Source organism: Lemur catta, chromosome X, assembly GCF_020740605.2.
Source record: "Lemur catta isolate mLemCat1 chromosome X, mLemCat1.pri, whole genome shotgun sequence".
In the NCBI taxonomy this organism is placed as follows: Eukaryota; Metazoa; Chordata; class Mammalia; order Primates; family Lemuridae; genus Lemur; species Lemur catta.
Window position 1 is genome coordinate 36,155,785 of NC_059155.1, and position 288,358 is coordinate 36,444,142.

The window sequence follows — 288,358 nt, forward strand, 5'->3', positions numbered from 1 at the left end:
AGTTCATTACTTCTTTGCCAAACTTCAAATCACAGGCATTGCAAGCACCATTTTGTACTTTGAGTACACAATGATCATGGTGTTGATTTTCTTTCTTTTCACAGGTAACTGCGGAGTTGTTTAGTATATTTCAGACTCTCTAAAGAGTCTTGGAGATAGCCATAATGTAAAAAGCATCAATTAATAATTAGTGGAAGGAATAGGGAACAAAGTCTTCATGTTCACTTTTATGCTTTGGGGATAAAAGATTGCAAAGCCTGGAGAACTGGAGGGACCATATGTACTTAGCTGCAATACTGTCCCTTGTGAATGTTTTTTTAGACAGGGATGTGTTCCAAAGCACAGAAAGGGTTATGTGTAATCACCTTTGAACAGCCTCCAAGCATAAAAATTAACTGAATTGAATAAGTTTTAAATTTGTCAAATTAGATTAATTAAATGTGTGTTCATATAAGCAATTATATGCAAAGGATAAGATGTATACTTGTCAGAATTACTCATTTGGGGCTGTTATTTGGATTCAGACATTATGGGAACTTTTGTCTAGATTAATGCCTGAAACAGGTGAAAAAAAATGGAATATTTTATAAAATGCTCCAGTTAGAGAAATAATGAAGGAGGGGAGTTTTGAGACCTTCTGAATACAAGAGAAGCAGCATTTCTGCCTGCCTCACGTTAAGTTCTGGTTTTAACTCAACTTATACTACTTGGATAGGTCAGATTGGAAAGCTTCCAGTATTTTCTCAGATTTTAACTCTCACATTCAATAAATATATAAAAATTAGCAGTGGAAATTTGTCAGAAATCAAGGCTTTCAGACAAATGTAAACAGTATCAGAGAAACCGGGCATCTTGGCAGTGGCTCCTTTTATATACATAAAATATAAAACATGTATTACTTCTTATGTACTGCTGGTCTCAACTCCTCAGTAAAGAAGAGACCAGGCAGGCCTCCTCTCATCTTTCAGCCACCAGAAGTTCTATTTACAACTGGAGACCCAAGAGTTCTCACCATTCTAGCCTACGCAGCCTCCTCATGTTTGGTTTCTTTTTTTAACTTTTTATTGAAACATGCATACAGAAAGGCACATGCCTTGTAGGTGTACACCTTAATGAGTTATTACAAAGTGAACACATCTTTGTAACTAGCACTCGCATCAATAAACAGTACACGATCAGCAGCCCTAAAGCAACTGTTGGGCCTCTTTCCTTCACCTGCCACAAGGGCAACCACTATCCTGACTTTTAACAGTGTAGATTAATAATTTGGCCTTTTTTTTTTTTGAGACAAAGTCTCACCCTGTTGCCTGGGCTAGAGAGCAGTGGCATCATCATAGCTCACTGCAACCTCAAACTCCTGGGCTTAAGCAGTCCTCCTGCTTCAGCCTCCCAAGTAGCTGGGAGTATAGGCGAGTGCCACCATGCCTAGATAAGTTTTCTATTTTTTTTTTTTTTTTGAGACAGTCTCACTCTGTCGCCCCGGCTAGAGTGCTGTGGCGTCAGCCTAGCTCACAGCAACCTCCAACTCCTGGGCTCAAGTGATTCTCCTACCTCAGCCTCCCGAGTAGCTGGGACTACAGGCATGTGCCACCATGCCCAGCTAATTTTTTCTATATATATTTTTAGCTGTCCATATAATTTCTTTCTATTTTTAGTAGAGATGGGGTCTCACTCTTGCTCAGGCTGGTCTCAAACTTCTGAGCTCAAACAATCCGCCCGCCTCGGCCTCCCAGAGTGCTAGAATTACAGGCGTGAGCCACCGCGCCCGGCCCAAGTTTTCTATTTTTTGTAGAGACAAGGTCTCACTCTTGCTCAGGCTGGTCTTGAACTCCTGGGCTCAAGCGATCCTCCCGCCTCGGCCTCCCAGAGTGCTAAGATTACAGGCATGAGCCACCACACCTGGCCAGCCTGTTTTTGAATTGTATGTAAATTTACATACATACATACAGGATGTACTTTTTTTGGTCTGGTTTCTTTAGTGACTGATTTCTTTCCCTTAATATTGCTTGTGGGCCCACTCTTACTGCATTCTGAATTAAGCGTTAAAAAAAAAAAAAAACATTGCTTGTGGGAACCATCCTTATTACTGTATGTTGATGTAGTCTGTGTCCCTCATGTTTTTTGTTTTGGGTCCCCCTCCCACCCTGCCCAGTGAGTTACTGACTTTTATATTTGTGTAAAGTGCATTGGATATATGGAGCACAATGATTTCAGGCTTCTGTTTTTTTCATTACCTAGCACTTTGACTCAGGTTGCCTTTTTCTGGGAGTCTTATATTACAACAGCTTCTTTTGAAACAGATGTAATCCTGAGTGGTCACATTGCCCACAAAAATCTTTTCCTATTGGTTGGCTCCACCACCTGCATTCTAGATTCTGTCACCACATCACATTGAATACTGCCTCTCAAAGGTTGATAGTGATCTCTTGCCAAATCTAATGGCCTTCTCCTAGTCTTCACCCTCCTTGCCTTCTTTATTTAATATTACTCAACATCTGTTTTGTGAAATTCTCTCAATATCATTTGCATTATTTTCCTTGTACCACTCTGTGCCTTCTCTTGTTTTCCTTCCTCTTCCTGTCACATTATGCTAGTTTCTATTAGCATTTCAGTTCTTCCTTTCTACACTCTCCCTTTTAGAGCTCATTCAGTCCCATGGCTTCACTTATCTCCTCAGTGCTGACTGCTCCCCAAGCTGTATCTCTACCCATAACCTCTGTCTGGCTGTATTCTGAACATCTGCATGTCCCACTGGGACTGCAAACTCACCATGCCCCCCAAATGAAGTTAGTACTTCCTTTTCTCCAAACTCACTTATCTTAATTTCTTTCTCTCTTTGACCATCATCACTAAGCTCTGATCTTCTTGGCCTATTTTGAAGAAACTCTTAACATAGCCCTTCTATGATTTATAAATTCAGCACAACCTCCTTATTATTCTTCATAAGAAGTTTCTTATTGCTGTCTATTCCTTTATTTTTCTACTCCTATAGTCTTAGTCTAGGCCTTTATTCCCTTTTGCCTTCAATACCTTCCTATTTGGTTTGCCAGACTCTAGTCTATCTTTTTCTTTTCTTTTCTTTTCTTTTTTTTTTTTGAGACAGAGTCTTGCTCTGTTGCCCGGGCTAGAGTGAGTGCCATGGCATCAGCCTAGCTCACAGCAACCTCAAACTCCTGGGCTTAAGTGATCCTACTGCCTCAGCCTCCCGAGTAGCTGGGACTACAGGCATGTGCCACCATGCCCGGCTAATTTTTTTTTCTATATATATATATTTTTAGTTGGCCAGATAATTTCTTTCTATTTTTGGTAGAGATGGGGTCTCGCTCTTGCTCAGGCTGGTCTCGAACTCCTGACCTCCAGCGATCCACCCGCCTCGGCCTCCCAGAGTGCTAGGATTACAGGCGTGAACCACCGCGCCCGGCCTCTTTTTTCTTTTTTTTTTCCAGACAGGTCTCACTCTGTTGGCCTGGCTAGAGTGAAATGGCATCATCAGAGCTCACTGCATTTTCAAACTCCCAGGCTTAAGCGATCCTCCTGCCTCAGCCTCCTGAGTATCTGGGACTACAGGCATGCGCCACCATGCCCGGCTAATTTTTCTATTTTTGATAGAGAGGGGGGTCTCGCTCTTCTTGCTCAGGCTGGTCTAGAACTCCTGACCTCAAGCAATCGTTCCGCCTTGGCCTCCCAGAGTGCTAGGATTACAGGCATGAGCCACCGTGCCTGGCCAACATTTTGGATTTCCCTAATTACCCTGATCTGATCACTACACATTATATGCATTGAAACATCACGATGTACACCATAAACATGTACAATTATTATGTGTCAATTAAAAGCATTAAAAATCAATAAAATAAAAAATAAAACTGTACTTAGGAAAATGTACAAAGTTAAAACATTTTATTATTAAAAATAAAAAATACTGAATGCAAAAAATAGGGTAGTATATGATAGGGGAGTAATAAATAAATAATTGTTCATTAATTACTGCCTAGTAACCATAACTAAAGATTTAGCATTAGCGAAAGTGAAATAGAGTTGAGTAAATAAATCACTGTCCAGCCACTTACCCTAAAAAATTTGTTTTTAATAGCATCATACTTCCTTCTCTGCCAAAGGCTAAACTCACCTTAGTGTTCTCTCTCTCTCTTTTTGGCAGAACATTTCTCACTGAAAAACTTGTCTTAGTGTTTGGGGTCCTCCACAGTGTGGTCTTGCTCTGCTACTCAATGTATTTTCTAAGCCTCTCAAAGCTGAACCACTGACTAAGTTCAGGCTTGTCTCCTCTTGACTTTTTAAGCATGTCTTCACAACTGGATTGGAATCTCCTTGAGAACAGGGACTATGTCTTACACCTATTTCGTGTCTCTCAGAGTACTGAGCATCATGGTATCATGTTTCCATAGCTATTTTAAGATTAAATCATGAGTATGAGAAAATTCCAAAGTACATTCTGGTTACCATTCATATCATGAAAAAATTAGTAAAATCATGAAGTATGTTTTTGACATCTGTTTTCCAAAGCTGTTAGTTAAGAAGCCCTGTCTTCTTACAGACTCTTAGATGGCATCTCTTTACATTTTATTATTATATTTTGAGGTTCACAGCAGGAATCAAAGCTTATAACCTATTTTCATGTGGTTTCACTTGGGAGGAAGTAGTCCTTAATTAAATAATTATCCTTGAGAATACAGTTGTACAGAAAAGTAGTTATTAATTGCTGATTACTCTTTCTTGCTGTAGACAAATATTTCTAAGAATAATGTTTTTAAATGACAATTTTAAAATTAGCAATATCCACTCATAAAAAATGCTAAGGAGTTTCACACTTATTCACACTTTAGAATGATTATGCATTTGTCTTCAAACTCTTCCTTGTGGTTGGTTGCCACATTCCCCTTTGGTGCTTGAATTCATCCATGGCATCACAGCAGAAGTACAGGACTTTACAACTGTCACTTTTCTTTTTTTTTTTTTTTTTTTTTGAGACAGAGTATCTCTCTTTTTGCCCTGGCTAGAGTGCAGTGGCGTCAGCCTAGCTCACAGCAACCTCAAACTCCTGGGCTCAAGTGATCCTCCTGCCTCATCCTTCCAAGTAGCTGGGACTATAGGCATGCACCACCATGCCCAGCTAATTTTTTCTATATATTTTGAGTTGTCTAGATAATTTTTTTCTATTTTTTTAGTAGAGACAGGGGTCTCACTCTTGCTCAGGCTGGTCTCGAACTCCTGACCTCGAGCAATCCTCCCGCCTCGGCCTCCCAGAGGGCTAGGATTACAGGCATGAGCCACCGCGCCCGGCCTGTAACTTTTCAATATTGAATATTGTGACGCTAGGAAGACACTATTTATACACCCAGTATTTTTTCCATGTTGCTGCATTTCCTTCATATCATTTTTATGGCTGTTTAATCCATCAAGCAGATTAGTTTTCTGAACTGTTTCTTCACTATTGAATTTGTTTTTGCCCCATTTTGGATTATTTCCTTAAGATAGTCTGTGAAGTGGGATGACAGGGTCAAAAATCATGAATTTTTATGGCTCTTGTGCATTTCTGCCATCAGCAGAGTGTACTGGTTTTACTACAGTTTTGGCTGACATCGACTATTGTTTTTAAAGATAAACAAAAAAGCAGTTTTTTTGTTCATTCAGTATGTCTAAAATGACACCCCCTTGTTTTCTACCTTTCATTTTTGGAGCCAAGGGAAGTGATTTGCATTGCAGCTGGTTTCCTCTACCCAATTTTCGTTTGGTAGCACACTTATTGTGTAATGACTTGTTGAAATAGGACTCAATAGACAAGGAAAGGGAGGATAAACCACAACAGACCGAGAAAGGGTACCAGGAGTGAAATCTTGTATTTTTATAGATAAAGGTAAATGAATTTCAGTTAAGGTTGGATGACTTGCCCAAAATCCTAGCTAGTTTTATGGCTGGTTAAACTAGCTTTTTAAAAAAAGCAAGTGTGCATGACCAAGTATTATGCTATGATCCCTTCTGACTTGATTGTTTTATTAAGATCTCTAATGGATGATCATGGTTGGCACACTTATAGATACTTGATCTTGATTGGAGGATAATTAGTGAATTTTTATTTGCATCAAGTTTTACTTTAGATATCAACAAATGAGTTAAATTCTTAAGAAAATTAATTGAAATAATGCATTTCTATATTGATATAATGGATGGAAGATCACATAACCAATTAAGATCTAACATTTGAGTTTCCTTGTCTTAAAGTCTAAAATGCTGTCTTGTATTATAATAATAGAGTTTATAGCTTAATATAAACTTTGGCTGCCATTGCCTTTGGGTGGTAAATTAAATATTTTATATGATGACATATATTTTAGGCAAGTAGTTAAAAATGTTTGCATTTAGTTACCATCTATTATTCTAGAGCAGTGGTTCTCCACCAGGGGTGATTTTGCCCCCTCCCCCTGGGAATATGTAGCGTATCTAGAGACATTTTTGATTGTCATGACTGGGAGGATACTAATGACTTCTAGTGGGTATAGGTCAGGGATACTGCTGAACATCCTGCAGTGTATTGGACAGCTCCCACAACAAACAATTACCTGGTCCAAAATGTCAATAGTGCTGCCGCTGTCAAGAAACCCTGGTCTAGAGTGAACTATTAAGGTTATTAAGTATGAAAAATCCGATTTCCTTAAATACTAAGTTTGACAGTTGACAATCTCTGACATTTCACTTTGACACTTCTTTTTTATTGTGAAGGTACATCCTCAGTCTTTCAAACACACGTTTTGGCTTCCCATTATCTTTCAAAAATTATTTTAGAGCAATTTTTGTGAAACCATGGATAAGTCAAACATTCATATTATTTTTTAATATGAGTTCCATCGTGGAACCAATGCAGCACAGACAGCTTGAAATATCAACAAAGTGTTTGGGAAGGATGTGGCTAAGGAACACACAGTATGTTGGTGTTTTGAGAAGTTCCGTTCTGGTGATTGTAATCTTGAAAATGATCCAGGTGAGTGACCTGATACCAAGGTAGATAATGATGAGCTGAAAGCTGTAGTGGAAGCGAATCCATCTCAACCTACGTGTGAATTAGCAGCAAGGTTTGACGTTAGTATTCCAATAATATTGGACCACTTGAAACAAATCAGCAAGGTACAGAAGCTGAATAGATGGGTACTGCGTGCACTAAATGAGCATCAGAAGAGAAATAATCTTGAAGCTTGCCTTTCTTTGCTGTCATGGACATAAAGGAGAACCATTTCTACACCGTATTGTTACGTGATGAAGAATAGATTCTTTTTGACAATCACAAGCGTTCAGCACAATGGTTGTATAATGAAGTGCGGAAACACAGTCCAAAACCGAATATTCATCAAAAAAAGCTAATGGTGTCTGATTGGTGGTCCAGCACTGGTATTATCTATCTACTACAGCTTCGTGAAACCTGGTCAGTCGAGTACAGTGGATGTCTACTGCAACCAATTGAATGAAATGATGAGGATGCTTGCAATTAAGCAGCCAAGATTGGTCAATAGAGACAGGCCAATCCTCTTGCAAGACCATATGTTGCAAAAAACAATGCTGCTCAAACTACTGAAGCTGGACTTGGAAACTGTCTGTCATCCACCATATTCACCAGACCTTGCACCAACTGACTACCACTTCTTCCAGGCTTTGAACCACTTCTTCCAAGGAAAAATATTCAATTCTCAACAAGCTGTGGAAAACGCCTTTCACGATTTCGTCACCACTCACTCTCCAGGCTTCTTCGCTGCTGGCATAAACAAGCTACCGTTAAGATGGCAAAACTGTGTCGATAGTTTAGGCACATACTTTGATTAATTGTACTGCTTCTTGTTTGAAATATAATGAACTAAACTTTTGATTTGAAATCAGACATTTCATATTTAATGATATAAATATTTTTGAACCTCACATTTACTTGGGAGTTAATGCTATTTTCAAAATACAGTTTTGACCATTTTGAGAGATTGTGTTTAGAATCTGAGACTCTGAACCACCAATCACTGGGCAGTGGTTGAAGCCAGCTCTTACAAAGAGCTTTTAAGAGGAAAAGAACTATGAGCCAAATGCGGAGCACTTTTTTGTTGTCTTTCTCACTAAATGTCTGTGCTTTGAATATATTTTTATTCATTAAAAGAAGCTAATGAAGTTCAATATATTTTGAGAGAGTCTACTCTGCAATATTTTATCACTAAATTAAAGTGAAGAATCCATGTTCTCACACAGAACAAGATGAAATATAGTATACTGAAGGAAATGTCCAATTATATTAATGCACAAATGTTAGGGATAATGGGCCTTTTGTGTTTTATTATACCAAGTTGTTGCTGGCTCTACCTTAGTAAAATATTCAATTCTAATGATTGAAAGATTAAAAAGAGACAAATGTATTACTGCTTATCGTTAACTAATCAATAAGTATTTATTAAGCTTCTTCTATGGGCTTGGCAATGTGCTAATTGGGAATATGGAAACATTAAGATATATTAAATAATACTATTTGTTTTTTATTGAGTTGATGATGTGCCAGATATTTTCATACATTTATCTCACTTAATTTTCATAATTGCCTTGAGACGTAGGTCACAATGGGATTACTCCCATTGCATGGATGAGGAAACCAAGGCCCAGAGAGATTCATTGACTTGTTCAAGGTCACTCAGCTAGTAAGGGGTAGAGCCATGATTCCTTCAAACTCAGGTTGGTTTGACTCCAAAACTCATTTTCTTAAATACAACTCTCTATGTCCTCCTCAAGAAAGAGGCACATTCTTTGAGCTGGAGCCAAACCAACAACCAAAGGATGTCCATGGAATCTGCTCTGTGGTCCTCTGTTTGACCAAGTGGACTGTTCTTAATTGGGGGAACTAAGACTAGTGCATGTAAAGCAATACAATGTCACTCTTAGGAATATATGATGACAATACAATATCTCTAGTCTTTCTCATGCCCCTTCAACCCATCTTTAAAAGAAATAGAGGCCTGTCCTTTCTGTTTTTCTACATTATTCTAGGGTAGAGGGGGTCAACGCTAGTGTGACCTCTAGAATAATTCCATTAACTCTTTAATTCTAGCTTATTTTGATTTCTGCTTACATTTATTTTTTTTTTTTTTTTTTTTTTTTTTTTTTTTTTTTTTTTTTTTTTTTTTTGAGACAGAGTCTCACTTTGTTGCCCGGGCTAGAGTGAGTGCCGTGGCATCAGCCTAGCTCACAGCAACCTCAGACTCCTGGGCTTAAGTGATCCTACTGCCTCAGCCTCCCGAGTAGCTGGGACTACAGGCATGAGCCACCATGCCCGGCTAATTTTTTTGTATATATATTTTTAGTTGGCCAGATAATTTCTTTCTATTTTTAGTAGAGACGGGGTCTCACTCTTGCTCAGGCTGGTCTCGAACTCCTGACCTCGAGCGATCCACCCGCCTCGGCCTCCCAGAGCTAGGATTACAGGCGTGAGCCACCGCGCCCGGCCTTGCTTACATTTATGAACCAAAGAAAGTGCTAGGTTCTGTAGGGGACAGACCTAGTCATCTCTTTTCTCAACGGTATAGGAAAGGAAGTGTTCCAGAAGCTGCATTTTTTTGGCATTCTTCTTTTAAGAGACAAGGTGTCGGCCGGGCATGGTGGCTCACGCCTGTAATCCTAGCAATCTGGGAGGCTGAGGCGGGTGGATCGTTTGAGCTCAGGAGTTCAAGACCATCCTGAGCAAGAGTGAGACCCCATCTCTACTAAAAAAAAATAGAAAGAAATTAGCTGGACAACTAAAAATATATATAGGAAAAAATTAGCCGGGCATGGTGGCACATGCCTGTAGTCCCAGCTATTCGGTAGGCTGAGGCAGAAGGATTGCTTGAGCCCAGGAGTTTGAGGTTGCTGTGAGCTAGGCTGATGCCATGGCAGTCTAGCCCAGACCACAGAGTGAGACTCTGTCTCAAAATAAATAAATAAATAAAGAGACAGGGTGTCTCTCTGCTGCCCGGGCTGGAGAGTAGTGGTGCAATCATAACATTACAACCTGCAACCTCAAAATCCTGGGTTTAAGTGATCCTCCCACCTGAGCCTCCCAAGTAGTTGGGAGTACAAGCATGCACCAACATGCCTAGGTAATTTTTTTTTCATTTTATCAGAGACAGAGTCTCGCTATGTTGCCCAGGCTGGTCTCAAACTCCTGGGCTCAAGAGATCTTCCCGCTTCAACCTCCCAAGTCGCTGAGACCACAGGAGTGAGCCACCATGCCTGGCTGGCATTCTTGTATTGTGCAGTTTAGATTCTCTGGTATCTCATTCCTGGGTTGGTTCGCCGCCCCCCCCCCCCCCGCCCCCAAGTTTTCCTGTCCAATTGCTGTTTGTTCTTTGAAGTCTTTCTGTACAAAGCTGTTCCTGGTCACCTCAGCCCATATTGATATCTCCACCTTGAACAATCAAGGGCAGGATTGGCTTTGAGTCCCAGCTTATTGTGCTGCTTATTGGCTTTGTGTTGTAAGGCAAGTCACTTCACCTCTCTGAGCCTCCGTTTCCTTATAGAAATGGGAACATGATAGTACCTGCCTCAGAAAATTCAACTCAGTGTCATGGCACATGTGAAGCCTGTAATCCGGAGGCAGGTGTATAGTAAGTATTTAGTGACTAACAGCTGTCATCATCATCTTCTTCTTCATGAAATGCAAATTTGGTCATCTCATTCTCTGGCTTATGTGTTTTTGCTGGCTCCCAGTTTCTTCCATCATCAAATCTAAACTCCTTAACTTGGCATGCATTTTCTGGCCCTCATCTACTCTTGCTGTCTTTTTTCCTATATGCTCTCTGTAATGCTCTCTCTCTCTCTTTTTTTTTTTTTTTGAGACAGAGTTTTGCTCTATTGTGTGGGCTAGAGTGCAGTGGCATCAGCCTAGCTCACAGCAACCTCAAACACCTGTGATCAAGCAATCCTCTTGTCTTAGCCTCCCAAGTAGCTAGGACTACAGGCATGCGCCACCATGCCCGGCTAATATTTTCTATATCTTTTTAGTTGTCCAGCTAATTTCTTTCTATTTTTAGTAGAGATTGGAGTCTCATTCTTGCTCAGGCTGGTCTCGAACTCCAGACCTCCAGGCATCCTCCTGCCTTGGCCTCCTAAAATGCTAGGACTACAGGTGTGAGCCACCACGTCCGGCCTGATGCTCTCTTAATTCTCCATCTCACACCCTTAATGTTCCAATCCCTTTGCCATAGTTCTCACTAGTTCTGAAAACTGCCAGGGTTTTGGTTGGTTTAGGCCTTTATGGGAACTTTTTCCTCTGTTTGGAATAGCTGTCTCCCATCCTCAAATGCTTCTGAACCCAGCTTTATGGCACCTTCCTCTATGATGCCTTCTCCAAATTCCTGCCATTCATTCCTTCAGTAAGTATATATTAAACATCTCCTGTGTGCTAGGCACTGCCATAGGGGCTGGGGCATTAGTGGTGAGCAAAACTATAAAGGGATAAAAATCCCAATCCTCACGGAACTTAGGTTGCTAAACAGTTAATTTAAACAGTTCAATTTAACAAATATGTGTTGTCCACCTACAATGTGCCTAACAGTATGCTAAGCACTGCGAGTACAAAATTGAGTTATGACTTACTCCCTAGCCTCAAGGTTATAGTCTGGAGAGAAGAGATCCTGAAACTGATCATTTCCATGCATGTGGTAAGGAGTCTGATAAAGTTAAGCCCAGAGTTTTGTGAAAGCACAGAGAAGGGGCACCTAGCCCAGTCATAGGGAAAGGGAGAAGGGGGAAGGCTTTTCCGGAGAAAGTGATAGAGCTGAGTCTTGAGGGAAGGTGAGTCTTCAAGGTAGAAGACACAGTTGACAACTGAGCAAGACATGGTGTAGGGGCCGGGTGTGGTGGCTCACGCCTGTAATCCTAGCACTGGGAGGCCGAGGCAGGTGGATTGTTTGAGCTCGGGAGTTTGAGACCAGCCTGAGCAAGAGTGAGACCCCATCTCTACTAAAAAAAAAAAAACAGAAAGAAATTATCTGGACAACTAAAAATATATAGAAAAAATTAGCCGGGCATGGTGGCGCATGCCTGTAGTCCCAGCTACTCGGGAGGCTGAGGCAGGAGGATCACTTAAGCCCAGGAGTTTGAGGTTGCTGTGAGCTAGGCTGACGCCACGGCACTCACTCTAGCCTGGGCAACAAAGTGAGACTCTGTCTCAAAAAAAAAAAAAAAAAAGACATGATGTTTGGACAACTGTGGGCAATTTGGGGTTGCTGGAGTTTAATGCTTAAGGTGTAGAGTGGCAGGAACAAGGCCTAAAGAAATAGACCATGGCCAGATTTAGAGCACCTTATGTGCCAACCCTAAGGAGTTGAAATTTTTATCATATATAGTCATTTTCAAACTTGGGTGTGCATCAAATTCACTTGTGGAAATTATTTAAAACCAACTGAAACCAATAAATCTGATGCCCAGAGCCCCTGTGTCATAATCCTTGCTGATCTGTATTTTTAACAGCTTACTAGGTTTCTAATACACTACAGAGCTTGAGTACTTTTGCTATGGGGAGCTATTAAAGGTTTTAAAGTAGGGGCATGACAATCAAATTTTGTATTTTGGAAATATCACAATCATGCTGACAGAGTGGAGAATGAATTTGAAAGGAAGATTGGAAGTAGGGAGATGAGCCAGGAGACAGGTTTTTAGATGAGAGATGATGACGGAGTGGCTTAAGATCCAGTGGCTGTGGAGATGGACAGAGGGATGGAGGAGATGTATACAAAAGCTATGAAGGATTTGGAATTTGCAGGACTTGGTGACTGACAAGATGTGGGTTGCAAAAGAGGGAGGAGCTAAGGGTGACTTCCAGGTCTCTGATTGTGACCTCTATACTACTAGTGATATGTATAATAGTATAGCCACCAACTGAAATTATTCCCTACAAAATCCCCTTTTTCTTTTTCTTCTTATTTATTTTTATTTTTATTTTTTTGGAGACAGAGTCTCGCTCTGTTGCCCGGGCTAGAGTGCTGTGGCATCAGCCTAGCTCACAGCAACCTCAAACTCCTGAGCTCAAGCAATACTTCTGCCTCAGCCTCCCGAGTAGCTGGGACTACAGGCATGGGCCACCATGCCCGGCTAAATTTTCTATATATTTTTAGTTGTCCATATAATTTCTTTCTATTTTTTAGTAGAGACAGGGTCTCACTCTTGCTCAGGCTGGTCTCGAACTCATGACCTGGAGCGATCCTCCTGCCTCGGCCTCCCAGAGTGCTAGGATTATAGGCGTGAGCCACCGCGCCCAGCCAAAAACCCCTTTTCTATCCCTCACGCTATGGAGAGAAACTGCTTAATGATTGCTGAATCAAATGTGGTTGAAGGGAGTCAAGGCCCCCAAGACCCTTTTCTCCAAACAAGCTTTCCCTTTACTCCTTTGTGCGATGGCTGAAATTCCAACTTTAGTAAAATCTTCTTTTGTGTGTTTTATTTACTGCTATAAGTTCTTGGAATTTAACCTCCACAGAGGCTGTGGAAAGACTCTTGGAAACAGTTGTCTTTTTTTTTTTTTGAGATGAGGTCTTGCTATTTTCTTGAGACTGGCCTTGAACTCCTGGGCCCAAGAGATTCTTCCACCTCAGCCTCCTGAGTAGCTGGGACTACAGGGGCTCACCATCACACTCATCCAAAAGACTTGTTCATATTGAATAGAAAGTGGTAGACTTTCAAAATGTTTTATTTAGCTAGTGTCTTCTTTTTTAAGTGTACACATATGACCATGGGAAACCCTTAGCAGAAACATGCATTGGATGCCTTTCCTAGGATCAGACTGTAAATTCTTTTCATTATAGAATTGCAATTAGGGAAAGGAAAAGAGGAAAATGGGCTTCTCTGGTTGTCTTGGGCTGCCTCATGCAAGATCCTGTGGTTGGACTGTCTTTTGGTTATGTATCACCTGACCTAATGATAAAAGGTCACAAAGCTTACAAAGAAACTAAGGCATTTCTAACATTGGTTTAGTGCTTTCCCTGACCTGAGGCAAAAGTAAACAAAGACACCATGGGGATAATTCTCCCCCTTTTCATCCCATCTCCTGTTTTCTTCCCTCTAGTTGTGGCATGAGAAATTGAGCTATAGAAAAAAAATTAATTTCTCCAGATTCTTTAAGTTGCTTTTAACTTGTGTGGTTCAATGGCCCTTAGAAGAGAAATTTCTCAGGAAGACAGGGAAGCAGATTAGTTGAGAGGTTCTGAACCCTGGCTGCATGTTACAATCAGACTGCATCCTAGATCAATTATTAATAAATCAGAATCTCTGGGGCTGTGACCCAGGCAATAGTAGCGGTTAAATCTCCCCCAGGCAATTCCAGTGTGCAGCCAATTTTGAGGATGACTACGCTAGTCAGCTAAACCCCATGTGACCATATATTTCAAGGCCCAAATCAAAACATCAATGATAGCTATCATTTCTTAAGTGCCTACTCTGACAGGCATTCTAATATATCTCATCCTTTTTCTCTCAGGAAAAGCCTTAGTTGGTTTAGGGTATAGTTCTTTTTCACATATTAGGAACAGAGGAGGAAGGTAGCTTGTTCTACATCATTATAGCTAAGTGTCTGCTTAACTCCAGTCAATAACGTAGAACAAGAGTCTTTAGCTCAGCTGACTATTGAACAATGTGAGGGTTGATGGATTTTTGTGTTTTAGGTAGGAGAAAACTGTGTATTGTAGGTAGAGCATCAAAAAATTGAGAATTTATAAACATTTCAATGATCTATGGGGGGAAATAGGCAGCAGATGGAAATCAGGGATGATTTAAATTCAGGGACGTGTATTAGTTATACATCTGTCATCTCCTGAACCTTTGAAGTCGTTGGATTCAGGAAAGGAAGTCTAGAGTAGGAATAGGTATTATCATCACCACTTTTCAGCTGAGAAAACAGGCTTGGCAAGATTGTCACTTGCCAAAGGTCAGACATCTAGTAAACTAATGGAGTAGATCTATGTCACTCTGTGGTTTTAATCCACTATACCATACTGGCTCCTGACCAGGAGCTTTGGTTTTTTTTTTTTTTGAGACAGAGTCTCACTCTGTTGCCCGGGCTAGAGTGCTATGGCGACAGCCTAGCTCACAGCAACCTCAAACTCCTGGGCTCAAGCGATCCTCCTGCCTCAGCCTCCCAAGTAGCTGGAACTACAGGCATGTGCCACCATGCCCGGCTAACTTTATATATATGTATATATATATTTTTTTTTTAGTTGTCCATATAATTTCTTTCTATTTTTAGTAGAGACGAGGTCTCGCTCTTGCTCAGACTGGTCTTGAACTCCTGAGCACAAATGATCCACCCGCCTCGGCCTCCCAGAGTGCTAGGATTACAGGTGTGAGTCACCGCACCAGGCCAGACGAGGAGCTTTGGAGGATAGAAGGAAGTGATATGATGATATGTTGGATGGAAAGTTATTCTAAGTTTGGAAACCAACAAAGAAAAAAGTACCAAACCCTGCCTAAAACTTTCTGGAATCTTCTTATTGAATAAGATGTTTGCCTTGGGGTGCACCATTAGACTCTGCACCATTAGAATCTGCAAATCCTTTTAGAGTTTTCTTCGATTAAGTCATTGAACCTTAATATCATCTGAAAATTGTTTTTATAATATGAACATCATTGAAAACATATATTAAAGAAAAATTTGCTTATAATTATATTATCCTAAAACATAAAGGTATTTTCTTATGTCCATGTTCTGCTGTCTTTAGTCCACCTGTTTATGCTTATATAGTGTTTACCCCTATATAGTGTTCACACTGGTGTGATGCCTGCGAATCGTTTAAGGTCTGGCTGTTTTCACCTAACACCATATTATAAAGATTGCCCCATGCTACTATATAGTTTTTATATTCATCATTTTCTTTTGAGGCAGTCTCACTCTTTTGACTGGGCTAGAGTGCTGTGGCGTCAGCCTAGCTCACAACAACCTCAAACTTCTGGGCTCAAGGGATCCTACTGCCTCAGCCTCCCAAGTAGCTGGGACTACAGGCATGTGCCACCATGCCCGGCTAATTTTTTCTATATATTTTTAGTTGTCCATATAATTTATTTCTATTTTTAGTAGAGACAGCGTCTCACTCTTGCTCAGGCTGGTCTCGAACTCCTGAGCTCAAACGATCTGCCCGCCTGGGCCTCCCAGAGTGCTAGGATTACAGGCGTGAGCCACTACGCCCGGCCTATATTTATCATTTTTGGTGGCTGTATTTTTTAATTAAGCACTTAGGCCATAATTTAGCTAGTCACCTATTTTGGGGGTACTTGGTTCACTTGTAATTTTTCTATATTATAAATCATAGTATTATGATCAACTTTTTGTATATAATTTTTTTCTTCTATGAGGTCATTTCTTTAGGATAAATCCCAAATGTAGGATGTTTTTCAGGTTTAAGAATACAAAACTTTTATTTAGAAAACTAACATATGCTCTGGGTATGCAAATAAACAGATTATTCCCCTTTTGCTATGTATAATAATAATGGTTATTTACATTTTCTCAATTGAAGCAAGTTATAAGAAGTTTTCTTGTATCAGAAGCTAGCCTTTGGCCAGGCATGGTGGCTCACGCCTGTAATCCTATCTCTCTGGGAGGCTGAGGCAGGCGGATCGTTTGAGCTCAGGAGTTCGAGACCAGCCTGAGAAAGAGTGAGACCCCGTGTCTACTTAAAAAAATAGAAAGAAATTAGTTGGACAACTAAAAATATATAGAAAGAATTAGCCGGGCATGGTGGCACATGCCTGTAGTCCCAGTTACTCGGGAGGCTGAGGCAGGAGGATTGCTTGAGCCCAGGAGTTTGAGGTTGCTGTGAGCTAGGCTGACGCCAGGGCACTGTAGCCCAGGCAACAGAGTGAGATTCTGTTTTTTGTTGTTTTTTTTTTTTTAAAAAAAGCTAGCCTTAGACCTCTTTGTATTCTTTTTGAAATGGAGAACTTAAGCTTCTCATTTTTATTTTTTAATTTTTTTTTGACTTTGGTTACAGACCAGAATTCAATCAGATGGATTCTCATACCCATTTGCAGGTGACTGCCTCTGGCCCTGTTGCTCATCCTGTTTGCTCAGCAAGAGAGCCTGGTGATTTTTATTTGATATTGTGCAAGTCTTGAGATTTGGAGAATCAGTAGCCCACCTCAAAACTGACATTCTTTGTGTTTTTGAGAAAGCTACTTTCATTTGCTATGATGTGTGGTTAACAAAGATCTTTTTCATTTTGTTTCAGGAACAGCTGGATTTTTCTCCTGCTTCTGGTTTATTACTAAAATCTACAATGTGGTGAAAGTGGAGTGAAGAATTTTCCCAAAGGCATCCAGACACATCATCCTTGCTTTTGAATATCTATATATCTATATATCTATATGAACATCTATATATATATATATATATATACACATGTATATGTATGCTCCAAATTACATAAATTTTAAGTATATATAAATATAAAATCTCACTGTCTGGTCTCAGTTTGTATGACACAAAATACTGATTGTATGGAAAAAAACAGGTTGGGAAAATACTCTAATTCATATTTTCCTGAGAAGATACCATGAAACGATTTAATTTAAAGCAATTAGAGCAAGGGAGGCACGTTTATTCTAAAAATTTAAGTTGAGTACACTGTTCTTTCATATGAAAAAGTTTTTTCTTTTCCTTTTTTCCCCTCAGATTATTCAGAGCATCTAACTAGTCTATCGGAATTATTGTCAAATAAATCTTATGTAAAATCTCCATTTTTCTAACTGAAGTTGATTATATAAACTATATTACATCTTTGTATCTGGATGATCATTTAAAAATGTACACTGGTTTAGCACATAGAGTTAGTGAAATACCAGATACTGCTGTCTTATTACTCAATTGAGTGTGTACATTTCTGGTTTTTAGTTGTCTATTTCTGTTTGCTGTCCTTTGGAGGTTGAGAATGTTCAAGTTTGACTTAGTTGTGTGTAGATAATACATCTTTGGAGTCAATTTTATTGGGTTTATTTGCTTTGACTAAACAATAGTCAGGTGTCACAACTCCCAAAATGTTGGGAATTTATATTGCAAATATTTTTCAAGCTTGCAGTTTTGGGGGAGTAGTCATGAAAACCATATATTTTCTGTAATAAATTTTTTTATTTGAGACAGAGTCTCACTCCGTTGCCTAGGCTAGAGTGCTGTGGGGTCAGCCTAGCTCACAGCAACCTCAAACTCCTGGGCTCAAGCGATCCTTCTGCCTCAGCCTGCTGAGTCGCTGGGACTACAGGCATGCGACACCATGCCCGGCTAATTTACATATATATATATATATATATTTTTTTTTAGTTGTCTGCTTAATTTTTCTATTTTTTAGTAGAGACAGGGTCTCGCTCTTGCTCAGAGCTGGTCTCGAACTCCTGACCTCGAGCGATCCTCCCACCTTGGCCTCCCAGAGTGCTAGGATTACAGGCATGAGCCACCATGCCCGGCCTCTATGATAAATTTTATTGATAAAGAGAGGTCTCAGTTAGGAAAACATATGAAAAATGTCTACACGTACCCTTCAATGCATGAACATTCTCAAGCCATCCTTAAGCTGAGGAGTACTTGTTTGTGTGTACAGGGATCAAAGAGGTTGTGTTGCCCTTGGAGGGGAGATTGGAATGAGGAAGGACAGGGTCAGAGAGCTGCATTCTGAAAGAGACTGTGGGAGTGGGAGTAGGAGTTGACTCGTTCCCTCATGGAGGAAGAAAATAATTCACTAGCCGGTAGTGTGCCTTTGTCTATATCAGAGGGTCAGGGCTATGACTGGTGGCAAATGGGTCTGGGGCCTAGAGCAGCATGGTGGGGGACGGAGTGGCTGTGGAAGGCTACAGAAAGTCTCTTGACAGTGGAATGAATTTTCAGATCCCCTCAACCCTCTCCCGTTCAGTCTCATAATCTAGGGCTGGGCCCTTAGCCCTGCCTGAGAGGAGAGCCTGCTATTATGAGGCCCATTGGAACCATTTCAATTTTTATCTAAATACTCTGAAGTGGTATATTGAGCTTTAGGGAACTCTTCCCACCGGGTTGACTGCCTGATAGTTTTATCTGAGCCCCCAAGCCCACTTATTTGCATTGATAGTAGTAGTTTGCTAGAAAGGCACATTTATTCCTGCAGCAGAAAAAAGTCATCGCCTGGATGGGGATCATAGATGAAGGTGAAGGCAGCCACTTGCAGGTCTCATGGCAGCCATCTTTGAACATCTTGAAATAGTGTGTAAGTTAGGATTTAGTTTGATTTTGGAGTGAGAAATGGAGAAGAGCACTTTATTTTGATTGAAATGGGGCTAAATAGCTCTCTGAGCCTCCCAGTGTGGGCCATGAATACCACGTTGGAAGCAGGGGGCATGCAGTTCCTTGCACCACTACTGATGAGAGTATCAGAAGAGGAGCTACTAGTAGGTCAAGTACTTCGCCTCAAGAGGAACTAGGGACTCTTAAGTTTTAGATGTATTTGCCTATCTCATCTGTGTACTGTGTTTTCACATGCCATGGTTGCTTTAGAGATATAATCATTTTCTGAAACTGGGGCTTGGAACATGCTCCTGCCCTCCTGTTCTATAAACCTTGGCAAGTTGGGGCTGAACTGAGGTGAGTGTGAGTCCTAGGCCAGATTGGGCTGAATCGTGCAGAGGGAAGTGGTCTGGGCCAGACTAGTAGGGCAGCAGAGGCTGGAGCCCAGTGGCGGTGACCCGGGTGCTGGGCAGTACCGTTTGCTAAAAACAAAAAGGCCATTCACTCCCCTTCCTCCTGCTCAAACCTCATTGCCTTTGGGGTATAGTTTGGCATTGGAGAGCCCCACAGACCATCTGGCCCCAGGTTTCCTCTCTGCCCTCCCACCTCCCTTTGAAATCATTTTCATTCATAGAGGAACAGGCTAATGTACCTCTTCCAGCAAGCCCTTCCTGATGACCATTCCCTCCTTCTCACTGCGTAGTCCTTATATTAGAATACTGGAATGTGAAATATGGGAGCCTGTATGTTTCATTCTACTTTGTAATGCAGTTAGTTGTGTATCCCCTGCCTCCCTTCAAGCAGGAGAAGGGATGGAGGTCTAGTTATGTGTCTCCCTTGCTGTTTTCTCAAGGAGCTCAGCATAATAGCCAGGTACACACATAAATTTCACTTTATTTAGCATATTTAAGAAGAATATAACAATGACAGATTAACAGCACCTATTTAAGAAACACAAACATTACTTAATAATACTTAGTTAAATTACAAACATCTCTGCATTCCCCAAGCAGGAGTCCGTTATTCCTGTACAGCAAAAAAATGCATTGTAACCATTTTAGAAAGGATCCAATTAAAGCCAACCCATATATGAAATCTTGGCCTTGGGCAGAGTCTCTGGGACTACTGGCCCATGTAACAGTATTGATTTATGAATTTGATTGGGGTGTGAGGGGGTTTCTCTTCTTGCTGAGGGGAGGAGGATAAAGCCCCCCCTTTCTGTGCACCTGAAGCTATGTTGTGCCAATGGAAACTGGGCCCCAGGATTGTAATTTGACAATCCTTTGAAAAGGCACTTTTAAATTACAAATCCTTTTTTAAAAGGAAAAGGAAACTTAAATTGAAATTTTAAAATATTAACGAGAACTGTTTATTGACTGAATACAATTTTCTATTGTTTTCAATCTCAAAGCAGCACATAAAATTTGGTACTAAAGGCAGTTTTAGAAATGATTTAATGAGGGTGTGTGTGTATATATATATGTATATATATATATATACACATTATCTAGTTTTCTAATTATAATATTTTGTTCTTAGGATTTAATAAAATCATCTCATGGTTCTCTTTTCTTGTCTGATGTAAATACCATTGAGATGTAATTCTCAAACTCCTTAGCTGTGACCCCCAGAGGAGTCCCACTACCTCTCTATCTAGTTACCCATCCCTGTTCCATCTTATCTCTCAGACAGTCAACCAAAGAAAAATCAGAGCAGCCTTTTTCTGGTTTTTGGTACTGCTCCAGGAGGGCAGGGATGGTTACATTGTGGATCTGCTAAATGCAAATCCTGTCAAGTTCACGGTCAGGGACTGGTTGGGTCTTGAGTGCAGTATGCTTTTCATCCTACTAACTGGACTCCAATAGCCTATCCTGGGGTCCTTGTTTTTTAATGGGGAAAGGATTGTCTTCTTTGATTTTGCATTCTATCCATTGAGTGAATGGAAAACAGGCATACCAGTGCCAAGTTTGTTGTGGAAAACTGCCAGCGAGGACTTCAGCCAAGATGATTAGTTCACATGAATGACCAACTGTACCAGAATAAGTTCTCACCTGTCATACATTGTACCATGGATTTAAGGAATGAAAGGCACCATTTCCCACCATCTCACCTTGGAACCATCTTACATATCTTGTAGTATACACTTTAAAATGGAATTTAAAAAACAAATGTACTATGTTCTACTTCAGAAACTGACCAAGGTGTGGGTCACATATAGAATTCTGCATGCATTTTATTAACTAACTTTACATATACATACTACCCATTTTTTGAGGGTGACACTATTTACAAACACATACAATCTAATATCTAGCACCTTATCTCCAAGAACACTTACATTTTATATACAGTTACATTTAGGAGAACTACTACAAAAGGAAACACACCACTAAAACAAGACAAAAATACCAAACTTGTAACATTAAAGTTGTAACACAGATGAAAAGGGGAGAAAATCCACTCAAATTTGAAGCACTAAACTAAAACCCATCTTGTTTTTGTCTATATTTTAGAACAAGAGACATTCAGTAATTAATCCTCAGACACAGCAAACCTCTTGCAGAGTGTACACCTTACTGTGGTTTCCCCTTGGTGTGTGTACGAGAGATATGGAGGCTTTGGGGGGCAATGATGGAAATGCCTGACGCCAATTGGCAACCTTCATTTATCTTGAGGATTCTTTACTTACCAAAGAGCAGTGAACTTGCCAGTGACCTGGCAGTCAGTGGCCAAGTTCAGTGGATTTTAGCTTTCCTCTTTCTTCCTCCAGCCAGTTTAGTTGCTTGTAGCAGAAGACTGCTGTAAGCAAGCTGGGCATTTGCCACAGAGGAAGAGATCGTTCCTAAGTAATTGGAAAGAATTTATGACAAGGGTTTCTCTTCTTTTTGGATTTTAGGCTACAGTCTGCTGTTTCCAGCTTGTTGCTTCTGTCTCCTCATGCCTAAGCTTAGAAGGGCTTTGAGGGGCCGAGAGTACCAGTCCAGCCCATAGGAAATAAGAGAGAGACAGAGATAAGGAGGGAGAGGGTTAAAAGCCATGACTGACCAGATTTTCTCTCCTTATCTTGGCAACTGGCTAGCAGCCAACTGTTCCTGTAATCTTTTGTCTGCTCTAGAAGGAAAGGACATGTTGCTTAGAGAAACCTGTCCTGACAGCTTGGGGTTTGTCTTAAAGAGGAATACAACAGAAAAGACATTGAGAAAGGTAAACGCTTTTGATTTTTTTTTCCTCAAAATATGGGGGAGGGTGGTTACCAGAGAAAATACAGTCCAGTCATTTAAATTGTTACTTTTTATTTCATCCCAACAACCCCTGAGGGTTTTATTTTAGAGAGTTCAAATTGCCAGATGAGGCATAATTTTTTTCTCTTCTAAATGATGTGTTTCAGACACTTTTAAGAGCTTTTTGGCAAAGTCTAAGAAAGAAAACCTAGTTTAATCATATAAATTCTTTAGGTAGTATGAAAAAAATCTTTTGAAGTAACTTTACCTAGCTTAATTGGCTAATTATGTATAAAATAAGGCAATGCTAGGCACCTTATAATTTTATAGGTAAAATATTTTTTAGTGTTTTTTTTTCTGAAATAATTGGGTAGTATCTATAGGATTGAATGTGCCCCCCCCAAAGATATGTTATATCAGGTGCTATTTTGATAAGAAATGAGGCGCCTACCTCCTCCTAAATCGTAAAATGGCACTTTTCCTTACCTTTTAAACTTGAAGTAGGTATACTGTCATCTCTAAATTGGATGGGAGTTGAGGAGGAGACAGAAAAATACCTTTAATTGCTGGTCACTCCTATGGATCTCTCCTTCCCTGCTTCCATGGACCCCAGGTCCCTGTGAATCTGTCAGCTCTGGGTTGGGAAAGGATGGATGAGGAGTTGGGGAGCACATAGAGCTTCAAGCATGGACTATTCCTGAAGGGCCAGCACAGCAGGGGAAGAGGGAGTGAGGCATGTGAAGGCAGTGGGTATGATGGCAAGAGGTAGGCAGGGAGCTTGGAAGCACAGAGTACTTCCTAGCAGCTGGTATTTGTGGCGTCTTAGAGATGGACCCTCGAATCCTAGAAGTCACGGAAGCCCAGGGCTTGCTCCTTATTACTGCCTTCCCAAGCTTGTTGAAATTAGTGTGTTAGTCAAAGCACCTGCGACTCCTTGGCAAGCTAGATGGTCTATTATTCTTAAATAAGGAAATCATTAAATTTAAAACTACATCATTTCAAAATCTGGTTTGTCTGGTCCCCATACTTTAATGGGATTTTTTACTGCACATATGAAGTGGCCTTGGCAAAAGAATACATCCTTTAAAAACATTTAGGGAAAGCTCTTGCACATGAGGATCTGTGAGGCTAATGATGACTTTTTTGTGTGCTTTCAGATTTTTCAAATGACAAAACAGTATGTGCAGTAAAACCTCATTAAGTTGATAGTGCTTTATTCAAAATAGCACACAATTTGAAGCAGTTGCTATCTCCAAGCTAACCAGAGGCTGTATTGTTCATTAAGAAGAAAATGTCATCAAAGCAGAATGCTTTTAATTCAAAGGTCCTCTTTTCCACTCTTCTATTTTCAAAAGGTCTTCACCTTTGAAGAACCCAATTTACCAAAAGAATGGACAATGACTAAAATAGGGAAAAGAGGAACTTAAAAAAGGAAAGCAGTGAGTCTCAGTGCCCTGGAGAATGTTGTGTGTGCAGTTAAATGGACTTACCATACTCGTACAGGTTTCTGGTTCCATTTTGATTTGGGATTTTGGCAAACAATTTTCTCTGATACACTTTGAAGGGGTTGAGCTTTAAAAATAAAACAAGAAGTTCAGTTTAAACAAAATGTTTGGAAATACTTAGGTTTGAAATCCTGTTTCCTCCCCATGTAAGCATTTCTACTCAAAAGACAGGCTATAGCTACCTTGAACTTCTTCAACCGTGACAGACTTGCAAGGCAATACCCCTCCCGCCACAGGAGGATTGATCCCATAGGCCATCTGTGCACCCAATTATCCTTTAAGGACAGGTCAATTCAAGAATTTGGCAATAAATTGGTATAACAAATTTATGACTATTAATTCACTTTAAACATTTTGGTAGAAAATTAAATGATAGTGCAAGGGTAAACTTCAGCCCCCATGCATTGTCTGAATTACTGTAAGTTCCAAATTAATGGAGTTGGAATTAATAAAGTTTTTGTGGACATATTGATTTGACCAATCAGCTCGATATTATTTGGTTCTATCCCCTTTCCTTTCCTGAGTTCTGAGCATGGCAACCCCAAATTCCCACGCAGAATTATTCACAGCCCAAATACATTGCTGTTTACCTCTCCCCCTTGAGAAGTTCATGTTGGAATCTGCGAGGAGGAAGAGATAAAAGAAAATATAAATGAGCTGGGCATTTATATAAATAAAATTTGAGTTCTAATAAAGACATGGTAATACACAAAAATGAGGCTAAACTCTGAATATGGCCATCTTTACACACAACCACCTGATTGACCATTTTCAACCAAATACTGCTTCCTCTCCCTCCACCCTTATTAACAGTGGATTTCTGCACCAACAGTTGGTTGGCTGTACAGTTGCTTTAATTTGGTCTTCAGGAGGATCAAAAACACTGGCTTGACTACTTTTTGGTTCCATGTTATTTGATCATGTAGATATGGCCTGTGCCCTCAGAAATAAACAGGTATGTCCCTGCCCAAAGTAATTTCAGGGTTTGGAACTTGAAAAATCTTCCTCTCTACTGACCCTAGGGATAATTTAGATATTGTAAAGGTCTTCCCAAAGTGATATATTTCAATAGTATTTTCCATTTGCAGTCCCAGCCCACACGTAAACCCAGGATTTTAGAGAAAAAAAAGTCAACTGTTTAGCCCCATAGATGTGTGTTGTTTATCTATCTTCTCCCTTAGACTAGCTTCCCATTTCATACATGCCCTTCCACTTTTCTGGATCCCTTTAGGGGATCTAGAAACCTTCTTGGTATACTGCACAATGGCCTTTGTCTTAGTTTGCATGATAGTCTTTGCACCAGACCGTGGGGCTCTCCAGTTCAGAATTTGGCTCATATGTTGATCAGTCCATTAGGTTCTGCTTCTTGTGCTCCATGAATGATTTCGTACATTCCTTTTCTTTCAGTTGAGCATAAAAGCTGTAGCCCTGGCCCATAGCTTCTGACTCGAGGGCTGAAAAGTCCTTAAGTTCACAGGCATCATCTTTTTTTTCCCTCAGAGCTAAAGCTGGCATGTTGCAGCTCTGGGGAAACAGACAGAATACCAAGTACAGATCCCAAATGGATAGCCATTTTGTTGCCTTAAGAAATTTCGAGCCTAATAATCTTTGAGGGGAAATTTTCAGTCAGAATCCTCAAGTCCGTGCTTTGAAGGGCACAGCTTTAAGGGAAGACCCCAGTTCCTACCTCTTCCATATATTTATTTACCTTGTGGTGAAAAGGATGTGTGTGCAATACCTTTGCCTGAAATGGTATGGGTTGGCATTAATGGGATTGTGGGTGGTCCATTGAAAAGAATGCTGCTCTTGTTTTCATGTTGTGGACAGTTCAAGATTTGCCTTAGAACTAACTTTAAGGGAAAGTAGCAGAATCGTGGGAAGGGACAATCTTGCCTTCAGTTCCACCCTCTGTGCCGGCTTCGGTTGCAGGCAGGTCTGGGTGGCTGCCTTCTTTTGGGGGCTTTTCCTTGCAGAAGAACTTCTTCAGCATATCCTGGATTTCCTTCTTGATGGTCTTGTGCATGTAGCCATAGATGTAGGGGTGGATGCAGCACTGCAGGAAGAAAAGCCAGATTATTATGGTGATCACCCACTGGGGTACCTTGGTTTCGACATCCACCCACACGGCCAGGACTGCTAGCAAGCAGTAGGGCCCCAGGGATAGCACGTAGGAGAAAATGATGAGGAAGATCACTTTAGCAGCTTTGCACTCGTAGCACCTGGGCAGAGGAGGGTCGCTGTTGCTGTTACGACGACTGGGTGGGAGGCTCTCTGGGATGTTCATTGCCTCAACATCATCCTCACTGAAATTGATGTCATCCTCACCAAACTCTATGTCATCTTCACCCAAGTCAATGTTGCACTGGTTGACCTCTACGCTGCCCTTGATTGCCTTCATGCCGTTCTCAACTTCAATACCACCTTCCTTACCCTCCATGCTGCCTTCACTGGCCACCATGCTGCTCGCTCTAACCTCCTCGATGCCCCTGGCCTCCACGCTACCCTCATTGGTCTCCATGCTTCCTTCCTTGGCCTTCATGCTGCCCTCTTCCACCTCCATGCTGCCCTCCTTGGCCTTGACCTGACCTTCATCCTGGTAGTGGCACGCACTCTCACCCTGGAACTCATCCTTCTTCTCTGCTCCCTCTTCATTCTCATTCTCCACACGGTCCTTGACCCGCACCTCCAAGCTGTGGCTCTTGACCTTGTACAGTAGAGCATGCTGCCGCCGGGCTGCACCAAACACCACGGAGTAGCAGGCAATCATGACAATCAGTGGAATGATGATGAAGGACACCACGCTCAGAATAGTATAGCTGGGGCTGGACCCCCAGATCATGGAGCAGAGGGCATTGCGCTCGTCAAAGGCAGCCTGGCCCCAGCCGTAGAGTGGGGGTGTGCTCTGCAGGATGGCTACGATCCAGGTGCCATAGAGGAGCATGTAACCACGGCGGTGGGTCATCTTGGACGGGTAGGAGAGAGGGTGGATGATGGACAGGTAGCGATCGACGGACACCACGACAATGGTGTTGACGCTGGCAAAGGCGAACAGGTGGGTGAGGCTAACCAGGGCGGTGCAGAAGTGGTTGTTGAGGGGCCAGAAGAGAGGCACAGAAGTAGCCACCACCCAGGGGGCCACGAGCGAGATCTGCAGCAGGTCAGTGACGAGGAGGTTAAAGATGAAGCGGTTGGTCACCTGCAGCAGCTGCGGCTTGCGCTGCAACACGAGCGCCAGCACTATGTTGCCGACGAACGAGACGGTGAGGAAGATGAGCAGCACGACCGCACGGATGATGCCGTGAGCCAGGCTGATGGGCATTTTGGAGAGGGGCATGCACGCGTGGCTGATGTTGCTCTCGCGCGTGCTGTTGGGGCAGGCGGACGTCATGGCGACAGCTGGAGGGCTTGAAACAGGGTCAGCCAGGGCTCCGGCCGGCGGCGGCAAAGGGGTGCACGGACCACACTCAGTGCCTATGTTGGGGACAAAAGAAACAGGCGGGCAGTATTAGTCTCCCGCCCGGGGGGTCTGGCATTGGGTGGATGGGAGAGGGGGAAGACTCCGCGCCCAGCAGGGGCGCTGCAGGACCCCTCCCCCGGGCCCCCGCGCGGCCCCAGCCCGGGTCCGGGCAGCTTTTATAGCTCCTTCTCTGGCTCTCCGGATCTCTCCGCCGTCTGTCTCTCTCCCAGTCTCTGATTTCCTCTCGTCTGTTTCTCCTGCCCGCGCGTGTGCGCACTTCCTCTGCTTGTCTCGCACACTGTCTCTGGGTCTCGGAGTTTTGGTCTCTCCAGCTAGCTCTCCTGCTAGCGCATGCGCGTGCGCTCTCTGTCCCCGCTTGTTTACGATCACCAATTTCTGTCTCTCTCCAGAGTCTCTCGCTAGCACACTTTTTCTGTATCTCTCAGGGTGTGTGTATGTATGTGTCTCACCATTTCCTCTGATTCTTTCTCACTCGTCTCTCACTCTGTCATATATCTCTGTTTCTCAGTCTCTCGATAGCATGTGCACACTGTCTGTGGGTCTCTGTCACTCTCTTCCGTTTCTCTTTGTTGCTCCCATTTCTCTCTCTCACTCAGTTTCTCTCTCAGTCGCTGCGTGCACTAACGCACTTTCTCTGCAGCGCGTGCTCTCCTCCGTGTTTCTCGCTCTCAGTCTTGTCTCTGGCTTTCCCTCTGTCTCTTTCTGATCCCTCTGTCTCTGCCTGTCACTGTCTGTGTGTCGCTCACTAGCGCGTGTGCTTCTCCGTCTTTTCCTAATACTGCCTCGTCTCTCCGTTTCTTTCTCAGTCGACTTCCCTGACACTCCACCTCTGCGGGTCCCTAGCGCACCTGTTCAGCGTCGCTCGCTGTCCGTCTCTGTCAGCCTCCGTGTCTCTCCAACTCTCGTTTCCGCGTCTTCCTCGGGTTCTCTGTGTCACCTGTCTCTCACTGGCATGTGCGCTCTTGCTCTGTCTCCCTCAGATCCTTTCGTCTCTGTATCTCTCCCTGTCTCTCCCTGCAGTTTCTGTCTCTCCATGCGCAAGTTCTCTATGTATCGCTCTGTCTACGCATCTCTCTCCGTTGGTCTCTAACACTCTACTGCTTGCCTCACCTGACTGTCTCTCCGTTTCTCAAGCTATCTCTCTAGCGTGTGTACTCTCTAGTTGGTTTCTGTCTCTCGCTCTCCTGTCACCCTGGGACTCTGGCTAAACACTTTCTCTGTATATTTGAGTGTGTGCATTTCTGTCTCTCTCCATCTTTCTCCGATGGCTCCTCACCTTGGTTTTCCTCTGCCTGGACCCATGTCTCTTTGGATCTCTGTCTCTCTGTCGACTTTATTTTGCCACGGAAACCAACTGCCGCCTTGGCCACCATGGGCTTTGGGGGCCAAAACATCTAGTTTCTCAGCAGCACAGCAGCGACTGGAAAATGCAAGGAGGATGCCTATTGCGCTCCCCTACCCTTCCCCCAAGGAGGCATCTTCCCTGCATTCTACAGTCCTCTTGGTGGTGGCAGCGGTGGCAGCGGGGTTCGGGCAGCTCAGGGAGAATGAGCAAGAAGGCAGGGGTACCGGACCGGCGGGGAGAGTCTGAGAGAGACAGAGCGAGAGAGATTGAGAGGCAGAGAGAGACAGAAAGAGAATTAGAAATAGAGGAAGAATGCGAGACATACAAAGAGACATAGAGAAAATGAGCGACAGAGAGGGAGAGAGAAACAAGAAAGACCAAATGAGAGAGTGAAAGAGAATGAGAGACAGAAAACGAGACTGAGAGACAGAGAGAGATAGAGATAGAAAGACTGAAAAAGAGAGAATAAGAAAAGAAGATGAGAATCAGAAAAAGAGAGAAAGGAGGAGGGGGAAAAACCCGAGAGAACTGAGAGAGGGGAAAGAACGCACGAGAGAAAGTGCGAAGGAAAAGGCGAGGGCGAGAGGATGGTCAAGGAAAGGCGAGAAAGGGCAGCACCGCAGGCCAGTGCGTGGGGCAGCTCTGCAGCCGTCGGGCCGCTGCAGATGGGACGTCCCGGGCTCCCAAGCTCTGGGGCCAGCTGGGTGGGGGACCCTGGCATCCGAGGCAGAGCTGGGCCACTTACCTGTTGCTGCTGGAGGCGTCGCGCCGCGGGCGCTGCGTGCGGGTCCCTGGAGACTCGCTGCGCTTGTCCCGGCCGACTCTGGGGGCTCCGGGGGCCAGGAGCTCGCTTTGGGCAGCGGGTGCGGCGGGAGCGGGGCACAGCAGCGGTGCCCGCACGTCCGGCTGGCGCGCCGCGCTGCGAGCTCTGAGCGGCAGCGGGGGCGCGCGGCGTCTTAAGGCTGCGCGGTGCCCTCACCTTGCGGCGCCCCCCTCCTCTCGGCCCCCGCCCGCGCCGGTGACGCACGAGGCCGCGGGCGCCCGAGGAGCTGGGCCTGCGGGTTTGTGTGGGGGGGCACCACAGACCCCACGCAGATTTTCTCACCCCCGCGTTCCCACCCCAGGCGCCCGGAGCTCACCAAGACCTAACGGACTGGGGGTAGTCACCAGGGCTGATTTTCGTGCAAACCCCATGCCCTCCTAGCCCCCGGATATCGGGTCTGGTCCCGGCCACAAACCTGCACAGTCCTTCCAAAGAGGAGGGCCCGGAGTCCGGCCTCGGCCTCAACCTCTGGAGACCCTCCAAAGTATGAATGGCCCCTGGGCCCAAGAGAGGAACTAGGACTTCGATGTCAATGATTTTCCGCGAATTTTCCTAGGTCCCAGGAAGGGCTAAACAGCAATGCCTTTCCTGTAGGTTTTGGGAGTATTTCATCTAAGACAAGCTACATTATTGTCTACTGTATTCTTTGATTGAAGTCTGTATGTCTGTAAGTCAGTCTCTCTCTCTCTCTCTCCCCCCCTTTCTCTCTCTCTCTGCCAGGTACTGTGTTAAGCTGTTTATACAGAGAATGCTGAATCGTTACCCTAGCCTTGTAAGATAAGTACTGCTATTATCTTCATTTTATAGAGACAGAAGCAGAAGCCAAGAGAGACTACCCTACTTGCCCAAGTTCAAGTAAATATTGCATCTGTTCTATTAACCAAGACGTTCTGGTCTCTCCCAAACACATATTGGGTGTTTGCTGTATATCACCACGGAATAAGCCCCCCGCCCCCTGGGTAGGAGGCGATCTGAGAAAGTGTCCCAGACCAGGGGTCGTTTGCATTGGGTCTCCAAGGGGTGAGGAAGTGTTTTCTTCCAGGCAGGACAAAAGGGGAGGGTGTTCTGTAAGAAGGAGATGCAAGGGCAGAGATAGGGCTGCAGGAGAGAGCTGGGTGCCAAGACTGAGAAAACAGAGAGGCTGCAGCATGGTGAGGGCCAGGAGGTGAGCTGGTCACATTGGGTAGGGGCAGATACTGAGGGACTTTGAATGCCAGTCTGGGGACTTTGGACTTCATCCTAGGATCCCTGGAGGGCCATTGGAGACTTGTTTTATTATGAACAATTTCAAACATACACAAACGTAATGAGAATAATAAAATAGACCTCCATGTTCCCATCACCCAACCGTGACAAGGATAAAGAGTTTGCCATTCTTATTCTCTGATGGTTTTTAGGTAGGGCAATGTGATGGGGTTTCTGTTTCACTAGGGTCTCTTAGAAGCAGGGCTGGGGGAGGGGTGGGTGGGGTGGAGAGCGGAGAAAGCAGAAAGGAGGCTAAGGCAGGAGACACAAGGAGGGTCTTGACAAGTCACAGAGGGAGAGCTGAGCAGAGACCCACAGAGAGGCAAAATTGACAGTAGAGAAGAATAAGGGTGAGAAAGTGTTGGATAGGGTCTAGCATGAGCACAGGATTCAGAGTTGTTTGATGGGCTGGATGGAGATGCCCCCCTTCCCATCACCGACCTCTGGGACAGGGAGATGAGGCAGGTATATGATCAGGCCCCAGGATGCTCTGTGGATTCGGAGTCCTGCATTTGCTCTTAGATCATTTGTCTTTCTTCTGCTAGGCCTGATTTTATCTTCCCAAGGTTGAATGGTAAAAACCTGGCCATTTTTCCTGGAGACAGTTCCTGTGATAATCACTCACAGTTATTAATTCCCAGCTGCATGCTAGCCATGGTGCAGAATCCTGGGTGGCACTGCACTGTCAAACGGTGGTTCTTTCATACTTGATTATTTTACAATCTCTTGTGAGGCAGTAGAGCTGCTAGAAGTGGCCAGAGATGAAGGCCGGTCCTTCTTGATCTTTCCTTTGTTTCACTGCAGTTTAGACAGTGCCCTGTACTGCTGGGATCCAGCAGGGGACAAGGAGAAAACCTCTACACACATGTTAAATGTCAGTGCCTCAGAGAGACAGGCTCGTGGAGTCTGTAGCTATGATTTTGGGCATGAGGGGGGAGGACAGGGGATGAAAGAGTCTAGGTGGGATGAGGCCTCTGCAACAGAGGCTAGCCCACCTGCCCAAGATAGTAAGAAAGCCAGGGGAATGCTGGGGAATAAATGCCAGCTACTTTTCTGTACAGGAACATGTTTGAGGGTGGTTAATCCTCAGGTGTCTGTTTCCTCTCAGACGTGAACAGAGTTGGTATCCTTGGATTTGAAAGACATCCAAGTATCAGCTCCCCAACTGGAGGTATGTGGGGGGCCCTGCAGAATGTAGATTTGGCTTCCAGCCCTGTAGTCTCTGATTCTGGTGGCCTTGAACAAGCCCTTCCACTGACAAGCCTTGTTAGATTCTGGGAAGGATCTTTGAGATGAGACAGGGAGAGTTTGGGATGATGGCTCAAGAAGTCACGTAGTCCATTTCCCTACATGTACTCAGTAGCAGCAGAAGTGCAGTCAAGCTAATGGTATTAATGGGCCAGGCTGAAGGGCAGGAAGTTACCAACAAGAAAGGGCTCTAGGGCCTGATGACAATCACAAGTTGCAACACCAGTCAGCAGCATGCCAGCCTCAGACTTGTTCACCTTGTCAGGCCAAGTGCCCCGACTGACGCACTGATGGCCAGATGAGAGAAATCAGAAAGCCTAAGACCCAGTCAGGTATTGGTTCTGGGCACTGGTTCTAATAATAATGTGTACAAGAGTCCTTGAGTGTCTATCATGTGCCAAGCACTATGCTTACTTTATTATATTTAATCCTTGAGGAAACTCTGCAAGTTAGGAATTAATACTGTGTTGTTTGAAAGCAAGACACCATATGTACTATTAAGGGAAAAAAAGCTGCAAATTTAACCATCATGCCATCGCTAGCAAGATACATCTTGATTTCAAAGATGCTAAAATGTGAAAAAAACAAAACCAAAACACCCAAAAAACAACCAAAAAGCATTTTAGAATCAACATGAGACAGTACCATCCCTGCCCTTATATAGAGGTCAAGTAACTTACACAAGGTCACAAAGCAAGTAAATGTTGGAGCTGAGAGTTAAAACCTGTGTTGACTCCAAGGCAAAGGCATTTCCTAGTTGACTCGAGAAAGGGTCCAGAGGCAAGACAGAAGGCCTCCAAGATCCAGCCTAGACAGAATATTTGAATCTAGGTGAAGGGGAGCTGAGAATTGCTAGATTTGTGGGAAGAGAAATGCTGCAATGGTAATAGCTTCTTTTTGTAGAACACATGGTTCCCATAGGTGGTGAAATGACTAAATCAGTCAATCTAAATTCTAAGTCACACTCCTTCCTGCTTAGCAGGTTCATAATAAGTCAATGGGGAAGAATATACGGTTTTGTTCTGGAGTGCCTACCCATGGGGGTGTTTTAAATTTTTCAGTGTTGTGCATTACTCTGATATTCACTTTAGGCAAACTCCTAGGAGTTATGTTTTCAAAACTCAAACAAAATCAAGTACCATCTGGGTATGAGCTAATATTTCACGTAATGTGGGCTTGGGCAGTACAGAAGGTCTGGATTTCAAAGCTATGTCTACCTAAATAAACTGGTTTGGAAGAGAAAATCAGTCGAAAATAACTGGATAGATTAAAACTGGAGAGCAGAAGACTTGGTTTCTAGTCCTAATTCTGTGGCTAACTTGCTATGTAACTTTGGGAAGATCCCCTCTGATCTCAGTTCTGTAATGCACCAAATGAGTGTGTGTGTGTGTGTGTGTGTGTGTATGTGTGTGTATACGAGGATGGATGTTAGGTAATCTTTAAGGATCCTGTCAGTTTATGACCTTTGATTCTGTCTGTTTTCTATCTGGGTGTTATTAAAGAATCCAAAACTAATCCTACCCAAATATTAAGAAAAAACTGACAGCTGGACTCTGCTTCTGGCTATGAAGGAGTAACAGGGACTAGATTTACCTTCTACCTTAAAGAACTAAAAAAAAGTAGGCAAAACATATGAAATAATGGTTGTCAGACATTGGAAAATGTCAGGCAGTACAGCCCAGTGGTCCCCAAGAAAAGGGAAAAAAATGAGGTGAGCCCTACAATTGCCTCAGTTTACTACCTAGGGAGAGTTTCCAGGCCTCTTTGCAGGAAGAAAGCTGAGCCTGGATGTCTGCCTAAATTGAGGAGACAGAGTTCAGAATTCAAAAAAGGTGAGGGTGGCCAGAATTTGCAGGGCAAAGTCTTGGAGAGGAGCTGCCCAGAAAGAGAATTCCAGAGATCTATAAATGGTTCCCCTCAAGTCTTTGGGTGAATACTGATCAGCATATGCATGTGAGGAAACTACACAAATGTGAGGAAAGATCCACTCAAAAGGGGTAGGTGGAGTGATTTCTAGAGCTCACATGAGGCTGGAAATAGCTCAGTTTCCCTATATAGAGAAAAAACTTCATAATATACAGAGCATCAGACTGAGTGCTCAGAAGGTTGCCTCAATAGTGGAGCCAAATTAGCCTTTGTGTAAAGTTTGCTCTGGTACCACATACCAAACCTTAAAGGCAAGTTTTGAAAGGATTAAACTGTTTCCAAGTGACTTTATGGAAACACAGAGCAAGGCTCAACAATATTTATAGGAGTACAAAAATATCTGGCACTCAATAAGGTAAAACTTGCAAATCCAATAAAATGTTACAAGGCATGCAAAGTAGGAATATGACCCATAATGAGAAGAAAAATCCTTACATAGAGGCAGACATGGATGATAGAATTGGTAGACAAGGACATTAAAATGATTTTTTTAAAAGTATACTTTATGTGTTCAAGGGGGTAGAGGAAAGTATGGGCATGTTAAGTAGAAACATGGAAGATATAAAGCAGACTCAAATCTTACTTGTACAGATCAAAAATATAATGTCTGATATAAAAATACATTGTATGACACTAGCAGCATGTTAGATGCTGTAAAAGAAAAGATTAATGAACTTGAAGACATAGCAATAGAAACTGTGTAAAATGAAAGAGAGATAAAAGAGAAATAAATGTGTAGAGCAACAGTGAGCTGTGGGACAGCTTCAGGAAGCATCATATATGTGGAATTGAAGTCCCAGAAGGAGGTAGGGAGACGGAAACATTGCTTGAAGATATAATGGCTGAAACTTTTCTAAATATAATAAAAATATAAAATTGCAGTTCCAAGAACCTTACCAAAACTCAAGCACGAGAAATATGGAGAAAACCATACCAGGGCACCATACATTTGGTGAGGATTTGAAGTTCTGACTGGGGGGGATGAGGGTGGGGGGAGGGGATGGGTGCATACCTACGTGATGAGTGTGATGTGCACTGTCTAGGGAATGGACATGCTTGAAGCTCTGACTCGGGGGGATGGGGGGCATGGGCAATATATATAACCTGAACTTTTGTACCCCCATAATAAGCTGAAATAAAAAAATAAAAAGAAACTAACTCTCATGCACTGCTTTTGGAATGGAAAATAGTACAACCACACTTGAAAACAGTTTGGCCAGTTATAAAAAATGGTAAACATCCATCTACCATATGACCCAGCCTTTTTACTCCTAAGAGAACTGAAAGCATTTTTCCATGCAAAGATGTGCTTGAATGTTTATAACACTTTTATTTATAATAGAAAAAAACTAGGCCGGGCGCGGTGGCTCACGCCTGTAATCCTAGCCCTCTGGGAGGCCGAGGCGGGTGGATCGCTCGAGGTCAGGAGTTCGAGACCAGCCTGAGCGAGACCCCGTCTCTACTAAAAAAATAGAAATAAAAACTATCTGGACAACTAAAAATATATATAGAAAAAATTAGCCGGGCATGGTGGCGCATGCCTGTAGTCCCAGCTACTCGGGAGGCTGAGGCAGTAGGATCGCTTAAGCCCAGGAGTTTGAGGTTGCTGTGAGCGAGGCTGATGCCACGGCACTCACTCTGGCCCGGGCAACAAAGTGACACTCTGTCTCAAAAAAAAAAAAAAAAAAAAAAAAAAAAGAAAAAAACTAGAAATAACCCTAAGACCCATCAACAGGTGAATGGTATATCTACACATTGGAGTACTATTCAGCCAAAGAGAGAACAAATTATTAATGTACACAATATGGATAAATCTCAAAATAATTATGCTGAGTGAAAGAAACCAGACAAAAAAGAGTACATGCCATGTGATTAGTTTACATAAAATTCCAGAAATTCAATCTAATCTAAAGTGACATAAAGCAGATCAGTGGTTGCCTTGAGATGAGGGAAGAGGGAAAGGGAGTGGGGGATGAATTACAAAAGGTCACGGAGAGTCTTTTGGAGGTGATACTAGCGTTCATTATCTTGATTGTGATGATTGTTTCATGAGTGTATACCTACGTCAAATTCATCAAATTGTACTCTTAAGATATGTACTGTTTAATCTTCTTGAATTATACCTAAATAAAACTATTAAAAAAATAAGCACCTCAAAAAAAAAAAAAAAAAAAAAACCAAGCCAGTAATCTGCTTGTCCAGGATGCCAGCCCCAGTATTAGAACACTGGTTTTTCCCTGAGAGGGCCATAGGCCTCCCAGCACCTTTGTCTTGGCTCTCATCAGTGTAACCTTGTGTTCTAGCAATTAGCATCCTTCCTTCATTTTCCCTCTGTGATGGGAACATGATGTGAGCTCTCCCCAAATGCTTGCAATTGTGGCCACCCCCTTCTGGCAGGCTAATAGCTCCTAGTTATTGAGAATTTATACTTAACCTAACACCTGACTTCCCCCAGCTCATTTGATGACCACTGTGAGTTACATGGTGTCATTAGCCTCATTTTATAGATGGGGAACCAAAGGATCAGAAAGGAGCAGTGACTTACTTAGAGCCACTCAGGAACAGGCAGGGGTAGAATTTGAATTTAGGACTGTCTCTGACTTTAAAGTCTGAATGCTTAGCTGGTACACTATTTTGCTTCCCTATCCTAAGGGTTTTATGTTATTTTTTTAATGTATCATTGCTGTTCTATGAACTTCATATACCCTGTCTATTATAATTCTCCAACAATTTTGTGAAGTTGTTATTGTTAATATTCCTTATTTTATAGATGAGCAAATTGATCACAGAGAAGCTAAATCGTTCTTTCAAAGCCACTCCAATAGCATGTAGGTAACTTTGGAGCCCACTCTCTGGAGCTGCTTCCCTTACTGTCACCCCCAGGGCAGGAAAGCCTAAGCCCTCTCATCTTGCAACTATGCATAATCTTCTTGAGTGGACTTTCCCAGAGGCTCAAGATTTTCACAACGTGTCTTTGGTGCAGTATCAGATTCCAGGAGCATTGGAACAGCTTACCTTATTCTACAACATGTATTCCTTGAGTTGAGGGCCTGTGTGGTTAGAACTGACATATCCCTAATTATAATAGTATTGAATATTCAAAGTATCAAACACTGTAAACCTCCCGTAGCTCTGTGTTAAACATCAGGGCCTGCAGAGTTTTAGAAGGCTAATTTTTATTTTGTTTGTCATTAGATGTTTGGAACTTTGACTTCATAAAACAGTACCAAAACTGAGATTGATGGCAGTTAAGAATCAGAATAGAGCCCTGGAGCCCGTGGGTTAACCAGAGAAAGGTGATTCATCAAGTGTGCACAGGTGTTTTGCTTGATCTATTGGTGTCGCTTGTTGGCTGTAGAGATGTTGTCAAAATGCCTCAAAATGGAGTCTAAAGAGAATAGGATAATGTTTCCACATTTAAGAAAAATATTTTTGCCATGTTCAGATATCAGCATTAGAGGGGGAAATTTGGCCTCTTTAGGCCAAACTGTAATGGCCATATACCTTTTTGTGTTTTTGCTAAGAGGAATGCGAAGGGTGGCAATTTTCTAGAAGATGCTTATGTGAAATTCTTCAAAAAGACTATTCTGTGGTCACAGTGTAGTGCCTAGAGATGGTCTGTACCGGTTTGTGAGAGCAGACTGTTCAATTTTTCAGGAATTTTCCAAGAAATTGTTAAAATATTCTGAAATTAAAAAAAGAAATAAATTGAAAAAATTAAATTATATAAAATTATAGTTAAATGAATTACATTCAAAACAAAGGTAATAAATCTCAAAACACATGAATTCCCAATTCTTTTATCAACTTTTATTACTATCTATGGTCTTATGGTGTAATGCTTTACAACACATCTCTTCCTATTCACTGACAGCACGTTGGTTGCTCGAAATTGGCCACGGGAATATTTTCACCATGGAAAGCATCAAACACTACAAATCAGGACTTTTTTCCTCTGAGAGTCAGATGTTGTCCATTTACCAACACATCACTCTCTCTGGAGTACTTTGTTTTTATTTGTATACAGTTTTATTGAGATATAATCCACATGCCATACAATTCATCCATTTAAAGTATGAAATTTAACTGACTTTATTTAGTATATTCACAGATATGTGCAATCATCCCCATAGTAAATTTTAGAACATTTTCATGACCTCAAAAAGAAGCCCTATACCCTTTAGCTAACAGCTCCCTATCTCACCATACCCCACAGGCCCTGGCAACCGCTAATCTCCATTCTGTCCCTATGGATTTGCTTATTCTGGCCATTTCATATAAATGGAATCATATGATATGTGGTCCTTTGTGTCTGGCTTCTTTCACTTAATGTAGTGTTTTCAAGGTTCATCTATGTTGTGACATGTAGCAGTCTTTCCTTCCTTTTTATTCCTTTTGATGACTGAATAATATTTCATTGTATGGATATACCTCTTTTTGCTTATTCATTCATCATTTGATGGGCATTTGGGCTATTTCTACCTTTTGGCTACTGTGAACAATGCTGCTATGAATATACACATACAAAATTTTGTGTGACCACCTGCTTCCAATTCTTTTGGGTATATGCCTAAGAGTGGAGTTCGTTGGTCATATGGTGATTCTGTTTAACTTATCGAGGATCTGCCAAATTATTTTCCACGGCAACTGTACCATTTTATATGCCCACCTGCAATGTATGAGGGTTCTTATTTCTCCATATCCTCACCAACACTTGTTAGTTTCCATTTTTTTTTTCATTGTAGCTATCCTAGTGGGCGTGTATTTGTATCTCATTGTGGTTTTGATTTGCATTTCACTACTGACTAATGATGTTGAGCATCTTTTCATGGCTTATTGCCATTTGTATCTCTTCTTCGGTGAAATGTCTATTGAGATCCTTTTGTAGAGCACTTTTTAAATATCTCTCATCCTCACAACAACCTTGCAAAGTGTGTGTTATGATTCCCATCTTACAGTTGAGGCAACTGAGACTGAAAGAGATGAAGATACTCGCTGAAGTTGTACACAGCTAGGAATGGAGCTGGAGTTTGAATGCATGTGGCATGGCAACCCCTGCCCCTCAATCACACCACATGGTTTCCAAGACCCTTGATCTGTTAGCTGATGCTTACAAGCTAATGCTCTTGTCCAGTGGCTGTGGTACTGAATAAAGTGCTGTGGCTGGGGTTCTAGTCCTGGCTCTGTTCCTGGGCCTCCATATCCTTATCTCTCAAAGGAAGAGTGTCAGGTAGGTGGATGACCCTCCATGTTACGCAGTTGGTCTAACAGCAAAATTGGCCCTTTCATTTTGGATGCAGATGTCCCAAAGATTTGTACAAAGGAGGCTTGATTGCTCGGTGTGTTATTTTGAGTGGTTAATGGGATTCTTTTTCTTGGTGCATTATGTTACACTTGCCTACACTGATGCTCACCTGCTACTTTCCAGCCCACTCACACAGCCTCTCAGCATCTTCCTGCAGTTTAATCTAAAGAGCTTAACATGTTACTATCCAGAAAGGTTGGGCGTTGCCTGGAAACCTGAAGTTTTTACTAGGCTGACTCTCTTCCACATAATTTTTGAGTAAATGAAATAAGACAGATCCCTCCAGGAGTCTTTGCAGGGAGACTATAGGTATCGACACAGCTCTCCCCAGAGAAGGTCAGGCATATCTCTCTGTTCCCTGTCCCTGTTGCTTATCCATGATGCAATCATACCCCTAACCCCATAGTGATTTGGCACTAAATTGAAAGCTTCTGTTCTCATGTTCCTTTTATTCATGTGTATTTTTACTGCTTAAAGCTTTCTAATAGATTGGTCAGTCATGACTTCCTGTTATGTAAACTGTTGTCCAAGTGGTCATTGAGCCCATCCGTTGCTGTAAAAATCATGTGTTTCCCAGCCTGTGCCTCGGGTCTCTTTAGGACCCTGTCTCATGAATGGAACTCATGTTGACAATGTTCCAGTCTTTGTCATGGGGGCTGTTGGTAAGGACAAGCTGTATCTTATGGACTCGTTTCATGGGGACATTTTGACCCTGAATCCTAGTGAGAGGTGCATATTTAGGCTATTCTTTAGGCCTTGGCTGTCCACAGCATTTGCCACTATCTGGTCTAGTGACTTGGGCACTTCCAATGAAGGCTGGAGAATAGATATCCCAGTGATATCCACTTTGGTATCTGTTCACTTCCCGGCCTCCCATGCATGGCCATTATTCCAACTGTCAATTGTTCCCACTGACTGTCTTGCTGCCATTCTCCCTACACTACATCTCAAGGGGCTCTGGGCTTTGGCTCTCAGGTACCTTTCCTGGTTCTTCTCCAGTTCCCTTGTTCTCTCCTGATCTTTAGTTTGCCTCTGACCTTCCACTTGTGGGGAGTGTCTTTTTTCCCTTTCCCTTTGCTGGAGCCATCTTTTTTTTTTTTTTCCACACTGCTCATCTTTCTCACTTGGCTACTTAGTTGCTCAAAGATGGTTCTTTCCAGGTTTCTGGTATTTTGGATTCTTGGCACACCCTGGATTTTCAATAAGGTGTTTTTAAAACTGCTTACAGGCCTCTTATGGTTATTGACTTATTTAACTCTTTCTTTCATATTCTTTCCTAATTTCACATTCGGTCAGGGGTTCCTTCGCTAGAATGAAGTAATTAAGCACGTGGTGGATTTCTTTGACTTTCCTTCTCCCACTGGGTTGCTGGCCCTGGTTATGCAGGGATCAGCATTTTTGAGGGTTTCACTCACAATTACCTGATGGGCATCTGTTACTGATGATAGGCCTATATCTTTTGCAGGAGCCCAGGAAAAGGATGGATAAAGCCGATGGGTGCTATGTGGTTGTCTATGGTGTCAGAGAGTCTGTCTGGCTTCTAGCCTATATCAGTCACTGTTCAGTCAGCTCTGGTTGCTATAAGAAAGTACCATAGACTGGGTGACTTATAAACAGCAGAAATTTATTTCTCATGGTTCTGGAGGCTGAAAGTCTGAGATCAAGGTGCCAGCATGGCCAGGCTCTGGTGAGGATCCTCTTCTGGGTTGCAGACTGCTGTCTTCTCATTGTATCCTTACACGGTAGAAAGAGAGCTAGAGAGCCCTCTGGGGGCCCTTTTATAGGGGCACTAATCCCATTCATGAGGGCTCTACCCTCATGACCTAATCACCTCCCAAAGGCCCCACCTCCTAATACCATCACATTGGGGGTTAGGATTTCAAAACACATGAATTTTGGGGAGACACAAACATTCTGTCCGCATGATAGGAGGTAGGCCATTTCCCTTCTCTGGACTCAGTTTCCTCATTTTAATTAGGGATCTGGCCCACAGGAAGGACAGGGATGTATAAATGTGGTCCCAGTGGTTCAGTTTGCATCACTACCTTTCCAATGTACGTTATTGCCCATAAGTAAGGGGTTCAATTCAGGTTGACTCAGCCCTGGGCAAGATTTTTGGACCCCTTCAGTATCTGAACCCTGAGCTCTGGATTTAGATCTGGGTTGGTAGCTGGGCGTAGGCTCTCTGGCTCTGGAGAAAGGGGTCCTAAAATTCTCAGTCCCACTGGGCCATCCCTGTACTTTGACTCTCTAACTTTTTCCACAATGGGCTGGGGGGGGCATTGCTGACCAAGTTTAGTTTTTTTTTGAGAACAGGGATTTTTACCTTTTTAGTTTCTTTTTGGATCAGGGACTCCTGTAAGAAGATGATACAAGCTAGGAATTCTGTCTGTGGAAAAGTGCGCATGTATAAGCACACATGTGTACACAACACATATGCAAATAGGGACTCAATTGCAGGGGGTTCATAGACCTATAAAGGCAACCCATAGAGTCTAAAGTCTAGGGACCTCTGGTAAGAAACCCTTGCTCTAGAAGATAGCTCCTGGCCTGCACAGAGCTTGGTGCCCTCCCTTGAAGTTTGGTTATGCCCTGACTTCATGGACTAGAACTAATGTGGGTGATCAACAAACCACCAGAACTGATCCAGAGCCTTGATTATTTCTGGAAGGAGCCATTGCCTCTTGGACAGTAACTCTATAGCTGAGAAGCTGTGCTAAGCCCTGCCAACAATAAAAAGAGAAGGAATGAGAACCGAGTGGGCAGATTCTCCCAGCATCTCAGGTCAAGGAACTTTCTCTGGTGGAAGGGTTGCTGGTAGATGTGGAATGACTGGGAAGTGCTTCTGTGGTTGGCAGATGGGAAGGAGACTTCATTGCTTCCTATTATACCACCCCAAATCTATGAAAAAACAGCCAAGTAAAGAGTAAGGTAAATGCTCATTTGAGGGGTAAGTATGTTCAGATGCAAAGTGGCAGTTTGAATGAGGGTGAAGGACTAGTGGGTGAAATGAATAGACTTAGAAGGCCAGTGGCCTACAAAAGAAGTGTGCCTAAGAAAAAATAATGGTAGAGGAGAGGGAATGTTCTCAGGGAGAACCTCTCTCACCCTGGTATCTTATTTCTTGTTGGAGATGTCATGATCTCCTGTGGGAGAGCTTGCTCATCCATGCCATGGATTTGTGGGGAAATGTGAGAGGGATGTTGAGATCCAGAGAATGGAGATTCCAAGGAGTTGGGCAGAGGGCACTGAAGTGTTGTGTGGTGTAAGCACATCCATCCTTAATATAACTGGGCTTAGTCCATTTTGAAGCAAAATGTCCTTTCTGAAGGCTGAGCTGAGTTGACTGGTGTATACGCTACTGTGGATTAGCAGTTATGGAGAGTAACTATCTAAGATACGGAGCTTGTGAAAGAGCTTTGGCTAGTCTGGTGTCCTTAGGGAAAAGCGCCTTTGGAGCCAATAGGCAGAGGAAAAAAGAGGTCAGCTAATTGGAGTGAATTGTGTCAGCCTTGGATCTGCTTGGCATCATGAATTTACTTTTGGTATTGGACCATCCAAAGAGCAGGAGTGGCAGCTATAGTGTAACTGTGACGAGAGTAGTCCTACTTGTCCTGTGGTGTATTCAACTGGGACAAGCCAATGGGGCTTGGAGGCTGAATAGCTTTCTTTGCTCAAATATAGCTCTTCCCCTGCCTCAGGCAACATGCCACTTCTGTGGGTGGTTGTGGATGTGCTCATGGCGTAATAACCCGGGAACTGTTCAAAATCAACCACTTCAGAGGCAGAGATGGTGAATTGCTGCTAATGAACCACTCACCGTCACTTACTCACCCTGTCACAATTAGGCAGAGGCAGTCCTGGTCCCCCAGAAAAATTTTTTACCCTTTTCTTTCTTCTTGGTGTGTTTTTGGCCAAGGACTTTCCGGAGAGAAAATTGAGATTTTGGTCACCAGGGTGAAGAGGGCTTCCAGGCCTGCTGAGTTAGTGAACTCTCTAGGTCGCTGGTAGCTCCTTGAGTTCCTTTAGGCCATGCTTAGGTCCAAGGGCCCTTCAGAAGAGTTGGACTTGCTCTTTAACCTTCGTTATGCAATGCTAAATGGGGGCACTTAACACCACTTTTGCTCTTTCCTATTTGGTGGGTGATGCTCTGAGTCTCAGACTCAACTGTTGGAGCCATGTCCAGCAGAGGCAATTCCAGAAATGAAAAGGCTCATTTTATGTTCTATGGATGGTAGGAATGGGGGCTCTGTGGGACATATGATATGCTATGTTCAACTTTCATTTCTAGCTCAAAGAGCCTATTCCTTAACCCTTTAGCTGGGAAACTAGGGTCATATCATTGTGTGTGAGCTGTGTTTTTTATTTTGATGTGGGCTGTTTGGACCAGAAATGGACATCTGACCCAAAAGTAGTCTCTACCTAGGCTGGCACCAAGGGCTTTGCCTAGGAGTGGCCTTGGCTGGGCCATCCATCCAAGCTATTGTCTCTGGGATTTGGACTAGAAACTATCAAGAGGATTGGTCAGTTGGTCAGGAGAGGGGAATGGGCAGGAAATGCAGAGACGCCATGAGAGACTGTGACACATGAAAGAGAGAAACAGTGAGAGGAGCAGCTCCCTAGAGAAGGCTTAGCTTCCTGATGACTTTCAACTTCCAAGGCCCTCCGGTCACATTTTTAATTTTTATTTTTTATTGTGGAAATTTCAAACATATGCAAAATTAAAGATGGTAGCTTAATAAACCCCACCTACCCATCACCCAGCTTAAGCGGTTACTGACTCATGGCCAATCTTGTTTCATTTAATTCCCACCCACTCTTCCTATCCCCTGGAGCACTAAAGGCAAAACAGCTTTATTGAGGCATAATTTACATACTATAAAATTCATGCGTTCTAAGTGTAAAATTCAATGGCTTTTAGTAAATTTACAGAGTTGTACAAATATCACCACAATCCAGTTTTAGAACATTTTTATCAGCCTGAAAAAATTCCTTGTGCCCATTTTCCTTCACTTCCCTTCCCATTCTGAGCCCCCCATAACCAGTGATCTGCTCTTTGTCTCTGTAGATTTGCTTTTCCTAGACATTTTCTATAAAGTAGAATAATATAATATGCAATATAATATGCAATCTTTTGCATCTAGCTTCTTACACTTGGCATAATGTTTTTGAGGCTCATCCATGCTATTATAGCAAGGATCAATAGTTCATATCTTTTTGTGGCTGAATAATATTCCCTTGTATGGATATACCACATTTTATTTATCCATTCACCAGGTGATGGACATTTAGGTTGTTTTCACTGTTTGGCTATTATGAATAATGTTGTTACAAATATTCACTCCTAGAACATTTTGAAACAAACTCCTGAAGTCATTTCATCTGCAAATACTTCAGTATATATCTCTAAATTAAACAGAGGAGTCTTTTAAAAGGATAAATACATCATTTTCACATATAAAATAATTAAAAAATAAATCTTTACCATCATAACTTATCCAATGAATGTTAAAATTTCCAATTATCTCTTAAATGGTGTAGGATTGTTTTAGTTTTACAGTTTGTCATAATCAGGATCTAAGTAAGCTCTTTTAAGCTTTTTTTTTTTTTTTTTTGAGACAGAGTCTCACTTTGTTGCCCGGGCTAGAGTGAGTGCCATGGCATCAGCCTAGCTCACAGCAACCTCAGACTCCTGGGCTCAAGCGATCCTACTGCCTCAGCCTCCCGAGTAGCTGGGACTACAGGCATGAGCCACCATGCCCGGCTAATTTTTTTGTATATATATTTTTAGTTGGCCAGATAATTTCTTTCTATTTTTGGTAGAGACGGGGGTCTCACTCTTGCTCAGGTTGGTCTCGAACTCCTGACCTCGAGCGATCCACCCGCCTCGGCCTCCCAGAGCTAGGATTACAGGCGTGAGCCACCGCGCCCGGCCTTAAGCTTTTTTAATATACAGGTTCCCCTTCCCCCATCTCTGTCTCTCTCTGTCATCTCTCTCTCTATCTCTTTTATTCTCTCTCTCTTTTTCTCCAATGTATTTGTTGAAGAATTGAGATCATTTGTTCTGTAGTTTCCCACAGTCTGGATCTTGCCAATTGCATTCCTGTGATGTCTTTTCACATGTTCTTCTTTGCTTTGTATTTCCTTTAAATTGGTAGTTGGAGTGAGACTTGATCAGATTCACGTTTGCCTTCTGGCAAGACTCCTTCATCGTTGGTGCTATGCGCTTCCATCAGGAGGCGCATGATGTCTGGTTGTCTCTCTTTTTGTGATGTTAGCAGCCACTAGGTATCATTCACTAGATTCATTCATGAGACTCTCTCTGTCCTTTTCACCCCAAAGCACCTAACTAGCCTGAGGAACTCATGTTTAATCCAAGGTAGCAGCTCAGCATGAGGAGAATCTGGAAACTCTGGGACCTCTGCAAATGTGTGTGTTTGGATGGAGCCACTTAGATGGTACAAATGGTCTAGCAAGAAGTCCCACCCCTCCAGGCCTTACTGGAGGCCCAGTTATTGGGTTTTGTAATATCCATTCTGAACGTCTAATATCCATACTGTAACTTCCCTCAGTCTCCCCAGTTATTGGGTTCTGTGATATCCATACTGCTTTGTTCCTTTCTCAGTTTCCAATGTCTCCTCTTACCCCAACCCCTCCACGCTCTGCCTATTTTCTTCATGTTTCCTGTCAATCCTCATTTACCTGCCCTCACTGCCCATCTTTCCATTTCTTACCAGTAACAGCCAGTTTGGGTATTGCATTATGGGGGAGTGGGGAGGTATCCAGCCCAGTGGGTCTGATTGCTACAGAACACTCTAAGCACATTCTCGCATTCTCTGGTGGAGAAGACAGGGATATGCTGGATGGCAGTGTTTTCTTTTAATATTACTCCAAATTTGGCTTTCTATAGCATAGATGAGTACTTGTTATCAAAATACAGGTGCAAAAGAGATGAAACAGGCATGCAAATGAGAAGAGAAGACGCAGTGAATATTGCATGCACTATGCAAATGAAATGATTCACATTTTCACAATTTCTGTGGTCTTTTAATAAACTATCCCTGCTAGCAGGCCTCACTATTTGAAATAAACAAACCCCCCCAAAACAGAAGAAAAAGCAAACAAGTCCATCTTGTTTAATTGGCGGAAAGTGGTAGATGTACGAAGAGATGCAGGCATAATTTAATTTCACAGCTCTCTGAGAGGTGCTAGATGCCCAGTACTGGCATGGCCTCTGCTCCTGTGGCTTTCATCAGCTCACTGGGGAGCCAGACACACATGAGAGAATCAGAGAACAGGGGATGGAAACAAGCAAGTTGCTGCACGGTGGCTTATGCATCATCAAGTGCTGGGGGGAAGTCAGAGGCAGGAGAGGCTGATGTGGGCTGAAGGCTTCTAGGAGGAGGTAAGCCAGTTCATAACAGTGTGCTTGGTGCCACCTGTGGGCCAACTGGACACGTTTCCATTCCTCTGTACACAGAAAGCAGATCTTGCAAATGCTGGCAAGAGCCCATGCCCAAGAGTCCAAAAAGAAGAGGTTTTGGGTATCTGGGGCCACTGCGACTCCTGGTGTGTGCAACTACTTCCTAACTCGAGTGGGGAAGGCTTTCTTCAACCAGCCTGAGATACAGCATTCAGAGGGCACCAGAGAAAGGTTTGGGGGCATCTCCAAAGTGAAAATGGATTAGAGTCAGAGTTATTTTTATGGACTCATATGCATAATTTTAGCTCCAATATTGCCTGCTGGCTTGAAGAAGTATGTAAGCAGCCATGTGGACAGCTGTGTTTTCCATCAGGGGGGCAGTGCCAGGAAGTGAAAAAACATGAGGTCTGTGTGAACTTGGGCAGGTTCTAGAACTCCTCTGAGCCTTAGTTTCCCTGTCTGTAAAGTGGGGCTAAGAATTCCTCGTGGGATTGTTTTGAGGATTAAATCAGATGATTGTTGTGAAAATGCTCAGAGCAGCAGATGGGAAGTAGTAGGTGCTGTTGTGATGATTATGCAGTTCCGTGGTGTCCCATACAGGAAGCCCCCCACGGCGTGCGGGACCTCCGCGTCTCCGAGGTGGAGCACACCTCAGGACATAGGCAGCTCTGGGTGATTGTGAGGTGCGGCAGGATAGGGTCTGATGGCAATTGCTCATCCTCAGCAGTTTAAAAATGACATTTGGTTGAGCTGCCGTAGGTGTTACGGATGCTTCCCCCTCCTTCATTTGCGTTTTGCTGGGTTGTCATCAGATATTATCTGATCGGATGTTCCTGAGAAGTGCAAACCCCTCCCTGTCGGCCGCCCAGGGAGGCCCGGGGGCGGTGCGGGCGAGTAGCGGCGCTTCGGATGGGCTTGTGGAGACTCGCTCCTGCCACCACCCTCCCGGAGGCCCCTAACTCCCGCCCTCGCCCGGCTCGTGGAGAAAGCAAACTGTGCGCACGGCGCCCTCTGGTGCCCCGGCGCTGTCACTGCGCCGGCGCCCGCGGCCCCTCGCCTCGCCCCATCGCGGGCGATTGCGGAGCCCCCCGGGACAGCCGCGTCCCCCCGCCTCCACTCCTGCGTATCTTAACCACCCTCCCCGGACCCACAGGACACAAATCAGGGACCACTTCATGTTTTTTTTATTTCTTTAGCAAACCTGAGCGCGAAACGGGGCGCTCTGTAGGCGCTTGACTTTGTCACGCTTGTTCCGGAGGGCGCCGTCTCCTTCAGTGAGTGGCGCCTGCGATCGAATTCAGCCGAGTTTACCACTGCACCCTAACTCAATTCAGGGTGCCAGGCTCCTTTCCACAGTGCCACCGCCAGCCCCCATCTCGCAGCGCCCTCGCGGCTGTCACCTGTTACTCTCGCCACCATTTTGGTTTGGGGAAGCACTCAGAGGAGTAAGGGGCAGCCCGCCGGTGACTAAACGTAACCCAGTGGCCCCAGGCACAGCCCCATATCTTCGGAAGCCAGGAAGTGGCCCGGATGCGGGTCCAGCGCGGGCGCTGCCGTTTTAGAAAACCCAGTATTTGATCAGACGTAGAAATCGATTTCTACCGCCCTCGCAGCTTCTGTCTATTGCTCTGCAAACTATTAAAGCAAACTGGATTTAACAAAGGGAAAATAAATTTGCCAGGGCCTGCTGTGCTGAAATGTGGGTTGCTATCAGCACGGGCGCTTAATGAGGATTGAATTATCATTAATACGTGGACGAAATTTATAGTGCATCATTAATACTTCTGAAAGACAACATTCCAGGGGTTGTCTACCTCTTCCTTTTGCAAATGTGGATGGGATTCAAAATGTGTGTCTGGATCGCCCTCGCACTTTGAACGGCAATCTAATTACCATTCATTTCTGAATTTGGCCATTGGGCTTGTAACACCGGCCTTCATTTTCCCCCTTCTCTGTGTTCTTAATGACACTGAGATTTCTCTCTGCTTCCTCCTAATGAGTTGTATTATCGAATAGCAGAGGCTGCGAGGACATGTATTCATCTCTTCAAATGCTAAATGTTTTTTAACTGCAAAAGTAAGAAGAAGAATTATTACTGTCTCAATTATGGCATTATCTTCTCTTATTTGAGATTTGTTCCCCCTGTCCTCTCTCCTTTTATATAAACTGGGCAGGACAGGTTTATCACAAGTAGAACATTCCAATTTAGTATCCATCACCAAATGTGTTTTCTGTGAAAGACAGATCTGTAAGAGGTTGGAGAGAGAAGACGATAAGAGGAACACAATTGCAAGAAACAATTACATGTCACCTTCAAACAAGCCAAAGCTTACTGGAGCACTCATATTGTGTGGGTCTTCTTAAATGAGTGTTTTTCTTCTCTTTTTTCCCTTTTACATAGTTTCTATGTTTAAATTTTATTGTCCCATATGTGCAAAATCCAAAGTTCAAACTTGATTTCTTTTGCCAGTGTTCAAATGTTTGTCTCTTTTTGCAACTGTGCAACCTCCTTGCAAAAGAAAAAAACTGGGAGGAAATACTAGGCCAGATATCAAAGAAGCTTCCCACTGCCCAGGACTTAGCTGAAACCCATATACCTTTGGCTTAGAGGGAAGTAGGCAGGACTCCTGAGAGAAGTAGGCAGAGGGCCCAAGGGGCATAACTCTACTTTGTTAGTTTGTTTCGTGTATTTGGCCTTCCTGGATTGAGTAGGTAGGTGGACCTCAGGCTGGGCTCTCAGAAGGGGTCACTGGGTATTTTCATGGTGTTGCTGGCACTATTCAAGATGAAATGGGGGAGAGGCCTGACTCCTCTGTGTCCAGGGCCCTGGATCTCCAGGCCCAGCAATGTGGAGTTGGTCCAAGCCGAGATCACTGGGGCACGATTGCATCTAGGAGTTAAAACTTTTAAAACTTGGATCTTAGTTCCCTCAAATACTAGTTCTCTGAGTGCTTCTCTGCTGACTGTGATCTTCAGTTTTCTCACATGGAGATGGACAATGATAACCTGTAGAAATGAATGAGGATCAGACAGTTTATCAAGTGGGAAGCCGGTAGGAAGAGTTTGAGTTATTGTTATTCTTTCTGTTTTGTTGAGACTGTGGGTCCTGAGAACTTGTGGTGGGGTGGGGGGAGGGGAAAAAGCCTGTCCACTAGAATTCCGTTCCCATAGGGACAGTGAAGTGTGGTGACACCTAGGAAAGAGAGAGAGAGAGCAGCATTCATGTTCCAGTCACTAATGCTAGGGTGAGCAGCATGACTGAATGGGAGTATTTCTGAGTTTATAAACTATGGACAAGGTTGGATTAAAGAGCTGAGAACTTGTTCTGAAGCTGACAGGATGCTCAGCCGCCATCACATCTACCTGTATGGTATAAGGAAAACAATCTCCAAAAGAATGAGTAGCACTGAAACAAGAAGCAGAGAGAATGGAAGTTAGACTCAGAAAGAACTCTGTGAGCACGGGCTGTGATCGGTGTTTGGCAAAGGGAGAAAATGAAATCCCACTCCGTGGAAACGCAGTATTCTGAAGAGCCCTGGCTGGGAGCACAACCCTGCTGATGGGCCGGCGGTGGAGCAGATGCCTCTGGAGGCGCCTTTCCGCTTCGCATTCTCGCATAAACACAGATTTCTTCCTTTCTGCTGTCAGTGAAAGCAGAAATTGATATCTTCTGTGCAGGATTAGACTGAGAAAAAGAGATTTCCAGAATCAAAGATCCCCCTTCCCTGAACAGTATTAGCAACCCTGGAATGGATTTTTATTCCAAAGGAAGCTTTTTATTCATACACTCATTTACAGACACAATACCAAATGCCTGACCACCAGGGAGATTTTAATTTTCACAAGGCGACAAGCAGTTTCGGTTGCTATGGCATTTGTCAATATCATCTCCACTATACAACCTCTTACAGAGCCTTCTTTTCTATAAAACCTACTCAGAACTTCAATCCTACTGCTGCTACTTTTTTTGTTGCTGGTCAAATGTATGGCGGTTATAGTATTAACAAAGCTTTCTTGGGCAACGCTGACTTTCCTTTTCAAGGATTAACAATACGAGGGTAGCTGTGACATTGCAGTTCTTTAAAACTCTTTATCAGGATTTCTGTACAGATGACAACTTTGAACGTTGCTTTCTTTTCTGCCTGGCTGAAAAAGTCAGCTTTTGCAAATACATTTAAGGGGAAATTAATCTGTAGCTAAATGGGAGTGGGGGAGGTATGTGACATGTTATATAAGCTTCTAAAATGTCTTCTTTCCTGGATACAATTAGAAAATCCCCTTTGTGACTAAAAGTCAATTTCTTATGAAGGTGGGGCTATTTTTCATCAGAAATGTGATAGTACGTTTTATATTAGTTATTAATTGATAGAATCTCTGTCTTGTGGTTGCCTTGAGAAGACTGGAATCAACCTTTCACCCCAAATTAGTTTGGAAGCTGAGACTGGTGATGTCACTCATGTACCAAGATAGTGTGAAAAGCACACTTGCATCATGAGGCTTTCTGGGGAGAGCAGGGCAGGAACCCAAACAGGTCCATTTAGCAAGAGTGAAGAAGGGGCTAGTGGCTTTGGTTTTATTGTGGTTGGGGCTTGGGGTTGGGGTGAGGGTTCCCATGCATGGGCTGGGTTTTGCATGATTTGAATTTCCCCATCAACAGTAAGGGGAGTATTGTGCAGACTTTCTTATGGACTTGCTCAAACGTGGGGAAAAAGGGAAAGGCAGAGAGAGGATTGAAAGCTGTCAGTAGTCAAACATCAAAAGTGGTCAGACTATTATGATTCACCTTTGATGTTTCACTGATGGATGAATTGAGCCATGTTTCATTTAATTGAATTTGAACTTGTTTAAGTAAGCCATTATGATGCTCTGTGACAGCAGTCCCCAACCTTTTTGGCACCAGGGACCAGTTTCATGAAAGACAATTTTTCCACGGATGTGGGTGAGGGGGGAGGCGGAGCTCAGGTGGTGATGTCAATGATGGGGAGCAACTGTAAATACAGACGAAGCTTCGCTAGCTGTGCAGCCCCACAGGATGAGGCGGTAATTCCCAGTCAGGTTCCTAATGGGCCACAGACCTGTATGGGCTGCAGCCCAGGGGCGTGGAGACTGCAGCTCTATGCGGCCTGCAGCTTGAAACCAATAAGAGAGGTGAAGGTTTTGTTTAATATCTTGTTTAAGAGCCCAGCATTGCATATTCTGAGAAGTGAAATGAGTGCTTTGGTCACTATCAATGATCTCTGGAATCCCAAAGAGGATAAGGATTGCCTTGTTGAGACCTTGTACTGTGTTAAATATGTGCAGAAACTTGTGTAACCTTGATTTGTATTTTGGGCATTTGTGAGGGAATAAATTCTCAGAGTTCTTTATCCCAAAAGGGGCAACCTTAGATGAGGAATTGTTGTTGCCATTGGTTGGACTACATGACCAGATTGTTGGTAATGGACTTGATCAGGGCTACTAGGTTAGGGGATGGACAGTAGCAGCTCTATCAAGGGACTGAGGACAGAGGAAGCCACTCCTTCCTATAAGTGGGATATTCCAGAGGGCCCAGGTTTGGTTCCATCATGTAAGTATCATTTTTATTTCAATAAGGAGGGATGCTGCCTTCATGATCAAAAGCATGATGGGTGCCGAGTCCCCTGTGAGAGCCTCAGTCTCCAGAAGGACCCAATATGCAGTCAGAAGTTGTTGCTCAACAATGTGTAGTGTGGGACCCAGGAGAGTAGTTCTTTTTTGCTCCAGAAGCCCATAGACAACTTTTGGTCATCATAGGTGGTCCAGAGACTCCAGGAGACATCCTGGGAGGTTGCTAAAACCTCTACAGTGAAGAAATCTCTGGAGGGCACTAATGAGATTACCTGTCATATTGCAATTTAGACAAATTCTAGAGCCTTTTGTTGGAGGAGGCCCCATTCAAGATGGGCTGATTTGCAAGCAACAGTATAAGTAGGCTTAAGTGAAATTTGTAAACAAGGAATATGCTGCCTCCAGAATCCAAAAAGGTCTGAAAGATGTTGGGCTTGGTTTAAAGATTTGTGTGCTGAGATTGTCAGGAGCTGTTTCTTGATAGTAGAACGGATAGAGTGGCCCTTGGCTGACCAAATGATTCCCAGGAATTTAATCGATGGGTGGGGCCTTGCACTCTGTGTGGGGCAGTGGTTCATTCCCTTTTGCAAGCTTCTTTGTGAATGTTTGTATGATCTGAATAAGTGTATCAGATGAATCCCCTTGGAGGAAGATGTCACCAGTGTGATGTGATATCTGTGCTTTAGGGAAAGTTGCATGCAGTTAAGATCTTACCTGCAAAGATTGTGTGGCAGGGCTGTTGAGATACTCCATGTGTACCTGGGTAAAGGTGTATTGTGTTTCATTGAAGATGAAGGCAAACTGCAGCTGAGAGGCTGTTGATACAGGCACTGAGTAGAACATATTAGCCAAATCTATAATAGCAAAACATTTTCCAGCTGCTGATTGGATGGAGTCAGCAATTTCAATAATATTGAGTATGGGAGTTGTGTAGTGAAGAATTTACCTTTCCCAAAGAAAGGTCTGGCTTTTGCCTTTGATTTTTTTGCAAGGACTTGAAACCCTGGGAATGCCATGGTCAAAAGAAATGTCCTTCTTTTCCTGGGAGTCTTGGGACACACTGACAATGTGATTTAGGGTAGGCACTTTGGGTCATAGAGACTGAGGTCAGCTACATGACTAACCAGGTTTATGTGATTGAGCCCCAGTAAAGACTCTGGACACTAAGGCTTGGGTGAGTTTCCCTGGTGTGCAATACTCTGTGCATATAGTCGTGTATTGATGCCAGGAAAGTAAATGCCATCCATGACTCCATGAAGAGAGGACAGCTGGAAGCTCCACTTTAGGAATTTTCCTGAACTCTGCCCCATGCATTTCTTTCTTTGCTGCTTTTAATCTGAATACTTTCACTGTAATATTAATAGACTGTAACCATAAGTGTAACATCTTTCAGTGAGCTTCGTGAGTCCTCCTAATTAATAATTAAATCTGGTGGGGTCTTGAGAACCCTCGAGTTTGCAGTTGGTGTCAGAAGTGAGGGTGATCTTGTGGACTATGTTCCCTCTAACTTTGGAGGGAGTACCTCCAAATTAGGGATACCAGGGAGTTAAGGTAGTTGTAATCCACTGTCAGGCACTATTCATTTTTATCAAGTTTGAGCATTAGTCAAATTGGGCTATTCAAAAGAGACACAGTAGGAACAATGATCTTTTCCTTGTACAGTCTCATTTCCTGTAGACCTTGTTATAATCTATATTGGGCCATGTTAATGATTTTTAAAAAGCAGAGATTCATGCAGTTCCATTTTTGTCAGACCAACTTTAAATACAAAATATTTAATTTTATTTCAGTTTATTACTCTTTGGGTCAGAGCATCCATGTCCACTATGGGATATGTTAGGGCACTGGGCACTATGACCATAGGGAATTTAGCCAAGGCAGTAGTTTTGATGGTTAAGGTGAGACATACTTATCTGTTCTCTATTTTATGTTTGGTAACTCCCCTAAGAACACAGAAGATCCCTTATTTAAATTTAGTAGGACCCCTAGGTATAACTGTAATTTGAGCCTCAGTATCAATTAAGGCCATGAAAGTTTGCCAATTGGTGCATTTCAGCAGATGTTTAAGTTAATTTAGAACCTATGTTTTAGAAGTGCCTAAACCATTTGGCACCTTTTCATCTATCTGTTGCATAAACTATTTCAGTAAATTTTGAATATACAGTTGGTCAAATTGTAGGCCTCTGTTTCAGCTTCTCTTTCTCTGTATCAAGTTTTTTGTTTGTTTGTTTTTTTTATTTGTTTTGGTGGTTACTGGATATACCTTGTGGGGGCAGGGAGATGTCTCTGGTCATATTTATAAGTTTCTTCCTCCAGAGAGTGTCAAATCAGTATGATCAGGGTTTGGAGCCTCTCTTATGGCAATTATTTTATTGTCTAGGGACTCTAGACATAAATTTGAAATAACCTCCTGGCAGGTTGATCAGCTGTGGCACTCAATAGAACCTAGAGTCTTCATTGGTCCATTTTATAATCGTCTAATAGTGTCATGTTGTCCTCTGGCTCTGTAAGAAGGGTGGGGAAAAAGCATTCAGGGTGCTTTTCAAAAAGGTCTGTGCCTCAGGGGTGCCATGGGTGTTTCCCCTTACAGTCCTGAAGGTCAGGATCTTTGTTGCACCAGAGGCATTTAGGGTCCTGAGGAGCCATCTGCTTTTAGGAGTATGACCTCAGCACTTCACATAGAGACTATTCTTTCTCATAACGGCAATCACCCATGACCACCCGATGGGCCGGTATATTACACATCTTATCAGTCTTTTCCCCGAACACTCTATAGAACAGCATCAATGCCTGGATGAAACACAACCAATGGACACAACCAATGGACACAGAGTTGTTCCCTTGAGTCTAGTGTCAGTCACAGTTTGTGCTGGAATTAAGACACATGATTCAGTCCGAGACAGAGATAGCCAAACTGGGGCCACTTTAAGGAGGGCTCTGATTGCATACTCTTGTCCCTTAATGAAAAACTTTTGACTTAGGTAAGTTACATCAGTAATTGAGGCTTGCTAGGACTTAAATGCAGCACAAAGAGGCAATAACTCTAACTCAAGCTCGCTGGCAGGCTTCAGCACAGCTCAATGAGCACACTAGGCAGCAGGCAGCAGCTCCAAGAGCATGTTTGTCAGCAGGCTGCAGAGCCAGTTAGTAAACGGAAAGTGAGAGAAGAAAGCCCTCCAGGAGGTGGTAGTTATCTCTTAGACCATCCAGCTTTCAGCACCAATTGTCTTGAGGTTCCCTTGTGGAGGACGGGATCAAGTCCCCCACCCCAGCCCAAAGGTTTGGATCTTAAGACTGATGATGCCACACAGGTACTGAGAGGGCATGAAAAAGTTTATTATTCACATCATGAGGCTGGGGAGAGTAGGGCAGGCATCCAAACCCTTCTGTTTGGCCTGAGTGAAAGTGGGGTGAATGGCTCTGGGTTTTAGTGTGGTTAGGGATTGGGGCCCCAGGGAAGGTTCCTCCAGGGTTTTCTTGGTTTGAACTTCCTCACCAGCACCAAGGAATGGAGGGCCTGGGCTTCTTACTGACTTGCTTAGATGTGGGGCAAAAGTGGGGGAGCTTGAAAGCTGACAGCAAATATAAAAAATGGAGGTAGATTTTTTGTTACAGTCTCCCTGTCACTTTGGATGATAAACTGCATGCACTAATACAGTTAATGGGGAATGTAAGATCAATAAAATGATGAAACTGCCAAATTACTTCAAGGGAAAAATATCACATATTGAGTTCAGAGGAACTCAGTTGGGAAACAAAAATGATCACATACCACAGAAGCAAAAACAGAGCTCTGTAATGAAATGACTCTGGCCAAAGAAGATGGAACATTCCTTGGCTGTGCTGTGGTCAGTTCTTGAGGGTTCCCAAAGAATTGAGAGAAAGTAAAATACTAGCATCACATTTAATACGTTTCTGAGGAAGGTCAAGGCTTTAAAAAAGCTCTTTGTTTGCACTTAAACTTCAAGCTTCTGGTATCTCTGAATCCTTTCTCTCTCTAGGTTAATCAATCCTTTTGGGGTAAACAAATTGCTCTTTCTCAAGCCACATTGTCTAGTATGATGGCCACTATTCATGGATGGCTGTTGAGCACTTGGATGTGGCTAGCATGACTTGAGTTGTGCTGAAAGTGTAAAATACAAAAACTTAGATTTTGTATTAGTTTGCTAGGGTTGCCATAATGAAGTACCACAAACTGGGTGGCTTAAAACAGCTGAAAGTTATTGTCTGACAGTTCTGTAGGCTAAGACTTTGAGGTCAAGGTGTTGGCAGGATTGGCTCCCTCTGAGGGCTGTGAGGGAGTATCTATCTGTTCAATGCCTCTCTCCTACCTTCTGGTAGTTTGCTGGCAATCTTTGGCATCCTTGGCTTGTAGAAGCATCATCCTGATCTCTACCTTCACCTTCACATGACATTATCTCTGAATGCACATCTGTCTTTTTGTCCAAATTTCCCCTTTTTATAAGGACACCAGTCATATTGGATTAGGGCCCATTCTAATGACCTCATCTTAACTTGATCATCTGCAAAGATGTTATTTTCAAATAAGGTCCATTTCAAATGGTCCATGTTCAAATAAGGCACTAGGGGTTAGGACTTTGACAACTTTCTAGGGGATACAGCTCAACCCATAACAAATTTCAAAGACCTAGTATGATAAAAGCAATGTAAAATATCTTAATAACTTTTTTGTTCATTACACATTGGAATGATAACATTTTAGATATACAAACGACCTTTGAACAACAGAAATTTGAACTGCACAGATCCACTTATACGAGGATTTTCTTCTGCCTCTGCCATCCCTGAGACAGCAAGACCAACTCCTTCTTTTCCTCCTTTTCAACATGAAGATAACAAGGATGAAGACCTCTATGATGATGCACATTCACTTAGTGAATAGTAAATATGTTTTCTCTTTCTTATGATTTTCTTAATAACATTTTCTATTATCTAGCTTACTTTATTGGAGGAATATAGTATGTAATACATATAACATGCAAAATATGTGTTAATCAACTGTTTATGTTATCAGTGAGGCTTTCCGTCAACAGTAGGCTATCAGTAGTTAAGTTTTTGAGGAGTCAAAAGTTATATGTGGATTTTCAACTGCATGTAGGGTTGACACTCTTAACCCCTGCATTGTTCAAGGGTCAACTGTATTGGTTTAAATATAACATATTGTTAAAATCAATTAAACTTCTTTCTTTCAACTTTTAAAAATATGGTTACTAGAAAATTTTCAAATTACTTATGTGGCTTGCATTTGTGGCCGAAATCTGTTTCTATTAGATGAGACTTCTCTAAAACAAGTGTTGGCAACCTACAACCTGCACACCAAATCTTGCCCATTATTTGTGCTGTAAGTAAAGTTTTACTGGAACACAGCCATGGTCACTCATGTATGTATTGTCTATGGCTGCTCTCATACTACAACGGCAAATTTGATTACTTTTAACAGAGATTGTATAGTCTACAAAGCCTAAAAACTTACTATCTGGTCTCTTACAGAAAAAAATTTGCCAACATCTGCTCTAAAACATGGCTCTGAATCCTGTCACTGCCTTGCTGTAGAACCCACAGTGTCTCCCTATTGCTTATTGGAGAGCCTCCAGTCAGCCCATTCTGGCCCTGATCATGCCTCACCTCATTGGAGAATAAGCTCTCTCAGGCCAGGGGCTGGGGCTTCGGCTCTTCTTGTATGTCCTGCACTGCCTAGCCACTGTCTGGCACTCTAAGGCCTTAAAGGTAGTCATGGAATTAATTGCAAATGTCATAGGCATTTGGTTGGCAGGTGGGGTATGGGGAGAGGTGACTCTGAATAGAGTTGAGCTTTGTGGGGCTTCCACTGCCTCTCATCAGATGTGTGAAGGAAAACTTATATCAAGACACTTCCAGTTTCCACCTGCAGGCACTGTAGGGTCTCATATTTTTGAACATTTTACTGCTGCTTTTGATATCTAGCTATCATTTATTGGGAGCTTACTATGTACTGGGCCTTTTGCTAAAAGTGTTCTCTAAGACGTTATTTTATGTAATCATCCCAAGTCGGAAAGGTTGGTACAGTCAGTTCTGCTATAACTCTTATTTTGAAAAATGTGAATTTGCTCTAATGTGATTGAGATATTAGGGAGCAATCTGAGCATAACCTGAAATTCATGTTTGATTATGCATTATTTCTTCCATGAGAAACACTAAGTGAATGCAAGAAATTGCACCCAGCTGAACTGAACCACATAGGAAAACACAAAGCATGTGCACACGTGTGTGCACGCACACACACACTTCCAACATCCACCAGCTTCCTCAGTTTGCTGAAATGTGTGGGATGAGCCACATCTGCTGTTACTAACTTTCTGTCCAATTTCAGATCATCCTCCTTCCACCACTTCACCAGAACTCACAAACTGTGACTCTTCCAACAACCACTTCCACAAGCAAACTTCGGGTCTTTTTAAAGTGCCACATTTATTGTAGTATTTGTCTATAAAACTATGATACTGTATTTTTACTAGGTTCCTGTCTTTTTAAAATGTTTTGCTGATGATGTTTTTGAGTGTTTCACCTCTAACCCCATTTTTCCATAAGCCCTGTGGGTTTTAATGCACAATTTGCACAGTTCGGTGCTTTTTAGGAACACATATGTCACATTATAGCAGAACTGACTTAGTATAATTACTCCCGTTTTGCAGGTGGTAAAACTGAGGGCTTAAGAGGCAAAGTGACTTGTCTAAAATAATGCAGTTAGGGGGTGTTGGAGCTGGATTTTGAATGCAAATCTCTCTGACTCCATAGCTTAAGCTCTTAACAATCCCACTTTATTGATTTAAAGCCTATAAAATAAACTGTACTTCTGGCTAACCAAGCTTTTAAAAGAAAAATTGGAGAGGTCTGGCGGAAAGTAGGCCAAAGCCTTTAGTGTACTTGTGATGCTTTTGTCTTGCTTTGATTTCGTGTTGTTTGAGGGTTTGACAAATAGATCTGAGGGTTTTGTTCTTTCTGCACTTTTCTGATTGCAGTGCTGAGGATGGGGGAAAGATTAGGAGCAGCAAGTGAACAGGAACCTCTTATGGAGGACTAGAGAGGAAATCAATTCTCTCCTTGCCTGGAGAGGCAAGCATAATGGAAAGATCTGGGCGTCACAGGAGACCATAGAGTGAGTCAGCAAATCAATGCTGGTTTGTTTTTTGAAAGCTAATGTGATGCTGTGATGTGTAATAATAACAGGAATACAACCTGCAGGAATCATAAAATAACTCCTTAGTATTGATCAGGGCCTTATTAGAGTGGTGTGATCAGCTTGGGGTCTGTAATTGAAGAGGGATATGAAGAAGTCAGAGAAAAGAGAAAGCTGTTGTGGCTTGTCCTTAAATCCTGTGTGCTGCAAGGACTGTGCACAAACTCCCTTTTCCCTCAACTGTCATATTGGGTGTTGCAGTGACATCATACTGAGCCTGTAGGCTCTGAGAGATGAAAGATGGGGATAGAGCACTGCGGAGGTTGGGGGGGGGTGCTGTGGTAATTTGCCAGGAAGCACAGAGCCGAGGCAGCAAAGGCAGAACAAGGGGACTTAGACCAAAGAAAGCCAGGAAGCCTGAGACTAGGCAGGAAAGCTGCAGAAGAACACAGTTAACTCCAGCCTCAGCCAGGAAGTGCTGTTTGCACTTGTAGCTTGGGGTGGGTTTGATAAGGGAGAATCAGAGCATACTATCAGGTGAGGACTTCAGAGGGGTGAATCTGCCCCAAGTGGCAAGTGTGAGGTCAGGACCAAGGACTGGACTTGATCACTAAGAACTCTGAAATCCTTGGTTTGTTAAGAACAAAATTATTGATGTTTAAAAGTCTGAATATAAAAGCAATATATAATTATTGTGAGGGATTTGGAAAATAAAGGTAAAAGAAGGAAATACCAATTCCCTCGTATCCTCCCACCCAGAGATAAGACACTGGTAACAGATTGGTATTTTTTCTCAGTCTATATTCCTCATGTGTGCAAAAGTGTGCATGAAGTATTACTCTACTGTTAAAGAGCTGGGGGTCTGAAATCAGACTGCCTGGGTTCAAACCCTGGCTCTGCCATTTAGTAACTATGTATTCTTGAAGAAAATCATTTATGTGTTTAGATTTTCAATTTACTCATCTCCACAAATTGAGATAATGCCAGTAACTCTCTCACAAGGATTGTGAGATTAAATAAGGTATGTGCAACATATATAAAGCTTTAGCATAAAGCTTGACACATTGTGAGCACTCAATTATTTTAGTCATTCAATTATTATAATGTATACACTAAATTAGAGAGATATATATTACATATAAGTATTATATATATATTTAGCAATTATTTATTGAGCCAGGCACTGTTCTAGGCACCATGTATTCAGCAATAAAGAACAACAAAAATATGTGCATACTGCATATGTAGTTTTGTGTTTTGCTTTCTCAACTTAAGTCATGTCATGAGCATTCCCCATGTCATCAAATATTTCTTAAAAATAACTATTTCATTGACTGTATAATATTTCCTTACATTACTTACCCAATCCCTAATTGTTGGACATTTTGGTTGTCCAGTTTTTTTCACCATTATAGATGGGTATTGTTGTACATAATTTTTTCTGGATTTTGTACCTTCCCCCTTAGGATTGATTTCTAGAAGGGGCACTACTGCGTCAAAGGCTCATGATGCAGAGAGCCAAATGGCTTTTCAGAAAGATTTTATCAATTTCTATCATCTTGGTTAGGCTGTTCCTTCCTACTACTGTTTAACTTTTATGAAGAAATCATTTTAAGGTCTTAAAGGATTTTAATGTTCTCTGGTATAAGTAGAGTCTTGGGAGAAGGGACCACATGAGTCATTCTGAGTATGAAGCATTTTCTAGTGGGGCCAGTCAAGGACAAAGCAAGGTGAAATTGTCCTGTGGGCCTTCTCTTTCAATGTTGTTCTCCTCCTTCCCCATGGGCTTTCCACACTCACATGGAGGAAACAGATATGATATGCCACTAGTGAAAATGAGTTGGATGTGCCAGGAATGCTGGCATTTAAAATAGACTCAGAAAAAAAATAGACTCAGGAACTCAGAGAAAGGAGTTTCTTAGGTTGATATTTGGGCACCATGATGGGAGAGTCACTCTCTGGTGCATCACATCACAGTATGTAAGCAATTGTCCTCTCTTTGCATAGAAGTGAATGACGTATTATCTCTGCCTCAAGAAGCTTGCAATCTAGCAAGAGAGACTAGAAAAGCACCTATAACTATACTCCAGCTAGACTGAGACACATGTATGAAGAGAGTGCTGATGTGATTTCCTGATGGGCTGGCATAGGGTGTAAGAGCAAGGAAAGAGTCAAGGGTGCAGCAAAATTTTTGGCCTGAGCAACTCAAAGAATGAAGGTGCCATTTACTGAGATGGAAAGAACCCTTTCATAGGTGTCGGGCAGTGTCTGCGGGACACCCAGAAAGAGTTGTGTTCCCAGTGTTGTTATGTGTGGCTGTGCAGCTGTTGTCATGCACAAAGGCACCTGGCTTAAAGAAAAAGAGGTTGGGGTTAAATATAGTCCATGCTTCACTGACCACACCCACGCATCCTGAAGCAGGAATTTAAAAGGAAATGAATACCTTTTAAATTTGCAGAAAGATGCCATATGAGCTAGTATTAGCTCTGTGTGAACCTGGTGAAAGGGTGCCCATGACTAAGAGTGAACTGACTGAATAAACTCATAAATTCTGGAGAACACAGACTGTTGGAAGGCCAGACTGCTCCTCAGGAGATCCTGAGCCACCCCCTAGACCAGAGGGTTCCCACTTGAGGGTTACTGTGAAGCAATTAGAAGCCTTTGTTAGGCAATGGCATGATCTGCTTAGTGGTTCAGAATGGGAACTGTGGTGGTTTTAAAATATGCTTGCAAATTTTTTGACATGCTTCCCATTGAGAGATGGTGTCTATGCCCCCTCCTGCTGAATCTGGATGTAGTGACTGCTTTGACTGGTAAATTATAAGGGAAGTGACGCTATGTGATTTACAAGGCTAGGCATACAAGGCTATTCAGTTTCGACCATGTTCATTTAAATATTCATTCTTGGAAAACGAACCAGTGTATAAGAAGTCTCACTACCCTGAGGCTGCTAAGTTGTGAGGAATCCCAAGGCCACATGGAGAGGCACATATAGGTACTCTGGTGGATACAGTCCCAGCTGAACCCAGCTTTTAAGTTCAGGCCAGGGACCGGACACATGAGTGAAGAAGCCACCAGATGTTTCCAGTCCTCAGCTGTTCATCTCTTCTTAGCTTAGGCCCCAGACATCAAGAAGCAGAGAAAAGCCTTCCCTGCTGTGCTTTTTTCAAAATTCTGACACCTGGAATCTATGGGCACAAAAAAATGGTGACTGTTTTACACTGCTAAGTGTTTTGGGGTGCTTTGTTATGCAGATAACTGGAAAAGTCTCTCTTGTTTCCCAATGAAAAATGGATTGGAGGGAGCCAGAGTGGAATTGGAGAGAGCAGTTAAGAGCAGTTAAGAGTCAGGGTAACCTGGGCTAAGGTTATGGAAGAGGAGATAGAGAAATACACATACATTTGAGAGATAGGTAGGAGGTAAAATCAAAAGGACTTAGTGATGGGTTGGATATAGCAAGTAAGGAAGAGAGAGCAGTCTAGAATGACTTCTAGGTTTTGACTTGAGTGACTGGTTATATGGTGGTGCTTGTAAAGAAGTGGGGAAGACTGTGTGATGGAGGGAAAGGTAGGGAGGACTGGTCTTGACAAAAGATGATGGTGGCTTGAAGTTGGTTATTTGCAAAAGGGGAAGAAGAGGAGAGGGGCCAGGTTCAAGACCAATTAAAGAGGTGAGTCAATAGGACTTAAAAATGAATTGGATTCTTAAGACACAGAAAACAATATCATTTAAAAAAGATAAACTAGACCATCAGAATTTGTAACTTCTCATTAAATGACATTTAGAAAATGAATAGGCAATCCACAGACTGGGAGAAAATATTCACAACCCATATAAAATAAAAGATTTATATCTAGAATATATAAAGAATGTTTACAACTCAATAATAAGGAGACAACCCAATTAAAAATGGGCAAATGATTTGAAAAGATATTTCCCAAGGGAGATAGTACAAATGGCCAATAAACACATGAAAAAGTGCTCAAAATCATTAGTCATTAAGAAAATGTAAATTAAAACTTCAAGATACCACTACACATCCAGAGAAATGGCTAAAATAAAAAGACTGACAATGCTGCATGTTGGCAAAAATGTGGAGCAATTGGAATATTCATACACTGTTGGTGGGAATGTAAAATGGTACAACCACTTTGGAAAAATCTGGCAATTTTATATTTAACTAAGCATACACCTACCCTATGACTCAACACACCTATTTTTTTGGCATTTACCCAACAGAAATGAAATGAAAGCACAATTCCACAGAAACACTTGTAAGAAAATGCCCATAGCAGCTTTATTCATAATAACCTCCAACTGGGAACAACCCAAATGTCCAACTGGTGAAGGGATAAACAAACTGTGGTATGGTCATGTATCGGTGTTCTACTCGACAGTGAAAAGGAATGAACAATTAATTGCATAGATGAATCTCTATTGAAGTGAAAGAAGTCTTATCCAAAGGAGTGTAATGCTATATGATTCCATGTATGTGAAGTAGCAGGATAGTCCACGATGTAAATAATTGGACCAGTGGTCGTCTCTGAGGGTGTGTGTGTGTGTGTGTGTGTGTGTATGTGTGTGTGTGTGTGTGTGAGAGAGAGAGAGAGAGAGAGAGAGAGAGAGAGAGAGAGAGTTTCTACTAACTATAATGGGGCATGAAGAAACTTTTTGGGGTGATCGAAATGATTTTTTTTTGAGACAGAGTCTCACTTTGTTGCCCAGGCTAGAGTGAGTGCCGTGGCGTCAGCCTAGCTCACAGCAACCTCAAACTCCTGGGCTTAAGTGATCCTTCTGCCTCAGCCTCCCGAGTAGCTGGGACTACAGGCATGCGCCACCATGCCCGGCTAATTTTTTCTATATATATTTTTAGTTGTCCAGATAATTTCTTTCTATTTTTAGTAGAGACGGGGTCTCGCTCAGGCTGGTCTCGAACTCCTGACCTCGAGCGATCCACCCACCTCGGCCTCCCAGAGGGCTAGGATTACAGGCGTGAGCCACCGTGCCTGGCCGAAATGTTTTATATCTTGATAGGAGTTTGAGTTAGCCTGGTGTATGCTTTTGTCAAAACATATTGAATGGTGCACTTAAGATCTGTGCATTTCCCTGTATAAATTTTGCTTATAAAAATTGTGAAGAGGCTGGGCACGGGGGCTCACGCCTGTAATCCTAGCACTCTGGAAGGCCGAGGCAAGTGGATTGTTTGAGCTCAGGAGCTCTAGACCAGCCTGAGCAAGAGTGAGACCCTGTCTCTACTAAAAATAGAAAGAAATTATATGGAGAGTTAAAAATACATATAGAAAAAATTAGCCGGGCATGGTGGCACATGCCTGTAGTCCCAGCTACTCGGGAGGCTGAGGCAGGAGGATTGCTGGAGCCCAGGAGTTTGAGGTTGCTGTGAGCTAGGCTGACGCCACAGCACTCTAGCGCGGGCAACAGAGCGAGACTCTGTTTCAAAAAAAAAAAAAAATTGTGAAGAAGCAAACAACGAATGGGAGATAGGTGCCAGGGATGGGATCCACCATGAGCGATTGCAATGATTTGGGCATGGTAGAGGCGAATAAGCCCTTCTCTGAGAGCAGCAGTTTGGATTCACTGGTTGCAGCTGCCCCCTGAGATCTCTTGCTAGCAATTGCCACCAAAGTAAGGGGTCTGTCTCTGGTAAGAAAATCACCTTTATCGACCTGACCAAAGAGCTACCTATTCCAGCTCAGGGAGAGCCTAGGATTCAGTTGGGACACACAAGAGCGATTGTTCTTGCTTTGCTCTTAAAATACAGGAAGAACCATTAGGAAATTGATTCTACTTCTGAGGTGAGAAATTTCCCAAGTGAACCCAAGTCACTCCTTGGCTCTGCTCCTGTGTTCTCCTCCTCCCAGTTTACTGTTCTCTCTTACTTGGAACAAAGCAGTTGTTAGACTTCAAATTTGCCTGAGGACTTTCTATTATGATCAGTCCAGACACAATAAGGGAGAAAGCTCTTATTATTGCATAATTATTTTCAGTAATTAGTAGGGCTGGGGAGTACGAAAATGACTTGCAATGTTTTTGGCTTAATAGCGTGACTCTGCTTCATTTGCAATTCCTCTCCAGTGCAAAGTTCGTAGTCCTACAGGTACATGCATCACAGTGGCCCCCGCTCATCTATGGGGGATACGTTCCAAGATTCCCAGTGGATGCCTGAAACCGCAGATAGTACTGAAACATATATACACATACATACCTATGATAAATTTTAATTTGTAAATTAGGCACAGTAAGAAATTAACTACAATAACTAATAATAAAATAGAACAATGATAACAATATACTGTAATAAAATTTATGTGAATATGGTCTCTCTCTCTCTCTCTCTCTCTCTCTCTCTCACACACACACACAATATCTTACTGTGTGTAATAGTTTTGGGCCATGGTTGATTGCAGGTAACTGAAACTGTAGAAAGTAAAACTGCAGATAAGGGGAGACTACTGTATGTCAAAACAATAAAAATAGCTTTCTGACAAGTAAGTGGGCTCACAAGAGAGGCAGCCCAGGGGAAATTTAGGGCAGCCCTCTTTATCTTTGAGATCTTTTTTTTTGACATGACTGCTAATGAATGATCCAAGATGTTTTCTTTGCAGTGTGATTTTTTCTCCTGCTTGTTCTTAAAGGGAAGCCAAGAAGTTGAGGAACCGAGTGATGCCACGGTAATGTTGTAGGGGTTACACAACTGTGATTCTGGAAGTCAGGCTGGTGAATTTCAACTAGGAAAGCTGAGTTTCTGGGAAGAAGGAGATGCTAGGTTAATGTCAGTATTTTTTTTTCTTTGATGAATGCAAAGGAATATGTCATTAACATGGAGTGCTTCTCTTTCCTTACAGTGGAGCAGTCAGGGTTTGCATCGAAAAGATCAAAGAACTTGCCTTAGAAGAGCTGCATGTTGACGAACTGATGAAGATGGTGGTGCTGATATGGCTGTTCTGAGAACTTCTCTGTCTCTCATCACTTACATGGACTCCAGCTCCCTTTTTTATCAAGCCACAGGATAAATTTTTACACATCAGCAGCTAGAGAGAGCACCGGGAGGCAGAAAGCCTGGGTTCACAGCCTAGGGCTGTCACTAACCATCTATATTACTTGAAGCAAGTCATCTAACATCCTATGTCTTAGCCTCCTTATTTATTTATTTGAGGGAAGGTCTTGCTTTGTCACTCTGGCTAGAGTGCTGTGGCATCATCATAGCTCACTGCAACCTCAAGCTCTTGGGCTCAAGTGATCCTCCTGCTTCAGCCTCCCGAGTAGCTGGGACTACAGGTACACGACAGCACGCCCAGCTAATTTTTCTATTTTTTGTAGAAATCGGGTCTCACTTTTGCTCAGGCTGGTCTCGAACTCCTGGCCTCAAGCAATCCTCCTGCCTTGGCCTCCCACAGTGCTAGGATTACAGGTCTAAGCCACTGTGCCCAGCAGCCTCATCATTTAGAAAGTGGGGCATAGCACTTATCTTCCCCACCCGCCCACCAGAGTCATTGTCAGAAGAAACATATAATAATATGTGGCAAAGTACTTCATGAAAATATAATACAAATATAAGCTGGTATCGTCTTTGTGAAATGCTTGTCTCATACACAATATGTACATGAACAATCAATGACGATGGCCTATTAGTTATTCATCTGGAGTTAGGTGTAAATAGTTTTGTGGAGAAAAGCTGGAGTGAAATTGTGTAGCCATGGTTTGAACTAATTGCTGTCCAGTATACATCTGTGAGCCTCAGAAGAGGTAAATGTAATCCCATTGCCAGATGGGCCCTAGAATTTGAATGGCCAATAGCCAAGTAGCTGCCAGTTGGTTGTTTGCACATAGTAAAGGAGTCATGCTACATACCTATTCCACCCCATCTCTCTTGTGCATGTTGGCAAAAATGCAATTTCCTCCTGGGGAGCAGCAGCTACATGCAGAAGCCTGTGTGTTGAACTGGGGAGGTGTCTGATGTCTGGGGAGAGTAAGACAGGCACTAAAATGAGGGGGTGCACCCAGCTTAGAGCTGGTTATCTTTTCTTCCCAGTCTGATTGGGAGGTGGGAGTTGCCAGTTGCCCAACTGCTTTGCCTAATTGATAGGTTGCATGGATGACACCTGCTTAAAGGCAAGAGAACACAGCAAACTATCCTTACTGCTAAATTATACTCCATACGATTGAATGTACCTTTGTTGGTTCAAGAAGCACTGTGGTATCACTCAGCTTCTCTCAACAGTGACATGAACTTAGGTTAGCACTACATCGTAGACAATACCACTTCACTTTCATAGACTGCTTTAGAGTCTGCATGCAGTATAGAGCACCTTTTAGTGTCCCGTCCTCTCATCTTGACTTGGAGTGTCATATAGCTTTGTGCAGTAGCACTTTGATTTTCTACATTCTACTGATAGAAAACAGTTCAGAGAGGTGAAGTGACTTACCTCAGGGTCATACAGCTAGAAAAAAGAGCTAGGACTTGAACCCAAGTGACATGGCAGTGACAAAAGTCTTGGGGACTAGTGTGCAGAACAAGCTAATTTCAGCTATATTATAGGCTGTGGAAAAGATATCTCCATACTTTAAAAGAACATGTATTTTCCAAAAGGACAGGGGAAATAATTAATTATTCTTGGATTTGACATTTGAGCCAATAATAGGGGTTAAGTAAGCACTATTACTGTTATTCCAATGGATTTAACTGAGTTCTCCACTTTTACACTATCACTACAATGTAGTGATAACCTAAGTCATTCCATTCCTCCTCCCCTTCTCCCTGTCTGCCTCCCCACTCAGCCCATCTTCCCTAAGAATGGATGCAGGTATCATTAGAGAAAAACTGATTATAGTTGCAGGCAGCTACTAATGCTGGTCCATGAGGCATTTGCGACTGTCCCCATAAATGGGAGAAGGAAAGAAGCCAAACTGAGTGCTTCCTTTGACCAGTGAGTTTCATCATCAATAAGTAGTTGGATGCCTTCTGTGCAAAGAAAGAGAGAAATGCTCGCAGAGTACATTTTTGAATTGACAATGAATGATAGTGTCGTCAGTGTCATCAGGCTGAGAAATCTCTTAGCAACAAAAAAGAGTGGGGCTATATTCAGTTTCTATTGGCTTTACTGAAGATGGACACACACGTTTGCTCAGTGGTTCTAAATAAGTTACAGGCTGGGAATAAATTTCTGGTTTGTTTCATAATCATAAAAACTTCATCGAGTCAAAGTGTGTATTCAGCAGCCCTCCCGGGCTTACTCACAAAGTCTTTCATCAATGCATGCTCCAAATGGTTGCCATTTGATATTTAGACTTTTTTTTACTCCCCCTAAGGAATAGCACCCAGGGAGTTTGCCACAATAATCATGTAGGATATTGAGCTGGCGAAGCATTTGACCTAAAGGGGGGATTAGGTCTTTGCTGCACTACAAAGGAAAGGAATTCTCTAACCAAGTCTGCAAGTGCTACAAGAAGCTCAACGAGTAGTTCTCCTGACTGAACTTCAGGGCTGCTGAAAGGTATAGGAATGTCATGAGAAGCTGTTTCACTACTTGAATTTCTAAACTAATATGTGGCATTTTGAAGGAAGGTGCAGGAAAAAAAATCTGGTCTCAGCACCAGACAAACCCATGTGAAATTACTTTTTGCCAAACCTCATGTTTCCACAAACTTCTGCAGGAGCAAATACAGTTTTTGAGAGGGATCGTGTTCATGCTCTGTCATTCATTAGTGGCAGGCAGGCGACATGCCATGCTGAAAAGGATGGCAAATTGGGAATGTTCTATGGCTGGCAGTCTCCTGAGATCAGGGGGAAATGCAAATTCCTCATTATCAGTTTGAGTTTTCATGGGACTCACCAAGAAGCAAGTTCACCGAGAATCAAGAGTCTCTATGGGAAGAAAATAATATGGCAGAGGAAGAAGGATCTGCTTTCACAGCCAGTCATTCAGCCTTATAACATAAGGCTTCCTGTTTCTCTTTACAGGCAAGAAAAGCCAAATGCATTTAGGGTTATAATGCCACATTAGTATTGCTAAAACTTTTCTTGATGCAGATGAATCCTGTTAACAGTGCAAATGTGCAGCAAGAATGAGGAATGTTTATGGACATTGCTAACTTTCTAGCAGTGCTTATTACAGCGTTTCACTGGCTTATAAAATGATTTGGACATTGTCATGTGCTCAGGTTACATGTGAAACAATTTTTTTTCTCTTGATGAATATTAAAAGCCAGGCTGAGGAGGAGAATGACTAAAGAGCTCTCAGAGGCTTGCATGCTCACAAACACAAATAAAAGATTATTTTACTGCGCCTTAACTCTGATGAAGGCAGCCTAGGAAGAGGCAAAACCTTGGGGAAGAAATTGAGCACTTCCAGTTCATGTGGGGATGTGAGTTTTACTCACTAATGAGAATATTACACACATTTAGTTTATAATGTGCTTTTCACACCATATCCTCAGTTGGGTGTCTCAGTTGGGTTTTACTTGAATTTGCTACCCTACAGAGGTAAACACAGGTTTAAGACAACACAAAAACTCCATATTAACCCAGAGCAGAATCTTTGACCAGCTGCTTGAGGTCTGTGAGTGTTACTTCAGATGGCTATCAGAGAATGGGGAGAGATGTGGGAGGCTGGAAATGAAAGGTGAGAAGAGGAAGGTGGTGGGAAGATTCAAGAACCCAGTGAACCCTCAATAAATTGCCAAGAATATTGCTCCCTGGATTGTTCAAGGTGAGATTTTTAATGGAATCTAAAGGCAAATGCTAGACTTCACGAGTGCCTGTGACATATGGGTCAATCCACTGTTTTCTTTACTTGAAAAAAAGATCAAGAAACCCTTTTTCTCTATTGCTTGTTGATTACAGTGCTTCCAGGCATTTCCAAGGCAATATATAATCCAAGGGATATAACATGACATTTAATTACAGCATCAATCCCATTCAGAATGGCTTTTGGTTTTCTTCCACACTTGCTTAAGGGCTAGCCATAGGTTGGCCATCCCTTACTCAAGCTATTTTGAAGTCCCTCCCTTCCTTTTTTTGCAACTCCCACATGTAGAAAGTTTCATTGTTTGGCCCAGGGATGTTTGGTTAGTATAATATCCTCAGCACCAAAATAACAATTCCTCTTTGTGTTCTTTGTGGCACTCAAATGCAAAAATCTTGACACTTAATGAGAGTGTTAAATTAAAGCAATGTGCTATTTGCATGAAGGTAATTGATCCATGAAACATATATCTTACTTAGCCATGTGGTTTGGTACATCAAGCTTATGTTGACATGATCACTTCCTGGGCAATAAATATGCTAGAATATTTTATCAGTAGGAGCAGGAGAGACAGCTTGAAATATGTATTTAAAGGTGGCGGCAAGGACAACCAACTGGCAGTTGGTTTGCCAGTGCCCATTTATCTCCAAGAAGCCACCTGGCAAAGGGATTTGCTCTCTCCTCTCACAGATATACATCAGACAGAGTAGGAATAGAGTTTTATACCAGAAATTAATTTATTACTGGAGTAAACAGTGAAGGAGAATTGCAGTGAGAAGTAGTGTTTTTCCTGTTTCACTGTGAATAATCCCAGGGAGCCGGCTGGATTCTGGCCACTTCATATCAAAGGCTGAGTAGCAAGTGGTTTCTGCTGGTATTGCTTCCAGGATCTATGAATGTCTGTTGGAGAATGCAAACTTTCTGGGTCTTATCATTACACTTTGAGGGATTTTTCAAAGAAATGCTTGTTTGTTTTCTAATTCAGAAAGGAACTTCTTGATTCCTTGTTGCCTGTTCACCATGAAGTTTTGAAAAGGCAAACCAAATGCTAAATTTTGGAAAGGAGGAAGAAACCCAATTGTCAAATTGCATTCAGAGCTTGTTGCACATTCCTTTGCAATCTCCTCAGTGGTGACAAATCTTTGTCCTCTGAGAACAGGCTATATTTGAACAAACAGCTAGAAATCATTAGAGCCCACACTGGTGAATAAGGTGGGTGATCATGCTCGGCAATGAATGTTTTGGATTTAGAAATGAGCTGTGTCTCTCTGGGAAGGAGACAGATTTTCCTGAGTGGCTTAAAAGTGAGCTTTGGTGGTAGTTCTGACAAAAAGAACAGCAGAAAGTTTGGAGCAATGTTTATGTCCTCGGAATCAGTGTATGTCCTCCCATGGATACAACTGGCACCATTCACTGGGATACAAAAATTCTGGTGGTTAGCTGAAAAACAGAAACCATATTTTACTTTGTAGTCATATGTTGTATGAATGTGGGTTGTAACACCTGGAGTTCTTCATGATATTTGCCTAATTCTGAAAACACAATTCTTAGGGGTGGTATGGAAGAACAGAAAAGATCAGACAGATCTTGTTCTGCTTACTAGCTCTATTATATTTTGATATAACTGCTCTGTGTGTTAAGTTTTGACTCAACTTTCCTGATCTGTAAAGTGGGGTAACAGCAGTACCTACTTCCCAATACACTACTTTTAATGAGCATTAAAAGAGACCATGTACATAAAAAGGTTAGTGCCATGCCTGGCACATATTAGGGGCTCAATAAACTGTAGATGGTAGCTTTGTCATCATCAGCATCATCATCATCATCACTACTACTACTATTGCTATTAATCAGACATCCAATGGTCAAAGAATGATTAGAAGACTATCTTGTAATCACCTACTGATAGGATGGCACCTCTCTAGGCAGGGGAGATGGGAGTGGGAGAGGTATGGAGGAAGGAGAGGCAAGGTCATGGGCAGACGGAATCTAATGACATTGTGAGGACAGAATGAAGGTGATTTGGGCTCACACATATCCATCTGTTTCTGGGCTTTCCATTTTTAGCAGGTTATGTTTGTTTTTTAGGGAAGCTGGTAATGAGAGATTTGTTTAGAGTTTATTATGCAAATAGTTAGGGGTCAAAAAAACCATATTGATGTTCTCCTCAATTAGGCTGGAAATATTTAAAACATTTGGACAATTAACTGCCTTGTTTATATAAACACTATGATAAATTAAAATATCCCAGACTGGCCAGAAATCACCACACAAAAGCAAACAAACAAACAAATAAAAAAAAAAACTGGGGTCAACAAGGTGAAATTTTAACCAGAGCTGGGTTTCCTTTTCTCTCCAAGTTACTCTGTGCCTATCAGTTTTGTGCTGTTTGGTCACTTTTGCCTTGGGGTCCTTCTTTTTTGCTGATGAGTTTTACAGTAATGAGGATATTTAAAGGTAGGCTCTGGAGTTTTAAATATGTATTACAAATGTGTTTCATATGCAGAAAGTGTCTCAGTTGATGCACAAGCTTAGTCAAAAGCTCACGTGGAGTGACTTTGAGAGAGCTCCTGGTAATAAGGGGATGTGGTTGAGATGAACAGCTGCAAATTCCCATGTGCCATTCCTTAGGGGGAGTAGAAAATTTCCAAATATCAATTGGAAGGGAATTGATGGGAAAATCCTTGTCTCATGCACTTCTGCCTCCTTAGTCTCCTACCCTGAAGTAAGTCTCACTAGCAGGATGATAAATAAGAAGATGCAAAAGTCATGCTAATGGAAGAGAGGTACATGTGTTGAGTGCAGGCTTTCATTTGAAATGAAATGCATCATGGAAGATGTCTGCACCTGTTAAATTTATGCCACCCCACTGAGGCTCTCTGATCACCATGGAATCTGCATCTTCCATTTTCTTAATTGTGGTAAAAAGCACATAACATAAAACTTACTATCTTAACCATTTTTAAATGTACGGTTCAGTAGTGTTAAGTATATTCACATTGGTATACAACAGATCTCCAGAACCTTTTCATCTTGCGAAACTGAAATTGTAGATCCTTTAAACAGCAGCTCTTATTTCCCCCTCCCCCAACCCTTGGCAAGCACCACTCTACTTTCTGTCTTTGTGAATTTGACTAGTCTAGGTACGTCTTAGAAGTGGGATTATGCAGTATTTGTCTTTTTGTGACTGGCTTATTTCACTTAGCATAATGTCCTTGAGGTTCATCCATGTCATAGCATGAGATGAGATTTTCTTCCTTTTTAAGGCTGACTAATATTCCTTGTATGGATATATCACATTTTGTTTATCCATTCATCTGTTGATGGACATTGGGTGCATCTTCTAATTTTAAAGGGATCTTTCCTTCTACTACCTCAAACTTACATGCCCACACAGCATAAGATGTCAAAAGAAAAGAATATTTCTGAAGGCAATTAGGGAAAGTGCATTGTAAGGATTAGCAAAATGAGAGAAGAGAGAAGAACATTATTTAATTTGTCATGATTCCTGCATGCTGATGATATAAGTCAAAAGTGTCTTGGGCTCAGGATTTTCTCAAGTCTCACTTTTCACAGGCATGAAAGCCCTTCTTTATTGTTAACATGATCTCTAGAAAATAATGAACAGGTTTTCAACCTATGTAAGGTTTAGTTGATCAATAATGAGATAAAAAGAGAATGTTTGTAAAAACATCTAGCACAGTGGCTAGTGACATAGGAGGCTCAATAAGCACTGAGTAAAAAATAATTGTTAACATACAATTAACTATTTCATAAATATGGATTGTGTGCATTCTATGTGCAAGGCCCTATTGAGCATTCAATATAAAACAGCTGGTAAGTGGGGTTGTAGAACTATGACTCAATATAGTTACCATTTCTTGAGCATGTTAAAGATAAAGCAAAGTCTAAGACAAACTTGACACAGGCTGCTTATTCATAAACTTGTGGCCTTCACTTTTGTTTTAGCAGGGGTACAAAAGTGTTAGAAAAGAGAGTAAGTTTTAGAGTATGAAGAGGAAATATTGAGAGCCTCTGATTGGCAAGCATTCTATTAGGATGGGAATTTTGGAAGCAGGGGAGACTTTGTCATTGGTCTTCAGGTATATTTGGCAGTTTTTGGTTGGCTGCAAGGGGGCAAGCAGAAGTTTGGGGATATTTCAAAAGAGGAAAGATTATTCGATGTTAAAGGTAGAGAATTTTCTGGCCATTTCTGGGAACAAGTAGGGGATGATGGGGTGTGTTTTTGTGGTCAAACTGTTATCATGGTCCTTAGGGTGGAGGACTGCCATGGCAGGCAGCTCTCAAGCACTTTCTACGTTTCAGGTTCCTTGCTTATGTTACATCACTCTAATCAGCACAACCAAACTGGGAAAGAGAGGTACTATTGTTATTCTCATTTTAAAATAAGGACATTGAAGTACAGAGAGGTTAAATTACTTGTCTGATGGCACACAGCTGGTAAGTAGTGGAGTCAGGACTTCAATCTCCTGCTCCAAACCCTTCTGGAATATTCCCTAGAAAAGGTGATCTATAGGGAAAGATGGGAAAGGAAAGATGCTGGTTCTGTTACAGAAGAAAAGGCTAATACATGTACACAGTGGGGAAGCATTTGTTCTCATCATTAAAATCATCATCTTCATCATCACCACCCTAATCATCCCATTAAACCATATTTATTAAGTGCTCTAACACCATAAGCTGTATGAGGCCTTTGGGACCCCAAGAGAGACGAAATAATAGATTTGTTTTTCTCAGCAAAAAGAGGGACATTTTGTAATTTTTTTTGTTTGGTCATACATTTTTTTCCTATCTTAAGATAATCTAACTTCATTTTTCTTCAATTGCTATTGCTTCTGAAGGGGAAAATGAAAACAATTGCAGAGCAAAATGCTTCTCAACATCAATAATCTGCCTTGTCATTTCTCGGAAGCTTCAACAAAAGATTGGAAAGAAAACCTTATTGGGCCAGTGAAGGAAGAGAGGGGGTGGCTCTCATCGCAGGCATCTAAGCAAGGCCTAGATAATCTTGATTTTGAATTTGATGAGTAAGAAGAAAAAATAGTACACTTCAAAGTAATGTATTCTGCTAAGTTCAGTTTAGGGTTCTAAAACCCAGGAACACTTTCTCAGGAAGTTTCTGCCTTCCATATTCTTTGGACTAAATAGTGTGGGCTCTAATATAACAGGTGCTGAAAAAGAATGAAGCCGATTTTTCCTCTGCCCCACCTGCAGGGCATTTTCCAGATAGTTTCTGGGGAAAAAGGAAAGAAGTTCCATTTTGGAAACAATCATGGCCACAGTCACAACCAAAACCTCGAAACAAAGGATTCAAAGCTATAAGTATCACCTGAAGTCCTCCTATGAAATGTATCTTTGCCATGTCTGTTTCTTTCTTTGTTTTACACATGGATCTGTCCCACTCATTCTCTGTCCACATCTACCAGCACTGCCAGCATTTCTGTCTGATGACCTATGATAGATATGTGGGTATGTAAGAACTTTAGGCAGACAGGGTGACATCTGCTTTTCCAACTGTTGCATGTTCAGGGGGCAATGAAAAAACTGATCATCAGACCCTTTATTGAATGTTCACCATGTCCTGAGAAGAGCATGCCTCTCATCTCTTAATGCTCAGCAGAACCCAGTGGGGTAGGTATAATAGTATTATTGGCGTCTCCATTTTACAGGTGAGGAAACTGGGATTTTGAGAGGTTATGTAATGTGCTCAAGGTCACGCAGTTAGGATGGGGTGGAGTTTGGATGCAAACCTAGGTCTTTCTGCTCTGTAGGACCTGACATATTGGGATTTCTTTGTGACCCAAAATTCCTACTCCTCATGTTAAGTACTAAAGTCTCCTCATGGAAGACTTGTGAAAGTTCTGCCTTACAAGCACGCTTAGAACATAAATTCTAGAGACCATGGAGAGTTGGTTTGAAAACGCTGAAACAAATGTACAGATGATTACCAGACTCCTTCCCCCAGCTTTGGAGACTTTGGCCCTTTAGTGGAAAGCAGAAATCTGAGCACAAATATTTAATATATCAGGTACAGATGCTTCCATGGCTGCTCAATGACAATTCAGAGAAAGAAAACAGGTTCTGGAGAAACCCTAGCATGTAGGATCTGGATGTCATCTTTGAAATGATCTCATTTACTCCCTTCATTTTACTGATGAGGAAATTGAGGCTGAGAGAGTGCCAGAGGGGTTACCAGGTGAATTAGTGTCAGATCATGGACTCAACTCTGGGTCTTCCAGCCCTGAACCCTGTGTGCTTGAGCATATGCCTGACTTTGCTCTGGTGCATTTCTTTTTTTTTGAGCATTATTGCTAGTGACAAGAGTTTGGTGGCAGCAGACCTGAGAGCTGGGAGCAGGTGCTTCTTTATTTCCTTAAGATGGAAGGCAAACAGAAGATTGTTTCTCTGAGCTAACTTTGAGAAACTGGGGTCCAAAGCAGTAGTGGTAATTACAACCATCATTTTGCTGCCTTGACATGGCATTACCACATTATCAATTTGACTCAGTTGAAAAACTTAAGAAGGTGTAGACTGTTGTCTGTCATAAAGTGGCCGTTTGTTTCTGGTACCTGATATTTAAATATCATCTGCAGTCCAAGTAGGGATGCATATGGCCACCTCAGGCAAGTCCCAAGTGACTTTTGTATCTGTCACAGAACCTAAGCACATTTGGACATGATTATCAACATTTTTCTTTTAATGAGTCTGATTAATCCATACACACAGTTGAGTGTACTGCTTATTAACAATCCCCAGGTGAAAACGTGACAGAGGTACTTTTATTCCCCCCGTCAAATGTCATAAGGTTTCCAGAGAAAATTCAATACATCTCCGCAAACAGAACCTGAAAAGATCAGCTAAGGTCTTTCCTGGCCCTATTTGCTTTCTGTTGCACATGTGTTGCCCTTCCAACTCCCACAGCATCTTACGAAAAAGCCTCCCTATCTTGATGAAATATAAGAGCAGGTCTGGGGAGGCATTTTGTAAAGACTTCTTCATCCTGACTTTTGCATTTACACCTCATTTCTTTTCAGGCTCTGGACGGTTGGGCCTGTGCTAATTGGTGCAGCTGGTTTGACATTTAAATGAGTTGAGTAGCAGGTGGAGCAGCTGATGGGGGACAAGACCTCTGGGAAAGCCGGGGATGTGGCTGCTGGGGAGAGAGCCTGAGTCTTCCAGAGGCTGCTAACAACAGGATGAAATCTCCCCTCCCCCATCCCCTGCCAGGTCTTGGTGCTCACACAGCCACCGAGATTCCTTCAGCGACCCGTGCAACCTAGGGCCACCAAACACCACTGGCATAGCCCATTTCAAGTGAAGATGAGTTATGAAAGCCCACATTTCCACAAACCTTATTAGAGGACAATTTTCCTTTTCTAAAAATGATTCACTTTAAAAGATGAGTCACCATGAAGAATCCTTTTAAAAACAAAGTTCTAGGACAGCATGACCATTGTAGCTAATGGATACTACAAGACTCATGGGGAGGGATGGGCTGGTCATGTTACTAGTAATGGACCAAAGTTTCAGATGATTCAAAAAGTTTAAGCGCATTTGGAGTTGACACTCTATTGGTGTTATCCTCATTCATGCACACTGGGACACAGTTCCTGAAATGGCAGAGAGTGAGGAGGTACAGCTAGAGATGTGGAAGCTGCAGGAACCCCAGGGCTGCCTATGCCTTTGTCATGTATGTGTATGTCCCATATGTCACAGGAGTCAATATGGAGAAAAAGGTAAGGAGCCACTGCCCTTGGACATCAAGGATACCTTTAGTGTTTGGTGGAGGCTGTAGTAAAGATGAAGTTTAAAAAAAGGAGCATAGAAAGAGTTAGAAGTCGGAGCCCTGAATCAATTCTGCTACTAACTATAATAGCTGTATGACCTTGGGTAAATCATTAACCTTAATTGGAAAATGAAGGAAATTGGATTAGAGCGTTGCTACTCAAAGTGTCCACAGACCAGCAGAATCTGCATCACCTGGTTGCTTGTTAAATGTGCAGCCTCTGCCACAAATGTACTGAATCAGAATTTGCATTTTAACAAGATCACAGGTGAAGCTTATGGACATTGAAGTTTACCAAGCATTGGACTAGATCACTGAGTCTTAACCCTGGCTGCACATTAGAATATCCTAAGGAGTTTTATTTTATTTTGAAATTTTTTAAAAAGACACTTGATAAAGACCTAAGGAGTTTTTAATAAACAGTGATGCCTCGTCACAGCCATATCAATTAAACCAGAATCTCCTCAGCTGATTCTATTGTATTTTATTTATATTAATAAGCATTTATATAGCGTTCACTTATCTGCCAGACACTATTCTTAGTGCTTTACTAATATTGACTTGTTTAATCTGCATTACAGCCCTATGAAGAATGTACTATCCCCATTTTACAGATGAGTAAACAGAGGGACAAGTTTCTTGCTTGAAGTCAAACAGGCATTCTGGCTATAGTGTTTATCGACTTCACTCCCATACTGCGGATTAGATTGTCTCTAGGGTCTGATCCAGCTCTAGCATTCAGTGGCTACAAGTTTCCAAACTATATAACTGAGGGTTTAAAGTAGGGAGAAAACCAGGAACTGGAAGAGCTGTAGTGCTGCTGCATTTCTGAAATTATGATGTGACAGCATGGGGTGGCTCTCGTTGGGCCTCTCTTGTACTTCCTTCTCAGACTCCTTACTGGAGCACCTGTCCTCTATTAATTCCAGAAATGTTAATTTTCCAAGGGGCTTTATCCTCAGCCATGCTCTCTTCCTGAGTTACAAAACTATACAGGTGATTACCTACTTAACATTTCTATCTGAGTCTCTTATGGACACCTCAAACTCAACATATCTATGACTGACCCCATCATCTTTCTTTCAATTGTAGAATATTTTTGTTATATCAAGTTGGGTATATTTTAATTTTAAAAATCCTCTCAGTGCAAAAAAGTATACCAAGCAAAGAAACAAGTGAAATTGAAAACAAAGAGTTTTTAAATGTTTGGAGGACATCTATTTCATCAAACTAAATATTTTAATTCATATTTATTTGCCATTGATTCATCTAATAGATAACATGATTACTTCTTCTTAATTTTTGGTGTCTCCTTAACTACTACTTCTTTTTATTTCCCATTATCTTTCTTGAAAACTGTTCCTTCTCCTGTGTTCCATATTACAGTGAATGATGTCACCATCCACTCAATCAACCAAACTAAAAATTTGGGACTTGAGACTCCTCTCTGCCACTCATCTTCTACTTCTTTGAATTGCAGATGACTCTCAAATCCCTGGCCCAGACCTCATTCCTCAGCTACAAATACATAAATGCAACTGCCTACTTCACATTTCTACCTGAGTGACCAGCAGGCACCCCAGACTCAGCAAGCGTAAATTAGAACTCGCCATTTATCTCCTTATAAAACTCTCCTCTCTTATTCAGTGGCTGGATCTATGGAATGTGGGAGAAGGGGAACACAGCTATAAGATTAAGGTTTCTGGCTAGACTTTCTGCCTCAGAGTTGCCGTTCACCGAGACAGGGAAGATTGAGGGAGAGGCAGATGTATTGTTATAGTATGGGGGGTTGGGGGGAGACTGAGAAATTGGTTTAATTTGAGATCCAAGTGAGATGTCAAGTAGGCAGCTGGATACATGAGCCTATAGTTAGGACAGAGAATGGAACTCAAGATATCAATTTGAGAATTATCTCTGTAAAGATTTTTATTTTGTTTTATTTTTTTTACAAATTATGAGGCTATATAAGATCACATACGGAAAAAACATAGAAAGAAGAGGATCTAGGACTCAGTCCTGAGTCACCCCCACATGTATAAGTTGGGAAGAGGAAGAGAAAGTCCGATAAAGGAGAAAGAGAATCCAGAGAGGTAGGAGAAATCTCTGGGGAGTGAGGTGTCCCAGAAGCCAAGGGAGGAGAGAATTTCAAGAAAGAAGGAGCCGTCATGGGGTCAAATGCTGCTGAGATGTTCAGTAAGATGAGGACTGAAAATTCACCATTGTATTTAACAAAACAGAGCAAGGCTGGAGAAAAGAACACTGATAAGAGATTAAGGCAGGAAAGCCTGGGACACAGAAAAGGAATAGGAATTAATTAAATTTACCCTTAGTCACATTGGTGAATAAAATGAAATATTGATTGGGAACCAGACAGTAGAGGGTTTGGATGCCAGGCTCAGGTACTTTATTTTGCAGGCAGTGTGGGGCAGGGTGAGGGCACCAAGAAGTGTGCGGGCAGGGGAGTATCATGATAAGAGCTACAGTTTTGGAAGCTGTACCTGAAGGCAGACCATGAGAGCTTATCTTGTCCTCTGAAGAGGATAAGACATTAAAAATCTCTCTTCCATTGGATGAGTAAGTAATAAAGAGTCATGTTGAAAAATCTGCTCAAATACTTGGCAAAACAGATGGTGTCTTATCTTTTCACTGATCTGCAGTGCTTTGGGCTAGCCATGGTCTTAGATGAGGGCTGGGCAGTATGCTGGCTCTTGCTTGTTTTTAAGTAGAGGTTGAAAGGATCAGTCTTGTTTCCCTTTCTAGGCCTGGAGCCGAGGGAGAACACCCAGACACTAAGATCCTGGGGAAAGTTATGTACTTTAACATTGAAGTCCTTATTTTAAATTCCCTTAGTTTTTCTGCATTACAATCACATATTTCAGGTCCTTAAACCAAGCATAGTTATTGCAGCCAATTACAATAGCAATTTTCCCCAAGATACTGACTTTGTTCTGCAAATGGCACATTCATAATTACATTATTTTTATGCATCAGTATAAAATACCAAGAGTCATCTAATATATCACTGACAAGAGGTAAGTTTTAGAAAACTTAAAACAAATTGGTGAAAAAGTTAGATGACTCTTTTGTTATTATTCTTTTAGAACCAAAACAGTTACTGCCTGTGATTGAAAATCACATCTGATTGGCTAGTATCAGATTTGGGTTTGAAGTGATGGAACTGGGAAAAAAAATCCTAACTCATGTTTTGTAGTATTTTTTTTCAATCACTTTTCTGCATTTTCCTTTGATCATGGAATATAGCTGTGGCCTTCCGTGCTAGAAAGCTTTTGGTCTTCTGATTTCCCAGCAGAGGCCTCTCTCTTCTGTTTCTGATTCATGTACTTAATAACATTCCTGAATGTTATCTCTGAACATTAAACTAGTGCCATTTGGGTACCCTGCCTAAAACCTAGGCCATTGGTTGAAGAAATGGGATAAGATGGAGGAATTTCCCATAGGTGTTCACAAAGGAGTATTTGCCTCTAATAAATAAGGAATGACTGTAAGATCGTGAGATTGATTTTGATTTTTAAAATTGGGAGGCTCTATAGGCTGGAAACAGGCTTTCTTTGGAATCTCCCTTCTCCCTTCAGAGCCAGTTTACCAACCAAAAAAGAGAACCAGGGCTTATGGCTTTGGAGTCACAGGTGGTACTTGTCTTAACCAAAATAGTGTCACTCAGCTTTCCACCCCAGCCCCACCCCCACCCCAACTCCCTGCAGGCCCCAACAGATCTGGTTCCAAATAATTTAGGACTATTTCCAAAAACTTAAGCCCACGCTCAAAAAATGTGCAGTCATTGAGGAGATTATAGGGTTGGACTTCAGGTCCTGAAGGCAGTTCCCCAGGAGGTATTCACACACTTTAGGTCCTCTCTGGAGAGCAGAAGACCTCCTGAAGGTCAGCATAGCAAAATGTCAATGGCTAAGTTCTGATGTCATCCTCCTTAGGGATTTAAAAAATGTAATGGGCCAGGCATGGTGGCTCACGCCTGTAATCCTAGCACTCAGGAGGCCGAGGCAGGAGGATTGCTTGGGGTCAGGAGTTTGAGACCAGTCTGACCAAGAGCAAGACCCCCTCTCTACTAAAATTAGAAAGAAATTAGCTGAACAACTAAAAATATATAGAAAAAATTACCGGGCATGGTGGCACATGCCTGTAGTCCCAGCTACTCAGGAGGCTGAGGCAGGAGGATCGATGGGGCCCAGGAGTTTGAGGTTGCTGTGAGCTAGGCTGATGCCACAGTACTCTAGCCCGGGAAACAGAGTGAGAATCTGTCTCAAAAAAAATGTAATGACTTTATTGCTTTTTTTTTTTTTACTGTAAAAGTTGTCCATGTTTATTGTGGGAATTTTGGAAAATACAATCACAAGGAAGAAAATAAAATCTATTGAATAATTCCCCCCATCCAGAGATAGTCCCTGTTACGTATGATTTGGGTGGTTATTTTCCCAGACATTTTTCTAGACATGACACACACTCCCAAATATCTATCCATTGTTAAACACAGCACTGTCAGTTTTACTTCTTAAATTTATCTTTATATTTCATATCTGCTTCCACTATGGCCACCACAATGCAAACATTTTCTCTCTCTTGGACAACTGCAATAGCTTCCTAACTGGAATCTCTGCCTCCACCCTTGCCCTTCTCCAAACTATTTTTCGCCCTGTGGCCACTGTGGTATCTTTGAAACACAGATGAAATCACCTCCTCCTGTCCTCCTTAAAGCCCTCTAAAGATTCCTGTTGTTGTGAGGATAAAGACAAAGCTCCTACAGCCTATTAGGAACTTATGAACTATCCACGTTCTTCAGCCTTGTCTCCTTGTCATTCCCTACACTCCAGCCACTCTGGTCTTCTGTAGTTCCCTCAACCTATTTTTCATCTTGGAGCCTTTGCTCCAGCAATTTCCTAGAACACTCATTTTTGGGCTTTTCTTGCATAACGGTCTCCTTCTTATTCTTTAGGTCTCTTAATTTCCATCTTGCTTCCTCAAAGAGGTTGAGTCTGCTCAGAACCTGCCCTACCTGCTTTGTCCTGGCAGGAGTTTTCAGATTGGGGACAAAGGGAGAACACTTGTTGGAATCAAGCAATCCCAAGGTTGACCCTTAAGGTCCTGCCTAGCCCTCATACCTTTTCCAGTTTCTGCCTACTCTGAGCCCTCGCTGGTCTTCCTGCTGTATACTTTCCTGCTCTCCAGGCTTCTCCAGCCCATTTCCTGACATGGTCCCAAGGTTATGTACTTTTCTGGTCTCTGACATCTAAATTCTATTCTCTTCTTTGCCTACTGGCACTTGGCTCTTCTTTCCTGGGAATTCACAGAAATAATGGAAAGGCAATGGGATTGCCAGAATTTATGGAAGAGGCATTATATATTCCATATGATGGTAAACAGCTTAGTAGTAAAAAATGAATGAACCACTGATACATGATACAAGTGATAGCACGGATTAATCTAAAAAATATGTTGAGTGGAAGTAGAAAGACACAAAAGATTACAGACTATATGATTCCATATATAAGAAGTTCTAGAATAAGCAAAACTTATCTATGGTGAAAAAAATCATAATAGTGGTTGGCTCTGGTGGATGGGTAGGGGTTGACTAGAAGAAGGAATGGCATGAAGAAACTTGCTAAGGTGATAAAAATGTTCTATACCTTGGTAGAAGTTTGGATTGTGCAGGTTTATGCATTTGTCAAAATTCATTGAATGATACACTTAAGATGTGTGCATTGTATCTTATGCAATTTTTACCTAAGAAAAACAATTGTAAACAAATTTTGAACTCTAGGTCAAAATGCATCCTGTAGTATTTAGGGGTGTTAGGGGTGTAGTGCTTAGAGACACAATCTGTCTTGTTCATCACAGTTTCCTTGGCACTTAATACAGAGCCTGGCACCATAGTTAGCACTTAACAAATACCCACTAAATATATGTGTTTGAGTGAATAAAATTTGTTGATGCTTACATTGCTAACTTCTATTCATCTTTCAGGTCTCTGCTTAGTGGCCACTTCCTCCAAAAATCAGTCCCTGAGATTCCACCTTCCCATCCCAGACTATGTTAAGCCTTTCTTTTATATACTTTTGTTGTTCTTCTTCCTAATCCTTTAGTGCATTTCCCCCACTTGCTTGTAAGTTCCATGAAGGCAGGGATTGTGCTCATGTTCTTTGAAACTGTGCCTCTAGTGCCCAATATCAGTGATCCGTAGATTCAGTGAATGGGCAAGTTACTCCCCCGATCTGGGTAAATTATTCTACCACGTTTTTGTGCTCTGCTTTTCCCAGCAGGAATTAGATTTAGAGAGCAAGAGCCATAGGTTTTTAACTTTTTGTCTCCTTTCCTTTGCTGGGCACAGAGTGGACATAAATCAAGCCCAGTTCCTGGTGGCTGGGATCATCATGCACAGTGAAGTTCCTTTTAACTGGGAACAGCTGACACTGAGGATTTGCCTACAATACACAATGGCTAAACAGATTTAATAGGGACTAAACCTGCCGATGCTAATATCTGTGGCCTAGTTTGCCTGACAGAGTGCCTTTAAATGGATCATAAATGATTACCAAAGCCAGGCTAAGTCATCTTAGGAGAAGGTTAAGTAGAGAGAGTTAAATCAGTCAATGTGGTTTGTGGTGCTTGGTTCTCTTCCTTGCCCCTGAGAACCCCAGGGTTAGGTAGGAGTGGTTGGAGACTTATTTGAAAGCTGCCAGGTAGCTGGGGGCAGAGGTTGTAGAATTAAGTTACCTCCTTAAAACTGCAGCCCAGAAGAGGCCTGGGGATTTGGGACCATCTATCCAGGTGTGGCTGCAGGCACTGCCATGCCATGTGGCCTGTGGCCAAAAAGAGAGCAGGAGGTAGAACCCCAAGAAGAATGCCCTCTAGGTCCAGGAAGACATCCTGCTTATGCTGTTACAGGAACAGATGCCGATGTAGACTAGCTCCTGATGTAAATGAACTCAGGGGCTGTGAGACAAGGCTGCTTGTACCACTCTTAATTTCCCTAATGATCTGCTTCCATGTGCCATGTGGAGCCACAAAATAAGGGATAGCTTGTGCCAAAAAAAAAAAAAAAATGTATTACTGTTGAAAAGGCACTAGGAAGACTTTCACTTAGGATTTTTTTCCTTCTCCCCTTTGAAAACAAGTGACTTGAGTATTAAGCATACCCTTGACTAGGATGACCCCATAATTTATTGTACAAGCCAGGATCCTTTTGAAGGTCAAAGAGGACACTGTTGATAATCATGCTGGACCACAAACATAACCTGGGACTATCCCAGGCAAGTTGGGATGTACAGTCCCTCCAGCCTTGACCACCATCTTGGATAAGCTCTAAAGCTCTCTTGAACCCCAGCATCCAGCAATATAGAATGTTTATATGGTTGATAAACTTGCAGGGGCAAGCAGAGCAGCTGGGCAGGTCTAACAGCAGAGTCTGCGAGTAGCAGAGTCACGGAGCCATGGAGCCAACTAATGACGAGCATCTGGTGCACAGGTAGGACTGTTTGGGCATCCATCAATCACTCCTCACACACAGAGGGATGTGCACAAACAAGGTGACTGTCATCAGCCTCATCTTCAAATGTAATAATGGTGGCTCACTATCATTGAGTGCTGCCTATGTGCTGGGTATTGTGTTAAGCATGTTTCGTACCTTAGACCTTACTGTGTATTTGTCAATGTTTCTAGCAAAGCCTGACATACGGAAAGCTTCTGTATTTAGTGATTGCTCTTATATATACTCTCTTATTTTATCCTCACAAGAATCCCAGGAGGTAGGCATTACTATTCCAATTGCCAGATGAAGAAAGCAAGACTTGTGAGATAAAATGGTTCGTAAATAACCACTGGAACTGGGACTTAAATTCAGGTCTGTTAAATTGCAAACTCTATACTCTTTTTGTGATACTGCACCTAATTAATGTATTAGTTCAACAAATATTTGTAAATTATCCATGATAAGACAAAAAATGTGCTAGATGCTAGGTGTATAAACAATGTCTTGGGCAGTAGGCTCAAGCTGTGAGAAAAGGCAGGAACATTGTCTGCTTCAAAGAGCTCACCCTTTAGTGAGAGAGAAAGGCACACAAATACATAATTTGAATACAACAGACTAGATACCATACTCCATGTATCTAACATTTCAATGAAATATAAAATATGTGGTAATATTGTATGATATATTAATATTATATGAACTATATTTATATATTCTTTTATATTTCTGTTTTATAAATAAATATGTGGAGTATGTACAAAGTGCTGTGGGAACACAACAGAGGGGAAGTTGAGAAGGTTTCACAGAGAGGGCAATATTTGGGATAGGCTTTGAAGGGTATCTAGGTGTTCATCAGGTGGAGAAGTGAGGAAACCAAGCTCACTCTCAGCAGAAGGGACAGATTGTGCAAAGGCACAGGAGAGAGTGGGACAAGTTTGGGAAATAGTAAGTGGGTTGGTGATCCCTCCTCTGTGAGAATGGCCATTTGAAGATTTACAGATGAATTTATATGGTATCTGCAATTTGCTTTAAAATGTTCCAGAGAAACAAAAGTATGTGGGGTGGGAAAGAGAGGGGATAGATAAAACAAAAATGACAGGAATTGGATAATTTTGAAGCAGGATGATAGGTATAGGGAGGTTAATTTTAGTATTCTTTCTACTTTTGTGTATGTCTGAAATTTTCCATAATACAATTTTTTTTTAAGAAAGAAAAAAGCAGTTTGGTGGAGATGGGACAAAGTCAAGGTGGTGGGGAGTGTTCAAAGGTGAGGCTGATGGTGGGTTAGGGGTGGGAATGGGGATGCCAGCATGGACTCTGAAAGGTCCCTACATGCCAGACTGGAGTTAAGACCTAATCTAGTAGGAAATAGGGATACATTAAAGGATTTTAATCATGGGATTGACACATTTATTGCCTATTTAAAAGAGATCATTGGCTCTGGATAGAGAATGGATTGTGAGGCAGGAAGTGGAGAAGACGGGGAACCAGGTCCAGGTGAGAAATGATGGGGGCCTGGGCAATTGAGGCAACAGGGGTGTGAGTCACACACTTTGGAGTTACTTCTGAGTGACACGGGAAGCCACTGGAGGGTTTTAGGTGGGGACCTACAATGATCTGATTTGCATTTTTAAAAGCTCTCTTGGGCTATTACATGGAAGATGGACTGGAAAAGGGTAGGCATGGGTTGTAGTGGAGAGATTGATGAAGACTACTGGCATAGTCCACATGCTGTGGCTCGGACTACGTTGATGGCAGTAGATTTGGTAGTAGCAGATAGATCTGAGACATATTTAGGAAATTGAATTGATGGGAATTGGCAATGGATGGGTTGTAGAGGTTGTAAGAGAGGGAGGAATAAAGGATGTCTCCTAGGTTTCTGGAATAAAGAATGGGGTCGAGGGTGGTGCCATTCACTAAGGTGTGACACATACAAACAAAACAGGAGTCTGCCATGTGAAAGAACATGGCAAGTGGCAAAAGTTTTCAAGAGGGAATATCTTTCTGAAGCTTTAAATAAATTCCAGTGGATTTTGGTAGTGCATAGAGGTTACAGAAAATGTAATTACACTGTGAGGTCTGCAGTTTTCACAACCACTACTTTTATGGAGACTACAAAGGAAAAACTTTGTAAAATCTTATAATGAATATTTTGTTAATAAAGGTACATTTAGCTATGATTTCCCATTTTTCCTATGTATGGTGACTTTTGGGATGCCTTGTAGTTTAGAGGGTATTATTTATTGCTTTATTGTATAAAGGAGCTAATTATCAAACAAGATGTAAAAGTGTAGCAACCATCCAGGCCAAGTTCTTCATTTTATGAAGGCCCAGAGAGAGGAAATGATTTACACAAGGTCACAGTTGGTAGTGGGTCGAGGTCCAGAAGCTAAGTCTCTTTACTCCCGGCTTTATATTCTTTCTGCTACACAGTTCCTCTGTTTCTCAATCATAGAGTCAGAATTGACTATGTTCTTGGCCCTTTTTTCCCTGTCTCCTTGGATCCATTTTCTCTGCATAAGCAAATATATGAGAAATCCCTTGGAATTTCTTTATGGTTGAGCCATATGTCTTTTGTTTATGAATGCATATATTATTGAAAAAATATTTTTGTGCTCTCTTGAGAATTTAACTTGGAAGATATTAAAAGAGATGATTTAGGTTGGTAAAAAATATTATCTCTGAAAACAAAAACTACAAAGGCTGTTATTCGTACTCATGCAGCGACACTTTCACCCCCATTGTGAAGCTGTGGTGCTATTTTCCTTGAATTCTGAGATCTTTCCATGTCTTCCTTTCTCTGACTTCTGATGGCACATTCAGGTCATGTCTGTGGTTGTTGGAACATGTAACCTGATAAACTTGCAATTGCAGAGCCACTTGTTACTCCAGCTGTAGGGAATGTTTCACGCTGCACTTGAAATCCAATCTTTCCAAAGATAGTCCATGGATCACTGTCATTCCGGAGTTTTTGGTTAGTTCAATATTAAAACACTTGTCTTTTTCCAAAGTGAAGTTGCTTTCAAAGTGTTTCACTCCATCCCAAGGTTGCCTGATGAGCTGATAATTGATTCCTATAGTCTCACTGGCAGATGATGCATCTTTACTGTTTCCTACCATCTAAAATGCAATTCTACTTTCATGATATCTCAGTGCCCTAGGTTGGCCCCCTTGCTACTTTTTCATAATGATTTAGCCTTTCTCACTTTGACCATCTCTACCTGTTGAGAGAAATGGACTCTAGGAATAGGGTGAACAGACTTGATTTCATCTGTACCCCAAATTATTTAAGACCATAAAATCAATAAGCATGAACATTCACAGTGCCTCATATTAGCTACCTTCATTGAGTGTTTATATGAGCCAAAAACTAGACTAAGGGATTGATAGATATCATCTCATCACATCCTCACAACACCCACTTGAGGGTGTTGTGGGTTAAATTGCATCTCCCCCAATTCATTTGTTGAAGCCCTACTCTCTAACACCTCAGAATGTAACTTTTTTTTAAAGATTTTTTTTTTATTTCAGCATATTATGGGGGTACAAAAGTTTAGGTTACGTATATTGCCCTTGCCCCCACTCCCCCTGAATCAGAGCTTCAAGCGTGTCCATCCCCTAGACAGTGCGCATCGCACTCATTATGTATGTATACACCCATCCCGTCCCCTCCATATCTGCCTGACACCGATTAATGTTATTCCTAAATGTGCTCTTAGGTGATGATCAGTGAAACCAATTTGATGGTGAGTACATGTGGTGCTTATTTTTCCATTCTTGGGATACAGAATGAGACCTTCTTTGAAGATAGGGTCTTTGCAGAAGTAATCAAGTAGGATGAGGTCATTAGGGTGCGCCCTAGTCTAGTATGACTACTGTCCTTAGAAAAAGGGGAAATTTGGAAACAAACCTGTATGCAGGGAAAACACCACGGGCATGTGAAGAGAGCCATCAACAAGCCAAGGGGAGAGGCCTGAAACTCACTCTTCCCTTATGACCCTCAGAAGGACCAAACTTTCATCTCAGACTTCTAGCCCCCAGAGCTGTGAGACAATATATAGCTGTTGTTTCCACCCTCCCCATTTGTGGTACTTTGTTTCAGCAGCCCTAGCAAACTAATACAAGAAGGTACCATTATTATCCCCACTCTACAGTTGAGTAAACTGAGTTGCAGAAATGTGACATGTGCAAGGTCATAATGGCAAAGCTGGGATTTGAATCCAGCTCAGTCTGACCTCAGAACTTGCTCTCTGTTGTCATGTTAACTACCTGCCTAGGGTTTCAGATTAGCCCGCAAAAGACTGGCTTATTATTATATTGATTCTAAAGAGTCGAATCACCACTAAAACATACCTCCTCAAATTTTAGGACTGCATAGCAAAACAACAGTCACTTAAAAACCACATTGAAATGATTTTTGCTTTTAAGAACTCTTTTTGGGAGACAGGGAACAGGAGTTGCTGGGAGATAGATGCACTTATTACTGAGAAATTGTTCCTGGGGTACCCAGAGCAATATTTCTTAGCCTAAAGCTGTCAAGTCAATATTGCCCAACAAATCGGCTTCTTCAGTCATTGTCGCTCCTTGCAACGTGGAGCCCTGGGACTCGGTTTAGTCATTCACTAGGATACTTCCTGAGACTGGTTAGGCCAGCACAATCTGATTGCCTTCCTTTTGTTCTTGTCGGAAAGTGATGGAAAGGCCGAACAAGCACTAAATCACTTCTATTCCACATGTTCAAAGGCTGGTTTTAAGTTACTTTCTGTGCAACAGTTGAGCCTAAATTTACTTGATGTGGATACAAAAGTTTCTCTGTGGAAACATATTGGGCTTATTAGAGACTCTCCCAGGCTAGAACAACAGTTTGCATTATGTAGCAAAACATTTCAAACCAAATACTATGTGCTAATGGTTTATATAAATGTGATGATTAGATAAAAGGGGCTTTTAGAGTTATGTTTGAAGACACTAATTAAATTCACATCAACAAGTCAACATATTGGTCTCGTATGGATTCGAGCACTTTGGAACACTTTGGAAATACTTCTTTTGTTTCAATACCATTAATTAAATTCGCACATTTTGCTGATATTGAACGGTTACCTTAAAACACGGATAGCAAAAGTTGAAGCTTTGAACAGCACTTCTGAGTGCATTTCCATGAAGCTGAGTAAATTAGAACAGTTTTTCCTTTCAAGGAGCTAATTGCCTCGAAGTTTCAAAATTTCACGGCAGATAGTGAACAGTTGATTCTTTCTCAACAAATTCAATTCAAATGATGCATGCTTTTACTTAACTGCTACAGGCTTAACTGCAGTTTTAAATTATTCTCAATGCAGAGGCAATAAAATATTTCAGTAAATACGTCTCAAAGGAGAAGTTAGGAGGAAAAGGCACACGTATTCCCAGTAGCCACTGTTAAGGTCACTGTTTCAAACCACAAGGCACATGTCAAAGAATTATGACCTGCCATGGCCAGTATTTTTCAGAGTTAGGAGTTTATAAATACCTTGAGGGTCTGAAGAAATGACTCCAAACAGAAAATGAGTAAACCCTATAGGAATACTTCATTTGAAAGCTAAATATCTGCAGCCTTGTCTTGTCAACAAAATTGGATTTCTCTGTTATTATGTTATTTCTACTCATCACTGCTTCAGAATGGAAATCTAGGGAGAAAAAGCACATGTGTAGAGTCTTCAACATGGCTGTGCCTTAACAACAGGAGGTGCTCCCCGAAATGAAGGAATTTGTTTCCTGAAAGTCCTTCTCCTTGTTCTTGGCTACCCAAATCATGGATTGCAAATATTTGCTCATTTTGCTCAGCTTTAAAAAGTAATCCTAGCTTTAGAACACTAAGATGGAGAATTAAATTCCCTTCAGTAGAGATTCATCTAGTGATGATTGTGTGCAAAGCCCTGCACTTGGTGACGGAAGGTGGTGGGAAGGAGGCAGGGTGGTGGAGGTGACAAGGATAAAGAGATGAGTGAGAGGTAGTCTCTGCCTTCTTAAATATTAGCTAACATTTATGGAATGCATCTTATGCACCAGGCACTGTTCTAAGCACTTAAAACCCCCTTGCTTAATTCAATGACTCTATAGGTAGGCACTATTTATAACCCATTATATAGATGAGGAAACTGAGGCTCAGAGAAATTGAGTAACTGCTGCTCCTTCTCATTCTCCTTTGCTAGCACATTTTCCTGACCACATAACTCTGAAGTACCCCAAAGCTTAGTCTTTGGGCCTCTTGATCTACACTCCCTCCCCTTTGCCCACTTTTTTATGGGGTTTGATTTTTTCTTGCTGATTTGTTTGAGTTCTCTGTAGATTCTGGTTATCAGCCCTTTATCAGATGTATAGCATGCAGATATTTTCTCCCATTCTGTAGGTTGTCTATTTGCTCCGTTGATTGTTTCCTTGGCTGTGCAGAAGCTTTTTAATTTAATCAAGCCCAATTTATTTATTTTTATTGTTGCTGTGATTGCCCTTGGGGTCTTCTTCATAAATTCTTTGCCTAGGCCGATATCTAGAAGAGTTTTTCCAACATTTTCTTCTAGAATTCTTATGGTTTCATGTCTTAGATTTAAGTCTGTTATCCATCATGAATTAATTTTTGTGAGTGCTGAGAAATATGGATCCTGGATCAATCTTCTTCTACAGGTGGCTATCCAATTTCCCCAGAACCATTTATTGGATAGGAATTCTTTTCCCCAGTGTATATTGCTGTCTACTTTGTCAGAGGTCAGATGGCAATATGTGGATGGTTTTATATTTGGATTCTCTGTTCTGTTCCATTGGTCTATGGCTCTATTTTTGTGAGTTCTTTTGCTGATTCCTTCTCATCTGGAGCAGCTGTTGCTTCTTATTTTTGGATTTTCTTTTGTTTAGATAGGGCTTTTCCCCCTCACCTCACTCGTATGTGTGTGTTTGTAGCATATGTTGGGTAAGAACCTTTGGCTTTGCTTGTGGGTGCTGTGATGGCAATCTAGATTCTGGATGGATGCCTTGGTTATAGATAACCTAGGTGTGGTGGTTTTCTTGGTTGCTAGTTGTTTGTAGGCTGTAGGAGTGTCAAGCTTTGTGAGTGGGCAGATTCCCTGTCTCTCTTTGATGAGAAAGGATGGAGGTCTCTGAAGTCCCTTCTCTTTCCCTAGTCCTGTAGTCTTCTTAACAGGGTGAATTATAACCACATGTCCAGTTTAATCTCTGAGACAGTAGGTGGTGCTTGTGGGTGAGAAGCAACCACACCCTGTATGAATGACTCAGTAAGAGCTCATGTGGGCTCCCTCCTCTCCTGAGACTAATTCACTAATCTCCCCTCTGTGCCCCCAAGCAATGCAATTGAGACCTTTGGATATGGGATCTGACCTGTGGGCCTGTCCCCAGGTTCCTGGAGATCAAACCCTGACCATGCCAGGGAGAAGTGCACTGGTCCTGAGTTGCCCATGGGGTGCCCAAACAGGTTTGATGTCTCTTCGCTTTGGGACATGTCCTGTTCTGATGGAGTCACCGGGCAAGCAGCACCAGGGAGGGCAGTCAGGGAGCTCACAGTCTGAGCATCCCTCAGTCCACTGCAAGACCCCAAGAGGAAAGGTCTGGGCCCCACTCTCTGTGGAAACCTTGGTTTGGTGCCTCAATTTTCTCTCTTGGCAGCCATGGGTAAGGGAGAGGAAGGGGAGAAAAAGAGTCCGGATGGAGGAATGCTAGCATTCTGGTCATGCCTGTCCCTCACTGTGGGAGGCCACCTGCCCAGAATTTCCAGGCACTGGAGTCACGCAGATCACCCTGGCCCCACTGGACTGCTGTGGCTCTTGCAGTCTGGGCCAGAGTTGGGAAATGTCTGGGTAGGCACAAGCAAGATGAAACCTGAGGAATTGAAGCCCCCTGGGGAGGACAAAGGTGCACTGGATAGAGAAGCAATATGGTGCCTGCCTTCTTGGTTCGGGTCTGTGGAGATGGGAGGCACCCCAGGGGGGCTGGGAGCCTGGTCCCCTATCCATAAGAAGTTCCCAGCTCACTGCCGGCAGCAGCCTCTGGGCTCATGTGAGCAGAAAGTCTCTCCAGAAGCTCAGGAACCTGCCAACTGTCAGAGATGCCAGGGAGGGAGAAGAGTCACTCCACCTACTCTTCTCACTGGACTCCAAGCCTCTTGGGGGTTGATCTCTGCTGATACCTTCCTCCTTCCTGTTTTGCTCTGTGACTTCTTCCTATGAAGTCTCCTGAAGGTTCTGGTATCCTTCCCTCAGATCCACTCCCAATCTCTGTTTGTCTGTTTGCTCATTTTTTCTCTTTCATCTAAAATTTCTCCTTACTGAGACACTCTGGCAGTGGTGTCTCTGGTCAGCCATCTTGCCTCCTCCAGTGCATTAATTTTAATTGCCAGATAGTATCCCTTATATGACTGCACCACAATTTTCTCATTCATTCTCCTGTTGATGGACATTGTGGTTATTTGTGTTTTTAAATGTGCAGTCTTGTCCAAAAAGTTTGATGCAGGCAATGGTAGTACTCTCCAGGCTTTTTACTTAGGCAAAATATTTGTATTTGGCTCAACAAAGATGAGAAAGCAGTGCCTCTTAGGCAATAAAAAGGCTGAGATGAAAGTTTCATGCTCAAAAATGTCTGAATGGACATTTAAAATTCTCAGTTGACAAATGAAGACCAGGACTTGATTTCTCTGCAAAACTCTTGAGTTAAATTTGATCAAATATCATGAAAGAAATGGGCTCCCTTTCTTATTCACGGGTTCTATGTGTCTACCAGTCATGGTCCTGGGCTAGACAGGGACAGAGGTGGTCACGTGGCTGTGGCACTGGGCCTCTGGGGACTGCTTGTTGAGATGGCTTTGCATGCTGCAGGTAAGGTAGACAGACCTTGGTTCCAGACATTTTTCTGCCACTTCCAAGCTGTGCCATGAGGTGTAAGTCTATTAACCTCAGTTTCCTTACCCATATTAGTGTTTTTTTTTTTTGTTTGTTTTGAGACAGAGTCTCACTCTGTTGCCCAGGCTAGAGTGCTGTGGCATAAGCCTAACTCACAGCAACCTCAGACTCCTGGGCTCAAGCAATCCTCCTGCCTCAGCCTCCCGAGCTGGGACTACAGGCATGCACCACCATGCCCAGCTAATTTTTTCTATGTATTTTTAGTTGGCCTGCTAATTTCTTTCTATTCTTTAGTAGAGACAGGAGTCTCGCTCTTGCTCAGGCTGGTCTTGAACTCCTGAGCTCAAATGATCCGCCTGCCTAGGGCTCCCAGAGTGCTAGGATTAAAGGCATGAGCCACCATGCCTGGCCCCCATATTAGTGTTTTGTAATTTTTTTTTACAGACTTGCTCCTTTTTGACTGTTTTTTCACCCTTTTCTTTTTTCCTAACATTTTCTTATGGAAATTTTCAAACATCCAGCAAAGTTGAAAGAAATTTACAGTGAACAACCACATACTTGCCATTGGATTTTATAATTAACATTTTGCTATTTTTGCTTTATTACACATCTCTCCATCTATCCAAGTCTCTTTTTATTCATCTATTCATCTTCTTTTTTTTCTGATGCATTGGATAGTAAGTTGCAGACATCAGTATACTTTACCTTTAAACCCTTCAGCATGAATATCATTAAGTTCAATATTTGTTTATGTTTTTTTTTTTTTTTGAGACAGAGTCTCACTCTGTTGCCTGGGCTAGAGTGCCGTGGCATCAATCTAGCTCACAGCAACCTCAGACTCCTGGGCTCAAGCAATCCTTCTGCCTCAGTCTCCCGAGTACCTGGGACTACAGGCATGCGCCACCAGGCCTGGCCAATTTTTTCTATATATTTTTAGTTGGCCTGCTAATTTCTTTCTATTTTTAGTGGAGACGATGTCTCACTCTTGCTCAGACTGGTATCGAACTCCTGACCTCGAGCAATCCTCCCGCCTCGGCTTCCCAGAGTGCTAGGATTACAGGTATGAGCCACCGTGCCTGGCCTGTTTATGTTTTTTATTGAAGTAAAGTTTGCATACAGTGAAATGCAGTAATCTTAAGACTACCATACTATGAGATTTGATAAATGCACATACCATATAACCCAAACCCCTATCAAGATGCGGAACATTGCCAGCATCCCAGAAAGTGCCTTCCTGCTCATTCTCAATCAATGTCTGCCTTCAGCCTCCACGGGAAACCATTGTTCTGATTTTTCTACCCTAGACTAGTTATTTTTATTAACTTTTATTTGGAAATGATTACAAACTTACAGAAAAGTTGCAAGATAAAGAATACTACCAAGACCACCCAGATATTCTTTACCTAGATCCACCTCTCATTAACATTTAGCTCATTTGATTTGGCATTTGCTTTCTCTCTCTATATATATATAGATTTTTTTTCCCTGAAACATTTGAGATTAAGTAGCATGCAGCCATAGATTAATTTTGTTGGTTGTAGAACTTCATAGAAATAGAATGACACAGCGTGATGTTGCTTTTTAAATTTTTATGAAAATAATATATTCACATAGTTAAAAAATCAATAGCACTGGAAGGTTTTTAACGAAAAACAGCAGCCCCTTTTAACCATTGCCACCCATCAGTCCTGTCCTTGAGAGTAAATCTCTTTTAACTACTACTTTTGGTAGTAGTTACTTATTCTTATTCTTCCTTATTCTTAAAATAGGCTTATGGTGTATTTGTTTTAGCAATTTTAGACATTATGTAGTGATTTCACATTGTGATAAATCCATTCATTTACTTATTCATGAATCCATTTATTCAAGGAACTATTTTTCTTGGTGAACATAAATTTTCATTTCACCTGAGTAAACACCTAGGAGTAAGATTGCCAGGACATATAGTCTGTGGATGTTTAACTTTGTAAGAAAGTGAGAAACATTTTCAAAGAGTCTGTGAAATTTTGCATTCTCAACGACAGTGTATGAGAGTTCCTGTTGCTCTGCATCCTCACTAGGTGTTGTCAATATTATCGATTTTAGGCATTCAAATAGGTGTGTGGTGATATCTCATTGTGGTGTTCATTTTCATATCTCTAATTACTCGTGATGTTGAGCATGTTTTCATGTGCTTACAGTCATTTGTAAATAATCTTTGGCAAAATGTCCATTCAAGTATTTTGCCCATTAAAAAATTAATTATCTCATTAATTTTCTTATTTTTGAGTTGTGAGAGTTCTTTCTCTATTCTAGAGACAAGTACTTTGTCAGATGTGTGGTTTTCAAATATTTTCTCCCAGTCTGTGACTTGTCTTTTCAGTCTCTTAACAGTATATTTTGCAGAGGAAAAGTTTATAGTTTGATGAGGTCATATTTATCAATTTTTTCTTGTATTGATTATGTTTTTGGTATTGTATCTAAAAACAAATTGCCAAGCCCTAGGTCATAAAGATTTCTCCTATGTTTTCATCTAAACATTTTTATAGCTTTATGTTTCATATTTAGGTTTATTATCTATTTTGAGTTAATTGTATATTGTGTGAGGTTTAGATGTAGGCTGTTTTTTTTTTTTTTTTGCATGTGGGTGCATATAGTGCAATTGTTACAGCACCATTTGTTGAAAAGGCTATCTTTTCCCCATTGAGTTTCCTTTGCCCAAAATTATTTGGCTATATTTGTTTGAGTCTTTTTCTAAACTCTGCACTTTGTTCCATTAATCTATATGTCTCTCTCTCTTTCTTTAGAGGTAACTACTATTACCTCTGTGTATCCTTCCAGAGACATTCTATGTATGTATAACCATATATGTAAGTATATTTGTTTTTCTTTTTGAGTTTACTGAAATAGTTACCTAATTTCAGATGAGACTGGGCGTGTTCAGGGAGGTATGGCCATAGACATCGTTGCCTAATTTCAGATGATTTTGCACCTTACTTTATTTCATTTAACCTTATATTATGAGATGGGTCCATATCAGTTCAGTCCGATTAGAACTATCTTATTTATTTTAATGGTTGCATAGTATTCCATTGTATGGGTATATCATAATTAATTTAACCAATTTCCTATGCTGAATATATAGATTATTTCCAAACTTTTGCTATTACAAACAATTCTTCAATGAATAGACTTATACATATTTTAATCTACACACATACAACTATACCTACAGGATCAATTCCTAGAAATGGAATTCCTGGGTCAAAGCATATGTACATTTTACATTTTTATAGATTTTGCTAAATTTCCTTCCTAGACATTGTTCTTGAAGACTTATTCTTCCATCAAGAATGTACTAGAACTCCTCAGCCTTAAAAAGGAATGAAATAATGTCTTTTGCAGCAACTTGAATGGATTTGGAGATCATTATCCTAAGTTAAGTATTCCAGGAATAGAAAACCAAACACTGTGTGTACTCTCTAAGAATTGGGAGCTAATCAATGGACACACACAGGCACAAAGAGATGTAAACGTCATTGGAAACCAAGAAGTGGTGAAGGTAGAAGGGGATGAGGGGTAAAACTTACCTATTGGGTACAATGAACACTATTCTGAACTTTTAGTGTGCCCATTGTAAAATGTATCCATGTAACAAAAACATTTGTACCTACTTAATATTTTGAAATAAAAAGAATGTACTGGAGTGTCCATTTTTTCATGTAACATGTATTTTCTATCTTTGTTAATATGATAAGTAAAAATTATATCTCGTAGTTTAAACGTGTGTTTCTCTTATTATGAATGAGGTTGAGTATTTTTGTATGTTTAAGAGCCATTTTTTCGTACTCTATTCCCATTTATCTATAGGGGTATTCTTCAATTGATTTGTAGTACACATATATACAAAGAGATATATATATTCTTATGCATATAGATATAATTAGGCTTTCTACAACTTGCTGCCAAAAGTATTCCTGATACAATATCTCATAGGCAGGGTAATATATATACACATATATGTATGTGTGTGTACACATATGTACAGGCATATCTTGTTTTATTGAGCTTTATTGCACCTCAGAGATATTGCATTTTTTACAAGTTGAAAGTTTATGGTAAAACCCTGCATCTAGCAAATCTATTGGTAACATTTTCCCAGCAGCATATGCTCTGCTCACTTCATGTCTCTTTGTCACATTTTGGTAATTCTCACAGTATTTCAAACTTTTTTGTTATTATATCTGTTAAGGTGAATTGTGAATGATCCTTGATGTTATTAATATTATTATAATTGTTTTGGAGTGCCACGAACTGTGCCCACATAAGATGGTGAACTTAATCGATAAATGTGTGTGTTCTGACTGCTCCACTTACTGGCTGTTCCTCCATCTCTCTCCCTCTCCTCAGGCCTCCCTATTCTCTGGGACACAACAGTATTGAAATTAGGCCAAATAATAACCCTACAATGGCCTCTTAGTGTTCAAGTGAAAGGAAGAGTTACACATCTCTCACTTTAAAGCAAAAGCTAGAAAGAAATGATTAAACTTAGTGAGAAAGGCATGTCAAAAGCCCAGAAAGGCTGAAAGCTAGGCCTCTCATGCCAAATAGCCAAGTTGTAAATGTACCCACCTTTTCGGTTTCACAGGTTCATAGCTGGAGAAGAATTTTGCCTCAGGGTGAATCATAACTCAAGTTTCATCCATATATGGTTTAGATATTATATTTAGATGAGACTTTAGACTTAGAATTGACATTGAAGTGAGTTAAGACTTTTGGGGCTGTTGAGATAAGGTGAATATATTTTTCATGCAAGAAGGACATGCATTTTTGGGGGCCAGATGAGTGTTATGGACTGAATTTTGTCCTCCCTAAATTCCTATGTTGAAGCCCTCACCTCCAATGTGACTACATTTGTAGATAGGGCCTTTAAAGAGGTAATGAAGGTTAAATGAGGTCATAAGGGTGGGGCCCTATGGTGTCCTTATAAGGAGAGAGATACCAAAGATGTGTGTGCACAATGAAAAGGACGTGTGAGTACCCAAGGAGAAGGCTGCTGTCTACAAGCTAGGGAGAGAGGCCTCAGTAGAAAACAAACCTGTTGATGCTTTGATCTTGCACTTCTAGCCTCCAGAACTGTGAGAGAATAAATTTCTGTTGTTTAAGCCACTCAGGTTGTGGTATTTTGTTATGGCAGCCCTAGCAAACTAATACAGTCACTGTAATCAGGCTTTCTACAAATTACTGCCAAAAATATTCCTAAATGATACAACATCTCATGGGCAAGTTAATATATACACACACACATATATATATATATACACACACACACATATATATACATATACTTATGTGTATGTGTGTATATGTCTGCATGCTTGTGTGTGTGTATACACACACACACACACACACACACACACACACACACACACACACACGCATACATACAGGTTGAGTATCCCTAATCCAAAAATCTGAAATCTGAAATGTTGTAAAATCCAATACTTTTTGAGTGCTGACATGACACTCAAAGGAAATGCTCATTGGAGCATTTTTGGATTTCAAATTTGTGGATTAGGAGTGTTCAACTGGTAAGTATAATGCAAATATCCCTGAATCTGAAAACATCCCAAATCTGAAACACTTTTGGTCCCAAGAATTTGGGTAAGGGATATAAACTTTATATATATATATATAAACTTTATATATATATATAAACTTTATATATATATATAAACTTTATATATATATATAAACTTTATATATATATATATAAACTTTATATATATATATATATATATATATATATATGAGACACACACACACTCACACACACACATACACACACAGGCACAAGCATATCCAAACCCATTCTTCCCCCTCCAGTAGCTTCAGGCCTGATAGTTTTCAGTGTGATTCTAGTGATATTTGATTTCAAGGCTACTCTTGAGCTGGGGAGAGTGGTATGGGAATCAGGTCAGTTAAAATGCCTCAAAGCTCACTCTTTTACAGAAAATCAGCTATTTTTCTTGAACTAAGGCTCTCCAGATTTCTGAAGGCCTTTAGTTAATTTCCAGAGTTCTTAAAATGTGGATTCTGACAAAATTTTTCTCATTGCTTTTATGGAGGAGAGAATTTTAGGAGAGAATTTTATGGAGGAGAGAATTTTAGGAGGTCCTTATTCCACCATTCCCACTGACGTCACTCTGGAGATTTGTAAAAAATGATTTTTTCCTACTTCTTTCATTTTTTCCCCTGTCATAAGTCTGGGTTCCCTTATTTCTGTTTTGTTTGTTTGTTTGTTTAATGTTGGAGCTCTTCCTCAAATGCATTCATTCATTCAAAAAATATTGAGTGTTTAAAATGTGCCAGTGAATCAAATTGGTTCACATTAAGTGAATAAAACTAAAACAAAGACCCTGCTGTCATGGAGTTTACATTTTAGTGGAATGGTGATAATATAATGTCAGATGATTAATTGCTGAGTGCCATAAAGAAAATTGAGGCAAGATATGCATAGTAAGAGAGAGATGTGGATATTGTTTGTTGATAGAGTAGGTACAAAGGCACTGATGTGGAAAGATGTTTGATATAACTGAACATCCAGGAGACCAGTATGGTTTGAATGTACTGAGCAAAGAGAAGAGCAATAGGTAATGTATTTGGAAAGAAAAGGCCTTTGTGGGCCGGGAAACAGACTTTGGCTTTTTCTTTGATCAAGGTAGGAAACCAAAGAGGATTTTATAAAGAAAAGTGACATGGTTTGTGTATGACTTAAAAGCATCACTCTGACTACTCTGTTGGGAATAGGCAGTGAGAGGGTGAGGGAGAAAGGTGGGAAACAAGTTAAGAGACTATTGCCACAATCCAGGTGAGAGATAAAGGTTTCCTGGGTGAGGATGGTGGCAATGGAGATGATAAATGGTAGGATTCAAATATCTCATGATCCTTGGCTATCTGTATATATGTAACAGTGAGGCACAAAATCAATTATTGGAAGTGTGTGTGTGAGTGAAGATTCTTGACTGGTAGTATACAATGTAGGGTGATTGGGCAAGGAGCCAAATTTTTGCACTGAGTTCCTCAAATCTTATATGTAAGCATAAGGAGATCTTCTTTGCTCAGATAGGCCATTTTATCCAACAATAATTCTTCCATATCTTGAGGCAGGGTGGGATATACACCTTGATGCTGCCATTTTTGAGCCTAGCAGGGGAGAACTTGAGAGTAGGGGCTAGAGCAGCCTCACAGATTCAGGAGCAGACTTTTAAGACACCTCCTCCTTGTTTTAGGAATACACCTATTCTCCAGCATAACCGGTGTTTTTTAAGTCATGACCCTCTCCATCTGATGTTTCCAGAAATAAAACCTCCAGTTTCTTGCCTGGATGCTTAGGGTGAGGGTGGGAACCTCAGAGAGTATTTAGTCTATATACAGACATTCAATTAATGTCTTATTTTCAGCTCTGTTTTTCACACCTGTCTTATTGGTACCTCTCAGAGGTTTTACAGAGCAAATCAGCTGGCTTATGTTCTGCATCCTCCTCTGCATGCATTTAAAGTTGTAGCTTCCTCTTCTCTGTTCTACTTCTAAGAATTGTTGACATCTTTCACCCACTGATGTCTCCTCTCCTCTCCTAATCCTTTTGGTCCTTACAGGTTTATGCTCTTTTTATTCCTTTGCTGTTATTCTGGGAGCACTTGGGAGGGAAAGGGGATAAATATGGAATGTCAACCAGCATCTTTAACCAGGTGAATATACTTTTTTCACACTCCACGTGACCCTCTGCAGATTCTGATTTCCTTTCCCCACACTAAGAATCATTGGTCTATTATATTGGTGGTCTATTATATTGGACATCTATCATGGAGTATTAGGGCTCTACTTTCGAGACAGATAGACATGAGTTCAATTTCCAGTTGCACTATTTAATAGTTGTGTGACCATGGAAAAAATCACTTAAATTCCTTGATATATAAATATATGTAATTTACCCCATTTTAAACATGAATAAACTGAGGGTTCTGGAGATCTAATGCACAGCACAGTCACTATTGGTAATAATACTGCATTGTTTACTTGAAATTTGGCAAGAGAGCAGATCTTAAGTTTTCTTACCCACCTCCCACAATGGTAACTATGTTTGGTGAAGGATGTGTTAATTTGATTGTGGTAATCATTACACAATGTATACATATATAAAATCATCATGTTGTATACCTTGTATACATATTATTTCCATTTGTCAATTATACCTCAACCAAGCTGTAAAAAAAAAAAAATTATAAGTAATTAATGTGCTAATCTAGGTAGATCTCCTGGCACAGGCTTTGGTCCATTCTCAATAAATGCCATATAATATTATTGAGTCTTTTCTTGCAAGTCATTTAAAACTTTTTATCAAAGTCACTCTTTCTGCTGGGAGGGCGAATAATCTGGTGGGCATGGGATGTGCTTAAATTCCATAGGGTATGATTCCTTAAGTTGTATCTGTTGATTATAAATCCAAGAAGACTTGCTCAATAGGACACATAAAGGTTGCCTAATCTTACCATATAGTGACATTTATCATCTTTACTAATATTGTCATTCATTCTTTAATTCAATCATCTAACAATTGCTGGGCTCTTATCATGTGTCAGGCACTATGGTAGGTGCTGGAAAACCATGAAAGTGAGACTCAACAAAGCAGGTAGACAGGATTCTATAGCAGTCCAAGGGGTAGAGAGACAAGAAAAGGTACTTTTTTCCCCCCACTATACTCCTTTTATTTATTTATTTATTTATTTATTTATTTATTTATTTATATTTCAGAATATTATGGGGGTACAAATGTTTAGGTTATATATATCACCTTTGCCCCACTCGAGTCACAGCTTCAAGCATGTACATCCCCCAGACGGTGTGCACGGCACCTATTAGGTGTGAATATACCCGTGCCCCTTCCCCCCCACCAGCTGCCCGACATCCAATGAATGCTACCACTGTAAGTGCACATAAGTGTTGATAAGTTAATACCAATTTGATGATGAGTACATGTGGTGCTTGTTTTTTCATTCTTGTGTTACTTCACTTAGTACAATGGGCTCCAGCTCTACCCAGGATAATACAAGAGGTGCCAGATCACCATTGTTTTTTGTGGCTGAGTAGAACTCCATGCTATACATATACCACATTTTATTAATCCTCTCATCTATTGATGGACACTTGGGTTGCTTCCACATCTTTGCAATTGTGAATTATGCTGCTATAAACATTCTAGGGCAGATATCTTTTTTATAGAATGTCTTTTTCACCTTTGGGTAGATGCCCAGTAATGGGATTGCTGGATCAAATGGTAGTTCTACTTTTAACTCTTAGAGATATCTCCATATTACTTTCCACAGAGGTTGTACTAGTTTGCAGTCCCACCAGTAGTGTATGAGTGTTCCTATCTCTCTGCATCCACACCAACATTTATTGTTTTGGGACTTTTTGATAGAGTTAAGTGATATTTCATTGTGGTTTTGATTTGCATTTCCCTGATGATTAGAGGTATTGAGCATTTTTTCATATGTTTGTTGGCCATTAGTCTGCTTTCTTTTGAAAAGTTTCTGTTCATGTCCTTTGCCTACTTTTTTTAATGGCGTGATTTGATTTTTTTCTTGCTGATTTTCCTAAGTTCTATATAGATTCTGGTTATCAGTCCCTTATCAGATGTGTAGCATGCGAATATTTTCTCCCATTCTGTAGGTTGTCTGTTTGCTCTTGTGATAGTTTCCTTGACTGTGCAGAAGCTTCTTAATTTGATCAGGTCCCATTTATTTATTTTTGTTGTTGCTGTGTTTGACTTTGGCGTCTTCTTCATAAATTCTTTCCCTAGACTTATGTCTATATGAGTTTTTCCAACATTTTCTTCTAGAATTCTTATAGTTTAATGCCTTAGTTTTAAATCTGTTATCCACTGTGAGTTGATTTTGTGAGAGGTGTGGATTCTGTTTCAGTCTTCTACATGTGGATATCCAATTTTCCCAGAACCATTTATTGAATAAGGGTTCTTTCCCCCAGTGTATGTTTTTATCTGCTTTGTCAAAGATTAGATGGCTATATGAGGATGGTTTTATATCTGGATTCTCAGTCCTATTTTGTTGGTCTATGTCTCTGTTCTTGTGCCAGTACCATGCAGTTTTAGTTATTACAGCCTTGTAGTATAGCTTGAAGTTTGGTAAGTTGATGCCTCTCAATTGGTTCTTTTTGCTTAGGATTGCTTTTACTATATGGGATCTTCTCTGGTTCCATATGAAGAGTAGAATTATTTTTTCTATATCTTTGAAAAATGATGTTGGTATTTTAATAGGGATTGCATTGAATGTGTAGATCACTTTGGGTAGTATAGACATTTTAACAATGTTGATTCTGCCCACCCATGAGCATGGTATGGTTTTCCACCTGTTTATCTCCTTTGCTATTTCCTTCCTCAGTGTTTCATCGTTCTCCCCATAGAGGTTTTTCACCTCCTTAGTTAAATGTATTCCTAGGTATTTCATTTTCTTTGTTGCTATTGTGAAGGATATTGAGTCTTTGATTTAGTTCTCAGTTTGACTGTTGTTGGGGTATGGGAATGCTACTGATTTCTGTGCATTGATTTTGTAACCTGAGACTTTGCTGAATTTGTTTAGCAATTCCAGTAGTCTCATGGCAGAATCTTTGGGGTTTTCTAGATGTAAGGTTATATCATTTGCAAAGAGTGATAGTTTGACCTCTTCTGCCCCCATTTGGATGCACTTGATTTCCTTCTCTTGTCTGATTGTTCTGGTTAGGACTTCCAGCTCTATGTTGAATGGAAGTGGTGATAAAGGGCAACCTTGTCTGATTCCAGTTCTAAGTGGGGATGCTTTGAATTTTCCCCCATTCAATATGATGTTGGCTGTGGGTTTACCATATATGGCTTTTATCATTTTTAGATAAGTCCCATTTATGCCTATTTTGTTAAGCGTTCTTATCATAAAAGGGTGCTGAATTTTGCTGAATACTTTTTCTGCATCTATTAAGAATATAATATGGTCTTTGTTTTTACATCTATTTATGTGGTGAATTACATTTATAGATTTGGGTATGTTGCACCATCCCTGCATCTCTGGGATGATGCCTACTTGGTTGTGGTGGATTATTTTTTTGATAAGCACTTGAATTAGGTTTGCTAGGATTTTGTTGAGAATTTTTGCATCTATATTCATAAGGGCTATTGGTCTGTAGTTTTCTTTTTTTTGTTACATCCTTTCCTGGTTTTGGTATCAGGGTGATGTTGGCTTCATAAAACTTGTTGGGGAGGAGTCTTTCCTTCTCAATGTTATGGAATAATTTCTGCAGGATAGTCTGGTCCAGGACTTTATTTTTTAGGAAGGTATTTTATTGCTCCTTCAATTTTGGTATTTGATATTGGTCTGTTCAGGAATTCTATATCTTCCTGATTCAGCCTAGGGAGACTGTGTGTTTCTAAGAATTTTTCCATTTCCTCCATGTCTTGAAGCTTAGGTGCGTAAAGGTTTTTACAGTATTCATAGATAATATTTTGTATTTCCATGGTATCAGTTATAATTTCTCCTTTTTCACTCCTGATTGAACTGATTAGAGTCCTATCTTTCCTGTGTCTTGTTAATCTAGCAAGAGGAGTGTCAATTTTGTTTATTTTTTCAAAGAACCAACTTTTTGTTTTATTAATCTTCTGTATAGTTTTTTTATTATTATCAGTTTCATTTAGTTCTGCTCCGATCTTTTTTATTTCTTTTCTTCTACTGGTTTTGGTGTTGGTTTGCTCATCTTTTTCAGTTCTTTGAGATGATTCATTAGATTGTTGATTTGTGATCTTTTTGTCCTTTGGATGTAGGCATTTATGGATATAAATTTTCCTCTCAGGACTGCTTTAGCTGTGTCCCATAGATTTTGATAACTTGTGTCTCCTTTATCATTTAGTTCAAAGAATCTTTTGATTTCCATCTTAATTTCCTCCTTAACACAATAATTGTTCAGCAGAAGGTTGTTTAGTTTCCATGACTTTGTGTAGAGATGAGAGTTTCTGTTGGAGTTGATTTTTAATTTTATTCCACTGTGGTCTGAGAAGATGCATGGTGTAATTTCTTATTTTTTTAATTTTTTGAGACATGCTTTGTGTCAGAGGATATGGTCAACCTTAGAGAATGTCCCATGAGCTGATGAGAACAATGTACATTCAGTGGTTTTTGTGTAGAATGTTCTCTAAATGTCAGTCAGGCCCATTTGTTCTAGGGTTCTGTTTAAGTCCATTGTTTCTTTGTTTATTTTCTGCTTGGAGGATCTGTCCTGTTATGTCAGAGGGGTGTTGTGTTGAAGTCCCTGGCTATTACAGTATTGCTGTCTATCATTTGTTTAGATCAAGTAGGATTTGGTTTGTGAATCTGAGTGAACCTGAGTTAGGTGCATAAATATTTAGAATTGGTATGTCTTCTTTTTGAGTTGTACCCTTCACCATTATATAGTGACCATCTTTGTCTTTCATTACTTTTGTTGGTTTGAAGACTAAGTTATCTGAAATCAGAACTGCTATGCCAGCTTTCTTTGGCTTCTGTTTGCATGGCATATTGTTTTCCATCCCTTCACATTGAGTCTGAATGGATCCTTGTGGGTTAGATGTATTTCCTGAAGACAGCAGATACTTGGCTTGTGTATATTTATCCATTTGTCTCTTTAGTGGGCAGCCTATGTCTCTTTAGTGGGCAGTTCAAGCCATTCACATTTATTGAAAGAATTCATAAGTGGGGCAGATTTCAGTTCATCCTGTTGAGTTGAACTTTGTTACTTTGTTTTCTCTCTTGAGCTATTGTGGTATCTGGCCTTTGACCTTCAGCTTTTGGATGATTTTATATTGGTGAGTATTTATTGTGCTGATTTGTGTGTAACATTGTTCTGAGTATTTCCTAGAGGACAGGTGTTATATTGATGAATTCCCTTTGTCTTTGCTTGTCTGAGAAAGTCTTTATTTCTCCTTCATATAAGAAACTTAATTTTTCAGGATACAAGATTCTAGGCCGGGCATTATTCTGTTTGAGAAGAGTGAGAATGGGGCCCCAGTCTCTTCTGGCTTGTAAGGTCTCAGTTGAGAAGTCTGCTGTTATTCTGATGGGTTTTCCTTTGTAGGTTACCTGCTTCTTTTGCTTTGCAGCTCGTAGGAGGGCCTCTTTTATGGTTATTTTGGCCAGTCTGATGACTATGTGTTGTGGTGTCTTCCTGTTTGCAATGAATCTCCCAGGAGTACCTTTGAGCTTCTTGTACCTGGGTATCTAGATTTCTAGCAAGGCCAGGGAAATTTTCCTCCATTATAGCCTGAAATAGTTTATCCACCCCTTGTGTATTTTCTTCTTCACCTTCAGGGATGCCTATAATTCTCATGTTAGGCCTCTTCACATAAATCCTCATTTCTTGTAGGCTTTGCTCTTTTCTCTTATTTCTCTGCTCTATCTCTGTGACTGACTTATTTAATTGAAAAGTGTTATCTTCAATCCCTGAGATTCTTTCTTCTGTTTGATCTACCCTATTCCTGTGGCTTTCCACTGTGTTTTGTAATTCCTTGAACGAATTCTTCAATTCCAGAAGTTCTGTTTGATTCTTTTTTTTAAATTTCAATTTCTTTAGTGAATTTTTCTTTCACGTTCTGGATTTTTTCTTTTTTTGTGATTTCTTTGTGTTGTGTATCCATTTTCTTTTGCATATCATTGAGTTTTTTTTACAATCCATGTTCAAAATTCTTCTGTCATTTTAGTGCTCTGAATTTGGTTGATGTCCATTGCTAGAGAGTTGGTGTTCCCCTTTGGGTGTGTGCTTTCAGTTTGATTCTTCATACTTCCAGGGTTCTTTTGCTGATTCCTTCCCATCTGGAGCAGCTGTTGCTTCTTATCTTTGGATTTTTGTTTAGTTAATGACACATCTAGTTTAGCCTGTGAGCCAGTAGATAGTGCTTGTGGGTGAGATTCAACCACACCCTGTGTGATGAGTCAGTAAATACAGTAAGAAGGTATGTAAATTGACCTCTCGGTCAGTAGGTGGTGCTTCCTGGGAGGAGCAAGCTGCAATGTTGTTTTTGGGTACTGTAACCAGCACTTGTTCCTCTGGAGAGGCACTCTAGTGCCTCAGGTGGTGGGTGGGGTCCTGGCAGTTCCAGGTGTGTCCTTATTCTCTACCTCAGTAGGGGCATGTTGGGGAGTGAGGCTGGGTGGGGCTGGGTTGGTTGAGCTTGTCTTCAAGCTCCACAAATGCTGTTAGCAGGGTCAAAGGTACATTTTCTGCTTCTGGGCAAAGCTGACAGGGAGGGGCTGAAATGGCCCCACTCAGCCACAAAGTCTGTGTGTGGGGGTGGGGTTGTCTGAGATCCACAGTCTGGCAGTCTGGAGCTGGCCTCACTCCTTTCTACCCACCCCCTGCCCCATTCTGTGGTTTCTCCTGGGCCTCTGCTGGCAGGCAGGACCTCAAGCCAGCTCAGTTCCCCTTACTGTGATGCGAGCTGGGAGCTTCTCTGCCCAGGATCACAGCCTGAGCTGGGAGTGCAGCCCTCCCTTGAGAGGAAAGTTGCCCTTCAAGCAAGTTGCTGCTAGGATCCACTCTGATCTGCCCCTGAAGGCACATACACCTCAGTAGACTAGTTCACAAATATCCTTTCTGTGCCCCCAGGCAATGCTATCGAGATCTGGGTGTATGGGATCTCCCTGGGCCCTGGAGATCAGTCCCTGACCCTGCCAGGGAGAAGAATGCTTGTCTCAAGTCACCCACAGGGTGTCCAAGCCGGATCAATGTCTCTCTGTCTCGGGGTTTGCTCTGCTCTGCTGGAACCACGAGGCAAGCATCACCAGGGAGAGCCAGCGGGTAGGGAGCTCACAGTCCAAGCACCCCTCAGTCTGCTGCAGGACTCCAAAAGGAAATGTCCCGTTTCCTGTGGATGCCTTCTGGTGGTATCTAAATTTTCCCTCTTGGCAGCCGCGTGTAGGGGAGGGGGAGGGGAGAATGAAACAATATGGGACCTGCCAATTGGCTTGGGTATGTGGGACAGGAGGTATCCCGAGGGAGCTGGGAGCCCGGTGCCCTGTCCACAAGAGGCTTGCTGCTCACTGGTGGCAGCCATCTCTGTGCTGGTGTTGGCAGGTCTCTCCAGCAGCTCCACTGCCCACCAGCAGTCTGAGATGCAAGGGAGAGGAAATTTAACTGCTCCACCTACCCTTGTCGCTGGTCTCCAAGCCTCTTGGGGTTTAGACTCTGCTGATACCTTTCTCCTTCAAGTTCTTCTCCGCAACCTGTTCGTGCCGTGAAGTCTCCTGTAGGTTCATGTACCCTTCCTTCCAACTCTCATCCGATCTATGTTTGTCTGCCTGTTTGCTTTTTTTTTCACTTTCATCTAAAAATCTTTCCTTCTTGCAGAGACATTCTGGCTGGAGGTGTTTCTTGTCCACCATCTTGCCTCTGCCCCTAGGAAAGGCACTTTTGAAACAATGTGATTGTGCTATAATGAGACACATTCTTCTATGACTAAATAATTGTTTGATGTCTGTCTCTTTCACTGTAATAGCAAATACCTCATCTGTGTTATTTATCACTGTTTCCTCAGTGCCTAGCATTGTGCCTGGCACATGTGATTTGCTCAATGAAAGTTTTGTTATTAAATAAATGATGTACAGTGAAAACTTTCTTTGAAAAGGTTATCAGAAAAGGTGGTATTTGAAAATTTTCCCTTTAATTTTCACAGAGGAGAGGATTCTGGCAATGAATGTTTGTTCAATGAGTAAGTGAGTGACTGAATATTTGGCAAAGGATGTGCCAAAGGCAAGAAGAAGTACATCCTAGTTCAAGAAGTATTTCCTGAGTGTTAAGTATGTGCCAGGCATGCTGCTGGGCATGGAGGATACAGAGATAAATAAGACATGGCCTTTTCCCTTGAAGATCTCCAAGTCTAGTCTGGAGACAGATAAATAAATAGTCAATTATAATACATATGATAAAAGCCACAAATACAGCTCAAATCAGATGTGAATCCTAAACTTGAGGACATTGCGTAAGCCTAGAGCCATCAAACACGATTCAGAAGACATGTTCCATTTTCTACAATAATATTCAGCAGAGAAACAATTGTTAAAAGAATATATTATGTTTTTTTCAGAGAAAGTGTGGAAATCTCATTATTGTTAATGGCAATAGAATAGAGAAGGAAATGGAATGAAGAGCAATATCTAAATAAGCTATCATTATATATGAAATAGAGTCATTTAGTGGTTAAGTGATGTTTGTTAGGAAGTTATCCTGGCAGTTGCTTTTGGAAAAAGAAGATCAAAAGCACACCAAGAATGCCAGCTAATGTCACTGTTATTTACTTAGTATGAATTTACAACAAAAAAATATGTTCATGAAAATATCATCTAAAGAATTGAGAATGATTTTCATCTTTATTGTTGTGCATCACTTTTCCTTTAAAAAACAAACAAATCTGTTTATCACTTTCCATAGGAAACAGTGACTGAGTTGATAAAGGAGGTATACTAGGTATGAAAAATAAATAATTGTGGCTTAGAAGTCACCACTCCATCCTAACAACAAGTAGAAAGCTAAACAAACTGAAAAATCAACCAATCTTCTTAGACCCATCAGAAAAGTGAGGTCATAGAGCAAACCACTGCCCCAACAGTTGAAGAGACAGGCAGATACAGAGAATCACAACTTACCAGAGCAGAAACCCAAGAGGGGAAACCACACCAGGAACCAGTGCTGGAGTAGGAAAACCTTAATTGTAATGGACAAATTGCTGGAGGCTCTGTGTGGACAACTCTCAGAGTTAAAAACTCCAGGGTGACTCAGCCATATAGAGACCCATATTTTGTGAGTTTTACCTCCAGGATCTCTACCAAGTCCTCATAGTGAATATTGAAGAAAAATTCCCTTGTGCTTCCAGCAGGGGAGAGGGAAAGAAACCATTTTGAAATACATGAGAGCATTATGCTCTTCTTCACAAGGCCTGCCCTCAGGAGAAAATACTTTATCAGAGCTTTTGCTGGGGTTATATCAGAGCCTATCCTACCTGAGGGAAGGGAAATGCCCAGCTCCATTTCCCTCTAACATTTTACTTTCAGGAGAGCATAAATACCCAACTTCAGACCTCTCCAGGCAACCTGTCCCCTCTAAGGGAGGGTGGGGACTGAGAAGCACTGGTAAAGTTCACAGTCCAAGGGCACAGGCTCAACAAAAGATTTAGAGCTAATCATAGGACTATAGAATGCTTCCACTCCTCCCACATCTTACCACCACATTACTAAATCCCTGTTTACTGCAGTTGCTTTTACCCAGTACATCATATCCACCTTTCAACAGAAAATTACAAGGCATACTCAAAGGTACAAAACATAGTTTAAAGAGACTATACTAGTGTCAGAACCAGAGTCAAATACGGCTGGAATGTTGGAATTCTCAGATCAGGAATTTTAAAAAACTGATTAATATGCTAAGCATTTTAATGGAAAAATTAGACAACATGCAAGGGAAGATGGATAATATAAGCAGAAAGATGTAAATTCAAAGAAAATTGAAAAATGCTAGAGATCAAAAACGCTAACAAATAAAAATGCCTTTGATGGGCTCATCAGCAGACTAGACACAGCTAAGGAAAGAATGTGAACTTCAAGATATGGCAATGGAAACTGCTAAAACTGAAAAGCAAATAGAAAAAAGACTAGGGGGAAAAAGAACAAAATATCTAAAAACTGTGACACAACTATAAAAGGGATAACATATGCATAATGGAATACCAGAAGAAGAAAAAGAGAAAGAAGCAGAAAAATTGTTTGAAGCAATAATGACCAAACAAACCCACACATAAGCATATCATATTCAAACTGCAGAAAATCAAAGATATAGACAAAAATCTTTTAAGAAAACAGAGAAATCACCTCATCTATAGAGGAGCAAAGATAAGAATTACATCTGACCTTTCCTTAGAAATCATTCAATCAAGAACAAAATGAAGTTAAATATTTAAAATATTGAGAGAAAAAACCCACCAACCTAGAATTCTGTACCCTGTGAAATTATTCTTCAAAAGTGAAGGAGAAATAAATACTTTCTCAGACAAATAAAAATTGAGGAAATTTGTGTCAGTAGACTTGCTTTGCAAGAAAGTGTAAAAGAAGTTCTTCAGAGAGAAGGGAAGTGGTATAGGTCAGAAACTCAGGTCAATATAAAAAAAGAAGGTGCATCGGAGAAGGAATAAATGAAAGTATTTTTCTTATTCTTAATTGATCTATCAGAAAACAGTTTGTTCAACATAATAATAGCAATAATGTGTTTGATTACACACATATATATATTGTTAGGTATGTTTATATATAAGTGAAATGAATGACAGCAATGATGCAAGGGGCAGGAGGAATGAGTTAAGAATATTCTGTTATTGTAATGTACTTGTACTACCTACGATACCCAAGAAGTAGTATACTGTTATTTGAAAGTGGACTTGGATTATTTGTAAATATATATTGCAGACTCTAGGGCAATCACCATAAGAAGTGAAAAACATATAACAGACATAATAAGAAAAGAGAGAAAATAGAAACATAAAATGCTCAGTTAAAACTGCAAGGGACAGGACAAGTGTGGGACAAAATGGGAACAATGAACAAGGGCAGCAAGTAGAAATTATAACAGATATGGTAGATATTAATCCAACAGAGGATATTTAGGGCAGTGAAACTACTCCATATGATATTACAATGGTGGATCCATGTCATTATATATTTGTCCAAACCCATAGAGTGTACAACACCAAGAGTGAACCCTAATGTAAACTATGGACTTTAGGTGATTATGGTGTGTAGATTTATCGATTGTAACAAATGTACTACGTGATGCAGGATGTTGGTAGTCCCAGGGAGATTGTGTGTGTGTGGAGACAGTGTGTGTGTGTGTGTGTGTGTGTGTGTACACCCGCGTGTGTGTGAACTCTGTACTTTCTGCCCATTTTGGCTATGAACCCAAAACCAATCTAAAAAATAAACTTTATTAATTAGAAATAAATATCATCTTGAATGAAAGCTTTTTATAAAATGTTACACAATTACTGTAAAAATAACTTTTTTGAGGCATAATTTACATATAATAAAATTTACTTATTTTAGGTGTATAGTTTAATGAATTTTGGCAATTGAATACAGTCATATATCCATCATCACAGTCAAGATAGAGAATAGTTCTATGACCCTAAAAAATTCTCATTAGGCCCTTTGCAGTAGATTACCTCTCCCCAATCCCTGGCCCAGGCAATCATTGATCTACTTTGTCACTATGATTTTGCCTGTCTAGACTTTCTCATATATGGAATCAGACAGTATGTAACCCTCTGTTGCTTGCTTTTTTCACTGAGCATGATTCTCTGGATATCCATCCATGTTTTCCATGTATCGGTTGTCCATTTCTTTTTATAGCTGAATATTATTCCATTGTATGGATCTACCAACTACTGTTGGATATTTGGGTACTTTCAGATATTTATTTGAGATAAATATTACAAAGTTGCTATGAACAGCTATGTGCAAGTTTTTGTATGACATAAGTGTTTATTTCTCCTTGATAAATACCTAGGAGGGACCAATAACTTTTTATCCTTGAGCTATCTTTTTGAGGAAAAGAAAGCAGCCTAAGGGTTAATCAATACATCAGAACCAAAAGGGCTATGTTTGGTGCTGCATTTTCCTGCTGCCTTACAAAGGACAAGGAAACTCGTTCAATTACAAACAGATTAGCTTTCACATGGGTGCTTCTAAAGTCCTTCCCCCTGCCAATTCCAACATGACACTATACAAACAATCTCTAATGCCATCTATTGAGAATGGACAGTGTTGGGTTTTTGTTCTGCCCAGAGATTTTTTATCTATGAAAATTCATATGCTCAAAGTTTATAAACAGAGCAACTTCTATAGGCTTAATTCAATAATAAAATTGTCAGCTATTAAGCAGGTTATTTTCAACTGTCTTTTTTTTTTTTTTTGAGACAGAGTCTCACTCTGTTGCCTGGGCTAGAGTGCCGTGGTGTCAGCCTAGCTCACAGCAACCTCAAACTCCTAGGCTCAAACAATCCTCCTGCCTCAGCCTCCTGAGTAGCTGGGACTACAGACATGCACCACCATGCCTGTCTAAATTTTTCAATATATATTTTTAGTTGTCCATGTAATTTCTTTCCATTTTTAGTAGAGATGGGGTCTCGCTCTTGCTTAGGCTGGTCTCGAACTCCTGAGCTCAAACAATCCACCCACCTCAGTCTCCTAGAGTGGTAGGCTTACAGGCGTGAGCCACCATGCCCAGCCTCAACTGTCTTTCTTAATGAACATTTGCTCTCACAAAATTTGCTGTCCCCATACATGCTCTGTGTATTATTACCTTTATGCCTTAACTCATGCCGTTCCCTCTTCCCAGACTGCCCTTCCCTTCCATCTTCACATGTCGAAAGCCTACCCATTCTTCCACACCTACATCGTCTTTCCCCTGAAAGCCCCGTAGACGTTTCTATCTCTTTTTCTTCCTATCTTCTCTCATCCTCCCTTCCTCCTTCACCTTTTCTTGAAGCCCCTTAACCTTCCATTTTGTATTCTGAACGTTTTTGTCATATATCCTATGCTAACTTTAGGGCTTATTGAGGACAGGACTCATATTGAACAACTTTGGATGTGCCCAGAATGTCTAGAACAGGGACATGATTGGCACTCAGAATACATTTAGTCACAAGATGTTTATGGAGTGTTGACTATGTGCTAAGCATGGGGTTAGATGCTAGACATGCAAAGGGAAATGACATAGACTCTGCTCTCAGGATTCTCTGACATGGTAAGTTAGAGGTATCCACAGGGGACTATGGGAACTTAGATGAAGTGCCTTAAACTGCCTTCATGGGGAAATAAGTTAGGGAATGAGATGGTGCCTGAAATGAGACTTGAAGGTTTACTGTGTGAGAAGGTTAAGGAAGGACATACCAGGAAGAGGTGATGGCATGAACAAAGATGAAATCTTGTTGTGTTAAACTATCGGGATTCTAAGCCTTCTATAAACAGCCCAAATATCCTCAGCAAGCTCCTTCCTATTTCTTCACGAACAGCTCAGTGCACAACTGCTCTAGTAAACCCACTGCTTTCCTGTTCCTACACAGGGAAGGTTAATTCCCTTTTCTATCCCTTGACTAGGCCTTCCCTCTACTCAGAACACCTTATCCTTTTGTTTACCCCTCTATACCATTTCCTGTCTTTTACCATTTTTACATCAGTGTTTCAAGCTTTCTTCATCTAGGAAGTCTTCCCTGATTGATTCCAACCAACTCTCACCATCCCTTACTTGGTTTCAATGTTAGCACTTCTTGATATGAGTGCAGCAGATGAACTTAAGTCATCATCCTAGCTGTGACCCTTTCAGAATGAGTGACCTTAAGAAACTTCCTTAATATCTTAATTATTAACATAATGGGGATACGCTGATATGTCTCTCAGAGAGTAGTGGTGATGATCTAAAGAGGTGAAATATGTGGAGTGCTTAGTCTGGCACAGAGTAAATCCCAAGTCAGTGACATTTATGATTGTTGTTATTAATTAAGCAAATTGTTCTCAAATTGTTTTAGGTGCATATGTTTTAACTCTGCAGCTTATCTGTCAGCCTCTTAAAGGCTGGGACTCAATCTTTGTTCAGCATGGCTTTACACTCTTTTGTACAAGTATGTACTCAATAAATATTAATTTATTGTTTGCCTACCTGTCATAATTGGTTAAATTCAACACTCTATTTTCGATGACTTATATTTATTAAGCATTTAATCCAATTGTTAATTTTACTGATGAATGGGAATCTGTCATTTGAGTTGAAAGCCAATCTGACACTGATTTATTACATGCACAGCATTGAGCTAGGTGCTGTTGAGGATGCATATATTAATAACAACAATGACAATTTAGGAAAGGAATTTTGGTCCCCATTGAAAGATGAAAAAATTAAGGCTCAAGGAGGTTAAAATGTTTCCCATGATTACATCTCCCATAGCTAATTCAAAGTGGAAATAGGACCAGAAATCAGGCCTTCTGCCTTACAGTTCTGTGCTCTTCCCACACAGTACATGGCCTTTCTAGAGCACTTTCCTGGCCCTCTGGGAGGCTTCCAGGAGAGAGTGAAAACAATAGGAATCAGGAGTGCCTTACTCTTCCACATCCATTAAAAATTATCAGAGAATCTGTAATACTCAGTAGGTTCCTTGTGCATCTCAATTGCCCACCCACTTCTTTAGGGCTGTCACTCACTCTGGGGGTCTCCAAGGAGACAGTACACATTCTGGAAGTCAGCTCTTGGCACCTGTACCTTGATATTTTTACAAAGATTTACCTTGTTGGGTTCATTCCTTCAGCTTCAATGTGTCATTTTATACAAAACCATTTGCTCTTTCAGTTCATGGGGACTGGAAATTGGGCTCCAGTTTCCTCACACCATGATGCTTCCAGAGTTGGAGAACTGAAAACAGAAAGAAGGTATGAAGAAACACAGCCTTTGCTCCCACTGACAATCAGGAATTCTGGGGTCATATTAAATAGACAGGCAGCCTATTGAGCATCTAGGAGCTGTCTCCACCTACCACATCATATTTACCCTGTTGGAAGCCAATGGTGAGAGTTGGGGAGCAGAGCTGAGGTGAGAAAGAAGTTGTTGGAGACACAATAATTAAGATTAAGACCTGAGTTTGAGTATCAATCCTGCCTCTCCTTGGCATTGTGAATTTGGGCATATTCTTAGCCTCTCTGAATTTCAGTTTCCTCATCTGTAAAAATGCCAGTTATTCTTATTGGAGGGGGGAGATGGGAAGGGGATAGCCACAGAATGAGGTGGAGATTAAGTTTAGGAGTCATTGAAAGTGAACACAAATGGTATAAGGGGTAGGAAGTCATCAGGAGAACTGGCAGATGATGAAAGGCATGGTGGGCGGGGGAGCTCAGGAAGGCAAGCGACAAGTAGGTCCACAGTCAACAGAGGAAAATGAAGAAGATAATTTTTTTTTTTTTTGAGACAGAGTCTCACTCTGTTGCCTGGGCTAGAGTGCTGTGGTGTCAGCCTAGCTCACAGCAACCTCAAACTCCTGGGCTCAAGCGATCCTCCTGACTCAGCCTCCCGGGTAGCTGGGACTACAGGCATGCACCACCATGCCCGGCTAATTTTTTCTGTATATATTTTTAGTTGTCCAGCTAATTTCTTTCTATTTTTAGTAGAGACGGGGTCTCGCTCTTGCTCAGGAGGGTCTCAAACTCCTGAGCTCAAGGAATCTGCCCGCCTCGGCCTCCCAGAGTGCTAGGATTACAGGTGTGAGCCACCGCGCCCAGCCAGAAGAGAAATTTTGATTTGGCTAGGAGCAGGCCACTGGAGATCTCTGAGCAGTTTCCATGAAGCGCTGGAGAGAGAAACCAGATTTCATGGACTTTGAGAAGGGAGCGGCTGGTGGAGAAACCAGACAAGGAGATTCCTCTCTTCTCCAGCATGAAAGGTGGGACCTAGAAGAGTAGTGGATGTTGTGATGACTACACACTGGGTAAGATGGCCCATACCTTGCTTCCCAGTGCTGCTTCTAGATCTTTGTTTCCTTATCTTCTCATTTCCTCTTTAGAGTCTCTGTTTTCTCATCTGAAAAAGAGGAAAATTCCATTATAGATTTCATAGGTTTTTGAGTATTGAAGGAGATAATGCATAAAAACCGCCTGGCCTACAGAATGAAATGACTCCATAAATGTTGGCTGCTTTTATTGTATTATTGTTATTATTCTTTACAGTTGAAGAGGGGCAGGTCAGTTAGAAATAGTGCAAGAATGTGAAGTGTCTGCTCAGGGGCATCTGCCCATGAAGCAGGAAGCCTACTAGGTGAGAGAGCCTTCCTAAAAAGTCAAGGAGTGAGTGGCTTAAGGGTGAAGTGTGCAGGAGTCTGGCTGTCAAAATGGTACCAGATTCTGTGCTATTGAGCATTCTGTAAGGAGTGAGACAGACAGTGCCCCTTCCCTCATGGATTTTAGGAAGTAGTTAGGGGAAACACAGGTACGTGAGTAATACCAAGGAGCCTATGGTGAGGGTTAAGTCAAGGGAAGCTGAGGGTGCTGTGCACCTAACTTGATCCAGGAACTTAGCGATGGAACTAAACTTCTATCTTGCCCCCTATCCCCACCCCTGCCCTACCCAACCACCATCTTTGGAAGAGACACCTTGGATCCAGGAAGTGGTGTTGCATCTACATCATATCCATTAGAGTGGGACTCTCTCATATCCATGGATTTAGGAATTCCTTCATTGGCTGATATTGTAAACTGGAATTTGCAGAAGGATCCAGAAATGGCTCAACCTACTTAATTTTTAAATGAGTAAATCCTAATGTGAATGCTCTTTCCCCCTCGCTCCCAGTCTCTGAAACTTACTATGAGTAAAATCACTATAATAACAATATGGAGACATTCATAGCAAGTCATTAGAGAAATTCCATTTTCTGTCAGCAAACACAATTTAAGCACTTAACAGCTAAGCTTCTTGAGATTCATTGCTGACTAGGGAGCAATTAGGACTGGATTTTAATGAATACACATGAACTCAGGGGTTTCTGCCAGGAAGAAAGGCTAACTTAGTAAGTAGTGAAAATGGCTTTTGGATTTAATTCAGAATATAGCTCACACATCTTCCTGGAATAAAACAAAAATAAACAAATCCTTAACTTATTCACTAATTATAACATGCTATATTCATCTTCTCATTCACAACACCTTCATCATTCAGTCTGACAAGCAAAATGTAGGGGGGATGACTACTGCTGATTTTTTAAATAACTATTAAACAGTAAAACTTATCAGCTGTTCAACAGAAATAAGGACTCTCTCCTCCCTAAATAAAATTGATTAACTAACTTGTGTGTTCTTGTGAACTCTGTCTAATGGCAATTTGGAATGAAGCACCTTTAGCACTTGCATCCAAAGGGGAAAGACCAAGGCACTGAATATTTCTTGTACACAACTACTTTTCAGGGTCACAAGTCCCTCCTTTCCAATTGCCTGGAACTTCTGTAACCCATGCTTGTTAGCTCTTAACCCCACTGGCTACTTTAGGATCCCCACAGCTTGCAAAGTTCTACACCTAATTATTTCTGAAAGTCCCCAGGGTTTCTCTTGCTTAGAAACACAGTTTAGATTTGTGTGTCAGTTTAGATCATCTGGGAAGCCAAGATAGAGTTTGAAGGGCAAGATATTTATTTAGAGTCAGGCCCACAAAAGATAAAGGGGGGGGTCAGACCACAAAGCTGATCTAGCACCTGTGAGAGGAGGGGGGAAGGAAGGAGAAAGTGATGTGAAGAGGCTCAGACGTTAATGAAACGTGGAGAAAGTCTTGACCAACACAACGGTGACCTCTGGCACCGAAATTTTCCATAGAAGAGGGCCATGTTGGGCAGAGCTGGCCAGGCCCTAACACCCCTGCCTCTCAGTCACTGGCCGTGGGCAGCCTGGGAAGAGCACGGCCTCAGCTCAATGTTGCAGCAGATCCCTAAGGCACTGTGGCAGGAGGCTCTCAGCTACTGCACTCCTTGTGGCATCAGGCATTGCTTTCCTGAAGGGGGATCCCAGCAGCTCACCTCTATGGCTGTCTGAGGAATAAATCTGGAGTACAAACAATGGTCCTGCAAGGCTACCATGGGTATAAATCCTGGGTTTTGGTGTCTTTTGTTTTCAGCTTTTTTTGTTTTTTAATTTCAGCTTATTATGGGGGTACAAAAGTTCAGGTTATATATGTTGCCCATGGCCCCCCATCCCCCCGAGTCTGAGCTTCAAGCGTGTCTATTCCCCAGACAGTGCACATCGCACTCATCATGTAGGTATACACGCATCCCCTCTCCCCACCCCCCTCCTCTGTCTGATACCCAGTTGGTGTTATTCCCAAATGTGCACTTAGGTGATGATCAGGGAAACCAATTTGCTGGTAAGTACGTGTGGTGCTTATTTTTCCATTCTTGGGTTACTTCACTTAATAGAATGGGTTCCAACTCTCTCCAGGAGAACAAAAGAGATTCTATATCACCGTTATTTCTTATACCTGAGTAATACTCCATGGTATACATATACCACATTTTACTAATCCATTGATGAATTAATGGGCATTTGGGTTGTTTCCACATCTTTGCAATTGTGAATTGTGCTGCTATAAACATTCGGGTGCAGGTGTCTTTTTTATAGAATGACTTTTGTTCTTTTGGGTAGATGCCCAATAATGGGATTGCTGGATCGAATGGTAGGTCTACTTGAATCTGTTTAAGGTATCTCCATATTGCTCAGAGGCAGGGATTTGGTGTCTTAAATGACATACTTGAAAAGGGATGTTCCCAGGGGCTTTAATACCCTGTGGGTGTGTTTGAATTAAGGACAAGGCTAGGAGGTGGAAACTTTCCACTCGGAAAATTCTTCTGTAGTCAATTGTATTAAATGTAGAGTCCTTCACTAATATTTTAAGAGGATTAATTATTAGATATATAAATTGAAAACCCCAGAAGTAACTGAGATTATTTGCTTCATTTAAAATAGGATTTGAAACCTCTGACATATAGAAATGCTTATGATATGCCATATAGGAATCTTATACCAGTTAAGTAGAAGGTGATCCACTCCATTAAAAACAGACAAGTTTGTGAAGGAATTTTATTTTTTTTTATGAAAATGTCAAGTCTGGCTTACACAAAGGAGTTTACTGCATGAGTAGGTTGTTTGTAATGCTTTAGTGTTTAGAATGCCTATTTTCCTTGCATTACTATGTGTAATTAGGTACAAGTTTATTTTTCTGACTTAATGGGAAGTGTGGTTAATCAGCACATACTCTATACTCCCCATGATTTATCTCTTGTAATCCTTAAAACAGCCCCAGGAAATAGATACTGTTTTGATGTCCATTTTATGAACATGGAAATTGAGAGTGAGAATGTAAGTAGATGGTTCAGTTTTATTCCAATGGAAAGTGGCAGAACCTAGGTCTGTCAGATTCTAGAGACTGCATGCCCAAACACTATATATACCATACTGCCTACCATTATGAGTTCAATAGCAAATTCTTCATTTACAGGAAATGAATGGACTTGGTAGTATCCATAATAATTTATGTTTGCTTAAAATTCACTTTTACTACATTTTGTTGTTGAGTTTTTAAATTTATTTATTTATTTTTGTCAATTTTTTTTATTTCAAAATATTAAGGGGGTACAAATGTTTTTGTTACATGGATACACTGTATAATGCTGAAGTCAGGGCTTTCAGTGTGCCTGTCACTGGGTCAGTGTTCATTGTACTCAATAGGTAAGTTTTCAACCCTCACTCCCCTTCCCTCCACCCTTCTTCATTTCCAATGTCCATTACATCTCTTTGTGCCCATGTGTACCCATGGTTTAGCTCCCACTTATTAGTGAGACCATGTGATGTTTGTGTTTCCATTCTGGAGATATTTCACTTAGCATAATGATCTCTAGTGTCCTCCAAGTTGTTGTAAAAGACATTATTTCATTCCTTTTTATGGATGAGTAGTATTCCATTGTGTATATATACCACATTTCTTTTATCCACTCATCAGTTGATAGGCATTTGGATTGATCCTATATCTTTGCAATTGTGAATTGTGCTGTGATAAATATTCAAGTGTAGGTGTCTTTTTCTTTTTCTTTTCTTTTCTTTTTTTTTTTTTGAGACAGAATCTTGCTCTGTCACCCAGGCTAGAGTACTGTGGCGTCAGCCTAACTCACAGCAACCTCTAACTCCTGGGCTCAAGCAATCCTCCTGCTTCAGCCTGGGACTACAGGTGCATGCAACCACACCTGGCTAATTTTTTCTAATTTTTTTTTCTTTTTTTTTTTAGTAGATACAGGGTCTCACGCTTGCTCAGGCTGGTCTCAATCTCCTAAGCTCAAGCTATCCTTCTGCCTCGGTGTCTTTTTCTTACAAAATTATTTCTTTTCCTTTGGGTAGATACCCAAGAGCGGTATTGCTGGATTGAATGATAGGTCTACATTTAGCTCTTTAAAGAATCTCCATAATGTTTTCCATAGGGGTTGTACCAGTTTGCAGTCCCACCTACAGTGTAGAAGTGTCCATTTTTCTCTGTGTCCCCACCAACATCTGTTGTTTTTTGACTTTTTAGTAATGGCCATTCTGACAGGGGTAAGATGGTTTCTCATTGTGGTTTTAATTTGCATTTCCCTGATGATCAGTTATGTTGAACATTTTATCATATGTTTATTGGTCATTTGTCTATCTTCTTTTGAAAAGATTCTGTTCATATCTTTTGCTTACTTTTTGATGGGATTGTTTTTTTCTTGCCAATTTGTTTGAATTCTTTGTAGATTCTGGATATTAGTCCTTTGTCAGATGAATAGTTTGCAAATATTTTCTCCCATTCTGTAGGTTGCCTGTTCACTCTGTTGATTACTTCCTTCGCTGTGCAGAAGTTTTTTAATTTAAATAAGTGTCATTTATTTATTTTTATTGTTGCTGTATTTGCCTTTGGAGTCTTAGTCATAAATTCTTTGCCTAGGCCAATGTCTGTAAGAGTTTTTCGTATATTTTCTTCTAGAATTTTTATGGATTCATGCCTTAGATTTAAGTTTTTAATCCATCTTGAATTAATTTTTGTGTCTAATGAGAGTTATAGGTCCTGTTTCATTTTTCTGCATGTGCCCATCCAATTTTCCCTGCACCATTTGTTGAATAGGGCATCCTTTCCCCAATGTATATTGCTCTGGCTAGGACTTCCGACACTATGTTGAGTAAAAGTGGTGACAGTGGGAACCCTTGTCTTGTTCCAGTTCTCACAGGCAGATGTTTTCAACTTTTCCCCATTTAGTATGATGTTGGCTGTGGGTTTGTCATATATGGCTTTTATAATTTTTTTATTTTTATTTCAGGATATTATGAGGGTACAAGCATTTTGATTACATTGTATGACTTTTCCTCACCCAAGCAAGGATTAGAGGCATTCCCTTCCCCTCTACAATGCTCACCAGGTCCATTAGTTGTGAGTTTAGCCCCCCCACCCCGATGCTCTAATCTCTGGAGAATATTACTACCATGTGAGCACCATAGTGTTGATCAGTGAGTGCCAATTTGATGGCGAGTACATGTGGAACCTATTATTCCATTTTGTGATTTAAAGTATGTTCCTTGGCCAGGCGCGGTGGCTCACGCCTGTAATCCTAGCCCTCTGGGAGGCCGAGGTGGGTGGATCGCTCAAGGTCAGGAGTTCGAGACCAGCCTGAGTAAGACCCCGTCTCTACTAAAAATAGAAATAAAAATTATCTGGCCAACTAAAAATATATATAGAAAAAATTAGCCGGGCATGGTGGCGCATGCCTGTAGTCCCAGCTACTCGGGAGGCTGAGGCAGGAGGATCGCTTGAGCCCAGGAGTTTGAGGATGCTGTGAGCTAGGCTGATGCCACGGCACTCACTCTAGCCCGGGCAACACAGTGAGACTCTGTCTCAAAAAAAAAAAAAAAAAAAAAAAAGATATTCCTTCTATGCCAAATTTGTTGAGGGTTTTTTTTTTTTTATCATGAAATGCTGCTGGATTTTATCAAATGCTTTTTCTGCATCTACTGAGATGATCATATAGCATTTGTTTTTGCTTCTGATTATGTGGTGAATCACATTTATTGAGTTGCATATGTTGAACTATCCTTTCATCTCTGTGATGAAGCCCACTTGATCACAGTGAATTATCTTTTCGATGTGCTGTTGAGTTTGGATTGTTAGTATTTTTTGAGGATTCTTGCATCTATGCTAATAAAGAATATAGGTGTGTAGTTTTCTTTTGTTGTTATGTCTTTTCCTGGCTTTGGTATCAAGGTGATACTAGCTTCACAGAATGAGTTAAGGGGGATGTCCTCCTTCTCAATGTTATGGAAAATTTCTGTAGGATAGGTGCCAGTTCTTTTTTGTAGGTTTGGTAGAATTCAGCTGTAAATCTCTCTGATCTGGGTCTTTTTTTGTTCGGAAATTTTTTTTATTACTGCCTCAATCTTGCTTCTCATTATTGGTCTGTTCATGATTTCTATTTCTTCTGGATTCAGGCTTGGGAGGTTGTGTGTTTCCAGGAATTTATCCATTTCCTCTAGGTTTTCTAGTCTGTATGCATAGAAGTTTTCATAGTATTCATGGATGATATTCTGTATTTCTGTGGTATCAATTGTAATATCTCCTTTTTCATTTCTGATTGAAGTTATTTGAGTTTTTTCTCTTCTGCTTCTGGTTAATCTGGATAGTTGTCTATCCATTTTGTTTATCTTTTCAAAGAACCAAGTTTTTGTTTTTCCTATTCTTTGGTTTATTTTTTGTTGTTGTTGTTTCATTTCATTTCTGTCTGCTCTAAGCTTTGTTATTTCTTTTCTTCTTCTGGCTTTGGGTTTGGTTTGTTCTTTTTCTAGTTCCTTGAGGTGTGACATTAGGTTGTTTATTTGTGATCTTCCTGTCTTTTGACGTACACATTTAAGGCTATGAACTTTCTTCTTAGTACTGCTTTCACTGTATGCATTAGCTTTTGAAAGCTTATGTCCCTTTTGTCATTCAGTTCTAAGAATCTTTTGCTTTCAATCTTAATTTCATCATTGATTCAAGGATTGTTCAGCAGCAGGCTGTTTAATTTCAATGACTTTGTGTGAATTTGAGAGTTTCTCTTGGAATTGATTTCTAGTTTTATTCTAAAGTGGTCTGAGAAGATACATGGTATGATTTTGATTTTTCTGATTTTGCTAAGACTTGTTTTGTGACCTAAGGTATGATCAGTCTTGGAATATGTCCCATGTGCTGATGAGAAGAATGTGTATTCTGTAGTTTTGAGATAGAGTGTTCTGTAAATGTCTATTAAATCCATTTGTTCTAGAGTCCCATTTAAGTCCAGTGTTTCTTTGTTGATTTTCTGTTTTTATGATATGTCTAGTTTTGTCAGTGTGGTGCTGAAGTCCCTGGGATTATGATGCTACTATTTATTTCTTTGCTTAGATCTAGTAGAATTTGTTTTATGAATCTGAGAGGTCTTGTGTTAGGTGCATGTATATTTAGGATTGTTATGTCTTCTTGTTGAATTGCTTCCTTTATCATTATTTAATGACCATTTTTGTCTTTTTTTTACCATTGTTGATTTGAAGTCAATTTTTATCTGATATGAGAATGGCTATACCTGCTCACTTTTGATTTCCATTTGAGTGGAATACTTTTTTCCATCCCTTTACCTTGAGTCTGTGCTAGTCTTTGCATGTTAGATGCGTTTCTTAGAGATAGCATATACTTGGATTGTGATTTTTTGCATGCATTAAGCCAGTCTATGTCTTTTCGTGGAGCATGAGGTCATTCACATTCATTGTTAGTATTGATGTATGGGAATCTGTTTTGTTCATCCTGCTGAATGATACCTTGTTGTTTTGTTTTCCCTCTCATGCTACTGTTTTATAAGAGTTTGAGCTTTAACTTTCAGGTGTTTTCACACTGGTGGGTATCTATTTTGCTCTTTTATGTATAGTGCACTTTTAAGCATTTCCTGTAGGGCAGGTCTAGTAGTGACAGATTCCCTTAGTGTTTACTTATTTGGAAAAATCTTTATTTCTCCATGATTTATGGAACTTAGTTTTGTAGGATACAAAATTCTTGGCTGACAATTGTTTTGTTTAAGAAGAGTAAAAATGGGGCCCTGATCCCTTCTTGCTTGTAAGATCTCTCTTGATAAGTCTGCTGTTAGCCTATTGGGTTTTCCTTTGTAGGTTAGTTGTTGCTTTCATCTTGCAGCTTGTAGAATTTTCCACTTCATTTTGACTTTGGTCAGGTTGATGACTGTGTGTCTTGGAGATGTCCTACTTGCTATGAATCTTTCTGGTTTTCAATGACTATTTTGTGTCTGGATACCTGAATCCCTGGTGATACCGGAAAAGTTTTCCTTAATAATTCCCTCAAATAGGTTTTCCATGCTTTTTCCGCTTTCTTCTTATCCCTCAGAGATATCTATAATTCTTATATTGGCCCTCTTTGCATAGTCCCACATTTCTCTGAGTGATTGTTCATTCTTCTTTATTCTTTTCTCTGCATCTTTGACTGACTGGGTTAGTTCCAAAGCCTTATTTTCAAGCTCTGAAATTCTTTCTTCTGCTTAATCTACCCTGCTGTTGAAGCTTTCTGCTATATTTTGAAATTCCCTAAATTACTCTTTCATTTCTTTATGTTCTGTTATATCTTTTCTTGTCTATCTATTTATTGAGTTTTTCATATTTTTCATTCATGTCTTGAAAATATTTTTTTGGCTTCTTTGTGCTGGTTTTCAACTTTCTCTTTAATCCCATTCATCTTATTTGCCATCCATATTCTGAATTCCATCTCTGACATTTCAACAATTTTCTTTAGGTTGGGGTTCATTGCTGGAGATCTATTGTGATCCTTTGGAGGTGTTGAAACAGCTTATTTATTTATGTTGCCAGGGTTCTTATTCTGGTTCCTTCTCATCTGAAACCTCTTTTCTCAGCTCAAGACAGATAGTCGTTGATAAGCTTGCTGTGTACCTATTCTCCTCTGCTGGAAACTTTCCCACTTAGTGCAAAGAAAGAGAAGTGCCTGAATGGCTCACTTGTGTTCTACTTGGGAAGATTGACCTGGCATGAGATGGGGAGATGCACTGTGAGTGTTTAACACTGCTGCTCTCCTGCATCTCCTGTCTCACCATTGCCCTGTGGTTGTCATCGGAAGTCCTTGAATTGCAGAGTGAATGAATGACCCACCAATTCTCTCAGCAGCAGTGATTGGTAGCTGTGCCAACTTTAATGCTGCCCCACTTAGATTCATGGGTGGTGGTATTTGTTGGCCCATGGGGGCTTAAGCGATACCCTACCCAAGTTCATAGGTTATGGCAATTTTTGGCTAGAGCTGGCTTGAGAGCTGCCTCACTCAGATCTCTGGGCATTGGCATTTGTTGGCCTATGCTGGCTTGAGAGCTGCCCCACTCAGATCCACAGGCAATGGTGTTTGTCATCTTGCACAAGCTTGGGTGCAGCCCTGCCCACACCCAAGGGCTCTGGTGATTGTCATCCTGTGCAGGCTTGAGAGTAGCCTGGTTCAGATCCATTGGTGGTGGCATTTGTTAGCCCATGAGGCTTGAGCATAGCCACACCCAAATCTGCAGATGGCTGCAATTGTTGGCCTGTGTCAGCTTGAGAGCTGCTCCACTCAGTCTTGTGGACAGCAGCATTTATCAGCTAGCACTGGCTTCAGTGAAACCCTGCCTATATGAATGGGTGGCAGTGATTGTTGGCCTGTGGTGGCCCAAGCGTTTGCCCCACGTGGGACTCATGAGAGTGCCTGGCCTCCCGACTTTCTCCCCAGTCCAGCAGGGGGATTGGGGAGGTAGTAGCAGTGGATCTGACCCCTGGATAGAGGTAGCACTCTGGGATCTCAAAAAAGCATTAGCTGTAGCACCCAGGGTTTGGAAGCCAGTGGGTCTCTGTTCTGCCTTCTCTCCGGAGCAATGCTGCTGCACAGTTTCCAGTCAGGTCCCTTTGTCAGTCTTGTATCCTGGAGCCTTCTGCAGTGGAGGGTCCCTCCTGGAGCTTGAATAGCAATGATCATGGGGGGGGGGTTGGAGCCCCAGGATTCTCTCCTCTGTTCCTACCCCATGTGTGGTTGCGTTCCCCACCTGTGGCTTCCTTCCCTGTGTACATTAAAACCCGCAGAGGATGTTGCTTCTCTTTCCTCTCCTTCACTTTGGGTGCCTCCTGTGACCTCTCTTTTGATTCACAATGCTCTCTCTTAGATGATTGATCTGAAGGTGGATATCCACTCACGACTTTCAGCCCTCTCCATGACAGTAATGTATTCAGGTGCTTCTGGTCTGCCATCGTTGTCCCCTTCTGATTTTTTTTTTTTTGAGATCGGGTCTCACTCTGTTGCCCAGGCTGGAGTACAGTGGCACAATTATAGCTCACTGTAGCCTTGAACTTCTGGGCTCCAGTGACCCACCTGCTTCAGCCTCCTAAGTAGCTAGGACTACAGACACATGCCACCATGCCTGGCTGATTTTTTAAATTTTTTGTATAGACAGGAACTCACTATGTTGTCCAGGCTGGTCTTGAACTCCTGATCTAAGGGGATCCCCCTACCTTGGCCTCCCAAAGTGCTGGGAATGCAGGTATTAGCCACCTCACCTGGTCTGCTATTAATTTTAAGTGGGCTCATGTATTTACTAAAATAAGCAAATTATACCTTGGCCAACTCCCTTAAATTATATACCAAGTTTTATGTGTAAAGCAATTTTTGTGGGGGAGTCTATAAATTTAATCAAATTCTCAAAGAGAATTTGGCCCATGTGTTATTTAGTTCTTTAGTTTCAAACTGTTTGGAGATTTTCCTGTTATCTTTCTGTTATTGATTTCTAGTTTGATTCTATTCTGTTTGGACAACACAATCTGCATGATCTCAATGATTTTAAATTTGTTGGGCCTACTTTATGGCTCAGGATATGGTTTATCTTGGTATTTGTCCCATGGGTGTTTGAAAAGAATGTGTATTAAGTTGTCACATACAGTATAGAGTAGACTGATCTAGAAATGTCAATTAGATCTTGTTAGTTGATAGTGTTAATGATTTTTTTTCTATATTCTTGTTGACTTTTTGTCTAGTTCTATCAGTTGTTGCCAGGGGTGTCAAAGTCTTCTTTGTCAAGTCTTTTAAATTCTATAAGTTTTGGCCCGTGTACTTTGCTGCTCTCTTGTTTGGTGTACACATATAGAATTTCTATGTCCTCTTTGTGGATTTTTTTAAATTATATAATACCTTTTCTGCCTCTGGTAATTTTCTTTGCTCTAAAGTCTCCTTTATCTGATATTAATATAGCTACTTCTGATTTCTTTTGCATGATATATTTTTTTTATCCTTTTACTTTCAACTTGCCTATATCATATTCGAGTGAGTTTCTTATAGCCAGCATATAATTGGGTTGTATTTTTTAATACACTCTGCCAATGTCTGTCCTTTCATTGGCATATAGACGATTTATATTTAATGTAATTATTGATATGTTAAAGCCTATGTCTGCCATTTAATTTTTTTGTTTGTTTTCTGTTTTTTCTTTCTGCTTTTCATTTGTTTTCTTTTTCCTGCCTTCCTGTTTGTTACTTCAACATTTTCAGAATTTCATTCTGATTTATCTGTAGTTTTTTTAAGTGTATCTCTTTGTATACCTTTTTTTAGTGGTTGCTCTAGATATTACATTATATATACATAATTTATCACAGCTTATTGGTGTCATCATTTATCTGTTAGAGTGAAGTATAGATACCATACATTCCTTTATATCCCTTTATCCTCTCGCATTTATAATATAATTATCTCTACCTACATTTAGGACCACATAAGACAGTGCTATAATTTTTGCTTCAGCCAACCATCAACATAATTTAGAAAAATTGAGAAAACAAAAGTCTTTGTTTTTACCCATATTATCACTTCCTGTATTCTTCCTTCCTTCCTGATATTCTAAGGTTCCTTAGTTGTCATGTGCTTTTTGTTTAGAGACCTTCCTTTAGACACTCTTTTAAGGTAGGCCTGCTATTCTTAGCTTTCCTTCATCTGAAAGTGTCCTGATTTTCCCTTCATTCAGGAAGAATATTTTCTCTGGGTATGTAATTATAATTTTACAATTCTTTCTGCACTTGAAAAATATTGTGCTGCTTCTTTCTGTTCTCCATGGCTTCTGATGAGAAATCCATTGTCATTAGAATTGTTTTTCTCTTCTATGATAGATATCCTTTTTCTCTGGCTGCTTTCATATTTTTTTTCTTTGTCTATAGTTGTCAGAAGTTTAATTATGATAGAACTTTATATGATGTGTTTGGGTTCATTTTGTTTGGAGTTTTCTCAGCTTCTTTAATCTGTAGGTTTATGTCTCTCCCCAAATTTGGCAAGTTTTCAGCCATTATTTCTTTGATTACTTTTTCCACCTTTCCCTCTTCCTCTTCTTCTAGGACTCTGATGACAAGAATGTTAGATATTGTGTCATAGTCTCATAGGTCCCTGGGATTCTGTTCATTTTTTTCAGTCTATTTTTTTTGTTCAGATTGAGTAATTTACATTGTTCTATCTTCCAGTTCACTGATTATTTTCTTCCTTCTATTTTGTTGTTGAGCCTATGCACTGAGATGTTTATTTTGGTTATTGTATTTTTCAGTTCCCAAATTTTCATTTGGTTCTTCTTAGTATCTTATATGTTATTGCTAAGATTTCCTATTCTTTTCTGAAGTTTCCTGTTTGCTCATTTTGTTCAGGAGTGTTTACAATTATTCATTGAAACATTTTAGATGATAGTTTCTTTAGAATCTTTGTCAGATAATTCTAACGCCTTCTGGTGTTGGTATGTATTGACTGTCTTTTTTATTCAGTTTGAGATCTTTCTGATTCTTGTTATGACCAGTGTTTTTTTTTTTAATTGGAACATGGTCATTTTTGTATTATGAGTTTCTGGATGTTATTTAAACCTTTTGTTTTAGTTGACATTTTCTGACATTGCTCTGGCAGGGAAAGGTGAGGGCAGTGCCTCATCACTGCCAGGTGGAGGTAGAAGTCCAGGATCCCCACTCAGCCTCCATTGACACCTGAGGGGTAGGCTCCTCATTACTGTTGGGTGGAGGTAGAAGTTCCACTGATACTGTGGTGGGGGTGACCTTGTAATCACTGGGTAATGGTGAAACTCTTGAGTCTCCACTAGGCCTCTTCTGACACTAAACCAGGAGGAAATGGAGGGGAACCTCATAATTCCCAGGTGGGGATGGAAGTACGGGATCCTCATGTGGTTTTCAGTGACACTGTGGGGGTGGAGGATCATCACTGGCCAGCAGGGATGAAAGTTCTGGCTTCCTACTTGGCCTTCTCTGCTACCACGGTTATTATCTATGACTTTTCTTTCTTGCTAAGCTGCACCTTTCTTGTTCTTTCAGCTAAAGAGAGTAAACTTGTGTTGTAGTTTTTTCTTTTTTTTTGTCTGCTTCTGTTGGTGTTTCTAACTTACAAGTTTTTTTTTTTTTTTCCATCCATGTTTGGGATATATGAGGCAAAAAGTAAATGCAGGGAACTTACTACTAGGTCATTCCTTGGGTCCCAAGGTCCCTAAGCAGTCTGATTTGTTTTCTCTATGTTTCAGAGTCCTCTTATGGTTGTTTTACATATAGTAACCAGGTGTCCAGGATTTTAATTGTACTTAATAAGAGAAATAGGGAAAAGTATATCTACTCCATCTTCTTGGAAGTAGAAGTCCAAAATGGTATTTTTTAAAAGTTACTCATGAGCAGATGTTGTTGCTCCCCAAGTATCTGATGTGGTACTCTCTAGAATTTTTTGTTATGCTGCCTGAAGTTTCACAGATTAGAGTACCATTTAGGTTAACCCAGGTTCTTTTTGAAAAATTAGATGTATTTCAGATGGTTAAGGAGCCACTGATTTTCCAAACCACATTTGATAGGAGTTTTGATAAGGGAAAGGGCAGAGAAGGAGAACTGCATGTATATTTGTAGCATGGAACACTAATCGAGTACAGGAAGTTTGGTGGAGTGCCCCAGTGGGTAATTTAGAGCAGACATAAAGGCTGTTGGTACTCAGGGAGCTGGGACAACAGGAAGAAAATGCTAGGTGAAAAAAGGCAGATAGAAGAATGGTAAAGATAAACACCATTGGTTTTTGAAATTTTGGTTGAGAGTAGCTCTGTCTGTAACAATTGCAATAATCCTTTATTTTCTATCAAATGCAGGGCACTTTATGTATATCATCTCATTAAATTCTGTAATGACTCTGTGGACTAGCAATTATAATTCTGATTTCACTGAGGAAGAAACTGGGGCATAGAGTTTGGGTGACTTGCCCAAGGTCTGATAGAAAATAGATGAAAGGGTTCAGATGCAAACTCAGATTTGCCTGGCTTCGAAACCCAATTCTTAGCCACTGCACATCCACTCTTCCTTCTCTTCCCTCCAGTAGAATATGAATTCTTTCTCTGACACCCAGGCTTTGGGTTCATAAAGATAGTCCCTGAATGAAGAATGGTGGGCTTTGGGCTTTGCAGGGCCAGCCTAGGACCCTCTCGGCTATGGAGCTTATTGTCTTTGTGAACAAACACATTCTAGATACAAACAGCTGACTTATAAATGACTCACTGGAACACGGCCCATTTGTAATACTGGATATTTTCAACCATACACAAATGCTTACAAGTGCTTCTCTGTCTCTCTCCCCCCACACTCCTCCTTCTTCCTCTTTCCCTGTCTCTGTCTCTGTCTCTCTTTCTCTTTCTCTCTCTGCCTCTCTTTCTTCAAGCTCCATTTTCATGTAACTTAAAGAGAAAATCAGGTTAGCAATCTTTGTATTTCTCTTTCAGGTAATGACCCAGCATTTTCCTTCAGGCTCATCCGAACTCTGAAGACTATTACAATCATTTGTAAGATATTTTCCTTGGCCAAAAAACATTTTCGTTTACATTTTTCCATGTGATCTAATAATGGGAATAATTGATTCAATAATCATAATAGCAGGGACCTCAGGGGGGCATTTAAATGTGGCCTGTGCTGACACGGCTGACACCTTGTTGGAGCCAGGGCCATAGGAGACTGTGTTTTTCATTTCCAAAAACAAAAGTACACTTTTCCCCCATGGTCTTATACCTGAGAGTCTCCCAATACTTATACATACTTGGGGGATGGCAAATCAGGCAATTGCCATGCAATTGGGCAAAGAAAAAAAAACTATTGAAATTTGATGAATTGTGTTTTTATTCTAATTCTGACAAAGAAACCAATGAGATTGAAGCTGTATCAAATGGTCTATATAAATGCAAATCCAAGGGCCTTCTGTCTATGAGCAGAGGTCACTCACTGGGGTGCAGTGTAGACATACAGAGGTCACCATCTACGACAGCACCCAGGTTTACTTGAGATGGAAATCCAGGCTCTATGATTTTACTTCATATCTAGGGAATTTCTTATGGGCACACATGTTCTGAATATAGTTGTGGAGTTATTATTGACAGTTTTACAGTTATAAAAATAACTAAAATTGTTACAAACTTGTTGTCTTTTAGAGAACGTTGGAAGAACACATGTAAAAATTTTCAAAGCAAGTTTAGCAGATAGTAGATAGCTGTGGTGGAGGGGGGTTCAAAGAGCAGTGTGACTGTTATGAGAGAACCTTGCTTTGAACCCCAGACCTGATTTAAGTAATTGAGCCTCTCTGAATACAGTTCCTGTGTCTGTAAAATGGGATAACAATGCTTTAGGGGTTATTTGAAAATTATAATGAGAGAATATATGTAAAAGCACTATATAAACTCTAAAGAATTATATTCATATGACATAATTGCTGTTATTGAGTGTGACTTATTGAAAAAGTGAAAGAAAGCTTGCATCTCATGTCAGCTAGATTGAAACTATATTTTATTAAAGATTATTTACTATATTAATATTTCATAATGCCATGTTCCAGACACATTGTTCGGAGCTCTACCTGGATTACTAATTTATTCTGCACCACAACCCTGTGTGGGAGGTACCATGATTATCCCCATTGTATAGATGAGGAATCTGAAGTTTAAAGAGACAAGGTGACACAGTTGGTAGGTGGCTGAGCTAAGATTGCAACTAGGCCACCTCGCTGTCTAGCTAATTGGGAATGAGTTTTCATTTCCTTTTTGAGTATGGTAATTTCAATTTCATGTTAGGGTTGTCCACCTAATGATAAATTGCTTTGGCAAAAGTAGCTTTTTATTTTATTTTTATTTCAATGAACTTATGGGGTATAAGAATTTTTGTTACATGGATGAATTGTATAATGCTGAAGTCAGGGCTTTTAGTGTGCATGTCACCAGAATAGTGTACATCGTCCTTGATAGGTAAGTTTTTTACCCCTCACCCTCTTCCTTCCTCCCCCTTTATTAGTTTTCAATGTCCATTACATCACTCTATGACCATGTGGGCACTCTTATATGTGAGAACATGTGGTGTTTGTTTTTCCATTCCTGAGATACTTCACTTAGAATATGCTCACCAGTTCTATCCAAGTTGCCACAAAAGACATGATTTCATTCCTTTTCTATGGCTGCGTAGTACAATGTACACACACACACACACACACACACACACACACACACACACACCACATTTTCTTTATTCTTTCATCAGTTGATGAATACTAGGTTGATTCCATGTCTTTGAAATTGTGAATTGTGCTACAATAAATATTCGGGTGCAGATGTCTTTTTGATATAATGACTTCTTTTCCTTTGGGTAGATATCCAATAGTGGGATTGTTGGATTGAATGGTAGGTCTAAAAAGTAGCTTTTTAATTGAACAAGTATAGCATACTTTTTCTTATTTGACAGTTGTTTCAGTTAGAGTCATGGCAAGATATTAATGACATGCTCAAATTGGATGATTTGAGAAGAGTTTAATAAAGAAGCTATTTACAAAATGTGTGAGCAGGGTTTAGGGAAACCAAAAAGTGATGGTGCAGTACTTTGGGGGTTAGCAAAAATGAGGGGCTGTTACCATTTCTAAGACTGAAGGAGCAAAAGGAGGAAGTAGTTACAAGAACATAGTTACATGAAGGAGCTGAAGGACAAGAGCTGCAAAGGGATACTGCCAACCCAGGTGACTTGGGAGGAAATGGATATAGGGGAATGAGTACACTGACCTCACTCTCCCCCTACTCTTTGACTTCCTGCTGCTTCCCCTGCCCATTAGTCCAAACTTAACTATTAATAGAAGCCAGAGGGCAAGAGAATCTGGGTGATATAATCCACACAGGTTAGTCTTCTGGGCACAGAGCAAGATGGAGAAAGGTGGAGAATGGAAACTAAATCTGAAAGGGCAAACGAAAAACATCCAGCACAATGTTATTTTTTCTTTTTTTAAAAACTGTTTATGCTCATTGTGGAATAAAATTCAGAAGGCAAACATAAATTCAAAGTCACCATTAACTGTTTGGGAATTCTTTCATGAATCAATTTCTCTCTCCCTCTTTCTCTGTCTCCCAACCCCTCTTTCCACACACATTATGTATATAAAATTTAGAGTAGGTTTACCTACTATTACAAATAGATTCCAAAATACAGTGACTCAACACCACAGAATTTATTTCTTAATCAAGTAACAGTCCTGGGCAGGTGTTTAGTTTGGTGGGGTGGCTATCTTCCACAAGGTCTTTTAGGGATCCAAGTTCCTTCCATCTGAAGACTGATCCATAGCTTAGGGCCTTGCTATTGTCTGCACCTAGCTGTTGAAAGGGGAAAGAACATAGAGGAGTACTTATACAGAGGTTTCATGAGCCATTTCTGTTCACTTCTATTGGCTAGAATTAAGTTGCATGGCCACACATAACTGCAAGGGTGGCTGGGAAATGCAATCTAGCTGTGTGTTCAGGAAGAAGAAGTGAATGACCTCTAGTGCTTATGTAACAGTCTCTGTTACAGTCACACATGTGTATTTATAGTTATATGTGAGTGATTTTTACATAAATGGAATTATATTCATACTGATTTTTTTAAAGTACATCATTTTGTGCAACTGGTTTGCTACTATGTTTATATTTCCCCTCCATGATTTTCTTCTCCACCTGTATTAACATCTCCCACTCCCACCCCACATAGGCAACTCATCTTGAGAACCTACTGTGCCAACATCTACTGTGCCCACTGTGCCAACTCTCAACAACCTAGGAATGGAAGGAAAATTTCTGAGCTTGATGAAGAACATCTACAAAAACTTACAGCTAGCATCATAGTTAATGATTTGACTCTTTTCCCCTAAGACCAGAAATAAGGCAAGTATGTCCTCTTTCATCACAATGATAGCAAGATCACAAGATGCAAGGTTAATATACAAAAGCCAATTGCTTTCCTATATGTCAGCAATGAGCAGTTGGAATTAGAAATTGAAAGAACAAAACCATTTATAATAGTACCCTGAAAAGAAATGTTTAGCTATAAATTTAATAAATTATGTATAAGGTCTACATAAGGAAACTACAAAACTCTGGTGAAAGACACAAAAGATTTACATAATGGAGAATTTCTCAAAGAACTAAAAGTAGATCTACCATTTGATCCAGCAATCTCACTACTGGGTATCTACCCAAAGGAAAAGAATTCATTGTATCTAAAAGATACCTACACTTGTATGTTTATCACAGCACAATTCACAATTGAAAAGATACGGAATCAACCTAAGTACCCATCAACCAATGAGTGGATAAAGAAAACTGTGGTATATATGCCATGAAATATTATTCAACCATAAAAATGAAATCCTGTCATTTGCAGCAACATAGATGAATTGGAGGTCATTATGTTAAGTGAAAAAAGCCAAGCACAGAAAGAAAAATATCATATGTTCTTACTCATGTGGTAGCTAAGCTATGCCTACACAAGGACACGTAGAATGGTATAATGAACATTGGAGACTCAGAAGGGGAGAGGGTAAGAGGGAGGGAGAAATTAAAAATTACCTTTTGGGTACAATGTACACTATTCAGGTGATGGGTACACTAAAAGCCCAGACTTCACCACTATACAATATATACATGTAACAGAATTCAACTTGTATCCCCTAAATCTATTGCAATTTTAAAAAACTGAAAATAAGAAAACTCAAAATAATGGAGATATATTACATATCTATGTATCAATATTGTGAAGTTGTCAATTCTTCCCAAATTTATCTATAGATTTAACACAATCCCAAGCAAAATCTTAGCAAACTACTTTTTAGATATTGACAAACTGATTTTAAAGTTCATATGGAAAGGCAAAACATACATAATACTGAAGACAAAACAGTACTGAGGAAGAAAAAATTGGAAGACTCATACTACCTGATTTTAAGATTTACCATAAAGCTACAGTAATCAAGACAGCATGGTATTGGTGAAAGAACAGACATCATGGAAAATCACAGACATCACAGAAAGAATAAACATTAACAACACAGAAAAGAGAGCCCAGAAATAGATTCATACAAATACAGTCAACTGATATTTGATAAAGTAGCAAAGGCAATTCAATGTAGAAAGGATAGTCTTTTCAATAATTGAATGTCCATATGTAAAAAATAAAATGAACTTAGACATAGATTGTATCCCTTTAACAAAAATGAACTCAAAATGGATCATGGACATAAAGTATAAAATTCAAGCTATAACAGTGTTAGAAGAAACCATAGGAAAAATATATAGGTGACCTTGCATTTGATGATGAGTTTTTAGATGTAACACTAAAAGCATGACCTATGGGAGAAAAATTGGGTAAATTTTATTTTCTTAAAACTTCTGTGAAAGACACTGTTCAAAGAATGAAAAGAAAAGCCACAGAATGGAAGGAAATATTCACAAAACACACATCTCATACAGGCCTTGTATGTAAGATATACTAAGAACCATCAAAATTCAACAATAAGAAAACAAACAACCCAATTTAAAGATGAACAAAAGCTCTGAAGAGACAATACCAAAGAAGATATACAAATAAGCATATGAAAAGATGCTCAAAATTATTTGTCATTAGGGAATTGCAAATTAAAACAATAACGAGACACTACTCCACACCCATTAAAAATGGCTAAAATCCAAAACACTGACAATACCAAATGCTGGTTAGGATGCAAAGCAATGAGAACTCTTACTTATTGCTGGTGGGGATGCAAATCGGTACAGCCACTTTGGAAGGCAGTTTGACAGTTTCTTACAAAGCTAAACATTGTCTTCATCATACAATCCAGCAATCACAACTCCTACGTACTTACCTAACTCCAGCAATCACACTGTTTTGAAAGCTTATGTCCACATGAAAGCTTGAAAATTAATGTTTATAGCAGCTTTATTCATAATCACCAAAAATTGGAAGCAACCAAGATACCCTTCAATAGGTGAATGGATAAACAACCTATAGTATATACATACAACAGAATATTATTTAACAATAAAAGAAATGAGCTATTAAGCCATGAAACAGCATGGATGAATATTAAATGCATATTGCTAAGGAAAAGAAACCAGTGTGAAAAGGTAACATACCGTGTGATTACACTTATATGATATCCTGGAAAAGGTAAACTATAGAGACAGTAAACATGCCGGTGGTTGCCAGAGGTTCGGGAGGAGTGGATGAAAGGTTGAATGAATAAAATACAAAGGTTGTTTTCGGACAGTTAAACTATTCCGTATTATACTATAATTGTAGTGGGTGACACTATACATTTGTCAAAAGACATTGAACTTTATAGCACAAAGAGCCTTAATGTATCCAAATTTTAAAAGAAAGTTATTTAGGAAGTTGGAGAAATCCCAGGATAACAGTCTAACTATATTATGAATGTGTGAAACAACCTTGTTTAAGGGGATGAAGGAAAAAAATGCTGACCTAAATAACTTTGGAAATGAGCAAAATTGGTAAAATTAAAGAAAAAAGGAATTGCACGTAAGCATTGTACTCTAGTTGACCAAGTTGTTTCCCATGGAGGTACACATTAACAATTCTGGTACTGCTACACATGTATATTGGAATTGAGCAACTAAGTAAATGAATGTCAGATGGTGGGAACCAGATTTCTCACCATTGCAGTGGGAGTTTACAGATAAACAAGGGGAAGAGTCTAGAATGATCCATATAGTGAGGATTAGAATTGGAGACATCAATATAAACTCATGTTTAGCTTAATGTAGATACAGATGGTTATATAGAAATATTTTATATATGTATATATACATAAGTTAATATACACACATATATTTCTTTGCTCTTGTCAGCTGAGAAGGCCAAGAACCAACAATGTCCTAGTAGCAATGAACACACCAATGCCCAGATCTTGGTTTCTAGTACCATTAAAGGGAATCAGAGCTCCTAAGACAAATGGCTGATTCTAGGATTAGGACAGAAAATATATAAGATGATCCTGGAATATCTTGTAGTGTCAGAAAGTAAAGAAGTGTTCAAAAATTAAAAATAGGCCCACAATGATGAAAGTATATAAGAGGGACTTTGGAGTCCACCAAAAGAGCACCCAATGGCCAAAGAATGGAACAATTTGGGAAACAGAATAAATAAAGTAGTATTGGATTATAACCCAAAGTATAAAGTAAATATCCATGAATCTATACTAATAAATAAATGACTGAGTAAAGAAACAAATGGGGAAGAAGAGAAAAATCCCCTGAACAGAAGAATTCCAAATAATTTATGTAGAAATTCTGCCTCAAGGAGGTGGAGTATAACTCCCAATTCCTTAACTGTGGGGTGCACATAGTAACTTTCTTCCAAAGAGTATAGTACGGAAAATTGAGGAGAAAGCGTAACTTTGCAATGGGGAAACCTGACAAATACTACCTCAGCCAGGTGATCAAGGTCAATATTAATAGTGATAAGTCAGGTTGATAGTATGTACCCTTGATATGATGTGATGAGAATGGTACTTAACCTCTGTGGTCTTCCTCCCCAAAATACATAGCCCAAGTCTAATCATGACAAAAACATCACATGAATCTCAGTAGAGGGACATCCTAAACATATATGACTGGCTCCTAGAAATTAAACTGTCAAGGTCTTCAAAAAATATCAAAGTTTGATAAACTGTCAAAGCCAAAAAGAGCCAAGGAGACATGAAAACTAAATGTAATGTGGTATTCTGAGTGGTATCCTTGAATAGAAAAAGGATATTAGGTAAAAACCTAAGGAAATCTCAATAAACTATAGGCTTTAGTTAATAACGTTCATTAATTATAACAAATGTGTCATACTAATCTAAGATGTTAATAATCTAGAAAACCATATTTGGGGCATGTGGGACTTCTCTGTACTGTCTTTGCAACTGTTCTGAAAATCTATTGATATATTCTAATATAAAAAGTTTATTTTCAAAAAACCTACTATATATTGTTCCATACCTTTAACCATGCTCATGTAATTACACACACACACACACACACACACACACACACACACATACACAGTTTTCTTCGTTATTATTTTTGAAAAATGGAGTCATATGGTTCTGCAACTTACATTTCTCACTCTTCAATATCCTTTGGAAATCTCTCCAAGTCCACTAATATAGCTCATATTTCTCTCTCTCTCTCTCTCTCTCTCTCTCTTTCTCTCACTGTCTTGCTCTTTCATGTGTACTGTCTTTTTGGTGTATGCATAATATTTCATGACGTCAATGTAGATGTACCTAAATTTATTCTATCATTTCCCTATCTATGAGCATCAATTTGTTAAAAACATTTGCAACTAAGAACAATATTGCAATAAACATCCTTGTATGTATATCATTATGTATTGGTGCTCTTATATATACATTATATTTTCTGAGAAGTGGGACTGCTCAGTAGAAGGGCATGTATAATTTTAATTTTATAGTTACTTCCAGATTGTTTTATCAAAAGTCCATAATGATTTATATTTCAAATAACATATTTGAGAGAATAATTGTTGCCACATTTATTTATTTTTGTTACCACACTTTAAATTGTTGCCAGTCTGATGGACATAATATGCTATGTCTGTGTTACATTTTTTTTCATTTCTCTATTAGTGAGTTTGAGTATCTTTCCATATGTTTGCTGGCCCTGTGTATTTGCTCTTCTCTAAATTGACTGTTCATATCTTTTGCCCATGTTCTATTTTATTTTTATTTTTATTTTTTTTCAAGACAGAGTCTTGCTCTGTTGCCCGGGCTAGAGTGCCGTAGCGTCAGCCTAGCTCACAGCAACCTCAAACTCCTGGGCTTAAGCAATTCTTCTGCCTCAGCCTCCCGAGTAGCTGGGACTAAAGGCATGCGCCACTATGCCCGCTTAATTTTTTTCTATATATATAATTTTAGCTGTCCATATAATTTCTTTCTATTTTTAGTAGAGACGGGGTCTCGCTCTTGCTCAGGCTGGTCTTGAACTCCTGAGCTCAAACGATCTGCCCGCCTCGGCCTCCCAGAGTGCTAGGATTACAGCCGTGAGCCACCGCGCCCAGCCTGCCCATGTTTTATTGAATTGTCTTTTTTTTCAGTTTTCAAGTGCTCCTTGTAAATGATGTCATGAGCTCATTTGTTATCCTTGTTGGAGATATATTTTCCAAATCTATAATTTGCCTACAATATTTATTAATACTTTGTTCTATATTGGGCTATGCGTGCATGTTGACACTCTTGATTAATTTGGTATTTATATTCTTCACTTTTGATAGCATATTTGCAGGCTGTTTGTTTTTCTTTAGCAGACATTCTGATTGATTTGCATTTTGATTTTCTGATACAGAAGCAGCTTTCTGTAAAAGTATACATTGTACACTAAGATTTCCAAGTCCTACTTCCTTTGCAATCTAATTCACAGCATTAGTTGAGTATAGGTTTGCCTAAATGTAAGACACCCAAAATCAAAGTGACTTAAAAAGGAGAGAAGTTTAATTGCCTCACACATAAAGGTCTGGGTTGTTTTGGTGGCCTTGCTCTGTTGTTCTGTCCAGGGTCCAGGCTCCTTACTACTTTTTGGTTGGTTTTCTCAGGATATTATCATCATGCTGACAACTTTGTCTCTATTCCTGATAGTGGGAAGCGGCAAAAGAAGAGAAGAGGTTCTCCTTCCCTTCAAGGGCACAAACTGAAAGTTGCAAAAATCACTTCTGTTCACACCCAATGGGCCAGAACTTTATCACATAGCCTTAAATTGCAGTAAGGTAGGCTGGAAAATGTAGTTTTTATTCTGATGAACCATGTGCCTAGGTAAAAATTAGAGATTCTATTACTATAGAAGCTTAGGAGAGCTAGTAGTCTCTGCACATTCATGAAGCACCACCTTAAAATACCTCAGCATTTAGGAATCTAAGAGAGAGACACTCCTAACTACAATCCTCTACTGCCTCTCTGCCTCCATCATAGTCTATTGTAGCCCCTCCCCTCTCTTTTGCATATTGATAACAGACTGTTAGGGAAAATATGGAGGGATTATCAAAGCAAACATAGTTATTTCAATACTTTTACTATAGGAAATCTCTGAAATATACAAAAATATGTTGAAGAGTATAATGAACTCCCATATACCTATCATCCAGCTTCAACAGTTATAAACTTATGGCCAATTTTGTTTCACCTGTAACTTACTCACTCTGTTTGAGATTATTCTGAAGCAAATACTATGCATCATGTCATTTCATATAAATGCAGTTATATTAAATTTTTGTTTTTCTTTAAAAATAGCTGACTTATGAACTGAAATAGAGAAAGTTGGAAGGCAGAAAAGGTGGTTATCAAGGATAAGCTTGGACTACTATCCATCCATAACAAACAATTCACTTCAGCAAATCTTTATGAAGACCCTACTCTTCACATGGCTAGCTCCTGACTCATTCTTTAGGTCTCAGCTAAATGTTACCCCCTGTTATTCTCTTTCATTGCACACTGTTCTTTTCTTTTGTAGCACATGTCACAGTTTGTAATTACTTTATTTGTCTGTTTACTTGTGTGTTTCTTCCATCACAATGTACGCTCTGTGAGGACAGGGCCTAGCATAATTCTTGGCACATAGTGGAGCATCAGTACATAATTATTGAAGGAAGGAAGAAGTAAGGAAAGATAAAGAAAAGAGAAAGAGAGAAAGAGGTAAAGAGAGAAAGAAAGAAAGGAAGAACCAAAGAAAGAAATCCAAGCTCTTTATTAGTCATAGGATGGAGTAAGACTATAGAGATTACTACGATGTGGAGCCTGCCTGCCAGGGACTACCAGTTTAGTAAAGAGGATAGCCATTCAAGTAATTCTAGCACTCATTTACTTATCCAATAAATTAATATTTGCTGCACATCTAGCATGGACAAGGCCCTGTGCTAGAAAGGTGGACGGTGATAATGGTTAAAACAGATACATAGGATGATGGACAGGAGAATTCCATCTAGGGGAGACAGGGATCAAGCAGGGCTTTGAAGAATGAGTAAAAAGGATATCAACACAGCGAAAAGCACTCTAGGCAGAGAGTACAGCAAGAACAAAACCTAAGACTTTAGACAGATTAGGACATATTCAGAGTCTTATGACATGCAATCACAGGGGTCAACTCGTGCTTTTTATGTCCCTATTTTATAAAGATAGATAATTGAAAACTGTAGTGGGGGTTGGTACTCTGGGATTACAAACTTTTTAAACTGAAGTGTTCAGAAATGAAGAAAGTTTAACAAGTTTTTACTGAGCATGGTATCTTCATTCTCCAAAAATTCTCTTATAAACAGCTGCTTCTTTTCTTGGTTAATGGTTACACTGAAAATAACATAATATTATGGCATTAAATATGAAATGTCTGATTTTGGATCAAAAGTTTATTTTATTATATTTCAAACAAGAAGCAGTACAATTAATCAAAGTATGTGTCTAAACTATTGACACAGGTTTGCCATGTTAATTGTAGCTTGTTTATGCCAGCAGTGAAGAAGCCTGGAGAGCAAGTGGCCATGAAATCGTTGAGAATTGAATATTTTTTCTTGTAAGAAGTGGTCCAAAGTCTGGAAGAAGTAGTAGTCAGTTGGTGTAATGTCTAGTGAATAGGGTGGATGACAGAGATTTTCTAACTCCAGTCTCTGTATTTTGAGCAGCATTATTTGTGTGACATGTGGTCAAACGTTGTCTTGTAAGAGGATTGGCCTGTCTCTCTTGACCAATCTCGGCTGTTCAATCATAAGCATCCTCATCATTTCATCCAATTGGTTGTAGTACATGTCTGCTGTAATCAATTGACCAGGTTTTATGAAGCTGTAGTGGATAATACCAGCGCTGGACCACCAAACAGACACCATTACCTTTTTTTTTTTAAATGAATATTTCATTTTACACTGTGTTTCACACTTTATCTTTATCCAGTCATTGTGCCTAATACTTGTGATTGTCAAAAGAATCTATTTTTTATCACACCTAACAATACGGTTTAGAAATGGTTCGCCTTTGTGTAGTGACAGCAAAGAAAGGCAAGCTTAGAAATGATTCTTCTTTTGACATTTGTTCATGTAGTACCCATCTATACAGCTTCTTTACCTTGTCAATTTGTTTTAAATGGTCTAATATTGTTGGAATAGTAACATCAAACCTTGTTGTTAATTTATGCATAGGTTGAGCTGAATTCACTTCCATGTAGTTTTTAGTTTATCATTATCCACTTTGGTCTCAGGTCATCCATTTGGCTCATTTTTAAGATTAAAATTATCAGAACAGAACTTGTTAAACCATTGACATTATTGTGTGTTGATTAGCCACGTCCTTTCCAAAAAGTTTGTTGATATATTGAGCTGTCTGTGTTGTATTGGTTTTATGACAGAACTCATATTTGAAAATAATACTAATTTTTGACTTATCTATGGTTGTATAAAAATTGTTCTAAAAAATTTGAAAGATAGTCACAAGTCACAATGTGTGTTTGAAAGAATGAGGATGTATCTTTACAATGAAAATAAAACAAGAAGTGTCACACACAGATATTAACTGTCAAATGTAGTACTTAAGGAAATCAGACATTTCATACTTAATAACCTAATAGCTCAGGGGAAAGTCAAGGGAAATCAAAGACACTGGGGTCTTCACTAAGTTCCCATGTGGGTGGAGTGAAATGGCCAAAAATTCTCTGCTATTTCTCTTATCAAAAGGTAGGGTCTGGGCCGGGCGCGGTGGCTCACGCCTGTAATCCTAGCCCTCTGGGAGGCCGAGGCGGGTGGATCGCTCGAGGTCAGGAGTTCAAGACCAGCCTGAGCGAGACCCTGTCTCTACTAAAAATAGAAAGAAATTATCTGGCCAACTAAAAATATATATAGAAAAAATTAGCCGGGCATGGTGGCGCATGCTTGTAGTCCCAGCTACTCGGGAGGCTGAGGCAGTAGGATCACTTAAGCCCAGGAGTTTGAGGTTGCTGTGAGCTAGGCTGACGCCACGGCACTCACTCTAGCCTGGGCAACAAAGTGAGACTCTGTCTCAAAAAAAAAAAAAATGTAGGGTCTAATTCCCCTCCCCTTGAATCTGGGCTGGTCCTAGTGACTTGCTTGACCAATAGAATGCAGTGGAACTGATATTTTTTACTTTTGTGACTAAGTTATAAAAAGCCTTGCAGTTTCCACCTGGTTTCTTGGCACCAAGCTACTCTGCTGTGAAGAAGCCCAAGAAGAGCTGTGGAAATGCCCATGAGGAAAGAAACTGAGACCCCTGGCCAACAGCCCCAGCTGAGCTCCCAGATGGCAACTACCACCAATTTGCCAGCCTTGTGAATATGTCATCTTGAAAGCAGATCCTCCAGCCCCAGTCGGCCTCAGCTAGTGCCACATGAACAGTGACAAACCACACCTGCCAAGTCTTGCCTGAATTCCAGAATCACAAGAAAAAGAGATGACTGTGTTATTTAAGACACTAAGTTTTGTGCAATTTGTATAGTTTTGTGTGTGAGCAGTTCTGTTCCAGTGGCTGCTGCTGGCTGGCATGCCACTGTTGCTGACTGTGCTGCTTCCACATAGCTCCTTTCTGATATGGATTGTAAGTCTCTAGGGTTATTTTATAAATTACAAAAACAATATAAGTTTCATGTAGTAAAATTAGGAAATATAGAGAAGGAAAAAGAAAAAAAGGTAAAATCACCCATTGTGCCACCTCCTAGGAATAACCAGCATTAATATCATGGTACATAACGTTCCAAATATCTTCCTATATGTGCATTCACACACATATATATATTTGCATGGGAGCATAAATATCTGTTGCTTTCAAAGCTGATGCTTTCAATGAATAATATATCCACATCTTTGACTGCCAATAAATATAAATCCATATCTTTGTTTTTAATGTCTGTATAGTATTCCACATCATGGGAATAAAAATTTTATTAATAATTATCCTTGTTGTTGGCCTTATGGATGCCTCTCAATTTTTTGTTCTAGTAAATGATGCCTTGATGAATATCCATTTGTAGTTAAATCTTTGCACAATTTGTTTTCTCTTAGATTATTCAGAAAAGTTGATCACTGAATCAATGAATATGTACCTTTTAAGGCTTTTGCTCCAAATTTCCAAGTTGTCTAGGTCCCTGTTTTTTAGGAAGTGTACAAGACTCCTGTTGGAATGTGTAGTCAAATGAAGGAAAAATCGAAACTAGAAGCATTTTGAGAAGTGTCAGTATGAAGTGTGTGTTCATTTGAATGGATGAAATTCTAATTGAATCTAAATCCTCTGTAGCAAATCAGAAGAGTCTATATTGTGCCTCCCATGGATGCATGGCTGAGCACTTGAATGATGACCCTGAGAGAGCAGGGTGTTATCAAGTCTGGGCTAAAAGAGAGATTATATGCAGCAAGAGCATGCTCTCAGGTTGAGTGATCAAGGTGCTCATCAAACTGAAATCACGTTCAGACTAAAGTTATGTGTGTCTCGTGAGGAGACTGTCAATCATGCCCAATATCCTCTGGGAGAATCTGAGATTCAAGACAAAAGGAGATGTGCAGGTAAGGCCAAGGCATCAAAGTGTGATCAAAGAGGAGCCTGAGAAAGACTTCTCATGCCAGAAACCTTCCATCTCTCCACCTTCAAGAAAGCCTGGGCTATTGGCCACTGCTGGCCTCCTTACATATGGCAACTGAACGATAGTACAAGGTCTAAGGAGCATGTATGCACACATAGTTGCAACCTCCACTCAATTTGTAAATCACTATTCTTTGTTGGTGATTTGTTCTAAGCCCTGAAGCCTTATGAGAAAGGGTGCATTTACTCTGCCTTTTGATTTGACAACAGGATAACCTGTGTGATAAATTGCCAAAACTGTAGAACTATGACTGAGTCAAATCCTGTGGTGGTGAGATTTTGTTCTAGCTGTAGTCCTTGCTCCATTGTAAATCAAGGGAATGTGAGCTTTGAAACGGGAGTGGGACTAGGGGACTGTTATGTTCTCCTCCAGCCTCAAGGTTCTATGAGTTTATGGATATATCTGTATGTGACTTGATCATAAACGGAGAACATCTGGCATGCCCAGGGCTTCTCCATGGCAGTAAAGAGGATATAGTGTGTACATGTGGGTGTTTGTCCATTGATTGGAGGGAAAGGGAAAAGGCTTCCCTTTGGAGCTGGAAATTACTCTCTTTCCTAGCAGAAAAGCAAAGGGAAAAAAAAGAAATGAAAAAGTTAGGAGGAAGAGAAATACTTGAGAGTTAGGGATGGAGGTCAGTGGAGAAAGAGCCTTTGCCTCCCAGCAAAATGATCTTAGTAATGGGGGGTTTGAAGTTAGTGAAGCAGGGTGACTCACAGCTGAAGTAACAGGTGACTTCTATGTGGCCCCCAGATCCTACAGGGAGATGGTTGGTTGAAGAGTTGAAGTGGGAAAGTCAAAAGGGCATGCAGCAGAGGCAATAAAGCCAGAGTGAAAAGATTCTTGGCTCACAGGAACAGGAATTTGGCAGCGTGGGGGGAAGGGGAGCTTGCCAGCTTCATATACCAACTACTGAACAAATGTTGTTAAATATTGCTTGCTGTGAATTAAACTCCTCAATATAACTCTGTGCCAAGAATGTTCAACAAGACATGGTGCATGGGCAAAGAATACCACTTGATTTAGTGTGATATATATGCCCAGGTATAACACACACTAAATAAAGTAGAATATTTATAAAATTCTTACTGTGGGTGCTTCATGGTAATCAAAGATGTGAGTGTGTATGTGTTGCTTCTCAAGAGGGTTGGAGGCATATGGTGGGGGAGCCTATTACCCAAAGCTGCAGCTACAATTGAGAAAGAGAAGTCAGAAATCTTGCCCAGCATCGTTAATTCAAGTAACATTTATTGTATATCTACCGTGTGCCAAGCATTGACCTGGGCCCCATATGAACATAAATAAGACCCGGTTTTTGGCCCCAGAGGATTAGTGGAGTGAGACAATGACAATACAGTGTTATAAACACCGATAGAAGTTAGCTCAGGTGCTGTGAGGTTTAATCCTTCTTGGGGATAAAGAGTAAGGGAGGAATTCTCTGTGATGGTGGGGCAAATAAAAAGCTTTTAATGAAGAGGTGATATAACCCAATGGGGGGATTAACTGGGACAGCCACTAGGGGGCGTGTGAGTCAGGATCTGTAACTGAGAATTGACGAAAAGATCTTGATGGTATCTGGTAGCAGGAGGGAGATTGTTCCCCTCAATAGGAAACCAGAGGGAAAGGGAGAGTTTTTCTGCCCTCATCTTTCCATTAGAGCTAGTGGTTATTTCATAGGCAAATTGACAGGTATTTGGTAATTGAAGGGGAAACGCCAAGGATGTTCCTGAGGTAGGGGATCTCACCATCATGTGTCCCAATGTAGTCAGGCTAGGGACACATGACTGGAGACAAGGGCAAGATGGGAGAGCTGGAAGCATGTAACTGGCAGTAAGACACCTGGCAGGGACCATAGGGAGCCCAGCACAAGAAGACCCTGCTTCCTTAGTAACCAGAGGCCAGGTAAGGAGTCGGGGTGATGAGAAGGGTTTCAGTTTTCCTGTGCAATCCAATTTGTTTTAAAGTCACTCCATTTTATATCCTGGTTTAACTTTAACTTCCTCTCATGGTGTTATCCTTCACGCTCTAGCTGGGCCTTCTGCTAAACTTGTGTTAAGAGTGTTTTCAAGAAGAAAGGATATTTTTATTTAATTTTGTATGTGTGATAATGGTACTATGATTTTGTTTAAAAATAAATCTATATCCTGAAATATTTATGGATGAAGTTACATGATGTATAGGATTTGCTTCAACATAATATGTGAGGTACAGAGAAAAGAAGATTTGCCAGTTAATAAGTTGAGTGATAATTACATAGGAGTTCATTATACCATTCTGCCTGATTTTATATATATTGGAAAATCTTGGTAATACAAAAGAGGGGAACATTATATGAGTTGATCAGAATAATATTTATTCCTATATAGCTTGTTGGACCAAGTGAATCAGGATTTCCAATTTCCTGTCTCCAACAGTAGCCTGGACTCTTTTGTAGAACTTATTGAATACAAGAGTTATACTAAAGTATGGAAAACACCAATCCTTAAAAGACAGTGGGAGATAAGGTACATGTATTGGAAGTTGGGAAGAGCAGAAGGATCCTGGAACAAAAACTTCAAACTAAGTCGCCAAGATCTGCCTCAGAAGAGGGAAAAGCCACCCCCATAGAATCTATTAAGAAACTAATTGATCAACACTTACGTGCACATATGGAAATAACATTCATTGGAAATCAAGCAGGTGAAATGAGGGGATGGGTAAATTCACACCTAACGTTTACAATGCACACTATCTGGGTGATGGGCACACTTATAATTTTGACTCAAATGGTACAAAAGCAATTCATGTAACCAAACGTTCTTGTCCCCATAATATTCTGAAATTAAAAAATAAAATTATCTTATTCATATATATAAAGGAACTACCCAGATGTCATCTCCCTTGACAGCTGATGTCAATGGCAAGGAAAACTTCACTGATCAAGTACAATTTTAAATGCTGGAGTATAAAACTATTGTGATAACAGAATATAGCCTAATGGCTGATTACAATTTTATTTTATGTGTGTAATGACAAGAAGCTACCCAGGGTAAACTTAAAGACTCTGTTGAATTCATATTTAGTTCTCACCATTAGAATGTTGGTGACCAGGTGGAGTGCCTGATGTAGGCTTCTTCGAATGCTGCTTGCTCTAGCACAAGTGATGGTACCTCTTCCAGTATCTTAGGTAGAGTGGGGATGCCCCAGGCTCAACATCAGGAGATTCCCTGGAAGTGGTTTTATGCCTATTGAGAGCTAAGATTGCAGATGGTCACGTCATTAATGTGATTTGCTTATCCAATTCCCAGGAGCAGCTGTGTAAGGTTGGCATGGTGAAAGTGTGGCTGGATTCTGAAGCAACATCTGTGATGAGAAGATAAATTTCTAAAAATTCCAAATGGTTGGAAGAAACCCTCCTTGTTTCTTTGGACCTGTGGTGAATGCTGCCTTGATTCTCCTCTTTTCTTCCACCATTGATGACCTGGTTGCTCTCCCATGGCCTTTGGAACCTCTGAAGGGGAGTTTCCTGCATGTTTAGTGGCTGATAAACAAACAGGTTTTGTACAGTGAGCCTGAGGTAAACTGAAATTTACAAAACTACTTGTTACAAATCAGGACCATGGAAAGAGAAGCAGCACCCTGAACTGCCTGATCACACAGACATCTTTCTCCCTGCCCATGTTCGTTACAACTGCTGTGAAGCAAAAATCGATTTGACATCTCAGGCAAATCCCACCTGCATATCAGGGTACAGTTTTGCCTTCTGCAAAGTAGTTTCACAGAGGAAATATTCCAGATTATAACACATCATTCAAAACAATAGCCAGTAATATTTAAAACAGAAGATCATCAAAGAGGAATAATTTGGCAGAAGGCCCCAGTTGATTATTGTAGTTGACTACCCAATTTCCTGGCTATCCTGCTCCATAAAACAGGGTTGTGCAAGGAGGAGAAGCAGTCATGCCCTCCTTCTGAGATTGCTCAGGAGGCAGCAGATAGCTGGTGAGGCATGGGGGAAGAGGAGAGTACCCATGACGAACTGATATGAAGGAAGTTGGGACACTGGATCCCATCCCTAACTAAAGAATGCATAAAAAGAGGAAACTGCTTCTCTTGGTTTCTTTCGCTCACTTTGGAGTCTCATAAGCTTGTAATGAAATTGTCAGAAGTGATCTTACATAGGCTACAATCAATTCAATATAGGGTTCTTTCCTAGGAGTTCCCATCTCAACACTAGAGACCCACTTATACTCACCTTCCTTGGGTTCCCTGGAAACTCTGCACTCTCTTTACAACACTCATTATCTGGTGTGGCCAATGGTTTATTTGTTTCTGTGTCTGTTCCCCGCTAGACTGTGCCTTCCAGGGCGGATACTTTATCTAATTAATCTCTGTATCCTCAGCACTTAACACAGTGATAGGAAGAGAATAACAATTCATTAAATGTTTTCCAGTGAATGGATGGATGGATGGATGGATAAATGGAATGAAATAAACTGTCATCTTCTCCATTCAGTGGCTGGAGCTAGGAGTGGGTAGATAGATTATTTCTGTTCAGGATCCAAGCTTCTCTACCATGGAAACCTAATAAATGTTCAGTTGAACTCAGCAAGCATGGGAACACTTACTACATGTTAGAACAGTTCTAGAAACAGTGTGTGAGACTCTGAAGAAGTGCAAGGTGTGTACCTGTCCCCCAAACCACTTACAAAGTCATTGGGCATATAAAGTGATAAACCCATGAAATACTCAAGCAACAGAGAAAGATAGCATTATAACTAAGGACTACATGGCTGATAACAAGTTCAACAGGAATTTAGACAAATGAGAGGAGAATAGATTTTGGGCCAAAGTAGAACAATCACAGAAAGCAGAGATGAGGGGAAGGCACAGGAGCAAATACAAGGTAATGTGTGTTTATGACATATATGCACAGAAATACTCTGTTTTCCTGGGAACTGCCCCCTCTCTCCCTAGCCACATGAGTCTAGCAAGTCTCTTTAGCTTGACAGATTGGATTCTTCCCTAGGGCATTCAAAACTAGAATTGGTAGATTCAGTGTCTGTCTGTGGGTAGACATAGTAACAGGCAAAACTCAGTAGGTGTCGCTGGTCAGGAGGTACTTGCTGGTCACATTTTCCCACCACATAAAGGATGCTGATGTGCAGTGAAAGAGACTGAAGCAGAAGGAAAGGCAGAAGCTGTGGTGAGAAACAGGACAGGGGTGGAGATGACAGAGAGATGGTGTTTTCCTGGGTTTAGCTGTTCTGGAGAGCCAGCTATATCCCTGCCCTTCCCTTAGCTTCATCCCAGTATCTTTTCAGTAATTTCATTATTTTGTCTAAACTAGTCTAAGTCAATTTTCTGTTATGAGCAGGCACACCCAAAGAGTACGAATTAATAGATGTACCACCCACTGAGGAACAGAATGTTTTCAGAATGGTTTATAATTGGGTGTGGCTAGAACCCAGGGTGTGGGAGTGGATGGTGGAGCCACTGAAGCAGAGAACTATGGTCATATTTGTCCCTGGGGAGACCAGTGGTGGAACTGTGCGCAATGGACTTGATGGGGAGAAAGCCTGGAAGTAGGGAGATCAGTCATCAGAGGAAGAGCCACCTCGTGAACCTCCAATTTTTCTTCACCCAGTAGGAGTCAACTCTCAGAGAATAAAAACTTGGGTTATTCAAAAAACAACCTTAGGAAACAAACTAAGCAAAATAAAATGGATGACTGTTACTATGTACACCCCCAAAACAATGTCACACCAGACCTTTATAAGAACATCCTCGCACTATTCTCTTTGCTTGTCTTGGGTCATTTTTAAATTTTTATTTTTTGCAATGGTTACTCTTAAACTAAAATTGAGATCTGGCTCCTTCTCTTCTTCTGCTCTGTCTTTCCTCTGCCTCCCATCTTCTTTCTTTCTTCTTACCATGGCTAACCCTGAACTAGGGTTACTAATTTAGGGCAATACAGACTCAGGGTTCAAGAAAGAGAACTCCTCTCTCAATCACTAGGATTCATATGGAAATGTCAGCATGGATTTTTAGGGCACAAAGCCCAGATCACCTACTATCTAACATGTAAAGTTGAATCACAAATATGGAAAGAGATCCAAGATTACTAATGAGCTGCCTTAGTCTGCCAAGAAGCTAACTCAATATCAGAAAAAAATTCTATTGCATGGCATCTGTCTGTAATGCTAGCCAAAGTGTTGTATAATGGGCAGTCACAATTGAAAATGACCTTCATTATGCTGAATTCATTTCTCTAATGTGTCCATTTTTCCTCATCTTACCTCCCGACAGTAATAATAGACATGGAAATAAATCCAAATTATGATTCAAATTTCAGAATGTGAGATTCACAGGTGTGGTGTCTTTTCTCAGCTGAATGTGGGGGGTAGATGAGTAAGAAATCTAGGAGGCTTTAACAAAGTGAGGAGCATTGTTCAGAAAATCAGACACGGACACAGCATGGGCAAGACTGTCTGTCTTACTCAAACAAGAATCTTTACATTATGCACCAAGAATTTAAGTGAGTGATCTGCAGTTCAGGAAGAAAAAGTTAACTCTTAGGGACAAAAGCCTAACTTTATAGACAGGCCCCAAAATATCTTTGAGCACCTGTTTCTGCTTTCTCAGTGTTGTACCTGTGATGCCACTGGGACCACGGAACTGTCTCGCTGTTATTTGTTTAGACTGGCTCTGTAGCTAGCAGAAAGAATGCTGGACTCAGAGTCAGGAAACCTGGATTAGAGCCCTGGCTCTAATACTTACTGTCTGTGCCTTGTCAAGGAGCCACTTAACCCTGGTGCTTTTGTTTCTACAACTGCAAAAGGGGACTATAATCACTGCAGATCCTACCTTGCAGGGTTGTTAGCATCAAATGACATAATGGATGTGGAAATGCTTTTTCAGTTGTAGAAAATATTAATATTGTTATTGTCAGAGTGATTAGTTTCTCTTATTTCAGAAAACATTGAAATAGCAGAAAATCAGTGTCAATTTCCACTCTATTAAAATTCCTGCTTGCCCATTGCCTGATATTTTGTGAATACCAACTCTCCCTTACTCCTCCCAGGCTGAGTTGCACCAGCTCTCTCTTGCTGCTGAAGCATGTATGGTATGTGATTTGATAAAGGGGGCTTGTGGTTGATTGGGAAACCCAGGCTGGGTCAACACAATACCAAATCTGGATAAATTCAGTACACAAAGTCATCAAGCCACTTGTTTGGTCTTTCTGTATATGCAATCTCAATCTCCTAGTTTAAAACATGGTGGAAAGCTCATGACCTTTTGCTTCATTGCAATATCCTGTTGCCTTTTACCACTCTGGGTATCCAAAGAAGCTGCTCAATCAACCTGAGGGAGTAATTTCTTAATGAGATCTCGAAAAATGTGGATGCATGAACAATGCTGCCACTTCCATGAAAAACAGAAATTATAACGGGAACTCCATTTCCTTTACCTACTTTACCTAATGACTCATCCATTTGCTGGTGGCAGTTTTGTTTTTGTTTTTTTTTTTACTCTTTTGGGGAATAGCTCTTGCTCAACAGAATACTGACTGTCCTGTGGATTTTTTAAGAGTCTTCACATATATTATCTCACTTGAACTCATCTTATTCTTACAACCCCCTCCTCATGTTGTCCTTTCACCAAACTTCCTTAGAGTATTTTGTCATCACTCTATCTCCATAATTCCTTCCCAATCACTTTTTTAGGTTCTCTCCCCATCGCCTGAAATTATCTTGACTTGGCCATGACCAAATACTATTTAATTGCCAGTTCCAATGATCTTTGCTTTGTTCTCATCTAATCCAAACTCTTGGTAGCATTTGGTTTTTTTGAACTGCCCCCTGCTTCATAAAACTCTTATCTTCAGAACCTTCTTACTCATCACTCTATGCCAGTCTCCTTTGTGCATTTTTCTTCCTCTGCCCCTTGGAAATTCTTGTTCCTGTGGGCTCACTCCTGTGTTCTTTCACTCAGCTGTCTCATCCTCTATTGTGGCTTCAGTCATCACCTTTAGGTGCTCATGATTAAATCCAATCCAAACCTCTTGCTTCCTCTCTTCAAGCTGTCTGCCCCTACTTCTAAAGATTTACTAGGCTTTGCTACATACATGCCCCAAACAAAATTATGTTCTCTCAAACTTCTTGTAGTTCTGTTCTTGTTAATTATTCCAAAATTTGCCCAATTGTCTAAGCTAGAACCCTTTACTTCTCCTCCTCTACTTCCCTCCCCCTGCATTGAATCAAGCATCTAAGTCCTCTCTATTCCTTCTAAATACAGCCCAAATTTGTCTTCTCTCCCCAATAACTACCACTGTCTTAAGTCTGTGTGACACCAACAAATAGCTTCTGACCTGTTTTAGCTGTTCTTTGTCTCTCCTTTCTCCAGCTCCTTCCCCACACTGCTTGCTGGGAGGATGAGCTTTCTAAACACACATATAGGAGTTCAGGACTTCTGCTCAAAACTCTTCAAGGGCTTCTCATTTTTGACGGGTTAATGTCTAAGCTCCTTATCATGTCCTGCCCTCCAAGCTTTTAATCTGGCTCTATATTGGAGCCTCATCTCTCATCCTCTTCGTTCATGCTTTTCACCCCTTTCCCCAGCTATAGTAAATGATTCACTTTTCCCTAAATGCAACATACCTTTTAGGTTAGGTTTCACATTTTGCAACCTGAGCAGAGATGGAAACCAAAGGAAAACCAGGTCAGGGAGAGAGGGAGAGAAAGAGTGAATCCTATGGATTTTGTGACCTCTGTCTCTCTTTGTGTCTCTGTCTCTGTCTCTGTCCCTCTCGTGCTTATTATACTGTATAAACTATCTGTCTATTTCCTCCACTACATAATTTAATTTGATACAAGTATAATCATCATTTCCATTTTAAAGATATGAAGATGGAGGCCCAGAGACTTGTCAGTAGTAATACTGCTAGGACTGAGCTAACACAGAGCCAGGACTGGAATCTAGGTCTTATGACTGCTGATTCTGGCTTCTTTCCACTCTCCTGAAGAGGGTTACAAACTTAAAGTAATAACCAACAGTCACACATTTCCCATAAGACAGTAAGTGTTCCAAATGCACTGAATTGAGCCTGCTGTTTCAGCCTTACCGTTGCAGTGACCTGGAATACTGGAATCCTACTATGGATTGAAGTAAATGGTTACAGTCCTGGAAACATCAGAACAACAGGTTTTGTATGTAAAACACATTAATTGGAAAATGATATCAATTATCAATTAAATTAAAAGCTGGAGGTATAGCAATTAGTACAGGTACAATCTCCTGGCTTACTTATAATCATGGGACCCTCACTTCTGCTTGTGCCAACAGATATGGGGTCTCAATCCCTCGAAGGTAAACCTGGCCTAGGGACTCCAGGGTTTGCTTTTATGTAATGCTACCTTCTTCCCTTCAATAGAGTTGTCACAATAACCAGACATTATCAGCCAGATAACTCTGGAAAGAGGACAATCAGTAAATGTGGAAAAGAGGAAACAGTGTTAAGACTTAGATGAAAGATTAGAAGTCTTTAAGTACCTTGGGGCTGATGAAAAACTTGCCAAATTGCTAAGGCTATAAGGCTGGCTATTCCTAGAGTGGAAACACTGTGTGGTCAGGAGGGACTGGCAAGTCCATGGCCAGATGTTTGCTTTCATTTATATTTTACTACTTTCATTTCAGGACTAATTGGGGGTAACTGATAATATTTGAGGTTTTGTTGTTGATATTCTGCTGTATTTAATCAGAACATAAAGAAGTCTGTTTAGAAGATTTGCCGGATTCTGAAGTGTGCTTTGCTCCCATTCAGTTCAATTTTTCCCCTGAAGATCCGGCTCCAATTATATGAGGGAAGTTACTAAGAAATGGGGATTTGTAGATGATCATTTTAAAAGAAAATTTGCTGGAGTGTGTTTGTTAGATTTTAGAAGGAACATCTGAAATTTTAAATAGTAATTTTGGAATTCCCTTATTTAAAGATGCTCACTGACCAATATTTGCAAATCATGTATCTGATAAGGGAATTATATTTAGAATATATCAAGAACTCTTATAACTCACAAATGAAAAGATAAACAACTCAATTTAAAAATGCACAAAGAATTTGAAGAGACATTTTCCCAAAGAAGATATACAAATGGCTAACAAGCACATGAAATGATTCTCAACATCATTAGTCATCAGGGAAAAAAAATAAAATCAAAACCACAGTGAAATATCACTTCTCACCCATTAGGATGGCTATAATCAAAAAGTCAGACAATGATAAACTTATCAGGGGTGTGGAGAAATCGAAGCCCTCATACATTTCTGGTGAGAACGTAAAATGGTGCACCTACTGTGGAAAACAGGCTGGTAGTTCCTCAAGTAGTTAAGCATGGAGTTATAAGATGACCTGGTAATTCTACTTCTGGGAATATACCCAAAAGAACTGGAAGTAAAGACTCAAACAGATATTTGTATACCACAGTTCATAGCAGCACAATAGCTCAAAGGTGGAAATAACACAAATGTCCATCAACTGATAAATAGATAAAATAATATGGTATATACATAAGATGGAATATTATTTGGCCATACAATGAAACAAAGTACTGATCTATGTTACAGCATCGACAAATCTTGAAAAAATTATGCTAAGTGAAAAAACCAGACAAAAAAGGCCATATATAATATGATTCTATTTATGTGAAATGTCCAAAGCAGGCAAATCTAGAGACAGAAAGCAAATTAATGGTTTCTTAGGGCTAGGGGAGAAGATAAGGAATTGTGGAGTGATAGCTAAAGGGTATGGGATTCATTTTTGAAGTGATGGAAATATACCAAAGCTGATTGTGATGATTATTGCACAACTCTGTGAATATACTAAAAACCATTACACTTAATGGGAAGATTGTATAGTATGTGAATTATACCTCAATAAAGCAGTTACAAAGAAAATGCTCGCTGGCTGTGCTCTTCTGTCCCTGGTTGTGTATCAGGTGCTGAGTACAGGGGCACAGCAATAACTGAGAGTCAGAATCCTTCAAAGAGCTTATGATTTAAGGAGGCAGATAGGAAAAGAAGCAGCTATAAAAATAGAGTAAAAATGTGCTACAAAAGAGTTTGGGGCTTCTGGCAGAAATAATGAATAGATATGATTGATGCAATTAAGGAATACTTCAGCCAGGAGGCAGAAATTAATCTGGATCTTGAAGTGTAATATGAATTCAGTTTGATCAATGAAGCCTCAGGGTGTTGGGGCAAAGTTGGGAAAGGAAGGTCATTCCAAGTTGAGGGATCAGCACATGCAAAGGAGTTGGGGCCTCAGTTATCTGACACAATTGAGGAGCAACAAAGAATTGGATGGTGCATGAGGAATGTGGAGGGGTGTTGTGAGAGATGAATCTGGAAAGGTAGTTTGGGCTTTGAATTACTTGGAGCTGGGAATATTCCCCAAGGTAGGGTTGCATTTTACACAGCAATGGTGTGGTAAAGCTCTCAGTAGGAGTCATAAAGTGGGATCTGTGACTCTACCACCTCCTATCTGTGACATTGGGTGAGTCACCTAACCTCTCTGGACTTCAATTTCCTTATCCTGAAAACGAAGATGAACATCCTACTCATAAGGTTGTAACAATGATCAAATGAAAGGGGAATGTGGCAAACATTGTGGGCTGTGTGACCAAGCACCTATTCCCAGCCCCTTTCTCCCTTGCCTGCATCTACAGCAGAGGCTTGAAAAGCCAAGTGCTTGCTCAGCTTCCCTTGAAGCTCGAGGTGGCCACATGACAGACACACACTTATGGCTAATGATACATAAACAAAAGACTGTTGAGGGGCTTCTAGCAGAGTTTTTCTTTCCTGAAGAAAAGATACAGATGTTACTAATGCTGTCTGCTTTTCCCAAGTTCCTTGAATGCAGACTGATACTTGTGGCTCTAATAATCATCTTGCAGCTGAATTACTGGCAACAGTGAAGATGTAAAGCCAACATGTTAAGGATGGGTGGCAGTGCAGAGAGACTGGAAAAGGGTCTGGAGTCTTAATAGCACCAACAAATGAATGCCAGCAACCACCTCTCTTTGGACTTATGTGAGAAAAATAGCCTTCTGCTTGTGTGAGTCCTGGTTAGTTGAGGTTTCTGTTACCTGCAGCCAAAAAGCATTCTTAACTGATACAGAGTATACGAAAGAACTTTATAAACCAACAAGTGATTTATACAGATAAAGAATGTTTTTTTTTTTTTGAGGAGAAATGTATGATTTGAGTTACATTGTGATAGCAGCATAAATAAATTAGAGGGATAAATTGTTGTATGGAATGTTAATGATAAGAATGCAGACAATACACAATGGAAGCACAGTGATAGTGAGGATGGGGACCAGGAAACAGAAGCCAGAGAAAACATGGAGGGGAAACTGATAGAACCTGACAACTGATTGGACATTGGGGAGGGTGCAGAAGTGAGAGGGTTTGAAGATGCTTTGAAGGGTTTTAGCCCTGGCTACCGAGGGGATGGTGAGACTGTAGACTTACATTTATAACACCAGAATGAGTGTAACTTTAAGGAGAAAGATAATGAGTTCCGTTTGGGACATATTGACCTTTAATTGCCTCCAACACACTTAGGAGAGGTCTTGTAGGCAGTTGAAAATCTGGGGCTTAGGGGACAGATGCGGAAGACAGCCAGAGATAGAAACTTGTGGTGGGGGGTGTCCACCTTTAATTATTTGGGTGAAAATTAAAGAGTCAGTAGAGAAGAGACCAAGAAGAAACATTCAATGATTCAAAAATATTCATTGAATGCCTACTATGTGCCAGACACTGGGCTTGAGGCTTAGCAGTTGGATAGGTAGGAAGAGACCCAGAAGCATGCGGGGCAGGGCAGGGTGGGGAGCAGGAGTGGCTGGTCAACAGTGTCAAATGATGAAGAAAAGTCAAGTGGGATGAGAAATGAGTGCCTCCTTTCCTCAGCTGCATTCATCTAAATTCCTTTAACGGAAGTTTATTGTTAGCTATAATAGCCTGTCTGGAAGATAAATGCTAAATTAATTTGGGAACTGACTTCTAAAACTCTCAAGTGGCCTAAATCATTTAAAAGAGGTTCAAATTCTATTATGTGAGATTGAATTGGTTTCTGCAGGTGGTTGTGCAACATTCTCCCCTAGAGACCTGTTTATCAAATATGGTTTCTGTCCAGTGCCTCCCAGGGGCAAGAATAATCGTGGTATGAAAGCAGGGCAACTCCATCAAGATGCTCTGATGCCTTATTCTGTGCATGTGAATTGGAGCTACTGGCTCTGAACTCTAATAGACCTTAGTGCCTACACTTGATTCATGTGGTCTTCTTTTTCATTACTTGTGTCATGGATATTAGTCTTGTCTCCCTAAATAAACTGAAAGTTCCTCAAGGGTAGAGACTATGTCTTTTACTTCTCTCCTATTTCCTACAGGGCTAGACAAAAAGTCGACATTCAATAAATATTTGATTAGGTCACGGGAGTGTGGTCAAAGCAGTTTTATAAAATGCCAACGTGCATTTTACAAAATATACATTTAAAAAACTAATGTTATTTTAAATCCCAATATCAAGAATCTAGCTATTTAATTCCATTGGTACAGGGTATAATTTGGAAGGGCGTAAAGAAAGTGCATGAGTGAACTAGCTGGTGTGGATTGTATCTTGGGCTGTAGAAGTAAGAGAGAAAGAGATTCAGCTTGAATGAGGCTCAGTAGCACTTGATAGCAATCTCCCAGCTCTCTGTGGGGAAGGCTAGATTAGTGCCAAGGGAATGAAGGATATTTCAGGAATCCACTGCAATGTTTAAAGATATGAGCTTGGGATCTCTGTGGACCCAGTCCACAACAACAGGTGCATCAGAATCCTTTTCATAAGGTAGCTCACTAAATGTTTATTGACCTTATATAATGAGCAGGTACATATATCCAGCCATTAAATATGGTGTTTCCTCAGTGCTTGATCCTAGGATATTCATCTCTTCTCACTCTACAGGTGATTTCATTTTCAGCTTCTTCTTAAATTCCCACCTATGGGTAGATGACTCACATGTTTGTATCTTCAGATTGGAACTCTGCTCTGAGATCTGGACCTATACATCTAGCTGCCAGCTTGACATCTCCTGTTGGATGGCTTCCAGAAATATTCATGAAACAGGTCTTAAAAACAATTCATGCTCTTCTCTCTCTCTCCCCACCATCCCCTTCAACCAAACCTGGCCTTTGCCCAGTATTCTCTGTCTCAGCTGATGACACTTTCATCTGTCTTATTCCATAAGCCAGAAACCTAGCAGTCATCATTGACACATCCCACTCCTTCACCCTCATAGCCAGTGTCTCAGGAAGTTCCAACCGTCACTTTTACCTGCAAAATATGGCCATATCTGCCCACTTCCCTCTATTGCCACTGCCACAACCCTAGTCCCAGCCACAATCTGTTCTCACCTGGCTTGGACCATTTCAGGTTTCTTAATTCGTCTCTCCACTTCCACTCTCCTCTCCCTCTACTTTGATCTCCACCCAGCAGGCAGAGTTATAGTTTTGATATACACATCTGATCATGCCACCCCATTGCATGAAATCCTTTGATGGCATGCTCTTTGTCTTAGAATAAAGAATAAAATAACTTACTTAGCTTATAAAGCCTGGAATGATTCACCAAGTTTCTAACTCGGGCTTTCATTTAATGCATATTTTTGTGACTGAACACAAACAGAATTTTGAAAGCAAACTTCCAAATCTTTAGAATTACAACATCTTTGGAGATTAGAGTGTTACATAACACTTAATTTTCCAGATAATTTAAACTTGCTCTTTTAACCCTTGCATTCCATATTGATGTCTTCACTACATTGAACATTAATTAACCTTTTTATGATGATTTGATGTTTCTGGCATCTCTCTTCCTGCTAACTTCACTTGTTGGCTTGCCAGCTACAAGCATTGCCTTTCTTGGCTCCCTTGTAATGTATTTTTGAATATGATATATATATATATATATTATGATATATGATATATATATATATATATATATATATATGAATTGGCTTACACGATTGTGGAGGTTGACTAGAAAAGTCTGAAATTTCTAGGGCAAGCCATCAAAAAGTGTAGGCTGGAAACTCTTGGGAAGAAGATGCCACTGTAGTCCATATGTAGAATTTCTTCTTTCTCAGGGAAACCTGTTTTGCTCTTAAGGCTTTTCAACTGATTGGATACAGCCCAGCCAGGTGATCAAGGACAATCTCCTTTACTTAAAGTCAACTGACTATAGGTGCTAATCACATCTACAAAAGACCTTCACAGCAACACCTAGATTAGTGTTTTATGGATAACTGGGGATGGTAGCCTAGCCAAGCTGACACATGAAACTAACCATCACACTTGTGAAGCAAATAGAATGAGACACATTGTCATCCATAGATTGGAAGGAGGCTTTTGGATGGTTATTGCTGTCAATGCTCATAGGCTTTCTCATTTCTTTCTGGGTTACACAGCTATGTTCCAGATGTTTAAAGCTGCTGGAAGCTCAAACTGCAGATAACCGAAGTGATTCTGTATGGTACTTGGAATCCACATATTAAGTTTAATTTTGAAATAAAAATAATTAATGAATTATTTGACAAATACAATTATAAATATGTGGGTGACATACAGAGGGCTACAGACCCTCAAAGTTAGATGGAAACTAAAATGTACAACAAAAAATGATTAGGACAAAAAGGATGAGAACTGGACACCTAGGAGAGAGAACTCTGAAACTGAACCAATGAGAACCTTCATACCACGATCGGGCTAAATTGTTTACAGGAAACCCTATCAGAAGTAACCTGTCTTTTGAGGTTTAGGTATTTATATATATCATCAGGAAGAAAACACCCTACATGAATCTATGAACCTAGCTAGGAATGGTGACATGATATTAAAGAAATATTATTAAGAAATAGTAATAATCACCAAGCACTGTGCTAAATGCTTTGGATAGGGATTATCTCTTATATTTTTCAGGCAGGATTTTATAAATATAAGAGTAAACATATCATATTATGATCCTGAGGTCACAAGCCCTTCTTAAGTCATACTGTAGATGTAAAGAAAGCCTCAACTGAGTACACAAAAATAACTAAAATATAATTACATTGAAGATGTGTCAATGTTTGTAAAATATAATAAGGTCTAGAAATGTGTTAGCTTCTTGCTACCAGGAAAGCTGATGACTAAATTGTGTTAGGAGGATTTTTTCTTGGGGCTGGGAGTGGATGTTGGTGGGGAGATAGTGCAGGAAGAAGATTTTGTAAATTTGAGGCACATATAACATCTAAGCATGTTAGAAAGGATGAGATCATTTCATTTGGGGCAGCCCTGTTAACTGACCCTGGCATGGGGGCCTGAAAAGCACACAGTGCTTGGTTTAGACATCTCAGTGAACATAATACAGAAAGACTTCTCAGTCAGGCTTTGGGTTGCTGGGACTGTGGAGTAAATGTGGGGTTCAGACCTAAAGGCCTTTGCTTCCCCAATGCCCAAGGGAGCTGGCATTAGACTGTAATTGGAAGCAAGGATGGGATAGAAAGAGAAACTAGGGGAGATCAGTTTGAATCAAATATGAAATTTATATAGCTTGTGTATAGTTTATGCTTTAGGATTTTCTCAGACAGTCCAGCCTCAATTTACAAATTCCCAAATTATGAACATCATTTATACTTTCCCCTCTGATGCTACCACCTGTGAGTCACCTTTCCTTCCCATGCCGTTTGGCACCCCTCTTCCTCATCGACCATCTATCAGTGGCATAGATGATTGGCCTCTATGCTCATTCCCTCTTTCTCTCTGTAGGAACAGTAGCAGCATTGGTCTCCTGGTTTTCCCTTCCTCCAAGTTTTTCCCCTTGGAGACAGCACCTCCTTAGTTTCAGCTCTTTCTCAACCTAGATTATAGGGAGTATGGCTCCGAAGTAGCATGGTGTGGTGGAAACAGCACTCAACTTTGACTCAGATTCTCTTGGGTTTGTGTCCTTGCTTCATCTCTCTGAGTTTTCGTTTCCTTATCCATAAAATGTGAATAGTAATTCCTGCCTTGCCTACCTCAAAGTGTTTTTGAGAGCAGCAATATCAAACTGAGTTAATGGAGAAGAAAGGACTTTGTCAACTCTAAATACATATTGCCCATATCCTAAGTAGAGACAGAAAAATACAGAGCCCAAGACAAAGACAATGAGACACCAAGAAACTAGGAGAAAGAGAGTAAACAAAATGGATTATGAAATTTTGCTTTGAGGCTTGGGGCAATTTTTTTTTGTTTGTTTCTGAGTGAAAGCAATGTTCTTTTGTGAGCTGAAAACAATCCTGATCAAGGCTAGGTAAGAGCAGTGCTAGTGATGCATCTGTATCCATAAGCTTTGAAGTAAAATTAGACATTAAAAAAAAAAAACCCAACAGTGCCCTCAATCTCTAAAGGCCTGGAAAATAACCTAAAGTCACCTTCGTTTCTCCTATCTACCTGCTTATTTTTCTTAATTAAATCTGATTTACCTCAAGCACCAGTCTTCAAGATAAACAAACACTACTTACGCAAGTAGGCATTTCATTTTCTGGTATTAGAACATGACAGAGAACTGGTGCGTATGTATTAAAAAAGTATCTACGTATATCATTGTACTTTATTTTTTTATTTTTATGTATTTATTTATTTTTATTCTTATTTCAGCATATTGTGGGGGTACAAAAGTTTAGGTTATGTATATTGCCTTTGCCCCCCCCCCCGAGTCAGAGCTTCAAACGTGTCCATCTCCTAGACAGTGCGCATCGCACTCATTATGTATGTATACACCCATCCCCTCCCCCTCCACATCTGCCCGATGACCGATCAATGTTATGCCTCAATGTGCTCTTAGGTGATGATCAGTGAAACTAATTTGATGGTGAGTACATGTGGTGCTTGTTTTTCCATTCTTGGGATACTTCATTTAGTAGAATGGGTTCCAGCTCTATCCAGGATAATACAAGAGGTGCTATATCACCATTGTTTCTTTTAGCTGAGTATATCATTTTAAAATACACTTTTTGATGTTTACATTAAAAAGTGGCTTCACAGTCACTTTTGTTTTTCAAAATTTAGTTTTCAAAACTTGCAAACATATGATATTTTGGCCATCGTATGGGTTAAATAGGGTTTTGTGGGCTACTTCTTGGACCCTAGCCAGGGAGGCAGCAGGTCGATAATGGAGCATGAAATTAGGGGTCAGAACATGGGTTGGGCCATAGCTCCACCATTTACTTGCTGTGTGACCTTCTTTTAAGGCTCAGTATTCTCTTCTATAAAATGGAGATGATGCCTACCTTTCTGGGTTATGGTAATGACTAGAAATTATACATATTTAGTTTCTTATTTTTGTCATAACAAATTGCCTCCAACTTAGTGTCTTAATGCAACACAAATTTATTAGCTCACAATTCTGTAGAAGTCCAACCTGGACCTCACTGGGCTAAAATCAAGGTGTTGACATGGCTGTGTTCCCTTTTGGTGGCTCTAGGGAAGAATCTGTTTCCTTGCATTTTTTCAGCTTCTAAAGACTTGCTGCATTCCTTCGCTCCTTCCACCCTCTTCAAAGCCAACAACATTGCAACTCTTCCACCATTCTTTCATAATCACATCTCCCTACGACTTCCTTCTGCCTTCTCCTTCCATTCTTAAGGACCGTTGTGATTATATTGGATCTACCTGGATAATCCAGGACAATCTTCCCATTCAAAAATCAGTTTATTAGCAACTTTAATTTCATCTGCAACCTAATTCCACTTTTACATGTAACCTAACATATTCACATGTAACCTAACATGTTCTGAGGACGAGGAGGTGGATATCTTTGGAGGGCCAATATTCTGTCCCCCATATACATACCCTAAACTTTAAAAAAAATGAATAAATTTAAATTTTTAGAAAATTTCTAAAGATAATACAGAGTGTTCCTATTACCCATTACCCATTTTCTCCTCATGTTAGTATCTTACATTACCATGGTACATTTGTCACAATTAAAAAGCCAACACTGATATATTAGTATTAACTAAACTGCAGACCTTATTAGGATTTTGCCAATTTTTCTAATGTCCTTTCTGTGTTCCAGGATCCAATCCAGGATACCACATTGCATTTAGAGGGCTATTACATTTAATAGCAATCGTTATTTCTATGACAAAATATACTCCTAATTCCAAGAAACTTATTTAACTCAAGTTTTAAAATTTCCCATAGAGACAAAACAGACAGAACTTTAAACATTCTTTAAGCATTCTTTATTTCCTCCTTTTTCCCCTTAAATATATTTATTAAGCACCTACTGTGATCCAGGTGTTCTTCTAGGTCCTGAGGATACAGAAGTGAATAAAAGAGACAAAACCCCCTTCCCTCAATTAGCTTATATTTTAGTGTATGTGTGTATGAGGGGGTAGGGTTGTATAGAGAAAAGACAGTAAACAAGACAAATAGGTGGAATATATAGTTTGTATCATGGTGATAAATGAAATAAAGAAAGATAAGGCAGTTAAATAAAATAAGGAAAAATAAAGCAGGGAAGTATACAGAGAATGCTGGGTGTGTGTAGAACAATTTAAAATAGTATGGTCATGGATGCAGAGAGTGAAAGAGGTGAGAGAGTGAGCCATAGGGCTATCAAGGGGAAGATCACTCTAGGCAGAGAACACAACTGGGACAAAATCCCCAAGGATGTCTGATAGGTTGGAGAAAGAACAAAGAAGCCAGGGCTGCTAGAACAAAGTGAGTGAGGTCAGGGAGGTGATGAAAGGTGGTGCCAAATTATAAGCCATTGCAAGGACTTTGGTTTTAACTTTAAGGGAGATGGGAAGTTATTGGAAAGTTTTGAGAAGAGATTTGACATGTCCTGATTTTTCATTTTAACAAAATCAATTCTGGAAGCTGTGTTCAAAATAAAATGTAACAGAGCAAGTGTTTCAGGGAAACCTGGTAGGAGGCTATTGCAATAATCTAGGCAACAGATGATGGTGATTTGGACCAGGGTGATAACAGAGGAGGTTATGGGAAGGGGTTAGAGTCTAGTTATATTTTGGAGGAGAGTCAACAGAATTTCTGGATAGATTGGATGTGGAGTATGTAAGGAAGAAAAGAATCAAAAGTGGTATCAAGGTTTTGGGCCTGAGCAACCAGAAGGGTGGAGATGCCATTTACTGATATGGTGGGTCTACAGGAGAAGCAGATTTTAACAGTGGGCATGCCAAGAGGTGGGTCTTGTACATGTTTGTCTTGAGATGTCCAATATATACCGCAGTGGAGCTCTGAAGTAAGCACATGAATACACAAATATGAAATTCAGGGAAGGGATCTGGGCTGGAGGTATATCTTGAGGAGCTGTCAGTGTGTAGATGGTATTTAAAGCCATGAGCCTGGATGAAATCACTAAGGAAATGAGTGTAGAGAAAGAATAAGGGACTAAGACATGAGCTGCAGGGAATCCTAATATATTGAAAGGCGAGGGAGTGAGGATGAAGCAGTAGTGGAAACTGAGAAGGAGGGGTCAGTGAGGTGAAAGAGGTCCAGGAAAGAAGAGTCCTGGAGGCCAACTGAAGTAAATATTTCCAGGAGGAAGAAGTGATATATGGTGTCAAATGCTGCTGATAAGTCAAGTACAATGAGGATTGAGAAGTGACTGTTGGCATCAGCAAGGTGGAGATCATTGGTGACCTTGGCAAGGGCAGTTTCAGGGAAGTGGTGGATGGGAAAGCCTGAATGGAATGAGTGTAAGAGAGAATTGGTGGAGAGCAATTTAAGATGATGAGCGTGGACAATACTTCTGAAGAGTTTCTCTGTAAAAATGAAGAGAGAAATGGATAGTAAAAGGAGGGTGAGAGATATAATTGGTGGAGAGCAATTTAAGATGATGAGCGTGGACAATACTTCTGAAGAGTTTTTCTGTAAAAATGAAGAGAGAAATGGATAGTAAAAGGAGGGTGAGAGATTAAAAGCATGTTTTAAGATGGGAGAAATAACATGTTTGTATACTGATAGGATTATCCAGTAAAGATGGGAAAATTGATGATGTAGGAGAGAGAGAAGAAAATTGCTGGAAGATTGTCCTGAAGTAGGTAAAATGGGATGGAGTTGAGTGCACAAGTGGCGAGTTGGCCTTAGCTAGGGGCACAGACCATTTATCAAGGGGAACAGGAGGGAGGTAGTGTGTGCACACAGATGGAGGTCAGCTGCTGTTGGGAGTATGGGCAACAACTTCTCAGCTGATTGCTTCTATTTTCTAGAGAAATAAACAAGGTCATCCTCGTTTATTGAGGATGAGGGAGGAGCTGGGGGTTGAAGAAGAGTGAGAGAATATATGAATTAGCAACTGTAATAAAATGACTGAGTATCGTTAAGTGCCCACTTGAAGATACCCATCATGAATTTCAAGTGAGACCATTAGGCATGTGGTGTGTGTTCCCCAGGTGCATTTAGCTGCACAGGTGCAGGTTCAGAGGAGGCAGAAAATTTGATTGAAAAAGAGGGGAGACTCTGCCAGATGGGTATGAAGAAACAAGATAAGGGGAAAGGGAGTCATGGGTATATTCAAGAGAGAAATTTTAGCTATGGGCCATGGAATCAAAGCTGTATAATGAAGGAAGTGAAGATGATGAGGGATAAGAAATAGTGGAAAGGCGATAAGCTCAATGAATCATAGGTCCTGACAGGATTGAAGGATTGCTGAAGATGGGTATTAGAGGGAGTGAGTGGACAAATAAGAAGTGGTGGTGGGATAGTGGGATACATAAAATTCAGATCATGGAGGGAGGTGCAGTTACTGGTAATGATCAGGTCTAGGGTATGGTCATAGGAGTGAGCAGCTGGAGTAGAAGGAGGGATGGGCAAGCTCACTTGAGGAGAGGAGGTCAAGGAACTGAGAGTCCAGGGTGCAGGTAGGAGTCTCTGTGTGCTTTATTAAAATGGCCAAGAATTAAGGCAGACGTAGTGCTGGAGAAAGTGAAAGTATGCCAAGAGCTAAAATGCTCAAGAAATCTGGGATCTGTGAATGACTGTAACAGGGACGGGGTAGTAAGTGGTCTGGTCTGATGGTATGGTATCTATCATACTGAGGCGTTTTGGTAAAGGTAAGAAGAATGGTCTGGAAGTGGCAGTGGAGAACAGAAGGCCACCTATTCCACTTCCAAATCCAGTAGTATGAGGGGGTTAGTAGAAAAAGGAAACAGCCACCAGGTTAGAAGGAAACAGAGGAAGAATGTTGTTCTCAGGGGAGGGCTGAGTTTCAGTTAGAACAAGAAAAGGAAGGAAATTTTCAGAGAATAGACCAAGATTATAGGACAAACAGCTCAGGGAAAGAGGAGTGGACATTGATATAAAAATATGTGGTCCTTTGGGTGGTGGCAGCAGAATGTTACCTCTGTGTGTCCTAGGCTATGTTTCATAGCATACAGTTTTCTTAAAGACTTGAGAAAGGAGAGCTGCAGAGTAAGACACAGTCAGTGTGTCTCTAGCAGTGGCCATGAGAGAGGGGTCCCTGATTAGTCAACAGAAGTCCTGGGATCTGCTAGGAAGGTCTGTAACTGCAGCAGAGAAGTAGAACTCATTAGACTGCCATAGCTTGGTGACTATCCTTTGAAGCCATATAACAACTCTTGTCCTGATTTCCATACTCTTCAAACAACATTTGGACTTTAATTTGGCTTTCCAAGTTATCTTTTCTTTTGGCAGAGAATGTGCTGGCTGGCTGGCAGCTCCATTTCTCAGTGTAAATCAATCAATTGGCTTCCCATTTAATCAGTTAGTCTCCTGTAAATTTGGTTAGCATGAGTCAGTCCCCTGAAGCCTGATCACCTCTGTGCGAATGCCATAAAAATCAACTTTCTGAATTTGTTAAGCTGAGGACCAGACACTGGCACTCATCATGACCCCAGTAATGTGGCCCAGCCTGAAGCAACTGTGTCTGCTTTCCCCACAGATTTACCTTAATTCTATTCTACTAAGAATGTGCCAAAAAGAGAGGGAGGCTCAACTCTTTACAAATGGCCTGTAGTTTATTTATTTTTTATTTTATTTTATTTATTTATTTTGAGACAGTCTCACTCTGATGCCTGGGCTAGAGTGCTGTGGCGTCAGCCTAGCTCACAGCAACCTCAAACTTCTGGGCTCAAGCGATCCTCCTGCCTTGACCTTCCAAGTAGCTGGGACTACAGGCATGCGCCACCATGCCCGGCTAATTTTTCCTATTTTTAGTAGAGACGTGGTCTCCCACTTGCTCAGGCTGGTCTTGAACTCTGACCTTAAGCGATCCTCCTCCTGCCTCAGCATCCCAGAGTGCTAGGATTACATGTGTGAGCCACCACACCTGACCTGGCCTGTAGTTTAGATGACAAAAGCCTGTTGGCATCACATTATTTATTTTTATGCAAATATGACATGAGGTGAAAAGGAACAATGTGTTTTGGCAAATATTTTGGTGAAGTTCACACACCTCATTTCCTCAAAAACACTTGGTAGGGCAGCAATATATGTTGGCTGGCCTTATTTCAGAAAAGTAAAGCCTAGGAGGCTAAGAGAATTAATGCTGTGATGGATTAGAATTCTCAGTTCACAAAGGCCTGGAACCATGTTCTGAAGAGAACATGAGTTCTTATAACATGAGAAATAGCTAAATCCCATCAAATCTGCACAAATGGCTATTCAAATGCTTTTGGACTTTGATATCCACAGTCCTGTGATTTCAGGACATATTGCCTAGGACATATTGCCTTCCTCCCTTATAAAGGGACTGCCTTTATTCATTGTCTGAGGTATCAAAATACAAAAAGTTGATAGATCTAGCCATCTCAGTTTCTTACAGTAATAAGGAAAGATGGTTATCTCAATCTCTTTCTCTTAACCCACCTCTGTGTGTGTGTGTTTGTGTGTGTGTGTGTGTGTGTGTGTGTGTGTGTGTGTGTGTGTGTAGCCAACATTGTTATTGGGTTAAAGGATGAAATTCTGAGGAAAAATAGAAGCAAAGTAAAGCAATAATGCTGGGTCCAACATGATGCTGAGCAGGAAGGAGATAACAGAAAGGAACACTTATGCTTCTTCTCCAAATGTCCACCACTTAGTGATGAAATTCAGGTGAAAGAAGAAAAGAGCTATAAAAGCTACTGGGTTTGCACAAAATAGGCATTAAAGATAATAGCTTGAAACTAGGTCATCAAACTATGGCCTGCAGGACGAATTTAGTTCACCACTAGATTTTGAATGGCCAAAAAGCTGGAATGATTTTGACATTTTTAAATGGTAGAAACAAATAAAAGGAAGAATAATATTTTATGGCACTTGAAACTTACATGAAATTCAAATATTAGTGTCCAGATATAAAGTTTTATTGGAACATAGCTACATCCATCCATCCATAGCTACATTCATTACTTATTGCCCATGGCTACTTTCATACTACAACAGCAGATTAATTGCAACAGAGCCATATGGCCCACAAAACCATTAATATTTAATATCTGGCCCTTTACAGAAAAAAAATTACCAATTCCTCAGCTAGAACAATGAATTGATATTTGGTTTTTATTAAATGGTAACTGTTTATCAGCTCATACGCTTAAGCCCAAAACTTAAAGTGATTTGGGGAAGAATAAATGGATATTTAAATATCTTCTCTTCTAATTTATTCCTCAATAAAAATCTTTACCAGTGAATTTAACCACAAGCATTTACTCAGAAATTCCTATTGTCTGTATCCACAAAGAAGTCACAGAGGTGGAGCACCAGATAGTAATTTGGATGTCGAAATCCAGAATTCAGAATATGATTTAGTTCTACTTTTATGTTCTATCCATTAATGTGATTATTAAATATCTATCTGGAGCATGAGGAAGAGTAATAGCCTGTTACAATATTGAATCCACAGAGAATAGGAAAGTGTTTTTGGATATTAAAAATCTGACTGCCAAAATTAAAAATTGAGCAGAATGGCTAAATGATAAAATGGGTGTGGTTAAAGAAGAAGTAGTTGTTGGAAAATCAGGTAAAGGAAATCTCCCAAAATATAAAACCAAAAGACAGATAAAAAGTATCAGAGAAAAAAATGAGGAGGATAAACGTAGCTCCACAAAATTTTCAGTGCTCAGGCTCCTTTTATCTTTCTGTTGCCACCATTCTCAAGGTATGACTGCTATTCACAGTTTACCTCATAACCCAAGGTAGCTGCTGGGGCCCCAGCCATCTTGTCTATGTTCCAAGTAGCCAAATGAAGGAAATGGGTGGAAAAGTAAAATGGACACCTTTCCCAGTTCTCTTTAAGGAGGCTTCCTAGAAGTCATGCATGGTTGTTTTTTTTTTTTTTTAATTTCATTGACCAGAACTTGATCATGTGGCCACACTTGCATAAAGACTGAAAATGTTGTATTTATTCAAGACAGCAGTATACTCTGCTAAAAACTGAAGTTTAGCTCCTGAGGGAAAAGAAAAAATTGGATGTGGGATAGGCAATTAGCAGTCTCTTCAATAAATCTTGTTCTAAGGCAAACTGGCATTTAAGCATGAGGGCAAATACAAATAAGTTTTATTATTCATGGAACCTCTCTGAAATACTTAAGGGTATACTAAAAGTAGAAAGTAATACAATAAAGAGAAAGGCATGGCATACAAGAAATGAGTAGTGTGCTGGCAAATGTTTAACAGCTGACTTAGAGGGGAAAAGCCCTGATTTGTATTATGGAAATCACTCCTACCATGGTTAATATCAAGCTACCAACATGATATCACTGAATGCAGAGTTGGAAAGAGATGCTAACAGTTGGCTTTTTTGAGCCAGTGTGAGCTGGCTCCAGCACACTATTGCAGGAAACAATGACAGACAATAAAAATGAAAGGTAAAAACTTCAGTTAGGTGTATATAATTGCTAATGCCTAAGGCAAAGAGCAATTGATAATAATCCAGAATTAAAATAACAGATGATAACCTTGAGAGAGGAGACGAGGGGACAGGGAGGCCAGAAGGGTTAGTGATAGCATGCTAAAGATCTTATCTTATTTGAAGAAGAGAGAGGTTTATTAATTCTAGGCTTTTAAAGAATAATGTAAGGTTAAATAGTTAAGATTTTAAGGTGACTACTAGAAAAACAGAAATAGGATGCCTAACTTCCAAACCAAGAGGAAAAAAAAAAGTGGAACAAAGAAAACCAATCAATGCAACTGTGGTAGACATTCATCATTCTTTTTGGATGCCCATTGGAAATTACCTCACCTAAAGAGTCTGAACCTTTCCAATGTAGAAGCCAGAAACTTGCTTCTCCAGCCTCTCTTGCAGCTAGGGTACAGGCATGTGACCTAGATCCAATCAAATGCACCCATATGCCACTTTGAATTAGAAGGAGAAAGAGGCATCGTGCAGACATTCTAGCAAGTGTAGTGGTACATGCATTCAGTTTGCCAAAGGGGGCAATAGCAGATGTTGCTTATCCAGCACTCAGCAGCTGCAGAGGGGTCTCTACTGGAGTTCAGCGATGTCATTCAAATGTCATTAATGACTGTGTAGACTCTGAACTTGTTTCTCTGATCTTCCCAGAGATTATGTGATCTATCTGAAATACTTAAATAATTTCATCTGTTGTTGTTGTTGTTTTAAACTAATTAAAATGAGCTTTTCTTGTTTTGAATCCAAAAGTTGTGATCAATACAGCAACGAAAAGGCTGAAAAGGAGAAGAAAAAAAGAAATGCAAGGAATGATAAAAAGGAACATAAGATGGGAGGGATAAGTCCAAACATATCAATAATTCCAATAAATGTGAGCCAATTAAATTCCACTAATATTTTCAGATTGTGTTAAAATGTTAGCATATGCAGTTTATAAATGACACACACCTAAAATGAAATGATAAAGAAAGTTTGATGATTAAGACTTGGGAAAAATACAAGATAAATTCTATTTGGAAATGAATGATAATAAAGGAACTACATAGTGAAATCTTTGGTGTGTGGCTAAAACAGCACAGAAGAAAATTAAAGCTGTAAGTGCTTATTAAAAAATCCTGGAAATTAACAGAATAAGTATCCAACTCAAGATGTTAGGAGAATAATGGTAAAATATACTCAAGGAATGTAGATGGCAAGAATTAATAATGTAAGTATTAGTAAAATGGAAAAATAAGCAAAAGAATTAATAATGTAAGTATTAGTAAAATGGAAAAATAAGCAAAAGTTGACCTGACCAATAAAACCAAAGGCTAATTCTTTTAAAAAGAGCAACAAAATAAAAATTAAGAAAGCCCTGGCAAATCTAATTGAGAAAAAAAAAAAGAGATTCAAATAAGCAACCTTTGGAAGAAGGAAGACAGTAGGTATGGAAATGTCAAAACATTTTGAGAGACCTGAGTATACCTTTTTGTATAGTTTTGACTTTGGAAATCATGTTAATGTTTTCCATATTTAAAAAGTGAAATCAAATCAATAAGGTTGAGAAAATCCCTAAAATTGAATAAAAATGGAGACAGATGGACCTAGTTATATATCAAATTAATAACATACCCAACTCCGAAAAAAAACTAATCCAGGTAACTTTTAGACCTACACCCTCAATATAAAGATAAAAAGAACTGTAAACAAATTTTGAACTTTTCTTAGTAGATTTGTTGTTGGTAGTAGTGTCAGTATAGCAATTCTGAAACTGCGTTGTGTGTGTTTGTAGGATTGAGCAGGCGAGTGATTATATTACTGTTGTTGGGAGCCAGAGTTCTCACTGTGGGAGAAGGATGGTATGTCATTGCAATGGGAGAAGGGGAAGAAACCTCTGATGTTGGATTGGAATTAGAGGTATCAGTATGAACTCATCACTAACTCTGTTCACTGAAAGGGAGTAGAAGTATTATAGTAATATTCCAGTAGCAATGAGCACAGCTAGTGCCAAGATCTTTTCTTTTTGTTTTTAATTCTTAAAGAAAAGAGGTTTATTTGACTCATAGTTCTGGAAGCTGGGAAGTTCACAAGCATGGTGCCGGCATTGTGAGGGCCCTCTTTCTGTGTCATAACATGGCAGAGGGTATTACATGGTGAGAGGGCAAGAACATGCATGTTCAAGATCTGATTTTCTAAATACCATTCTCCAATAAAAGGCACCAGAGCCTTTTGGAGAAACAGCTAGTTCTAGGGTTAGGGCAAAGGAAGTATAAGATATATTGGGAACACCTTGCTGCACCAAAAAGTAAGGCAGTGATCAAAACACTGATGGGACATGTCAAAAGGACATGGGAGCCAGCTTTAAGGGTTTCTACACCAAACTGGGGACAATTTTACCATCAAGATGAAATCACGAAAGAAATACATTTAACACATCACATAAAATAGAATCTTCAAGTCCAAATTGACACTAAAAACTAAAATCAGAAAAAAAAATTTATCAATACATTAAAAAGCCATGAGAAGTAAAAACTCTTCTTTACAACAGAATTTCCACTAATAAATGTAGTGGGATTAATATAGTAACAATTGATTTAGACGAGATGCCAAAACCATTGGGTGCAAGTTTGTTGAAAAGAATCAAAGTTATTTCCCCACAGATTACTAATTATAAATTACAAAGGGGAAAAAAGGTATATTTATGGTGAATAAACCTGGTGGACATCACCTTAACCAAGCGATTAAAGTGAACATCTACAAAAATTGGGACAAACTGCCATCATGTACCTTGTATTGCTTCTGTGCTATTCCTGACCCAAGTGTAGAACCTGAATACAATCATAAGGATACATCAGATAAAGCCAAACTGATGACCATTCTACAATAGAACTGATTTGTCCTTTTCAAAAAATGGCAACATGATGAAAAATAAAGGCTGAGGAACTGTTCCTGGAGGTTAAAGAGATAGAACAGCTAAATTCAATGCATGATCCTAGATGGGAGTCTGGATTTGGAAAAGAAAAAAAAATGGTATAAAGGACTTAATTGGAATAATTGCTGAAATTTGAATTTGGCATGTACATTAGGTAATAGCATTTTATTGATGTTAAAGGTTCCAAATTTGATCATTTTATTGTGGCTTTGTGAGAAAAATCCTTATTTTTAGTAGACATATACTGAGGTATTTGGTGGGGAAGGGTCATGGATAATTGTGACTCACTCTTACATGGTTCAGGAAAAACGTAGCATATGTATATATTTATGAAGAAATAAAGCAAATGGGAAAAATGTTACAAAATTATTTTTTAAGACTACTGTTTACCACTTGATGCCTATAAATTTGACAATCTATGGACAAGTTTCTAGAAAAGTATATTACCCAAGTTTACTCCAGGAATGCTTTAAAGTTTGAATAGATCTATTACCATAGCAGAGATTTAGAAAACACATAATTCCTTTCTTACATAAACTGTTGCAGAGCATAGAGAATAAGAAGAGACATAAATTCAGGTCTCATCTCAATGTAAAGAACTTACAGAGGTATCTACTTTATGTGCAATAAATAGACAGCTCAGCGCAGTAGACTGGGAGTCAGTGGGCCAAGTTGTGGTGCTAACCCTGCCTCTCAGTGCAGTGGGGATTTGAGCAAGTCATGAAGCTTCTCTGAGTTTCCATTTCATCCTGTGAAATGCTATATCCTAAAAATGGGGCTGGTGATGTTTGCTTTTCCTATCTCACAGATCTGGAGTCAGAATCAAATAAGCTAACACTGCAGGAAATGAAAAACCCTGGACACATATAAGAAACACTAGTTGAGAATTCAGGGAAGTCCATGTACATCTTAGAATTTGACCCGTATTTGTAATTCCTCTTCAACAAATGTCTTCTGTTAAAAATAGTGACATTTTGTCTAGTTTGTGAATTTGAAAAAGGCCAGTGGTGGAATTTCCTAAATTTTTGTATATTTGACATTCACTCTGCCTTGGAACAGTTTATATAACCAAGGAATTGGCTCTTACTTAAGGGGATTGATGACTCATATGGATGTATAAGTATATAATTATTCCTTATCTTTAATGAGAATTCCAAAAAGCTCTCGTGACTCTCCTGGACCAGGACAGGGGCCCCTCCCCACAGAATTTTGTACTTATTTGTCTCATTACTTGTCTCCTCCCTGCTGGACATAAGCTGGAAGAGGGCAGCGACAAGATCTGCCTTTTTCATCATTATTGCCTCAGTGTTTACATAGTAGGCACTCAATATATATTGTTTGAAAGGCAGCTCTTACTGAAGAAAGGTAAATGGATAAAAACCTTTGCTGAAAGGAGAGTTATCTTTTTCAAGAAATATTTTTGAGTATGTATGATGTGCAGTGCCCTTTGCCGAACAACGTGGGGGCTATAGAGATCATCTGATCTTCCAGTTCCTGACAGACTCTCCAGCTCCCAGCCTGAGTTGTTTTTTCCTCTGGATGTTGGGAAGTGACTGTTTGCGGAGTCACTCTGCCACCTTTCGGCTATACCTGGGAATTACAGTTTCTCTGGCATTCCCCTCACCTTGAGAGGACGTGAAACTCAACTTGCTCTAGGGCAACCCTAGCGCAGCAACATCATTTGTTCATCCATTCTGCGAACACTCATGCCGGGTTATGTGCCAGGATTTGGAGATAGCTCTTTCCCTCAAGGAGTTTACAGTCTGGTTTAGAGGGGAGAGAGGATAACAAACGTGTATTTACACAAATAATTTACTGCAAATGTGTCCAGTGCTCTGGAGGAGAAATACAAGGTGCTCTATGAGTGTCCCATGTCCTTTTACTCCATCTTCTTCCTAGAGTAAAAGCTGGCATCATTGCCCTCTGATGCCCCACCCTAAGCTCATGAAATGGGAGTACAATACATTTTGCCACACTAACCGAAAGAGCAGGAAAATAAATGCTTGGGCTTTAATGGGAGCCCAGAACCATAATCAGAGTGGCTGTGACAATGCTTGTGGCTTGATTTGTCTAAACCCGGATTGCTATTCAAACTAATCCACTCAAGGTGACTCATTGCCAAACAGTTAGTCTAGCTTTGCTTAGTAGTAACAATAGCTGACATTTATTGAGAGCTTACTTTGTGCCAGGCACTGTTGGGCATTTTAAAAGGTGAAAGATTTATATGATCTGAAGAGAAACCAGAGTATATGTTAGGCATTTTAAATGCAACCACTAGAGTAACCTTCATAACAACCTTATGATGTAGGTATTATTAGTGTCCCTGTAATGACAGTAATGCTGAGAAGCACAGGGTCTGGAATAGGATGGCCCCCCTTTGAACCTGATGGTGCCAACTACCAGCTGTGTGACCCCAGGCAAGTTACCTAAGTTCTCTGTGCCTCCATTTTCTCATCTATAAAGTAATCTACTCTACAAGGTTGATGTGAAGAATGAAGAGTGCCTGGCACATAGTGGGGGCTCAATAGGTGTAAAATGATATCTTTTTACAGCATTTGGGCTTCAGCATCTTGCCCAACATTCCATGGCTACTGAGTGGCACAGATGATGAAAAGCCAGGCAGGCTGACTCCTGAGCATGGCCTGTGCATGTGTCCACTGTGCCATTCTGAATACCCTGTTCCTGGGCACCTTCTGTTTCTCTGGCAACGGAAGTCTCAATTGACTCTGCACAGTAATATACTGAAATTATTTTGCTGAGCCTTGGTCTTGGCTGAACATTGGCAAAAGTAGCTTTTCAATAGGTACTTGCTATTTCATTCCCCAGGAGGAGATCATAGAGGTACATTGTGGAAATAATCTCTCCTTTTGATATTGACGGAAGCACTGGAACAGGGCAGCTTTCAACAACATTATTGCTTGCATGCGCTGTCTTTGGGAACATGATGTAATCACTGTACAAAGAACAAGAGCTTTAAAACCAACCAAAACAGGATCTAAATCCCAGCTCTACTATTTGACCTTAGATTAGGCTTTCCTTTCATCTGGTCCTCCGTTTCCCCATGTTGGAAATAAAAGGGATAATACCTCATAAAGTTAGTAAAAAAGTAAAAGAGATTTTATACATATATGTATATGTATATACATAACACATACACATATATGTATATATGGGTGTATATGTGTACATATGTGTATAACACATCTCAAAGGACTTGGCACAGTACCTGAGTTGAGACTTAACAAATGCCAACTCTCTCCCTCATCATGGGGTTAGTTGTGGTTACCAAAAAACGAAGGGGCTGGGGAAAATCCAAATGGTAGGCAAGCATAGAAAGCCAACATATGGGAAGAACAGAGGGGAAGGCGAAGAAAGGCGGAGGGGAGATGCAACTAATTTCATTCTGGGCTCGATCCCAAACTCCAAAGTGAGGAATGTCTTCTTAGCAAAGAGTCAACCCTGATCTGTGATTGCTGGGGCCCACAGTCCCGCACTAACAGCACCATCTGGGATAAACGTGCTGATTTAGAGCCGTAGCGGCAGCCGCTGCTGCTGCCCCCTCTGAGAGAAAGGTTAATGACAGGGTTAAAGGAAAAGGCAGGTGAAACGTGTCTGTCCAGCTCCCTCCTCCTCTTGCCTTAATGATGCCAACTCCAAAGGCTCTCTGTTTCAGGACCTGAGGACCCTTTGCCTTGAAAGCCAAATCGAGGTAGACTGATAGCTTTTCAGATGCTTTTTTGATCACTGAGTTCTACAGAAAAATATCAGGGTTGGGCTGATTCTGGACAAACCCTGCACTTCTCTCTGAGCCGTGCTTCTGCTGTTTAAGACCTGATTAGGGCCCATGACCAAGACCTCTGAGTGCATTAGGAAGAGACTGGGTTTGCAGCAAACTGAGTTGGAGAAAAACTCCCAACTCATCCTAGAGGTTGAGGACTCAAGTTGCCCAATTTGGGTTGCCACAAATGGGTGTGCAAACAAGTTAGAAGTTAACAGAGAGCTGATACTGTATCAGATGCAGAGCTGGGAGCCAAGACAGCCAGCTTTTAAGACGTCTCAGAGGTGGGGGTTCTGCAATATTTGTTTTTTGAGGTTTGCTGTAAATGAGCTGGAGGCTTCAGTTGTCACAGAAATGGCAGAGGCTCCTATTTGAAGCTTCTAGGTTCTTACTAAGCTCTCCCTACCAAGCTACTCTTCTCAGCAGGAAGCCAATGATATGGTAGGAACATTTGTTGTGGCTCTTCTATGCAAACTGCACAGTCACAGAAACGTGGTTCAGTGGCTTTCAAAATAGCTACCTGCACACCCACCAGTGGAGGATGTGAGAAGTTCTCTGAAATGAGCTCGATGTTGGCAATCAAGCATTTGTTGAAAATATTCTTTGTGCTGAACATTCTGTTAGGCATTGTGAAGCATCCAGAAGAAGCAATAACCTGGCTTCCCCATCCCATCACCAGCCTGCAAAGCCAAGAAACTGACTTGTGTGAAACAATCTATGAACAGGGGAATAAACAACTGAGGAGCCCAATGGCATTCAGAGATGGTGGGTGCTGAGAGGTTTGTAGGGTTGGCTAAGTTGCAAGACATGACACAATGAGAAGACCACCTAACTGCAGCACAAGATCCGGATTGGGGCAGATGAGGGTAGGGTAGGTAGTGTGGAGATGACCAGGTAGGCCTCGTAGTTGGGGCTGAGGAGTCTGGACAATAGGGAACAGGATAGATAGTGAAAAGGTTGTTTTAGGAAGAACTGATCCTGTCCTTCCCTCTGACCTCATCTTGTACCATGCTCATGGTGTTAAGGTAAATAATGCTAACTGCTGCAGGGATCACTCCCAACTTCTCAATTGCTGACTCCACTCCATGTGATCAGGGACCAGATGCCTCCCATCTTGTGGCTCTGAAATATTCAAGGGGCTTGGAATTGTCTGTTGATTGTTTTGTAGCCAGCAAGTAGGTGAAGGAAGAGAGAGAATCACACATTGGAGGGTTTTAGAGGCCATTCCCGGAAGTTGCTTATTTCACCTCTGCTCACATTCCATTGGCCATAACTCAGCCATACGGCCAGATGTAATGGCAAGGAAGGCTGGGAAATGGAGTCTGGCTGCATGCTCAGTAAGAGGAGGACACAGGTAGTGGTGAGCACTCACAGTCTCTGCCACATGCCCCTATAACCACTGTGATTCAGTCTCACTGATCTTGTGACAGTTCTTTCAGCATGCCAAGGTCCTTTCCCCCTCAGGGTCTTTGCAATTGCTGTGCCTGTGCCTTTTATAAAGAGGACCCCATGACTGACTGATGAAAAGTTGGCACCTCAGTAAGGCTTTCCCTGATCACTCACAAGATGAGTCTCACTCTATCACATTTTACTCCTGTATCTTCTTCACAGCACTGCTAAAGCAGGGACAATGCTGCTTGCAATTACTTTATTTATTGTCTGTTTCCTCCTGCTTGAGTGTAGCTCCAGGAAATCACGGGCCTTGTGCATCTTGTTCACTACATATGTTCAGCATCCAGAACAGAACCTGACTCATGAGAGCTGATTAAAAAATAATCAGTTAAAGGAATGGAAAAAAAGAAAAAAATGGCCCAGCATCAGAATGTAGTTGAGAGAGGGCACGGTAAGGCTGAAGGCATGTAAGCTGGCAAGCTAGTTAGTTGCAGTGATAACAGTTAACACTTATACCACATTTACTATGAAACAGATATGGTTGTAAGCACTTTATGTTATGTACATTGTCTCATTTAATCCTCACAACAACTCTACAAAGCTGACACGATTATTACACCCATTTTACAAGTAAGGAAATTAGGGCACAAAGAAGTTAAACAACTTGTCAAAAGGTTACACAGCTACTAAGTGGTACAGGTGAAATTTAAGCCCAGAGATGTCTGGCTTATGGTGCATGCTCTTAAGCTGGTACCCTGCACTCCATTTTACCTTGGGGGGGGGCTAGTAGGAGCCTGGTTTAGGGTAGAGGTGGTGGAAATGCAGACTAGACTGGAGAAATGGGAAAGATTTGGGGGATCTGGCATGTTTGTCGGAGACTTCATTTCCTATTTTGGTTAGGAAGGGAAAGAAGTCCTTGATCATCAATGTGGCTACAGATATTCTCCAGGTCCTTTTCAGCTAGGTATGGGAGGCACTCTCATGGTCCCCTACTCCCTACTCCTAGAAAAGCCCACTCCTCTCTGTCTCTTCAGAAAGATGTTCTGGGACCCAGAGAGGGAAATGAGGACAGAGGTGGGAATGATTCCTCAATTGTAGCCTCATGAAAACAAAGCAGAACATTATATTTCAGAAGAAGAGAAGGCTATATAACAAGTCAACCCCCATTACCCCTAAAGAATTGATTTAATAAAAGTTGAATCATCTTCACCTGCCTCCTCAAAGCAGTTACAAAACAAAATTAATATAAAAATAGAATTCTTCTGCTTGTCAGTGGAATACCATGAGCAGTGAGGAAACATGTGATGCACATCTCAGATGAAAAACACCGTGAATCTTGAACTCAAGTGGGGAAGTGAAATCACCTCTGCTGGTTCCTTCTCTGCTCAGCCTCTGACTGCTAAGTGTCTTGGTACTTAGTGTTTGTTCTTTTCTTTTCTGAGCTCACTCTCGCTTTCTCCCTGGGTTATCCCATCCAGCCCCTGGGCTTCAATTATCACCTATGTGCTGATAATGCCCAAAGTTATATCTCCAATCCAGACCTCCCACATGAGCTTCACAGTCCTATGCACACCTGATTATTTGATATCTCAACTTGGAATATTGAAAGGGCATCTCAAACTTTGCAAAATAAAGAAATTTTGATTTCTGTACCCTCCCCTCCAAACCTGCTCCTTTCCTCTCAGAAAATGACATCACCATGCACAGAGTTTCTCACACCCCCAATCCAGGAGTCATCCATGATCCTTGTATTCCCCTCACTTTCTTACCCCCATTTCACTTCCAGCTCTATCTTCAATGTCTCTCTGAAATGAGTTCAATCCTCTCCTTCTCATTTGCTGCCCTAATTCAAGCCTATGTCATCTCTTGCCTAGATGACAGCAATAGCCTAAACTGGTCTCACTGTCTCCACTCTTAGAACAGCTAGAGTTATCATTTTTTGTTGTTGTTCTTTTACAAAATATTTTAGGAATGGTATTTTTGAAATATGATTCAGTGAACTCTGTGGCAGTGTGTTAGAGTTGGAGATGTCTATATGAACTTGTTTAGTTTCATATAGATAGAGATGTATAGATATAGAAATACTTATGGATATGTGTGTACACATGGGTTAGTTCACATAAATCATATATTTCCTAGTTATGTCAGCTGAGAGGGCCTGAGAGCAATGATAACCCACGAGTAATTAGAACATACAGTGCACAGATCTTCGTTTCTAATACCATGCTCCAACAAAAAGAATCAGGGTTTTGAAGAAATGGTTCATTCTAGGAGGTTGGAAGGGAAAATACAAGGTGAGCATAGAGCGCCTTGTAGTGTCCAAGAGTAAGAAAGTGCTCAGGAAAAAAAAAAAAAAAGGATAGGGCAATATCAAAGGAATATAGAAACCAACTTGAAACAGTTCCCACCAGCCAAAGCTGGAACAAGGTGAACAATAAAATCAATAGCATCGTATTTGGATTATAACCCCAAATATAAAATCAATATCCACAAGTCTATATTAATAGAAATAAATGATTAAATAAGTAAAAAAACAAATGTGGAAGAAAGGCCAAATCTTCCTTACAGGAGAATTCCAAATAATACATGTGGATACTTCCCCTTCCAGGGTTGGAGCCTAGTTCCCCTCCCCCATCTCTTTTTTTTGTTTTGTTTTTTATATGAAAAGACATTTTATTATTATTTTACTGTATAACATATTAGTGAATATACCAGGTTACATTTTCTCAAATGGCAAAGGAGGCACATTTCTCTCTGATTCCCTGGAGAACCACAATATTGTCTGTCCTTTGGAGGATTCAGTTTATTTTTATTTTATTTTTTATTTTTTGAGACAGAGTTTCATTCTGTTGCCCAGGCTAGAGTGCTGTGGCATCAGCCTAGCTCACAGCAACCTCAAACTCCTGGGCTTAAGCAATCCTTCTGCCTCAGCCTCCCGAGTAGCTGGGACTACAGGCATGTGCCACCATGCCCAGCTAATTTTTTTCTATATATATTTTTAGCCGCCCAAATCATTTCTTTCTATTTTTAGTAGAGACGGGGTCTTGCTCTTGCTCAGGCTGGTCTCGAACTCCTGAGCTCAAACATTCCGCCCACCTCGGCCTCCCAGAGTACTAGGATTACAGGCGTGAGTCACTGTGCCCAGCCAGTTTTTATTTTTATTTTATTTTATTTTATTTTTTTTGTGGAGAAAGAAAGGGAGGTCTATTAATTTGCCATCAAATGAGGAAAAGGCAGACTTCTGCCTTAAAGTACCAATTTTCGTAACTACAAGCAGAAATCCAGAGTTTTTAAAGAGAAGGTTCTAGCTTCAGGCTGTTGCTGTTTTACTATAGTTGAGGATTCTGACCGGTCTCATCTTCAGAGAATCTCATCATCTCTGCCACGGACCTCCTCTGGTACAGTTCTGTTGGGCCATCTCCTGTGGTATAAAGAACAAAGGACACTCCCCTGTCCCTCCTGATCACTGGCAGGATGGCAGGGGTTTTAAAAAAAATTTTTTTATTGGTACATAACAATTTTCTTAACCATGAGTGTGATACTGTGCACGAGGATACCAACAGTGCTTAGTAGTAAAGAATGTTTTGCTAAGTTCTATCATGGGTCCTTGCTCAAGGTTTTTACTTTTTTCTGCTAATCTGGTTTTCAGCACGTGATTATGTGTTTCTGCATTATCATGCACAGGATCTGGTCGAGGGATAAGTTTTCTGTGTTCATATGTAATGTCCACAGAAGGGTGGTAGCATACTATTGTCCTGCCATCAGATGTCAAAGCAAGCTCCACTCTGCAATTATAGTCATCTGGTAGAGAAGAATTTGTAGATTTATGACAAACACAATATAAAGCTCTGTTTTGGGTTGGAAATAAATGTTTCAAGATAGCTCTCTTTGATATCACCCATTTCACTGCTGCTACAGCCATGGTGTTCAAGATGCTTATCAGGTGGTATGAAAAAAGATGTTTTGAAGAAGAACTGCTTTTAAAATCTGCTTCTAGGTACACCAATTTTCATTCCTTGACAGCTCCTCACTGTGAGCCCACCATCTTGTTTCCCCCTCTCCCATCTCTTTGAGGGTAAGGTAGACTTACTGACTTGCTTCCAAAGCATGAAGTATGGAAACAGAAAAATAGCAACTTCATAGTGGAGAAACCTCGTAGACACTACCTTAACAAGGAAATGAAGGTTAACATCACCAGTGATGGCATCTATCATGTACCCCTGATATGATACGATGAGAAGGACACATCACCTCTGGGGTAGTCTGTCAAAAACTCATAACCTGAGTCTAATCATGAGGGAAAAACATAAAAAAAAACTCAGATTAGAAATATTGTACAGATTACCTGACCAGAACTCTTTAAAACTGTTGAGATCATGAAAAACAAGAAAAGACTGAGAAACTATCAAAGACCAGAAAAAACTAGGGAGCTCTGATGACTAAATGCAATGTGCTATCTAGAATTTGATCCTGGAACAGACAAAGGAGATTAATGGCAGAACTGGTGAAATCCAAAAAAAATCTTGAGTCCAGTTAATATTCATGTACCATGGTATTTTAAGATGTCAACAATGGGGGAAGCTAGATGAAGTTATACAGAAACTCTCTGTACTATCATTACAACTTTTCTATAAATCTAAAATTGTCCTCAAATAAGTTTATTTCAAAAACTATGATTTTAATTATGTGGCTGTGTCATTTAAAACTCTCCAAATGTTTCCCTTTGCAACTATAATAAAACCCAAACTCTTTACTAGGTCCTCGCAAATTCATCATGTACCACTCTACTTACCAACTCACTCCAGAAGCATGAGACTTCTGACATGTCCTCAGACACACCACCCTTCCTACATCAGAGGCCATCCCTACCCCTTTATCTATTAGAAGCAAACTTCCCCCACTCCTGGCTCTCTCCTGTGGCCCAATTTTATTGCCTTCATAGCACTTTTAATAATCTGAAACTTTCTTATTTATGTATTTTATTATAGCTAGACTGTAAGCTCCATGAGGTCAGGCGCCTTACCTGTTTTGTTCATCACTCTCTTCCCAACATCTAGTAGGCACCAAGTAAGTATCTGGGGGATAAATTGACCTTTTGGGGTTTCTGAAAGTCCCATCTCCTTTGAGATCACCATTACAACAGTTCAAAGGCAGGAAAAGGCAGGGAGACTGAGCAATTAGTCTTACCCAGGTTTGAGAAGAGTGCCAGACATCTTGCACACTCTTAGAGGAACATTTCGGGAAAAGGTGATCTACAGTTGGAAGAGAGAATGGCCTATAAACTAAGGGTTTAGGGTGTAGATCTTAACCTTGGGTTCCTCAGAATCACCTGCAGGAACTTCTTAGAAATCCTATGCCCCTGGGCCTGTAGTAATTCTGAATTTTCCCAGGGGGCACCCCAGCTACTGAGTCTGAGTTTGTGCCTGGGGAGATCTGTATTTTTTGCATGCTCTCTAAGGTGATTCTGATACATACCCAGGGACAGAGAACCACCTGTTTAAGGGATGCTGGGCAAAAGAGAGAAAATAAGAAAAACTCATTGGAAGGTGAGGAAATGGGTCTTTGTGATTCTTAGGGATTTGCCCTGGGAAAAGGAAAGGTGGAGAGTATTTCTTAGGGTTCTAGGTATAAGGTTGTCCAAACCAGTTCACTAGGGTTGGAAAGTAGTCAAGACTACAAGGAGGTTGTTCTAAGTCTTGGTTGGATCTCATGGTTACCTGGAGTGTCACCAGAATAAGCGACTTTTGGGAATCAGAGTGTAGACCTCCATACAGTGTATGGACCCAGTGAATTTTTAATTTAGTTAGATATATAGTACAGTAAGGTTTTATAGCAGTGCTCCTCAAAGTGTGGTCCTTGGTTCTCCTACATCACAGACACAGTGTGTGTTGGGGAGTGGTGGTGTTTAAGATGTAGTTTCCCAGGTCCCAAGCCCAACCTATCAGTGCTGGCTAAAATTTAAGAATCAGTGTTTTACAATTTGGAGCTGAAAACCTTTTTTTCTATTGAGGACCACTAATGTTCAGAAAAATGTTAACCAAGGGCCACATAAGTTACAAAAATAAAGCAGTAATTTTTTATATTAGTAATGATATTCCATTTTTAAAAGAGCAGAAAATCTAAAACTATTCAGTATATATAAAAGAAGATGAAAAATACACTCCAACCCTAAACTACAAATAATTAAGAAAGTTAAAAAGAAAGATAAAGTCAGCAGATGAGGAGAAAAAGTAAAGGGATGAATGAACAAGAAGCAATGTCCTATCTCATCTACCATTACTACTTATAATGAGACTATAGATTTTTTAAAGCCAATAAACTGTACTAAACTTTGCTTTTTAAAATGCTTTAATCCTCTAGTTCCATCCGTGTTGTAATGAATGTCAGAATTTCCCTTTTTAAGGCGATATAGTATTCCACTGTGTAAATATATACTACATTTTCTTTATTCATTCATCTGTTGATGGAAATTTAGGTTGATTCCATATCTTGGTTATTGTGAATAGTGCTGCATTGAACATGGGGGTACAGGTATCCCTTGGACATACCAATTTCAATTCTTTCCAATATATACCCAAAAGTGGGATTGCTGGATCATAGGGTAATTCTATTTTTAGTTTTTTGAGGAACCTCCATATGATGCTAAGTGAAATAAGCCAGGCATAAAAAGACAAATACAGTATGATCTCACAGAAACAGAGAATAGAAAGGTGGTTACCAGAGGAATCGGGAAAGGGAAGATGTTGATGAAAGGGTAAAGAGTCTCAAGTAGACTGGAGGAAGAAGTTTTAGTAATCTATTGCACTGAATGGTGAACACAGTCAATAGTAATATGCAGTTGTCCCTCAGTATTCAAGGAGGATTGATTTCAGGACAACCCTGGATACCAATATCTATGGATGCTCAAATCCCCGATATAAAAAGGCATAGTATTTGCATATAACCTTTACACATTCTCCCATATACTTTAAATCATCTCTAGATTACTTATACCTAATATAATGTAAATAGTTGTTATACAGCATTGTTTTTGAATTATATTATTTTTATTGTTGTATTGTTATTTTTATTGTTTTTTTCCAAATATTTTTGATCAGTGGTTAGTTGAATCTGGGGACATCAAACCTGTAGATACTGAGAACCGACTTTATTGTCTATTTCAAAATTGCTTTAAAAATAGATTTTAATCATTCTCACCACAAAAAATAAGTTGGTGAGTCGACAGATATGTAAATTAGCTTGATTTAATCTTCCTACAATGTGTACGTAGATCAAAACATCACATTGTAGCCCATAAATACACACAATCATTTGTTAATTAAAAATAAACAAAAAACTAAAAACCAACCCCCCCAAAATGCTTTAATCCTACCTAAACTTCATACCTTCTGATATTCTCAAAACTCTCTTTTTTCCCAACCTTCAATGGAGAAAATTTCTAATTTTCTGCTCTGGAAAGAGAAAAGCCTTCAATCTCAGTGGAAGAGGACATGTTCTGTTTTCACAGAGTAACACCCCTCCCTATCTGCTGGCTTTCTGAATTATTGCCACTGCAGACAAAAGGAGTTTCCAAGGCAGAAGCAAGATGGCTCTACTCTCCCCCAGGAAGTGGGGTAAACCCCATGAGCTTGCTTCCCTGAGAACCCTGAGGAATCCCTGCTTCTGCCACCTCTCCACTTCCCAAATCTATTATGGCATGGATCACATGCTGCCTTAGAATTATCCTGTGAGCAGACTTCTTCCTCCTCTGAAGAGAGGAATCTTTCTTATCATTGGCTCCCAAGTGCTATCATAGTGTCTGGCATATATTAATATTATAGTAGGCCCTCAACAAAACTTGGGCTTAAACAAAAATTTAGTACAAAGGATAGAGTGTCCTAAGTTGCTTAAAATAACACATTAACTTCCTGATGAGACTTCAGCTTGTGTCACAGCTGCTTTTGTGAAATAAAGGTTGTCTATTTCTTTTTATAATTATTTTTTAAAGCAGCTAAAGAGATATAAATGAGTTTTCTCATGGTGACAATGGTCTTGCTTGAATCCTTGAGCAGTGAAAGCTTTTTTTAAAAATGACTGTGAATGCTTACGTGAAATCATGATCACCTGATTGTCAATGATAAAGAGAAAGCAATGATGTGGCACACCAAATGCTATTTCAAGAATAGTGAGTAATTGCATTCAGGGAGGCTTCCTCACTCTCCTAATGGGATTAGCCATACACGTGCATTCCAGACACGTGGAGAGAGAATACATTTGTGTAACAGTTATGCTTTTCAAAGTAGTTTCTCATGATACTTCATTTTAGCCTCACAACATCCTTCTGAGTTAGACAGAGGAGCTATCGTTTCCATGTGCCAATTAGGATGCTGCCACAGAGAGCTTAATGCATGGCCAAGGTGAGCCTACACATTCGTGCCAGAGTCAGGATAGAGTCATATAGCTCCCACCTGTTGTCTAGGATGCACAAGGGTTGGTGTTTCCTGCTCAGGCCATGTTAACTCTTTGGAGAGCAGCATTAGTACCAAAACATCCTATGACAATATGCAACATGCCAGAGCTTTATATGCACATGAAACCTCCCTGCGAATGGGGCTGCTTTTTCTTGGGAAAGGAAATCTTAGGCCCATCAGCCACATTCTTCAGGGTTGATTACTGTTATTTCTCTTGCTGTTGTTTGGACTTCACATGGTCCTGAGACTGCTCTTCCTGCCAGAACTGATTTGTGGGAGAAGTGGCAGCCCAAGTTCTGTTGTCAACACTGCCGTGTTTGCTGCTTTCGCAGTCTGCCCCTGCCGTTAAAAAGGATTGAAGAACGCTGTGTGCGCTGCTTTGCCAAGGTAGACAAGTAGATGGGACTCTCCTTCGCAGTCTTTGGAGCTTCCAAAGGGGGAGGAGAACTAAGGATCTTTTATTTATTTGGTCTGTTTGTTTTTATAGAATCCAGGAGTTTGAAAGAACCTCACATATTATTTAGTCCAGCTTCTCTCTTTTAGCTCTGGGAAAATGGGGTCTTCAAGAGGATGAAGTGACTTGCTCAAGGTCACACAGACAGTGGCAGAGCCAGGACTACAATTGTAACCGCCTATTTGCAGCCCAGGGCTGGTTTCTTTGCTTGCAGCTGAAGTCAGAGTCAGCTCTTCTCATATTTTATTATAGTTAGTACTATTAACACAAATAACTAACGTCTACTGAGCACATGCTATGTTTCAAGCACCGTGCTAAATTCTCTTATATGCACTGTCTTTTGTGTTTAAACCTGCTTCTTTTTCAAAACAAACAATAAACCAGTAAGAATTTCCCCCCCACCCTGCTCCTATTTCTTTTTTTACCTGCCAGGAGAAAAATATGAAAACCTTAACTGAACATCACTTTTTATAGCTCCTCTCAGGGTTTGGCTTTGCAGAGTGCTTCCCTTCAGACCTTGCTTAGTTTTCTCTCTCACCAAGCTATCTCCATGGTTGGTATTAAGTCTTATCAATAAGAGAACAAGATCCTAACCTTTAAAATATATCCCAGTTGTCCTTTGAGCTGAGCTTTTAATCTGTAGATAAAATGCAATCAGATGATCAAATTTACTAATTTATTTTTTTCTTCTCATAGAATCCTTTTGTTTCATTTTGTGATTATTTCCTTTAATAAATGTCATCTCTCCTATCCCCTGTAATTTCCATCTCTTACTTTTGAACAGCTTGCTAGAGGAGCCTCCTCCCTGCCAACTAGTTAGAATTCATTCATTTACCTTTGCCCAGTTGGCTGGTTTGCATCTCTGTCCTTTCTTATCCCCTGAAGGCTTGGAGTAAAGAATCACCCGATTCTTCTTCGTTGTTCTTCCAACAGCTGGGCCTACAGCAATCGCCTGTCTGGATATGTCTTCCCTGGGACCAACAGCAAAACCCCAGGGGATCTCAAGAACAGAGAAAATACAGAATGTGAACATCAACTTTCAATTACACTTGCACATCTCTTTTATACAAACACCACACCTCATTTTCTACCTCTCTGAATGCATGATTTTGTTTAACTGAGAGATAATTCATGTTTTGGATACATTGTTGCAACTCAGTTTAGTTGAACAGAACTCCTTCATTTGTTCGTTCACTCATTTATAGAACATTTGGTATGTTCTAGGCACTATGCTAAACCCTTGTGTAGTCAAAGATGAACCAAGCAGTTCCTGCCCTTGAGAAGCTGTAGTTTCATTGGGGCAATAGATATTTAATCAGTTTTTGATACAATATGGTAAGTGCATTGATAAAAGGTGTAAAGGGGAGAACTGGTTGAGCTACTCTATTTCGATAAAGTATGTGTGAGTGTATGTGTATGTGTATGTGTGTGATTTATAAAAGCTAAATGAAAGTTGCTGAGAATGTTTAGGTGATCTCTTGCCTCCTCCCATTCCTTCTGACCATACTCCCTTTGGGCTGTTTTAGAATAACCGTATTTTGTAGGAGGGATTATTTACCTTGAGATATGTTTGTCAAGATATTGAAAAATCAATACTTTATTAGAAAAATTTTGTTACTCTTCTGGAAAATGTTCAGCTGTCTTCTTGATACTCCAAAATGTTGGAGCCATACTTTCCTGGGTCACTGGGCAACATTTATAGTTTAGAGAAATATAGGAGGAGGGCTGTTATGAATTACCATATTATTAAAATTTGCATTGTTGGCAGCCAGATTTCATTCAAGCCTGGCCTAAGGCCTTCCAGATCCTAGAAGGGGTAAGTGTTTGGGAGTGTTGAATCGGGAAGAGGAGAGGGCTGCTTTGGGAGACTCCATGGTCTCAAAATGGAGTCATAGGCATCAAGTAACCACACATGAAAACAAAGTAGTCAATGAAAATAGCAAATGCTTTCAAAACTTTACTAATATCAGAAAAATGTGGAACTTCCAGGCCACCTATTGATGTTTAGTCCTGTGAAGTTGTCAGCATTATTCTACAATGTTTACTGGGTTTAAATTAATTACATAATAATAGACAATACATGCATATAGTATGTCAACCACTTTAGCACCCCTCTGTTGAGGCAACTGCTATGATCAATTTTTTATGTATCTTCTTAGAGGTATTCTATATATTTACATGCATGTATGTATATACAAGTACATATGATGAAAATATGGTAATTATTTTTCCTGTGGCTACTTAGTTGTCCAAACACCTTTTACTAAAGAATTAGCATATTCCCCACTGATATGAAATGATAATTTTATCGAACATGAAATTTTCATATGTATTTGCATTTATTTCCAGATTCTATCCCATTTCATCAACATCACTGTCAGTTCATTTGCCAGTACCACACTGTCTTAATTACTGTAGACAGACTTATGATGCATTTTAATATGCTGTAAGAGTAATCCCCCTTCATTGCTTTTCTCCCCCTGAAATTTCAAGGCCATTTTGAGGGGTTCTTTTTTAGTGTAGTCTTTGGCAATTTTTTTCTAGATTTGAAGAAACCTAACCAAGAATATTACTACACCTCCTTGGTTTCCCTGCCACTATGTGTTCATAGGGGCCAGGCATTTGGTAAATGTGACCAACTTCAGATTTTCAGTGAGTTAAATATATATAGAAAAAAATGCATCATGATAATCTTTATAGTTCATATAAATGTGTATGAATCAAACATTAGTAGGCTTTTTCTTGTACTTTGAACTATGATGGTTATTAACTGTGAGACCTTAGTTAAGTTATTTCACCTCTTTAGGTCTGTCTCATTATTTGTAAAAAAAGCAATTCTAAAAAATTCTATGATGTAACAATCAAGTAATTAGTGAAAGGAAATAACAAAAAAAAGTTCCCAGGAAAAAGGATTATTCAGAATGTTAAGATTATATCCATTAATTACTGTGATTTAGTGTTCCAATTCTCTTTCAATGCTTCTGATAAGAAGGAAGTTTCAGTTAGTTGTTCCCATATAGTTAACATCTCTAATGTCTTTCTAACATTTGCTCATCTTTCTTTTTAACAAAAAGAGAGCCAGGCTTCTGTTCAGTGCTTCTAGCAGGAAATGGTCTTTAGCTAAAATGTCATGTTATTTTATAGTCATATTTATTTTTATGGCTACATTCTATTTATGGGAAGAAATACTGCTTTGTCTCTTACTATAGGGACCCAGTTTCCTTTTAAAAAGCATTTAAATATAAAACAGTGAGTCAACTTCTAGAAACATACTAATTAAATATTAATATAGCTGATTATTACATATAGCAAATATCACAAAAGTGATTTGGGAAGGACTGAAGTTTGGGAAACAAAGTATTATGTGATGGAGGCAGACATTTGCTAGGTGTTAGCCAAATCCATTTCCTTTTATTGGACACACAGGAAGATTACATTTTCTAGACTCCCTTGCGGTAAAGTTGTGTCTAGGTGACTGAGTTCTGGTCCATGGAGTAGAGGTAGAAGTGTTGTGTGTCACTTCCAAATCTGGCTTCTGAAACATCCCAGGAGTTCCTTTCTTTGCATATCCTCTATTCCCTTGTTGCCAAGTCGTTGTAGAGTAGCTGGTGTAAAACTCTGAGGCTCTGGCGGATGGTGTAACCAATAGATGTGAGAAGGCTGAATCCCTGAGTCGCCATTCAGAAAAGAGCTGCCTATGAGAGCTGCCAGGAACATCTGAATTGGACTTTTCACAAAAGAGAAATAAACTTTTACTGTGTTAAATCATTGAGATTTGGGGATTATGTGTTACATCTACAGCAGTTAGTCTACCCTGATTAACACAGGGATCTATGAGAACTTCAGTACTTAGCACAGTGACTTGTGCATAGTGGGTACTTGGTAAATGATAGTTGAATAAGTTAATTTTCTCATTTTAATCTGTCTTTAATCACAATTTTCAGTTGATAATGTTATTAGGTACATAGGACTGAGATTCCAGCACAAGTCCCAACCCTTGCTTTATGACACATTAGACAGCTCCAGTAATCTTAAATAACTTTAACATTTTCAAAATAAAACTGGCTTTAATTATTGTTCTAAAAAAGATGCCCTATAATACCTTTAGGACCAAGGGTGGGATTGAAAATAGGGTACACTGTTGCCCAAAAGATTAGAAATTTGCCTTAGAATATGGTTATGAGTTCAATGGTATTTTTTTTTAATTTCAGGATATTATGGGGATACAAACACTTTGGTTACATAAATTGCCTTTGGACCACCCGAGTCAGAGCTACAAGTGTGCACATCCCCCAGGAAGTGTGCACTGCCTCCATTAGGTGTGAATTCATCCATACCCTCCTCCCTGCTCCCGCCTGACACCTGATGAATGTTTATTTATTTCTTTTTTATTTTATTTTATTTTATCTATCTATCTATCTATCTATCTATCTATCTATCTATCTATCTATCTATTTATTTATTTATGAGACAGTGTCTTGCTTTGTTGCCCAGGCTAGAGTGAGTGCCGTGGCGTCAGCCTAGCTCACAGCAACCTCAAACTCCTGGGCTCAAGCAATCCTCCTGCCTCAGCCTCCCGAGTAGCTGGGACTACAGGCGTGTGCCACCATGCCCGGCTAATTTTTTCTATATATTTTTAGTTGTCCAGCTAATTTCTTTCTATTTTTTTTTTTTTTTTTAGTGGAGATGGGGTCTAACTCTTGCTCAGGCTGGTCTCAAACTCCTGACCTCGAGCAATCCTCCCGCCTCGGCCTCCCAGAGTACTAGGATTACAGGTGTGAGCCACTGTGCCCGGCCTACACCTGAAGAATGTTACTTCCATATGTGCACATAAGTGTTGATCAGTTAGTGCCAATTTAATGGTGAGTATATGTGGTGCTTGTTTTTCCATTCTTGTGATACTTCACTTTGAAGTACGGGCTTCAGCTCCATCCAGGATAATACAAGAGGTATTAGTTCATCATTTTTTTATGGCTGAGTAGAACCTCATGGTATACATATATCACATTTTATTAATCCACTCATGTGTTTATGGGCCATCAATGGGGGAGTTGTTTCCACATCTTTGCAATTGTGAATTGTGCTGCTATGAACACTAAAGGGCAGATGTCTTTATTATAGAATGTCTTTTTTTCCTTTTGGTAAATATCCTGTGGTGAGATTGCTGGATCGAATGGTAGGTCTACTTTTAGTTCTTTGAGGTATCTCCATATTAATTTCCATAGAGGTTGTACTAATTTGCAGTCCCACCAGCAGTGTATGAGTGTTCCTATCTCCCCGCATCCACAACAACATTTGTTGTTTTGGGACTTTTTGATAAAAGCCATTCTCACTGGAGTTAAATGATATCTCATTGTGGTTTTGATTTGCATTTTCCTGATGATTAGAGATGTTGAGCAATTTTTCATATGTTTGTTAGACATTAGTCTGTTTTCTTTTGAAAAGGTTCTGTTCATTTCCTTTGGCCAGTTTTTGATAGGGTTGTTTGATTTTTTTCTTGCTGATTTTCCTGAGTTCTATAGAGATTCTAGTTATCGGCCCTTTATCAGATGTATGACATGCTAATATTTTCTCCCATTCTGTAGGTTGTCTGTTTGCTCTCGTGATAGTTTCCTTAGCTGTGCAGAAGCTTTTTAATTTGATCAGGTCCCATTTATTTATTTTCAGAAAGTTTTGAAGACATCTAATGATTTCGAGTCTACTCTAGACTAGACCATCCCTCTGTCTCCAGAGAGAACTAACTGTTTTTCACCCTTGCAGATATGATAGCTGTTTGTACCTTATGAAATAATAACAGCAATCCTCCCAACGTGGGGTTTTCCTTAGGTATTGTATTCTAGGGTCTTAGAACTTTTGTATTCAGGAAACTCTTCTTTGGGGAGGATCAAATAAAATAGTATATGTTAAAGTCCTTTGTAAAACATTAAAGTACTATACAACTATAACATTATTGTTAGCCATTGTTCTACCATTAAAGCCCGTTTCCTCCTCTTTTGCTCTCTTAATCAGGTAACATAATTTTCTTTACTGATCACCCACTTAAAGAACACTACTTGAAAGGCAAATTAGAAATATCCCCATTGTAGATGTAATATCCAAGTACTTGAATTAGATGAGTGTTATGTTCCTGGAATAGGTGCTATAAATTAAAAAGGAAAAATACAGGCTAATTTTCCTATAGAAAACATGTTATTGGAAGTAGTATGGTAGAGTAGTTTCCTAATTCTGAACTTCATTTTCCTCATCTGTAAAGTGGGGGAAATAATAGGAGCTATCTGGTAGTGCCGTTGTCATGGTTGAATGAGATAATGTATGTAGCATGCATAGCACATGCTCAATAAACAGTAGCTCTAACATTATTTTGATGGTCCTTGGTACAGGCTCTGGAGCCAGACTGCTTGAGGTCAAGTCCTAGCTTTGCCACATACTAGCTGGGTAATCCTAGAAAAGCTATTTAATCTCTCTGTTCTTCATTTCTGTCATTTGTAAAACTGAGGGAGATGGTACTAGGGCTTACCTCATAAGATTGTTGTGAGGATAAAATTAGATGATATGTGTAAAATGCTTAGAGAAGAGTTCCTGGCACATAGGGAGAGATAAATAAATATTAGCTATTATTCTTATCTATGTTATACCCATTCTGGAAGAAGGTGAGAAAGATGTTGCGTTACTCCACTGCCTGATGCTCACAACATCCTCCTCCCCTTCATTCAGCAGAGACTTTGTTTAGAGACTTTTCCATCCTAAGTCCTGCCATCCTCCTGCACGGGATGTCATCATTGACATAGAAAATCCAGCACTACTTTGACCTCTCAGTTCTTTGACCTCTTAAACTTCAGGGGTCTTTACCTCCAGCACACTTCAGCCACCTACTCCCATAGCCAGGCTATGCATGTCATCACCCAGAACTTCCCAACTGAAGTAATAAACTCAAATGTCCTATTTTTCCAGATTTCTCACCATATCTGGTTTTCCTTATCACTGGTCTTTGAGTCTTTTGTCCCTCCCTCTTTCTTTTTAGTATCTCCTATTTTTTCCCTTCCTAGCCAGCTCACTTTCATTACTGATGACTTCAACAACTCTCTTGCCAACATCTTTTACTCCTCAGACCCTTGGTTCCTCTCTCCCACCTACCTGACAAAGTACAAACTTCAGAGCAATGCAACTGTTCAGCATCTCTGCTTTTGTACTCTGGCTTTTGTGGGATGGTAGAGGAAATCACAGACTGTTCCAGATAAGCAAATTACAATTTTAGGGTTTCCAACCTCACCTAGAGCCTCAATAATTTTTAGAAGTTTTTATGTTTTTTTCCTTAGTTCTTATATTTTCCATAGCTGTTATTTCAAAATTTGTCTACTCTTCTTAAACCTTCTGCCTGGTTTCTTCTTCTCTCACTCTTGGCAGATGACCCTACTTCAGAGAAAATGGAAATTGTCATACAAAAACTTCTTCAAGTTCCTCCTTTCCAGCCTATAAATTTACCTGTTGCAAATTATGAGGCTCAGAATATGCTATCCCCAAATATGGCACCTTGGCATTTGAGAAAACCACAGAAGCAAGAAGGTCTCTCTGACCTTCCCCTGTCTTTCTCCCTTGAAGGAAGCCATAAAACTTAGGAAGGATTTTCTGGCCTTCCTCTGAAGCAGGTCTTAAGATCCTCATGTGAGAGGTGCCTTCCCTATACCCAGAGGAAAAGAATATCCTTAACTCTGAAGATGAAGGGTCACAGAGAAGAATCTGAACCACAATGCCTTACTAAGTCTCCTCCAGTTTATTACCATTAAATCATACCTTCTTTCTGTTTCTCCATGACTATCCAATTCTTCATCAAATCTAGCATAAAAATACACAAGTTTAACTGTATCTTTGGGTCTTCATTTCCTTAGGAAGGCTCCTATGTTATATAAAATTTATATTAAATAAATTTTTATGCTTTTCTTTTGTTAATCTATCTTTCGTTACAGGAGCCTCAGCTGTGAACCTAGCATATGTGCGGAAAAGATATTTTCCCTCCCCTACACTATGGACTGAATGTTTCATCCCCCCAAAGTTCATATCTTCATGCCCTAATCCCCAACATAATGGTATTTGGAGGTGGGGCCTTTGGCAGGTAATTAGGTTTAGATGAGGTCATGAGGGTGGAGCCCCCATGATGAGATTAGTGCCTTTATAAAAAAGAAAGAGATATGAGGTCTTTCTCTTCATGTGCACATACCAAGGAAAGACCATGTGAAGACATCATGAGAAGGCCATTTGCAAACTGGGAAGTGAGCCCTCACCAGACATCAAATATGGCAGCCTTGACCTTGGATTTCTTAACCTCCAGAAGCATGAGAAATATGTGTTTTGGGCCAGGCACGGTAGCTCAGGCCTGTAATCCTAGCACTCTAGGAGGCTGAGGCGGGTGGATCGTTTGAGCTTAGGAGTTCGAGACCAGCCTGAGCAAGAATGAGATGCCGTCTCTACTAAAAATAGAAAGAAATTAGCTGGACAACTAAAAATACATAGAAAAAATTAGCCTGGCATGGTGGCGTATGCCTGTAATCCCAGCTGCTCGGGAGGCTGAGGCAGGAGGATCACTTGAGCCCAGGAGTTTGAGGTTCCTGTGAGCCAGAGTGATGCCACGGCACTCTAGCCTGGGCAAAAGAGCGAGGCTCTGTCTCAAAAAAAAAAAAAAAAAAAAAAAGAAAGAAAGAAAGAAAGAAAAAAGAAAAAGAAAAGAAAAGAAATAACTGTTTTGACTAGATACCTGTGTTTTCCCCATCATCTATTCCTTTCCTCCTGTGATGGTAGAGCAGTGTCTCTCTTCCTTTCTAAAGTTAATTTCTTTCTGATTCCCATTTTCTTTGTCTTCTCATTCACTCACCTATTGCAAGTGCCTTCTACCTTTCTGTTTCTACTGGCTTCTTACCAGCAGTGTTATCACATATCCAAGTCATTCAAGTCTTTAAAAAAAAAAAAAAAACAATCAACAACCAAAATTTTATGGACTTGGGGTCTCCCTTCTACCTAGTGCCTTATCTCTTTCTCCCCATTCACAATCAAATCTCCTGAAAGTTGTCTCACCCTTGATCTCCCTTTCTTTACCTCTGAGCACTCCACTGGAGATGCTCTCACCAAGGTCACAGACAGGTTCACTGTTGATAAACGCTGTGGACACTTTTTATCTGCATCTCATTTGACCTCTCTACAGCATGAACCCTGACTGCTTGCTTCTGGAAATTCTTTTTCCTTTGGCTTCCACGATACCACCCTCTCTGGATTTCTTCCTTCATCTTTTCTTCTTTCTTGTCTTTGCATAGCCGTCTTCCTCTGGCTGTACCCTAAATGTCTGTGCTTCTCAGGGATCTGTTTAGGTCTCTTCTCATTCTACACACTCTCTTAAGGTAATCTTTCCTGCTCCCAACACTGAAAATTCTCCTTCAAATCTGTGTCTTCATCAGGTATATTGAGTTTCAGGCCCATATATTCAACTATCTGTTGATAATTTACCCTGAAAATCTAATAGACATCTAACTGAACATGAAGAAAACAATTTTTTTTTTGAGATGAGGTCTCCCTATATGGCCCAGGAGGCTGGTCACAAACTTCTGGGCTTAAGCAATCCTCCCATCTCCACCTTCCAAGTGTCTGGGACTACAGACACCAGCCACTGTGCCTAGCTAATTTTTTTATTTTTATTTTTTTAGAGATGGGATCTTGCTATGTTGCTCAGGCTGGTCTAAAACGCCTGGCCTCCTGTGATCCTCCTTCCTCAGCCTAACAGGCACAACTCCCAACTCCCCAACTTTCTCCCAACTTTCTGTGTTCCCGGTTGCCCACACCAGAAACCTTGGGTTGGAATTGCCTCTTCTTTATCCCTTACCCTATCCATCTTTTCAACAGGTCCTGATATTTTTACCTGAAGAGGCAGTAGAGTATAGTGACTAAAAGCAGGCACCTGCTACTCATTGAGGGATCTTGAATAAGTCACTTAATTTTTCTGAGCCTCAGTTTCCTCTGCAGTGACCACTTCATAGACTTGTCGTGTGGATCAAGTGAGATAATGCAAGTAAAGTGACTGCTATAAAGCCTGACACAAAATAAACACTAACTATTGTTATTAATTACATTCTTAAGATCTCTCTGCTATTGTCTGAATGTTTGTGTCTCCCAAAATGTGTATGTTAAAATCTAATCACCAAGGTGATGGTATTAGGAGGTGGGACCTTTGGTATTAGGGCCTTTGGGTATTAGGAGGTGATTAGGTCATGAGGCCTCTGCCCTCATGAATGGAATTAATGCCCTTATAAAAGAGGCCTGAGAGAGATCCTTTGCCCTTTCCATCATGTGAGGACACAACGAGAAGGTTCCATCTATGAGTCAGAAAGCAGGCCCTCACCAGACACCAAATCTGTTGGCACCTTGATCTTGAACATTCCAGCCTCCAGAATCTGTTTTCTCTAAGCTTGCAGTCCCCAACCCCTGATCTTCCTTGGCCTGTTAGGGACTGTGCCACAGAGCTCTGGCCCTCTACCCACTGTCCGTGGAAAAATTGTCTTCTATGAAATGGGGCAGTGGGGCTGGGGGTGCACACAGCAGGAGGAGATGAGTAACGGGCCAGTGAGGAAAGCTTCATCTGTATTTACAGCTGCTCCTCATTGCTCATATCACTGCCTGAGCTTCCCCCGCCCTCCCCCAACCTCCACCTCATTCATGGAAAAACTGTCTTTCATGAAACTGGTCCCTGGTGCCAAAAAGGTTGGGGACCACTGATCTAAGCTACTCAGTTTAGTGTATTTTGTTAGAGCAGCCCGAATACAGTAAGACAGTCTCTCTAGTCTGTATACTTCTCTTTATCTTCATTGCCACTCCTCCAATTTAAGTCACCTTCATTTCTTACCTACGCTAGGGCAATAGCCCTCTTGATCACTCTGCTTCTATTCTTGGACCCTAAGCAATCTCCTTTCTACACTGTAGCCGGAAGATATTTCTGAAATGCAAATTAGATAATATCTCTTCCTTGCTGAAAGCCGTTCAATGACTCCTCACTGCCCTCAGAACAGAGTCCAAACTCCTTAACTTCTCCAGGTTCATGTCTAGATACATCATCTCTCTCTCCTGTCAGGATCTTTTCACACCTTTGGAGTAAATAGCCTTTCTCTGCTCTTGCTCCCCTCTTTGTCTGGTGCCTCTTAGTAATCTTTCAAATCTCAGTTTAGCTATGCCTTCTTCCCTTCTCGGACACTTGCAACATATTAGGCACCTTTCTATGCTCCCATAGTACCCGGGGTCATTCACTCCTATGTCCACCCGTAGCCCTGAATGAGCATGGGCTACTTCTATACCCGGTCCTCTAAAACTCAAAGTCCCTGAGGGCAGGGAGTATGTCTTCCTCACCACTGCATTCTCAGTGCTTTGCACAATTCTTTGCTCCTCATAAACGTTCAGTAAGTATTTGCTGGATGAATAAAATATTATCTAAAGGCCAGTAGCCCAATTTTATCTAGAAATAATATCATATACCATAATTTCTTGTTCAACTATAAATCACATACCTGTTCACTTTAAAACCTTCGAAAGCATATGTAAATCAATTCAAGAAGGCAGTGTTAAAAAGATGCTCCTTCCTCTCCTAAAGAAGTTTTCCCATTGGCCACCAGTTGTCACTTTTGTACCCCTCCCACACAATTTTTTTTCTGCTTGTAAATATGAGATACTTAATGACATAAATTGAGTACTTTGCACAATACCCAGGGAGAACTGTCATTTGGGCCCTAGAGCCAGAAAGAGGCTGTTGTTCCAGAATACATTTAAAGCAAACTATCATAATGACAAAATTTATGCACTGCCTGCTGTTGGAATGATGTAAAGAATGTCATGGGTGTAATTGCCTGACTGCTGGAAGAGAAATCAGAGTAAAGTGAACTGCTGCAAGGTGGAGACTGGCTAGCATGCTCCCCCCATGAGGAAGAAGAGGCTAATTAGTTCCATCTCTATGCTTGGGTCATTGCAATGTGATTTGTGGGATACATATTTGGCTGACTTTTTTCTGTCTCTCTACAGTCTCTTTAAAAATTTTTTCCTACCACTGCAGGAGTAGGAAAAATATACCTAAAAGCCAAGATTATACAGGTAATATTGTGAAATTGGACATGTTGGTGATGTTTCATACTTAGAGTATTTCTATTAAAGCTTGGTTAACTCATGACATTTTTTTTTGTTGCGACTTTACATTGTATTTTAAAACTCTTAAGAAATAATATACGAGACACAAGATGTAGCCAATAACTAGAAGAATCTTGGCCACATTCCAGAAAAGGGCCTCCCAGTCAGAAGTGTTCTAGGACTTGGGATCTGAACTGGACAGCTGGGGTGTATGAATCCCCAGGGCCCAGGCCAGTTGGCACTTAAAGGCTTAGCTGTAACTATAGATAGCTGAGAAGGGTGTGTGTGTGTGTGTGTGTGTGTGAGGACAAAAATATACGCTGATAAGGAGATAGTCAGCTATCACCTCAAATAGTCAAGCCTTCATTTCTTTCTGTAAACATTGTATGATTTTTGGTTATTGTGCTAGGTACTGAGTTTCTTCATTAATGATCTGATACTTAGAGTCAGAAAAATAATAGTTGTGAATTTGTGTACGTGTGTGTGTGTGTGTGTGTGTGTGTGTGTGTCTATGTCTGTGTGCTGCAAAGTGGCAACTGGTGGTGAATGGGAAAACTCCTGGGAAAATGTTCCTCAGAATGTATCCAAATAAATGTCAGGTGATGCCTCCCTGATCCCTCCTTCTATTGAAAGGCAATAAAATCAGGGCAGAAAGAATGCTTATCTCCCTTTCAATCTCATATCTAAGTTGGAATTTATGTCATGAACTACTCACATTCCTTTCTGGGAAGAGTGTCATTTGCTTCAAAACAGAAGTTTAGAAAAGCAAAGGCTCAGCAGCTGTGGAATTTCCTTTCTTCACTCCTGTGCATCCCAGCACCTCTGCGCAGAACAGTGTGAAGTCAGTCACAGGAAAGAACCCTGTTCTTGGAAAAGGGAGCCCAGTTCGTGGGCTGGTGGAAAATGTGCTCCATCGTGGTGGTATATTTTTCAGCCTTAGAGAAAAATATTCTATTTTCATCTAAAAAAGGTAGGAGCTTAACACTATCGGAAGTCAGAGTTACATATGACTTTTTCAATCCAATTCATAGTGGGACTATTAGAGCGTTCAAGAAAATGTGGAACCATTATAGATTATTTCTTCTGAGCATTATTTTCCAAGGTTCTGTTGCAGATTTAAAATCTGATAAAGAAGGTCCTTTATGGCTTGACCCGACCTCTGTTTAGCTGACTTAGAAAAGACCGTAAGAGCATGAGGCATTTGTGCAACCTGGATGAGTGTTTATTAGCAGAATTTCCTGACCCAAGATGAAGCCAGGTTGTGTGGTGCCTAAAGTATTTATAATTTTGGAGAGAGGAGGGGGCTCTCTAATAAAAATAATGCAAGAATACCTTACGTTTGCAAATTTTACCATAACACATGATCATGGGAACACATTGCTAGGGCCCCTCCCAGTGATGGGTTCTGAAACTCAAACTACATTGGCTTCCCCGGTAAATGTGCCTCTGTTCCCAGCATTCAGAAAGATGCTCGTATGTTGAATAGGAAGGCTGTGAGGAGGGTGGAGGGAGAAATATTGGTGATGATGGAGGTCGGTGTACTAAAACCAAACTATACATTTAAATGATAGAAATAGCATTCCCATCGCTGAACTTGGTACCTACTCAGAACCTAAACTGACCGCTAAGGGGACCTGTGCAACATTGGTGAAGGTTGCCATAGACACTGGGTACTGACATGTTGATGGAGCCTACATCTGCCAAAATGAGCATGAAGTTGGGGAGGCCATCAGGGAGAAGATAGCAGAAGGAAAGGTGTAGAGGGAGGTTATCTCTACTGTGAAAAGCCAAGAGTTGAAATCTATCCTGGAGATGAGAATGGCAAATGGTTAAATCACAAGTCAAATCTGTGTGCCACTTGGGAAGTAGAAACTTAGGACTCATGTTCAGGTGTCTTTGGGAATCAAATTAGAGCAGCACTGAAATCCTGTACTTGTGAGAAGATGAGAAAACATAAGTTACTAACTGGCCTCTGGCAGTTGTTTCCTGCCTATACCATTCCAAACCCCAATAGTGTGAAATTAAACTGTGGCTTTGGAAGTTTGCAAAGATGCTGGCTTGGTGAAATCCCTCAGAGTATCCAGTTTTAACCACAGGCAGCTGGAGCTCATCCTAGACAAGCGAGAGCTTAAACACAAGCCAGTCAGCAGCCAGGTTGAGTGCCACCCATATTCCACCTGGCCAAAAGTCTTGAAATTTTGCCAACAACATGAGACTGTCATTATTTCATATAGCACTTTGGGGACCACGAGGAATCCAACCTGGGTGAAGAATATGTCTTCTCGACCTTTGTTAAAGGATGAACTTCTAAACTCATTGGGGAAAAAAGTATAAGACAACAGCTCAAGTTGTTTTGCGTTTCAACATCCAGCAAGGGCTGGTTGTCATTCCTAAAAGCTTTAATCCTGAAAGGATCAAAGAAAACATTCAGATATTTGACTTTTCTCTCACTGAAGAAGAAATGAAGGACATCGAAGCATTAAATAAAAATGTCCACTTTGTGGAAATGCTCATGTGGTCTGACCACCCCAAATAACCATTCCATGATGAACACTGACTTCAGAGAGTTCCTGGACAGACTTTTCCCTCCTGTGTGTGCCAGGACCTTGGGGTGGGTAGTTCCCATGGATGTGGAAATGGAAGAGGTTTTACTGTCCTCAGACAAAGTGGTGATGGAATCATGCTTAACTTTTGTGTAGTGTAAGTGACTTTGACTCAGCCACGTTGAAGAAAAGATGTTTAAATCTGTTAAAATAATTCTAACATTTTATTAGATCAATGTCTTCTAGGCTCCAGACAGAGAAACATTAGACTTTAGAATAGACTTCAAAAGCAGCATATGAAGACAACTCATGAACCTGGGTACTACCATTAGTAGTCTTAGTTCTTTAGCAGGTAACGAAGACAACAAACAGGGTGGAGAGCCAGCCTGTGCCAGTGTGCTGGCAGTAACCTTGATTGTGATACAGACACAACCAAGATAAGGTCCACACATGCATTATTAACGAGGAAGTGATTTCCTGCACCTTGAGGGGAGAGAGAGGGCGAAGTGTAGAAAAGTATTAAAATAGAGCTAAACACCACAGTGGTCGGCAAAGCCATAATGATTCTGTTGTTGCTGTTTGTTTCCATCTGATGTGTTCTTGTTTGGTTTTTACCCAGCTTGAAGGATGGTTGCTTACTGGTTCTCCTTTCCATCCTTTAAGGGGCCTGGGTTTCAACATGACTGGCATCTTTCACACTGGCACTGTCTTATCACCACTCTTGCCCGCATTGGTCATAGAACCAACATGTGAAGTAGCTTGAAACAACCAACATACACAAATAAAACCCTGCATTATAAAATAGTCCAAAGATGGTTATTTCAAAAGAAGGCATTTAAAAAGGAGACTTTAAGGGACATATTGAAAGAAGAGGCTTTATAATGTTATTATGGTTAAGACTTTAAGAGTGTTATTGGGATAGCAATGTGAATTTTGAGAAAGTAGCAAGTTCAAAAGAACACTGGTAATTCTACTATATGTAAATTTTTAAAGAGTGAATAAGATCATTAGAATTCACCAATAGAGATGTACTTATTTTTAATTCAACTAGAGAAATATATTTTATTCATTCATATTAGGTCACTCTCGTGGGGCAAGAGAGTTCTTCAAAAATTATGTGTTCCTAAGACCAATGGCTTATAGATAATCTTCAATGACCTGAAGACATTTCTGAGAAATTATCACTTTAAAAAATTTTATCTATACTCATTATTTCCACTCATTCCAATATCGATACTTACAATGCTCCCCTATGGAAAATATTTTGTTCACAAGAAATAATAAAGTGTGATGATTTGTTCCACCAAAAAAAAGAAAAAAACAAACAAACCTCAAGTTGTTTAAAGAAATGAGAAATCTCCAGGAATGGAAAAACAAACACCACATGTACTCTCTAATAATTGGGAGCTAATTGATGGGCAAACATGGGCACAAAGAGATGTACAGGTCATAAGAAGTCAAGAAGGGGGAAGAGGGGAGGAGGGGAGGAGTAAAAACCTACCTATCAGGTACATTTAACATTATTCAGGTGATGGGCACACTAAAAGCCCTGACTTAAGCATTATAAAAGGTATCCATGTAACAAAAACATTTGTATTCTCTCTTAATATTTTAAAATTAAAAAAAGAAATGAGAAATCTCCATAGTGCATGAAGAAGCACTACATTTCTGAAAATATTAAAAAGCAAGTTGGGCTCTACTCTTAGGCAGTTATGATTAGATCTGTTTTTGTTTTTGTTTTGTCTAGTCTTGAAAATACCTATCTGTTTTCTTTTTGATGCTCTATGGAGGAATCCAAGATAGCTACTTAAGAAAATCTCCATCATCAAGAAGGAATATATCCACAGTAGTGTTCATCTCTGTGAATGCTTCTCTCCTTCTAACACCACAGAGTCTGCTTTTGACTGTTATTTGATTTACCTAAAGGAAGGAAAATAGCTCATTCTTTAAAGCTTATTATTAACTGGCATTTTTTAAAGGGTTAGAGAATTTAATGGTGTTACACGCATTCTGATTCATGAAGGTATTAAAATGGTGCCCTTTTAAAGTTTAGATGTAACCCATGAGGTGGCTATATATGTATATATATATATGTATGTATATATATGTGTATATATATATATATATATATATATGGTTTTTAAAGGTCAATATTCCACAAATCATAACACAGTAAGTAGCTAATTATTTTGGAAAACTAGGGGAAAATTTAAAATACATTTACTGAATATGTAATCTGTGCACTGCTGGCACCACCATTTTCCATAACAAGAGTTGTGTTGGGTTATTTAATCATGTAGCTTTAGTAGGAAGGAGCAATTTCTGGGGACAATTTCCTTTCTGAATGCCATCTAAAATGTAAGTGGTTGTTTCTTAAAAGAAACCTGCTGTATAAAAACCCAAACTTTACAAAATGGGGAACTTAGGGGGTGATCAATGACAAAATAAGTTATTCTCTCCTTAAAAAGAGTAGTCCTGGGTTTTCTTTAAGTAGCATACTTCTCTATTGTAAGTCAAATATGGTATGAAGAGTCTTCATACAACTATGGCCACCAGCCGGCTCTTGCCCTGGGAAAGCCTCTTCTTCACCTCTCATAGCCTCAATGCCTGTGTCGAAATAAAGATTACAACCTCTTTGATGAGTTGTTTTGCAGATTTAATGAGATAATGTGTGGAAAAGTGACGAAGAAAGTGTTTGACATGTGACGATTACTCTATAAATGCTTTTTGAATGTGCTGATTTGAAATATTTCTCAAAAGGCAAACAGGTTGGCTTCCTTTGAGTCCTTTTATTTATTGCATAGATTGACACATTTGCGTTGTTCTTTTAGGTTTACTAATGACAGTTATGATAAGAATAAAGACTCCACTTATTCATATTTGAGTGGAAGTATTTTTAAGGAGCTATTTTAATAGCATTTTATGAATATGGTTATTAAAAAATCACCTCTAAATGTAGTACTTTCAAATAACTAGATATAATATACTTTTGATTGGGAATTTCTAGTTTTTAAGATTCCTCTCTGCAGAATTAATTATGTTCCCATGTGTCCTTAACACATAGTTCTTAGCACATTCTATGCATTCTCAGATTGTTCACATAATTTTCCTGGACTAGATATTGAGTTCCTTAAAGGCAAAGACAGTGTTTTATTAGGCTTTATAACCCAGGATCTAGCATCATAATAGGTTCTCAATAGGTGCGTGTCAAATTGACCATGAGTTCCTCTACTTAGCTAATGGTGGAAATTTCTATTTTTTTCTATTTTTCAATTATTGTTTTTCTCCTCGTTCTATGCTCTCTTCCTAGGCAGTTCTCCCACCCACCCTGCTGTGATTACTGGCTATATCTATACATAAAGATACAATAGTATAATGAACACCCAAAACACACAGGAATCTCTTGGTCAATACTTTGGCATCATGAAAATATTCAGGTCTTCGTGAATGTTTCAACTTAACACTTTTAGCATGGCTTCTGTTGACAATCTGGCCCGAAGCAATTGCTTTATTATCACTAAATTTATCTATTCTTAATTTTTTAATGGTGATGATTTTCACATTTCTATCTGCAGCTCAGACATCTCTGACCTTTAGAATGGACATGTCTACTTGCATCTCAAAGGTACTTTGAACTGAACGTGTTCTCAACTGGATTCATCTTCAATTCCAAACCAATCCCTTCTCCTGTGTTATACATCTCAGTAAAAGATGTCACTGTCCATTCAGTTGCCTAGCCAGGAACCTGGGAGGCATCCATGACATTTTTTTCTCTCTTACCACCCACATCCAGTTAAGTCACCAAATTCTGCCCATTTTCTTCACTCATTCAGCCACTTGAATGTATCTACTTCTTTCTATCCCCACTGTCATCCCAGCCCAAGTCATCATTCCCTCCCACTGGTACTTCTTTCTTTTTCTCATTTAGGGTGAATGTCATGTTTAATGTTTTCTTATGAAAACTTTCATGCACACAGAAAGATAGAATATTGTCATGAACACCATCACTAGATTTAATCATTCTTAATTTTTTGAATATTTACATTTTTTTGCATTTTAAAGTAAATTACCAACATAATACCTCAATATGAGTTTCTAAAAATTAAAAGTATTTTCATACATAACCACAATAGCATTATCACATCTAACAAATGACAAATAATTTCATAATAACATCTAATACTGAGTTCATATTCAAGTTTCTTCAGTTGTCCCCAAAACATCATTGACATGTGATCTAGCTAGGAAGATTTCATCAAGGACCATTATTGCATTTGTAATTTTTTAAATCTGGAACATTAGCCCCCAAACTACCCCCACTGTTTTTGAACATTGAGTTCTTGAAATGAGCTATCCAGTTGTCCTATAGAATGTCTTACTTTTCTGGACATTCTGATTGCTGTTTTGTGGTGCTTTTTAACTTCATTGTCTAGCCTTGGCATTTCCTGTATGCTGGAAGTTAGATCTAAAAAGATCAATTGGATTAAGGTTAAATCTTTTAGGAAGGAATCTTTGTTATGGACTAAATTGTATTTCCCCAAAATTCATATGCTGAAGTCCTAATCCCTAGTACCTCAGAATGTGACTGTATTTGCAGATAGGGCCTTTGAAGAGGTGATTAAGTTAAAATGAGGCCTTTGGGGTGGGCCCTAATCCAATCTGACTGCTGTTCTTATAAAAAGAGGTGATTAGGACACACAGAGAGACACCAGGGATGCACACACACAGAGAAAAGGCCATGTGAGGACATAGTGACAAAGTGGCCATCTGCATGCCAAAGAGTGAAGCCTCCAAAGACATCAACCCTGCCAACACTTTGATCTCAGACTTCTACCCTCCAGAACTGTGAGAAAATCATTTTGGTTGTTTAAAAAAATCCAATCTGTAGTATTTTGTTATTGCAGCCCTAGCAAAAATATACAATCCTCTTAGGTAAAGTTGTATGCTCATATTGCTTCCCATCAGGAGGCCCATAATGTCTGTTTGTCCAATCATCAGAGATGCTAACATTGATGGATGACTGAGGTCATGTGGGAACATTCTGATCTCTGCATTGTAAAGTAACACCTCTGCCTTACAAGCAGGAATCTCTTGGTCAATACTTTGGTATCATGAAAATATTCAGGTCTTCGTGAATGTTTCAACTTAACACTTTTAGCATAGCTTCTGTTGACAATCTGGCCCAAAGCAATTGCTTTATTATCACTTGGACTATGTCAGCAGTCTTCTCATTCATCTCCTTCCTTCACTCTTGCTTCCAGAGTCACTATTAGCCTGTAGCATGCCTTTGTGTGAGTTAGAAAAAGCAACCCCCTTTGAGTAGACAAACCCCAGATCCTGGGCTTATGGCTTGACAAGAAGAGCTCAGGCTGAATTGCAGCCTCCATTTGCTCCTCAGTAAGGCCCCCTTGTGCATGAACAGCCTGTGTAACTGTACATTAGCAGCCCTGCTTGCCCTGCTCCATTCCATTCTCCAAACAGCAGTCGGAGTGAACAGCAGCAATCTAATTACATTACTCACCTGCTTCGAGGCATTCCAAATCCCCACATTGAACTTAAAATGAAAAATATTTAAATGACCTGAAAATTAGTCCCTCTGTGATCAACCACCATCCAGCTTATCCTCCAGCACTCTTGGCCTACCTCTCTAAACTCCAGCCCCACTCTTGTCCTTGTTGTTTCTCAAATGCACATTTCTTTCCATTCACACTTGCCTTTCCTTCTCCTTAAGAGCTCTTGCCACTCCTCCCCTTTTGCCTCCTCATTCCTCCTAACACAGACCAGGTTAGGGGTCCAGGTCTACTTAGCTCTCACAATGCCCTGCTTATTCTCTGTAGCACTTAGCACAACTGTAACTAAATGATTATTCATGTCATAATTTGTTTAATATCTGCTTTCCTAACTAGATTGTAGGCTCCAGGAGATAGAGACTGTGTCTATATTGCCATCATTTCATCTTTAGCGACTTATACTACCTGGAACATAGCAGATGCTAACTGAGTGTTTGTTGAATGAATTAATGAAGGAAAGCAGCATGGCATAGTATACTGCAAAATGGGCATGCTGATGTGGACCTCATAGTGTTATTGGGAGGATTAGATCAAAGAGGATGTACATGCACACCTGGCACACAGTAGGTGCTCAGTAGATATTCTGTGAAGTACCTAAAGTATTTATAGATTTAGTGAGGTATTTTTCTGGGATGTATTAGAGGGAGAAGTGTGAGAAAATACTATATGAGGTATCTAAAAGTAATTTCATATTGTCAGCTGTGGCATCCCAATATTTGTTCTGAAGCCCTTCCATGTACATAAAAGGCATTTCTTCTGACAAGAGAAGCTTCTACTCAAACATGACTCTTCTAGTCAATTTCCAGATTCTGTGAGGGTAGTTTATTTAAACATCCCAGGACCAGGCATTATTGTCTGTTGGCTGTTTCATGGTTGAAATATACCTTTGAAGAACAAGATTCCACTATGGGAGCCGAAAGAATTTTTTAAAAATCAACATGGTTAATAGTAGTAGAGTAAGAATGTAATTCCTGTTTTAAGGTGTAGTAGAATCCTCCAGATGTATGTCAAAACTTGCAAAAACGGGTGTTCTACTTAGACTGCTAATCATTAGCGTCTAATGGGATCTATAAGAATGCTTGGAGAGCAGGCCTGGGGCGGTCACAGCGGAATATGACTGATCTGAAAGCCTTTATGAGGAGCTCTGAATCAAAGTTTGCAGTTGCCAGAGCTTTGAATCCCTCCCTCCAGCTGTCCAGTGATGCCACACTGGTGGCGTTGACCTCAGGGTCATTCTTTTTTAAACAATTATGTTTAATTTGTGAATGCAATTTCCAAACGCAAAAGCTCCCCTGCCTTCCCCTGGTTTCCCTCTGCGGAAGAATGTGTGAATTCACATGCATCCTGTCCTAACTGTGCAGGGAGAAATTCCGATCAGCAGACATTGTCCCACATCCTGGCTATCTGAGAGAATAATGAACTGATAACATAAAAGTAGGTCTCATAGCAATAGGGCTTCTTTTCTGAGTGTGAAAATTGCCAAAGTGTCTTAGGTTATCATCTACTTTACTTCTGGGTTTTGTTTCTCTGACCAGATTGGGGTAAAAGTAAAACAGGATGTGAAAGCCCTTACTTCTGTTTGTTAATCTTTCTTCTTCTATCTTTTTTAAAGCAGTCCTCTTTTTTCCCCCTCTCTTTTGCCTCAATAGAAAGAAAAAAAAGTTTTGTCAGCACTCCTGTTTCTTTTGTTGTTTTCCTTTTCTCAGAAGTCTTTTTCTGCTTTTATCCTAATCCCAGTCATGCATGAGAGAACAGTTGTGCTCTGTTGTTTGGCTGTTCTGCTAGTTTTGAATCAGTGGGACTCCCTCTTTGTTCTCTTTATTTTCTGAACACAGAAAGGTAAAAGAGTAGAAATAGGGATTGGAACTCTTAAGAAGAGAAACCTATATTTATTTAGATTTAATTCATTTTTGGGGCCATGTCAGTAATAATTAAGGAGTTACAGCAAATAGAACCGAGATCTCAGTTTCCTTACCTAGAACATTTTGTTTAACTGCTGTCTTTGGAAATGATACATTTAAACCACAAGCTTCCAATTTTTACAATTCTTGGAATCTGCTTAATGATTTAATGTGTGGCTGTTTCTTTCCCACTTGGGTCTGACACTCTGTGGCAGTTCCTTGAAGATTCCAACACCGCCTACCTGAGGCGATGCCTGCGCGGGGTTTAGAGTGGAATTCATGATAAGATCATTTTAAAATCACACAAGAAGATTTGCCTATATCTGCCTTTTCCTAGAGCACCAAAGAAGCCTGGGTAGCTTTTTACATTTACATTTTTATTTTTGTGATTTTTTTTTTAAGGCATTCAGAAGTGAGACTTGAACTTAGGATGAATATGTGAGGACTTCATCCTTACAAAGCAGCCCCTTTCTGATGTGGTTATCCAACATGGGCTTGATATGGGTTGTCATGGTGATAGTGTAGGCCTGAAAATTTTCACAGGCTCAAACTATGAAGTTTTTGAAAACTGTTTTGATTAATTTTTCTTCCACTCCAACTTCTCTCTCACTTCAACTGTTTTCTCTTTTATTTCACACTTGATTTATGGCAGGTTGCTGTCATTTAAATAGATGTGCATTTTGAAATTCCTCCTTTCTTTGCTAATGCAAAGAAAAAAATAACCCATGCAAGTCATGCTCAAAGAGTTGGTTATTGTTGCTTGCTGGATTTCGACTCTCTGTGGTTGTCGGGCCTAATTCAAAGTAATTCAGGCTCCACAGTGGGGGCAGTGCATAGCTCCACAGGAAATTATGATAGCAAAAGTCTTCCTGTCGAGCTCTGCACTTGGCACTACAAAGTGCCTCAGGCTGCAGCTACCTGAATAGGGTTGAATTAGACCAGACAACCGCATCATCCCACTTCTTAATCTATTAGAGCGATATACAAGTGGCAATTGTTGATTGCAAAAATGGGATTAAGAGGCTCTTCAAGTGAATTGATTTTCTTGTGAGAACAAAAAGAGGAAAGAGAAGGCTTCGTTTGAATCACACAGCCAGAAAGTTTCATGAATGGGTTCCACTCCAAATGTTAGAATTAAAGCAATCAGTGAGTCCCCATGGGGTGTGCAGGTGAGAGAAATAAACTGCTCTAAAATAGCAAATTACACGCAAAACCCAAGTTTAAGTCATCTGTCTGCATTGCAAAACTCCCCAGAATGTGGTAGTCACTGGAAAGCTGCCTAATAATGTGACAGAGACAAATGATTCGCAGTGGTTCCTCTTGGGCCTTGGAGACTAGTATTGGCTTCAGCTGGGCTTTGCAGGAGTCAGGTGAGTCTTGAACCTTTTCATGATTTGCCCTGATGACACTTCTTTCCCTCCCAGGTCAGTAGGTCCAGGATCTCCGTTGAAAATTTCCCTCATGGGCCAGGTTTCTTTCTAAGAGTCACTTAATGCCTAGGTTTTTTTCCTTTGAAGTGTCCTTAGATTTTTGGCATTGATTACTTTGGAAAATGGAAATAGATTCTCTGCTAGTCAGATTAAGATTGTTTTACCTTTTCCAAAGTGCTATTTTAGTTTGGAAGGACATTTATCATATTTCTCTGTTTTCTGATGGCTAAATGGTACAGTGAGACCTCTGCCACACGGTGATTGTACAGGCCTTGAAAATATAAACTCTGTTGGTTTAAAAGTATATGATGCTCAACCTCAAGTTGATAGAAAAACCATCAGGATCCTGAAAGAAAACAGATATAGGATACACACATGAACTCCCATTTTCTTTTTTGTTAATTTCAAATATTAAGGGAGTACAAGTGTTTTTGTTACATGAATGAATTGTATCATGCTGAAGTCAGGGCAGGGCTTTTAGTGTGCTTATCACTAGAGTAGTGTCCATTGTACCTGATAGGTAGGTTTTTATCCCTCACCCCTCTCCATTTGCTGATTTCTAAAATGATACTGAGGATCACTTTAACGTTGGTTGCTTTCTGTTGGCATATCATGCATCACAAATGTATCTAGAATGATCATTTATCTGGCAGCTTTAGCTGTCAGAAACTCCAAGAGTGTGGAGAATAGAAATGACATCCTGATGCCAGCTGGGGAAAAGAAAGTGACCAGAGCAGATGGGGTAAGCCTCCTATTACCTCTGCCTTTAGGAACATGTCACATACTAACCAGCAGCAAATAATTTGGAAAGCCCCAGCCCTTTGACAACACAATTGGAGACAAGCAGTTGAAATGTGTTAGAAGAGGATCCTGTTTGGGGGAGGGAAACATAACTCCAAGTGACAATGAACTCTCCACAGATCTGAGACTGATCAGAAGAAAATCCTTGTCGATGAATGTAGGAAATGAAAGTGCCCGTCTTTCCCTTACCTATCAGCCTTAGGGGTTAGGGGAGGGTGTGGTGATCTCTCGCCCATCTTCAAAGAGCACTTCAGAGATCCCTTTGGAGAAAAATGGCACAATTTAGACATTTGACATTCCCTATGCATACTGATGCTGTGACTTCAAAAGCCCCTTTGACCAAGCTGGTTAGGGGGGTATTATTTATTTATTTTTACCAGGGATTTTTTTTCTCTTCTTGTTTTGTTTTCTTAAGCTATAGAGGCAGTAGCTGAAGGACACATCAGAAACTGCTTGATGGAGTTGTTACTGTGCTGTGAGTCTGCGAAGACTGCTGAATCTCAGGTCCTGACCAATGGGAGCACTATTTTTGGCAGTATTTTCTGAGGCAAATTTGAGGAAAAGGACAGAAACAAAAGGGAACCAGAGCCAGAGGACCCCATAGAGCCAGTGGCACATTAGCTGACGGTTTAGGTTTGTTCTGCCATATTCCAGCATATTCTCGCTGTATAGTCGTTACCTTGGCAGGTGAATTTTTTTTTAAAGAGAAGCCCTTGTTTAGACAGCATTTGCACAGAGGCTTTGAATAGACTCACAGATTGTGAAACTCTCCATAGAACAAAGAATATGTGCATTTACATGAAAATATAATTGATAGATTTCATGTCCTCCTTTCCCTGCATATTCAAGTAATTCTCTTTCTGGGCGTATTTCACTTGCCACAGCCTTTATTTCAAGGTTAATTCAGAGGAATCACAGTTTGTTAGGTCTTTTCTTTCCCTCTGGGTTTTCTCTAAACCCGGAAAGCAGAGGCATTGGCCTGCATATAACATAGCAAGTATGGGATACAGTAAGTAATAATTGGATATTTATCATAATGTTGCTTTCCTGGAACACTATTCATTAACTGCCCCATATTTAATTATGCCAAAATTAGCACGGGGGAGTCTTTGGCTGGTGTATTTGCACATGCTATCAATTATGTTCTAATAAATTAATTTGCTTTTCAGGATTCACCAGAGGCACCGGTTGGGCCTCTGCACTCCTGCTTGACTGTTCTGACTTTGAACAGGTTTATTCAGCTGCTGTCTGCTAAGCCCTACAGAAAAGCACAATGGGTGCTGATCGGCCTTTTATGGTTTATTGGAAACTGGTGGTCCGCACTGCGGCCCTGGTCAGTGATTAACCCGCGAGAAAACAAACTACACAAGGCTAAGTTGATGTTGGAGGAGGAATGAGCTCACTTCATTAAGGCTTGAAGAGGAAACCTTTTCTCCTTCAGTGCTTGTTCAAAACTTTTCAGGTCTCTATTTAATCACATAATTCTCCCTAAGTAGCAAGAGAAGCCTGCTGCACAGCAAGTGGTCTTTTGCCACATGACAACTTAGAAAGATAAATTATATATAAATATCTTCATGGTTTTGTACAGGGAGGAAACCGATTTTAGTATTACTCTGTGAAACTAATTTACTTGTTTCTTTGTTGAAAGAAACAGCTTGGTATACATTCCATGCTATTTCATGTGCACAAACAGTGGTCTTCATATTTCTCCTGGGTTTCTCTTTCTTTAATAGGGCTATTGATAATTCAGGCAAAAGGTGTCCCCTTCCTCTCCACCATTCTAAACAAAAATTTGACAGGGGTTACAAGGAAGGAGAGAGAATGAGGGCAAAACCTCAAATAGTACAGACTATTGCAAAATTGAAAGAAAACAAATCTCTTCCCAGCTAGAATAGAAGGTAGAACAGGATCTGAATGGCCTGGTTCTTTTCAAGAAGTATTGCATTTTCTAGCATTATCTAATCTCTCTCTGTCTCTCTCCATCCTCAACCTTGTAGATCATGAAAAAAAATCATAGCATATTTAGATGCTTCAGTTCACGTTTTGGCAATTTCCCACTCTGGGGGAGGGGAGGGTATCTTCTTTTAGTCTTGAACTAAACGTCAACAAAGACATGTAATATGTGAGTGTCAAGGGATTTCAGGGATGCCTTCCAGTTCTGCATTTAAGGATGTAACTATCTTTGTAATTTGGGGAACATCTTGCCCTCTTTACTGGTATATTTTTCCTATTAGATCTAGGAATAGGTATTTGATTGCCCCTCCCAAGCACTCTTAAGACATTGTGATGGGAAGAAGTTTAATTAATCAAGAAAATCCATAATGAATCTGTAGATTAAATATTAGAAATGAAAGTTTCACTAAGTCTCCATTATCATCAGGTATGTGTAGATCTTCAGAAAACTCAATCACTGGAGAATAAATCAAGGGGAGGGGGAGGATTTTACTGTGCCGGAAGCCAGAGCCTCTGAGCCGTGCACAACCAGCTGCTCGGCTGGCTGATCTTAACTGGGATCTTATTCATAATCCTTCCATTATCACTGATTTGCACCCTGATTACAATGAGTCTGCCAGCAGGACTGAGCCTCTGATTTCTTGACATCTTCCATCCTCCACTACATTATCTGTATCTCTTCCTCTTCTCTTTCCATGATGTCCCCCTCCCTTTTGTTGCAGTGAGAAGAGTTTTACAAACCTCTCTGGCTTTTTGGCAGAACAAAGCTTCTGGTTTGGGTGCTATCTAAGTAATCTTTCTTTACCACTCTTCCTGCATCATTTTATGCAGTGACTCCACTCCATCATCTTTCCCTCACCCCCCTCCAGTAGCAACAAATGTGATCAACACTGTCCACTTGCTGATTTGTTGGGATATTCCCGTTTAACCATTTGAGTCTCTCTTATACAAATGTTATACTAGTGCCTCTCAAACTCTAACGTGCACCATGAATCATCTGGGGGAATTTTGTTAAAATACAGATTTTGATCTGATAGGTCTGGGGTGGGGCCTGAGATTCTGCATTTCTTTTTTTTAATTTCAGTATATTGCAGGGGTACAAATGTTTAGGTTATGTATATTGCCTTTGACCCACCCAAGTCAGAGCTTCAAGCATGTCCATCCGCCAGACAGTGTGCACAGTATTTATTTGGTGTGAATATACCCATCCCCTCCTCCCCTCCTCCCACAGAACTGAGAACCCAGATATAAAACCACCCTCACATTGCCATCTCATCTTTGACAAAGTAGACAAAAATACGCACTGGGGAAAAGAATCCTTATTCAATAAGGTGCTGGGAAAATTGGATATCTACTTGTAGAAGACTGAAATGGTATCCATACCTTTCACCTCTCACAAAAAGCAACTCGCAGTGAATAACAGACTTAAACCTAAAGGCATGAAACTATAAGAATTCTAGAAGAAAATATTAGAAACACTCTTATAGACAGTGGCCTAACAAAAGAATTTATGAAGAAGAACCCAAAGGCAATCACAGCAACAACAAAAATAAATAAATGGGACCTGATCAAATTAAAATGCTTCTGCACAGCCAAGGAAACTATCACTAGAGCAAACCGACAACCTGTAGAATGGGAGAAAATATTTGCTTGCTGCACATCTGATAAAGGTCTGATAACTAGAATCTATATAGAACTCAGGAAAATCATCAAGAAAAAAATCAAACAACCCCATTAAAAAGTGGGCAAAGGACATGAACAGAAACGTTTCAAAAGAAGACAGACTAATGGCCATGAAACATATGAAAAAAAATTCTCAACATCTCTAATCATCAGAGATTCTGCATTTCTGTCAAGCTCCTTGGGGATGCTGATGCTGCTGGTCCCAGGTCACAGTTTTAGACTGGATCTTCCCAACCATGATTTGAAAAGTAAGAAGTTTCCTAGTAATGCAGGATTGTTAGAGAATCAAGCACATTAATCAAGGTGCAGAAATTTGAACAAAGTTCTTGAGGACAGTTAAAAAGTGCCCTAGCATCAGGGCATATATTAAAGTCTCAATGTTAACTAGGTTCTTTTAACATTCAGTAGAAAAGCTTGCCTGTGAACGCATACTTTTCTATATTTTTTAAAAATTAAACTCCATGATAACTACAGGCAAAGAAAAGGCACAGTTTGTGCTGAAGTCCACAATTGGAGGAAAAATTGGAGCTCAACAAATGACTTATCATTACAGGATTTTGAAATGTTAAGGAAATTTACTACTAAATCACATCTTGGTAGTTATACTGTGAAGAAAGTGTTCTCAGCTGGGGGAATATTTTAGCTCTGTAATGGCATTTCAAAAAAGTCTTTTAATATTGGCATGATATTTATTCTAATTCATTTCAGCTTCTAAAGTGTTCTGAGTGCTGAGGACTGTTAGAACGAATGCTGGACCAGCAATGTACCTTAATCTAGACTGCTATTTCTGTCCCCTCTCTTTAATTCCTAAGACTTTTAGGGAAAGATTTTCTGCAACTTCTATAAGCAATTTATTTTTCAAAATCAAAATTCAAATTTTATTTATTTTAATTTTAACCAACATGCAATAATTGTATCTTTAAACAATTTTTTAAGAAACTTATTCCTACTGTTGGATGTTCTTATTTAAATCTCACCATAGTTTGTGTTGCAATTTAGACCATTATTTTAGTTAGGCAACCACAAAATACTTCTAATTTATCTGCTAGCAATCTGAGATAAAGAATTTTAAGATATGGAGTACAATGGAGTACAGTTCTATAAAAGAATGAAGCACAGTCTATAAACTGGTATGGTATAATTTCCAGAACATATTATTAAGTGAAAAGAGAAAAGTATAGGATACAGCAGGCTACTTTTTGTATAAGAACTAAGAAAAGAATATATATATTTGTGTGTATGTGTATTTTTTCCTACAAAAACAAATGGAGAAATGATAAGACAGAATCTACAGGGAGTTACTGGAAACTGGGTAGATAGAATAGGACTAGAATAATGACTTCTCTGATGATAACTTTTTAGATGGTTTTGACTTTTGGAACATGTAAATGTTTTACATATTTTAAAAAGTTCAATAAAAAGTGATTAAAAATCAAATATTAAAACTTAGCACAAATAGAAACAAATGAACCTATTACATTTGTAACAAATCACAGAGAGAAAAGAAAATTCAAGTTTCTTTCAAAATTTTGAACACATTTCTCTGACTATATACATCATTAGTAGACTACAAAGGGACTTCAAGAAATTTATGGAAAATGGAACTACAAGATAAAAATAAAAAATGTAAACTTTATTTCTTAACATAAGCTCCATCAAGTTCAAGATACTTTTGTAAGTGACAATACCCACCATTTAATCCATCCCTAAAGAACTGAGAGTCCTGGGAATTTAACCATGTCAATGCTTTCATTTTTACATTATTAACTGGAGAAAAATGGGTGCCCTTTATAGATTTTTTTAAGATTAGGAAACAAAAAAAAAAGTCAGAAGGAGCCAAATCAGGACTGTAAGGTGGGTGCCTAATGATTTCCCATCGAAACTCTCACAAAATTGCCCTTGTTTGATGAGAGGAATGAGCAGGATCATTGTTGTGGTGGTGAAGGACTCTCTGGTGAAGCTTTCCTAGGAGTTTTTCTGCTAAGGCTTTACCTAACCTACTCAAAACACTGTCATGATAAGCAGATGTTATCGTTCTTTGGCCTTCCAGAAAGTCAACAAGCAAAATGCTTTGAGCATCCTAAAAAAACTGTTTCCACAACCTTTGCTCTTGACCGGTCCACTTTTGCTTTGACTGGATCACTTCCACCTCTTGGCAGCCATTACTTTGTGCTTTGTCTTCAGGATCTCACTGGTAAAGCCACGTTTCATCTCTTGTTACAATTCTCTGAAGAAATGCTTCAGGATCTTGATCCCACTTGTTTAAAATTTCCATTGAAAGCTCTGCTCTTATCTCCAGCTGATCTGGGCACAATGGTTTTGGCATCTATTGAGAGGAAAGTTTGCTCAACTTTAATTTTTCAGTCAGAATTGTGTACCGCTGAGCCAATTCAGATGTCGGTGGTATTGGCTATTGTTTCTACTGTTAACTGTTGATCCTCTTCAATTAGGGTGTGGACAAGGTGAATTTTTTTCCTTGAAAATTGATCTAGATAGTCTGCCCCTGCGGGCTGCATCTTCAACATCATCTCATCTCTTCTTAAAATGAGTTATCCATTTGTAAACTGCTGACTTTGGGGGGCATTGTCCTCATAAACTTTTTATAAATCATCAGTGATTTCACCATTCTTCTACCCAAGCTTCACCATAAATTTGATGTTTTAGCAGAATTCATGTTGCTCTGATAGAGGCTCTTTTCAAACTCTCGTCTTATCCTTCTTAGTGCCTCAAATTAGATCTTGTTCAGACATGTTATAACAAGTTATGAGTTTATTTTGGTGCAAAAAACTTTTGAAATCTATGTATAGTTTTTTCATAGTACACACTTTTCATAAACTTTTTGAAGATCCCCTTATATGTTCTAAGGACAAAAAGAGCTGCAAAGTACTTATAAATGTTACTTAGTAAATTTATTGTTAGTAGTGCATTATATTTGTGCATTTATGAATACTGTCAGATGAAGCAAATAAGCAAATAAATTAATGTTATTAGGAACCAAGATTTTCACAGTACAAGAAAAGAGATGCAACTATAAAGTAACAGAAAGTAAGGGAAAGCCCTGTAATGTTAAATTTGCATCAGAAATATCAGTATAAATTCATTATATATATATTTCTTATTTCTATTCACTCAAAGAACTTAGAGTAATGATAACACAGTAGCAATAAACATATCTAGAGCTCAGACATTGTTTTCTAAATGCCATTTTTCACTAAAAAGAATAAGGGCCCCTTGGAGAAATGACTGATTCCAAGCCTGGGACGAAGATGGTACAAGGTGAGCCTGGAACATCTTGTTGTGCCACAAAGGAATGAAGTGCTCAAACACTACTGGGGTCAAGTCAGAGGACACAGGGGCTATATGAGAGGTTCCCACTGGTCAAATTCAAGACAATTTTAACATCACAAACAATGATCTTGGTAATGGATTATGATACATTAAATTAAAACAATCCATGAATTTGAAGTGATGGGGCCAAATGGGGTGAGTGAGGGTAGAAGGAAAACTCTTCTTTTCAGAGTAATACTAATTATCAAATGTAGAAAGAATGACAGAATTAGAAACTCACAGGCTGTGTGTGGTGGCTCACGCCTATAATCCTAGCACTCTCGGAGGCCGAGGTAGGAGGATTGCTTGAGCTCAGGAATTAGAGACCAGCCTGAGCAAGAGCAAGACCCCGCCTCTACAAAAAAATAGAAAAATTAGCTGGGTGTAGTGGCACATGCCTGTAGTCCCAGCTACTTGGGAGGCTGAGGCAGGAGGATCACTTGAGTCCAGGAGTCTGAGGTGGCAGTGAGCTATGATGATGCCACTACACTCTACCTAGGGTGACAGAGGGAGACTCTGTATCAAAAAGAAAAAAAAAAAAAAAAAGAAAAAGAAAAAGAAAAAAAAGAAAGAAAGAAAATTTTTTAAAAGAAAGAAAAAAGAAAAAGAAACTCATTATTTTCCAACCTCCAATGTAATAATTAATCTAGCCTAGCAACGATCATCAGTGGGTGCTAAAACTGTTGAGTGAAAGGTAATTTGTTCAAACGGATATTTAAAGTATTCAAGGTATGATGTCAAGGTATCATCCCATGTTGCTTACTAATTACAAAGGAACAATGTAATTTTACAGTAGGAGCTCTGATCATCACTTTAATTAAAAATAATCAGTCTTAGCATCACCAGCATGACATTATGTGCCTGCTACTTTGATACAATAACAACTCCACAACAGCACATATGAAGTCATTTTTGCCAATAGTGTTTAATGTAAATCTAACCATGAGGATAATATCAGAGACATCTGGAGTGTGACATATTCTATTTTACGATACAACCAGCCTGAACTCTTGGAAAAAAAAAAAGTCTCTATCAAGAAAAACAAACAGGGGAAAAGATTGTTCTAGGTTAAGAAGCATGTCAATTAAATGTCATCAAGTCAACAAAACTTGATTGGAACCTGGACTGGAGAAAAGAATACATATAAGGAATTTATGGGACAATTGGGAAAACTTGAATATGTGCTATAATTTGATGATTTTATAGAATGATTACTACATTTCTTAGGGTTGGATAATGATATTATAGCTATGTAGTAGATTGTCTTTGTTCTTAGAAGATATGCGCTAAAGTATTTAGGGATAAAATCTCATGATGTCTCCAAGTTGTTTTAAATATATAATATGTGGTATATGTGATGTATGACATACCTGTACATACATATGTATATGTACATATATATAAGAGTAAGCAAAGTAAGATGTTAACAAATTGTTAAATCAAAATGAAGAGTATAAAATAATTGAATTTACTGATCTTTCACCCTTCCTGAAGATTTGAAATTTTGCAAAATAAGAATGTATGGATGGGTGAAGAACATTCATTATCCACAGAGTTGCTGGTAAGGCAGGAGAACCAGACTCAGAAAATAGACAGGAAAAGGGTGATTCTGCAGCCAGAGCACAGCCATAAACTTGTTACAAACCCTATACAGTGAGGACACTGCTGCACAGCTGCTATTGAGCCCTGAACTCCAGATTGCTGGCCCTGGACGCTAGACAATGCTATTGTCTCCAGTATAGTTTCACCTCATATCTGCTTCTGTGTGTCACTAGGTCCCATGCCTCTGATTAGCCATTCCTTCAGTCATGTACCCATACCCTTGCTGCAAGGAAGTATTAGGAAAGGCTTTTTTTATCTTCTATGGTGAGAGACAAGTTCTGCCTTACTCAAACCCATTTGGTGAGAGATTCTCCAAACATAAAATTCACTCGAACATTAGAAGGTGTTTCAGAAGTTGTCTTCCTAGGGTGGCCCTTAGTCTAGGCTATAAATCATTAAGGGCTAGACAATGTAAATCACTATGAAGTCACTTGTATCATGTTACTCTCCTCAAGGTTTTCTATAACAGCCCTTCAGTTCTAGTTCAAACCCTTAGCTAGGCTTTCTGGCCCTGATGGTTATATTAATGCAAACCCAAGTGGACCACAAGTGGACCTTAGAAATTAGAGAAAAGATAAACATAGATGTGAACTTTTTGTGAAATTAACCAGGATCCAAACATCATGAATGTAGAGCAAGTCATTTGGAGTAAATTTTGTAGCCCAAAGGGTGATTTGCATGGGACTAAGGTGTGTCCCTAGCTTTCACCAAGAAACAAACAAACTTGAATGAGCTAAGGTTTAGAAGTCAGAGCATGTTATAAAAGTTGGATGCCATATGTTCAAATAGCTATCTGGGAGCACCAACATGGAAAAAAAGAAGTACTATGACTTTAGCATAATCCTGGGGGAGAGTGCCCTGTCAGGCTAATGTGAGTACTTCTATTTCCTTGATAAGTCTCTCTCTACCATGATAAGGGTGACTCACCAGGCTGCCATAGCTTGATGACATTATTCCTCAATTCAGTTTGTTGTAATCATCATCAACAACAGCCAGTTATTGAACGCTTCTTATGTGCTCATTACTGCAAATACGAAGATGAATAAAGCCCTTGAGGAGCTTATAATCCGCTTGCTGAGAGAGAAGATATACGCTGAAGATAAATAACAATAAAAGGTAGCACATAAAGAACAAATGAAGAGTACAGACAAGTGCTGAAGAAGGTCAGAGGAGGGACAGAATATTGTTGGGTGGGATGGTAACAGCAGGCTTCCTTGAGGAAATGAACATTAGAGGAAGAGTTAGATTTGCATAAAAGCAAGGGAGTGGTTTGTGGTTACCATTCCAGGTAGGCCTGAGAACATGGGTCAAGGTGGGTCTAGGTGTTTTAGGGCTCTGTGGGGAGAAGGGTGGTAAGGAAGACAGTCTTTCCAGAACAAAAACATGGACAGGTTGTAGATTACATGGCTGGGTAAGCTTGGGGCCTTGAAGAGCCTTGTTAGTAGGGCAAAAATTTGGAGAGGTTAGCTACTAGGTTAGTTGAGCTCCTCAAAGCTTACCTCTCCATTTTTACTCTTGAGTCTGTATTCTAACTATTTGAAGACCTTGCTTTCGACTTTACCTTCTCTTGCTCCAACATCTTATCTTTGCTGACTCCTCCCCATGTCTTCAAATACATATAGGCTGTTCTTTTTCCCCCTATTTTCATTTTTTCCTTTTTTGTGTTTTTTTTTGTATTTATTTTATTACATATATCTTCTTAACCATAGTGTATCTTTATTTGACATGGATCTTTTACTTGCTTATTTCTCTCCTTTCGCTATTATACTTCCAATTCCTCCCCTACAAGTTACTTGTTAATCTTCTTGCACCATGGACAGTGCAATACCACTGAAACAGCACTTTCTAAGATTTCCAGTGGCTTCTTTGCCATCAGGTTAAACAGCCTATTCTCAATACTCATTTTCTTTGGTCCCCCTGTTTTGGTGTTTAGTGTCACTTTGATAACATCACCTTCCTGTTCAACAACATTTGTTGGTTTATTGCTGTTTTCAGGACAAAGTGCAGTTTCTCAGACACGGATCCAGGACTCTTCGAAATCTGGCCTCAACTTTTCCAGTTTTATAATAATAGCTATCATTTATTGAATGCTTCTTATGTGCCAGGCAAATATTTTTCATATGTGGTCTCATTTAATGCAAAACTCCATGAAGCAGGTTCTAAAATCCTCCATATTTTACACATCTAGAAACTGAAGCACAGTTTACAACTTCAGTTTCAGTCTCTCACATGAAGTTAATACTTGTGTATCCAAAGATGTACTTGCCATTTCCATTTAAGTGCATGTTACTTACTCCAAACTGAAGGTATTCAAAACTGAACTCTTGATTTTCCACATCCTTAAACCTGCCCCTCCTGTAACCTTTCCCCATTTTAGGAGGTAATAACTCTGCTTTTCAAGGTCTGCTTTTTTCAGGCCAAAAAGCTTGGCAATACCTTTGATTCCTTTCATCTTTTTATTTTTTTCAATTTATTAATTTTCTTTTTTTAAAAAGTTCAGAATATTATGGGGGTAAAAACATTTAAACTACACATCTAATCTATCAGCAAAAGTCTGTTGGCTCTACCATCAAATTATATTCAGAATATGACCATTTCTCACCACCTTCACCACTGTACCCCTGTTCTAATTTACCCACTACCTCTCATCTAGATTATTGGAATAGTTCCTCACCTAGTCTCCCCATTTACACCATTACCTCCTGCTGTAGTTTCTCAACACAGCAATTCCAGAGGGATCCTATTAAATATCCCTAGGATGGGATAGCTAGAACATGTGTAACTTTATAAGAACCCTCTAAACTTGCAGTGAGCTATGATGATCATTTTGGGAAGAGCCCATGGACGAACAATAACACCCCTGAGTCTTCGAATCCATTTACTTAGGTTTTCTTTAATCTCCTTTGGCAAAGTTCTGCACCACTCAGTATAAAACTCTTGCACATAAATTGCCTCGCTCACACTTCAGAAAGGAACAATTTTAACTCAAAAGGAGGAAGTGAGGTTTAACAATTGAGAGCAAACACATGGTAGTAATACTCACCATGTGTCAGTCAGGTAGGGGAGTGGAGGGGTCGGGGGTAGAGTGGGTTGGTGGGTAAACCCACAGCTAATGGAGATGAGGTGCACTGTATAGGGGAAGGACACGCTTGTGGCCCTGGCTTGAGTGAGGCAAATGCATTTCATGCAATCAAAATGTTTGTACCCTCATAATATCCTGAATTAAAACAACAACAAAAAACCTTAAAAAAAAAAAGTTTGCTGGTGAGTACATGTGGTGCTTATTTTTCCATTTTTGGGATACTTCACTTAATAGAATGGATTCCACCTCTCTCCAGGAGAACCAAAGAGATGCCATATCACTGTTATTTCTTATAGCTGAGTAATATTCCATGGTATACATATACCACATTTTGCTAATCCATTCATGAATTGATGGGCATTTCCTGTCTGGGGAATGGACGCGCTTGAAGTTCTGACTGGGGGGGGGATGGAGGGAGGGGATGGGTGCATACCTACGTGATGAGTGCGATGAGCACTGTCTAGGGAATGGACACGCTTGAAGCTCAGACTCGGGGAGATGAGGGAGTATGGGCAATAAATATAACCTGAACTTTTGTACCCCCATAATGAGCTGAAATTAAAAAAAAAAAAACACAAACAATTGAGAGCAAAGAAAATGGTAAGCAGGTGGGTAAAACTAAACAAGGATTGACTTTATCAAACAGCAATAATAATAATATCACATTTAATTGATTATATAATGCACTTTTAAAAATCTCTTCAACATTCTGAAATTGGGATGCATCTTATATGTTGATGTGTCATGGTTTAATTGGCAGCATTTTTTTCTTTTTTTTGAGGTAGATAAAATAATGGTGCTTCTTATAGTCAATGATGCCTTTAATTAGGCAAAATGCAATAATAATTACTAATTTGGGTAACATCAAAACAAAGTGAGAACAAAATTATTTACAATGAGAAATTGACTGGGATTAAAATTTTCCCAGAAATATCCTCTTTTAGGAAGAGAGAAGAGAAATTGAATAGATTTAGATTTGATTAAGTCAATTGTGACTATCAAAATTTAAGATAATCCTAATGATATAACCACATGGGGAAAATAATTATTTCAAGTGACATTAAAACATACTCTTCAGACTGTACATTCCTAGTGGAATATATCTGATGAACCAAAAGAGACATTAAAAAATATTAGGCTGCATTAAGTAATCTATTTGTTGTTAGTAATAGTAGTATTGCTATTTTGAAATGATCAAATATGAAATAGGTTAATGTTATTAGGATCCAAGATTTTCAAGATAAGAGATAAAAGTGTACATTAAATTAATTAATTAAAAGCCCCTTCACTTACTGAAAATATACATATTTCCTAGCTCTTTTCACTGAAAAGTCCTAGAACTAATGAAATCCCAGTAACAGTGAATACCATCCATATTGTGGTCTCCAGTTTTCCCACTAGAAGGCACCAAGAGCTCCTTGGAGGAATAACTCATTTCAGGTCTGGAGTAAAGGATGCACAATATGAACCTTGTATATCCTGTCATGAGATAAACCAAATAAGCTATCAAAGATTAAAAGGGTCATGCCAAAAGGACACAGGACCAACTTGAAAGGACTTGACTCCCTCTTGCCAAATATGGGATTATTTGAACACTAACAAGAATAATGACTACAATGGATCAAAACTCACAAAATATATAAAAATTCATATGAGGAGGGGGATGAATGCAGAGTGACTGCTTATTGGGTGCAGGATTTCCTTTAGGAGTGAAGAAAATGTTTTGGAACTAAATATTAATAGAAGTGATGGTGACATAACATTGTGAATGTACTAAATGCCACTGAATTGTATATATTAAAATAGTTAAATTTATGTTATGTGAATTTTACATCAATAAAAAATTTTGAGTGATGGGAACATGGCAGTTGATTACATGGTTTCTCTGTTTTTGTATGTTTGAAAACTCAAAATAGAGCTAAATCATAATGAGAATATTACATATCAAAACTGATGGGGTATAGCTAAAGAAATACTTAAAAGGGAAATTTATAACTTTAAATGCTTCTACAAGAAAAGGAGAAAGATTAAAAATAATGAGCAAAGAATCCTATTTAAAAAATTAGAATATGAATAAATGAATAAGTTGTAGTAGCAGAAGGAAAGAGTTAGTAAGAAGTTATTATAACCAACTTAATGCTAATTCATTTGAAAACACACATAAAACTGATAAATTCCTAAGAAAATATAACTTCTACAAACAAAAAATAAATAGAAAATGTTAATTGTCTTCCAAATATTAAAAATCATTGTTTAAAAAAATATCTTTCCACAAAGACAACACCAGACCCAGATAGTTATATAGATGATTTCTATCAGGAATTAATGGAATGGTAATGCTAATCTTATTCATTCACTTTCCTAGTGAATTGAAAAGGAAGAAAAGCTCTCTAATTCCTTTCTTTTACTCTTCTTGCCTGATTTAAAACAGTATGAAAAATGGAAATTATGTGCTGATCTCATTTGCAAACATTGACATAGAAATACAAAATGAGTTACCAGAAAACTGAATCCAGCAAAATATATTAACAGAAAAAAATATGTCATGGCCAATGTTTCTTTCAGCCAGGAAGAAAAAGGAGAGTTTAACATTAGAAAATTTATTAATATGATTCACTGTGTTAACAGAATAAAGGGAAGAAACATGATCAATCTCAATAGATGCAGAAAAAAATTTCACAAAATTAAGCCCCTTTCCATAATTAGGAAAAAAAAAAAAAAGATCACTTGGCATCTACCAAAAAGTATAGCAAACCTCATTTTTAATGGTGCAACGTTAGAAACATTGCCTTTAAATTCAGTAAGAAGACAAGGGTTTCTGCACTTAATAATGTTTATTGAATAAATTAATACCTTCCTTGACAATTCATTGACTTTACAGCTTATAAGTCCATCTCTGTTGAATTCACAAATGCATTGTTAAATGTTTCCTGAGTCTCTGCACCTGTTAGGCCGTGATGAAGTGGTGTCAGCCAGCCTGAGGCCCAACCTGTTGCCAGCTTTTGAAAATTTCTTTCAGTAGACAGAGTGGGCATTAAAATTCAGTACCAGTAGAACCATTAGTTTAAGGAAAATTATATTGGATGGAATAAAAATAAATAAGTCAGTAACACCTCCAAACCTGCCCTTAACACAGCTGCTTTATTTGATGGGGCAGCCCCAACTGGTTTCTTCCTACTTTGGCATGATTGCTCCTGTAGCCTGTTTTGTTAGCCATTCACTATTCTGGTCACACAGATCGTTGAACTAGGCATCATCGTCATTAACTGCAAGGCAGCCAACTGTGCAGGCCCCAGGGATTTCTGCTGCCTCTAAAGTGGCTTGCTTGAACTCTAGCCAGTACAGGTGCTCTATACCCAGTGTCACCAATCCAACACAATCAAATACTGTTATTTGCGAAGAATAAATATGAGAGGCACAGTTCTAAATAATATTTAGTGATGGCCTTGGTTGCCTGTGAAACTGAGGGCACCTCATAAGGCTGAGAGAACTGGGGCTTGGGGTGAGGGTGCAGCTGGTGGGGCCCTTTCCCCTTCTGTCTCGTATTTCTGTATAGTCTTAAACATACATGGCTGTCACTATTCAGTAATCAGCTCTTCCTTGTGACTCTAAAGAACCTGAGCAGCTGGATCTGTGCAAACATTCAGACCTCTTTCCCCTGTAAATATCATCCACCCACCCCACCCCCACAGCATCTTTCTCTTCATTTTGTCCTTGCTTCATTGTTATCTATTTCCACTGAAAGATACTATCTCACAAAACAGGAAGACCAGAGTTAGGGCAGATTTTTAATTTGGTTGATTTGCATTTCAGTGATGTCATGAAAACCTCGGGATCTTTCCATCTCTGTGTTCCACCATTCTCAGTGTATGCTGTACCCTTAGGTTTGCAGCAAGATGTCTGCAACAGTTCCAGATATGACAATATCCAGAATATGTAGAGGGACCATATTTTTTTATGCCTCTTTTTTTTTTAGGAATAAGCAAATTTTACCCGGAAGTCACATAGCAGTCCTCACTTCAAATATAATTGACCAGAATCAGGTCATGTGACCATTTTTTTTTTCATGTGACCATTCTTAACACAATCACCATCAAGGACGTGAGATACCCTTAGAACAATGGTTCTCACACTTTATCATGCATCAGAATCATCTAAAGAACTTGTTTTAAAATACAAAGTGCTTGTCTGGATCCGCAGAGTTTTGGGTTCAGTAGGACCAGGGTGGCTCAGGAATTAGAATTTCTAGCATGTTACCAGGTGATGCTGATGCTGCCACATAGGGATCACACTTTGAGAATCACTGTGTTAGACCAATCAGGAATATCCCTTGAACTCATGGCTTTTGAACCCAGGAACCCCTCAATCATACAGGTCCATGAGGGAGGACTGGTCTCCTGATCAAAATCAGGGTTCTGTTGGGAAAGAAAAGAAAGAAAGAATCAATAGTGGAATATCAACCCAGAGTGTCCACTAAAAATCAAAACTTAAAATCCTGCAAAGCTATAGATGAAGATGACAGGAATGTTAGACATTCCCTGCTGAATCAGTCAAAACAGGCAGGAAGTAGAGTGCCTTATTCTCCTAACTAGCCATGTACAGTAATATCTCATGGGAGATTTTTTAATGTGAAATAGTGACACAAGCATTGTTTTGGGAGCCAAAATGAACTGTGTTGAAAACTTGAATCTGACGCACACTAGGTATATGTACCTGAGACCATTTCCTTATCTATAAAATGGGGATAGTAGTCTCTATTTTGCAAGGATGTTAAAGGGTTAGAAAGAATATGTTTGAGGTTTTCTGCACAAAGTAGGAGCTCAACAAGTGGCAGCTATTATTAGTATTGTGCCTGTTTTCCAACTTGTGAGGCCCAATATCAGCTTTTGTGGTTCTAGGAAGGAGCATTTTAGGGATCCCCAGCTGCATTTCAGGTTGAGCTTTTGGGACAACTTGAAAATGAACACTTAAACTTGAGGAACATCTTCTATTGAAACATATTGCTGGTGAACCAAATATTTTTGGTCCTTTTAGGTCTGAATGGTGTTTTACTGATTCTTCCTCCTTGTAAGAATATTAGAAAAAATCTATATGTTGCATGCTTTATTAATACTCAGGGTTTGGGGCATTTTAAACCTAGAAAAATAAAAATGAAGAGGCTTTAAATTTTAAAAAGTCCTTCAAAAATTAAAAGAAGCTTTGAATTTGTGTGGGTGAATACTTTTGGAGGACTACATCTTATAGTTGTTCTGAAAGAGTAGCAGATTGCCTTTTGATAATAATCATTAGAGAAAGTACAGCAAAGAGGTCAACCGGACTCACCGCTGATAGTGAAGGATATCTTCTTAATGTATTTTCAAATGCTCAACATCTCTAATCATCAGGGAAATGTAAATCAAAACCACAGTGAGATACCACTTATCCCCAGTGAGAATGGCCTTCATCAAAAAGTCCCAAAACAATAAATGTTGGCATGGGTACGGAGAGATAGGAACACTTATACACTGCTGGTGGGACTGCAAACTAGTGCAACCTCTGTGGAAAGCAATATGGAGATACCTCAAAGAGATACAAGTAGATCTACCATTTGATCCAGCAATCCCATTACTGGACATCTACCCAAAAGAGCAAAAGACATTCTATAAAAAAGACATCTGCACTCGAATGTTTATAGCATCACAATTCACAATTGCAAAGATGTGGAAACAACCCAAATGCCCATCAATACACGAATGGATTAATAAAATGTGGTATATGTATACCATGGAGTACTACTCAGCTATGAGAAACAATGGTGATATAGCACCTCTTGTATTTTCCTGGATAGAGCTGGAACCCATTCTACTAAGTGAAGTATCCCAAGAATGGAAAAATAAGCACCACATCTACTCACCATCACATTGGTTTCACCGATCAACACCTAAGTGCACATATAGGAATAACATTCATCAGGTTTTGGGCAGATGGGAGGGGGGAGGAGGGGATGGGTATATACATACATAATGAGTGCAATGCGCACCGTCTGGGGGATGGACATGCTTGAAGCTCTGACTCGGTGTGGGGGAAGGGAGGGGCAAGGGCAATATACATAACCTAAACATTTGTACCTCCATAATATGCTGAAATAAAAAAAAAAACACAAAACAGAAAAAATAAACAAATACTCTGATGAGTGCTGGTTTTAAATATTTCAAATGGACTCTTAAAACTCTAGGTTACTGGGGTATTTTTAAACTACATTTGTTTTTGAAAAGTAACCATTGTGGCAGTTAGCTGTCTTTGGTTGCAAGCAACAGAAACTGATTTTGGCTGACAATCACAAGAGGGATTTACTGCAAGGGTGCTGAGTGGCTCACAGAACTGGAGAAGCTGAATAATCCAGCCTTGAGAAAACCCATAACAAGAGCACTTATAGGGATCAATAACATGGAGCTTGTGGATTGTCCGTTTTTTGCAAGAGTTGGCAAACTATAGTCTATGTGCCAAATCTAGTCCGCTATCTGCTTTTATAAAAAAAGTTTCACTGAAACACAGCTTTGCTCATTTGTTTATTATATAACTGCTTTCATGATACAATGACAGAGTTGAGCAGTTCCAACAGAGACTGTATGGCCCACAAAGCTTAAAATATTTACTCTCTGGCCCTTTACAGAAAAAACTACAGGCTCCTGCTTTGGGGCATTGCCATGAGAATGATGTAGTTCCAACTGAATTCCATCCTCTGTAGCACTACTCAACTTTAAAAATCCTGGGAGAGGGATGGTGATTTGTCTAAACTGGGTCATGTGCCCACTCCCAGATATTCACTATTCCAAGAGGTAAATTCTATGATTGACAATTCCATCAAGAGGAGAGATGGAGTGGGCACATGACCTAGTTTTCCCAAAAGAAAAAAATAGGGCCTACTACTAATACCAGAAAAAGGAGAGGATGAAAGGTAGACAAAACCAAATGTCTACTACACCTTTACAATTATAACATACAAATTCAGAAATTACTGTATGATTGCATAGTGTATTGGATAGACTGGTAAACAATAGATTGTCCTGTACATTGCTAATTAGTTAATTTTTTTTCATACTGATTTATAGGCATTCTTTATATGCTATGTGTTTTAATTATTTGTCATATAGATTGCAAATATTTTCTATTAATATTTTTAAAAATCTCTCAAGTTTGTTCATTTGTGGTGGTTTTTATGATAAAGAAGTTCTTCATTTTAATGTAAAAGACAGTAGGCTGATACAAATATTACAGGCTTTGGAGTCTGACAGACCTGGATTCAAATCCTTGCTAGGTATGTGGTTTTAGTTATGTTGTTTACCCTCACCGAGCTTCAATTCCGTCATCTGTAAAATGAGGAAAATATCTTTAATGGATTGTTATAAGGAATTAATAAGGTACAAAATGTGCCCATCAGGAGTAGGAACTAAAATTCTGTTCTCCAAGTTCTCCATCTTCATGGTTCACCCTTCTCTTTAAAACCACACCGCTGTCATTCGAGCTTGCATATTTCATGATTGTAGGTATTCTAGTCTATTATTGGGTTCTCTTCCACAAATATTTTTGAGAATCCCCATGGAGTAGTGACAAATATGCCCAGGTTGTCACTAGTAATTTCTGTATCTGTAGGTCACATTGGCCACCCTCCCATACTTGTGAGATTGAATCACTATTACAGGCCCTGCTGTTTATTGAAGGTTTGGAACAACAAAGAGGAATTATAACACTTAAAAGAAAAGCTTAAAACTTTATTTAAGATAATGTGGCTTCCACAGTCCATAGGCCATCCCTGCCTAGGCAGTCTTCTACTAATTTTCTCTCTTATTAGCCCTTAGCCCATCACCATGGTATGGAGCCAAACTACTTATCTTCACTGGGAATGACTTTGACCATATACTTTAGTGAAGGCCCCAATATCCTCCCCCTGTACACCAGAGAAAAAGAAGAATCTCTTTCCTCCTCACTTTCATGTCAATATCATCAGAATCCTTAAAGAGATGTAAACCTGTAGTGAAGATAACTAATTTTTTGTATTATTGTGCAAAACTGTTTAGCTCCACATTGTCCCAAACTTCTCCATTCCAAAATAAGACTCTAGATTTATATTTTCAGAGAGAAATTAACGATTTATATTACCTATCTACTGCAGTGTAAGAAATCATCCCCTAAATTTAGCAGCTTAAAACACTTCTTATCTCACAGACTCTGTTCATCAGAAATCCAGGAGTGGCTTAGGTGGGTCCCTGTGGTTTATGGTCTCTCATGAGGTTGCAGTCATGCTTTCAGCTGGGGATGTGTTCTTGTCTAAAGTCTTATCTGGAGGGATATATGTTTCTAAGCTCACTCGTGGTTGTTAGTTGGTTCCTTACTGGCTATTTCCTTGCCATCTGCCATCTGGGTGTTCCCTTGACGTGACAGCTGGCTTCTCCCAGAGTGAGTGATCCAAGAGACAGCAAGAGAAAGAGAGAACTGAAGATGGAAGATTCTGTATTTTATTTTATAACCATATTTGAGAGGTGATACACCATTGTTTCCACCATATTTTATTGATCGCAAAGACCAATCTGGTCCAGTGTGGGAGGGAACTACACAAAGGTATGAATACCAGGAGGCAGGGATCATTGAGACCATCTTGGAAGGTTGCTACCACACCAGCCAAATATTTGCTTCAAACAAGAAATATACATCCACTCATAGAATGACAAGAGGAAAGAAAACTTCTTTCAACTTTAAAATAGTCATTTTGTCTCTTCTTTTGGCCATCAAAGTTTTAAAAATTATTAAGGTCCAGTCTCATCAACTTCAGAGCATCTCAACATACCTGATTATTTATAATTCCAATATTTTGTTAAGAAATAGCCATAAAACTAAAATAAAGGAAGGTTTGCCTTTAATTACCTATATTATTGTTTGAATATACCTTTTTCTCATGTAGAAATCTAGCTAAAATACAGAAAAGTATATTCTAAGTACACTAGCAGCTACAGATTTCTCCATATCGAATTATGTTTTAGTTATAACCACTTGGCTTTAATTTGTACTCTTTTTATTAGTCGCATCCCCTTGAGGTTGTAACCATTTATACTATTTTCTGGCTATTGTCTTTCTCCATGTGCCAAGGCTCTGTAGAGAGAGAAATGTGAAATCCGTGCTATTCTCATTGGCATCTCAGATCCCACACTGTCATCACTACATGCTTTTTAGGAATTAAAATCCCTTTTCCTCATATATTATATAACCAAATCCTCACAAAAAATGTTATTATCCCATTTTATAGCTGAGGAAGCTGAAACTGGAAAGGTTAAGTTTCCTGAGATCACATAAGTAGAACAGTAAGTGGCAGTGCCAGGATGTGACCCAGATCCTACGACCCTCAAGGGAAATTTTCTGAAATTTTTATTGAAGTACAACATCCATACATAACAGTGCACAAGTATGCATAACCATGCATAGATATATAATACATTGAATTATTACAAACTGAATGCACTAATTAAGCATAACCCAGATCAAATAACCAAACCCACCACCTATAAGGCTCCTTTCTGCTTTTTGCTAGCTACTTCTCCCCCAAAAATAATCACTACCTTGATTTCTAAGTTGCCTTGTGGAATTGTCCATGATAAATTATGTTGTGTAGGGCTTCTTTCTTTGTTAGATTCATCTATGCTGTTGGTTAGAGTTGTAGTTCATTCATTCTCATTGCTGTTATAGCGTTCCACTGTGCAAATATACTACAACGTATTTATTCTACTCTCTTCTGAGGGAATTCTATTCTGATTCAAGAGAATTCCTCAACAGATGAATGGGGAAAACAAACTGTGTAATGGTTAGTTTCAAGTGTCAGCTTGGCTAGGCTGTAGTACCCAGTTATTCAATTGAACACCAATCTAGGTGCTGCCATGAAGTTCTTTTGTAGATGTGATTGACATCTACAATAAGTTGACTTTAAGTAAAGGAGATTAACCTCTATAATCTGGGTGAGCCTTGTCCAATCAGTTGAAAGGTGTTGAGAGCAAAACTGTGGTTTTTCTGAGGTAGAAGAAATTCCACCTGTGGTCTGCATTGTCTGTACCAGCCTGAGAGTTTCCAGCCTGCTGATCTGCCATATGGATCTTGGACTTGCCCAGCCAGACCCCACAATTGCCAATTTCTTGAAATATATACAGTCATCCTTCAGTATCTGTGGGGGACTAGTTTCAGGACCTCCTGTGGACACCAAAATCTGTGGATGCTCAAATCTTTTATATAAAATGGCATAGTATTTGTATACAACATATGCAAATTCTTCCATAAACTTTAAAATTATCTCCAGATTACTTATAATACCTAATACAGGGTAAGTGCTATGTAAGTAGTTGTTATACTATATCTTTTAAAATGTGTATTTTTTATTGTTATATATTTTTATTGCTGTTACCTAATGTTTTTGATAGGTGACTGGTTGAATCCACAGATGTGGAACTGATGGATACAGAGGGCTAACTCTCTCTCTTTCTATATATATATATGTGTGTAGGAAGAGAATATATATACAATGTTTATATATATATATATATATATATTCTACTGGTTCTGTTTCTTTGGTAGAATCTGGACTGGTACACTGTGGTAAATCCATGCAATTGAATACTACACCACAACAACAAGGAATGGGCTATCAATTTCATCTTAAATGAATTTTGCTAAGTGAAAGAAGCCAGACTCATAATGCTACATATTGTATCATTTCATTTATATGACATCATAGAAATGGCAAAACTGTAGGGATGAAAAGAGATTGGTGGTTGTCAGGGGATTAGGGTTGACTATGAAGGGGCCACATAAGAACATTTTTAAGCTAATGGATCTGTTTCTGTATGGTAGTATATTGGTAAATAAATGATGGTATGCTTTTGTCAAAATCCATGGAAGTTTACACCACAAATAGAGAATTTTAATTTGTGCACATTAAAAAAAATCAACCATGGAATGGTCAAAACCCAAAACACTGACAATACCAAATACTTGCTAGAATGTGGAGCAACAAGAACTCTCATTCATTGCTGGTGGGAAGGCAAAATGATACAGCCTCTTTGGAAGATAGTTTGGCAGTATCTTGCAAAACTAAACATACTCTTCTTATATGATCCAGCAATCACACCCCTAGGTATTCATCCACATGAGTTGAAAACTTAATTCCACACAAAACCTTGAACACGGATGTTTATAGCAGCTTTATCCATAATTGTCAAAACTTAGAAGCAACCAAGACGTCCTTCAGTAGATAAATGGGAAAACTAAGGTACATCCAGACAATAGACTATTATTTAGCAATAAAAAGAAATGAGCTATCAAGTTATGAAAAGACATGGATGAAACTTAAATACATATTACTAAGTGAAAAACCCAATCTGAAAAGGCTATATACTGTATGATTCCAAGTATAGGACGATCTGGAAAAGGCAAAATTATGGAGACAGTAAAAGGATCAGTAGTTGTCAGGGGTTAGGAGGGAGGAAAGGGTGAATAGGTGGAGCACAGAGGAATTCTATGGCAGTGAAACTATTCTGTATGATATAACAGTGGCGGATTCATGTCATTATGCATTTGTCCAAACCCACAGAATGTCCAAGACCAAGAGTGATCCCTAATGTAAACCGTGGATTTTGGGTGATGTTATAATAACATGTCAATGTAGGTTCATAAATTTTAACAAATGTACTACTGTGATGGGGATGTTGATAATGGGAGAGGCGATGCGTGTGTGGGGGTTGGGGATGTATAGGATCTCTGTACTTACTGCTCGATTTTTCTGTGAACCTAAAACCACTCTAAAAAATAAAGTTCATTAATTAAAAAATGTCAACAAGTATGTCAGGGGATCCTAAGGTGCAGACTCTGCAGATGGTGACAAAAAAACTATCTGTGCTACAAATGTATGAGATAACTTCACAGAAAGTGATGGGGAGAAAAGAGCTGACATATATAACTTCCCTGAATACTGTAAGGATAAAGACAAAAAGAACTGTGCATAAACACTGTAGTTTAGTTGTCAAATTTGTTTTTCATGGAGATACAGATTAAGAACTCTGAAATGACTTTACATGCATTATAGGGTTAAACAAATAAGTCAATAAATTGCAGGTAATGAGAGTCAGGTTTTTTGCTGTCAGAGAAAGAAGTTACAAATAGGCAAAGAAAGGATGCCAAAATGAGCACTGTGGTGCTAGATTAGACTTGGAGATATTATGGATCCATATCTTTATATATACACATATATGATATATTTATTTATCTATGTATTTATACTGAGAGATAAATATGGAAATGTAGATACGTATGATACTTACTTTGGTATACATGCATAAGTATTCTTGCTCTGTTCACTGAAAAGGCCTAGAAATTGACAGCCCAGTTGCAACTAGCAACTTCAGTACCCAGATCTTGGTTTCTGAATATCATTCCTCAGTAAAATGAATGCTTAGAGAAATGGCTGATTCTAGAATTAGGGCAAGAAAATACAAGATGAGCCTTGAGCATCATGTAGTAACAGAAATTGTTAAAAATAAATATAGAAAGACAGGAAGGAAGGAAAAAAGAAAGAAAAGAAGGAAGGAAGGGAGGGAGGATATCAAAGGGACAGAGGAAGCAACCTAAAAGAGATGCCAGTGGCCAAAACGGGAACAATTTGAGCAGTAAAGTAAATGATAGTATTATATTACATCCTAAAAATAAAATAAATATACTTGATTCAAAACTGATATAAATGATTGAATGAATGAATAAATTGAGGGCAAGTGACACATCTTCCTTAGAGAAGAATTCCAAATAGTATATGTAAATTTTCCCTACTCCAAGAGATAAACATTAATTCCCCTCCCCTCAAGGGTGGACTGGACTTAGTGACTTGTTTCCAGTGAATGAGAATGGAAAAGGAAAATTAGGAACTTTACAGTGGAGAAGACTGGCAAACACTTTAACCAAATGATCAAGTTTAACATCACCTTTGATAAGTCACCATCGATAATATCATGTACTCCCTGGTATGATGTAATTACTAGGTCACTTCACAACTGCACTGGTCTTCAAAAAAAATCCATAACTTCAGTATAATCATGAGAAAACTCCAACAGACAAAACCAAATTTAGAGACATTCTACAAAAGGTATGACCTGTACTTTTCTAAACTGTCAAAGTCATGACGAACAAAGAAATACTGAGAAACTATCACAGACTGGAGGAAGCTAAGGATACATGACAACCTAGTGCAATGTACTATCCTGTACTGAAACCTGGAACAAAAAAGGAATTTGAGTTGAAAATTGGTGAAGTCAAAATAAAGTCTGTAGTTTAGTTAATAGTACAGTATGGGTGATAATTTCTTAGTTTTGACAGATGCACCATGGTTAGTGAAAGGTGTTTAGTGGAAGCTGATTGAAGAGTATATGGGAACTATCTGTACTATCTTTGCAACTTTTTCTGAGAACCTAAAATTACATGCAAATGAAAAAGCTTTTAAAATGATTTGAATAACTATTTCACCAAAGAAGTTGTACAAGTGACCAATAAACACACGAAAATATCCTAAAAGTCATTTGTCATCAGGGAAATGCAAATCAAAACCTCAGTGAAATTCTTTGCCTAGGCCAATATCTATAAGAGTTTTTCCAACATTTTCTTCTAGAATTCTAATAGTTTCACACCTAAGGTTTTAAGTCTGTTACCCACCGTGAGTTGATTCTTGTGAGAGGCGAAAGGTGTGGATCCTGTTTCAGTCTTCTACATGTGGCTATCCAGTTTTCCCAGCACCATTTATGGAATAAGGATTCTTTTCCCCAGTGTATGTTTTTGTCTGGTTTGTCAAAGATTAGATGAATACTGCTTCCTATCCACTAGGATGGCCAGAATCAAAAGGACAGACAGCAACAAGTGTTGACAAGGATGTGGAAAGTTGGAACTTTCTTACATTGCTGCTGGTGGGACTGTAAAATGGTGCAGCTACAGTGGAAAGCAGTTTGGCAGTTCCTCAAAAAGTTAAACATGAAATTATCATATGACTCAGCAATTCCACTCCCCAATAATATTTCATTAAGGCAATGTGAAGTGTTATGACTAATTTTATTTTGACTTTCCACAATTAGAGCTATGGATTTGAAGATGAGTATGCACATGGCAGTTGGAGCCATGGGAGTAGAAGAGTTCCACCAGCTTTCTGGCTTTAGTAACTAGGTGGATGAGAGTTCTATCTACTGAGATGGGGAAGGTTGGAGAAGGAATAGGCTTTTGGGGAAGTGCAATTCAGGAATTCCATTGGGGCTGTTCAGTTGGACATACTTGTAAAGAAATGGTAAATAAGCAGCTAACTATATGAGACTGGAGAGATCTGATTGTACACATAATTTTTTTAAAGTTGTTCCAATCTTTATTAGCACACACTGTCCAGGGGCATGTTCTATTTGCTATGAATGCTTTAGAAAGGGCTCCCTGGGGCCCATGAGGATCAATTTTAAGGGTGCTTTTTCTCTTCTGTATAGTGACTGTTCAGATGGTGTGGTCTGCTTACATGAATTACAGTGTCACAGTTGCTCCATCTGAGATGACTGCTTTCCAAAGGCATTTTCAACCTGCTAGTGGTCCTTCTCCATCACAGTGCTCAATTTGGGGGAAGAATTTTGCTTACTGCTATTTGAAGCTGCCATCAATTTCCAAGTAGATGAAGTGACCCAGCTCATCTGAGGGTGGGGCTCAGCTTGAGGGTTGACTTTGACTACTCCTGGATACTGTAGGTGGACCTCACAGTCCCTTGGGCAGTGCTCCCTTGTAGGCAGATCCATTGCCAGCACTACTTCTCCCACAGGGAAGAATATTATAGAATATTACAGAAGGGCAACCCTTCAGTTCTTGGGCCCTCTTTATGGAATAGTTCCTGGAGCTATCATAACCAGGCTGATGTGTCTCAGACAAGTGAGGCTGGGAAAGATGGTCTTATCATTCTTGAAATAGAGAGATCTGATGGGGTAGCAGAACCAAAATGGTCAAAAGAAGATGACTTAGGAGGGGCCTGAGAACTAAACACAGTGTGTGATTCTGGATTGAAAGAAAATAGCTACAAAGGATATCATTGGTAAAATCTGAATATGGACTATATATTAGATAATAATATTGTATAAGTGCTAAACTTTGCAGATGCAATCATTTAACAAGATTTATCCAAGGCTGGGCGCGGTGGCTCACGCCTGTAATCCTAGCACTCTGGGAGGCCGAGGCGGGCGGATTACTCGAGCTCAGGAGTTCGAGACCAGCCTGAGCAAGAGCGAGACCCCGTCTCTACTAAAAATAGAAAGAAATTATCTGGCCAAGTAAAATATATATACAGAAAAAATTAGCCGGGCATGGTGGCGCATGCCTGTAGTCCCAGCCACTGGGGAGGCTGAGGCAGTAGGATCGTTTCAGCCCAGGAGTTTGAGGTTGCTGTGAGCTAGGCTGACGCCATGGCACTCACTCTAGCCCGGGCAACAAAGCGAGACTCTGTCTCAAAAAAAAAAAAAAAAAAAAAAAGATTTATCCAAGAGAATGCACCTGTTCCTAGTAGATTTATGGGAAAATATCTTGGGACAAAACTTGAGAATATTTAGAATTTATTCCCAAATGGCCCACCACCACCAGTGACAACAATATGTGTGTGCATGTGTGTGGAAAGAGAGAGAAAGAGAGCAAGGTGTGATGTGTCAAATTTGGGAAAATGTTAATCATGAATAAATCTACATGAAGGGTAGGAGTACATTTTACTCTTGAAATTCTTCAGTAAGAAAAAAAGCTGACTTAGAAAGCCAGGTAACCTGGATTCAGGAAGGAAAGAGGAAGGGTCAAATGAAAACGTGGAGGGAGCTGGGGCAGCTGCTCACATTAGATGTTCTCCGCTTGTTTGCCTTGATGTATCAGGAAGTGAGCTCAGTGTGAGTGAACCTGAGGCTGTTCAGAACTAAATTGCTTATGAGGACACAGTTAGGTGGGTTGTCTCCTACTTTACTAGTGAAAGTAAAAATTAATACATTTTTCGAAATTCTTTTCCAGAAAGGTGGTATCAGGAGGGCTAAGTTGTCCACACATTTTTTTGATGCAATTCCATTTCTCATTGTTAATATGTTTAATCTACACATATACAGCTCAAGACACGTGCACAAACTCTACCTGGGTACAAAATTTTTTAAATTCTCTCTCTATAGGTGGTCATTGAAGCCTAGAGTAGAAAGTGCTAAGATCAAGGGGCCTGCAGTAGAATGCTCAAAATTCCAATAGCAAAGAAGTAGCCAACAAAGGAGGCTGAAAGGGAGGTATGGAAAGAGCAACATAAGGCCAAAGAGAAGAAAATGCTTCAAGAAGAGAGTGGCCTGCAGCCTAGAGATGTCTTGGCCAATATGGTAACCATTAGCCATATGAGACTATTTAAATTTAAAATAAAGTTAAAAATTCAGTCCTCAGTCACACTAGCCATATTTCAAATACTCCGTAGCCACATGTGCCTAGTGGCTACCATACTGGACAGTGCAGACACACACCACTTTCATCATTGCAGAAAATTCTGTTGGACAATGTTGGACTAAAAATAAAGCAAGATAGGAGCCACAAAGTATCCAGTGGAACTTAGTGACATGAAGGCCGTGGGTGATCTTGATAAGAGTCATTTCAACAGAGCAGTGGGAGCAAAAGCCAGAGTGAGCAGTTAGTGGAGATGAGGAAATGGAAGCAACAAGTTAGACAACTTCTTCAAGAATTTTGACTGTGAAGAGGAAACCAGATCTGGTGTAATTGCTGAAAAAGGAATCTGGATGGGGAGATTTTTAAAATGGGAGTTTTGAAACCCTATGGAGATTATCTGTTTAAGTGAGAGGGTAAATAATCAATGAAGCAAAGTTCCTAAACAGCTAGAGAGGTTGCGACTAAAAGTATGGGTGGTAAGACTAGCCTTAGAAAGGAGGTATCCTCTTCCATTTTAATAGGAAAGAAGGATGGGAAGAGTTACAGGTCAGTCTGTAGATTTGGTAGCAGGAAGGTAAGGGAATTTCTATCTGAAGATTTCTATTTTTTTACGTGAATTTGAACGTGAGTTCATTTACTGGGAGTGAAGTGGGGTGGCTGAAGGATAACAGGGTATGAGGAGAATGAAGGTGTGAAATAACTTCTTTGGAAAGTAGGAGAGGGTGGATTGGCTAGAGCTATGATTCTTAAGTCTAATCATGCATTAGAATGGTCTGTGGGGCCTTGCTAAAACATAGAATGCTGGGCCCCACCCTCATGGGTTCTGATTCAGTGGGTCTAGGATGGGCTGAGTATTTGCGTTTCTAACAAGCTCCCAGCAGAGGCTGATGCTGTGGGTCCAGGAATCACACTTTGAGAACCACTGGACTTGCCAAGTAGCACTGACATTGGAAATCATAAATATTGATGGTGATGACAGGGCAGGGTGTGGGGATTGTCAGAAAGGTTTGCAATTGTGAAGCATGTGAGAGAGCTGACAAGAGGAATGATAGTAAGAGTGTTAGTGTAACAAAACTTAAATTAGAAGTTTTGACTGAGGCATCAAGATACCATAGATATTAAAGTGATTAGTGAGACAGGCCACCCTGTATGAATTTCAAAGTAGAGAACCAATAACCAGTTTCAAAACCTTTAACCCCTTTACTCACAGTAAGGGCTTAAAAGGTCTGGTTGTTGGAGATTAGGGGAATATTTGTAAGAAAGATTTCTTTCAAGAGGGCTGTGATGTGTGCCTTCCACTCCAAGAAGGAGGGGTGGAGAGTGCTTCTCTCTCTCTGCATCAAGTTAGGAGAGAGGAATTTCAAGGGACCGCTTAGAGAGCTTGATATGTGTCCCCTGCAGTTGGGCAGATATGGTGACACGGTGTCTTACTCTCACCTGGAAAATGTAGAAAACTGGCCAGTAATCCAACAGCAGGTGCACAAGTGTTGCTGCTGTGCTGGGATTTGCCTGGTCTCCCAAAAGCTGTCAGAGCAAGGGACGTGTGAGTGTACTCCAGATATCAGACAAAAGCCGCACATGCATGAGAGATCTGCAGGTTAGTGGTCCTCTGCAACGTGGGGGTCCCAGAAGAAATTACAAAAGCATCCACGAAAGAGTCAGCTTTATACACCTGCTGGGCCCAGATTGTGAAAAGCCAATTTACACCAGTATCAGTCAAGAAAGAAGTTCCCTGTCTCCTTTATCTCTTTTTCTCTCCCTTGCTTTGCCTCTGAACTAGGGTTGCCAGATATAGCAAATAAAAACACAGGATGCTCAGTTAAATTGGAATTTGAAATAAACAGTGAAGACCTTTTTAGTATTATCTACCATGCAATATGTGAGACCTAGTTATACTAAAAACATTCCTTGTTTATTTCAAATTTCAATTTAACTGAGCATCCTGTATTTTATCTGTTACTCTAAACAGGGTCAGAACTCATAGTTAATATTAAAAAGATGGGGAGAAGGGCTGATGGTCTAAGACAGGGAAAGGGAGAAGAGCCATGGTCCATTTACCAGCTGTAGGCCCTTCACCTGTAGCAGGTTCCAGCTGGGGTAGGAGCAGTAGCTCTAACTTTGATTTAAGTTGAAAGCTTTGTTTATTACATGGAACAGGAATTCTAAGTAACCATTTAAAACTGTGTTTTATTATTTAAAGAGACAGGGACAGTGGAAGACAACATTGAGGGTGGTTTATAATTTCATTCCATGACTTCTGTTAGTTTAATTTACTGACTGCATTTATATATGCAAAAAAATAAGTCTTGAAACATGTATACCAAACTTCTAACAGTGCTTATTTCTGGTACCATAGTGGACTTTTATTTATTTTTTTTAATTTAAATTTCTGGTTTAACATCGCTTGCTTTATTTTAATAATGTAGCATAGTCCAAATGAAATTACCTTTGGATTAACCTTTTAGAATGAATAGTCTATGGCCATACCACCCTGAACGCACCCGATCTCATCTGATCTCAGAAGCTAAGCAGGGTTGGGCCTGGTTAGTACTTGGATGGGAGAATGAATAGTTCATAATTTAACACTTAATATTTAATTTTAAAAACATTTAAACTAGATATAAAATTTAAAATATTTATAGAATCCATATTTTTAAAAACTTCCTTTACGTGTTTATTTTTTTATTTCAAAATATTACAGGGTTACAAATGTCTTTGTTTACATGGATCACTTTTGTAATGCTTGAGTCAGGGCTATAAGTTTGCCCATCACCCAGAAAGTTTTCACTGTACCCGTTAGGTAAGTTTTTGCTCCTTCCCTCCTCTTGCTTCCCCCTGCTTGGTTCCCCCCTCTGTGCGCATGTGTGTCCATTGGCTAGTTCCAATTTAATAGCGAGTACATGTGGTGTTTGTTTTTCCATTCTTTAGGTACTTCACTTAGGATAATGGTCTCCAGTTCCATCCAAATTGTTGCAAAAGGCATTAATTCATCTTTTTATGGCTGAGTAGTATTCCATGGTATACATATACTACATTTTGTTAATTCACTTGTGAATTGATGGGCACTTGGGTTGATTCCACATCTTTGCAATTGTGAATTGTGCTGCAATAAACATTCAAGGGCAGGCACCTTTTTGATAAAATGACTTCTTTTCCTTTGGGTAAATATCAGAGATACCAGCTGCCAGATCATCTGAGAAAGAAGGAAAAGTTTTAGATGAAAAAGAAACAAACAAACATGGATTAGGTATAATTCTGAGTGAAAAGTGTCAGAACCTACCAGAGATTCCACGGGAAGAAGTTGTGGAGCAGAACAAGAAGCAAGGTATCCGCAGAGATCAACCCCTGACAGGCTTGGAGTCCAGTGAAAAGGGTAGGTTGGGTGGTTTATTTCTCTCTTTACCACATCTGTGGAAGTCAGCAGGCTCTGGATCTGTTGGAGAGCCTTTCTACCCTCACAGTGGACTTTTAATTTCAGCTCTCTTCAATTTTGTTTAGTTTCAATTACTATAAGTATGATTTACTTTGATCCTCCAAATTAATAAACATTTTAAAACTTGTTATTTTTCCACTTAACATTTTCTTCTAGAAAGTCATTTCTATAGCTGCTCGATGTCCCATTGTATGACTGTAGCATAATGTATTCAAGCCCCTGATTCAGGTCATCGTATTCTTTATTAACACAAATAATATTGCAATGAAATCCTTGTAGTGTAATCTTTATGCATATGTTTAATTATTACCTTAGGATACATTCCTAGAAATGGAATGGCTGAGCCCAAGAGCTAAATGTGTGTTTTTAAGCTTGACAAAACTCCCTTCCTAAAAGGCTGTTTGTCTCCCTACATCAACTCCACTACAGGTAATTATCAATATGTGTCTCATTGTTTTGACTGTCATTTCTTTTAACATTAATGAAGATGAATATTTTTTCAAGTGTTTCTTGGCTATTTGTATTTTCATATTAGTGTGATGGATGCTCAACTGATGGGTGTTAGCAGGGATTTTGTTGACTTTTGTCAACACTGGCACCCCCTCAACACACACACACACACACACACACAAGTTCATGTGCGTGTGTTACCCAGTCGATAAATGCTGGTTGAATGAATGAGTACATGAATTAATTAATTATTTAAGGAACCTGACCAAAGTAAACCCTTATTAATTATTTTGCTATCCACATCTTCAGGATTTATTCATCCGCTCAACAAACAATGTGGAGTGCCTACTGTGTACATGGCTCAATGCTAAGCCATTTAAAAATAATAATAATCTTTAGGAGTTATTTCAGTCAATATGACAGAACTAAAAATCACATACAGTCCAGGAATATCTCAGCTATATAGCACCTTCAGTAGGATGAGTCTCTCTGGATTGGCAGATGTTCTTTGTACTTTGAGATTTACACACCAGCTTTAAAATTTTAAATGGTTGTTGGCAAAGATTTTTCTACAAGGTACTATATGCTTCTGTGTTTTCTTAAATACGGTGCTTCATAGATGTAACTACACATGGATGGCCTGCAGGGGTGCACGAATGAGTTTGTCACTCTGCTCTGTGTGTGGTAAATGTCCCCTCTTCTCCAGATTGTGAAACTTAATAGATTGGAGTGCCCTAAGAAACTTTTGGGCATCATTTCTTCTCACCTCTGTGAGGTGCTGTTGTTGTCCCCACCACCATTACCATGGAAACCCCCACCCCTCCTAATCTCTGCTGTTTCTGCTGCCAATGACTCCCTGCCCATTTCTTGTTTTATTCTATCATCTGTTACTTCTCCAATGCTTCTTCGCTTTCAAGTGTAAAAAATGACCTTTTTATGTATTGCCAGTTATTAATAGTGTCATTTTCCTTTCAGATGGCAACCCAAGTAGTCACCTCACACTTGGAGTAATTCTGTAAGCCGTCTCTCTTGGCCGTGTTGTTTGTGCTGGATACCAATGAGTTGCTCTTTCACTGTTAAAAATGTTTTTGAGCTGCTTCCAGGTCCATAAAGCTGAGGGTTCTAGAAGTCCAAATGGCAGATGACAATTGTATTGCAGAATTGCTGGCATCATATAAATGTCAAGTTTTATACAAGGGGATCCCATCTATGGAATTGGATCTACTTATAGTTCCTAAAGGCTGATTTGATAGATTTCCAAGCTAGTTCTATCATACCAGTGATAGAATTTTCTGAAGGAAGTATTTCTGATATCCCCTAATTTATGTCCTTTAGATATTTTCTCATCAGTATCTGAACCCATCAGCCCCACTGAGGGATGAAAGTATGTCCCCAGTCCTCATCCTACTCCGGTGGTTATAAGTCTCTAGTGAAATAAATCCTAGATCTTCTTTGCCACACATTTGGAGTCCACTTTCTTAGGCAGCTGAGGAGCCTGCATTTTCTTATCAGTAAAGGAGTCCTGGACCTGGAGATGAAGCTGTAACTAGGGAGAAGAAAAGAACTGCAGAATGTTTTAGGTAGATTCAGATACAGCTGATGTGAGTGGGAAGTAAAATTGTATTGTTAGAAGAAAATCCTTAAGTTTGGGGGTCTTGGTGCCTTTGACTAGGAATTCTGCCAAAGAAAATTTGAACATGGTAAATTTTTAATGAAGTGTCTGATTTGTGCCACCTTTAACACCTCTTTGGTGTTGTTGAAACACCTCTTTCTTCTGACAATGTACTTAGTTATGATGCGGCGCGGGGGTGGGGGAACAATTCAGGGAATGCTGTGGATCCCGCTGTGGGAAAATCCCAAAGGCCAGATAAGTGGGGAAGGCAGAAGGAGAGGAGGGAGGGGAGGGGCCGGCCCCCCGGCCTGAGTGCTGCAAGGGCAGAGCTGTGGTCGCAGAGATAAGTGGGAAGCACTTTCTGTCAACAACCACAACAGCAACAAAGAACAAAGTCTTTCCTTAGAGATGATTCCACCTGCCTTTGACCTGGGGCACAGCACATCTGGCCCACTGGTATTTCATTGAAATCGCTGCCTGTATGGAGTTCAGAGGGGAAAATAATGGAGTAGGTTTTGCCTCTTCCTTTTTACAGTAGCCCCCAAAAGTGTGTACATTTGATAAGGGCCAAAGTCTGTTTGTGAAAAGAAACCTCTGAGGGGAGATACAACACCTAAGACCAAAGACCTCAATTTTGCCTCAAATTTTGGCTATACTGTTTCTATAGAGACCAAAGGGAAGCTTTGGCTCCCCCACTCAGCTATTAAAGTTTAGTGCATTGAAAACTGTCTTCATGCTGTGATACCCTTTCAGGGAGTAGAATAGGGTCTGAACTAATCCATGAAAGTTGTCATGCTATGAACTAGTAGTCAAGCTTTTTCCTTTCAATTGAATCTAAAACTATACTGTACTTCACACTTGATTGGTCCTTCAGATGGAAGGATTCAATATCCCTGCTGGAAATCAGCTCGTCTTCTTCACACAGTGCCGTTGAACGTGGAAAGAACTTATTTCTGAGGCATAATTACCAGCTCTAACATATGAAAAGTCGTAAGGATATTTAATTTTTTCCTTTTCTTAAATTTCAGTTAAACTCTTTAAAATGCTAACTTTTATTTTCCCTTTTGACAAAGCTTGTTTACTAGACTGTGTCTCCATGCTTGGGCTTGCTGTTTGTCAATAGATGTTGGGATCCATACATGCTCACCAGCCTTTCTTTCCTCAGGATGATAGACATACAGCATAAATGTATCGAGGACAAAAAATATCTTCTGAATGCAGCCGTCAGAGAGCCATTGAATGTCCTGTAGCAAAGGTAACGGGTCACTTATTTACCATGAAGACTGGGACGAGAACTCAAGGAATCCGAGCGGTGCTATGCCAATTGTCTAAGGGAAAGGACGCTTTTCCTTTCCCACTCAAAGAGTTAGCTTTGTTTGTTTGCACATGTTTTAGATCAATAACTGGTAATAGTAAAGGCAGAACAAAAGCTCTAATAACCATGAGCCATCTGTAGTGTGAATCAACATTTCCTAAGTTAAACACTATGTCTTGTGAATGAATACATACAGTGTATATGATTTTTTTAATTGAAAAAAAAAAAGCCTTGATCTAGCTACACCAAAAGGGGGCACCAAGGTATTAAAGAAGTTATGATGTTTTCGGAGGCTAAAAATGAAATTAAGTGAAGTTTGAAGAGGTTTTAGTATAATTATTATGTGCATGATTTTAAAAACTTGTTTTAAAAAGTAGATTGGATGATTTCAAGTATACTGATAAGACCATTTTGAAATCTGAATGGAATCTCCTGTTGGTATGGGGTGATATCTTTGGAGTTGGATGGTTTAAATGCCAAGAAAAATCATATTTTACTTGACAAAAGCGATATAAAGAAAAATCACATATGTATCTCCTTAGAGTACTGTTGATATTAATACTCACAGTATTTTTCATTGCAATTTTGGTTTATTCTGTCTTTTAAAATAGAAATTTGTCTCTTCTTTGTTGCATATAGACGCTCAGTAAATGTAAGAATATCTGTTTTTGTGTATCTCTGTCTAGACAAGAAAAATCAGCTTTCTGTATCAGCTTTTCTGAGAAAGGATGCAGAAAGTGGGCATCTATGGGTTATGGCAAATAGTAGCTAAGTTAGAGATTGACTACCATCAATTCAGAAGGAATAAATAGGAGAACAGAAGGCATTTTCTGGAAAGATTTTCAAATTGTACATTTTGATTAATGCCATCTCTTTTCTGTGATTCTACTGAAGGGAATTTAGTGGAAGAAAATAGGGAGAGACAAAATACTTTTTGATGGGGTTGTAAACAAATGCAATGCAAGTAGATGACTCTTCTTCTTTAATGTCACCTATGAGGAGTTAAAACCAGTTCGATTTCTAATTTCGTTAGTGATTAAGTGCTATTTATGTTGTTTTTCTCATCACTCTGATCCCATGCCCCTTTCCCTCCCCCGTGTGAAACACAGACCTTTTATATGTAATCAAATCTGAGCTGGTTGGTTAGCTAATAATTCCTCTTAAAAATGGAAATCAGTGGCTGCATGATCTCGTTTTCTCTGTATATCTGCACTGTCTCCAAAGATGGCTGCAATCTAAACAAAATGAGTTGTCTTTTCATGGAAAACATTTTTTCCTTTTATTTTTAGATGTCTGGTCATAGCTTCTTAAAAAAGATAACATGATAAATTTAGTTTGAAATCATGTTTTATAGTTTAATTTTTACCCAGCCTTAGGTCTTGCCCATTGTTTTATGTTTTGTGATGATTTATGAAATCATATATTATGCAATGCAAGGCAATTTACAAGCTGCTATTACATCCCTGTAACTTTTATGAAATATGTGACTAATTAGTATATTGTTTAACTGGGGGAATTAGATTTAAAAAACAAATGGCTTTCAGGTTTATTTGAAGCGTATGGACTTTATTCAACTGAAGTAATTATTCAGGTACAATAAATTGTTATGTGTAGTGCTGGGATATAACTGTAATTTTATTTTAAAATATGGCAATATTGAGAAGTTTTTATGATTGTTGTTTATTTGAAATAAGAATATAATAGGATTATTGAATTTCATATCTTCTTTTTATTATCAACAGTGCAGTGATTAGCATGTACCGAAATGTCCACTTAAAGGCATGGTAGGAAAGTTATTGTTGCTTTTTGTTTGTTGGGGTTCTCCCCAACAAATATTGTGAGAATGTTTGGTGTAGTCATTAAATATTTAAAATGTGGTCAACAAATACTGTTTCATCTAACTGGATATTTTTAAAATTGTATTTTCTATTTTTTTTTAAAAAACAGTAGTTGTTTAGTTAATAATAGTTGTATTATATTGGTATTCCTTAGTGTCTCTGAAACAGAAAAATCCTTTATTTCAGGGTAATGCTTTGTAAATTACATATATACAAAATGTTATACAGATACATAGATATTCATATAGATATTTTATTTCTTTGCGTGCTCTTCACATCCTGCCATTTTGACAAAGGGCCCATAGGACTGATTAAATCACGTGTCCTACATTTTGGGGATAACAGAAAACCAGAATAGCTAAGATCTGAAAATGCAATTAATCATGATGCTGATGACCAGTGTTTTGTCATGGCCTCAATCTCTGCTTTGGGAGGTCTTGCCTTGGGTTTAAAATATTATTCTATTTTAAAGAAATATTTATATAGTGGTATTTGTATAAGGTTGAAACAAGCAAAATAGTAAGAAGTAGGTCAGATTTTGATTTATGCTTTTTAGTTCTTTTGCCTGGCATTTCTTATGTCAAGATTTCACATCAATAGGCCACAAAGACTTTTTCTGGCTTTAATTTATTTTTCAAAAAAGTCAATTTACTAATGCTTAAAAATCTGTCTATCCACATACTCAATGGCTTATTTTTGTGTTTTCAAGTCACCTCTCCATGGAAGCAAATTAGTGGCCAAGTAGAGCTTATGAAAGAACCTGAAACACAGAAAGGTCTCCAAAGGGGCTATTCTCCTTTAGGGAAGCTATCTCCGGATTAAAAAAAAAAAAAAAAAAAAAAGGATCGAAATCACAGCTGCAAGGGTCCCTGATCTGTTCCCTGGCATGATGTGTTCGTTGGAAACTATATAGAGGGGTTTCACATTAGATATGTCATTTCTTTTTTACAGATCGATTTGCCTACACAGCCACAATCTGTGGGAATTCTTAATCACAGGTTTTATTTATTTTTTTCCATAATCCTGCTCTATCTTTGTATGAGAAGTGAAAGGAACATTCTGTCCTCTTTGATTATAAAGACAGGCAAGGAGTATAGAAACCTGATGGAATTAAAGCAGCAAGAGTTTTCAAAGCAAGTAATCAAAAAGCAAAATTTTCCTTTCAAATGAAACTCTACATTATTCTAAAACCAGACATTCTACATAATAATCTTACTAACAAGGGCTAATTTCAGAGACTAAAAAATATGCATCCTGACCAGATTTCTGCAGCAACTTCTAAAAGTTGGTTTTTGGTGTTTGGGGTGATAAACTGAAACCACAGAACAAAATTTGATTCTATAGAAACCATACAGAGCTACATGATTTTTTCTGTAAAATAGGTAACAGAATAGTTTAGATAAAACTTGAGGACTGATTTGGCTTGTCATTCAGCAGAGCTGTAATCTTTAAATTCATGATGCACTTTTTACCTTAACTGGCCTTTATGCAATTGTTTATTAGAAATTGCAGTGTTATTTGTCAGTGTTGCTTGAGTGATGTGATTAGGGGTAGGGATGACTAGGATTAAATTAAAGAGGTGTTCTAAACTTCATAATTTTAAACATTTCCCTGAACTGGTGTGGAGACAATACCAATCTCTCTATTTATAAAATTGAGTTCTCTCGGCTTGAATAGTGAGAACAAAAGTGCTAATCTGTAGTTCTGAGAAAGGCCAATTATGCCTTCTGCATCAGACGGGGCCTAATATGATTTTAAATAATTGCCAAATCAGATGCACATGAATGCAGTTTTATTATTTACTCAAAACCCATTAACCCAGTGTTTATGTCATGTGGAAATTGGGTGCATTTGCAAATAAGTTAACCTATATAGAAATGCTCGGCCTCATCTTACAAAAATATCAAGAGACGTTTAGGATCTGTTTTAAACCATTGGTGCTGTTGTTCTGGTTTAGAATGAGCTGGTTAGACAAAGCAACTGAAACTGGTATGTCTCTGGAGTCCCATGCTTTGTACTTAAAAAAATATTTTCTTAACCATTTTTAATCTCATTAGTTTCCTTATCATAGCCTAAGAAAGTAGGTATTTATTCCCATTTTCTAGTTGAGGAAACCAAGGCTCAGAAAAGTCAAGTGACTTTTATTAAGTCACGTGGCTAGTTGCAAAAACCTTAGTCAGCGTGACACCGTTAAAGCAGGCATAGTAAGTTGACAGCCTGCATACTTCTGCAGTGGGCTCACAGATAATTCTTGTTTGGCCCTTGCACAGTGTCAGAAATCTATTTCTTTTAAGATTAGTTTCTAACATTTAAAAATTGAGAGAAATTTCCCATTTAAAAAAATCAGGATTTCTGGAATTTTGGGGACAATCAAAAGCTTTGGCAATCCTGGATCATTATTTCTGCATGCCATATATTCACTGAGACTGAGTCGTGGCTTCCTCATCCTGTAAGGCAGAACTTCTCTACTTTGCCTGCCTCGTTACTTGCCTGGTCCTGTGAGCATTTGAGCTTAAGGTACCCCACAAACCAATAATTGTCAACCTTTCTCAAGTATGAGATCTCATTTTAAGCTGAAAAAAGTTTGCCACCCCCTGCTCTGATCACCGTCTTCCCTACCAGGCAGAGAAATCTTCAAGGACAAGCACAGAGTATCATTCCTCTTTGGAGCCTCCCCAGATCTTAGGACAGTGACTAGCACACAATGTGCCCTCAGGAAATTGCTAGGGAGGGAGGGCACGACAGCTGCTTTATCACTAGAGTTATTACTAAGCTGATCTGTAGGAAAGTTCTATAAATTAGGTTGTAAGGAAGGAATCAACTCCACTAGACTTCAGAATTGCAAATCCTGTTAACTCCTAATTGAATGGAAAATCAAAAATGTGTTTTTTGCTCATTTGATCTGAAGCCTGCAACTACAAGATCCCAAACAACTGTGGGTAAAATATATCCTTGAGTTGATGCTCTAGATGTGTGTGTAGATGTTTACAGCTGTGCAGACACAGCCTTTATGGACTGAATACTCTAGCCTGGGTGAATCACTCAGAGTACAGGGCAATCACATGAAGTGTCAGCTTCTTTGTGCCCATGGCCAAAAAATGCCATTTTCAATTTCCTAAGTTTTTCTCTCCGGAAATAATTTACCAATTTAAAGATGCCAGTCAGTATAATGCCATGTATGTGTTTGGAAGACGGAGGGGGTTAGAGGATATGTATATATTCATCCATTAGCAGCCTTTCTCCTCCTTTGGACTTTTCCAGCAGTTATGGTCTGTATTATTCCTGAGGTATTCACATTCACAGAATTAGAGACTACTACCCGATGTCACATTATGAATGTGAAATGGAGGCCCAGAGAGATTTATTCAAGGCGTCTGACTCCCTTTTTGTGAATTCCATGTGTTCTCACAGGACGGCAAAGTTCCTTGTGAGCAAAGACTGGGCCTTATCATTTTTGTACCCATTCCAGCACCTAGAACAGTGAGTCTTGCATGCAGTAGGTGCCGAGCCAGTTTGAGTTCTCATGGAAGCTGTGACATTTTCAGACTGACTTGGGATAGAGAGGCCATTATGATTTCCTCATCAGGCTCTCATTTCAAAATGAGAGACCTTCAGCATGGCTGCACACTAGGCTTTTCAACTGGGCTCAAGCCAAGTACTTCATTGCAAATAAAATGGCTACCTCAGGCATGCTTATGAAAAGGACTTGATTCTATTTTTAAGAGCTTGTTTTTGGAGGTGCAGAGGAGACAGAATATTGTATTTTTTTTCCTCTTGTTAGTGATCCTTTAAGAAAATACTACGCACAAAATCAGAGGGCTTCAAATTGATCTGACTCATTAGATTTAATAAAATCTAGGAGAAAATACTTCCTGAGTCCTGAGGCCTTTCATATTATCCTTTACCTAATTCTTTACAAGTGATTTTTCAGCTAGTAAGTGCCAGAAATAGGCACATCTGCAGAAAGTGAGCACATTTTCCTCCACAATATGACAATGCTATTTGACAGCTATTAGAACTTGAAATTCAGGAGCTTGCAAAGTAATTCTTCAAGTGTAGCTCGTCTCCAATAAAGGTATTCAGTGCTCTGGTGTTTTTCACTTCATTGAAATTCATTTAAAATTTCTCTTCCACAGAAACACTTTTTTGTTTCTGTAATCTTTATGTATGTGCTTTCTGGTCTTATACTTTGTTAGTAATTTATTTTAATGTCATAAGATATTTTTGCGAACTTAATACTGAGACAACATGAACATGGCATGTATAAACATTGTTTTGTTTTTTAAATGTGTCAAAAAGCCATTTCATTTTTATTCTCCAGCACATTCAGTTTTTGGAGTTTCCCTCTCTAAATTGTTTCCAGTACGAGCTGCTGAGAGATGCTGAGAATGGCCACTCAGTGCTATAGTACATTCACAAATTGACTACTTTCCAAAATGGCAGCAATCACTAGAATCCAGAAAGTTCTTTTTTTTCCCCAAAGAAGCATCATTCTACTTTTAGTCAAATAAATGTGGTCCCAGCCCTAACTTTGCCACTTCCAATTACTGAGAACTTCAGAAGCTACTTAAGCTCTCTATGGCCTAAGTGTCCTGATCTATGAAACGAAGAGCCATAACAGGGAACAAACCCATAGGATTGCTATGAACATTAAATGAGCTAACGCAGATAAAGTGCTTTGCCCAGTGGCCAGCACAATAAATCACATTTAAAAATTATTATTGGCCGGGCACGGTGGCTCACGCCTGTAATCCTAGCACTCTGGGAGGCCGAGGTAGGAGGATCACTCGAGGTCAGGAGTTCGAGACCAGCCTGAGCAAGAGCGAGACCCCGTCTCTACTAAAAATAGAAACAAATTATCTGGTCAACTAAAAAAATATATATAGAAAAAATTAGCCGGGCATGGTGGCGCATACCTGCAGTCCCAGCTACTCGGGAGGCTGAGGCAGGAGGATCACTTGAGCCCAGGCGTTTGAGGTTGCTGTGTGCTAGGCTGATGCCACGGCACTCACTCTAGCCTGGGCAACAGAGCGAGATTCTGTCTCAAAAAAATAAAAAATAAAATAAAATAAATAAAAATAAAAAAAATTATTATTATCAGTAATGTTTGATTTTTAGTTCGGCCCTAAGTGGTGTTTGCAACTCTGATTCAAGAGGGCAGGGAGAAGAGGAAGTGGCCTTCTCTGGCTGGTGTTATAAAAAGATATGAGGTGTGTATGAGGCTACACTTTTAGAAGTGTAGTCAGTCCATAACCCACCCCTCATCCCCAGAGAAGTGACAAGAGACAAGCAGGCCTGCACAAAATCATTCTTCATTGCTGCAAAACAAGCCCAAATAGCTCTAAGTTACAGCTACTGGAACTAACAGAGTGGCCAGCTACAGCAAGCCCTGTCCTGCGTAGGTTCTTCCCAACCACTTTAGCTAACTATCTGTAAGTGTGCAAGGAGGTAGAATTCCTTCTGTACCCATGAAGCTATCAAACATTCAATATAAATTTTTTTTCTGGGAAGAGATTATCTTGGGAACCTTTGGCTGTCTTTATGTGTAATCATTTGTCATTTCGCTAAACACCCTTGAAGACCAGGGGAACAGCTTGCTCTCAGAGCCACAGAGAACTTTAGCATATTTTCATTTTCAAAAATAAAAAGGTTATTTTAGAGGTTTTTTTAAATCTTCATTTTCCAGCCAATCCATGTGAGAATGATTTTAGATTTGGGAAATTTATGTTGCAATTGGAAGTGGCTTTGGTATGTCTGAGCATTTTGCCTCCCTGTCCTCATCTTGATGACCTCTATACCTGCATGTCTTTCAAGTGCAAACTGGACCAGCAGCCTAAGCACCAAGTATACCTTGTGACTAAAAAAGGAACATGAGGGAAGTGGCAAAAAGGAGAACTAAAACTGGAGGCCATTTACCGAGCATTTGCCTTAAGCCAGGTACTACAATAAATGGCTTTCATTAATTCTTATTTAATTTCTCCAGCAGCTGTATGTTGTAAGAACTATTATACCCATTTTACAGATGAGAAAACCAAGGCTCAGAGAGGTTAAGTGACTTTCCCAAGGGTCATATGGCTGGCAAGTGATAGAAATCAAGATTCAAACCCAGGCAAGTTGAACTCTTGTGACCATGTTTTTTAACAATTGTACCATATTCCTTTTTTGATAAATAAAAATATTGGCCCCCCTTTCCCCCTATGCTTCATGAAGTTAGTTCACAGTTTTGATAGCTCATCTTTGTCTCAGAGGACTTTGACCTCACTTCCCTTGGTTGAATGAAGAGGCAAGAAGGGGTGAAAACTTGAGGCTAGAAGCCTTACTCAGGTCAGGCCGAGCAAATCCCCTTACTTTATCTCTGAACCTCTGAGTTACTTAAGTTGCTCTACTGGCCTCAAGATGAGGTTTTACAGAGAAACAGATTTAGCATCAAATCCTGTCCTGCTACATGCTAGCTATGGGAACCTAATCAAGCCTCTCTGACCCACAGTCTCTTCTTCTGTAAAATGGAGTAAGTTCTACCCCATAGGACTGGTACACAGATTTAAAAAGACATTGCACATAAGAGTCAGTGTGGGGTACTGCTTAAAGCCCAGCCTACAGCATCAGACAGCCTGAATTTGAATTGCAGCTTCCCTGACTTACCAGTTGTGTGACTTGAGGCAATGTGCTTAAGCTTTCATTGCCTCATCTGTAAAATGGGAAGGGGGTAATATTTAATATTAACACCTACCTCATAGGTGCTACTGTGAGGACTAAGTGGGTTAATATGGGTAAAGTCTTTAGACAGGGACTGGCACATAGTAAGGGTTTCATAATTTAGCTATTATACCTTACAGCAGCAGTCCCCAACTTTTTGGCACCATGGACCGGTTTCATGGAAGACAATTTTTCCACAGATGGGGGTGGGGGGGATGGTTTTGGGCATCACATTTATTGTGCAGTCAAACCTCTCTGCTAATGATAATCTGTATGTGCAGCCTCTCCCCAGCACTAGCATCACCACCTCAGCTCCACCTCAGATCATCAGGCATTAGATTCTCATAAGGAGCACACAACCTAGATCCCTCGCATGTGCAGTTTACAGTAGGGTTTGCTCTCCTATGAGAATCTAATGCGGCTGCTGATCTGGCAGGAGGCAGAGCTTATGCAGTGACGTGAGCAATGGGGAGTGACTGTAAATACAGATGAAGCTTCACTCCCTCCTCTGCTGCTCACTTCCTGCTGTGTGGCCTGGTTCCTAACAGGCCACGGACTGGTACCAGTTTGCAGACCAGGGGGTGGGGACTGCAGCCTTACAGAGGTGAAAGAGGACATAAGGAAAGAGGACAAAAATAGCAGCTCTTATTGTTACGTGCTGGCCACTAGTCCAGCTTGTCTTCAGGAATAGTCCCAGCCTACACAGTTTCTTAGAACTCTTTCAACAGAGATCAAGCTTAGATTTTTTTTGAGACAGGGTCTTGCTCTGTTGCTCAGGCTGGAGTGCAATCATAGGTCACTGCGGCCTCAAACTCTTGGGCTCAAGTAATCCTCCTGCCTTAGCATCCCAAATAGCTGGGACTACAGGTGCACACCACCACACCCAGCTAATTTTTAAAAAAATTTTGTAGAGATGGGGTCTTGCTATGTTGCCCAGGCTGGTCTCCAACTCCTAGCCTTAAGCAATCCTCCCACCTCAGCCTCCCAAGTAGTTAGGATTACAGCTGCAAGCCACTGTGCCCAGCTAGCTTAGATTTTAATCCCAAGCAACTTGCTGTAGTTTTCCGCAAGTAGGCAGCCATGGACTTTATGCCCAGTTACACCATATCATTATGTCCGGGAAGAGGGAGGCAAAAGAGAGAACAAGAATCTGTGTTCCCAGGATTTGGCTATGTTCTAGGGCAGAGAGGCAGGGGAAGATATTAAAGTCACCCTGGAGGAGCTATCTGGAATTGTGGTGATTTCGCATCTATGAGATTTCCAGAAACAGAGCTGTTTTATCTCCCCAGCACTTGTCTCCTTCCTCTCAGGCCTCCTACAGGTCCTGGGAAATGGTCCCTTTCTTCTAATGCATAGAACAGGCAGCACAGAATGGTCTAAAGGATGTGTAATGTTCTCCCTAGACTGGATTCCTTGCATAGAGGAGTGGAGTGCAGAGGAGTGCTGCAGGTGACAGGGGCAGCTTTTCATTCTGCAGAAACCTTCTAGAGGGATGCTATGTGGTTTGAGGCTGTGCCAGATCGCTGTTGCACTGTGTTGGGGTGGTGGCTGGCTGCCCAGCTGGACAGACTGTGAGCTCCATAGGGACGGAGGCTGAGTTAGTTCAGCACTATACACCACGCGCAGTGCCTGGCACAAAGATGAGGAATGTTTACTGAATGAATGCCATGTTCTCTTGCTCAGAAAAGCTAGAGAATCTGAGAGGAGAGAATGAATGGCTTGCAGGAATACTGTCAGAGCACATGGATTTATTCTTCCCCAAAGGGGAGGCCATTAAATCCCACCATCCACTGGTTACCTTAGTGCCAACTTAGACAAAAATCTTTTCTAAAATCTCCCTTCTTTCCTCAGCTTTTCTGCCAGACAAAGACAATTTAGTGCCATCATTGTTTCTCCTCAATTTGAGTTACAAGATTTTTTGTCAATTTTCCTCTTCCTACAGAAACTTGATTGCGGCTGGGTATAGCATTTATGTAAATTTCAAGTGCCACTCCTATTTGTCTCTGGGTTAACCTAATGGTTTATGTTAATCTCAATCAGGTCTGCCACTCAGACCTCTTATCTCCTTCACCTTTCACCTAATTGCCAATTTCCCTCAAGGACCCGGCTATAGAGGCCCTATTTCTTCTTCCACTTTCCCTTCCTTCACTCCTTTCTTCACTGTTGAATATCTATTCCATTTGATTGTTCCCAGAGCAGTGAGTGGATGATTTCATGTGTCCCTGACATGATAACTACACTCAACCATCGTGAAACTGCCAAATTGCTTCCAAAGTGGTCTATATACACAGTTACACGCAATAATATGGACAGATCTCACAAATACAATGTTGAGTAAAAGACACCGGACACAAAAGAGAGCATACTGCCATACTACAAGATTCCATTTTGAAAGTCTAAAACCAGGCAAAATTAATCTGAATAACCTCTGGGCGGGGAGGCAGTGACTGGGAAGGGGAATTGGAGGTGCTTCTGGAGTACTGGTCATGTTTTGTTTTTTGATCTGAGTGCTGGTTTTAAGAATGTGTTCATTTTTTGAAAATTCATCAAACTGAACACATCATTTGTGCACATTTCTATATGTAAGTTATACTTCAGTGAAATTTTCCCCCAAAATGGGTCTATTGAGCCCCCACTATATGGAAGCTCCCATGCTGGGTGATATTGGGGATTCTTTTCCCTTCCAAAGAGATTAAAAAAAACCTAAAATAGGCAAAAGACTCTTTGGGTTCCTCCTTGATGCTCAGGGTGACTGCAGCCAAACCATAGGCCATTTTGGGGCTCTTCCATAGACTCTTACAAGTACACTTCAGTCTACCTCATCTTCCCTTGCTCAAATGCTTTCTTTTCCACTAAATGCTGTTAAATATCCTCTCTTCCCTTACAATGATATTTAACAATTTCTAGTGAATTTGCCTGGACTCCTCAGCTTTACTCCAAGCTCCTATAAAGCAGGGACCTAGTTGAGGTATTTCTTTGTCAATCTCCACAGTATAGCATGACACTGATGGGTACAAACCGCTCAACTCATAGCTGCAGACAAAATAGACTCCAATAATCAGACAGGATGGAGAGGGAAGGCTCTTCCATGATCAGGATGGATTTGATTTTCTTTACCCTCCCATTTCTCGACCTACCCAATATATTCTCTGCTTTCACGTGTAACTCATGAGCCAGTAGTTTTCCAAATTTCACACTGGCATAACATGGTATCTCCCTTGAATTAGGACCAGTAACTCAAATACCTCTCCAGGTTTGGCGAGGCTGTTGCTTTAAAGACTCAGTAGACCCTGGGTATTTTTTGATATAGTATTCACAGCTTCAAATAATTATGAGTGGGTCTTAAAGGCCCATGACATGTAGTAATTTGTAATTTTGCTGAGGCATAACTTTGAATTGCACACACTACAAGGTTGGTGTGATGGAGCGATTGGCTTTATAAGAACGTGATGGTTCTTAGGAGGAAATTAGAAGTTTTGTGGAGGAAATTATATGCCAAGTATATAATTGTGGGATTTGTGAATTGGAGAAGAGTTGGAGATGGAGTTTTCTGGATTCCCTTCCTGCATTTCATGGGTTCATTATACTTCAATTTTCTCGTCACAATAGTCAGAAATTTAGTCTTTAGCTATTTGTTTCTCTTTAGCATTCATTTGATTAAAACTTCCTAAATGCAAGGCATACAACTAAATACTTATTGAAGGGTGGGAACAGATCCAGAAGAAAATCATCACATTTTTATGAGAGGGAGGGACAGGAAGAGGGAGAGGGAGAGGGAGAGGGAGAGGGAGAGGGAGAGAGAGAGAACAAGAAATGATATTTATTGAGTGAAAAAACTGAAGGTCAAAAATCTTGGTTTTAGTCCCAGCTCTGCACTAAAGTCTTTTTGGTAGATGAACTGACTAGCTTTGTTACTCTGGGCAGGTTACTTTCCTTCTCTAATGCTCAATTTCCCTATTTGTAAAGTGAGGAGGTTGGAGCAGGTTATCTCTTAGGTGCTTCCAGGCATAACATTAAAGGAATTGATGACCTAAAGTTCCATTTCTGTTTTCTTTTCAAGCTCTGTTCTCAGTGATGCCTTCCAAAAGAGATTTATAAATGTCATTACTGAGTTTCCGTTGAGCTACAGCCATCAGAACATGAAGCTGTACTCACAAATAGCTTTTTACTCCAGGAAAGGTGTGGTGTGGACAGCTCCTAGGCTACAATCAGATTTAAACAAACAAGGACTCAAGTGAATAAATAAATGACTCATATATTTCATCAATGTGGAATCTTTTTTAATTCTTTGGATTTTCTTTTGGCTGCAAAAGAGAAACACTTTTGCATGCTCTGTTATTTCTTCTAAGTTTATTGTTTAGTTTCTGGAGCTAGAAAAGTAGACCAAGGATCTGCCCTTTATTTCAGTAGTCTCAGTGAATGGAGTCCAGTGGCCCAGAAAAGTTGCTGTTTCAGGAGTTGGAGGTGGAAGGTGGGGATATTGTCTAACTTGGAATCACAAATTAGTCAGAACTGGAAGAGAGACTAGAACATTATCTCTTACTAAATAGGGAAGAAAATTGAAGCTAAAAGAAAAGAAGTGACTTCCATTCAACATTTGTTTCAAAAATATATATTGATACACAATGTATTTTATGTATTTTATTCAGCTATAAAAAGGAAGGAAATTATGTCATTTGCAATAACATGGATGAACCTGGAAGACATTATGCTAAGTGAAATAAGCCAAGCACAGAAAGACAAATGGTGCATGATCTTTTAGATTCTACTTACAAGCAGAATCTAAAAGAGTTGATCTCCTAGAAGTAGAGAGAATATTGGTTCCCAGAGGATAGAGGAGTAAGCAGGGGTGTTGGTTAAATGTTGGTCAAAGGGTACAAAATTTCAGTTAGACAGAAGGAATAAGTTCAAGAGATCTACTGTACAGCCTAGTAACTATAGGTAATAGCAATATATTGTATTCTTGAAAAATGCTAGGAGAGTGTGGATATTAATTGTTATAAACACAAATATAATAACTATGTGAGGTAATGCATATGATAATTAGCTAGATTTAGTCAATCCACAATGTATTTTTACTTCAAAACATCATGTTGTACATGATAAATATATGCAATGTTGTCTATTGATTAAAAATAATTAATTAATTAAAATATTAATATATATGTATACAGATACATAGATAGAGTGATAGATTGGGTGCCTAATATGTGCTAGGTGCTGGGGATACAGCAGTGAACAAGGCCCAGCTGTACAGAACTGATATTAGAGTGGTTGAAAGAGACTTAACAGTAATAAATTGCACAAATAAATATAACAAGATCTAGGAAGGAGAGTGCCATGGGAGAATGTGAAAGGCAGTGCTTGATCTGGCCAGGAAAATCAGCCAATTCTTCCCTGATGGAGTGATGCTAAGAGGAGAGCTGGAGGATGAATAGGGGCTAGCCAGGTGACAAGGTGACAGCATGTTCAAAGGCTCTGTGGCAACACAGAACATAGTACATGGAACTGAAAACAGGCCACTGTGACTAGAGAGGAGAACATTCAGGTAAGGGTAGTGTAAGATAAGTTTGCAGCTGTGGGCAGAAGCCAGGCTGTGCAGGGTCTTTGTCCTAAGAACAACAGAAGGTCATTGGAGGGTTTTAAGCATGGGAAGGACATGGGTAAATTTGTGTTTTTACTCTGGTTACTATGGGGCTGAGAAGGAGATGTGGTAAGAAACAAGGCTGTGGAGGTAGTTTGGGTCCAGCTGTAAAAGGGCTTGAACAACAGGTTAAGGAGTTTGACTTAGTTCTACTGGCAGTGGAGATGTATCGAAAGCAGAAGCTGGCAAACTGGTCCATTCAAGAGGATGGTTGTGAGAAAGTCCTGTGTGAACTCAACAAATGTTATCAATATTTGGTAGACATCATGAAGGGGTAAATGAGAAATGGATTCCCTAACCTTCACTCTCCATATTCTGAAGTTGGTAGCTGACCCAGATGACCCACTTTCATCTAATAAGAACTGTGATGCTATTTTTCCAAAACATTTAAGTCAGTGGAAAATATATCAAAAATGTAATTCTCTCTTACATAGCTCTGATTCTACCAGTATTTATGGAGTCCTTCTATAAGCCTAGTGGCTAGATTTATAGTAGTAGTTATCTAACGCCATGTAACAAATTAACCTAAAATTTAGCAACTTAGATAAATACACATTTGTAATCTCAGTTTCTGTGGGTCAGAAATTCCGGCATGGCTTAGCTAGGTCCTCCACTTCAGGGTCTCTCACAGGCTGCCATCAAGGTATCACCCAGGGCTGGGATCTCATTTGAAGGTTGGGCCAGGAAAGGATCTGCTTCCAAGCTCATGTGATTGTTGGCAGAATTCAGTTTCTGGAGGGTTAATGGACTGAGGGCCTCCGTTCTTTGCTGGCTGTTGGTCAGAGGCCACCCTTCGTTCCTTGCCCCGTGGGCCTCTCCATCATGGCAGCTTGCTTCAACAGAGTGTGGCAGACAGTGAAGCAATGGGGACACTCTTTCTTGATGCTTGCTCTCAGGGACTTTACAATTTCCTTGTATACTGGAAATAATTGGCAAGTAGTATATAAGACAGATTGTCATTAAATGCCCAAATGTATGATAATAAGCCAGGAAGGAGTCATAGAATTTGGATGGGAAGGGTTAGTGACACAGGAAGTGGGAAGACATTCCAGATAAGAGGCAGAGTGTGTGCAGTGATATGGAGGCAGGACAAGTATGGTATGTTCAGAGAACAGTGAGGCCAGTGACCTGGGTGGAGTAAAGGATAAGTTTTTTGGGTGTAATGAAAGGCAGTAGAAACAAACGTCAGATTCCAAGTCTGCCTTAGAGATTTAAGAGAGAAGCAGAGTTGTTTGAGAGAAAAACCATCATCTCTTCAATGAGTGTTCCTGTCAATGTCTAAGAGAGTGACCACGTGACTGGCCCTCCAAGGCATACATACATGTTGATGAGCATGCACTTTGACAAGAATTGTGATTTTTAGCATTTGCAGTGAAATTTTGTTTAAGTAATCATTGCTACTTTCAGGATGTTTTTCTGAACGCTTCCCTTTCAGAACAAAACACTTGGGTAGCAGCTCTTCCTTTTCTTATTTGACATTTCTTTTGTTCTCAAATATAGGTGAGGGAGTCTTTTCTTATTGTTGTGTATGATTTCTCTTTAAGGTCAATATTAGAATATCTTTCTCAAATGTCTAACCTCAAGCATGCTCACCTCACTTTCAGTACATGAGATTATAAACTAATAAAATAGCTATCATTACTAAATAGTTGAAAATGATGAAGTTGGTGCATTTTATTTGTAGTTCTTTATAGGGATTAAAAGTGATTTAGAAAAATAATTTTCTTTTTCCAGTCCCTAGCACAGCGTCACATAGCATCTGATAAATGTGCTCAACAGATGACTGACTGAGTGCAATGCCAATGATTTTTAAATGTGACAAGGAATTTGACTTGGCCTGGTACAATTTTACCCAGTTCCTTGTGTAAAATGAGAAATCAATCCAGATGCGGATTGCATTTGTATCATTTAAAACTGCTCTGGGGGAATCTCCACCTCCCAGGTAGAGGCTCCGTACAACAATAAGCCAGTTTATCAAAGATGGGATTTACTGCTCGTTGTTTTTCTATTAGGGAGGAATTACGCTAAGCCTAGCAGCAGACATTTTGTGTTACCATGGCAGCCCATATTTCCTGCAGGGTTGTGACCTCTAATGACTACAGTGGGAAGGCAGGAAAAATAGAAACTCTTTGAAGATTAGTAAATAAATGCATTACTTATGCAAACCATCTCTGAGATGGCCTCACAGTACAGCGGAGAAATGAGGAAGCTCTTCAGATTGAGCAAATGGTTATATGTAAATACCTACATCGGAAGAAAACAGATCACCTTTCGTTTGATTATTTCTTTAAAAGTCTGTTTGGTCTGATAATGAAAGTAATATAAACTGGACTTCATACTGAGAAAATAGTATTATTGTGCATGAAAATACAAACAGATGTTGATGTTTTCCTTCCACTCCCAACAGCTAATTTTTTCCCCCATTGGCTCTTCAGATATAATGTGGCTCCTGAAATGATTTTGCAATGTTCTTAAACGGAACACAGACAGGAAAAAAAAAACCTGAGCACATTCAACTTTACGTAGGCACTGAGAATGCAGCTCACCCTTTCTCGTTGAAAGTGGTTCAGTATTGTTTTTAACCCACTTGATTTGTCTTAATTGACCTGCTCCATTTTTGAACAAGCAGCTGAAAACAAGAAAGAAAATGAAGCATTGATTTTGGTTTGCTGTTTGCAAGGTATTTTCTCAGTACATATTTCCTTTGAAGTTACGTCTACATTTATTCATACGAGAAATAATTATGTTTCTTGAGTACCTACTATACTACTGCTATTCAAGGCACTGTGTTCAGATGAAACCGGATCTAAACTTGTATTATTGGGCAGATGAAATACAAAGGGACTGCATTTTCTTTCTATATCATCTATTGCTCTTCAAACAAGTTTTGTGAGTATAAAGAGAGGAAAAATATGATCTAAAGTGGATCCACCACACATACTACTGAGATATTGATGATTCATTTCTTTTCACAATGTATTTATATAAGAAACATTTATTTACTGGGAAGCTATTATGTGCCAGGCAGAGCTCTAGCTGTTGGCGATGGAGTTGTGGATAATACCTAGCCTTTGCCCTCAAGGATAACACAGTATAGCTATGTTTCCAGCAGCTCACATGGACTTGGGAGTTTGCCCTGCTTGTTCTAGCAGTCAGAAGGGGCTGCACTTGGGCGAGTGTTTCCAGTGGTATGGATTGATTTGTGCTGACCCATCAGTGGCCTCTCCTGGTTCTCCTTGTATCAAGGCCACGAAACTGGGCTAGGCAGTGTTCACTTCCTTTTTATCACTCAGTCCCCCTGTAATATTTTTTACTGTAGCTTCTGTACATTCTTTCCAGTCAGGAATATTTTTCAGAGCTTTATACCCTAGAATTTATATTTTAAAAATCATAGGAATATTGTTATAAGTCCACACATTACCTCTGTCCCCTTCTTCAGAGATTCTGACACACTCTTCCTTCATGCCTCACACTTCTGCCTCCCAGAAAAGATTGCTACTCACTGGAAAAACCATTCTAGGGTCTGAAAACAGCCCCCTTAGATTTCCATTCTTCGATTTTGGCTTTAATAGATTTCAGCAGGTCTAGAATAAAACTGCTGGATGAATCGGCCAATATTTTAAGTACTTGAAGTTCCTTGGCCAAAGGTACTAAGCAATTTATTTTATTTTATTTTTATTTCAGTATATTACGGGGATAGAAATGTTTAGGTTATATATATTGCCTTTGCCACACCCAAGTCAGAGCTTTAAGCGTGTCCATCCCCCAGATGGTGCACATCCCACCTATTAGGTGTGAATATACCCATCCCCTCCTCTCCCTCCCACCTGCCCGACACCCGATGAATGTTATTACTATATGTGCACTTAAATGTTGATAGGTTAAAACCAACTTGGTGGTGAGTACATGTGGTGCTTGTTTTTCCATTCTTGTGATACTTCACTTAGTAGAATCCAGGATAATACAGTAGGCAGTGCATAATTTTTTAATGGCTGAGTAAGTACTCCATGGTATACATATACCACATTTTATTAATCCACTCATGTATTGATGGGCACTTGGGTTGTTTCCACATCTTTGCAATTGTGAATTGTGTTGCTATAAATGTTCTAGTGCAGATGTCTTTTTTACAGAATGTCTTTTGTTCTTTTGGGTATATACCCAGTAGTGGGATTGCTGGATCAAATGGTAGTTCTACTTGTAGCTCTTTGAGGTATCTCCATATTACTTTCCACAGAGGTTGTCAAATTTTTGAATGTTACAACTCTAAGAGAATTTAACATTAGGCACACATATGAGGTTGATTTCCCTTTTCATGAAAGACACGAGAACCTCAATCATGAACACAAACCAAACCTGTTGTTGCACTTTGTCATAAAGTTATGAGGTTTCAGTTGGAATGGTTAGTTTCTTATATGAACACATCTGTTCACACCAATTCCTTCCCCACATCATCCCCAAGGGTTTCTGGAGAACGGAAGGAAGTTGAGAGTAGACAAGACCATAGTGGGAGGAGAGAGCCTTGGAAAATGGGAGAGGTCGATTGGCCTGAACACTACTGAGAAGTGATGTTCAGTCTCCATGCTAACCAGCTGAAGGGCGGTAAGCCTTGACTTGGCTGATTTACCTGCAGTTGATTGTGCTTGTAAATATCATTATGGGCTATCCATCTTATGCCCTCTGAAGTAGCCTCCTATTGTCTAGCTATAAGGCTGATAAACACCTCTCTTCATCAAGTGAGGGCTCAACAGATCATAACTTTGTTTTTATCTTTCAGAGACAGCAAATTAGCATTGTAAGTCATGGTGAAAATATTTATGAAAATGTCTTCCAACTTTAAGACTCTTTGATTCTATGATAAACTCTTGGAGAACAGTTCCTAAAACTCACTTAGCATTTTGTCCTTTCTTGCCTGCTGACTTCCCATAAAATAATTTCATACAACTTTTTAGGCCACGGCCTGAACAGGAGGAGACAGTCTTTTTCTCTGTCCCTTTGCAGATTCTCTGAGATGACTAGGTTTAATTGCTCATCAGCTGTGCAGCTGTCAAACACACGGTTTGGAAAACACAAGGGATTGGCACCAGGGAGTGGGCATATGGCAGGAGCTGTGCCAGCGAGAGGAATGTTGTTGCTCCCACCTTCTCTCGAGGTTCCAGGCAACTTTCCCAGACACCTCAGTGCAGCTTGAAACCAGAGAAGTGGAATGGCTGAATTTGGGTTGTCCTGATCTGCAAAAGGGAAAAGAGGAAAAGCAACCCACCTTCTGCACATCCCAACGTATTAGCCTATGGGTCGTGAGGTTGGTGTTACTCTTGTCTGTAGCTGTGGCATCACATAGAATCAGGAGTAAGGCTTCAAATCCCCTACTGCCTCAGAAGTGAAATATTAGCCTGAGAAGATAACGAGGAAATGAGCAAATCCCATTAGTGGGCCAGAGATTACACAGAAAAATCTTTCAAATTCATGTATGAATGGACTTGAGAGCAGCCTTCTTCAGCTGGGCCGGAAGTGCTCATAATGGAAAATAGACTTTAACAATGTTTGTAGCATTCAAGAATTACTTTGCAGGCAATCTCCATGACAAGCCTGCTGGTGGAATCTGATGGCAATTCTAGGGGGAGGAAAGAAAAATAGAGCTGTTGAAAGAAATTGGGGCTCAGAAAATGTAAGAAGACAGGAGAGGCGACAGGATGATTGATGTAGCATGTGGAGCTGCATAGGGGCTCCCAGGAGAGGATTCCATTAACTGACCAGGGGTGAGTTAGCTGGCAACAGCCTAAAATTGAGGAGGAGTTGTGAGGGGATAGTTCTTTTGCTGGCCACTGGGGGCCCAGGGAAGAGCACTTTGGAAGTAATTCAGAGGAGGACATAGCCACTGGATCAGGGCTGGAGTGGCTGGGGCATAGACAGGTTTGCTTTGCATAAGATCAAATTTTACTTTCTGCCTACAGATGTAAACACGCTGATAGTAGGAATTTTGGAAAATATGGAATTTTATGCAGAAACTAAAAATAATTCATAATCCTACTACCCAGAAATAACCACTGTTAATATTTGAAGTATATCCTTCTCGATTTTCCACTCTAAGCCCACATATAGAGTTCTTTACAAATTTAGGATTAGTATGTTTTACAACCTGTTTGTACTACACCCCCATAATAACATGCTGTGATTGTTCTTCTCTTTACGTGTCTGAATCCTACTCACCTCTCAAGGCTTAGAATAAGCCTCACTCACTCATGGCAATTTCTCCTGAGCCCTAGACAGGTACAGTTCCTATTCTTGGGGCTCCCATGGAACTGTGTTCTTCTATTTAAAAAAAATATTGTTTTTTATTTCAAAATATTAGGGGGGTGCAAATGTTTTTGTTACGTGGCTTGAGTGAAGGCTATAATGTGCCCATTACCTAAATAGTGTTCATTGTACCCTGTTAGGTGAGTTTTTGCCCTTCCGCTCCTTCCCCTTCCTCCCTGCTTGATTTCCAATGACTTTTACTTCCCTCTGTGCACTTTTGACCATGGCACTATGTTCTTGATGTTTGATAGTGCCCATTACACTTGCTCATTTCTTGTCTCTTCTGTGAGAGTACAAGTCTATCTTGGTCACTGCTATATTCCCAGAGCCTAGCACAGAATGGACAAAAACTCAAAAAAATGTTTGTTACACACATGCAGGAGAGCACTTTTGATCTGCAACTTTGTGGGCCTATAATTCAGGGCCAACATGAATAGGTTACAAAATCCCAAACTTGGGATCTATGCTATGGTTAAGGAGAAGAAGCAATAATGAGAGCCAGAGGGCTTGACTGATGGATGATTTCTCTGTGCCATGCTGACTTTACTCACAAGGCTGTACACCCACAACTCACCCCATCTGAATATGGCTTGAACCCCGAAGGCTCCTTACTTTGCAGCCAAGTCTCTTGGTTCCCCTCTGGCTGATGAACTTGTGCTGTGTGGAGGAGGTTCCAGAAACATGATGCTAGAGTGGAGGAAAGGTTGTGGTCAGAGGCCACTGCGATATAGGAATGCTTCAGTTTTCCCCTTCCAGCCACTTATGTGGTGGTGGTGGTGGTGGTGGTAGAGAATGTACCAAGAGTGAAAGCAGTGGGGCCTGGATACCTGCATTCAGTAGGCTTTTCTCCAGCACCAAGGCACTGCCAAAACAGTTGTTGAGTCCTTAAGCCCCAAAGTAAGGAGCCTGAGAGAAGGGTGCCTGGATGGTGAGAAGATCTCAGCAGCTCAAGCGGTTGATGAAACTCTAGCAGACCTCATAGAAGAGGATTTTGATCTATTTCAGGAAAGCGATACTGCCTGACTCAGTTCTTAGCTCACTGCAGTGGCACTGCTCTGTATTTATGTAAATGATCCAGTCATCAGCTAGTTTCTTTTCCTACTTTTGATGAATCTGGAGAACAGTAGACTTTTTTGAGGACAATTTCATTAAGCAGAGCTTTTCTTAAAGTTCAGCAGAGTCTCACAGTCAATTTCTATTAGTAGTTATTAGTATTGTTCCTGTGTCAATGAAGCTAAGAAAAAAATAATTGTTTTGATTTTGTTAAAGAAAAAGTTATTCAATGACACTTATTAAAGCAAAGTAAAGCAGATTTTATTTGGGACCATTGAGATAGACATAGGGACCACTGTAGTGGGGTTGTGCAGTTGTGCAGAGATTGGGCTCAACTCCAAATACAGCATGGGCAAGTGGAATTTATAGCAAAGGACTAAGGTAGGGTTGGTGGATAGGAAATGAGTAAGAGGAAACAACAGGGGTAAATGGGATTCTGGCTCAACTGACCTACCAGGATTTTTGCTGAATGCAGGCTGAGTGATCAGGTCTCACGGGGTGTGGGGGGGGGCGGTTGGGCAGCAGGGGGCTTGGGGGCTGTGGAATGAGGAACCTGATCAGATATTGAGGGTGGTCAGACATTGAGGGTGGGGTATTCTTACCAAACTAACTTAGCAGGGTTCATTACTAAAACTGGATTTTATTCAGAAGTGCACAGATGGGCCTAGCAGAAGGTTCAGGAACCTGAATAAAGTTTGGTAAAGTAAAAAAATCCCTGTCAATATCTGATGAGGAGAAGGAATTGTAAAATGAAATTCCTAAGTGTTTGATCATCTAGAAAACTCTTTCTTGGCCTTTAAAGGCTAGCAATCTTTGCAGAAGTGGCAAAGCATTTTCAGCCTCCAAGTAGCCTGCGTTTATTGTACATTTCTACAGTTAATTTCCTTTCTTGTTTTCATGTTTCCAACCAAGTTTAGGACTACACTGAAATGTCCTGTAAATCCTGAATATAATTGCAATTAGAATTCCTTCTACAGAGACTAACCTCCCTGAGGTCTATCACATATTACTTCATCCATTCAGCATCCTACCATGTGTAAGGTGCTGTGCTAGGAGTACAGTGGCAGGTGCAGGAAGCAGGGCCCCTGCTGCCAACCAGCTCACAGTCCTGCTCCAAAGCCTGCAAGGGCCCCAATGCCAAAACTCTCCTGCTTGGACATTAGTGGCCCTTTGCCTCTGAAGATGATATGATGCCATTTTGCCTGGCCATTCTTTCCTTTTCATCGTCTTCTTTCAGCCTCTGTTCCAGTCTTACTTTCTTAAGATTTTCTTAGTGACCCACAGACATACATACAATGTGCAGCCCCACCTTTCTTCCTTTGCACTAGTTGTCTTCTCACATCTGCTCAAAGCCTAGAACACTGTCTACCTCCTCCAGGTATTTTCTTTGCTCTGTTTGCAAAACTCATATCCAGAGTCCAGCCAGCCCTCACCACCTCCACTGGATTCAACCTGGTTCAAGCCACCGTTATCTCTTGAAACTATCCCTCTGCTTCCACTCCTTTACCCAAAGTCTATTCTCCACACAACAAAGTCATATCATGTCACCCCCTCTGCTCAAAACCCTCCATCAACTCCTCATCTGAGAGTCAAAGGCAAAGTCCTTGCCATGACCTACAAGACACCACATGATCTGGCCCCTCTGTTATTTTTATGACCTTATTTCTCACCATTCTTCCTCTCACTTACTCTACTATACCTCTAAGGATCTCAACCCTAATACTACTGGCATCCTCTTTTGATAACAAATACTTTTAATGTCCCTTTTATTATCCTGAAATGTGTAAATAATATAACTTGCCTAGGTACACATTTGTAGATATCATATAATGCCCCCCAAATAACATAAAAAACAAGGAAATAATTTATAATAAGTTAATATGTATTTTAATATGTAAGTTCTGGGACATAGCTACACCCAAGGATATAATGAAGTTGTAAGAAGCTTTGTACCTATAATGAAAGATCATAGTGAGAGTGACAGCTGCAAATGCTGATTGATATAAGCACGTTGCTAGGGCTATTCAAATACACAGAACTGCATTGCTGTTAGTGATATGACTTTTTTCCCAAAATGGTGAACATTTCTTTTTTTTTAATTTTGAAATATACAATGCATTATTATTTATTACAGTCACTATTCTGTGCAATAGATCACTAAATCTTATTCCTTCTGTCCAACTGAAATTTTGTACCCTTTGACCAACATCTTCCCATTCGCCATCTACCACCCAGCCTCTAATAACCACCATTCTACTCCCTATTTCTATGAATTCAACTTTTTTAGGTTCCATATATAAGGGGGATCATGCAGTAGTTGTCTTTCTGGGCCTGGCTTATTTTACTTAGCATAATATCCTCCAGGTTCATCCATGTTGTCACAAATGACAAGATTTCTTTCTCTTTTTATAAGACTGAATAGTATTTCATTGTGTACATATGCCACACATATTCTTTATCCATTCATCCATTGATGAGCACTTAAGATTGTTTCCATATCTTGGCTATTGTAAATAGTGCTGCAGTGAACTTGGGGGTGAAGATATCTCTTTGGAATACTCATGTCACTTCCTTTGGATATATACCCAGAAGTGGGATTGCTGGATCATATAGTATTCTGAGGAACCTCCTTAATGTTTTCCATAATGGCTGTATTAATTTACATTCCCACCAACAGTGCACAAGGATTTCCTTTTCTCCACAACCTCACCTGGTGACCATTTCTTGATAAAGTTCCAAACAAAATGAAGTATACTCTTTCCTGCTACCCTCCCCCACTCCAAGTAGGGTACTCTAATCATTGGAATAATTAAAAAATAAAAATTGCTCACTCACATTTTCAAAATGTCCTCTAGGGGGCATTGATGACCCACCGAGAACTATTGCTCAGCCCACTGACCCTGCTTCTCCAGGCAAAGTTTTGTTCTCACCTCAGGACCTTTGCATTTGCTGTTGTTCTCTCTGCCTGGAAGGCTCTTCTCCTAGACACTTGAATGACTCTGTCTCATGTCCCTCAGATCTCTGCTCTAATGATAGTACTTTAGAGAGTCCTTCTCTGACCATTCTAAATATCTAAAATAGTATCACTGACATCTCTATCTCTGTCTTTGCAGTCTTCTTAAATTTTCTTCATAATACTATAACTTTCAGTATCTGACATTACCTTATATATCAATTTTATTATATATTTATTGTCTGGCTCTTTCACTGGGCTCTAGTGACTAGAAGGAAATCTCCCAGAGGAACTTTTTCTGTCTTTTACATGACATGGCTCTATTTAATGCCATGAGTCTAGTAAAGAGTGCCTGGCCTATCTATCAAAAAATCCCAAAACAACAAATGCTGGTGAGCATGTGAAGAGATAGGAACACTCTATCACTGTTGATGGAACTGCAAATTAGTGCAACCTCTATGGAAAAGAATTTGGAGATACCTCAAAGGGCTAAAAATAGAAACACCATTGGATCCAGCAATAGCACTATTAGGCATCTACCCAAAAGAGCAAAAGACATTCTATAATAAAGATATCTGCACCCAAATGTTTATGGCAGAACAATTCACTATTGCAAGGATGTGGAAACAACCCAAGTGCCCATCAATTCATGAGCAGATTATTAAAATTTCTATATGTATACAATGGGATATTACTCAATTATAAGAAACGACAGTGATCTAGCATCTCTTATGTTTTCCTGGATAGAGCCTGAGTCCATCCTCTGAAGTGAGGTATCACAAGAACGGAAAAATAAGCTCCACATGTACTCGCCATCAAATTGGCACTGACTGATCAACACTATGGTGCTCACACGGTAGTAATATTCTCCAGCGATTAGGAGGGTTGGGGGCGTAAACTCACAACTAATGGACGCGGTGAGCATTGTAGAGGGGAAGGGCATGCCTCTAATTCTCACTTGGGTGAGGCAAAGACATAAAATGTAACCAAAATGTTTGTACCCTCATAATATCCTGAAATAAAAATAAATAAAAATAAATAAATATGCCAATTTCAAAACAACAACAACAAAAAGAGTGCCTGGCCTATAGTAGGTACTCAATAAATATTTGTTGAAAATATGTTTGACTATGAACTCCACCTCCTGTGCACTCCCATGTAAGTCTGCCCCATAAAAGTCAGCACTTTTATGTGTTATGTGGGGCAGCAGTGAGGTTGGTGACAGTTGTCTTCTCTGTGGCCTTTCTTATTATGAGCAGGTACAAAAGAATCCAAAGGCAGCCAGCTTGCTAACCAACCAGTCACTTGTCCGTGCCATGTCTGTATGTATCTTTTCCTTTTGTTCCCATCAAGGGCAAGCATTTCTAAATTAGTGTTTGAATTGTGCACAAGATCATGCTACCATACTGCTTAGAAATAGTTTCTTTTCCTTGACAGGCTAAACATTATCCCTATGGTCTCAGGTACGTCCTTGATGTACTTACTAGTTCAACAACTAAACAAGGTGATGTGCCGATGTCTGATATCCCATGTGGGAGAGGAGGTGTCAGCCAAGTGAGGGCATTAGATCCCAGGTATAGGGGCTTGATGAGGGGAGGAGAGGTGGGTACCCAGAGTGGCAAGAGATAGAGGAGCCAGAGTGAGAGTGCAAATGACATATAGGAGCAAGTGCTGAGGGTCAAGAGAAACATAACCTATTATGTCAGGGAAGGGGCAAATGAGGGGACAGGAAGATAAAAGGTTAGGAGTTGGATCAACAGAGGAATAGAATTGTTGTTGAAGAGTGACTTACAGCAACTTCTGCCTGAAAGACTTTTCCTTCAGGTAGCTGTATAGCTTGATCCCTCATTTTCTTCAGGTCTCTGTTTAAATGTCATCTCAGCAGCCAGATCATTCCTAAAGAAAATGGGGTTCCGTCGCTATCACACTATATTTCCCTTAACCTGCCTCTTCTTCTTTATATTGCTACTTGTTTATTTTCTGTCTCACCCCCTGACGAGGATGTCAGAACAGTAGTCTGCACACAGTACTCACTTGGTAAATATTTGTTCAGTGAATGAAAGTATAAAGGTCCCAAGGCATGACTGACCAGCATACTATTTGATCTGGGCACTCCCAAGAGACCTCTGCTTGGTGTCCTGTGTGAAAGTGAGAATACCTTAATTCCTCTATCTCAGTAAGGTGTGAGAGGATCCAGAGAATAACATGGGAATAATAATATTTGGGGAAAAGTGAGCTCTGACTTTAATCATAAGGGTCATCAGCAGAAATATTAATGGTAATTGATTACTTTTTCTGAACATATTTCTTTGTTTTCTTCCTTTCCTCTCTCATTCACTCAAAGATAGATTTAAAAACCACAGAAGAGATGGGCACCAAAAGTGGCCCCTTGCCCCCAAATATTTCTGTGACCTTGACCAGCTGTTCAGGTGATCAGAAATCTTGAGGGACTAAGAAATTAGAGTCCAAACAAAATTTTGCTGGGCACCTAGTTTCTGCTCCATTAGGAATTCATTCAGATACCAGGAGAGTTTATTAATAAATCCAGGTTTTTCCTCTGATTTCAAGATGACACTAACAATCAGGCTGCCCAGCCACTAAATAATCATAGGAAGAGCCACCTCATTTAGTGAGCAATTGTTATATACCATGTGCTAGGCTATGTTCTCTCAACCACCCTATAAAGTAAGTATTATTATCACCCCCATTCAGTAGAGGAGCAAAGTCCAAGATCACAGAGCTGGTGATAACAGACAGAGACCATGGTTTTTCTATTACATTTTGCTGTAAGTCGGAAGGCTAGGAGTAACTTAAGAGGCAGTCCTAACCCCAACCCCTCTGCCAGCTCAGATCTAGAGTGGAGACTGATATCTAACCTGACATCTCTTTTTATGGTCAACCATACAGAAATGTGAGCAAACATTACATCCACCCAACCTTGGCCAGGGACATTGATGGGCTCAAAAACAAATACCCTCCCCTAAATGTCTTTCCAACCTCTCTGCCTTATTATAAGAAGGAAACAAAAAGATTCAGGAGGACTGATTTATCTGCATGGGTACTTCCTAAACAACTGCGTTCTGTCTTCTGCTCCCAAATTCTTCCATGAAATGGATTTTAGTTGTTTTTAAATGTAACTTTCTGCTGCACATTACTGTTATTTGTATATACACATATTCTACATCCCCTACTGAGTTGAAGCTCCTAAAGGACGTGGACCAAGTCTTAATCATCTTGTACCCACCTCAGTAATCTTTGACCTTCAAACCAGACTCATCATCCCATAGCCCATGGAGCTTTATACACCCCACTAGGCAGTCCCCAGAGCTCCATGAGATGCCTGGCATGCAATAGGCAATGAATATGTACTTTTCAGCTTACCGTATCTTGGTCCTCTTTAAAGCAAAACACTAGACCTCTCACTTTGTTTTACCCTGACTCATTCACTCATTCATTCTTTCGTTCTTTCATTTTTTATACAATAATTTCCCCCCTTGGAGTTCAGAGAGAGTAGGAATTTCTCTGTTTCTCACTTTCCTACAGTCTGATTCCTATAGTCTGAGCTCTGTACACACAGAGATCCACTCCTTAGCATTGTCAGTGTTCCCTGAGGGTAAAAACCCTCCTCCAAGGACTGGAACCCTCATGCCGGGACAGCAATGATTCCTGATATTTGAATTGCTATTATCAGTTTCCTAAGTACTTTTTTATGTCTCTTGTTTGAACATCATGACACCTCTGTGACTTAGGCAGCTATCTGCCATTTTACAGATGAGCAAACAATCTTGGGGCATTTTAATGATTTTTCCAAGGTCACACAGCAGGTTAAGTGGCAAAGCTGGAATTCAAGCCTGGGATTTTGGATGTCTAGTTCAGAAGGTGCTCTTTCTGGGGAATGTTGGGGGAATAGAAGACCCTGGGAACCATCTTGCCTTCACATCCAAATCCAGCTTGTCACCTGTAGTACCGCACAGGAATGAATAAATGTGAAGAACAGTTTTATTCTTCATTAGATCTCTTTTAGATAGTGTCCAATTATTTTATTAGCTATAATTGGGCTCCCATGCTACAGAGCTCCCATGCTACAGAGCTCCCATGTAGAGATATGCTTATATTCTCACCATGAGTCTTACCTGAGACCAGCCTTACTGGACCAGGTTCCAATCTAAAAGCAATTGCACTGGAGCAGACCACAAAAGGCAGCTGGCATCTTTTGAATGCCAAGCTCATGATCTCTTGGACACCCCCTCCTTCCATTCTGGGCTTCTTTTTCTCCATTTCAAAATTGCCAACATCATTAACATTCTGAGGTTCATCCCTATTCACTCCTGTTGGCAATGTGTGCTAAGCTCAGCCTGTGTGGATTCAAGAAGATAACAGTCCCAACTCAGCTGATTCCCTTCCAGCTCACCTCAACATACCTTCACTAAAGTCTCTGAGGAAAGTTGAGTATCAAAATTCTGCTTCCTCCGAGAAGTTAAAGAAGACCTAAATAAAGGAAAAGACATTCTGTGTTTATAAACTGGGAGACTTAATATTGTTAAGATAGCAATAATACCCAAAATGACCAACAGATTCAATGCAATTTCTATTAAAATCCCAACAGCATTTTCTGAAGAAATGGAAAAGCTGACCCTAAAATTCATATGGAGGCTGGGCGCGGTGGATCACGCCTGTAATCCTAGCACTCTGAGAGGCCGAGGTGGGAGGATTATTTGAGCTCAGGAGTTCAAGACCAGCCTGAGCAAGAGTGAGACCTAGTGTCTACTAAAAATAGAAAAGAAATTAGCTGGACAACTAAAAATATATAGAAAAAATTAACAGGGCATGGTGGCACATGCCTGTAGTCCCAGCTACCTGGGAGGCTGAGGCAGAAGGATTGCTTGAGCCCAGGAGTTTGAGGTTGCTGTGAGCTGACCTGATGCCACGGCACTCTAGCCTGGGCAACAGAGCAAGACTCTGTCTCAAAAAAAAAAATGCATATGGCATTGCAAGGAACACTGAATAGCCAAACAAACAAACAAACAAACAAACAAACAAACCTATAAAAAAATTGGAGGACTCACACTTGCCAATTTTGAAATGTACTACAAAGGTACAGTAATCAAGACAGTGTGGGACTGGCATAAGCATATACATACAAATCAATGGAATATAACTGAGAGTCCTGGGACAACTGTATATCCATTTCCAAAATGATGAAGTTGGACTCCTATCTCACACCATATGTAAAAGTTAAGTCAATATGCATCATAGACCTAAAATTAAGAGTTAAAACTATAATAGTCTTAGAAGAAAACATAGAAGTAAGTCTTCATGACTTTGGATTTGACAATGGATTCTTAGATATGACACTAAAAGCACAAGAAACAAAAGACAAAAATAGATAAACTGGACTTCATCAAAATTGAAAAATTTTTGCATCAAATGAGACGATCAAGAGGAGAGAGAAGATAGCTTATAGAATGGGAGAAAATATTTGCAAATTTTATATCTAAGAGTCTGTTATCTAGAATACGTAAAGAACAACCCAATTTAAAAATGGACAAAGAACTTGAATAGACATTTCTCCAAAGAAGATATATGAATGGCCAACAAATGTATGAGAAGATACTTAACATCATTACTCATTAAGAAAATGTAAATGAAAACCACCATGAAATACCACTTCACAACCACTAGGGTAGCTATAATTTTTTTTTTTTTTACATTTTTCAAATATTAATCAAAATGTTTTTTTTTAAATTATTTCAGCTCTTCATGGTGGTACAGAATCTCAGGTTATATACATTGTCCGTGTCCCGCCCATCTCCCTGAGTCAGAGCCTCAAGCGTGTCCATTCTCCAGACAGTGTGCCTGGCATTCACCATGTAGTCATACCTCCATCCCCTCCCCCCATCTCCCCGAGTCAGCACCTTCAAGCATGACCATTCCCCAGATGGTGCACAACGCACTCATCATGTCCGCATACATCCATCCCCTCCCCCCACCCCTTGTCTCAGTCTGATATCCAATTGGTATCCTTCCCCGATGTGCATTTAGGTGATGATCAGGGAAACCAATTTTCTGGTGAGTACATGTGATGCTTGTATTACTCAGCTATAAGAAATAACGGTGATACGACATCTCTTTGGTTCTCCTGGAGAGAGTTGGAACCCATTATATTAAGTGAAGTATAATTTTTTTTAAAGGAAAGTGAGAAATGGCAAGGTTGTAGGGAAAGTGGAGCCTTTGTACATTGCTGGTGGGAATATAAATTGTGCAGCAACTATAGAAATCAGTTTGGTGGTTCCTCAAAAAGTTAATTACAGAATTACCATATGACCCAGCAATTCCACTTCTAGGCATATATCCAAAAATATTGAAAATAGATACTCAAAGAAATACCTGTACACAAATGTTCATAGCAGCACTATCCATGATAGCTAAAAGGTGTAAACAATCTGAATGTCCCTTGATGAACAGATAATCAAAATGTGTTGCATCCATACCATGGAATATTACTCAGGGAACACAAGGGATGAAGTACTGATACATTGCATAACATGGATGAAACTCACAAACATTGTACTAAATGAAAGAAGCCAGACACAAAAGGTCACATATTGTATGATTTTATTTAAATGAAATATCCAATATAGGCAAATCCATAGAGAAGGGAAGCAGATTAGTGTTTGCCAGGGGCTCAGGACAAGGAAGGTGAGGGACATTAGAATGTGACTGCTTAAAATGTGTATGGGTTTTTCTTTGGGGATGATGAAATATTTTGGAGCTAGATAGAAGTGATGGTTGTACATCATTGTGAACCTACTAAATGCCACTGACTTGCACATTTCAAAATGGTTAATTCTATTTTATGTGAATTTCGCCTTTAAAAAAGTCCTACTCGTGTCCTATGCAGCAATGTCACCAAGAGGGCCTCTCTCCAAGCATCAAAGAGTCTGGTGGTCCAGCAAGGGTCACACGCAGTAGCTCTGCTTTCAGCCTTTCATATTTTGTGAATGGGCTTGGCAGATTCTTCATGATCTGAGTTTCTAGCCGGCAGCTTTCTTTGATTCAGGGACAGAATTCAATCACCACTGCCCTGTGTCCACAAATGATGGTGCTGAATCATCCTAATGGGGAATGTCACACTCAGAGTGCACATGTATCCCCTCCAGACTCACAGACCACAGGTACCTGTGAATAACACAGCAAAGCCCCCATCCCATTCCTCCAAGAACAGCTTTCAGGATTTGAGGTTGCCTCTCTCAGAAGATTCACTTTGCTGCTCATTTTGGAGTTTATGGGCTTGGGGGTGTCTGCCTCACTTGGAAGAAGGGTAGAGAACATTCTGTCCTCAACTACAAGGTCTCAGCTGAGCCTCCTTATGTCAGTGTAATCAGTGGTTTCTAAGTGATCCTAATATGTTGAAGATGAGAAATTGGATCTCAACTTCATTGAAGAGTAATGTTTATTACATACTAAAGAGCACTCAAGGAGATGGCAGCTAATACAGAAGTCGTATGAACGTGTGCACCATTAAAAATTGTAATTAAGCCAACTCCCTGGGGACCAATAATGAAACCCTGTGAAGTCATTTGCAGGAGGGTTGAGTTACAATTCCACATTGCGAAAAGATCTGTGGCAGCATCTGAAATGGCAGCCAAAATGCCAGTGTGGACCATGGCTCTTGGAGCAGAAAGGGCCGAGAGACCTAGTGACACTGGAGTGGGTTCACTTGTTTCCACCTAGGAGTTGGCAAGAGTAGACACAGTGGCGCAGATAAAAATGATAGGAACAGGTACAATGCATGTTATCTTGGTGATGGGCACACATAACTTTGATACAAATGGCACAAAAGCAATTCTTGTAACCAAAATGTTTGCACCCCTGTAATACTCTGAAATTTTAAAAAATGATAGGAAATTCTCAGGAAGTTACTGAAAGGAAAAGCAAATGCGTTTGGAGGTCCCAGAAGTAATTTTCAAGGAACACAAAAAACAAATGGTAATGTTTACTTTTATTTTACTGTAAGCAAACCTTCATTGAGTGTTTTCCATGTTCAAGCACTATGCAGAGCTCTTTATGGGAATTATCTTGTTTAATTTTCAAAAGCCTGGGAGGTAAGTGTCAGTATTAGCTCAAACTTACAGATGAAGGAACTGAGACTCGGAGAAAGAATAAGTCACCTGCCCAGGGCTAGGCAGCTCACAGATTATAGACCCGGGAATCAATCCAGGACTGCTGACTTCAGGAAAGACATGTGGGGACTTGTTCCAAGATCTTACTCACGGCCTTGCTTGGGATGAGTGGGGGAAAAGGGTGGGAAATCAACCTTTATTGATAACAGAATTTGTGTCATTTAATCTTTACAACACTCTCAGCAAGGCGAGCACTACAGCTCCCACCTGACTTCCACTTGAGGAAACTGTTGAGTCCATCAGTGGCAGAGTCTCATGAAGAGGGCTGTTTCTCAGGATGACATTTTTTAAACCTTAAGAAGAAACTTTAGGGCACTTCCTCAGGCATTAGAATAGCTTCAGGCATAACCCTAGACTCCAGGATCTCCACTGATTTGTGCACCTCTGTGCACATGATTCTGGGAGCATAACACATTAGTGGGTCTGGGCCCCATTATGAAGGCCCAGCCACCCTCCAAGTGTGAACTGGCGGGGGGTGGGGGTGGGGGCGGTAAATTGTGCACAAGTGAGCAGCCCTTTCTGGGGGAGTTTGGATTTGCCTTTTTATTGGGCTTGATACTCTAAGATCTAAATAGACTACTAGAAAATTACTGGCTGCTGAGAGGTTAGGGCTGGGATTAGAGAGAAGTTCCTGAAACTGAAGATGGGGAATAATAAGGACCTAGGTGGTTGGTTCATGGAAATCACCATGTTCATTCTTCCCCTTTTCTTAGCTGCCATCCAAATTGCCATGTGACACACCACCAGCTGCCCTGATTTCTGTGGTCTGGCTGTGCAGTGAATGGGAAAGAAGACGCTATTTGTAGTTACCTGACATAACTGTAAAAAAAAAAAAAATACACAGCTAACATGAGTAGCACCCTCTGTTTTCATGTCCTTAAATGCTGAGGCATGATCTGCTTCAATCCTTGTAACAGCCCTATGCAGTAGGTACTCTTATACCCTGGACTAACCCTGCTCCATTTGTACTGATGAGGTACTTGAGGCCCAGAGAGGTCAAGTGACCTGCCCAAAGCCACAGAGCTAGTAAGTGGTAGGACCAGGGTTCAGATGCAGCCTGCTACTCAGAACCAGTGCTCTGAATCACATGCTTTCCTGTACCGTGGGGAATGCAGGACTTAAACTGTGTTCCCTGCTGTCATTTTGTCATTGTTCTCCACCCCTTTGGGTATCTTCTTGAGGCTCAAAATCCTAAGAGATTGCTCTGAGTGGGGTCAGTGGAAAGAACTCAGAGGTGCAGAGACAGATGCTGACGTGGGTGGGGGAGGTTGAGGTGGGGAGTCTGGGTGAGGGGTGGTTAGACAGTTGAAGCTGAAAATTGCCAGCTTCACAACTGCATCCGTAAGTGGAGTTGGAGAGAATGGGAAGGGTGAATTAAATAAAATTGTTATTCATCGTCCCTATTTTTTTTTCACTTTTGCCCTAAGAGGGCAATTAAGGAAACAAATGGTTTGTGGAGATTAGCTGACTGGTAGCTTTGCATATTAATATAATGACACTTGGCTATACCAGGCTGACTTTCTATTTAAGGTAGCTTTGTCCTTTCAGGCTGAAGAGCTGATTTCAGAGTATTAGGCCCCTGCAGATTAAAAATAAGATGAAATTGGTCTGCACTCCCTCTCCACCTTGCTTGCAGCCCCACCAAGAAAAATAAGGCTGTCTGCAAAAAGCAAAAGGAATATGAACAAGCTGAGCACCCTTCTGCCAGCCGTCATCAGAGTGCAGTGAGCCTGGGGAGGTGAGGAGTGAGGCCAGCTGGGGTGGGGGTGGGTGCCATCTCTTCTCAGGAGGGTCTCCACCTGACATGAGTCGAAATGTAATTGCATGCAGGGAACATTTGCCAGGCCCCACATTTGCTAGACACTGCAGATATGGAGGTTAATGCTGGATCCCTTTTCTTGGGGGAGTGTCTAGCCTAGTAGGGGAGAAGGACACATGATACTTACTGTAATTTTGCCAGGGCGAGGGGCATCAGGGAGTTGACATGTGTGTGGCTCAGTCTAGAAGAATGAATAAGAATTAGACAGGCATGGTGGGGGACATGGCTTCTTTTTAGGAGCAGAAGGTAATGGCTCCAGTGTCTGGCAGGCACTGGGATGCCCACAGTGTCCCCAGAAGAAACCTGAGCATTCTGTGCTGCCTCCCTGAGGATCGATCCACTGGCAGCCTGGGTACGTGTGGCTTAGTCAGTGAGCAAAATCTCAAAAGAGAAACCGAATCTTGCCTCATGCACACTCTACCTGCAGTCCCTTTTAGGGGGCAGTTTGGAAAGTGGTTGAGTACAAGAGCTTTTGACTCAAAGTGATCTGGTCTAGAGTCATGACTCTACCACTGCCAGGCTGTGTGATCTTGGACAAGTCACCTAACATCTCTGAGCCTGAGTTGACTCAATTTCTTCAGGTGAAAAGTAGGAATAAATAACAGCACCTACTTCACAGGGCTGTTGTGAGGATTTGGTGAGATCCTGCTTGTGGAACACAGATGTGAGCCGCTGAAGTCTTCTTACCTTTAAGACCTGGATAACATTGGCTCAAACTCCCATTCCCCCTCCCCAAGATGTCTGCAAATTTCTGTGGGTTTCCAATTGTATGGTAACCTCTGTTTCTTCCTTTTTTGTTCTTCATATTACGACTGTTTGGATTTTTTTTGTTAGCTCTAAACTTAGAATTCAAACCCTGTCTTTGATTTTGACAACACCCCCACCACTACCCCCAAAATATTAACAACAAAAGCAACAATTCACAAAGCCTGTATGTGTATAGCATATTATACAGGAAGTACGGGGAAGTAGAAGCTGTTGCAGCAGAGCAAACAGATTAAAATTGAAAACGTTCTTTAAAATCCTTTGGCCATTCCTCCAACTTACCCAGCTTGCCTTTCTCGGCTCTGTACTCCTTCTCTTGGAAAGAAAGGAACCAATTTTTTTCCACTTCCTGATGCAGAGCAATTCAGCTGTCTTTAGCCCTTAACCCTAACGCTTAGCACTGGGCTTTTCTTTGAGTAAGCAAAGGTCTGGCTGAAGCTTGAAAATGACTTCCTAAAAGGACTTAATTTAAATTTTTAGACAAGTTGCATTCCACTTCCCTGTTTTTATGGGATGGAGGGTGATTTTTTTTCTCATTATACATGTAAAGCACATTATACAAAGTCTCATCCATACTAAGCACACAATAAATTAACAGCTGCTGTTATTATAATAATTTTGATACTTTGGACTGATTAGGGCATAAAATAATAAATGTATTGTACCTATATTAGTATAAGAGTCAAAAGAGATTATCTCTGGAAGAGCCCTTAGAGATCCAGTGTTTCTCAACACATGCTTCTTAGAATACTATTTTAACAGGCTGTTTATAGATCATCTGAGAATAAGAGTCCTTTGCTTAATTACATTAGAGACATGCTACATATTATATTCCACTCTTGGAACTGTGAAATTTACATTAGACTATTAAAGGCTCTGAGAAATCCTACAAAAAGAATATCTATTTAACTTTGTTTAGCCTTGTGTTCTCCAGTCATATTAGATCAAAAAATTCTTTATGTTAACTAAACAAATGTCGCAGTTAATATGTCATGAATTTACTTTGGGCTATGTTAACCTAGCTCCAACTCATCATTTTACAAATGATTAAAATAAGATGCAAAGAGGGGAAGGACCTGAACCAAAGGCACCCAGCTAGCTTAGTGGTTTCTGAATCTGAGGCAGCAAGTGGAATGGAGACTATGAAGAGTGTGACAGAGAAGATCCAAGGACACTCAATGGTCTTCATACTATTCACCTACCTCAGTTTGATACAGCCTGAAGGCCTCTGTGGTAAAAAGAGTCAACTGGAAGTTATGTGTATATTCCCTGTGTATCTCTCTTTGCCTCCTCCAATCCACACTAATCAAGCTTCAAATCCCACTGCTTAACTAAAACTGCTCTTATCAAAGTTACCAGTGACCTCTGTGTTAAAAACAATCTGATGGTCACTTCTCTATTTTCATCTTACATGACCTCTTGGCAGCATGAAATATAATTGAACATTGCCTCTTTCTTTAAATGATTTCCTTTCTGGTTTCCCATAACACTGGAGTCTTCTGATTTTCCTCCATCTCTTGCCACCAGGGTTTGTTATTATTGTTCTTTATTGTTTTTGTTGTTTGTTTAGTGTCTTTTATTAATAAATCCTGTGAAGTCTGTATTCTTGGTCATGTGTGGCCACCAAAGTCTCTTTTTGGTTATCCTGGTGGTCAGCTAATGGTTGGACAGAAACTTCCATCAAACAAGTCTCCCAGTCTTTGTTGTGGGGCTACATGTTTACGTTAAGGCATGCCTTCAACACTCCAGGAGGCAGTCGTAACTCCACTTTAGCCTTCACTTCCTGCTTGCACAAAGCTTCAAGATCAGCCAGAGGTGGGACACTAGGGCCTTCCCAGGTCTTTCCTGAGTACATGCACAACCTTACGCACATGCACAGTCCTGCAGATACATGTGGCCCTCTAGATTTCCAGGAATATGTCAGACATCTTCAAAGACCGTTATGGACATCTCATTCGCCAGCTTTTCCTTTTAAGCGTTTTGGTTAGTCTATTGTTTGCCTCAAACTTCATATACTCCCTAAGGAAGCTGTTTTGTTAAACAATTACCACTGATTTTTTTTTTGACAAATGCCTCTGGGGAAAAGGCTGTTTGTAGTAGGCAAACTGGAGTCTAGCTGGTGCTCTCTTTTTAAAGATTTTTATTTAATTAATTAATTCATTTATTTTTTAGAGATGGGGTCCTGCTCTCTCATGCAGGCTAGAGTGCAGTAGCCCAATTATGGTTCACTGTAACCTCAAACTCCTGGACTCAAGTGATCCTCCTGCTTCAGCCTCCTGAGTAGCTGGGACTACAAGCAAGTGCCATCAGACTGGGCTAATTTTTCTTATTTTTTTTTTGGAGAGATGATGTCTCACTATGTTGCCCAGGCTAGCCTCAAACTCTTGGCCTCAAGCAATCCTCCCTCCTTGGCCTCCCAAACTGTTGGGATTATAGGCATGAGCCACTGTGCCCAGCCTGGTGCTCTCTTTAATCTACATCCTGAATCCTACTACTTTTCACCACCCCAACTGTCATCACCCCGATCTAAGCCACCATTACCTCTCACCTGATTACTGTCATCATTTCCTAACTGTCCTCCCTTGACTTCATTCTTATTCTCTTATAATCCATCTTGAACGCAACAGATCTTTTAAAAATGTCCTTCAAATGACGTTATGACACTGTTTAAACCCTTTAGTAGCTTTTCTTTGGAGCAAATCCAAGCTCCTTCCCATGGTGTCCCAGGCTCTGCATGATGTGGTTCCCACCTGTCCATTACCCTTAGCTCAAATATTTTCCCTGTTGCACCCTAAGCTAATGACCCTGTTAGTTTATTTCGATTGCTTGAACACATCAAGCTCTTTCCTACCATAGGGCCTTCACACTATGCTTACTAACTCATCCTAGTTTCCCCAAGACTTTCCTGGTTTTAGCACTGAAAGTCCCAAGCCTCAGGAATCACTCAGTCCTGGGCAGACCAGGAAAGTTGGTCAGCCTACTTCATACATACTGTACCCTCTGGTTAGAATATGGTTCTCTTCATTCTTTGTCTAGATATATCCTATTTATCCCTTAATCTCAGCTTAAATATTCCTTTTGAGAGGGGCCTTTCCTGACCACACAATTGGCAGTAGGGCCTCCCTGTTTTTCTATCCCATAATTCTTTACTATTTGCATTTGCACAGCTGTTAATAATTTGTAATTTTGAATTTATTTCTTTGTTTACTTTTTTATTATGTGTGTCCACTAGACTATAAATTTCATGAGGGTCTTATTCACTCATGTATTCCCAGCATCCAGGACAATACTTGGCACACCAAGAAGCATTCTGTGGCCTGTTCACCCAAGCCCACACTCCAGACTCTAGCCACCTCCTCCCTGCCTGGTCCTGGTCCCGCCCTCCAGGTTGGGTTGAACCGCTATTTGCACGGTCCCAGCCTCAGAGCCCCCAGTCAGAGCCTTTGCTTCTGGCTCCACCCTGGTTCCAGCTCGGGGGCTCTCAGGCAAGGGTGCATCAGGTTCCACCCTGAGAGGCCTCAGGCAGCCACTTTGGCAAACTCTGGGCAGGGCGTGGAGGGCTGTGACCTCAGCACATCTGACCTGGCATCCGGGAGACCCTTGCGCCCAAGAAGCAGACCGGGGCCTGTTCACCTGAGCCTGCCCTCCAGGCCCTAGCCACCTCTTGCCTGCCTGGCCCTGACCCCGCCTTCCAGGTTGTGTCTTCTGCCATCTGCATGTTCCTGAGCAGCTGGAGAGTCCTTCTACCAATAAGAGTCCAGAGACTGCTGCTGCCAGTGAGCAGAGAGCTCGTTGTGGACAGAA

General features: G+C 40.0%; 2 protein-coding genes and 1 pseudogene across 2 annotated transcripts; 1 reads left to right on the plus strand and 2 right to left on the minus strand.

The window, feature by feature from the left end:
• Positions 1-25,824: 25,824 nt before the first annotated feature.
• On the minus strand, positions 25,825-27,360 carry GPR101 (G protein-coupled receptor 101). Its single transcript, XM_045538853.1, has one exon. It carries the CDS (start codon positions 27,358-27,360, stop codon positions 25,825-25,827), a length of 1,536 nt encoding a protein of 511 aa, XP_045394809.1.
• A 2,410-nt stretch (positions 27,361-29,770) lies between these two features.
• Positions 29,771-185,011, minus strand: LOC123628209 (39S ribosomal protein L42, mitochondrial-like). The gene is made up of 4 exons (XM_045537848.1): positions 184,624-185,011; positions 183,802-183,905; positions 32,287-32,398; positions 29,771-29,850 (listed from the first exon to the last, which is right to left on the minus strand). The coding sequence occupies exons 1-4, from the start codon at positions 185,009-185,011 to the stop codon at positions 29,771-29,773; spliced, it is 684 nt and encodes a 227-aa protein (XP_045393804.1).
• Positions 185,012-203,703: 18,692 nt separating this feature from the next.
• On the plus strand, positions 203,704-204,697 carry LOC123628210 (annotated as a pseudogene).
• The last annotated feature ends 83,661 nt before the right edge of the window (positions 204,698-288,358 follow it).

Coding starts and splice junctions, on each gene's coding strand:
- LOC123628209 (XM_045537848.1), bottom strand. CDS start 185,011: ATGGCTGTAGCAGCAGTGAAATGGGTGATATCAAAGAGAGCTATCTTG. Junction 183,906..184,623: donor TCCTCGTGCACAGTATCACA/CTCATGGTTAAG, acceptor AAAATAAAAAAT/AAAATAAAAATAAACTGAAT. Junction 29,851..32,286: donor CCTAGAGCCCTTTCTTGTTG/GTAACTTCCTGC, acceptor ACAAACCCGCAG/GCCCAGCTCCTCGGGCGCCC.
- GPR101 (XM_045538853.1), bottom strand. CDS start 27,360: ATGACGTCCGCCTGCCCCAACAGCACGCGCGAGAGCAACATCAGCCAC.